General features: G+C 52.6%; 3 protein-coding genes across 6 annotated transcripts; 2 read left to right on the top strand and 1 right to left on the bottom strand.

The window, feature by feature from the left end:
* The first annotated feature begins 2097 nt into the window (after positions 1–2097).
* VAV2 (vav guanine nucleotide exchange factor 2) lies at positions 2098–154811 on the top strand. 4 transcript variants are annotated; one of them, XM_075717069.1, is made up of 29 exons: positions 2098–2301; positions 36982–37098; positions 103262–103320; positions 117865–117933; positions 127933–128035; positions 129766–129780; positions 130467–130565; positions 132066–132134; positions 132773–132873; positions 136383–136482; positions 137818–137913; positions 138363–138431; positions 141181–141267; positions 143062–143147; positions 143407–143539; positions 144247–144261; positions 144699–144808; positions 145416–145517; positions 145624–145729; positions 146890–146911; positions 148193–148320; positions 148546–148620; positions 149159–149211; positions 149968–150084; positions 150192–150279; positions 150374–150497; positions 151537–151623; positions 153711–153865; positions 154764–154811. In XM_075717069.1, the coding sequence occupies exons 1-29, from the start codon at positions 2098–2100 to the stop codon at positions 154809–154811; spliced, it is 2637 nt and encodes an 878-aa protein (XP_075573184.1). The 4 variants fall into 4 exon arrangements, with proteins under 4 accessions (XP_075573184.1, XP_075573186.1, XP_075573183.1 ...); XM_075717071.1 differs by lacking the exons at positions 129766–129780; positions 144247–144261; positions 151537–151623 and adding an exon at positions 146504–146520 and having other exon boundaries at positions 145624–145712; XM_075717068.1 differs by lacking the exons at positions 129766–129780; positions 144247–144261.
* Positions 154812–162060: 7249 nt separating this feature from the next.
* Positions 162061–187452, top strand: SARDH (sarcosine dehydrogenase). The gene is made up of 20 exons (XM_075716609.1): positions 162061–162376; positions 163494–163672; positions 164257–164436; positions 164808–164931; positions 165123–165223; positions 166646–166750; positions 167222–167351; positions 169699–169785; positions 169913–170003; positions 172091–172232; positions 173897–173980; positions 174714–174827; positions 175379–175517; positions 176148–176261; positions 177812–177959; positions 178354–178447; positions 183953–184115; positions 184442–184610; positions 185064–185199; positions 187327–187452. Exons 1-20 carry the CDS (start codon positions 162061–162063, stop codon positions 187450–187452), a joined length of 2742 nt encoding a protein of 913 aa, XP_075572724.1.
* A 5659-nt stretch (positions 187453–193111) lies between these two features.
* Positions 193112–206069, bottom strand: DBH (dopamine beta-hydroxylase). Its single transcript, XM_075716774.1, has 11 exons — positions 205728–206069; positions 202448–202594; positions 200759–201016; positions 199219–199395; positions 198671–198773; positions 196983–197149; positions 196133–196276; positions 195981–196019; positions 194703–194762; positions 193934–194061; positions 193112–193325 (listed from the first exon to the last, which is right to left on the bottom strand). Exons 1-11 carry the CDS (start codon positions 206067–206069, stop codon positions 193112–193114), a joined length of 1779 nt encoding a protein of 592 aa, XP_075572889.1.
* Positions 206070–209508: the final 3439 nt, after the last annotated feature.

The raw sequence follows: 209508 nt of genomic DNA, 5'->3' as shown, positions 1-209508 counted from the left end.
CGCTGAGTCTTGCCTTACAGGTTTTGTTTGTTTTTTTATTTTTTTCCTGCTATCAAAAATACCTCTGCCATCAGCCGTTTTGATTGTTGCAGTGATAGGTGAGAAGCGTACTTGCTTCAACACCTCCACACAGATGCTGGCTTTGCAGCTGCAGCGATTGTTCCGAAGCGTCCAGGGGCCAAGTACGCTTTTTATTACGCAGTAAAAAAGCCAGGCTGTAGCTAGCAGCTTTAATTATACACATATAATAAACTCCTCTGTTGTCCTCTACCTACAGACCTGACCTCCCAAGGCAGACTAGTACAGAGTCAACCAAAATTATCCCTGGCAGGGCTCCACTCCTTTCAGGAGCCTTGTGATTCCCGCCCAGTGGGTGCTGTTGGAGACCTAGCGGGCAGCCAGAAAGAAAAGCTTCATGAAGAACTAAAAGAGTGAGAAAGTTATTCTGAGAAATCACCTCCGCAGGGTATGGGGAACTGCGGGCTGGAGTCAGCGTGCTCCCGAATACACCCAGGGCAGGGTGTAGCTCTGATGCTGAGACTGGGGTGTATGGATGCTGCTCCCTCTTGGATCATGCTACACGTACCCTGCCCTGCCTTGCACACAGCCGGACCCGAAACAGATTGAGTGCCCCGCACATCCAGCTAAAAGAAGTGCCTTCTTAAAAAAACCCCAAAAGCCTACCAAACTTTCCTTGGAATAGAAAACAATTGGTTTTCGTTCTTAGCAGGGACCCTGCTTCCTACATTGGAAATGAAGGATCATGCCAGTTAGAGTCGCTCTTTCTTCTTTATCTCCACTTGGCTACATTTGGAAGAGATTAGCGTTGCATTTGTTTGACATCCAGGTTAATAGCTTCCCTTCGTCCCAGTCTCGGCTTCCGGTTTTGGCTATCTGGAAAGCCAGGCTGGAAATTAATCGACAAACTCTTGGGAGAGGATCTCGGAAGAAAACTCAGAACAGATTTGAAAAGAGGCTGTTCTAAACTGTGCTGATTTGGATGGAAGCCACCAGTGAAAACGAGAGATTTTTCAAGAGTTTGCTGCCAGGGAGTTAATGGCTGAGAGTTGAGGTTTTTAATAAATACGTTGGTAATTAATTATAGGAGTTGTCTTCATGTTTGAACCTGAAGGAATACGATCGCTTGTTTGGGTTAAACATCTCCCCTGCACTATTTGCAACCCAAACACGGGATGAAGAGCGGGAGCGTGGACGGGCAGACAAAGCCCGCTCCTGCTGCGAGGGCAGAAGGGGGGTGAGGAGCCCTGGGGTCGGGTCCTGCCGCTGCCCCCCGGCCGCCCGGGGCCCCGTGGGGTGCTGAGGAGCGTGGGGGGTGCCGGGGGGGGGGGGAAGGGGACACCCCGGAACCGGAGAGAGCGAAGCAGCACAGCGGAGCGAAGCAGCAGCAGCGGGAGGGAGCGAGGGGATACAACAACAACAACAACAAAAAAAAAAAAAAAGAGGGAGAAAAAAAAGGGGGGGGGGGAGGGAAAAATAAAAAAAAAAAAAAATGGGAAAAGAGCCAAGGCGGCGTGGAGCGCAGCCCGCCCCCTGCTCCCGGCTCCCGCAGACAAAGGGGCGGCGGGGGGCGGCCCGGGAGCTCCTCCCGCCCGGGGCGGGGGGCACCAAGCTCCCACCCCGGCCCCGGCGCAGGTGGGGCCCCTCGGCAAGTTTCCGCGGGGCAGGGGCCGAAGTTGGGCCGGGGGCCGCCCCGCCGTCGGTGTGTCCGTCCCGCGTCCCCCCCTCCCCGCTTTGTTCCCGGGAGGATGCGGCGCGCCTAGCCCCGGCCGAGCGGTGGGGCCGCAGCGGGGGCAGGGGCAGCCCTCCGCCGGAAAACTCCGCGCCGCCCCTCTTCCTCCTCCTCCTCCTCCTCCTCCTCCTCCTTCCTCCCTCCTCCTCCGCAGAGCCCCGGCGCGGAGCGATGCTTCCCCGGGCGGCGGGCAGCGATGGAGCGGGGCGGTAGCGCGGAGCCGCGGTGCAGAGCAGCCCCTCGGGCGGCCGCCCGCTGCCCCTGAGCGGCGAGGAGGAGGAGGAGGAGGAGGAGGAGGAAGGCCGCCGGGTGTGTGAGCGGGGCGGCGGCCCCGTCGGACGGCGGCCATGGAGGAGTGGCGGCAGTGCGGCCGCTGGCTCATCGACTGCAAAGTTTTGCCCCCCAACCACCGGGTGGTCTGGCCGTCGGCGGTGGTCTTCGACCTGGCGCAGGCGCTGCGGGACGGGGTGCTGCTCTGCCAGCTGCTCCACAACCTCTCCCCCGGCTCCATCGACCTCAAGGACATCAACTTCAGGCCCCAGATGTCCCAGGTAGGAGGGGATGGGTGTGGGAGGGCACGGGTGGGTGGGGGTGTAAGGGGGGGGGACACCCACGAGCACCCCCTGCCCTGGATGCGGCTGTTGCTCTCGCAAACTTGGTGGGATGCCTGAATGCGAGCGGGTTTGGGGAGGGGGTGCGTGGGGACAGCCTGCTCCGGCCCCCCCCGGCTGCCCTCCAGCCCCCCCGGCCCGGCCCGTAGCCCCCCGGCCGTGCCCCGGCAGGCTGAGCCCCGGGGGCGGGGGGCAGCGCCGGTGGGAACGGCGGCACACGGGAGAGAGCTCCGGGGCGGAGGGGGGGAAAGAAAAAAAAAAAAACCCAAAAAAACCGAAAACCCACCCCGGGAAAGAGGGAAACATCCCCCCTTCTGTTTACAGTCATCGCGAAACAAAAGCAAATAATACCGGGGGGGGGGGGGGGGGGGGGGGGATTACTTGGGGGTTTTTAACGAGTTCGGGTTTGATGTGCGGGAGGAGCGGGCGGGCTTGGGAGGGCGCTGCCCTCGAGGACAAAACTTTGGCCAGGAAGATTAAAAGCAAAATAAGCAAATAAATAAAAAAAACACACACACACACACAAAAAAAAAAAACCAAACACCCAAACCCTGGTGCTCTGCAAGCCTGTCCCAAGCCCGGCTGGGCAGGGAGCGCGGCCATGCGGTGCCTGTCTGTCCGTCCGTCCGTCTGTGCATCCGTCCGTCCCCGCCCCGGGCCGCGGTCCCAGCGGAGCAGCGGCTGCCCGGGGGCGATGGGTGCCGCGGGGCTCGGTTCAGCGACCCCAGCTGCCCCCCCTGCACCGCCCTCGGCGGGCTTTGGGGCTTCCCTCCTTGGAAGGGTTCCCAATTTTGGGGGTGTTGTGGTGGAAGCAGGCTTAAACAAACTGAATCCAAAGAATAAAAAAAAAAAAAAAAACCCAGCTCTGGTTGTTTTGGGTTTCAATGCTCTGCTTATGTTTTTGCAAGCAGAGCTGCGCGGCATTTGCATGGGAATTGGGAAGTGAAATCAATTAGAAACAAATGAAACGGGGGGTACTTTCTCCTCCCTACCCTGCAGCCCCCGTGTTGACAAGCGGGCAGTAAACTTGTCTTCTGTTTTTGAACGACGACAGGTTTTATTGCTGAAAGGGACGGGAAATTTCCTGGTAGCAAGGGCACGCGAGACTCTGTTTAACTTTATGGAAGCATTCAAAGATAAATAATGTATAATGTTAACACGAGCTTTGGATATCTGCTGTGCAAGCACGCTGCTTATCCGGCAAGTGCCTTTTCCTTCTTCCACCGGAGTTTTGTTCCAGGGCAATGGTGTTTTTAGTCCATTTGGCCTCCTCACCCAGCGAAATGTCACCCTGCGTGCTGGGGGGAGCCGCTGGGATTGGGGCCCAAAGCTTGGAGCCGCGCTTTGGGGAGCACAGCGCGTTTTTTGCCGCGAGGACGTCGCCGCTCGCTTGTGGAGCCGGAGACCTTGATCCCGGGAAGCCCCAACCGTACGGTGAAAACCAGGCTGCGTCGGCGCTGGCGTTGGCGTGCGAGACCTGCGGGCGCAGAGTAAATAACAACGCGTGCTGGTGCCCCTTCCCGGGGTGGGACGATGCTGTGAGATTTCCTCTTCGCTTTCCAGGCTATAAACCGATCAAACTGTCTTCTGCACAAACTGTTGTTTCCAAATACAAACTGTCGCACTGGAGCTGTAGATGTGCGGGGACTAGTGCTTTCTTAGAACATGCCCGAGAATGGCATACTGTGCATTTTTTTTTTTTCTTCTTTTAAGGAAATATTATAGCCCTACAAACCTAATTTTGGTTCAGTGCTTGCTCTGTGGGGAATTAAGAATGGGTTTAAAAATGGCAGCTGGGATCTAGGGAAGATCCCAGTGTGGCAGTTTGGAAAGAAGGCTCTTGCTGCCCTCGCCGAGGCGGGCGTCGCTTGCTGGAGGGGAGCGTTTACAGCCCGGCCGCGCTTAACGCAATCGCTTTCTGGCTGCTTTCCTGGCTTTAGGAGGAGTGTGAGGGGCACTGGCTGAATGGGGTGGCTTTGGTGGTCACCTCTGCGAGAACCTGGCTTTCGGAGCGGACCGGCACAGCCCGGCCAAAGCCGAGCCCACGGGGATGTGCGGAGCCGTTGCCTGGCGCGGGCGTGGGTGCTGTGGCGATGCTCAGCTGATGCTTGTCCTCGGCCAGGATGGGACCCGAACCAATCTAAACTTGAGTCTTTATACTTGTTCTTACGTATTTGGGCGTTTCTCTGGCAATTCCTGAATTGGGGAATCCGGCTTCTCCCCCAGGGTAGCTAAAGACGGGAGGCATCTTGCTGCTCTTTGCCTTCTGCGCATCCGCAGCGCTGGCAACCCGGGGAGGAGGGGGGACGGGGGTCTGAGCCCGGCCGGGGTGGGGAGAAACGTCCCTGCAGCGCCTCGGCCTCGCTGCAGCTCGCGGCGAGCAGCTTCGTCTCTCGGGGCCGGATTTCAGAAGAAGAACGTAGGAACCCATCTTTGTCACACAGCTGCGATGCGTTCAGACACGGGGGTAGGGATGTGCAAGACGGGAGCGTGCCGAGAAACTTCAGAGGTTGTTTTTGATGATAAAGGCACATTTTGCCTGACTGGCTGGGCTGGCTAACCAGCTGTCTGTCTTACTACAGAGATTTTTTTTTTTTTTTTATTATTATTATTATTACTCAGGCAGAATGCCAGGGGGCAAGACACTTGTGCTAGACTTGAAACACCCAGTAGTACTCTGTCATCCACCTTTCTCAGTGAATTAAATGGGGTTGTGCAGGTGTGTAATGAGAAACAGATTTTTGCCCGAGGTGAGCATCGTTTCAAAGGCCAGAGGTGAAATCGCATCTCTCTGCAAAGAAACGCTTTAAGATCCAGACACTGTTGTGTGTTTGTTTGTTGAGTGTGGGGTTTTGGTTGGTTTGTTTTTGGTTTTTTTTTTTAAATCTCCCTCTGTGCTGATTTGTTCTTACGTGCGGCTGTTGAAGGTGTGCTGTGTGGTGAGGTTAGAGCGAGGTGTACTGCTGTCCCCGTCCCACCAAAAACCTTCCTGTGCTTGTTCAGCAGGGAAACCCGGCCGGTGAAATGGCCAGGCTGGCCACACACAGCGGTAGTTTACTACTTGAAGCTACTACTTGACGTTTAAATAAATAAGAAAATAGCCTCATAAGGCTGTGATCTCAAGTTTGCTTTATTTTCGTGCTCAATTCCAGAGCCCCGAGTCTGGTGCTTGGCAGTGCCTGGCAGGGTGGGATGACCCAAAGCTAGTGAACCTCCACAGAGACTAACAAAATAAGCAGGGGCAAAAGGTCTTAAAAGCCCAGCTCTCTTCTGAGACTTAGCAGACGTGAGGCCAGTTTTGATGAGCCCGGAGTAAAACTTCATTTCTGCTAATTGCTTTTGCTGTCGAGGCCGTTTCTGGAGAGTTGGGAAGTGGAATGTGTGTATTTGCCCTCGGTACTTATCGATCATTATGTCTATTACCGTGATTGGATTTTAGGGGGTGTAATTCAAGCTGGTTTTGCAGCCAGCTGAGAGGGTGTGAAGCAAAGGACGTCTTCATTTGCAAACGTGAGCAGATGTAGCACCCCTCAGGCTCGCCATCCCTGTCCCCTGTGCACAACTCCGAATACAACATTTCTCCCCCATCCCTGCCTGGAGCCGTCTCCAGATCCCCGCTTCTCTCCCCATTCCCCTGTAGCTGGCACGAATTTCCAGGCCTCTGGCACTATGTGGTACAGCTGCATCCCCAGCTCCTTTTGTGAGTAAGATGGAGATCGCCGAGCTTTGGATTTTCATCGATAATTAGGTTTGAATTGTAATTTCGTTAAGTCTCTGGTCAAATACAAATTAAATGACTCTTCACTTGCGTTTCAGCATGGTGAGGCATAAGAAATAATGTGTGCAATAAAAAAATGGCACATTTGGGTGAGGTTGATACTTGGTGGTGTGGGTTTTTCATTTTTTTTATATGGAGCTATATGGAAATGTACGCCTCTTGGCAAAACGTTTGTATCAGAGGTGCCTGAGAAGCAGCGAGGGAAAGCGAGCCAGCGTGCAAGGCACGGCGGGGCCCCGACACCATCGCCAGCGTGTCTGGGGGGTCTCAGCCTGCGCTCCGCCCTCTGGCCCAGCTCCAGGAGCGTTTCTGCTCCTAAATCCCTGCAGCTGAAGGAAACGTGCTTTCCTTCAAGGGAGAACAACTAAGGAAAAAGCAATAACCCCCCCCAAAATCCTGCCTCGTCTTCCCATTGCCCCTGTCCAAACCCTGCTCTTGTTTCCTTGGCTCTTTGGCAATAATTAGCCAGGGAGAAAACTGCAGGAGCGTGACCGCCAGCTGTGCTTGAGTCACTGGATAACCCGGGTAGGTCAAACCAGATTCCCAACCAGTGCTCGGGTCCCTGCCCAAAATGGGACTCGGAAAGCAGCTTTGGTGGAAAGCCGGTGTGAACGTCAGGGGTGGCAGCGGTGGGGTGGTAAGGGTGGATTTCTGGGGGAGAAGGTGTCACCAGTCTCTGTTAGCCTGCACGTCCGAACAGTTCTGCCTGCCTGAGCACGCTATTGCAGCGTTACCTGCCGTGACGCCGGTGTTCCTCCGTATATTTAGACGGATGGAAATTGGTGCCTGCACCGAAGCAGTTGTGCACTTCTAGGGCTTGAGCGTGTGCTTTGCTGCAAGGCGAGGACTCCCGTTAACAACACATTGCATTCGTCCTTCCTTTAAGATTGGCTTGAACGCTGCTAATTTTTTTTTTTTTTTTTAATTCCCCCTGCTTCAAAATCTTCTGGATATTTTGAAACGAAGCAGCCACATATTTAATGCGTATTTGCGTGTGCACAGACTTTAAGTTAGCAGTAATGGTCAGCTCATTAAGGATTCTTACTTTGAAGCATATTGACATCTCTCTAGAGATAATCCATCTCGGTCTGCAGCGCCTGGAGGTTTTATTAGGGCTCTTGAGACTGATGAGACGCAGCAAACGTAATTGGCGTGATGACTTGGCTGCCCACCGCTCTGTTTTGCTCTTATTAAGGAACCACGCAGACAACCGCCTTCTCTCCGTTGATGGCTGTAACGCCCTACACCCGACTGAACTGTCAGATGGCTTCGTGGCTGTTGTTTTTCCTGAAGGATGGCAGTAATTTGGTATCAAGGTCCCTATTTATTGATGATATAGGCACTCCTTTGCCATGACAACTGGGAGCAGGTGGTTTATAGCAAGGGCTTCCCCCAGGTATATGGGAGACGAAGGCACGTTGGCGTATTTGGTACCGGTAATTATTCACAAAGCTTTGGGACTTTAACACGCCGCTTGAAGGCTTTATAGCTACAACGCTTGTAATTACTTCCATATGTCATGATAGTAGTTAAATGTAATTCAGTATTATCAGAGCTGACTGGGTAGGTGGGTTGTTTGAGCAAGGTCCATGTAGCTGCTTTCCCATTTACCCTGCTCAGGTCCTCTGGCTTTTTATTTACCCTCTGCTTCTTGAAATTGAGTTCTGTTCCAAAAACGGCTATAAAAAATGGCCTCATTACATATCACTGTTTACTGTGTCTCAGTGACTTCCCGTTCGGATGTGCTGAGCTTTACAAAGGGGAAAAAAGGTGCTCTGTCTTCTACGGCCGAACTCGTGAGCTCCTTGTAAATAGGAACCGATTGCAGTCTTTTCTTCCCGGCCCCCCTTCGTGCCTCCTACCTGTCAAATAGCACCCAAACCCTTGTGTTAGCTAGAGGTAGCACCCTCGTTTTTGCTGTCGGTGAGCTCGTAAGGTAGAACGGAACCTGCAGCTGAAGGCTCATATGTATTCTGTTGGGGCAGAAGAAGGTGGAGAGTGTTAGATGGATCCTGCTGGCTATGCCAAGAAGCATGAAAGGCAGCGATAACTTCCCCCTCCCCGCCCCTTGAATGATTGATGAGAGTTAAATACCTGCATTAAATACCTAGCAGGAGCAGACTCTTGAACGAATAGATGCCTTTAAAAAACACAAAGCCAAAAAACCAGGCAGTTGGGTCACTTTTCAAGTTGGGCTTGGAAGCTGCCTTCTATCTTCGCAGCATGTTGATGAGCTGTAAAAAATGCTTGACTTGTCCATCCTTCTTGGTGGCCATCCTTCGTGCTGGGTGTACCGCCAAGAAAACGGGGTGCCTCGTTGCTTGGTCCCTCCAGGGAGAAACAAGCCATTTTTTTTGGCAGCGGCGCTTGCGATACTTAGCTCCGGTGGCTGTGTTTGAGTGCGGCAGGCAGGGGAGGAATTAGGGCTGCAGAAATGTAGGCTAGATCAAGCGAGGCGTGTGCTGGGGCTGTGGTTACGTTGAAGGGCTGAGCCTCAGCACCTCGCCCGCGCGCGGCAGGATGGTGCTGCCCACCCTCCTGTGCCACGGCTCGTGGGTGCGGGAGCCCTGCCCGGTGCTGCAGACCCTTTGCTTTCTTCAGCTCTGGAGCCAGAAGGGACCTGATTTTTGGCACTGACAGAAATGTTGCTTCAGACTGACCTGAGGGCAAATTTTTGATCCGCTTCTTTGTCCCTTCTTAAAGAGACAAAACCTCTTTTTCCAGCATTTGAGCTTTTTCCCCTGCAATGCTTCTCCGTTTGATTTCCCCCTGAGCCAGCGTTTAGTAGTATCTCAAAAATGCTCATCCGCGTGTCCCAGCAGCTCGGGCTGGGGCTGCCAGGGTGCTCTGGGCTGAGCTGGGGTGGGAGCACCAGGGTCCCATCGATTTAGGGTGCAGTGCAAATGAGGGGGTGCGCGGCTTACTGCACGTGGAAGGCGTGTGTGTCGGGGTGCAGGGGATTAACGTGGAGGGATGGTGGAGGTGGGCGAGCACAGTGAGCTTGGCAACACCTCTGGGAAGCGAAGACTGTCTCTGCTTTGATTCTTTTAAAGCATGGATCCGCCTTCTTTGAGTGGCACACAGCTTCCTCTCCCCGCTTCCTCACACTACCCTGGACATCAGCTGGATCCCTTGGGCTCTCAGCGGTCTTAAGATGAGTCCCTGTGGCCGCTCCCCCAGCAACCAGCACGGCTCCCGGCTCTCTGATCCCACGAAAGACTTGCTCGCTGCCCTGCCCTCGTGTTAGCGCTGAGCCCGGCTGTCTGCCCAGCTGCCCCTGCAGCATCCCGGGACCCGGTGCCGCTCCGGTGAGCGCTGGCCCCAGGCAGAGCCTGGTCTTGTGCCCGCTGCCAGCCCGCAGCGAGTCACCCCAGCCCTCCTGTCGGTGGTAGCCCGAGGGCTGCAATTCGGGCACGTCCTCGGGGTGACTCCTGTGTTCCTGTACGGCAGCCTCCCGGCTTCACCTGCCACCCCTGCCCTGTGTCCTGCTCGCTCCAAGCTGTGTGCCTTCTGACGCTCCTTTCCTAACGAGCGGGGAGGACCTTCTTTTTCAGGGCAACTATTAATTACAGCCTGCGTTTGACAGCTTCAAACTCAGCGTTAGTGAAATTACTTTTCCCAGCGTTGTATTTCCCCTTCAAGAAAAAGCCCGGAAAAAGTTCTGTTTCTAATAAAACTGACTTCCCCCCCCCCCGCTTATGTTTTCTTTGGTTGCAGCTCCGGGCTGTGCTTCATCCAATGATACAACTCAAATGCAACCGCTCCTTGCCCTCCACCCTCTGCGATGGCTCGGAGCCTCCCGTCTTTGCAGGGCTGGGGCTCTCCTGCCTGGCTGCAGCTCGGTGCAGGTGGAGGTTGGCCAAACCAGCAAGCCAAGTACGTAGCTGCGTGCATAGTACAACTGTGCCGCTTGAGCACCCGCGGTCCGGGTCTCATAGCTTGGGTTTACCGGTGACCGTGCAACTGCTGGGCCCTGCGATTGTGATCTGCTTGTTCCCAGTACATGGGCGTTTAGTACTGCTGCTGCTTCTGGGGCTGTTTGACTGGGATCCCATTCTGGACTAGCCCAGACCTGTGGGGTCCGGTCGGTGTTAATGGTAAGGTTTAGCTAAGATGCCCTAACCTGAAAGCTTTTCACAGAGCTATATCTGTAACAGGTAGTCGGACCATCTGAGTCCTCTCCTCTTGTGTCAGAGGGTGCTCTTGCTCTAGCAAAAGGCAGGACTCCACTACAGAAAGAACTGGAAAAAATACGGGTGCGGATGGGTCAGGTTGCTAATCTGTGTGTAGGCTCAAAGCCCCGTTGCTCTTAAAACAAAAACCCCAAAACAACAACAAAAATCAGTTATCCTCAGGAGAAGTCACTGAAGAGTAGTAGTATCTTGGCCATCAAATTTCCCAGCCTGTGTAACAAGCCCTGCAGGATGTGTTTTGGAACATCATCGAGTTTCGAGAGCCCTTTTCTTCCGAAGTCCCTGAAGGGGTTGTTTCCACCTGATGCGAGGGCTGCAAGCCCTTCCCGTCACAGGACAGAGGATGCCGCCTGCCTCTTGTCTCCCTTCCGCCCAACGCGCCGTTGCTTGGGTGGCAAGAGACAATGCGAAATCTATTCTTCTCGTTTCGTAACCCGTGGGCCTGCCCCGTCTGGACAGCAAAGATTCAGCTGGAAGGTCCTCCTTCGCCTCCTTGGAAAGCCACCAGCCTGAGTCATATCCTGACTCGCTCTGCTCGTTTGGCTCCTCGGCGGTGTGATTGAGCGAACTCCCCTGTCAGTAGACTCTGTAGCGTTGCCCGCGGTAGAGACCCAGTTGTAAATCGGCTTTTATTTGCTGTGGTGCTGCCTGACTTCTCGGGACTGAATTTGCCAAGCTCGCCGGACCTGGGGAGCGTCTCCCACCTTGCACGGTGCCCTGCACGCCCTTGTCAGGAGCGGCGTCGGCCGCGTGCTCTCTCCCGGTCCGTGCTGACAGCTGACCGGGCAGCGAACCTGGTCCGGCAAAGGGAGATGCTGGCGGCCGCTTTTGGATGCGATGAGGGTGGCAGTGGGAAGGTCGGGAGGGATTCGTGCCTCTGGGACCTGCGGTCCCCTGTTTGGCAGCGAGCTTCGCGCCGCGCCCCGGCTCCATCGGGGACCGCGGCGTGGGGCAGCTGCCTGCGCTTGTCCGCATCGGGGCCGCGGTTCTGCCCGCAAATGAGCGGGGCTTGAGAAACGGGGCGAGGGGGAAGGCTAAAAGGTTCCCATAGAGGGAATTTGCTCTTTCTCTTCAAGCATACGCTTCAATACTGGTGGAGAGGGGAGTAAATTGGCCCTTTTATAGCATTCATATCTTTTGTTGTATTTTATAGTGGTTTACAGCTCAATGGAACATCTGGTATTTGAAAGGGGCTGAGGAGGGAACAGAGGAGGCTTGTAGATGAAGAAGGGGAGGAGCGGGAGAAGTGATTTGTGTTTACTGCTGCAAACACAGAATTATCTGTGCAATCTGCTGAACTCATGTGCATGACGAAAGTATTCGGCCGCGTGGAAAACAAACGTGCGGCCAGGAGCGCGGCGTGCCCCTCGCTCTGCTTCCAGGCTGGTGCAGGATGAGACCTGCGGATGGGACGAGCCCCGCGGCAGTGCCTCGTGCAGGACCTGTCGGCACGGTCCTTGCTGAGCGTGCGTCCCCCACACCGCTCTGAAGCGAGATGCGCTGTATAAACTGTTTTTGCTTTCTAAGACAGGCTGTGTGGCTCCGTTGGGTTTAGCAGGTACTTGGAGTGTTCACAGCTGGGCTGGGAGCATCTGAGTTCATGCAAGGATACAGGTTTTCCCTCAAGCAGAGCCCTGTTCCTGAGAGGTTGGGCTTGTCTCTGTTGCAGAAGCAACAAGAATGGGGGGGGGGGAGAGAGGTGTAATGAGAGAGAGAGAGAGAGAGATATTAATTTTTTTTTTTTTAAGAGCTGGAGTGTGTTAAACACTGGAAATCCCAGGCTGAATGGCGTGTCCCCAGGACAGGAAATGCGTACAGCATCCAGGGCAGACTTGTGTGCATATCGAGACCCTTTGCGTTTATGGGAAGCGCTTTCTCATGTGAGTGATCTTCCAAGAAAGTCACTAGTAAGCCTTAGAGAGGGCAGAAGACCCAAAAAAAAAAAAAAAAAAAGTCTCATGGTATCTGTGGGAGAACTGTGATTTTAAACAGAAAATGCAACAAAAACTTTTCTGGTAAACCCAGTATGTTATTTTGACGGATTTTATGCTTCCCCCCGCTTTATAGATCAAATTCTGCATCTCTTTTCTAACGCTGCCGCAGGGTTTTGGGCTGTTTCCTGGAATTGCTGCCGCAGTTGCCCAGCACAGCATGGCTCCGGGCTCAGCCCGCTGCCCTCGGGGCGGGTGAGCTGGCCGCAGGGCTTTCCTTCAATGCCTCTTCTGTACGCGGGTGCTTGCTCTGAACAGTGAAACGTGGCTTTGTAACTGGTGATCCCGCACCAAACTGAGCGGTGTTGGGCAGAGCGCACAAGGTCTCGAGCAGGGTGGTGATGGCTGAGCTCTGGTTTTTGGGGGACTAAGCGTTATCACGATGCTGGCAGCAGCCTGCGGCTTCCAGCCCTCGGGTGATGCTCGCAGGACCAGCTGGGGTGCCTGCTCCTGGGGAGATGTGCAGTCTTGTAGGTGGACGCGGGTGTCTTTTAGCAAAATTGTCAGTTTTCAAACAACAAAATAGACCTAAGAACTTAATCTTGCCAGGGGTTCGGGAGCGCAGAGTCAGCCAGGACGGCCGCGAGCAGCCTGGGAGGAAGGCTGGGCTTGTGGTCTGCCTGCCCGGCTCTGGGCTCCCTCCAAAAGGGCGGATTTTTCTGTGCGAAGTTGCAGGACGTGAAATGGGAGTATTGCTCTGAGGTTTGCTGCCTTGCCCTGTCTGCCCAGGACTGGCCTGTGCCAGGAGCTGATATCCCCAACCTTGCACCGCTTGCCCCTGCCGATCTCCTCGCGACCGCGGTGATTCACCGAGTATCTCGCTGCGTCCGTCACCTTTGGTTTGTGAAACCAACCGGAGATGTAGGAGACGGGTAGATGTGGCACTTGGGGACATGGTTTAGTCTAGTCTAGCCTTGATTGGCTTGGAGTAGACTTGGTAGTGTAGGTTAATGGTTGGACTGGATGATCTTAAAGGTCTTTTCCAACCTAAACGATTCTATGATTCTATGAGAACGTATTACTTGAGCACAAAATATATCTCTCTCTCTCTACTTGAGCGCCTTCTAAAATAATGAAAATAAATAAATCAACCTAGGATCTTGCCAGATGTGAATCATCCTGCCCTCTGCATTTTCCCGTGACAGTGATGAGGGCTGGGTGCCGGAGAGCATTGCAGAGTTGTTACTTAACGTTAACCCTTTCTCGTACACCAGTTGAGTTTTGGTTTCTCCAGCGGTGGGCATAGGGATGTTCACGCTGATGGAGCGACGACACTGCCAAGGGGCTTCCCAGCTTTAATCGCTGCCGCTTCCCACCTGCTTTGCCTGGCGCCTTTCTGCCTGATGCGCTCCGTGTCTCCCTGATGAGAACTTAGCCTGAGATACGGCAAACCTGGCCGAATGTCCCCAGCTATCGGCAGCAAAACCTGTTCCTTGCAACACGGTCGGTGGCTGCGGCTGGGAGGCTGGGCAAGGAGGAGCGATGCGGCCGCGATAAAGCAGCCCTGGCTGGGGAAGGCGAGCGGGGCCGTGCCCAAGTTTTGCTCATCCCTTGCTGGAAGGCTTTAGAGCCTCTGCGTGTGCAGGTGCACGTCGCCAAGCTTCACCCACGCGGAGGAGCGTTTAGACATTTTTGTCTTAGGGGTGACAGAGGTTAGAAGTAGATTTCCCTTGCATCGGCAGCTCGGTTATCTCGGGAAGGATGATGAGGAAGCTTTAATGAAGCTACAGTATCTGCTTGAGAGTGGGGTTTTTTAGCCGGGTTGTCGCAAGAAGCATTTCTAATTAGAGAGAGATTTAATTCCAGATTTTTGTCACCCACCCCCCCGCCTTCCCTCTTAATTATATTTGCTAACGTGTTTAACAGCTTTCCCTTCAGAAAAGAACAATTTATTCAAAGGTCATAAATAGATTCTGGCATTAATTACTCCAGGAGCCACACTGGGCTGCAGTGGAGAAATCAGCTCCGTGGGGAATGCTAAACCTTTCGCAGTTGGATTTAGCTGTGCTTGAAATGACTTTGTTTGCACACACACACCCCCCAACAAGACACCCCCTCAAAAAAAAAAGGTTATTGCATCCACATTTGCGCCCAAGTTTTTAAAACTCGTGGGGTTTTTTGTAGCTAATTTCTCTGAGTTTTTGGAGCAAGCGTGGAAGTCGCATCTTCTCCCTTGATCTCTGCCTTTGTTTTACAACGCTTGGGGGTGTGTTTTTATCTCAGTTTTCGATCCCGTCGTCGCTACTGATCACTTGGGGTGCCGCAATGGAGAAGCGGCCGTCTCTCGCTGCAGGGAGAGCAGAGCCTGGTCCGCCTCGCCGAGCGTGCCGCTGCCGGGGACCGCCGGCTGCCGCGGCGGGAGGAGGGGGCTGAGCCGGTCCCCTCGCTGCTAAAAACCCCGCAACAAACCCTCAGCCTGGCGCCCAGATCAGGTTAATAGTTTTCGTAACCTCCAGATTTTGGAGCGACTGTAACATCTGTTCCAAGTGATAATGAAGTGGTGCTGAGGGGGAATTAGCATACAGCTGCTGGGGTGGGTGAAAGTCTCTATAGAAAACAAAACAAAACAAAAAAAAAAAAAAAAGAATTTATTGATGGAAGATGAAGCCTCATTGCATTTTCATAGTTCCTGGTGATTTTGGCAGCGTGGGCAAAATCTGTTCCTCTGCAATGGGGAAGGACGGTGCTGTGATATGGGACTCTGATGTGCATTTAAGAATCGAGGGTCCTTTGTTTTATCGTTTCAGCCTTCACCCAAAGCCAAGAGTACTTCTGCCTGCTTTGGGTTCTTTTTGAATGTTTCTCTGGCATGGTTAAATCTGCCAGATGAGTCCTATTACCTGGGTGGAGCTGGGCTCGCTGTGTGTGGGTGAATATTTAATATCTGCTGCAAATAGCTCTGCTTTCCTGGATGGGGGATGCTCCGTGCGCAGGATCCGGAGCCAGAGCATCTCACAGTGGGCTCTCGTGGCATGGGGTGGCTTGGCTCTGGATTTTTAGGCTGCCACCTCTGTGCAGGGCTGTGGTTTGGCTCGCACCTCTCTGCCTGCCGAGCTGGTTGGCGAGGACCAGCTCCACGCACGCCTTTTTTAATAACCAGGGAGAGGAGAGATGCGAGCCTGGGCGGACCCACAGCGCAGGAGAGGAGCTCACCTGGCTGGAGATGGAGCAGATGTGCATTACCCCTGCTCTTCCCTCCCCGCCTCCATGCTGCTCGCAGCTACTTGAAATGCGAGGGGGGTATTTCACGAAATAGCCGCTCCATCACGGCTGGAGCAGATGCGGAGACAAAGAGGAGCCGCGGCGGATACTTGGGGTGAATTGGGGAGGGGGTCCCTGGCGAGACCGGCGGGTACGTGGTCCCCAAACTGGCTGCGACGCCTCAGCCCGTCCTGCCCAGCGTCTGGGAGTTGTTAATAAAGGTCTTTTTGTCGTGACTTGGCTCTCGCTGGGGTCATCGGGAAATGCAGGTCTGCGCCGGCACTGTCGGGGCACGCTCGCCTGCCCTGGCTCCTCTCCATCCCTCCTCAGTCCCGGCGATCCGGATCCTGCTCGCCCGCTGTCTCTCCTGGGCAGGTATCTGACCTGCAGCGTTGAGTTACCAGCAGGTATCGGCAGCGTTGTTCAGTATTTCCATGACTTTTCTTCCTTGGCGTTCTCCCTGGTGTTTTTCCGGAAGACCCAGCTCCTGGAGTCCTGTGATGTGGGAATTTTAATTTTTCCTTAAGGGAAGAGAGGCAAACAGGCGTGGAAGTTGTGTTGCTTTCATTACTTTGGGGAAATGCATGAAAACGCGATTGAAGTGCTCTCTAAAGCCTCGTAGACTTGAAAGCGAATTTAAAATGCCCAAGTTTTAAAATTTATAAAGCAGAATGATTACTGATGAATGAGTAGGTGATATTCTGAATTCCCCTCCTTGTAAAATAATAAATAAAACCAAAACCAACCCACGTTCAGCTTTGGGCTCCGCCAACAAAAGCTGACTAAGTGAATAGTATTATCTTTTACATATGTGGAGAAAAATAATGTTAAGCGGGGTTAAACATCTGGTTTAACTGGGTGTAAATAAAAGGAGCGAGAGTAAAACTTCAGGAGGTGTAAAGCAGGCTCACAATTCCATGGGGACAGGGAGGAACTTGCCAAAGACGAGGCTGTGTATTTGCGTGGGTATTAAACCTCCTGAGCCAGGGCAGAGGGAAGGACTTCTCCTCCGTAGCCACCGAGTTTTGCATGTTCTTGTCCTGGGGATGAGAAGAAAAGCCGTGTTTCACTGGCCACTGCTCTCGCGCAGACGGGGAAGGAGGAGCTGCTCAAATCCCCTTTCTGAGTTGTTGTTTTTTTCTTTTTTTCCCCCGCTATGATTTGGAGGTTTTTTTGAGAGGCGGCTCTCCTAATAACAGTGTCATGGTGTGAAGATCCCGTAGAATAAAGCCGAGGCATCAGGTAGTGTTATCGCTCCATAGAAACCCGTTATTCACCCAAGCAGGGCTGTTATTAGTCTGATTCCTGTAGCGCAGCGGCAGGAGCAGAGGGAGCTCCCTTTGACAGAGCATGGGAGGAAACTGGAGACAAAAAGGGGTATTTAACTTGTCTCTGTGCTCAGGGTAACGTAATAACTGCTTGGTTTTGTCTTTGTCACGTTAGCAGCCAGGCTTTGTCATGTGTTTGAGCGCTGAAGAATAAATGTAGAACTTCTCCTCCCTCCGCCCACTTAGCGTTTTACTCAAAAATTGGAAAAAATGCCTTTTGGCGATGGTTGGCCATCCCACCCCGCAGCCCCGTATTGCGCAGGGGCGAGAGCGGCGAAACGCTTTCTGGCTCATTTCTTTCTTTGGGGTTTAACGTTTTCAGTGTCCATTAGGCTGGAGATATATTTCAGTTTCTCAGCCTCCCACCCCCTTTTCCTTGGCTCTCGGACATCCTCGCGGCCGCGCTCTGGGAGATCGCAGGGTAATGAGGACTGACGGAGCTGGAGCCAACGTGCCGTCCAGGGTTCGCATTGCTGCTGCGGCTCCGAGCTCTCTCCCTGGGTGTTTTGGCATCATTATTCCTGTTGTTCTTCGGGAAGAACTTTTGCAGAACTCTTCTGTGGGTGGCTTAAAAAAAAAAAAAAAATAACACAAAACCAAAACCCCAAAAACCTCACACGCAAAAAAATGAGGTGTTGGTAATACAATTCTGTGGGTTTAAGACAACCATTAAAAAAAAAAAAAAAAAGACTCAGTTACTGCTGTGGGATTGTGTGTGTGCTGTGGGCTGCTTCCAGACCCTGATTCTGTAGGAATCTCCTTTAGCAGTGGACACGAGTGCTGAAAAAGACGCCCAGACAGTTAGATATTATCATTTCCATTACTTGTATTAACTCATGGATGCCCAGGTCCAACCTCTAATTGGTACCGGGCCCTTTGCAAAGGGGGGTCCCAATCCTGAGCAACAGGTTGTCCAGATAATTTGGGAATACAAAGCACTGGAATCTCCTTGTTATAGCTGAGAAGAGCCATGGGGCAGAGTGGCTCGCTGCCCCTCTGCCTTGCCAGTTTTGGGGTGGGGGGAGCAGATGGGCAGTGATTTTTGTAATCAAGTATTTGTTTTCTTCAGAAAGGACCATATTGCTTGGTTTATAGTTGCCACTCCAGCCGAAGCTGTGCTTTTCGTGCCTGGCTTGCGTGAAGGGAAGGGGACGGCAGCGTGTGCTCCTCTTTGCCTCCTCTTCCTCCTGGCTCTGCTGAGCTCCAGGGGCTGGTGGGCTCGGGCGTGGGTGTCTTGCTGGTGTTGAAAGGTTGACTGGGGGGAGGTTGACACTTTTGTGTGAGCAAAAGCCCCCGGCCTACGACGTGCATCCTCTTCCAGCTACAGAGAGTCTGGGAGAGGCATCCCCATCTGCTCCACAGCATCCCTTGGCTGGATGCTGCCCCTTCTTCAGGCTTGCCAGCTGAGCTGGTTGCGTGGTTGCTCCCCAGCCTCATAGCCTAGCAGAGGCTGGACAGGAGATTCTGGCTGCTAGAAGAGAGCTGAGCTGGTTTTCTCAGCCCTCTAAAGGGTTTATGAGCAGGTTTGGGGCTGGTTTGGTCCCTGAGGCACACTGACCTGGAGTGGGACCTTAGAGCTCCTCACGGAGGAGATAGTCTCATTAAAGAATGAAGTAGTGCAAGGTAGAACCCGTAATTTGTGCACGCTGTGTGACTGTCTGTCCTGCTCGGCTTCTGGGGATGGTAATCAAAGAAAGCGCCGCTGTTTTCCTAGGAGCTTGTGTTGGCCGTGGTGAAATGTGAGCGGTGCCGTTCTCAGCTCTCACATCGCTGTATCTTGAGCACATTGAGGTGCTGGAGCGTGTCCAGAGAAGGGCAAGGAAGCTGGGGAAGGGTCTGGAGCACAGGGCTGATGAGGAGCAGCTGAGGGAGCTGGGGGTGTTCAGCCTGGAGAAGAGGAGGCTGAGGGGAGACCTCATCGCTCTCTACAACTACCTGAAAGGAGGGGGCAGGGAGGTGGGTGTTGGTCTCTTCTCCCACGTAGTTAGCGATAGGATGAGAGGAAATGGGCTCAAGCTGTGCCAGGGGAGGTTTAGATTGGATATTAGGAAAAATTTCTTCACGGAAAGGGTGGTCAAGCATTGGAACAGGCTGCCCAGAGAGGTGGTGGAGTCCCCATCCCTGGAAGTGTTCAAAAAATGGGTAGATGTGGCACTTTGGGACATGGTTTAGTCTAGTCTACCCTTGATTGGCTTAGTATGGACTTGGTAGTGTAGGTTAATGGTTGGACTGGATGATCTTAAAGGTCTTTTCCACCCTAAACGATTCTATGATTCTGTGATCTGCATCACGTGTGCTGTGGGCAGTGGGGAAGGAAGATGCGATCCTGGTGATTGTGTAACCATGAAGTCCTTCTCTATGGGTACGGATGTGTGGTTGACCAGACTCTGTGGCTGGGTACAAAGCAGCTGAAAGCTCATTCCTTGTGGTGAGGAGCAGGGACAAAAGTTCAAAAGTTGAGCGTCTGAGTTAGACCAGGAGCTCGATACCAAGGAATAGTTAAGACGGCTGGAAACCAAAACTGGAGCTGCAATTTCTTTTCTGATCATGGGTGGATTTGCATGATTTTTGTTTGCTGTTCCTTGGTTTATTCAAGGCAACATTAAGAAAGTTTCTTAGGATTGATGGAGTTTGTATTTGGGAGCAGAGGAGGACTAAAACCTCAATTAAATCTCTTTGATCCCTTCTCCCTAGCTGGGAAATAATGCATCAGAAGCGTGTGTACGTCCCTGGGTGTGCAAGGCCAGGCACACGAAGGGGGTCAGCTGGACGTAGGATCTCGGTCCATACTCCTTAGCTGGAAGCACACAATTTGTTTGACTTGGTGGTTTGGGGTCTGAACGTGTAAATGTCTGGGGAGAGCCTCCATGGGCTGACTTGGGGTGGTCTACTCGTGCATTTGAGTCAAGTTACAAAACTGAAGGTGGAAAGGCTTTGTTTCCTGGAAGGCTCCATTACTCATCCGATAGCAAGGGAGGCTGTGCAATGCCTTGGCTTTCTCATCCTCTCCGGGATGTGAGCCCCTTGCCAGATGTCCGTCAGACAGATGTTGGTCACTCTTCGAGTCCTGGCGAGGGAATGCTGTTCATGGTGGAGTGTGGTCCAGAAGAAGTCACAGTCTACTTCTTGAATGAAACCAGAAGTGATGGGTCATGATGACTTTACATGAAACACTATTTATGCTCCCCTCCCTAAGAGGCACTCGACAGCTAGAAAGCCTCTCCTCTGCGGAGCTTGAGGAAGCACTGTTTTGAATAAGAGCTTTTTGCATTGGAAGCTACACCTTAGAGAAAGATGTTTTATTTCCCCTGGTGTTTATAGCCCTGTAAAATACTACACAGCCTTTTTTCTGTTTTTTTTTTTTTTCTTCCCTCTTTGTATTGTCTCGATTGCAGTATGCATAGGAGCAATTTGTTCCTAACAGCTCAGCCTAATACATGCCATAGCCATTTTCACAGCAGCCAGACCTGTCTTAATGTTTGCTGTATGACTTTTAAAAAGTGTCGTGCTGGCTTCTAAACAAATGTTCTTAATAACTTCTGCTTTGGGCTGTGCAGAACTGAGCATACATTAGCCTTGACTAAAATTTGTGCGCTTGTTCTTGCACCTTAATTCTGTGCTTAAAAATTCTCCGTACGTTTTACATTCTGTGTGTGTTGTTGGAGGCAGTTGCTAAGAGAAGGATTAATTTAAAGCAGAAGAAAGATCGCTTCTCTTCAGTTATATGTGCAGCTGAAGTAGTAAAAATTAACCTAAATTGGGTGGCACTTAGGAAAATAGGACAGGGTTGCTGCCAAAAAAAGGGGAAATGAAGAGTGCGTTTAACTGCATGTTGACACTGTCTTAACCATGTCAATAAAGTAACTTTAATTTACGGGTCGGCGAGCTTTTTTAGGGCCACTGCATATTTAGTATTGATCCTCTCCCATTAGGAGCTCCGAGTATTGCCCTTTCATGTCCAGATAATTTTCAGCCCACTAAAGCGGAGTGGGTGGCTTCGGGAGGAGATGGAGTTGAACAGCTGAGCCGAGGCAGGAATCGGATCCTGCTTGCAGTTCCCCTCGTAACCCCTCCTGCTGAAATACAGCATTAATGGTCCAGCCCAACACGTCCCCGGGGCCTTATCTCCGTGCTCAAGTTGTACCAAATTAATTAGACCAGCACAGCAAAAGCAACGCAACCATCCCCTAACGCTCCCCGCTCTGCAAATGCAATTACGCTGTTATACGGAGTTTATTTTCGATATTCCAATTAGGAGAGAAAGCTTTGCTCATACACGCTATCTGGTGTAACTGTTCATGTCTGGCTGGTAAGTACATCGTTAAATTCTGTTTCCAGGGGAAATGCTTGTCCTAGGAAAACACCTGCGTTTGACTAGACCCTAGTCAAGGGAGGGATGGAGAGAGGAGAAGTCAGCTCCCAGAGAGAACTGGCTTTTCTCTTGTCTCACAGTGAGAAATTCCTGTTTGGTTTTCTTCCTTAAATCAGGGTAAATCAGGGATAACTCCAGAATCGCAGGAGTGTTGGTTTTTGTGATTACATATACACACTAAACTTTCTGTACAGTAATTTAACAGAGCATTGTTGAACAAAAAAAAACAACCCCCAAAAACCAAACCAAACAAAAAACCACAAACAAACCCCCCCCAAAAACAAACAAAACCCCACAAAACAAACAACAAAATGATGGGTTTTATAGTTGCAGTAGACTAAAAATATATCCTTGCTAGTCCGTGGTAGCCCCTATTAGTCTGGCTCAGAAAGGAGGACTTGCCTTAAAAATTACTAAGTCAAAGCTGTTCATTCAAAACACACAGGAGGTTTTTGGGAAGATTCCTCAAAACTCTCTGTAGCCTCAGATGCCAGCGTTGAGTGCACCCGCGTCGTGTTAGGGTAATAGATAAGTGTTACGAGCTGCGAAGAGCGTGATGTAGGTATTAGATAAGAGGCTCCTCTTGGTCTTGTTATACTCCCCCAGTATTAATTTATATAAATATCCAGAGCCTTATTTCCTGTAGTGTCTGGGATCTGTTCTCAGAGCTGGGAATCTGACCTTTTTAAGCAGCTTTACAAATTAAATAGCCAGTAGATTAATTTTCTGTAGCCTGGTCTCGTCATGCAAAAGGGTGCCTGCACTGAACTGCTGCAGGAGCTGCGCTACGGCAGTAAAATCTTGCCTCTTGAACTTGGGAAGGAGGGTCAAATGCTGCAGATAAGGTAAAATAGTCACATCCTCAGGGAGAGATTTAAAATAAACTGGGTCAGAAATGAAGCTCCCCTTCATTTAATTCCACTTAAGCCTCTTCCTGAAGCGAAGGTCACGGATGGGGATGCACCCAAATCCAGAAAGGTTTGGAGCCTGCGCTGTGGCTGCCAAAGTTCGATGCAAACACGTGTTTGAAACTTTAGGCACTACTCACTGCAAAAAGATGTCTTTAGTTCATTCTGGCACCACATCTTTTTACGCTTTGGGAAACTTAACAGCACAGCATTAATTTTGGCTGGAGGATCTCATTAAATTCCACTTTGCAAAAATAACTTGAAAGGGAAAGTGAATTTTTTTTTTCGTAGCATGTTTTCTTCCTGTGGTGTGAATTGGGATAATTGACAAGCCGTAAAACTAAAACAAAATTAAATACGGCTTTCGTGGCACTTGCCTTCTCCCTCCTTTCTTTCTCCCAGGAGAAAGTCCAAATTCTGCATTCCCGAAGCATGCATGCACTGTCGTTCGTTGGGTATCCACCTGGAAATCCAAAACTGAGCCTGCCCTGGTGCTCAGATAGGCAATGAATTTAGGGGGGATAAACCCAAAAGTTCCTTGAGTTGTTGATAAATAAAAGAGAAATAGCTGCTGCGTCAGTGTTAAACGGTAATTGAAAATGTGTAGCCTGTTGCAGGGCAGGGAGCTGATGCAGAAGAGAGGCAGGCTGCGGGCGCGGGGATTTTCTTGTTTTGTTCTTAACATGAATCTGGTTGAGGAAGAGCCAATATCCCCCGCGACGGTTTGATTCTCCAGGAAATTGCCCATTTGGGAGGGAGGCTGGGAAGCTGGTTTTAATAACTCCTCCTCTGCCGGAGGAGAGGCTCTCCCTGCGCTCCGTGGGTGAACCGTGCCGGGAAGCACCCGGATCGCTCGGCATCGCCTCGCCGCGGGCGGGGAGCGGCTCTTGGCAGGTGTTGGTGGGGCCGGAGCATCAGCCCCATGCGGCTTCTGTACGATGCCCGGCGTGCTCCGGGCACGTGTGGGGAGATGTGCCGGGGTCTCCCCAGCCGGGGAGCGGGACAGCGGCTGGCATCTCCCACGCCGATTTTAATCCATGTGTCTCAGGATCTTGTGATTAATAAGTCCTGCTCGTTGCATGGGTCAAAATAGGGATTAGAAGAAGAGTTCTGGGTTCCACGTGTGCTAATGGATTTAAGGGACCTGGCTCCTGCTGCAGGGAGTTTAAATTGGTGCATAGATGCTTTGGAGTTTGTGCTCTGTCCACTGAATGTGTTGAGGGTTTTTGATTCACCCCTCCCAAAAAAAAAAAAAAGGCAAAAAAAAATCTCAGTTTTATCCATTGACTGGAATCTTATCTCACTTTAAGGTAGATCAGAGCAGTTTGCTTTCAAACCTTCTACTCTTGCAATGAAAAGGGGGGGAAAAAAAAAAAGAAATACAGATGTGGTTGAGTGTCCAAGACTGGTGGGAGAGTGGTTCATGAAATGCTTGAGTGTCTGCCAGGTAGGGTTGAAGCAGGGTGGCTGGAGTAGCTGCCACGTAGTGTTTCCCAGTGCTCCCGCGTTGCTGTTAGGGGCGGCTGCCGCGTTGTCCGTGCGTACGGCGCGGCGAGGCACGGTGCGCGAGACCTACGCGTGGAGCTGGCTAGGACAGGTCTGCAGCTGCGGTGGCTCGGAGCAGAGCGTCCTTTCCAGAACTGGGGTTTCCTTTAGTTACCACGCCAGGTCCGAGGAGCGATGGCTTTGCTTCTGCTTTTCGCCTGGCTTTCATTACAACGCTTGAGTGACTTGGAAGGATGCTTGATATTTTGTAGTAAGGAATTACACCCCTCTTTTCTCTCCAGAAGGGAGAAAAATGCTTAATGGAAATCATAAAGGTAAGATATAGGCTCTAATCTTAAAAAAACAAAACAACCAACATCACAGCAATGCCAATGGCCTCCCCATCCTTGCCCTGGTCGAAGTTCGTTTTGATTTTTATCTCATGCATGCATTAAATATGATGGTTAACCTTCACATTTCCTGTCTCAGCCTCCCAAGCTTTGTGATACTTACAGTTACTATTCAGTTAATTAATTTCCTTGCAATGTTGAAAGGGAGAGGAACTGATACCCTGAATGCAAATCACAAAAGGCAGTACGAGCGCTTTAGGTAGCAAGTAAAATGTGTGTTAATGTCTCTGTTTGTGGATGGGTTTTCCTTTCCTGATACACAGATGTGGATTCAGAACTGTTATGGGAAAGCCAAGTAGGATTTTGGGACCTACTCTGAAGCCTGTTGGAAGTCTGAAGCCTCCGGGGGGCTGCTTCTGATGCCTGGGAAGTTCTGAGTACCCAGTTGTGGGTTTATTGTTTGAAACTGTTTGACATTTTCTGTTACTGGGGGGGAAAAAAAAGTTAAAATGCAGGGGGGTTCATCCCACCTAGTCTCTCTCCACCTCAACTTCCCCTTTGCATTTTAAACCAGCTGATTTGTTAGCTATTTTCTCCTGGGCATGGTTGATAAACAGGCGATATGGGATAGCAGGGGCTCCGGCAGCCGCGCAATCCCTCGGTGCTGGGAGGTGTTGTGTCACGGTCTCGGCTCCAGCCTCGTCTGTCTGCCCCCTTCTTTCTTTATAGAAGGCGATCAGGTTGGACAAGCAATGCCTGCTGTTGCTAAATCAGTGTTGACTGTTCCTGATTTACCATCTTGCCCTTGGGAAGGGGATCCCAATAGGGGCACGCTCCAGGACGGAGGTGGGGCTCATCAGCCTGTAGTTCCCTGGGTCTCCCTTCTTGTTCTTAAAGATGGATTTAATGTGTGGTAGGCTGTACTGCTAATGAATATCTTAATCAAAAGCACGCAGGCGGTTGCAGCATGCATGAAGCCAGAGGTGTCTTTTTCGATCTCGTCTCATTTTGGCGATGACAGAGGCTTTGTATAACGCAAGCCACTCGGGCTGGGATCAGTCTGGCGTGTGCCAACGCTACCAAAATTCCCGCTCCTTGTCGGGGGATGTCCTGCCTCTCGTCTCGTGGGCATTATGGAAATTAATCTTTACAGGGAACGTGCGCACGGAGCGTGGGGTCTGGTTTGGCCATCCTGCAGGCACAGATGCTCAGCAGAGAGCTCCAGGGGCTGGGGCGTGTCTGCACGTGTCCCTGGATCCGAAACACAAGCACTAAAGCAGTTAAGCTATAAAACCTTTTTGTTTTCCTTCCCTTAAGATTTTTTTTTTTTTAATAACCTGTTTACCCAGAGCAATTTTCTGTGCATTGCACGCGTGTTAGAATCGTTCTTGGTAGGCTGTCACCTTGCAGACAGCGGTACCCCCTACTCCTGCTTTTGCCGCTCTGCTTCAGCTTCGCTTTCTGCAGGAGAAATTTGGAGCTAGAAAACTTGATGAGCCTCAGTTAAACTGGGGGTAAAACCAAAACAAAAGCCCTTCCTGTTCTCCAGCTCGCACTGCCTGTTCACAGCCTTGGTTCTACCCAACACTGAGATGCAACAAAACATGCATTATTTAAAACCGAGGAGAGGAAGAAGCTCGGAGTGACTCCCAGGGCCTCGGGGCTGCCCGTCCATTCTGTCCCCAAGGTCAAGTGGCCTCCATACGCTGGCTGGCAGAGGCACCCAGGCCCCTTCTCTCGGCTCCCGCTGCTGCCCGTAACAGCAGATGCGATGCTGGTCTCTTCCCGATTACCCAGGAGGCTCGAAAGAGCTGGTCTGCAGTGGGTTGGTTGCTCCCTCTGGCTTGCAAGCAAGGTTTGGCTTCTAGGTCCTGTAATACGTGAGTTTTCCTTTGAAATTCCTCTTGCATAAGAGGGTTTGTGGTGCAGGTCTGCCTTTCCTACCTCTTTCCAACTGCCTGCTCTTCCCACCTCCCCTTGCTGGGAGCTTGCGCGTGGAGGAGCGATGCACGGGATGGCCGGCCCGGGAGCCCCCCCCACGACCCCGTTCCTGTTGCTTTTGGGGGTGAAGAAGGTGCTGAGCTGCTCTGAGACTGCCCCATCTCTGCAGCAAGGAGCCGATGTCGGTGCAGAGCCCCAGCGCGCTGCCGTGAGGCAGAGGAGCATCGAGAGACCTATTAAAAGCGCATTGTGGGCTTAATCTTGCAAAATGCAGCTTGATTTCATATGCAGGTCTGCATCAGTTATCTGTAATGCGAAATGTAGTGTTCTGGTTTTAATTACTACTTTAGGAAGAACTGGGGGATATCTTTCAGCATCATTACCTGGTGCCATTAGGCAGAGTTTTCTGAGTGTTTGTTGTCTGCTTCTAATAATGCCATTCCAGTCCCCGGTGTGACATTTAGGAACCATTTTTCACCGAACCCCTTGTCAGCCACTGGCCTGGTTTTTAGCAAGGCTTTGCAAGTAGATAGCGACTTGGGCAACACGTCCAGGAAGGTGTAACGCAGCCCAGGTGTAGTGGTGGCAGGGTGCGTGTCAGCAGCCGTCACCGTGAGCAGGCTGTCTCCATCTTCTGGGATGCATAACTCTTCCCCCAGCACCAGCTACGAGCTTCGGGTCCTCCAGTACTGATCCTGAAGCTGAACTATCATCTCCAGATCTTGTCTGCAGCACGAGACTGTGCAAATCTCAAAACGACAGAAGTTTGCAATTGTTCTAGGCCATTATGTCCTCCATCGCCAATTTAAGAGGTAAAAGCTGCAACAAATGCAGCGTTACAAATATTTTTCATGGCTGAGTTTCTGCTTTTCAGTCGTGCTTTCCCTCTGCGTGCTGCGCTGCTTTGGCTCAGTGGGATGAATGTATCGGGAGGTTGGTTTGTTCAGCGCTTCTGCTCCCTGGCAGGTAACCTGGCACTTCTTGCAGTGAGGAAAAGAACACATTTGGTTGTAATCTCCAAGGCTTTCTGAAAGTGAAGTGAGTCTAATTGGAAGCAGGTCACCCAAAATCATGACTGTACGGCGAAAAATTACATCTGCCCGTGACGCATGGGTAATGCAGTGGCATCCATACAAGCTCTTGCCAGAAAAGTCTTTTGGATGTTGGAGGATTGCATGCTACTGATCTGATGGCAGAACTTTTGAAATAAGATTTCTTGGGATGTTTTAAAGAAGTATGCAGTGTCTGTGGTGAGACTGGTGTGTGCCCTGACGTGAGGATGTGCCTCTGTCTATCAGTGGGGGATTACGATCAGCTCAGGGATGGTCTGGAGATACCAACGGGTTTTTAAAACCGGATTCATATGGGACTCTTATAAAATTGATATAAAGGTCTTTAATTCAACGTACTTGTTTGGTTATTTAATAATAGTCTGTCTTGACAGTTTTGCATAAATGATGTTGTCGGCTGTTGCAGGCACCTACCTCAGATCCTACCCCATGGTTCACTTCTGCCTCCAAAGTCAGAGCTTGTCTCTTCAGCCTTTATGTAGGGCAGCTTGGTTTTAAATAGACAAAAATAAGTTCTGTGAATTTCTTGAACTAGCCCAGGCTTGCAGGCTACCGCCTGGAGCTTCCTCTCTCTGGTCTGGCCCGAATACTTGACGTGACAAGGCTTGATTTCCTGACTTGGCTGGTATTTACTCATCTCGGAGACGTACCCTAGCTGTTCTCATCGCTGTCCCGTCAAAAGTTCACCACGGTCCGATTCCCTGCGCCAGCCTGAAGAGCAGGAGAACAATGACTGCTTGGAAAGTCTTCTGTAAGCGTATCATTACGGTGTAACGCTATATACGGTTACGCAATTACTCATTTTCTTTGACAGCAGCTGAATTCTGTGTTATAATTTGATTGTCATGGTTCAGGTCAAGTCCTGTCTTAAAGCTTTGGATTCGCCAAAATGTTTTGAATTTTCTTTGCTGAAAACTCAGTGCGTGGGAAGGGATCCCATTGCCTGATCAGCTGTAATCATAATTTCTTTTTTAAATATCCCATCTTTTACCTATGGCCACGTTTTATGAGTGATGAAATGTGAGCCCCAGTGAGGCAAACGTGAGTTTAGGACTTCATGTCAATAGTGAAAGCTAAGACATCTCTTTTTTTTTTCCCCTTTTCTTAACCGAGTTCCCCTGAGAGAACCCCATGTTTTCCAGTGAGAGAAAAAGGCTGGATTTAATGAGCGTGGAAGGGGACTCTCTCTTAAGGGTGCCAAACGTGGGCAGATCGAGCAACCCTTCCAAGCTCTCCAGCTCCCAAGCTTTACATAGTCTTGGATCTTGTTCCTCCCTAAAGCCAAGCCTGGATTTGGCAGTCTGCTAGTAAATATACCGGAGAGACAGCCCAGATCTGGGATGGAGGAGTCGGAGGCTCTAACCCTGGGTTGTGTGGGAAAGCCGAAAAGAAACCCCTTTGCTGTATTCGCCTGCGATACCGATGAGCCTCAAAACGTCCGGCTGGGTTTCTCCTCTAAAGCGTGGTGGTGATACCTGGTGGTCTTCCCACACTTAGCCATAGCTCGGGCTGCACGCAGCCTCTGCTCCCTGCCCCGTCGTCCCCCGTCCTGGCAGCCAGCCCCACGTGGCTCTGGGGCAGGCCAGGACCTGCGGAGAAAACTGCTGCTCTGCATTTGGGTTTTTAAATCTCGATGCATACGGTTCTGGAGAGGGTGTTTGGAAGAGCAGGCGTGTGGTCTGGCTCTGTCCGCTGGGTCGTTAGGGTTTGGTCTCGTCCAGGGGCTGTAAGGATGTAACATGGGTCTCTCCTGGGCATCACCACAATGCTGGCAAGGATGCGGCACACCGCTGCTGTCCCGGCAGGTCATTGGAGCCTGGGAATGGCTCTGCACATCACTCTAGACACCCCAAAGGTAAATCTTTGAAGTACAGTCAGCCGCCTGATGTGGTGCAGTGAATTTGATTAGGGTTTTCTCAAACCTCAGTGGCAAGGTTTTAGTTACCCAAACCTCAGACCTGTGGTTGGGGTTTGGACCCGTGCTGAACCTGTTGGACTCACTGGACTTTGGGTGGTTGGGCAAAAGGTCTGGGCTGTCCAGACCTTAGGTGTGTGAGCAGAGAATTTCAGACCCCGTAAGCGCCTCCGATAAAAACGCTCCCAGGAGTTGCAATTAAAGCCCTTACCTTAACGATTCCTGCTTTCTCAGCAGAGCCCTACGTTTGCAGTCCTCAGAGGGCTCCACAAAGGAGGGAAGTACTGTCATCGGCTGCAGCTCCGCCGTTTTCTTTGGGAAGTTGCAGCTTCCTTCCTCTCATTTAAAGCCCCTGCGTGCCGCGGGGTGACCCTCTGACGGCGGGACGGACGGCGGGACGGATGGATGGACGCCGAGCGGCCGCGCTCTGCCGAGCCAAGCGCTCCCGGCGGGGCCGCCTGCCCTGCGATGCGGGGTCCGCTGGCTCGTGGCGCGGGCTTTAACGAAGCCTCTCTTGCCGTGCCGCCGGGGAGGGCTCTGCCCATGGTTTTAAACTTCGGGGAGTTCATAGCCGCTGTCGGGAGTTTGCCTCGGAGGACGCAAGGATCTGGGCTTTCCTGTGATTTCTTTTCTCTCCTCCAAACTGGGGGATGTTACTTGATCTTTGTCCCCTCCTCCAGCCCTGCGTTATCATCTTGGACTCTGTCTGATGGGGGGTTTAGCCACACTTCTGGGTTTCTGGTTTTTTTTTTCCCCCTTTTCCATTTCTTTCTCTGAAGGAGCATATGTAGTGGAAGAAACGAGCCTGGCGGTCCTCGGGGGGAGCTTGGGGTCAGCAAAACTTTCCTAGGATAAAATAAGACGAGCTCCCGCAGTGCTGCTTGGCGGGGTGACAGCAGCCCCGGGGGGATGCGATGCTGCTGCCCTTGCGCGGGCTCCTCCTGCAAGCAGGGAAAGCGCAGATGCAGTTGTGTCCTCCGCATCTTCAGTGTATGCTTCAGTATGTCACCGAGCATTTCTTCTGCATCTCTGACTAATTTGGGTTTAATCATTTGACCCCGTGCTCCGTCTCGCGCTCTTCCCACGTCCTCTTAATGTCTGCCACCTCGGAGGTGTTTGCCTCCGGTCCTCGCCTTGTTTCGGCAGTTCATGTCTTGTATGAAATCCAGGAGCTCTGGTTAATGTTTGTGCCCGCTCTTGACTTGAGCGCTGCTGAGAGCATTCCTCTGCCTCTGGGGCTGAGGCTTGTGACTTCAGTGTATTTAATAGATTTCTCCAGACCTTCCCCGTGGTTGGTTTTTGTTTTTTTTTTTAATAGTTTTTACAATTTTATGTATATTCCAGCTTCCAGTTCATGAGCTTAATATTGTTATCTGAGATACCTCTTCCGTTTGGGAGCCCATACACTGCGATGGGAAGTTCCTGTAAGGCAACTGGGAGCTCTTCATCTGCTTGGCCCGTGTGAGAGCGATGATGAGCAAAGGTGTGAGGACGAGCAGGAGCCAGAGCGGGGCTCGGCAGCCTGCCCCGGTGTGCCGCGGTGCTGGGCTCGCTGCTGGCCAGCCTCCCAGCAGTGCTGCCTGGCTCCGTGTTGTGCTTCTGCGGGGCAAGGTAGAAGCTCTGGGCAAGGTAGAAGCTCCTGGCAAGCTTGTGCAGGAGGTCTGCAGCCCATCTGAGCCCTGGCTGATGCTTCTCGCTGGGAAGGACCTTTGCTTGCTGCAGGTTGGCTTTCCCCCAGTCCTCCCAGTGATGAGCTATGGGTGTTTGCTGAAATAAATGGTTGCTTTCCCTCAGGTACTCTCCTAGGGCTAATCCTTGCTTGTGGGTGGATGTGAGGAGAAGGAAAAGCTGTGGAGAGGTCAGCGCTCATCAGCGTTTCGGCCTCATTAATCAGTCTCGCTAAGTGGAATTTGCCCAGCCCGTGAGCGCTCTGTGATATGAATGTCTTTGAAATGGGGGGAAATAATAGCACTAAATTCTTCGAGAAATAATTCCATTCTCCGCTTCTCAATAGATAAATCTGCTGTCCCACAATCCAAAATTTAACCTGTCCATCTAAAGTAATTGATGAGCTGTGACTTGAATCCCAGCGTGAATGGGAAGGGAAATTTTCTGCAGAAATGTTTTGTATCTTTTCTGCGGCTGCTCCTTTCCACCAGAGACAATGGGGCGAAGCGTGAGAAGGAACAAAGCCACGGAAGATTTGGTGCTGCTGGTGGAGGGTGATACAAGCTCCGCTTGTGCTTTTGACTCCTATTACTGCTCCTGATGCTTTCCCGGTAACACCTTGATGCGCAGGCGAGCTAGATCGGGCAGAGCCATTTGGAGAGATTAGATAAAGGTCGCGATTTGCGCAGTTTTAAATGCAGAGTTACATTGGCTGCAGCCCTGCAGTTCCTGCTGGGTAATTGGATGCTCTTGGACTTTGTCTCTGCTCTTGACTTTGGAGCAAGCAAAGGGAGCTTTGATGCTCCTTTGCAATGTCAGAGTACCGCAGGAGGAACTCTGCACAACTCAGAGATGCGTCCTTTGGCTTTCTTGAGAGGTTTATGCCATAGGATACCCATTTCCCCGCTGATTGTTGCAAATGATGTGTTTTCTCAATTGGAGACCATCCCTTCCCTGTTTGCAGAGGCTGTGACAAGCAGATGCTCACAGCTCCCTGTCGGGGACTTACTTTTTGCCTGGTGCTTTTGAGCTGTGCCGGCAGCAAGATAAGAGGAAATCCGACATCACGGTCAGGAAGCGCTAAAGAAAGTTACTTTCGTCATTCGTCAGTGGGTTATCTCAAACGGCAAAGCTGCAGCATTCCTTGCATGCTGCAGGACCCATTTCAAGCCCACGGCTTTGGCCGCGGTTCAGCGCATGGCTGCCTGCCCGGTGCTATTGTGTGCGGCCCCGCTCCTCCCCGGAGCGCTAACCCCGGCCGCCGGCAGTCACTGCCTCTCCAAAAGGCCCTTTCCGAAAAGCTGTGAGCTGTTGCATGATCCTGCCTTGCCAGACAAACCAGCTGCCCCCTTTCCTTCCTTTCCCTACATTTTATCGCATTATTAAATTTCTCTTGGAGACCCTCAAGCCTTGCACCTCCCTCCCTTGCGCCGTCGCAAATGCAGAGACCAGCGACTGCTCCGATGCTCTCATAAATGTCCTCCAGATCCCACCTTGGGCAGTTTGTTGAGCAAACGCTGTTGCATTCCCTGGCTTTTTGTCTGCCTCTTTTGCCATCTCCCTTTAGCAGAGCAGCTCTGGTGGGAGGCAGGAATGCACGCGGCTCTCCAGCCCTGCGATCATCTCTGCCGAGGCTGGGGGATGGTTTCCAACCTAACCCCAACGTGCTCGAGTAGCTGGATCCTTTCTGACAAATTTGCATCGGAAATGGCTGCTGTCTAGTCAGCGCAGGTGCCGTGGGTGCCCAGTCATACGGGGACCGCAGGGAGGGGCGGTGGTAACTAAAACGGGGGTGTGAGGAGGAGCGAGGTGCTGAGCTGCTGTGCACCCTGCCGCGGGCTCCCCTCCTGCCCCCGGAGCTGTAGTTTCCAACTGCAGAAACATCTGACCTGCCGGTCCTGCCCCGGGGTGCGGGAGCAGAGCTTCGGGTGGCTGGGCATGTCCCCGCTAAGCTGCCAGGGTCCCTGTGCAAAGTGGAGTTATCCCAAGTGCCCAAGTATCCGGGGTTATCCCAAGTACCAAACTGTCCCTTTCTCGATCTCCACTGAAAGCTTCTCCAATGCGTTTATAAGTTTGCAGGACAAGTTTCTGAGTTGCATTGAAAACTTGGCAGCGATACCCTTTATACGTGCAGTGATCTCATCCAGGGAATCTCTAAACTTACTGAATTCAATAAATAATATCCTGGAAACCCTCTTTAAAAAAAGAACGCCCCAAAAAGGGTGGCTGTGGTGCTGCCTGGGTGAGGGCACAGGTGGTGCTGCCGAAATGGCAGCTGCCCCTCCCGCTTTGCAAAGCAGGTTCCTGCCGGGCTGGGGCAGGACGGCGGGCGGCTGAGAGCAGTGTATTCACCTTACGGCGTTGCAGAGTGTTTAAAAATAAGCAAAGCTGTTCCGAAACTCGGTTGAGCGCAGGTGGTGCTGAGGGCAGGAGCCGGGCTGTCCCCGTTGCTCCTCTGTAGTGCTGGCTCCTTGCAACCCTTGGAGGATCAGCTCAGAGCTGACCACAGGCTGTCCTCATCTCTCGGCAGGCTTCAAGGCATTTTGTTTTACCGAATGAGTTTCTTGCTCCCTGTGGTACATTCCCATCGCTGCCCCTGTTGCTTCTTTGCTCTGGCTTTAATTTCTTCCCTCTCCAAAGTGCCTTGGATGCACTTTGCAGTGCCCGGGGAGCTCTCCCCATGCCGAGGATTCATGGCGTGGCTGCTTTCGGAGCCCGGGCAGTGGTATGGTGGGAGATGCTGGTATCTGCAGAAGATGCCGTGGTGTCTGGGGTCCATTTCCAAAACTGAGCATCCTGGTTGCTGGTGGTGTCTATCCCCAGAAGCGATGGCTGGTGGGTACTGAGGTTGTTTTGGGTGCGGAGGAGGGCGATGGCAGGACTCAGGATGTGCGGTGCTTGGGCTTCCACTGGCCCTTGGACCTGCAGGACCCTGCTTCGGCGCTGGTCTCGCTCAAAGCGTATAAATGGCACCGTTGATTTTGGGTCTGGCAGGTGGTGAATGAGCCCCATGGAGAACATTGATTTCTCTCTCTCCTGTGGAGTGTTTACCTGTCCAAAGGTGTGATTGACTGGTAAATAAAATGGCCCTGGCACAGCTCATATTCAGTTGTAGCTAATTTTAACGTGTGGCCATTAGGTAACAGTATTAAGCCAACCATTCATGATCTTCCCTCAACAGCAAACCAACCTTGAAACGCTCGTGAGCAAAAGCACAAGAAGATGCTTTGCAGATTGGCGAGAGAGAAATAGTGCAGGAGCAACTTGTGCCGCTGACACCCGCACGTGGGCTGTACCCACCCCGACTTCTTGTGCACGACGAGCGGGGTTAAAACCTACCCGCGGTTGTCACCCCACGCGGTGCCTTTACTTGCGGGCAACGTGGTGGCCCTCGCTCTGCTGCAGCTCCTCGCTGGTGGAGCGGGACCGCGGCGCTGCTGCCTTGGTTTATTGTGTTTTACATCAGGCCTTTTCAGCAGCTCTTTAAATAGATTATCGGTGTCTTCCTTGGTGCTTGTCACCTGCCTGCGCTCAGCGACTGCCTGGGAGCTTTTTGCGGACATCACCTGGGGCTGCGGGAAGGGCGGTGGCACCGCTGCGGGCGTCTGGTGCTCGTTTAGCGGCTGGTGGGTGATGGCTTCCATATTTCAGTCGGATGAGGAAAGACAGTTGGATGCAGCTGGTGTTGGACAGCGTGGTCGGTCCTGTCCCTTCTCACCGAGGCCACGCTGAGATGGGGGTAGCTCAGCCCCATCTAAACCCACGGTGGAGCCGGGGTTTGCTCCCTCTTAGAAACAGTCAGGACGAGGCATTCATTTGCTTGGATGTGTGCTCTCTCTGCGATCCTTCGGAAGCGAGGTGGTGTGAGCTTTGGGCTTTTCAGGAATTTGAAGCACAAATGCATCGTGCAGAGGGTTCGGGTTTTCACGCTCGTCGGGTGTCTCTTGCTTGGCTGAACGTCGGCGCTGTGAAAGTCCGTCTTTCCCGAGCACTTACACCTTTGTTGCTGCCCCAGCCTTGGGAAGAGCGGGAGGTTGGGGAGCGAACGCCGCAGAACGGCAGGACACTTCTGCGGAGGAAGCTTGCCTCTTGCTATGGGTAATTATGGCCATAACCTGTGTCATTAACTTAACAAACTGGAGGCTTAAAAGGATTTAAAATAAACACGTGCTAGAAATTTGAAATCGATGAGACTGCAATGCAACGGGAAGATACCTCCCTGCTGCTAGCAGCCGGTTTGCCCAGGGTGTAAATTTTTGCAGAGACCCGGAAGATAAAGTTATGAAATAACCCGTATCGTCGAGAGAGGTTGTAAAGCAAGTCCAAAAAACCCCCTCTCAGTCTAGATGGATTATATTTACTGCAGTGTTTATGTGAGATAGAGGAATGCCCTAGAAAAACAGAACCGATTTCAATTTCTGCCTCCGGCACTTGCTTGTCTAATGAGAAGGCTCTGATGTGATGGGAATGCCCTGTGCTGGGGGAGCTCGGCTGTCGCTCGGTGGCTCCACGTAGAGCGGGCTGGAATGGGGGAGAAGCGTAAAAGGTTCGTTCGTTCTTTGTGTAGGTCGGTCAGCCTGCTGTTAATGAGCTGGTCTTGCTAATCCGTCGCCACAAACCTCACGTATAATCCCAAATGCAATGATAACGACACGCTGCATCGCGGTCGTGTCTGTGGAGATGCGATGGCCCCAAAGACTCTGCCTTGATTCTTTTAATTAAAAGAAAATTAAGCTGGTTTACGTTGCTTTGAACCTTCCGGGAAGTTTGCAAGCAGCGTTTTTGCATGGTGTTGGTTTGATGGCGAGTTGGGGAGCAGAGATAGCACCATGTGACAAAACTGCACTGACCGACTCGGCAAACCCATCCAAAGGCATTTTGCATCCCGTGCCTGTTCACCACCTGGGGATGATTCACTCCTTTAATGGGTTGATTTACATAACAAATGTCTTAGAATTATAAGTATTTGTGAGGAACTTGCTGAAAAAGAAGAAGAGTTGTTTAGAAATACAGTGATAAATTGAAGGTATTTTGTGGAATAGCATGAGGATGCAGTAAGAAGTGGAATGAATTGGCTTGCTCGGCAGAGTCCATCCATCCTGATGAAGGACATAGGTGATGCAGCTGCAAAAATGAAGCAGGTTTTTATTCTTTTCATCTCAGCCCCTGTGCTGCCAGGCGTCACCATTGGAGCGAGACCGTCTGGAGTCCCCAGACTTCAAAATCCCTGACGCTCGCAAACAAATGACCAATTATTGCTATAGCCAAAGACAGGATTTTCTTGAAAGAGAAACATAATGTTGCTCTGCCAGTTGAGCTATCTGAGTAACCTAGGGTGGTCCCTAGAGGGGTGAGATTTCTGCCTCTTCACATGGGCTAAGATTACAGATGAGCAAAGCTTTGTGGAAACGATCCCAGGGATTGCCCTGGTCTTGGGAACGGGATCTAGGCTGGGTCAGGAGCAGCTCCCGTGGCTGAGCCTCAGGACTGGCAGCTGCCTGCTGGAAACGAGCTTGCGCGGCTGCCTGACGTTTCATGGCTCTCTTAGTGTTTGTGATGCCTGCAGCATCTGGGAGGTGCAAGGATAAGGGACCAAACATGACTTGGATAAGTTGTCGATTGCTTCAGACCCCAAAGCAAAAAAACCTTGTTTTCAGTGTCCCAAGCTGTTGTTTGGGATGGGTGTATGTGTGCACATAGAATCACAGAATCGTTTAGGTTGGAAAAGACCTTTAAGATCATCCAGTCCAACCATTAACCTACACTACCAAGTCCACACTAAACCAATCAAGGGTAGACTAGACTAAACCATGTCCCAGAGTGCCACGTCTGCCCGTTTTTTGAACGCTTCCAGGGATGGGGACTCCCCCACCTCTCTGGGCAGCCTGTTCCAATGCTTGACTACCCTTTCCATGAAGAATTTTTTCCTAATATCCACTCTAAACCTCCCCTGGCGCAGCTTGAGCCCATAACGTACGGATGTACAGCAATACGTACAATAAGCGATGTAATCTGTGTCCCTCGTGTAGGGAGCCGAAAGGGATCATGCTGGAAATGGTTAAAGGTTCAACACTGGGCTTCTGTAGAACATCGGCTGTAACTTATGTTTGGCTTCGACCTTGAAAGGGAAACATCCTGGCTTAAGTTTTCCAGCCCTTCTGCAATGTTACCTTACGTGAAAGTTATTTTTCAAAAGGGCGTTTGTTTCTGGTGCGCAGCTGAGAACACAGGAGTCCTCACAGGGCACCAGGAGTCTGACATCTTCAGTAACAACAAATAAACTAATGCGTGGCTTTGCAGTGCAAGTTTCGGAGTTCCTGTTAACTTGTCTCTCATGTGAATTTAACTCGGTAAATCTCAGTTAAAATTTGTGCCTGCCTTGCTCACTTTTTTCCCTCCCTTTCTTTTTGTTTCCCCCAGTTTCTCTGTTTGAAGAACATCCGAACCTTCCTAAAAGTGTGTCACGACAAATTCGGGTTAAGAAACAGCGATCTCTTTGATCCCTTTGACCTCTTTGATGTGCGGGATTTTGGAAAGGTAAGAATTACTCCTGAGCTGTTGGGAAGCGATGGTTCTGGCACTGCTGGCACCGGGCAGTTCTCCGGACTTGTGCTGCAGGTTTTGGATGAAAATACAAAGGCTTTCTGGTTTTCTGAGCAGCTTCCGCACCCTTAACCCATGCACTGGGCATCTGTTCCCCTGTGCTCCTGGTAGCCTGCGTACGTAGGGGTTGGTTCTGCAGTGAAGGGGGAGATCAAGCCTTCAAGCTTTCTGGCTTAGATTACAAAGCCTCTGGAATCGGTCCCTAAAGTACATCAAAAATGTCTTTTTGCGGGGGGAATCATATTGTATACACAATATGATACACAATATTGTATCTACGTGTTCCCAAGAGCTGTTGGAAGAGGCTGTAGCCCTGGGGAGTGGGTGCTGTGCTGGGGTTGGGACCTTGGGTCCTCTTCCCAGCTCCAGCTGCCTGGCTGGGTGACCGGGGCAAAGCCGCAGCATCCCCCTGCCCGCACGCTCCCTGTAAGCACGGCGCGTCCAGAGTGCTGCGAAGCATCGTCCTGCTCTGCGTAAACCAGCCCGGGGGACCGAACCCCGCCGCCCCAGCAGCACGTTCCCCTCCAGCAGCGTTACAAATCATTACAAGCCTGGACCCAGGTTTGTACCAGCCCCGTGGCAAGGACCCTTCGTCCGCGAGCGCTTCTGGTTTCGCCCCGCTGTGGGCGCAGCCCCCGCGCGGGGTGCAGACCTCGCACGGTCCTTCCCCAGCCGCTGCCTCTGCGCACGGCTGTGGGCAAAATAGCCTTGCCAAAATGGCCATCAGGTTTCGTCAGGCGGCCAGTGAGTTTCTGAGGGGGGGTCGGGAAGTTTCATGCCAGGGTGAAATTAGTCCCCTGAGCGTTTCTGAAAACTCCTCTTGGAGGTTTTTTTTCCCAGCGGTTCCTAGGTGCTGGCTGTGTTTGTGCCGTGTGTCACCTAGACGGGAGAGGAGAGAGCGCGTTTTTGTGTTTTGCTGTAATTGATGGGTGGCACTGAGTGCTGAACGAGACCCAGCTGCGAGGGAGGAAAATCCTACACGATTTTGACAAGCGGCTGTTGTTCTGATACCCTCCCTTTTGACATGAACAGCATCAGGGCTGTGCTGTTGCTCTGATGGATACCGAGCTCAGGGAAGCTAGTACGCAGGACGATTGCTATATTCTTCAGCGGAAAAGGTGTTAAAAGATTTGTTAAAGCTCTCTATTGTTTTACCTATTTTGAGGTACCAGGCGTAAGCTGCTGGAAGGCATCTTCTCTTCTGATTATCCAAAGAGTAGATTTTTACTGCTGATGGGGATATATTATTTGGTATTTATTGCCTAATTTATTTCTGGACCATTATCTGGAATGTGCAATTGCAGGGGCTTGTTTTATGAGTTTTTTGATTTATGAAATACAAGAAGGCTTTCGTTGTTCTGGGAATATGAATGCACAGAAGGAACCTTTTGGGCTGGGGAAAGAACCGCTGCTAATTAAAATGCTGCTTTATTGTCACGTTGTCTTTTGCTTTGTGCTGTTTCAAATTGCCTAAGACGCCTGTTAATAGAGCCTGGCGTTTAAACACTGCTGGAGCACGTCAGCTGAACACTTTTTGGTTTCCTTTTTGGTCTGGTTAGGGAACAGTTACTCCCTCCTCCTCCTCCTGTTCACTTTTTTGGGGGGACGTTCAGGTTTGTGACTTGGGAAGGGGAGATGATTTGCCATTCCCCTCTTACCCCGTGACAATTTAGTTTTTTAGGAGTCTTTGGAAAAGAAACTTGTCACAAACTTCTGGGAAATTGCCTGGATCTTGCTTATTTTCACGTGCAGTCATCATCTTCAAACAACCTTATATACGACCTTATAAGATTCGGGAGGCATAGAGTCTTTATACAAAAACCTTGCTGACCTTTTTCCCAATGCAGTTTTTTATCAGTTTGGGCGTATCAGCTGTTCAGGTCTGCACCACCCTAAATCCCTCTGGAAGCCTGTCAAAACATCCCCATTGTCTTTGCCACCTTTCATTCCCACGTTATCCTCAGATCCGTGTTCAACAGTGGCAAAGCAAATAAACAGGGAAAAATCTGCTGTTGACCAAAGCGCCTTTCCATTTTGACTCACAGCGAGGGTGAAACGAGTCTCTAATCCGTGTTCCTGCTGGCCAAACACAGACTTCACACGCAAAAAATTCTTCCTGGAGCTATTCATTGCTTAGATCAATAGCGTTTTTTGGTTACGAGACACTTAGGCCATGTAGGAGACTTTTCTGAACAGAGCGCAGTAACAGTCGATCATTTAATTGCATAGAAGCCTTGGTGGAGTGGTGTTGGGTGTTTCCTTTCTGGATGCCACTTAAGTAGTTATTTCTCTCCTCCAAACCAGGCGGCCAGTGAGACGGTAATTACTAACAGCATTTGGGTTTGCTGCAGTGTAATTACCGAGTAGAAAGGCAGGGGCTTGAGTTTATGTGGTGCTGACCTATACGTAAAGGACTTGTCCTTTGGAATCTGCAGGGTCCTTCAGGGTTTCTTAGTGTAAGAAAAACACTAGCGCTTCCGAAGAGGAGGAAAAACCGGATCCCTCAGTCTTGCCTTGACCAGCTGTTGTTCTGAGGAAGTTTTCTGTAGCTCCCTTTGGCTTCTGAGCCAGGGCTTCGGCAAGGCGGAGCTGCCGTAGGATCGATGGAGCCTCCTCCGGAGGAGCAAGCGTGGTTGGGGGCTGCTCGAGTCCAGGAACGTGGGGTTTTATCCCTGGTTTCGCTGCTTCCTGAAGTGTTAAGCTTGGGAAGTTCCTGCTTCCTCACTGGGATGACAGCTGCTGAAACGGGATCATGAACCGTGTGGGCTTCTCCGGCCGAAATCCCTGTGGAGCTGAAAAGCTCCATCTCTGCCTTCGTGGGATGTCGGGTAATTGGCAAGTGCAGGCTTTTGCCAAATAGAAGCGTCATGTTTCTTGTAATCTTGGTTGCAGTGTTTCCCAGTTACCCAAGGGAGTCAAAAGGCCAGTTTAAATTGCTCACGGCCAGTTTTTTTCCCCCTGATGTCCAGTTGTTAAGCAATCCCGCTGTGACAAGGGACATGCTGTGTTTCATGACAGAGGTTTCCAAAAGTGACCTGAGATGCTGATGGCCTGTATTTTCTAGCTGTGCCCCTTTAAGACACCTTAAAAGAATATATTGCTATATTGTTTTCTGCAAGTTGGCTCTTAATGTTTTTATTTTTGTTTTTTTTTAAGAGCTTATCCCTTTAAAATGGCTCAAAAACCATCCGTAATCACTAGTGCATTTTGCAGAAGTGTTTCTCCGTGGCTGTGTCTCCGCTGCGGGATGCAGAAGCAGTGCAGTGTGCAGCGCTCCGAGGAAGAAAACCCCTGTTTAATATTTCCTCGTCCCTGGTTAGGCTCTCATCTTGCAGGAGTGAGCACTGGGGTCCTCTGCAGGGGTGCTCTGCAGTCTTTGCTAGTACAGCCTGGCTCCTAAAAAAGAAATAAAATAAAAAACCCTAGTGCTCATGTACGGTGTGCTGCTGCTGCACAGTACTTCTTGCACATTTTAATAGCAGTGATGGTATAAAATGTAACTATTATTGGACTTGCTAATTTATTGGCACCAACTATAATGAGATAAAATGTACATAAATATGGATTAAGCTCTTTATCACTCTATTAGTCAGCATGATGATAGCAAGGTTCATTAGAGGGAGTTACTCATTTCCAATAACTTGCAGTAATGTACTTTTTTTTTTTTTTTGAGAAATATAGTTCAAATATTCATAAACCCATGGAGCGTGTCATTTATTAGCCTCCCACTCCTCTCTGCTCTCCTGACATGTATTTAATTGTCCTGACTTTCCTTTGAAGTTCCTGCGCTGTTCGAAAAAAGCTTTTCTGCAAGGTAGGGGTCTTCCCTACCGTGACCCATGGATAAAAATGATGCCGTTCTAAAAATGAAAAAGGGAAGCGGCTCACAGGTCAGCTGAAAAATGAGGAGATGTTGATACTGAGATTAAAGTAGTGTTTTTCACTCCTGGTTCTGGTCCAGAGGTTGGCGAGAACTGCCCCAACCTCGCAGCTCGAGCAGGGCTCAGAGGAGGGGGGGGGGGCTGGATCAATCCTCCCTGGCAATTAATTGAATCCGCCGAGGCTCGCGGGCACGTGTGCCTCGTGGGTAGCTGACGGAGGACTTGCAGGGGGCTTGTCTCGCGTGTCCGAAGGAGATGTGCGTGGTGGGGAGGGAGGCCCTGGGCACGGCGTGCTCCAGCGGCTGCGGCGAGAGCCGCCTCGGTGGTGGGAGAGGACGGGGGAGCCGCCAAAGCGGGGATGTGCTGGTGCTGTCAGGGTTAAAGGGATGGGTGCCCTGTGTAAAGCATTTGCCTCTTCAGAGTAATTTTTGGTGTGAAGGCGTCCCTTTCCTCATGCCGGTGAGCCAGCGTGGAGCGCTTTTGGAAAGCCCTGGGGGCATCCAGGCTGTCCTCAGCAGTTGCAGGTTTGTCCCCAGCTTTGTCCCCAGCACCCTGTGGTTGCAGAATCTGCAGAACGAGAGGTCCCACCCCGCCGGCCGCCGGGACTGGGGTGCTGGGAGAGCTGCGAAGGGGCTCGACTGCCGTCGCCCCCCCGTCCCTCTCTGACACACAGGCACGCCGCCCTCTTGCCAGACAGTCAGAAAACTTGAGTTTTCTGCTTGGTTTCAGATAGGAGGGTGGGGAGCGTTGTCAGAATTATTTAAGGGATTAATAACTGAGAGTTGGTGGTTTGTGTTTCTGTTTCTCCCCTGAGAATTCCCCTCCCTCCGTCATCTCTAACTTCACGTACAAGTCCATATCCCTGCAGCGGTATTTTAAAGCGTGCCTTTTTAACATAGTACGGCCATATAAAGGGGAGAATTATATGGAATAACATAGGCAGGTGAAAACTGCAAGGCTTTCAGGTAAGCGGCTGCGTTTTGGCGCCGTAACAAAGCGAGCCCAACGCCTGCCCTGCCACAGCTGATCCGCTGGCAGTGGAAGCAGCTCTCCTTCTCCTATTCTTGACTTTTCAGGGGTTTTTCCCGACCTCTTGCAGCCCAGAACAAGTTAGAAGCGGTGCATTTTTCTGTACGCGCCGCTGAGTGCACGAAGCGATAGCGGCCGGGAGCGGAGAGGAGCTGCCAGCGTTGCAGGCAGCCGAGCGCGGCGCCGCATCCACGGCCGTGCAGCGCCGGGGCCGGCGGCTGTGCCTCGCCTCCGGTTTATTTGCAAATCCCCCAGAGACCCGGGCAGCCGGACAGACCTTCCCGTGCCGTGTTCCTCTGTGCCAGTTAACTCAGATGGCTGCTGCGCGGTGGTTGGATGCGTGTCAAGAAAGGGATCCTCTCGCAGATGGAAACGTTTCTAATTGCTGTATAACTTGCCCAGTGCGTGTGCAGCGGGTGGGGTGGGAAGTGAGAAGAATTCTCCAAAAGAAGGGCGTATGTATGTTTGGTTGGGGTTTTGGGTTTTTTTTTTTTTTTTTTTTTCTTTTAATTCCCAAGAGAGCAGTAGAGTAACTGGCCTGCAAAGAGAAATGCGCGTGTGTGTATGATTGCATGCAAGGAATCCGGAACCTGCTTAACCCCTTGCCTGCCTGGCGCTTGCCATGGCGTTGTCCCCACCGAAGAAGGAGCTGTGGGTGCGCCCAGAGCCCACGTTCTCCCTTGCTCTTCCCTCCGTGTGCCTGAGCAGCGCAGCTCCTCCGGGATAGCTTCCGCAGGGCCGTACTGTGCTTTATGGACCACTGCTGTACTTTTCAGGAGTGACCAAAGCGCTTTGCCAACAAGCTGAAAATTCACGTGCAGCTTCCATGCTGCCCACAGGGTTTTGCCCAGAGCCATCGGGTGCTGCAATCCTTGCCCGAGGGAGAAGCCCCGGCTCCGGGAAGCGTGTGAGAGCATGGGGAAGGCAGCCCCGCCGTTGCAGCTCGTGGCGTGCCTGTGCAGGGACCTCCCCGCCTGCACCATCGCCAGCTGATGATTTAACTCCCCTGTTGCTCGCAGGAGCTGCGGGTGATGTTTGGTCCCTTCCGTGCTGGCTGGCACGTTGCTCCGCCGGCGTTAGGTCAGCCGGTGTGTTTTAAACGGCCTTGCTGGAATTGTGCTGGAGACTTGGGATGAATGCTACGAATGGCAAAAGCAGACTGGAACAGCATGGGTTGGAATTTTTTTTTTTTTTTTCTTTCCCCTCCCTCTTTGCCATCTTGAGGGTTCATTTGGGCTTGCGGGCTGCTCATCTCACACTCCATATGTACCGAGCCCTGTATTGCCCATGACCTTCCAGCCGTGCGGGTTGGCCTCCGGTGATGCTGTTGGATGTGGGATGCAGGGACCCTCCTCCCATCCTCCTGCTCCTGGGCACCATGAGGGCATCAGCTGCGGTTCATGGCGGGGGGCTGCGTTAGCAGGTGCAGTGTGTCCAGCAGATGTTTTCAACCGGAACACTAAAAGTATGTACAGGAAACCCTGACGCTGAACTTCCCTAAAACACAGGGCAAATTAATTACAGATTTCTGTGGCTAGTCAAGCGTGTACCAGACAGTGCTTTCTGCTGCGTAGTGCCGTGCCATGCGCAGGACAGTGTTTGCCATCAGGGATGTGGTAGGTGGTGCTGCCACACCTCTAGTAATGTACATTTTTAGGCTCCAAATCCTGGAAATTTCTCCCTGCTCTATGACTATTGCCCTGAAATATCTGGAGGACTGCGAATCTTCTAGCTGCCTGACACAGTTAACGTCAAAAGGGCCGTGCTGGCGTATTTTTTGGTCTTCTGGGGGCTGGTAGCAGCACCACAGCCTTAAATCGTGCATGGGCAACAAGTTGCTGATAAAATGCAGTTGGTCTTTCACTGCACCCTAAAGCAAGCCACTCTGTGAAACAGCTGGAGGCTGAATCGCCAAGTGTGACCCTGGTGTCACCTCCTGTCCCACCGGCCAAAATGAGAGGGGGCACGCTGGGCTCCCACCGCGCCGCCGGAGGAGAGTCTCTGCTTACAGCTGTCTTTTTCTGCTCCGGTTTCGGGCTGGTGAGATGTTGCATGGCTGACAGCAGACACCCACGTTCGCCCAAGGTTATCGGGGCTGGGTTCCGTGCCAAGAAACGCTTTTGCGGCGTCAGACCCGCTCCTGCGGTTCCCCAGCCCGGAGCGATGTTCAGCTCCATGTCGGCCGGGCACGCCGCGCGCCTGTCGCCGAGCTGCAGGGAACCTTTCCCGGGGAGAAGCTCGGCTCCTTGCCGAGAACTTTGTGCATCGCTGAGCAGGCGAGCACCAGCACGAGTGAACGCCGCGGTGGGAGTTACCGCTGTTTGCAAAGGCGCTCTGATTTTTTGGGAGCGCGGAGGGGAGGTGCTGTAAGGTCTTTGGCACATGCGCGTGGGATTGTGAGACTTGCGCCAGCCATGGGCTTCAGCGTCCGGACAGAGCAGGTGAAAATGCAACGTCCCAGCAACCGGTTCCTGGGCTGGAGCAAGAGCAGGAGCTGGGCACCAGTGCTGCTGGCCCTTCGGTGTTCGCTGCAGCAGGAGCTTTGAGCTGTGCTGTGGCAAATTCCTTCTGCTTTTTCCCTTCCCTCTCTCCCCTACTTACAAATCTGGTCTGTTTATACATGTGCAGCTTCTCAGTGGAACTGAGCAAGCCAGAAATGTTCATTCTGGGAAGCTTTGCTGCTTGCTTATTTTTTTCTTTTTCTTTTTCTTTTTTTTTTTTTTTTTTTAACTTCTTGGCTGCTTTCCCCAGTATTTTTCCAAGGGGTCACATTAAGGGGTATTATGTTTCAGATCAAACAAGTATGGGCAGGATCTTTCGTAACTCCCATAGGCTGGATGGGAGAATTCAGCTGTTGGGCCTTAAATAGCGGTGGAAGTGTTTTAATGTGCAAGGAATCCAAGGTATTGATTAGGACATGGATAAATGCATATCCTTAATGTGTATGAAATTGATTTTCCTTTACCTTCTTGATTTGTCTGAGCTCTCCTTGTGGTAATTTTAGACAAGAGTGGGGAGAAAGGGATTATTTTTTTTTCCCCTCTTGAAAAACCTGTGAGTGGTAAAACGTTTACCAGTCCGTGTCTCCAAAAAGGGGAGGGGGAAGAACCCAGGCTCTTTTGGGTGACCCAACATTTTTTTTGCATATTGTTTGAAAAATGCCTGGTTTCATTTGAACACTTGGAGATGTTTTTCCTTTATTATGTCGTTGGGCGCTCGAGACTTAAATGATACAGCGAGCATCGTCGTGACTGAAAGATGTCAACAGGCAAAGTCAGTCTTTGTATGTCTTGGTGCTCAATTAGCGCAGCTGCCATCACTTGAGCTTAACTGTTCAGTGTGCGTGTGCTTTGGGAAAGGAAGGAAATATATCCCAGGTAATAGCACTTAAGGGAGTCATGGAATAAAAGGAAATTTTTTTTTCTTAATTTTATAATGCTCTTTTCTATGTCTTCATTAAAATCTTTTGCAGATTTCTTAGCCTCCTGGAACTGGAGCGCCTGATGATGATAGTGTCCCAAGGCCAAACGCTTTGGTTGCAAATAATAGTTAACATTTCTTGAGACATATTAACACGTGGGTGTAACCATGGTTTAGCAGAACGGGTGAAAAGTGAAACTATCAGCCTGAAAATAATTGGCACAGCCAAACTCCGCAAACCCCAGGACTCCGGTCATTCTGCACGGCGTCTTCCCCATGAACCAGAAAGAAAAATGGGGGGGGAAAAAGCTTCGCAAGGAAATTGTGATTCCTCTTGGAGCAGAGTTGGTGTAAGTTAGCACGCTGAAAATATCGCACCTGGACACAACCATGCCGATGCCGAGAGGAGCCTGGGTGTCCCGAGCCCCTTCTCCAGCGCGTCCCAGGATGGGGGCCAGGACTGGGGTGCTCGGAGGGCGATGGGCTTTGGCCAGCGAGCCTGGGGCCCCGCCGTGCTCCTGCTAGGTCGGTGCTTTGCATTTGGACAGTCGCTTACTGGAAGAGAAATGTTAATGTTTCACAGCAAACAGCGCACAAAAAAAAAAAAAAAAAAAATGCGTTGAAACCCCCGCGTCTCAGGAGAGCGTGGTTTCGGCGAGGGTTGCTGCTCGCACCCCCATCTCTCGCCCAGTCTCGGTGTCTTCTGAGCCTCCCGAGTTTGGAGAGACTTCAGGTTGCTGAGGTTGTGACCGGCGGGTCCTGTCCACTTGCAGGGACGGCTTTAAAAAAAGTTTTTCATGGGCTGCCCTTGTCCGGGGGTGGTGGGGAGGCTTCTCCTCTCCCTCCCACACCACTTCATGGGGGAAAATTAAAGGCGGGGGGAAGCATCTCAGACTATTTTGTTCCACTGGCTGTCAGAATGGGCTGCTTGTTTGTTCTTGGAGGGCTTCCAGATAGGGTGTTTTTCTTTTCCTTCTCCTTCAGAAATGAAATATTCCTTCAAAAACTCCCTGTACATTCAGGATTCCTCCCACCTGGCCGCTGCGGGCTGGGTGTTGGTGTGCACACACACGAGAGACAGAGAGAGAAAGGGCCGGAAAATTTGGTGAAAAATATCCCGGAGCTGCAGGGCGTTAGGTCTGTCTGTCTGCGTGCAGGGGCTGTGCTGGGCGCAGCAGACGGAGCCCGGCGGTAACGCGGGATCAGAGGGCTGGACTGCAGCTGCGGTGCTGGTGGGGAACAATTTGCTTTGAATAGGTTTTAAAAAGCATCTCTCTAAACAGCACAGGTGAGGCCGGGATGACCAAGACATCCAAGAACCATCTGTAAGGGTTGTGTAGTTATCCTAAGTATCAATTTCCCTTTGGGAAAGCGTGAGCGTTTCTCTTGGGGGAAGATACCTTTGTATTTTCCAGCCCTTGCAGACTTCTCCTTGCCTGGCTCAAACCCCGGCAGAGGGGAGACGAGGCGACTGCGGCGAGCGTGGCTGTGCAGCCCTTTGCCGTACCTGCAGCGGGACAGCAACGCATCGCTCGCCCTCGGTGCCTTGCTGCTCCAGTTAACGAGCCTCAGATGGCGATGCTGCAGCTAGTTCATTTACGCTCTCGGTCTTAATGGTGTGCGTGTAAGGGAGACGTTCTCCTCTTTGACATCATTCTCTTCCTGCTAATTATGTGTTAAAGCATAATCATGGTACCAAGAAAGCAGCCTTAATGCACCCTGGGTAAAGCTAATGATGTGGACACGCTGTGCTTGGTTGCATTTGTCAAGGTTTCCTATTCCAGGCCTCTTCTGAGTAATTTTAGGAGTTTTTGAGCCAGCGTGGATTTGGTAAATGTTTGCAGTCGTTCCTGCTAATGAGTAAGGCTTGTGTGGGAGAGAGTGATGTAGCTGTGGTGGAGATTTCTCACTGGCTAACAGATGGTGGGGATTTCACAGCCTGTTACTTAAGTTTTGAAAAAGGTGGTTAATACTTCAGGGGAAGGAGTGATGTGCAAATGGGTTGGAAGTAACACGTAAATGGGAGCCAGCAGTTTGCATGTTCTTTTGGGGGTTGGGATGGTGGAGTTTCCCATCCTAATCGTAGGGCAAGGCTTCATCTTTCTGCCTTCATGTTGATGCCAGTGACTGATGAAAAGCACCTTCTCTGCTGCCTCTGCCACGTGGGAGAGCTTATTTCCAGCTCTCCGCCTCTTCCATTTACCACCTCCAAGGTCACCCTGACTTTGGGCAGCTCTGGAGCATCTCTCTGACTTGAAGCACACGAAGGGCCTCAAAGCTGCAGCGGGATGCTCAGTTGCTCTGCCACAGGCTGAAGCCTGAATATGATGGAGCAGCAAGGACAACTTCCACAACGTATGGATTCTGTGCTGTCTGAGGAGTTGGTGTAGGTGTGGCCCAAGGAGCAGCAGCTTTTCCAGGCCCTGCAGAACGGTGGCAGCGGAGCAGCGACAGACCCAGCAGTGCTGTGCCCTGACCTGCTGTTATCCCACAGCCTTTAAGAGTCATCTCGTTGAAGTCAGTTAATTACTGATACGAGCAGGGAGACAGTTGCGCAGATGTTTGTGTTGTACAGTCCTTGAAGATGCAATGGATGTCACTTATATGCAGAGTAATGGCTCTCGTAGAGGTGTACTCTTCTATCTCTCTCTTGGTTTTGTGCATTTCACTTAAAATATACATATATCCGGAGAGAACTGATGCAAAAGTGGAGCTTTGAGAAAGAAAAGCTTTTCTCATTTTTTTTCCTTGAGACCTACAAAGACCTTCCTCCAGACAGAGACCTTTCTGTGTCGGTGCTACGAGCGCGTGCTAATTAACAGAGCTGGGGATCCTGGGAGGAATTTGGGTGCAAGTGCTGGGTGTGATATCGGGGGTGTTCCTTTGGCACCCCGGTCTCCTCTGGGCACACGCAAAAGATAAAGCAACCGAGATGGTGCTGGAGGACTGATTTAAAAGAATCATAGAATCACTTAGGTTGGAAAAGACCTTTAAGATCATCCAGTCCAACCATTAACCTAACATTACCAAGCCCACACTAAACCAATCAAGGGTAGACTAGACTAAACCATGTCCCAAAGTGCCACCTCTGCCCGTTTTTTGAACGCTTCCAGGGATGGGGACTCCCCCACCTCTCTGGGCAGCCTGTTCCAATGCTTGACTACCCTTTCCATGAAGAAATTTTTCCTAATATCCAATCTAAAGTGCTTGGAGAAGTGCTTGGAGAGCTGGGGTGTGAACCAGCGGGCTCTGGAGCGTTGCTATCTGCTGTCCCAGCGACGTACCTGAGCCTGATGCGGTGCAACAGCTCTCCGATGGGAGAGAGAAATTCGCTCTTCCAAACCAGTGGACTGTGAAGATTATTAAAAAAACCTGAATATATTTCTTTCATGCGGAAATAGTGCTTTAGTCCCTGTACAGAGAGATTTATCAAAAGGACCTCTGTGCTCCAGAAGCAGAGCTGAGATCACAGTTTGTTGCAGATGTGAACTGAACTGGCCGAGTCCCACTTCCAGCAGAGATGAATGACCATTGTACAGCGGCAGTCCGTCTTGAACCCCGCACGTCAGTTCTGCTCTGAGGCTGTCTTTGCGCAAGCTAGATTTGCGCAGCGAATTAATTTAAAGAAAAAAAAAAAAAAAAGAATTTTCTGGCTCCTGGAAATAATGCGGAGAAGCTGGCTGCGAGGGCCCTGCACATGGGCACATCAACGTGGGATGCTGGAGGGCAGCAGCAAATAGAGTCCACCGGTTCCCCGGGGAGGCTGCTCCAGCAGCCAAGGAGGTGTTTGACCTGGATCCACCAGTATGTAGATCTCTTCAGGTTTTTTTCACTTTGAGCCAGGATGTTTGATCCTATTATAGGAGATGCTGGATGGAAAGCTCATTTTAAGCATTTTCAGCTAATGCAACAGTTTGGGGTGTTCTGATTTTTTTGTAGACCTAGACGACAGCTGCTCTGCAGGAACCTGATTTTTGTGACAGAGTGCTCAATGGGATTAGACTTCTATGATGTCTTGGATCATGCACAGAGATTTCGTAGTCACTAGGATAGTCTGTGGCAGGACCTTGAATTGAATGTATTGGCCTGGAAGGGGGGAAAAAAAAACCTGTTGATCTTAATGGTATTTTTGAGGTAAAGAAGGAAGTTGGGCCAGGGTCATTAGCCCATATTTGATCTAAATACGAAGTTTTGTTTGAAAACATGCACGCACAGAAAAATCTACAGTTGGGAAGCGGATAAACTTTTGGTTTAAATCCAGCCTGCAGGGAACCATGCGAAGGAGTCTTGCCTTGAGGCCTCACTTGACTCTGTTTGCTCAGCCCGTTGCCTCCATCAGCCAAGTCCCAGTGTGTGTGCTGCCTCCCGCCCTCCCTCTCGCCTTTTTTCATAATATTGTTCTAATTACTGGAGTGTGAAGAATTGACTCTTAAAATGCCTCTTGGCAAATTCCATTTGTGCATTGATGAAATTTCCCCCGGCTGCAGCCTCGCCATTAGCACCGGCCGCGTTGAGCCCATCCTCGCATCAAAATTTCTCCTCCACCCTTCCCGGGCAAACTGGGACATGCTAGTTACAGTGTTGGGTGGAGATCATAAATGCCAACGGGAGGTGAAAAAGGGAAGAAAATGAGGGATTTGGGGGAGGATGAAGGGTTAACACTTGTCTGCCGGGGTCCCGCTGGTGTGTGTTTTCACAGTGCTGTTTCTCCTGATGAGCTGCCAGATGTAATTTTTTGGGGGTAAATTGGGACAGCGAGGGACGGCTGCGGGTGCAAGGCTCTGAGAGCGGAATCTCAGCTGGTAGCTCAGGGAAGGGCTTGCAGGAGGGTTGTGGGGCTGAGGATTTCGGGGAGGTTGAGCTCTGAACCCCGCTTGGGACAGGGATGTTTTTGGTGGTACTTTGCCTGCACGTGGTCGGGTCCTTCTCTTTCTCACGATAGCTGTCCCTTGAGGAAGGGGCTTGCTGGCTCTGCCTGGATCTTCTGCTCCCTGGCTGGGTGCACGGGCTTCTAGCAGGCTCTTGTGCCTGTGCAATCATTTGTTGATGTTGCAGAGAATTCAGGGTGTATGGCTTATGTGCTCTCAAAGTGGGTTGTTATTTCTTTTAAAAACAACAACACTGTAGGGTTGTTTCTAGAGGACTGTTTTTAAGCGAGTAGGGAGCACTTGAGTAATGCTTCGGGCTTTTTCTGCAGTTGTGAGGGGCTACAAACTTGAAAAATAAAACTGAAAGCTCAGTGAGTAAGTAATTGCAAAGTTCCCAGGACTGAGGCTTTAAGAAAAATGCTAAAGAGGAGGTTTTCTTCATAACGTTAGAGGCTGGGCAGCTTTGGACCATCTCCTGATTGCAGAGCACTTGCGGTAGGTCCACGCAGCAGACTCGTGCTGTGAAATCACAAGTTGCTTCTGTCTGGGTTTCCCTCGCCCCTGCGCTTCCAGCAGGTCCTGGAGAGGGGAGCAGGGATGGGTTGGAGAGGCGGTTTTCCCCGGGGCTGCGTGTGGGTTGCGCTCCCCGCAGCAAAGGACCCGAGGACTGGGCTGGCCTGAAGCGCTGGTGGTTTTGGCCACCACGAAGTCTCCTCCTTACTCATAAAAGCTCCCAGGAATCCTCCCTGCAGGAGAGGCTGTGGGGCTGCAGAGGCATTTGGCTGGATCCCGGTTGACTTTGTCAGAGGAACTGAACCGGCGGGGAAGCAAAATTCATCCCGACGGCTCTGCACCGCCCTTGGCGCGGCTGTCAGCCCCTGCGTGGGACCGGCGGCCAGGCTGGGCAGCGGAGAGGACAGGGCCATGGTGCGATGGCAGCCCAGTCGCCTGTGCTCCTTGGCCGGGGACCCAGCCGGAGGGGTGCCCCGGCCTCGCTCTGTGCTGCTCGGCTCCCCTTTGCAGATGCGCTGGGGTTCACCAGGGCCGCGGGCAGCCTCTCCCACATCTACAGCCGTTTCCTGGCACGTAAAAAGGTGTAAAAGGGTTTAATTGCCCCTTGCCGAGCGCTTGGCACACCCCCGGCTGCTTCTGACGGGCCGCCTCTTGGTCAGTGGCTCACAGAAGAGCAGTTATCCTTCGGAGGAGCAACAGAGCCTGAAGGTTCACCGCCTTATCACGCTGTTTTGTCAGCTAATCAGTTTTAACCCTGATAGGGGGAGGATTTGAAAAGCAAGGGAAGGTGAAGAAAACCTGCCCTGGGCTAGGCTAAGGAGAGACTGGCCGGGGACGCACCAGGGATGGATGGTCTGTGGCCAGCGATGCTCAGCTTTGGGCTTCTTGTCTTCACGGTGGCAGGGACCTCCAAAATGCAGGGCAAGGGCAGTGCCGAAAGCCCTCGGAAGCAGCTAATCGGAGATGCAGCCACTTGAGCTGGCAGGTGGTGTGGCTGGAGAAAGCTTTTTGAAAGCAGGGTTTTGCTGTGCCGGTCGCGGGAGCTGTTGGGCTCTGCGAAGTCAGGATTCCACACGCCACGATCTGCGACAGGCGCTTCTGTTTGCACTGGGTGTTACAGGGGTGTAAAGCAGCCAAAAACCATTTAACTTCAGGGCGTTGATACTGCTCCGGCTCTGTCTTGCCACAGAAAGGCTTGTAAAGAGGTGGCGATCAATTAAAATTAGTCGCAGCGAGTTCCTGTTTCTGTAAGCTGTCTGAAGGACAAGCAGATCTCTTGATTTTTGTGGTTTTGCTCCATTCTATTTCTAGCTCCATTAAATCCGTTTTTACCCTATTCTCTTCTGAAACATAAATGAATAAATGTTGTAACAAGGGCACACTTAAAGAAAAATGAAGCATGACTATAAATATGAGTGACCCGACTAAAAGAAAGATCAGGTAAGAGACATTACCCAGTAGTGTTCGTTAAGGAAGGGGAGCAGGGTGTCATTTTGCTTCCTGGTTTACCTGTGGGTTTGGTAAAGCCGGTCAGAGGACCTGTGGAGAGAGATAAGAGATGGAAGATATGTAGAGGGAAACTTTCCTTTCCCGTATATTTGCATTCTGGACAAACAAAGCAGGTGAAGTGGAAGAGGATTTTGATACCAATGGTTATCTGTGGCGCACGTAGTATTTGGGAGGGAGGGGGGAATTCCCCGCTTTGTGGGGGAAAGGAAGGAGCTGAACGACGGCTTTTTGCAGCATGACCCTCATGGGACTTCTATTTGGAGAAGGCAAGGCTGTTTGCTTTTCTTCTCCTTGGCGTGTGTTGAGCAAACCCGCACCAAAGCGTTTGCAAAGCGCGTAAACGTTTTTCACCCCGTGCAGTTTGGAGCCTGACCTGAAATTTGGAGTTTGCGTGCTGAGGCTGGGTGCAGAAAGCCGCCGCCCCATCGCCCAGGGCTGGTGGCTTCTGCTCGAGGCGCACGCGTGAAGAAGGAAAACAGCCAGAGTTACTTCAGAAAGCAGAAATGTCTTGGAGACAAGCTCATGTCTCAGTAAGGCAGCTCCTACTACGTGGGGCTGGGACGGGGTTTCCCGGGGGATGTTGGACGTAATGGTGCTTGTCCAGGCTTTGCTGTGCGTGTGGGGGCATTGCCACCAGCCCCGGCATGTTTCTACCTGCCGATGTCTCTGCTCCTGCCCGTTTCCCTGCCTAAAGCTCCCCAGGTGTTCACACGAGTGTGGAAATGCATCCAAATGGTATCAGGAAGAAATGGCGGTATAGAGAAATCCCTCTTCGTGGCAGGAACCAAGTGAATGGGGGTTTATATTGGAGATTAACTGGGCTGCTCTTCTCGTTTTACTTTTCCTGTCATGAAACAGTTCCCTGAACCTAAGAGAATTGCTCCAAGGTCTGCACCGTCTTGGGGGGTGCAATAATAAAACCATTTAAATTCTCCTTTGTATTTTGGAGGGACAGTGATAATTCCCCTGGTGACGAGGCTTATTTTGCTTCATTAATACCTGGGTTTGAACGCTTTTCCTTTCTTCCTTCCCTTGCTCTGGGCTGCGGTTTCGGAAAGCTCCCTTCTCAAGGAGATTTGGTGTGTGCACGCACCACGTGAAGTCGACAGGGGCTGAACTTCAAAGTGAAGCATGTGAATAAATATTATCCTGACTCGAGGCTACTATTTATTCTTTTTCTTCCGAAACAAAACAAATTTATACATGCCTTCTCGAGACTTGGAATTAATCGTTCTCTCTCTTTTTATTTTTTTTTTTCTTTTAACCACCCTGGTGATGGCAGCACTATAGTATTTACTCTGCTTTGCTCAGATGATGACCTTATCTGCATCTCTCAAGTGTATTGGTTTTACTGTTTTGCAGACATTTTTTAACATTGGGGGGAAAATACCGTAGCCAGGGCCAAAAATCCTCCGCTTTTGCTTGTGTGGCTTCCATGGGTCACCAAGGGGCCAGACCCCAGTCTGATGGGAGAGCCCAGGAAGATGCTTTGAACCCAAACCTTGAACCTTGGAGGATCAGGAGGGTGTTTGCTTCAGGGTCCAGGAGCTGAACATGGCTTGTGCCAGGGCTGCGTGGTTTGCTGTAGGATTTGCTCCCTGGAAGCGCCTGTGGTGTGGTTTAACCCGGCAGGCAGCTAAACACTGCACAGCCGCTCGCTCGCTCTCCCCCTCCCCAGTGGGATGGGGGAGAGAATCAGGAAAAAAAAAAAAAAAAGTAAAATTCGTGGGTTGAGATAAAGTCAGTTTAACAGGACAGAAAAGGAAAAGAATAATAATAAGAATAATAACACCACCACAGTACAAAATAAGTGATGCACAATGCAATTGCTCACCACCCGCTGACCAACACCCAGCCAGTCCCCAAGCAGCGATCGCAGCCCCCTGGCCAACCTCCCCCAGTTTCTATACTGCCCATGACGCTGTATGGTATGGAATAGCCCTTTGGGCAGTTTGGATCAACTATTCTGGCTGTGCCCCCTCCCAGTTCCTTGTGCGCCTGGCAGAGCATGGGAAGCTGAAAAGTCCTTGACTAGTGTCAGCACTGCTCAGCAACAACTAAACCATCAGTGTGTTATCAGCATTATTCTCAAAGTAAATCCAAAACACAGCACTGTGCCTGCTACTAGGAAGAAAATTAACTCTATCCCAGCCAAAACCAGGACAGCCTGCAACAGGCAAGTCCTTGTGTCCCAGGTGTCAAAAAGAAACCAGTAAATTTGGGTCCAGACAGCCCATCTTTGTAGGGCTTGACTTGCAAAAGGTGTTGAGTGCTTGTCCTCTGAAAATCAGTGTGGTTAATGCTGCCTGAAGCCACGCAGCCAAATCCACCAGGTCTTTGGATGATTTGTAGCTACCTTGTGTGGGCGAGAGCTGGGGTATTGCCGGTATCGCTGTCCCAGATGTGTCTTACTGTCTGGTTCAACTCCAGGGAAAGCCTTCATGCGTAGAAAATAATAAAATAAAATTATGCCATCAAATGTTTTATGCATGAAGAGGCACGGGCTGTCAATAATCCCCTATGTTTTTTAATGCGATTTCTCTCTGCGTTTCTGCTAGTGGCTGATGACACCAATTAATTTTATTGTTTGGAAATAATCTTCTGTGGTGTGTGATTTGCACGGCTCTAGCCTTATGCTTTCTAATGATTTCTCTATTAATTTCCCTGCTGCCAATAAGCTGAAGATGCATTTCAAGTGAAAAGGAAAACATGACCTAATACCATGGATAAAATATTAGCAAGAGCAAATTAAATCCCGGTTAGCAGTGTTAGGACCCCAGCTGCTAAAGACAGAAGAGCCGCTGAAGCGTAGCAGTGAGCAAAGAGCTGCACGTGCCGCGTATGGATGCACAAGAGCGTGGAGCAGTAACTTTCTGAACAGCTTTAAAATTAACATAAAATGAGTGGGTTTGTCCTCTCCTGCTCCAGCTGGCTGTTCCCTGGTCAAAAAAGAGTTGATCCTGATAAATTAAATTTGTGTGCCTCTCTATGTGCTAGAAACGCTGCAGCCGGGCTCGCCCAGCTCTAGCAGTGGTCATGCTTTGCTTTCATTCCTACTTTTTGGTCTGAAGACGGATCTGATGAGAGCCCCGCTGCAATGCTGCCTTTGCCACGACGACATACGCCATCGTCATCTCCCATCTGCGTGTAAGGACAAAGCTCCACGGAGGAAATCCCTCTGTCCCGCAGGACAGTGGTGATGAGTGGGTGGGTAGTGCCACTTATTTTCATGATTTTCAGCATCAGAAGCCTTGTGGGTGTCCTCAAGCCTTGCCCTTCTGTACGACCTGCACCCATCTGGCAGAAGACCCAAAAGCAGGATTTATATGCAAGATTTCCAGCTCAAACTGGGGTTGATGACTTGGGTACGTGTCATCTGCAAGTCATCCTTTGCAACACCTGGGTGCTTTGCGGGGCTGGGAGTGGAGCCGTGGTTTATCATAGAATCATGGAATGCTTTGGGTTGGAAGGGACCTTTAGAGGTCACCCAGCCCAACCCCTGCAGTGCCAGGGACAGCTTTAACCAGAGCAGGGTGCTCACAGCCCCGTCCAACCTGGCCTGGGATGTTTCCAGGGATGGGGCCTCCACCGCCTCTCTGGGCAACCTGTGCCAGTGCCTCACCACCCGCATTGTAATAAATTTCTCCCTTATATCCAGTCTAAATCTATCCTCCTTTAGTTTAAATCCATTATTCCTTCTCCTGTCACAGCAGGCCTTGCTAAAAAGCTTGCCCCCATGCCATTATAGTAGTCATCAGCCCCAGTCAGGGTGGAGATTTTTTCGTAATGGCATTGTGGAGATGTTCAGATGGATTCCAATCAGGCACTGCTGCACACGCACGCACCCCTGAGTAACCTCGTGGAGAGCATCTTCAGCTTCCAGCGAGCTTCACTGGCTGCTCTGAATCTGTCCCCAAATCAAGGAAATAAAATAAGATTAAAATTACAATGAGGTCACATGAAATTGTCCTTCTTCAGCCTTTGGAAGAAGTCTGTGCTCATGGTGTGGCTGTTGGCACGTTCACGGCTGGGGCTGACTTTCATCATCCATTTCCTTCTGAGAGGAAAAAATGTTCCTGTAATGCGTGAAAATATCATCACATCAATACTGTCTAAGTGAAGCAAGAAGTGGGGGGAGGAAATCAATGCAGGTTGTGACCAAAATATTTATGTGGGGATTTATATAAATATACAAATAGTTATTGCTTTAATATTTTAGTTGCTGTGCTGTGAAGTTTTGTGGTTCCTGCATAGAAATATGAGGGAAAAGAGTTGGTAATCAAGGATATGGACTTCTGGGCTGACGGCTGGGGAAGGATGAGGGGCTGGAAGCTCGGCAAAGAGCCGGGTGGTTTGCAGCGAGGAGGTTGGACCCGGGGAAGCGCTGGGGCTGTGCCGGCTGCGGGGTTAGAGCCGCGCTTACCGTCTGCTTGCTCTTCCCTTACAAACTCCTCCTTAGGTGCAGGTCATCGGGCAGGCTTTGGGCTTCCGTACACCACGAAAGCAGTGCTTGCCTTGGCTGGAGTCATTGCTGGGTCTTGTATTTTGGGTGGTAACCTGCGAGGTGTTTCAGGAACTTGGTTTCCCCCCACACACACGTTTTTAATGGCGAAAACATAGATAAACACCAGCTTTTCACAAAACTGGGTCATGACAGTGCGGGCAGGAAGAAAATAATATAATGAGCTATATATAAAAATAGTTGTCAGGAGCGATGGGCTGCTGCAGGCGAGGTGTCTGTGGTGCTGCTGCTGGGCTGCTCGGGATGGTGTTTCGGCAAGGACGTGCTTGCCCCCCGCTGCCCGGCGGGGTCCCTCCAGCCCCCAAGCACAGCTGGCTGCCTCCGCCGTCGCTTTTTCCGAGGAGTGCCGCTGCCTCGACTCGGTTGCAGAGGATACCTTGAGGCCCATCCTGCTCTCCGGCAGCAGGCAGGAGCGCTGGCTAAAATGCAAGGTGACGCCCAGGCTGCTTCGTCTCCCCCCCGGGAGCGGACTTTGGATGCCTTAGAGGTCTTTGAAACGGTGATAAAATGCTTACGGTCGATCAAAGTCTGAGCGTGAGATTTCTGCTGGCCTTGGGTTTCTTTGCACCGGGTTCAGGATTATAGAGTGAAGTCGAGCCCTCCCGTAGGGTAAGTACGAGCACGAAGTCATTATAGCTGACTTCACAGGGGAAGTGCCTGCTCTTTTCTGAGTGACAAATGAACAAACTGAAGCTTCAATTTTTTTTTTCTTTCCTCTTTGAAAAAAAAAAAAAAAGGCAAAGCTTCTCTAAGACATCGGTTGTCATCAAAAGCAAAAAAAGAAATAAGCAAAAACCACCCAAAAAACCCAACGTGCTTGCAAAGTCGCTGGTGCTGCCCACCGCTCTGGTTGCATCTCTGCTGCCAGGCAAACCCAAGCCAGCAGAGCGGGCTGGGATATCTTTTCCTTCATCGCCGTTGCTGTGAAGGGAGCATGCCAGCTCTGGTTCATAATTAATAGTTTTCCAGCCTGTTTCTGCTGGGAGAACAAGGAGGACGTTGAGAGCGGGTCCGTGCTGGCCACGCTGCACGGCGGCTGCTGAGAAAGTCCGAGCCTCGTGCCTGCTCCGAGGCACCTTCGTTTATCCACCCAGAGCTGCGCCTCCTGCCCTGGCAGCCCTCCTCCAAATAAAAACTACTTTAGACGCAGGATCTAGGGGTAAATAGTGGCGTTGTACTACGGTGACTCTTTTCCCTGTGATGCTTTCCTTTCTTTTCTCTCCCTTATGGACTCTAATCTTCTGATATCATAAGAAGTGAGGAGTAATGGAGCTATTGGCCTTTTTAAATATGTATGAACTTCCCGGGAAAGGCAGAGAAATGAGGAGCGACGGAGACAGATAACAGATGCGATATGGTCTCACAACCATGTCGTTTGACATGCATGGGGTGGGTTGTTTTTTTTTTTTTTCCCCTGGTGTCCTAAGTCATTATTCATAGGCAAAGCATAATGTTTCTGTTCTTTTTCATGTATATGTTATTATTATTTTTAAAAAGAAGACTGTATGTGGGGCACAGCTGTGATTATATCACAGAAAGCTGATAGTGCAGTTCCTACCTCTGGCTTGCTGGGTTTTTGCTGTCGGCAAACAGTGATGTTTTCTACCTCTTGTCAGGGTCAATCTGGAAGGTGACTCAATAAAATGGGCTCTGTGGGATACGGTGATTTTTGTGACAGACCTGCACGTGTATTTTCTGCACATATGTTATTTGTTGTGATGGCCAGGTTTGGCTTCTGCGAGTTGAACGGGTCTGTCCCATCTCTGTCACTTTTGTCCCTCCAGCTGAACGCAGTGGGGCTTTCGCCGAGACGCAGCCCAGATGTTCCGAGTTGCTTCCATTAGCGCTTTGCTGGTAAATGACTTTGTGTTATTCTCAAATGCTGGCATAAACAGCAGAGGTGTGCCGGCATGGGCTCTGCTTTGCAGGTAATTCCGGAGGCATCCGGGGGAGATGGGCAGATCCATCCCCTGCATGGACCGCCTCGTGCACTCGCAGCGGAGCAAAGCATCTTTCTCGCTGTCATAACAGTGCTGGCAGCCAGCGGGTTACAGCAGGGCAAAACAGTGCTGGTAGCTTGGGTTTTCTCATCTTTTTTATATAATTCTTTTTTTTTAAATTTTTCCCCCCAAACAAACTGTTAACTGAAAACATTCTTGATTTTGGCTGAAATGCAGCTAATCGTTCTGTCTGAAAAGTGCACTTTTGAGAAGATTCATTTCGTCATTGTCACACAGCGTGCTTTTTCTTCATTTAAAAACCAAATTCTATTTAATCTATGTTTATTTTTTTCTGAGAGCTGATCCACCGGCCACTGGAAACTGTACAGAGAGGAAGAGCAAGAGCAAACCCGGCTCGGGACGCCCCCTCCCTCCCTCCCATTGTGCAGCCATCGCATCCCCCCAAAAATGAATTATTCAGGCGGCGCTCACAGCGCAGCGAGGACGCCCCTTGCAGCCAGGTATCTGCCGCCAAGGTCACATAAACGGGGGGACACCCGCTTTTTAAGGGCCCTTTGATTTCACAGCATGCCGTCGCCCTGTGTGAGCGAAGATTACTCACGAGGGGAAGCGTTATGCCGGGGGGATGAATTTCTTGCTCCGTATGGTCGTCTCCATGCATCCCTGCAAGATGCCTATCAATATAGGACATCTAACGTAAATTTGTCACCATCATATGTGTAAAACGCGTTGATTTTATTTTTGCTGGGGAAGGGAAGCTAGCAAGGGTTGGAGCTGGGGAAAAGAGGCAGAGAGACAGGGATGCAATAGGATTTGCTGTCAGGGAGAGCACTCCTTACCCCGAATGTGACGATGTACGACGTTCCCTGATGCTGTGCAACGCTGCTGCCACCCGTTTGTGCGGCGGTTGTGTCTGTTACGGGAGCACGTAGTTCATTTCCTTGGGTTCTTCAAGCTCTGGGCCATAGAAAACGCGGTGGTAATCGGCCTTCAGCCACCTCGCCCGGGCTATATAGGGGATCGATACAGCTCAATACGGGGGTTCGTCTTGCAGTTTGGGCTTTTTCCAGAAAGACTTGGGGAGAAAAGATGCCATTTAAAGAAAATGACTGCATTGCTTATCAACTGAAAACGAAAGCCTTTTGTCCTGTCAATCATTCGGAGGCTTTATCTTGTCAATCACAAGGAAAATGTCTCCTTTTCACTTCTGCCAGGCTTTGCATAGACCCGGGTTCTCCTTCATTCAAACAAGCAAGCACTGGGGGCTGTAGCTTTTTAATGAAACAATTATAAAAAATAATAATTACAAAATTGACTATTTTATCAGTATTTAGACTTGAGAGAAAGCAGTAATGCAAGTTAGCGTGTGTCCTCTTGTCCCGTAGCTGCACTTAGGTGATATATCAGACTATCAAACAGTGCCGCAGGGAGAAGTGGCCTCGCTCCCCCCCCATGTGCACATGTGGCTGTATTATATCGAATTCCTCACGCTTGTGCTAGCAGGTTGTATAGGTACTACAAAAAGTCACTGCATGTTCAGGTATATTGCACTTCACTAGACGAGGCGCGCTAAGGTTCGTGCGTGTTAAGTGGCCCGGCTTCGTTAGCAGCGGCTGCAGGGGGAGGAGGTGCGAGGTCTCCAACGCTCTGTGATTTCCCACCGCTGCTTCCCCAGCTCTCCTCCGCCGGCAGGTCCCCAAACCAGCACTGCGCCTGTAAAACCGGGGTGAGGCAGGGGCGCAGCGTGTATCAGTCTCTTTGCAAATATTGGAAGCCTGGCTGCGGAGGTAGTGAGAGCAGCGAGCCTCGAGTCTCACCGCTTGCAGGTTGCTCCATGCTTCTTGGATGCTTTCAGAGCCTGGCACGAAAGCTCAGCATAAAGCGTATTTCCTAAATACGAGCTCTCTGTGAATGAATTCATCGCAGGTCCCAGCCACGGCTCTGTTCCCACAGCACGTGGGCGATGCGCCCGACGGGAGCGTTTTGGGTCGTGAGCTGCCCGCGGGGCGATGCCCAGCGCTGGCGATGCGAGGGCACTGCAGGGCTCGCCGGGCAGACCTCGGGGCTGGATCCCCGCCTGCGGTGGGCTCAGGAAGGAGGGAAGGGGCTGCAGTTTTATCCCAGGAGGAAACCGCAACAACGCGGCGCGTGCCGGGGTGTTTGCAGCGCCCGAATGAAGTGGCTTTTGTCGCTTCGCAGCAGGCTCTTGAGCAAGGTTCGCCGTAACCCTGTTTGTAGGCTGGATGTTGTGGCGTGCTTTGAATCGTTTGCGGCTTTTGTGTTGTTCACGAGAGCGAAAGGCATTTGCCTTTCCCTTTCCGCTTCCTTTCCCTTTCGCAGGGCGGTTTTCTTCCCCGTGCTGCTCTGCAGATGGGCTTTGGACGGGTCCCTCCGTGAGCAAACGTACTGCCAGAAGCCCAGGAGTCCGTCTGTCCCGCCGTCAGTCAGCGCGTGGCTGTGTGCCCGGCCCGGGCCGTGGGAGCCGGGCACCAAACACCCCTCATGCACGCGTTTGGGCTTTGTAGAAGCGTATCGCGCTGCTGCTTTTCCTCCTGCCGGGAGATACGGTTTGCCTGCTCGAGCTGCAGGCCCACTTGAGCTCCGGTAGTTTGGGGCATCTCACGTCAGCAGCGCCGCGGGAGCTACGAGCCCCTCGGCGCTGCTCCGGCACCGCGGGAGCTACGAGCCCCTCGGCGCTGCTCCGGCAGCTCCGCGGCGATGGGTCCCCGGTTCCCCACCCCGCCTGGCCCTGGGGCTGCAGCCAGGGTCCTCTCCGCTCGTGCCAAGAGCAGCCCTGCAAAGTCGTCGGGGCTCGCTGCCTTAAAGCCTTTGCTGAATTGGGCCATCCTCCGACAGCCTCGCTAAAGCCGGGGGTGTTGTTTTCCAGCTGCCACGTGGCCGGGGTGCGTGTCGGTGCCCGCCGTGGGCTGCTGGCCATCTGCTCGCGTCCTCGCGGGCTGGCCGGGCTCGCTGGGCAAAGGCTTTTTCCTGTAAACAGCGCGGTGTCAGGAACCGGTATCATTGTTCTCAACGGCCGCGCATTTCCCTTTGCAGCCGGCTAAATATATAAAGCTATTAGGTTATATAAAGCAGCTATGGGGAGTTTCCATTTTTCTCTCGGGCCCCGCTTTGGGCAGGGCACCCAAATATTGCTCTTACTCCGTGGCAGCACTTTCGTGGTGGACTGAGCTTACGTGACTTAGGTGCCTTTGGCTGATGGTCCTTTGCTAAGCCAAGGTGACATACTTGGCAAACAGGGACATCTTTTTGTAGCGGGGAAGTGCGAATCATCCTTTGTTAAGCTTTTAGTTGCAACCTTTCTTCTTTTTCCGCGGCCCAACTTCATTTCTGCTGCTCCCGCCTCAGATGCTGCAGCCGCTGTTGGTGGCAGCGCGTTTCCAGGAGCGGCGCAGCGGGCAGGGGGAGCGCAGGGTGCCCCGTCCCCATTGCCTGGAGTGGGACGTGATGGAGCTCGCGGGTCGCGTGGCCAGGGATGCGATTCGCCCTCTGGGGTACCGCAGCCTGCCGATGTTGCTCTGCATCCTGAGATGATGCTCTTTCTCTGCCCGATGGCCGCTCTGCTGGGATGCTTGGCTCTCCAGGGTTTTGCATCAGTTCTGTGTGTTTTACCCCTCTTCTGTTGCTGAAAAAGTTATTTTCAGAGCGTGGAGCAGTCTTGGCTGGCTCCTGGATGTGCAACATCTCTGGACTGGAGAGCAGGGACCAGCGCTGATGATAACCCACCACCTTCGCTGCACGTCTCTATTTTAAGAAGCCTGTCTGGTTCCCAGAAATTATCCTAATTCTTTACACGTTGGTATTTTACAAATTCCAGGGCACCCGTCCCCAGGCAGGCGAGTCAGGGCTGGGAGAGCTGTGGTGTGAGGACCCAGCGGGTGGTTTGGGAGTCCCTTGGGATCCTGCCCTGGCACCCATCCTCCCCACCGCCACGCACGCTGCGAGACAAGGACAAATGGGACCTGGCGTTCCCTTTAATTTCTTTGAATGCAGATGATCTGTCTTATCCAGGCTTTTCTTAATAGAAGACAAATATGAATCGCTCCGTTTTTCTTTCTGTGTCAGTCTTTTTTGTTTCTTTTCCTTCTGAACCGTAACAAAAGCTTTAGTGCGCTGGGACCGGTAATTAGCTTTGCTCTTATTTTCCGAGTAACTCACCTCTGAAGCGTGTGTGTGCTGGGAGGCTCCAGGGCTGCACACGGGAGAATGGCCTCAGGGCTGAATTTGCATTTCTGCTACCTAAATTCAAATTACTTTCATACATCAAGTGATTTCACTGGTCAGAGGAACACTTTGTATCCAGGGGGGTGTTCGGATGCTCGGCAGCAAGGCTGGGGCAGACGCGCTGGCTCCTGGCCCCAACCGGGCTGCAGCTTCCAGCTCCTTTGCAAACAAAAGGGGAAAACCCCAAATTCCGAGTGCGATGTGTGCTTCTGGAAGTGGATGTATCCTCTGCCACTGGAGACACCTCGTCTGCAGCGGGAGGTGTTTGATCCCCACGCCGTGTGTCTCTGAAGCTGCGGGTTGAGGGCGTGCGTGTGAAATCTCACCTGGGCGCCGCTTTCATTGGTAATTGCGCATTCTTGTTAGTTTATTCAAATATTATTTCACTGTTTTCTTTGAGCATAAGGTCTGGCAGTTACTGAGCGATTGATTGCTGTCGGCGCAAGCCTTTACTGTTGGCTTTTGCTCTCTTGTAATAATAAAAACTAATGACTTTACATCCCTTGGCTTTCATCCTTGAGTATCCTAAAGCTTCGTACGAGCAGTTGATCTCTGTGAAGGCAGCACGCTGCCCGTGACCCGAGAGGCAAGGGCTGCTCCTGTTCCGGGCAACTGATGCTCCTGAGCACCAGGAGATGCTTTGAGAAACACGTGAACTCCCTCAGGTTTGATGAACAAAGATTCTCGCCTCTCCCCATGGAGCTGAGCCTTCAAAGTAAGAAGAGCAGATGGCATTGAAAGCATCTCCCTCGTTGACAGCCAGGTTTGCTGCAGAGCTGATAAAACACAGGAGGTCACGCCTCTTGGGTGCGCAGTCGTCCTGGATGATTTTCAGGTGTTTCAAAGACCTCTCTTCCTCAGTACAAAAACTGGGACCTCAGTCGTACCCATCTCCTGCCTGGTCCCATGCCGAAGGTGATGCGGTCCCAGTGCTCAAGGGGGGCGATGCCGTCCGGGGCGCTGCGGGCTTGGTGCTGAGTCTCTTGGAGGTTTTTGTTTCCTACAAAAGCGTTTCTCACCCTTCCTTCTTGTTTAACGCGAGCTGGCAGCGAGTATCAGCTCCGGTTTGGGCTGTTTCTCGAGTGTTTATTGAGATGTTCCTCTCGTGCATCTCCTGCTGACAGCTTCGCACCTTCCCGCTTAGGTGGAAAGGGCTCCTGAAGTCAACCAGCGGGCAGGGACCTCGTGGAAAGGCGGCTTAATGCTTGTGTCATTACTGCCCAGCGAGCCAGGGCTGCCAGGGAAGGGAGGTTTGCAAATTGTATTTCTCAGATGATTGTGTTCCTGTTGCTACACAGGATGCAGCATGGTGAAACAACTTATCCGTGCTCCATCCAGTCCTCTGCACTTTACCCAGTGCTCTTTTTTGGGTTAGCGTGCTGAAAAAGGGTGTCCTTTGCACCATTTCCAGTGCTGCTTGTGTGTAAGGGGGTTAATGCCGTGCATTTAATGTCCCACTGTGGTGCCACCAAGTTTGGTTTTTCTCCAGCTGGATGGGTAGGTACAATTCGGTTGCGAAATGGCATTTGCCACCCACAAATCCCAAATCTTGAGACAGGGTATCGCGCCCTGGATGAAGGGGATCTTCAAACTCAGACTTGCACAACTGCAATGACCCAGGCCTTTCAGGGCAGAAAGAGGGGAAAAAAACCGAGAGGAAAGAGGTATCTTCCAGGAGGTCGCAGTTTGCAGTTTGATAATTGACCCCATGATGGGCTTGCAAGTGACGGCTGCGTTACAGGTTCCTGTTGTTCTTTGTGGCTGCCTTTTCTTTCCCTGTAAAAACCCTTCCTAGCAAAGGGCTGGCACTTGTCCCCTCCTGCTTTCCAAGAGCCTCCCTGCCTGAAATCACTTGGAGGTTCATTACCCACCTTAGAAAGTCGCCGCGCAGGCTGCGCAGCTCATCGTCCTCCAACAAGTGATTACGTCCCGTGGAGCAGTCGCTAACGAGGAGAGGACCGCGCATCTTCCACGACTTACTTTGGAGTAGGAAGATAAAATAAACAAGGACAGAAGAATCAGCTCCTTGCTCAAATTCTTGGTCTCCTCAGCCTCGTCACTTGGGTTTGGTAATCATTTTAATCTGCAGTTGAGGTTTCCTGGCAGTATAAGGATTTTTTTCAGTGACTCTCATTTTCTTTGTTACTTTCAAGCTGGTTGTTTCAAAACTCATTACCCCTGGCATTTATTTACCAAGGCTGGAAGCAGCTTGCACCAGGGGCACAAAATGGAAATTGATTTACGGCGACGGTGTGTGATCTAGAAAATGTCAGTTTTTTTCCTCTGAAGTTTATAAATCAGTTTTGATTCCAATGAGGTTTTATACTATACTTATAAATCAGTTCCAAAGGAGCTGTGCGAGTCTGGGAAATTAAAGTAGTCGAGCAGCAGCCCTGTATTGCGGCGTTGCTGATGCAGCTTTATTATGGTGCTGCTCTCCCACGTGCGGATGCAGGGCTGGGCAAATGCGGATGCCAGGCAGTTTGCATGGGATACATTCAGGGAAGGGGCTTTCGGCTGGGAATAAGAACCAGCTGCTAAAATACAACTGTATCCTTAGTACATCAATTAAAAAATTAAGTAGGTCCAAGCTTTAGGAAGATAAGGGTCTGAAATGGTTTGTCATTTAAGGAAACAAGTCCCACGCTGAGTTTTTTGGAGAATATCGATGCCTCAGCACTTCCGAGCTAGCAGACCTCTACAAGGACTTGCCTCAGGCTGTGAAACCACTGATGGTTTGGGAAATTTTGGGTTGTTTGGACTTGCAGTCTCAGCACTGGGAGCGTTCACACCGCGTGAGCAGCTAATGCATGCGAGTGCTCCCGGGGTGCTCTCTGGGACGGCTGATGTACAGAAGTGCTGGAGGGAGGGTTGGGAGTGAGGAGAAATCCACCTTTCAGCTGGTTTCAAATGGTTTGATTTGACATGCTGTGGGGTCGGATGCAGAAACCTCTATGGGCAGACGTCGCGGTAGCTCCTCGCCGTGTGCTTGCTGGGTGCTATCGATCGTAAATGGAGAAGTGGTTAACAGCGTGCACGCAAACACTGGAAATTAGAAGAAAGACTATTCCTGTGTCACCCCCTGCTCTGCTAGCTAGCCAAGCGGTGCGATTTTGGTGAGCCCTTAGCTGTTCAGCAGAAGGTTGGCCGTGCCGTGGCTGCGAGCGGGGCTGGGGGAGGAAGCCGGCGCGATCCCAGGAGCAGCGGCTGCTCTCCGGGCTGGGGACACGGCAGCACCGCGCTCCCCTGCCCGGAGGTTGGGTTTAGCTTATGGAAATGCAGACAGACAGATGTGTCTTCTGTGGGCAGTCCTTACCTGCCAGGCTGCCTGTCTTGCACGCTGTGCCAGATTGCTGCTGGGATAAAGTTAGTTCAAGCTCTGTTGACTGCAGTATCGTTTTTACATCTCGTCGTTTCGAATTGCCGTTCCTGTCTTTAACTTCTGCTGCTCCGCCGTCTGTCTCCCCCAGCTGAGGTGCCTTGACAGCCTGCCTCGCACACACCAGTGATTTGTCGCATGCTTGTGTGACTCTCTGCTTTTTCTTCCATTTTTGTGCCTGAATCGAAACATTAAAGGAGCTAATATAGACCCATACAAAGGACCTGCTGCATCGCTTCTGAGCTTTCTGTGGACCCCAGAACCCTTTCCTAGAAACCTCCCATGTCCTCTGTCTCCTTCGTCTTCTAGACTAAGTGATGCCTTCTGCTTGGCTGAGAAAAACTCATTCAGGATGAGGTACATTAGCCCTGTGTTTATGGAATTACTGTGGAAGTCCCTGGCATTCACGCTGTGCTGGTTTGCCATAATGAATCCGTACGTGCCAGAACACCTTGCAAAGAGGGGAAAACCTCTAAAAGAGAAAGTTTCCTTTCTCTTTAATAAGCAGAAACCAGTGCAGAGCACGGTTGCAATACAGAGCTCGGGTTTTCTTGGGGACACAGGGCCGTAGCTGGGGAAGGATCCAGGTGCTGGGCTGCCAGCGCAGCATCCTCCCCAGGGCTGTGCATCTCCCCAATTTTGAGGTTTCCAGCTGCACCAGCTTCCCATTTATACCTGCTGCCTTTCGCAGCATGGACACACGCAGATGTCTGTCTGCCAGGCAACCTTGGAGGCAAGTTCTTGATTTTAAAGTAAGAAACTCTCAGGAAAAGAGCTCTCAGGAACTGCCATGTGAAAGAAACCCTCGGATAGAGGCAGAAATGAGTGGGTTTCTTCTGTAGTCAGACTCATGATGAATGTTTGCTTGCCAGACCCGGCCTGGTTGGCTGCCCGAGCTCGGGCACTGCTCTGGGAGCATGCAGGGCTGCCGGGGACTCCCGGGCTTCCGTGGGGATGAACCCCACCAAACCTGGCACATGCTGCCCTGGCTCCGGGTTTGGTCTTTACTGACCTGCAGGGCCCTGGAACAGCAACGGGAGAGCAAATCTCATCTGTGTAAAAAGCCAAATTAATTTTGCCAGGGCAGTGATGGAGGGAGCACTCAGCCCCGGCTCTCATAGAATCGTTTAGGTTGGAAAAGACCTTTAAGATCATCCAGTCCAACCATTAACCTAACACTACCAAGTCCACCACTAAACCAATTAAGGGTAGAGTAGCAATTTTGTGTTTCCTGGCTTGGTGGCTGGACTATTTATAATGAAAGTAAAAACTAGGAATCATTAAGATTGGAAAGGATCTCTAAGATCATCAGTCCAACCATCAACCCAACACCCCCGTGCCCACTAAACCATGTCCCAGAGTGCCACGTCTGCCCGTTTTTTGAACACTTCCAGGGATGGGGACTCCCCCACCTCTCTGGGCAGCCTGGTCCAATGCTTGACCACTCTTTCCGTGAAGAAATTTTTCCTAATATCCAATCTAAACCCCCCCCAGCGCAGCTTGAGCCCATTTCCTCTCAACCTATCACTCTCATTTCCTTACGGGGCTGGGGACAGCAGCAGCCGTGCTCGGTGCGGGGGCACAAACCCTGGCTCCCCGGGGAACCTGCTCCTGTCTTACCGAATACCCCCGGACTGCGGGAGGGACCCAGCGCAGCCCGTTGGACTTTTTCAGCGTTTTTTTTCTATTTGTGTTGCAATTTTGCTTTAGTTCCCTGAGTTCGAGCTGGTTGTTAACTTGAAGCAGCGCTTATCATGCTTGGGAAATTTTTCAGCTTTACTTGAAATGGGCAGAAATTGTACCCTCAGGCCAGGTCGCCAGCGAGCCTGGCAGCCTGAGCGTATCCTGGTGCTCATAGCCTTCCCTGGGCTTTGAAGTCAGTAAGTTGGGCCCTCATTAAAGTTTCCACGACGTTGTGGGGAGCCTGTGGGAAGCCTTCTAGATGTGGTGAAGAGCGAGCGCTCCCCCCGGTAAAGCACGGGTGCTGCTGCTGGATGCCGCAGGCACGCCGGGTGCATCGCGGGCAGCTCGGCATCCACAGCTGCCGTGGGTTAGGGCTCACGAGAATCGGGGTTTCCTGCCTGTTACGGGCTCGTTAGTGCTGCCTGGCCCATCCTCGCTGCCTTCTCCACCTTCTCGGCATCTCAGTGCTGTCACCGCATTAGCTTTGTTCCCGCCTGCGGTCCAGCAAAGCTGTGCTCGAGGACGGTCGGTGAAGGCTGGGAGCATCATACAGCAAAACCTCCGCAAATCCTCCCCTCTGCCAGGCCCTGCTGGGGTGATTCTCCTTCCGTCGGGTGTTCCCAGGGGGACCCTGTGGCCCCCAAAGCTCGGACTGGATGGGCTGACAGCTATGGGCTGCAGTGCTCTGATAGCCAACGACCTTAATGCGAGCTGGTCTCATTTCTGCTCTTCCGAGTTCACCGGAAAAAAATATTTTTGAGTCAACGCAAAACCTCACAGAAGGTGACAAAGTGATTTCACCTTCATTGGTTTTTCCATTTGCGCAGTCATTAAAGGCCAGCAGGAGCAGAGAGCGTCAGCCCCAACCATTAGCGGAGCCCGTTTTCTTTCCTGCACGGCGATCGCTGGTGCGGCATCCCGGGGGGGCCGGTTATCTCTGACGGCAGGTTGCCACCCCTGTCCCTACCTCTGCCGTCCTGCCGCATCTCCCGCCCCGCTGGTATTTATAATCAGCAGGAAGTCTGTGAGGTTATTACCGGCAATATTTTTAGCTGGTTAGGAAGAAAGGCATTTTGTGTATGCGTGGGGGTGTTCGCTTCGCTTTGGGTTCATTTAGCAAATGTCGGTGATTTTTTTTTTTTTTTTTTCTTCTTTTTAATTAGGGAGATGTAAGCTTAGAGCAAATTTGAAGCAGATGGAGTTGGTGACATCACCCTTTGTTTTACTCCTGTTAGTGCAGATTAGCTACTTTGGAGTAAATCCTGAAGAGGACATTTTAGGCTTAAACGCCCTGGTCTCCTGCCTTTTCTGTCTTTCCTGTCCGGCTGCTTTGTTCTCTCATTATGCCTCCTTCGCTCCCCGCAGGCGCAGTGCCTGCCTCCATCACATGCTGCTTCCAGACGAAATCCCATAAAGCTTACAGCTGTTTCTGGAGCGGGTGATGAGCAGCCAGACCGTCCCGGCTTTGCGGGGAGGTGTGTGGGGTGGTGGTCCCCTTGGGACCCCCTTTAGGGGTCGATGCTGGTGCAGGACCAGAGCCCCCAGCTCCCGTGCTGAGCGCTGCTGGACCCTTCGCCAAACCTGACCCCGCACCTTCAATGCACATTGAGTTCTTTATTTTCTGTTGGTACCTTCTGGCAGCCGCCGCTCTCCCCGTGCATAGCAGCCCCCGCAGCGCACCGTGCCTGGGCTCTTCCGTCCCCGCACCTCTCCTGCCTCTCCTCTCCCCCAGCATCCCTGGGCGGCTCTTGCACGGGGGCTCGTTTGCGGATCCGTGCCAAAAAGTTGGAGCATCTACACCAAAGAGCCTACGACTCCAGCTCGGTCCCAGCGTGGTGGGCTGTCCGAGCCTATCCCCGCTTCATCCCTTGGCCAGACCTTCTGCCTTTAGCCCTGACTTGCCACTGTATTTTCCTCCTAGCATTCGCACAAGCGTGCCGGGTGGGGTCCAGGTGTGCATGGCTTTTTCCCATGGCCCATGGTTTGAGATTGCGCCCAAATCTTCGGGCCAGCGACTGTCCCCCCCTTGCAGCCCGGTGCCGCCGGGGGACGGCGGCAGGACCCCCCATCCCCTCGCAGCGCAGATCGGGGTGCGTGGCTGCCGCCGTGTTTTCTAGCCCGCCTTGGTCCCGGCCGGGGCCGGCGCTGCCTCGCACCGGGCGCTGCTCCCGCCCCGAGCAGGCAGGAATTCGCTTTATCTCCCTGGCAGCAGATGAAAAGCCCTGGCCACAGGATGTGTTTGTGCACGTTTTGCTGGGGAAAGCGAGGGGAGGGGCAGGCGTGGAGGAGGGAGGGAGCCGAGTTATGCTCTGGATCCTCAAGTTTATTTTCAATCCTTTTTTTTTTTTTTTTTTTCCTCCCCAAAGAGTTAAAACTGGCTTTATTCCCCCCTGGCTCCAACGATGCCCTTGGAGATTTATTCTGCCTGCTCCAACAAAAACACCGCCGGGATCCCGGCCGTGGAGCTGTGCTCAAGTGGTTGGCACAATGGCAAAGGTTGGATTGCCAAAAGCAAGTGCTCTTCAACCTCCGCGACTTGCTCCCCCCATGGACCTGATGGTGCAATGAATTAACGCGCTCGTGTTTTCCCGGTGGGAATCTGGACCAGGGCGCAGGAGAAAATATCTTTAGCAGGCTGCGTCTCGTCCTTGAGCTTTTATTTCCCCTTTGCCTGGCACGGGTGCGCAGAGCTGCCCGCTCCGATTTAGCGCGGCCGTGGGACCGCTTGCTGCAGAGCCCATGGTGCTTCACACTGTCCTGCGAGCTCTGAATATAATAAATATCACTTAAAAATACGGCTATATATAACCCCCGTTCCCCCTTTGTACAGAGCTGTATTGGATCGTAGCTCTATGCTTTTATACCTGCTGTTCAATGCTCGTGCATATAAATACAGCTCGGTTTTTCTTGGCCGCTCCAGGAATGCCTTGGCTTCTTCCCTGCCTCGGGACTTCCAGCATGGCGCGTGCGAAACGCAGCCCAGGCGTGATCCTCCTGTTTTTCTCTTGGCCAGATCACTCAAGCATCTTTGGAGTTCGGGTTTTCCATTTGAAAAACGGCATCGATGGTTTGCCGGGGTTTTGCGAGGATTAATTAATGAATGGCTGTAAAATGTTTGGTGCTAAGAATTGCTTGGGGAACAGCAGTGCTAACGGTGCGCAGGCCTGAGCAGGGTGCGTGTCGGACCTCTTGCTGTGCAGAATGCTCCCAAAGCATTTTGATTTCTTTCTATCCTGAAAGCAGAGCAGCTCGCGGCTGTCCAGGCTGGAAGCAGGTTACTTCTGACTTCTGTGCACCAGCTGGGAGGGATCTTTACAAAAGTGGGTTTGCTCTTACAGAGGCACACACCCGTTCCCCCTAACTTCTGTGCTGAGGCTTTTCTGCTGGTAAAAGCACATCAGTATGTGCCACAGGCACCTGAAAGCAGGGCTGGAAGCCCCCCCACTGCTGGCATAGCAGCCCTGATGGATGTTTTTTACAGATTTCCCATTGCAACGCTCTGGTCAGGGTGTGCAGTTTGCTTTTTGTGCCTCATCTCACAGGCTGCCGATGTCTTACCGATGCCAGGTTGTCCGGCTGCGGCTGCCACGGCTGAAGCCCGGGCAGAGGGCTCGGCAAAGGCAGCTGCTCCGGTAGCCTGGCTGGGTACCCCGAGCTGAGCCTGACTAATTCTGAGATAGGCAAACTCTTCTCATCTGTCCTTCTCGTTTAGATCTTATCACCCGTGTTTAGTGCAGGCAGTCCGTTCCTGCAGCGCTGCTTCCATCCTGCCATCATTTTGCTTAGGCCAGTATCCAAGAAGAGGCTATTTATTCCTCTGTTTAAATTTATGTACAGTATAAACCATTGTGTCCCGAACTGTTTATGAAGCAGAGAGGCACTTCCTCTTCTCATTTCTCATTTTTAATCAATGGTTTCTGCTTACTCATCGAGAGCGAAGCCACGGAGGAATAATTTCTTTTCCTTTTGTCCCTTATTAAATTCAACAGCTCTGGTGCAGGTACCAAAACCCAACCGAATGCACAGAAAAAGTAACAATTTCCCTGCATGGCTGCCTTTGGAGGCGATGAGCTGCACCATTACTGGGACAAAGCAAAATCAAACGGCAGCAGCAAGGTGTGTTTCTGGCTTCTGGTGAGGTTTCTGGTGCTGGCTCACACTGGGCTGCGAGCGGGACTGGGACTTTGCAGCCGCGCTTTTCGCCTCCAGTTCACTTTGCTGGCGAGCTCAGCCCAGCACTGTCCCGGCAGCAAAAGGGCAAAATCATCTTAAAATACAAGAGCCCTGTCTGCATCCAGCCAGGTGCCATGAAGTGTCCAGATTCCTTTGGACAGTGGGTTTAGGCTCGTAGATTGAAGGACCTTGTGAAAGCATGGCTCTTATTTGATGCCAACGTGCCAGAAAATAGTCAAAGCGATTGGAATGGGGTTGTCAGGAGGTGACGCAGGGGACAAAAGAGGGTGGCAGAGACTTTTTGAGTCCAGCAGGTAGCTACTGTTGCTTTGCATCAAAGCTTTTGCTGTCAATGGTTTCACCTTCGTGTCCAAGAGCTTTTCCACATACTGAGCCTGAAAGCGCAGCTGACTCTAACCTTGGCGGGGCATTGGCTCAGTGTGGGTAATTAAGGTAATTTTCGCTGTACCGAATCGATATCGGGAGACACTGATCCTGCTCAGCGTGGCAGGAGTCCCCGGCGGGGATGGGGAGATGGCTGTCGCGGTGGCAGCACGGCTGTCCAGTGCTCCTGCCTGGGAATCGCGACGTTTCCGTGCTTATCCTGCAGCACCCGCCTTGCAATAAAGAAATGCAAACTGGAGTGGCCCCACTGCTAATGCCAGACCGGGACCAGCCAGGGCAGAGCAGACCTCTGCGCTCAGATAAATACAGATCTGCAGGGAAGGCTGGTGCACAGCAGACCCTGGGGTGCACAGTCCCCCAAATGTAGGTCTCCAGCTCCCCATGCTGCATTCCTCAATGTGGGAAGCCGGGCTGCAGGGACCTGGTGTCCGATGCATCAGCCTCTGGTTGAGGCTGGTGGCAGTGGAAACCTGGAAGTGTTTCCCCAAGCCAGTCCTGCTCCTCCCTGCGTCTAAGCTCTTTTGGGGCAGAACGATCCTTGTTGCAAGTCATGGGTTCTCTCTGTTTGCCCGGTTTATAGCGCGGTTCCCTGTCGTACAGCACGCTTTTGCTTCTGGCCTCGAGCTTTCACGCCCAACGCTCAGCAAAACCCCACCTCCCTTCGGCATCGGTCGTTTGGGGTCACTGCTTTCACAGAGAGGATAACTACGGAAAGGATGTGATTTTGCTGCGTAGCAAAGTTTCCTGTCGAGCGTAGCTTTTCTTCCTTTTCTCCTACCACGAGCATCCAGGGGCTCAGCCCTTTTCCTGCTCCGCAGCTCGGGGGAAGCCGGTGCCCCGTGGGTGTCCCCAGCTGCCCGGCCCCTGCCAGCATCAGCAGGAGCTTCAGGATGCGTCTGGGAAACTATCTCCGCCAGTTAGGATGGATATTTGATGTAGTCTGTTATTTGGGTTTAATTTACAAACTCTTCAGGGATGATGAAATCAATGTAGGATTTTCTGGTGTGGTAGTTGTGGATAAGAACATTTCCCATCTCTTCATTCCCTGCAAGAAGGAAGAGAAAGTGTGTCTAATAATAGCTGCGTCAGGAAGGCTGCGCACAATAAAGACATTATGAAAAATATTACACTCATCCATATTGATTTTTTGCTTTGTTTGCTAGCTGGTTCCTTTATTACCCTGGCAGAGCCATGAGCAATGTCATCCCAGGCGCAGCTAATGAGCAAACATCAGATGCTGTCAGTCTGGCTTGAAAATTCACTTCCACAGTCATTTTAAAAATAACTATTTGAAATGTCTGTCCAGAGCTGTGACGTTTTCCAAGGGGAGCTGGTCCGGCACAGAGAAACGCCGGCCTGAGAAGGAGCCGGTCTGGTTTCGTGGCTTGGTTGTGCAAGTGCGGTGGCTGATGTGGCACGGGAAATGCGGTGGCACAGCCCGGGGACGGTCCCCGCTGGCCTGGGGACAGGGCTGGACTGGGGACAGTCCCCACTGTCCTCTGGACTCGGCAAAGTCTGTGCCTTTTGCAGGAGGATGGCTGAGCCCCATTAAATGGGATTAAACATAATCTTTCCCCAAGTTTTGCAGGTCATCTTTATTCAGTGACCTTTTCTTAAGCGATGCGCTTCGCCCGCCCCGTTCCCCCCCAGTAAGGAAATGTTTGCAAGTGCTTCATTTATTTTAAATTGACCCCAGTTCCCAGTAGCAAGGGCTGGAGTTAGCCCCAGGGTCTCTGGTGGGAAGAGATTTGGGCTGTCACGGAGAGTGATGTGCATGGGGTTTGAATACCATTAATTAATTAGAGTTTTGCAGCCCCTTTTCCATGCTGGAGCAGCAACTCCCTTCATTAGCAGAGAGATAAACGCTACCTCCCGACAGCCGAGTGCAGTCCCAGAAACCTTCCCGGCTCCTTGCTGGAGAGCACGTTCTCAGCTGGGATTAGATTTACAGTACCATCATGTATTATTCATCCGAAATAATACATATTCTAACTCTGCAATTGTGCAGGGCAAGGCAGAGTAATTTTAAGGATATCTCCAACCCATAAATCTTAACGTTCCAAGCATTAAGAGATTTTGCGTGCGTACGTGTTTGGGGGTACGCAAGTAACCGTTCCTTTTAGCGGAGAGCAAGGGGCGCACCCAAAATGCAGCGCTTTGCAAACCAGCGACGCAGCGTTTTGCTGCAGCGAAGCTGCTCAGGTGTTCGGTATTTCCCTCTGCTTTTAACAGGAGAAGTCAGTGATTTGCACCAATTCTGGCCTGGTCTAAATATATCTGTGGAAAAAAAATGAGAGCTTACAGTTTGAGGGTGTCTGGTTGGGCTTGAGGTCAAGATACGTGCTTTCAATGATGGTTATGCCCAAGTTACAATGAATAACGAACCGGTTACTAAAGCTGCAGATTTCCTCATGTGGTAGTGGGATTATTTCTGATTGAGGGAGCGGAGGGAGGGGAAAGAAATTAATCTTCCAAAACCCACTAGCATTTAATAAAAAAATTAAGTATCTATTAAGAAAACCGGTGGGACGTGGGACTTTTTAAAGGGGGTGTGGTTCAATTTATGTCAGTCTTGTTAGAGTACTTGATATTAAAGAAAAAAGCAAGTATTGTTTATTTAAAAGCCGTGTTCTTTGCCGTCGTGAAATCTTTGTATTCCCAGTAATGTTGCGCTTACCCCTAAGTCTAAATTACAGCCTGGAAAGCCCTTTTCTTTAACTGAGTAAATAAGATTTAGCTCCTGTGTGCTATCTACCTGTTTCTATGGAAACCAGATTTTAGTGCCAAGCGAGCTGTTTGGATTCGGCACCGCTCGGCTCCGGCTGCACGCCGGCCTGGGCGAGAGCAGCAATAAAACCCACCCCGAGGTCGGGGGGGTCGAGGCAGGCTCGTCCTGATGCCTGGAGAAGACAAATTAAGGGGGGTACAGCTTGTCGGTGTGATGTTGAACTTGTCGGTTGATGTTGAACTTGTCGGCTCTCCTAAAGGCTGATAGGCTATTTTTTTTTTTTTTTTTTCTTTCTGAAATGAGGATCTCGCCTCTGCCCGGAGGGGAAAAGGAGATGCTTTGGGCTGTCATCTGCGCAGAGGGAATCCTGACGCTCTGTTTATAAACGTGCGTGGGACGTGGAGGGGTGGAAAGCTGGGGGAGGCTGTGCCAAGGGCTCCCGCAGTGTCGGGGGATCGTCCGTGATCCTGCAGCGAGCCTTGGGTTGGATCCTGGAGGAGATGAACAGGATCAAGCGGTGCTCGTCTCGGGGTTCCCATTCAAGTGCAGCTTTAGAAGAGCAGAGCAAGCCAAAAAGACTTCCCTTTTGTATTGAAAAAATTATTAAAGCATAATTATGTTCTTAGACTTGGATCATGAAACATCTTCTCTGTGGGCCTTAGGGCCAAAATAGATGCATTTTTAATGTTATTTTTAACAGTGCAATTTTTTACATGTCACAACTCCTGTTCTCTTCGTATTCAAAGTGGGAAAAGCCATGCAATATGATCGTCGTTATTAAAATCTCAGGCCTATTTTTGCCATGTTTGGGATTAGATAATGCAACACATCTAAGGGTCTGCCCTGGAGACAGAGGTGTGGGTAGAAACCATCAGATGGTTAAAGACAGATGGCCTCTCTGGTCATCTTCCTCTGATATCAAAGGCCATGTCACATCGTCATTTAACGTTTTAATGAAAAACGAGGATGGAGGTTGATGTTGGCTTACTCAGTGGCTGGACATCCCATGGTGCTGGTGAAGGTTATGGTCTTTCGAAGCCCATTAAATTATTTCTGTAATCCTTTAGATTATTATTCTCACTGCTTTCCAAGCACCTGTCCTCTCTCTTCTTTGCTGTGCTGGGATTTGTGTGATGGCTGGAGCACTCTTAAGCCAGCTCCTCCTCTGCCCATGCCATGTGTGAGAAATCAAGAGTTATCCGCTGTGGAAAGGGGCTGTGGCAGTGCCGCGCAAGCTCGGTGGGTAAATGAGCACCACGTCAACTTAAGGCACCTTGGTCCGTGCTCGCACACCAAGATCTTGATGATAATGAGGATTAATAATATGCCACAGTGATAAATTTGGAGCAGACCCAAGGTTTAGCGGGAAGGACTGCGACCCTGGGAGGAATCATTACTGGCAGCTCTGGTGATGGAGAGCATCAGCCGCCGCGTGCTGTCAGCATGGGACCCCTCGCCCGGCTCTCGCAGGGAGGATGCTGCTTCCTCGCTGCTTGGTGGGACAGGGGCAATTCCTGCCCTCAGCTGCGAGGGGAGTTCATAAAAAGATGTGAAAGATTTTTCTGCAAAATGGTGTAGCTGGTGTCGCGGTTTAACCCCAGCCGGCCCCTACGCCCCACAGAGCTGCTCGCTCACTCCCACCCCGGTGGGATGGGGGAGAGAATCGGAAGGGTAAAAGTGAGAAAACTCGTGGGTTGAGATAAAGGCAGTTTAATAGGTAAAGCAGAAGCCGTGCACGCAAGCAAAGCAAACCAAGGAATTCCTTCACCCCTTCCCATGGGCAGGCGGGTGCTCAGCCATCCCCAGGAAAGCCGGGCTCCAGCACGCGTAACGGTGACTTGGGCAGACAAACGCCATCGATCCCAACGTCCCCCCCTTCCTCCTTCTTCCCCCAGCTTACATACGCTGAGCCTGACGCCATACGGTATGGAATGTCCCTTGGGTCAGTCGGGGTCAGCTGTCCCGGCTGTGTCCCCCTCAGCTCCTTCTGCCCCCCAGCCTGCTCGCTGCTGGGGTGGGGTGAGGAGCAGAAAAGGCCTTGGCTCGGTGTCAGCGCTGCTCAGCAGGAACGAAAACTTCTCTGCATTATCAACCCTGTTTTCAGCACAAAGCCAGAACATCGCCCCATGCTAGCTGCTATGAAGAAAATTAACTCTGTCCCAGCCAAAACCAGCACAGCCGGGGACTTCTTGCAGGCTCTTGCGTTCCTGTTTGGGGGTTTCTGCGATAAAAGGCGTCGAGCCCTTCACCCGCTGTGCCCGCCGGCTCTGTTAGAGGTGCACGTGGGGCAGAGAAAATGCCGTGCTGGCCATGGGGTCTCACTTTTCACGCCTTTCTTTTTTTTTTGGCATTTGGCTTTTTCATTTGCGTTGTCCATGCGCCTATACCTCATTTCAGCTAAAACCACCCGACTGATTGGCGTACCCACCCGGGACTCCAGCGACTGTCCAAGTGAAAGAACCCTCCAGCCCGTGACCAGTTCAGATCTTGGTGCTCACCGGGTGGGTTAGGGAATGGGGTAGAAACCAAATCCTGGATCTGGAGGATTTCCCTTCTTTCTGCCTCAGGCCCTTCTGTAATCTTAATGGAAAAAGAATCCTCCCTCCCCATCCACCTATTCTTTATTGGAACTGCTAAACAGTCATCTTCAGTGACTTTCTAATGAAAGGACGTCTGTTAAATGGAGCCCCAGAGAGCTGAGCTGCTTTCCAGGGAGCTGTTTGAACTTCTTTCCATGCTGGCTTTTTAATATAGTTTAATATAGTTTTGGTCCTTTTTCTGCATAGCTTTTGCCCATCAAAGCTTATCTTCTCCATGCTGTTGTCTTACCATCACTCAGCTTTACAACTTTACATTGGGCTCGGGGAGGGGAAGGGGAATGGCACGCAGAGCAGCGGAGAGCTCCGTAGTTGTATCCCAAATGCAAATTCACCAGTGACTCAACTCTATCCAGGTGGCGAAATGCTCTGAAGTTAAAATTCTGGTGACGAACAGGCTTGTAACACCACAGGTTGCGCTTCCTTATTTATTTATTTGTAATTTTATTTATTTTAACTCTGTCCTGGAGCGCAGTATATCAGTTACAGCCGAATTGCGCCGCACAGCGCCGTGCAGGATAAGCTCACACCGCTGCTCCCGGACAGATGTGTCCCCAGGCACTCAGCAGCGCAAACAAAAGTAGAAACACAGAGGTACTGTTAAAGAGAGCAGCCAGAGGAGGAGATCCGGAAAGATGCACATTTACATGGGTCTCCTGGATCCCGGCCAGAGCCAGCGCTGGAGCTGGAGGTGGCTGGTGAACAGCATGGGGCTCTCCGGGATCATTTGGGAGATGGTCTTGGAAAGATATGATAGGATGTCTGCTTGCTTTGTAAGATTCACAGGCAGGCCTGGCTGAGCTTCCTCTTCTAATATTTCATTTAAAATTCTCTTATAAGCTCTGGGATGTGCATTTGTGTATGGGATGAAACCCAGCAGAGTCCGTGCTGCTCCGGGTGACACCAGCCGAGACCCCTTGCCATGGCGTGGGGTGACGTGAGACCTGGCAGCTTCATGTTTTGGCAGCTTCATTTCTCATACGGAAAAGGTGCCGCGGTTTCTTAGGAAGGGCAGAGGAGGGGTCCTTGTACGGGCTGGAGCGAACCAGCGTGTCGCAGGCGGTCCTGTGAGCAGGTCCAGGCAGGGAAGAGGCCAAGGGCACCCGACAGCTCTTCTCGCAAGGGTGGTCCAAGGAGGGTCCGGAGGAGAGCTGGGACCTGCCCGTCCCCTGGAGCCCATCTGGGAGCGTTTGGCAGCAGTTGTGCAAAATCCGCTGGGAAGGCCGTCAATAGTGAGAGAGCGATGGATCTGAGCACCGTCCTCCCTGTAGCCAGCAGCATCAGTACAGACGGACGCGGCCGTGCACGGAAGCGATGCTGGATTTGCTGCTTCCCCTGGCACTGCCTGGGTCATGCTGCTGGAAACCAGGGCAACTTGACTGGTTAAACTGGAGCTGGCTCGACACGTGTAGCTGAGTTGGTTCGTTCGCCTGTGCCTCATTTCCCCCACATATTTCCCTTTCCCGTGGCTCTCTTCTCATGCTGCATCAAGTGACTCCCGCAGCCCACCGAGAGCATCTGGTGGCTGTGGGCACCCATGGCTGCCGAGATGTCCATTCTTCCTCACCTCCAAGGTGGCTTTCCAGACTTTTCCTGGAAATCCCATCCGTACCCGCTAGCTGCGGCAGTCCTCTCTGCCAGCACCGCTCCCAACACCCCCTCTCCGGGAGCAGGTAAAGAAACGGGAGGGGGATGGGGTATTCCCTCTGTCAGCTGGATGTTTAATTAATTTAGATCGCTTGCATGATGAAGTTATCGGCTCAGCTCAGGGGTGGGGGGCGGGTTGGCCTCGGCAGCTCTGCCGGAGTCACCGGCGGGGAGGCTGGCAGGGTGCCAGCCTGGCGGTGCCAACGCCGTCACCCGCGCTGGGCGGTACGCGGTCCCCGCGGGAATTTCCCATCAGGATATCCCCAGGGGTCAGCAGGAAAGCAGGCTGCGGGGCCGTAAGGGAGCAAAGACATCAGCGACTGCGCTCAGGAGAGTCGTTGAAACGTCTGCAGGTCTGTGGGTCTATAATCGCTTTAGACGCGTCCCATCCCTTGCTCACGCACCGTGGAAGTATTTTTCTGTCTGGGGCTGGCGTGCTGTGGCCCCTGTCCGGGGCTGGGATGAAGGGATGGAGAGATGGAGAGATCCTGCGTTTTGTGTGGGCAGGGGCTATGCGATGCACAGCCCGTGCTGGTGCCGGCGCAGGATGACATGCTGCCCGTGCTGGGGCTTCACTGGGGTAAACTGGGATGAGCCTGGCTCAGACCCGCTCACAAGGTGTCTTTAGATGTGAAGAAAGAGGGTGAGATGCAGCAAGGTGCGACCATGCTTTTTAATGGAGGGGTTCCAGTATAAATAGGTTGGGTAGACAATTAATAGAAGTCTTAATAAATGCTGAGTTGTTTTGGTGTACAGCCCGTCAGCTCGTATCAATGGCTTTACAGATACCAGTGCCACCACCTACTATGGCGCTCGCGAACATTTATTACTGATAGCGCTCCGTGTCTGTAGCAGAATAAAGCACTTTATGAAAAATACATTAGCGGGGCCTTTGTTAGCAGAGCGTTGCCTCGGTATTCCCCGCCGCGATAACTGGCGGGGGCATTTCACTGGGTTTTCCCTCGGTGGTGCAGTGATCACAGTTCTGTATTTCTCTCCCTCTCTCAACCTGTCAGCTCCTTCCTCTCGGAGCTTGTGTTTCCCGGGCAGGGCTGCTGTCGCAGTCACGCTTGAAGCAAAGCGGGGTCTCGGGGGACGGGACCGGACCATATCGGCCAGGGAAGGGCTCTGGTTTCTGGGTGTGCAGTGGGCAAGGAGGAAAACACTCATCGGAGATCCTAGCAAGTTGTTGGGTACGCGGCTCAGGTGGCAAATTTACTGGTTTTGTGCTGATTTGACGTTTTGGAAGGCCTTTTTTTTCCATTTGGGCCCCTTTGTTCTCTTTTCTCTGCCCTCTTCTCCATGGACATACTTATTCATCGTCGGGCTTGGTGTCGGGTACCCGGCGGCATAACGAAGATCCTGTGATAAATATTGCAGAGGAGCTGGCGCGGGGCCGTGTCGGTGTGGGTTTCTTGGTGGGCAGAGGGGAACAGCCCAGGCTATTGCCGGGAGCATCCTCGGGGTAAGTATTAAACCCATTGCCCCGCTTGAGGTCCGGTGAGTGGTGTAGAGAAGAAAGCTCCGGTCCTGCGTCAGCTGAACGATGGAGAGCCCTGTTCACAGGTCCAGCGTTCCTGGCACGCCTTGCTTGCTCAGAAGAGCTGTGTTTCATTGCACGCACCAGCTGGAAAACAGCTCTCGTTGACCGATGGCCACAAGCTGCCATGCGTGAAGTTCCTCCGTGGCATTCAAGAGGCACCGCTGAGTCTGGACCCTGCTGATGGGAGAAGAAATTCAGCTCTTGTTTGACCACGTGCCCCGTGAACGCTCCGAGGAGAGCCCAGGTCCCCGTTGAGTTGACAGGTTGACATGTGCCACCCCATGGGGTGGGTTTTCCTCCGAGGTGTGTCTGGAGGCAGCGTTGGGTGGATGGGTCCCTGTTCAGCCAACCTGCGCCCTGGTCCTGCCACGGTGGGAGCACAGAGGTTTGGTGCTGGAGCAGCTGAAGTGCAGGCAGCCGCAGGCAGCTGCTCGTCCTGCCTGCGCCCAGCTGCTGCCCTCGCTTTTCCACATCCGCGATTGCGGCTCTTCGCTGACCAGTTGTACCACTTAAAATCTCATTTACAGCCAGCAAGGGAAAGAGTTTGCTTGGTTTAAGATTTTCTTTGCGGATGTAATTTCAGAGTGGGGAACGCTTGCATAAATATACATATATTGTCTAAACGTCCTTTTTTCCTTTTAGTCACTCAAACATGTGATTTTATTCCTCCAGCTGTAAAGCCAAGCGTGCGACTGTTAAATTGTTAAATAAGTCAAACGTAATTATTCAAGTACCCAGCATAATGCGTTTCAGAAGCGCAGAATCTGAAATCCAACACAGTACGCGCGGGTAAATGCTTTTGTGGAGATTGTACTTCTAAGGGGAATGTCATTTTGAGAAGAATATATTTTCCCTCTTTCCTCTCACAGCCTGTCTTGTACTGTCTTGATGCTTTGGTGGAAGTCTCATCCAACTACAGTTCATTTTGATGTGGAATTATTCAAACCTTTCAGATCCATCCCTGTGGACTGGTTTGCTCCGCAGGCTGATGAAATGATACCAGTGCAGCTCAATGCAGAGGATCTGATGTTAAATGAAAGGTTTTCTTTTGCAAGGGTTAGTCTGAGCTGGTTATCTTTTGGTAGTGCTATCAAATGCTCTTTTCTGCAGTCTAGGCACATCATCTACATCTGGCCAAAATATGTTGCGGAAAAAAGACGTTTTGACCAAAATCCATTCTTTATAGCAGATGGGGAAGAAGTCATTAAAACTCAATTTTCGAGGACATTTTTGGGCCTTTTTGTCCAAAAATGGAAGATACTTTGTTTGAATGTGTGTGGATTCAAAGGAAACATTGCCTTTTTTCTTTTTTTATTGGACAAAACGGAAATGCTTATCAGTATCTATCACGGCAGAAAGCAATTTTTTCTTTTCGCTGTCCCACTCCTGAATTTTGAGTTTTATGCCAGGCTGAGCTTTTCCTCTGCGAATTTCAGCGGTTGCTGCCGTTGAGGACGTACGGTTATTTGCAGCACGGATTTTCACAGCGCGTGGCTTCTGGCCACCATCTCAGCTGCACGTGAGGCACCTGAGCAGGGTCTCACCCTGAACCTGGGCTTTTTTGGGTTTCATGCTACATAAAATGCTGTGTGCGATGGTAACCTCGGTCGCTTGGCTTGTTAGCTGCGGCGAAGTCAGTAAGACTTCAACCTCCAAGTGAAATGTGCTCTCGCTGGTCTTGCTGCTAGTAAGAAAGTTTCAAGAGAGCCAACTAAGAACAAATATTAGTTTCCTGTTCCCTTCCCTTACTACGAGTAAATACTTGTCAGACATTTCCAGGAGCTTCACTGGACTGAAACCAGCTTCACCTGTTTTATTGCAAAATATCGCTGTTCCGGACAGGCGCTTCAGGGAGAAGTTTTCTGTGAAGCTCCGTTACCAACCTGCTCATACCTACTGTGGCAGCAGTTATTTCTCTAATGGTTGCTCTGATCTCATCTTCAGATTTGCATGAGTGGGGCTTTGGGATGCAGTTTTAGGTGTTGGCTGTTATTTATAACGCTGTCCAGAGCTCTGCAGACCTGCCCTTCTGCGACCTGTAATTCCTGTTCCTTTTTTGCTGTATTTTCTCCCATCTTAGCCTGTTAGTAAATGCACGACGCGGCTGCTGGGGACCCTCCGTTCCCTCTTGCGCAGGGCGTCGTCAAGGGCGCGCATCCATCTTCCTGCAAAATTGATGACCTTTTGTCAGCGACGTGCATTCAAAACCGGAGCCCTTAATACTGGCTGTGGTCCGTGTTGACGTGAGCCTGTATTAACACAGATAGAGCCCTTTTTTTGTCCTCCCCCCTGCAACCCAAGGCTGACCACAGTGCTGTCCGGCTGCTCTTTGTCTCTAATGTCTGATTAAAGGGCTGGAAGAAAGAGCATGGGGTGGTTAGAGCTGCGTTTCCCTCTGTCTGGATGAACATGTGATTATGTGCGTGTATTTTTGGCATTTCTTTCCTGTAACGGGGCTGGAGCTCGCTCTTTACAGCCCATGCGATTTTAACATTGCATGTTGAAACTCCTCGAAGCTTCTGGTTTCTGCGTGTTCCACACTTGCTCAATCTGTTCCTATTAATTTTTAAACATGCACATTTTAGCAGTAGATAAACAGCTGGTGACGCTTTCGGAGTCGCACTGTATCATCCCAGCAGCTGATGTAACTCTCCCAGCGCCGCACGCCGAGCCGGGGAGAGCGGGAGCTGCGCCGGGGCCGTCGGGATCTTGTTCCCTTGGGGTGCAAGCGCTCCCTTCCCGACGTTTTCCACCCACCTCCAGCGGAACCAGGGCTCGCCAGTTTGCTTTTCCTGCTGTTTTAAAGCCATCCTGATACGCTGCAGGTTCTAAGAGCGAAGCTGAGCTCATGGTGGAGGATCCAGCTGGGGAATCTGCCTGAGTGTCTTTGACAAAGCTATTTACGTTCCTTAAATCATTGACTGAAAACATCATGCCTGACTCTTTCTTTCCTTTTTTTCTTGGAGGCAGCCAAGATCTAATCTGTGATTTTTTTTTTTATTTTTTTTTTCCCCCCAGCTGTATGGATTTGTTAGGTCTGAAGGGACCTTTAGATCATCTTGTCTCGCCCTCTGTACAGTAGTGACCGTGGAAATCCATCCAGCTTCCCTTCCGCACTGTAATTTGTGAGCTGTGACCGTGCACACCCCGCTAAGGGAGCCAATATTTTGGATATCTTTCACTGCAGTTCTTTTATACGCCAGTTTGCAGTATGCTGTGAGTGATGCGTGCTTGTCACCCACACAGCCATAAATGTGCCGTCTGCAGAGGCAGAGCGAAGACTAAATTTAACATATTCAGTCAAATCAAAGCACTTTATGAGTATATTTATCCACCCTTACAGTATATGAGGAAGGGAGGTAGTTTCTGACTATCAGCGTCTCTGGAAAGCTACCTGTGGCTTGCTTCTCCATCAGCCCCAGGCTCCTGCCTTTCTGCAGGCGTAAACAGATGAATTGACATATTGGAATTAAGCCATGGAAAAAAATGTAGCTGTAAGTGTCAGAGGTCTTTATCCAGTGGCACAGCCGGCGTGTGCGGTGCCATCCTCTCTGCGGCTGCACTGGGCTTTTCCGGAGAGCCCGGCATGGGAACTGGCCTGCCTGCGGGGTGGGAGGATGCTCTGAATAGCAAGTTGTGTTTGAAAAGCTCTGCTGATGCTTCTGGTTAATCATGGTTCTGGGGAAGTCAGTGTTTGCTATTTTGAGAACCATCCTTTGAGTAGCAAATCAGAGGGGAACCGACCATTATTTCTGCAGTCAGAATATTATTGCTGGAAAACCCTTTTTTATTTCTAAAATAACATTTATTTCTGGAAGGTGTTCCACCAGCAGCTTTTCAGGAGCGAAGCAGGGTATGTACAAAAATAAAAAAGAATCCCTTTATCTCATTCTGGGGAGGGCAGGGAAGAGGAGGAGTAGCATCCTTACTGCGCACGGCCGTCTTGGCTTTCCTACTGCATTGCACAATCTTAAGAGGCTTAATTTGTATAAACCATCTAATAATTGCAAAAAGAGATGCTCTTGGTAGGATTTGTAAGCCTGGTACGAGCGGTCCTTTCCCAGGTTAGCCTCTTTCTTTTGAAATGGTTCAGTTCCTGGGAAGTTGGGCAGGAATTGTGCAATGAGAAGAGCACCAAAATCAGGAGCGTGTCCCTTGCTCTGATACTCAGCACTGGCCCCTGCTTGTAGCTCTCAGGCTTGCAGAGTAAGAATTTCAACATTTGGATTTTCCTCCCACCCCGAACGACGCAAACCCATAGAAAAAGGTGTTATCCCTGACCTCACATCAGGAGCTGGGAATTTCTCCTCGCTGCTCTGAACTGCTTGGAGTCATCCTGGTTTGGTTTCAGCACCGTGAATGCAAAATGATTTAGGGGAAAAAAAAAAAAAAAAATCATGTCTTCTGTTGAGAAGGTAGATGAGAACAATGCATTTCTGCTTGCCTTGCTGCTGGTGCTAGAAACGTCAGCCAAGTAGCTTTTTTTGGGTGAGATACTTCTGCTCTCCCCCCGCGTCGCGGGCAGCAGGGACGTGGTGCACAGAGCAGCCGTCTCGCATCCTCCCGGCCTTTGCTCTTCTGATCAGCTCGGTGTGGTTACTGGTGGCTGCCTGTTCTTCTAGGAATCGGGAATGTCGCTTTCCATGTCTGCAGGGAAACCCAGAGGTGACGCTTTTGAGACGTGTAAGGAGTGACCGAGATGTCCGACCGACTAATGCCGACTGAAGGGTCGGGCCAGCAGCGTGCTGTTGGCGCGTCTTCTCTCCAGCTTGGGTGTGCAGGGCAGGGAGGGACGGCGAAAACCAGTGGATGGAAACAGGCAGGCGCACGCGTGCGAGGGGTTTCTCCTTATTGTCTGGTGTGGAGCACCTAAAGGTTCAACCAGAGCGGAGCATCCTGCAGCTTTGGATTTCTTTTCTATTTCAAGAGCAGTAAATTCCTTGTGATGGCTTTAGTGTGGAACCAGACAGCTCTGTACTGGAAATGCCTGTGCTCGTGGTGCTTTTAATTGATTCTCAATGGCCTGGAAGAATTAGATGTTTGTTTCTGATGTGAAATTTTCCGTGCCCTCTGCCTGCCTGCCTCCGTGAGCAGCATCCTGCATTGCTCCTTCCTTTCCTTAGAGGAAAGGGAAGATAAGAGCAGCCAAATTTGCAATGCTGGAGAGCGGAAGTTCGTGTGTCTTGTTTTCCCGACTTGCTTGGATGCTCGCAGAGATTCACAGAGCAGCATAGGCGCTGGGTAAATGATTCCCTGTTTGCTTCTGTGCCTAAACCTGGATTTGTGAGATTGGAGAGCCTCTTCAAGCTCAGTGAAGGCAACGAGGAAAGGGTGGGTGCTCTTGTTTTAAAACAAGTCATAACCGGAATTAATGTTTCATGAGACTAGACAGGGAGATGTTTGCTTCCTTGTGCCCCACACTTGAACTGCTGGGAGCGTGCTCGAGGTGATCTTTTTGAAGGTTATTAGTTCCGTATGAAACCAGGGCCTTGTATTTACGCATAATCTGAGATGAAGCCAGGAGCTTGGTAGCACTCAGGGATGCCTCAGCTTGAGGAGCAGTTTTCAGGGTCACGGAGCAGCCCCTGGTAACGTGATGGGCTTCGGCTGCGAGTCCAAGTGTCGCCAGCGGCTGGAGAATTGGAGATAACGTTTAACAGGCATGTTAGTGCCGGTCCCAGGCGGGCTGAGACCTGGGTGGCTTTGGGGAATTTTGCTTGGCCAGCCAGCTTGTGCTAATAATAAAACCCCGAAGTTTACAAGGTGCTTGCCTCCTCTCTGGAGTCTAGGAGAAGGTTAGCGCTAATGAAATAAAGTTTACGCTTGCATTCCTGTGCTTCGCTTCCTACTGTTCTCCCTTTCTGTTTCTGTTTGATGTTGCTTTGTGTTTCGAGGTGCTCAGGCAGGGGTGTGCGGGCAGCGGAGAGCCCCAGCCCTCTCCCGCATCAGCACCCGGGGCTGAACCCGGCAGGTTGTGTATTCCCGGAGCACATGGCTCGGGAGGTCATCAGCTGGTTTTTTTCCCAGCACATCAAGTTCTTCTGCAGCTTCCTTCTCTTCCGGGCTTTTTTCCCCTGCTTCTTTTAAACTCCAAGCTGTGAAAGTGGAAATGTTTCATGCGGGGGGGATGTGTACCTGCATGGAAAGCTTGGAGCAGCCCACAGGTCTGTCGACCCACATGGGATTCTGGCTACAAGCCCTGACTCTGCGTAGCTGCGGGGAAAGCAGCTTTGGTGGGAAAGGTCCTGCATCCCTGCAAATGCGCCGTTCCAGCTTTGAACAAATCAAAGCAGCAATTCCAACCCAATTCGAAAAGCTGCCTTTTACAGTATGCTTGAAAAACTCCTATTACCTCCTACCTCTTTTGTGTATTTTAGTATTACAGGAATTTCTTTGAGCTTAAGCGAGTTTTCTACCAGTTTGTGAAACGCGGCTAGGCTCAAACAGCTTGTGATGGTTTAGCTGCTGCTCATGCTGCTGCAGAAGGGTTTTATGAGGGGCTCTGCTTCATGAAGCTCCCCGGGGCAGAGACTGACGCTTTGCAGGTAGCACGGGGGCCCTGCCTGAGGGCAGCCCCCCAGGTTGCGATTACGGTACGGCTGCAGGATGCACCCAGGGCTCAAAGCCTGAGAAATGAGCGGAAAAGCTTCTTCTGCCTTCGGAGGCTTGGACCGCGGCAGTCTCTGGAGCATTAACCCGCAGGTGCCTCGAGCTTGAAGCAGGATCCTGTATTTTTATTCGGTGGGACGGCGAGGCTGCGGTCTGACCCTCCGAGCCAAAAATCCTCGATGTGGCAGGGAGAGACAAACCCGTCCGTGGTCTGCAGATGGGCTTTGTAGCTGCTCCTGCATATCCAGCTCCTGGTGTGGGCAACTCCTGTCTGTGCTACTGCTCTGGGGCTGGAAGGGATTTAAAATTCATTGGAGAAACACATGTCTGGATGCCGTGGCCATGCCAGAAGTCAGGGGGCTCTGCAAAATGCAAAGAACTGGCTTTTTAACACTTTCTGTAGTGGTTTTTTTAATACTGCTGCATTTTTTTCTTTAGCAGCTGGAATAAAGATGAAGGAAATAAGCCGAGGAGAATTTCAAGCCCTCTCTCTTCAGTAGGTAAATTACCATTGTGCGAGCGGATTGGTTTCATATGGATGCTTCCAATTTCTCCTGCACATGCAAAATGTTCCTAAACCTCTCTTTTTGTGCTCCATCTGTTTTTCTCTGACCGCCCAACTCCATTTCAGAGCAGAGCGGAAATGGGGACTTAAAGGTATGTAAAAATCTGTAATAGTTTCTGCTTACATCCAAGGCCTTGATCAAAAGGGATTAAACGTAATACAGACGTAAGCCAGTTTCTCGGAAGCAGGTTTGGCTATCCGTGTTTTGCATGACAGCTGTTTTTTCCATCTGTTTCAATAAATCCAATCAATACTGGGGGAGGGGGGGGATGCTTTTGTGGGAGAGCCTCTCCTTGCCGCGTGCTGTGCAAAGGCACCGTCCCTCCCCGGGGCTGCAGGAGCCTTTGCAATCCCCTTGGCTGGAATTCACTCGGGTACCTCAAGGCAGAGCTGATTAAAGGGCCGAGATGACGGTGTGTTGGCCTAGCTTGCAACTTTTTAATTTAGAGTCCGGTCCAAAGCAAAACTTAGGGTCTGGGGACACCTCATGAAGGTTGGCATGATGTGAGCAGAGCCACGTGCCTGTCTCAGCTCCTACCACCCTGAATTAACGCGTGCTGCTGGTTTTCCGTGCTCTGCCTGTGCTGGGCAATGCTTGCACTTAGGGTGCAAATAGTCCCTGTAGGAACTGCCACCTCTGATGGGGGCTTTACCCCCGGGAGGGCTTGGGTGGCTCTTTTTGAGTCACAAGATGAGGGATTTTGCTTAGGTGAATGACTTCGGGCATCATGAGTTACCGACTGGGGTCAGTGAAGGTCCCTGAGCCCTTAAGCATGAGGAGGGGATGAGTTTGTGGAGCAGGTGCCCTGCAAGTTGGGGAGAAAACTTAACTAAAGCTGCCTGAATTCAAATGTTGAGCAGGAGGAGCTAGTTCTGGCTGGAGTTCAGCCTTGTCCTGGTGTTCCCCATGGCGTAAGAGAAACACCTCTCTGCCTGGAGCCGCTTTTTGTAGCGTAATGGCTTGGCCATCCTGTCATTTCTGATACTTGCCTCAGTGCTCTGGAATCAGGAGCCGGCTGCGGGACACTTTCCCCTGAATTCTTCTGATGATTGTATCCATGCATAGCACAGATGTGACAATTACAACCACCCTTGGAGCACAAGGTAGGCTCCAAGCCCTGGGGGCAAGACAGAGATGCTTTTCCAGGATCTTCCAAACCCTGGAGAGATCCAGAGTAGCAGGGCCAGGGTTTGGACTGCCTGGAAACACAAAGGCACGATGAACGCTGCTATCAGCCGGCGACATTTCTCCCTCCCTTGCATGGAAATGATTCTGCTGGTGTTTTCTTCCCCGTGCTCAAATACCTTGGCACAAGGTGTCTTTGTGGCCGGTCCCACGTGACAACGCGAGGCGACGCAAGCGGAACTCTGCCGGCAACCCAGCGTGCCCCAATTAGCCGCTGTGGTCAGAGCTTTGCAGACCGCCTGTGCAAATCTGTTTACCAGCATTTTAAGCTAATTAGTGTTTAAGGGTTTTTTTTTTTTCCCTTCCTCCTCTGTTCCTGCTCCTCTTCAAAGCGTGAAGGGCCAAGCGCCCAGCGGGTGTAAGTCAGCACAGCTTGCTGGCTTTCAGCAGAGACTCTGCCAGTTTGCACAAGCTGAGGTCGGGGCTGTTAGCACCCACGTCCTCCTACGTGTTTCACGTCTTCCCACGCTTGAGCTAATTCCTTCAAAGTTTTCCTACCTGATTGTCACTTCTCCGCACAGAAGGCGGCGGGGCAGCGGGGAGGGAAGGCATCCGTTTAGCAGCAGATTCCTTGCAAAGCGCTGCAAACCTGCGGTACAGGCGGGGTGGCGGATGTCTGCTTTGCGGAGCAGGAGGGCGTTGCGCGGCTTCTGAGCAGCTAGGCTTACGCAGGGATCCTTTTTCTGGAAAAAACCAGGAAGATTTTAGAAGGGAGGAGTGAGTAAACTGTGGGAGACTACTTTCAAAACAGTGACTGCTCAGACTGGCACTTGAGGACTTGGTTGAGTTCCCTGGTCTTGCTTTTAGGCACAATTTTTTTTTTAGAAGTGTAATTGCATTTCTCCCTACTGCTCTGGGGGGGCTTCAGATATGATGCAGGATGGTACGGCCATGCTTTCCGAACGCTGCTTTCCGTGTACCAAAACTGGGCAGAGCTGCTGCGTTTCATTTGGGCACCTTGTTACTGCTCAGTGATAACTGTGTGACCGTGATGATCCAGGAATGCTGGAGGAGCATAAGCTGGTGTCCCAAGGTCAGCCCGCGCCGCTAATATCCGCAGGGCTGTCCCAGAGCCCAGGATGCATCAGTGGGAAGTTGGGTGTGCTGGGAACATTAGTACTGTTGCATGTCTACTTGCTCACAGAAATCGAAGGCAGGTGTTTATCTGTGCGACAAGAACCCTTGTAGTACAACATCGTGCATCTTGTCCGAACACGGCGAGGGCTGCGCGGCAAGGAGACGCATCGGGGAAACCTGCTCTCTGCCATTTGGGATGCTGGGTTAGATTTTGAGAGAGAAGGGCTGTCCTGGCCTTGCGTGCCCCCCATATACCCAGCCAGCAACTCATTTTTCTTTCTCCTTTAAAGGCTGATTGATTCCTCTTAGGTCCTTTTGGGGTAAGCTAATGGCAGAGCTCCCCAGTCGATGTGTCTTTGCTGTCGTGCCCGGCTGGCAAGGGGAACGTGCGGCTGTGCCCAGCTCCCTGCCTCCCCGCCACGCCGCGTCCTCTTCTGCTCAGCTCTCGGCATCTTTCCAGGTTCATTAGGGATCCACTGCCGACGTTAACTGGGGGCAGAGGGAAGGAGCCAGCTTGGCCGGATGGAGCGGGGCCATGTTGGGGTGTGGAGGCGAGGAGCTCCGGCACGTGCCAGTGCCGTGCCGATGGAGCCAGCGCAGCCGGCTGGGGAGGTTCGCTCGGTGACTGCGTGCTCACCTGGTTGTCTGCTCCAGGGACCTGAACCAAACTCCTGCTTTAGCCAGTTTGTTTGTTGCGTTCCCCATTCCTCCGCCCCCAGTTTCCAGGAAAGCATAGTTCCCTGGCTTCATTACCTTTGTTTCCCGAAGGACATGCTTCTGTAGCCAGCTTTTGTAACTATTACAGAGCTATGCAAATAAACCTTCTCCAGTTACGTGCTGCATTTTTTATACAGAGGCAATTTTGTAATATCCTTGGTCCGGAGGAAAGCAGCCAGCCCTCAGCTCAGACTCCCGGTGCTCAGGCGCTTTTGGGAATCCTCCTTGTCTCTGGGCTTCTGTCAGGAGGATGCTGAAATCCCAGCTGCAATAAAAATGAAGCTCTTGGTTTCCTTGCTGGCTCCCTTTGCCCCAGTAGATCCCATTATTGCTCTAAGCAAAGGCAAAATTTGACTGACTTGTGCTTCACAGGTCAGCAAAGCCAGTGTGTGCTGGGACGCACTGGGATTGCATGAGAAACGAGGGGTCATGGTGCTGGGCAAAGCTGGGGAGGTGATGCAGCACCCCCGGGCAGTGGTGGCACCTTGGAGCCCCAGGAAGACACGGGGAGATACTTCCAGAGGGAGAGAGATGCAAGGGCAGCTCTCCAGAAGGCCCTGTGAGTCACAGAGATGTGCATATGCGTGGATAAAATTAAAATCTCAAGATCAACATGTGCGAAACATTGCATCCTTCTCCTCTGCCTTCTGAAACCTAAGACAGGACAGTTCCTCTGCTCAAGTCAGTCTGGGCTGGATCTCCTGTGGTCTGTCCCATAGGGGTGTTTGATGGCCATCTCTGACAACCGAAGAACGGGCTCTCTGCCTTCCGTACGTCGAGTGCCATGGAGAGATGGAGCATCCAGCCAGCCTGGTGTTTAATCACACATCCCTCTGATCCTCGGTTTCAGTTTCACACGTTGCTGCACACCGGTGCTGAAAGAGTTTAGCTTAGTATTTAATTAATGCTGTTCTGTATCACGCAGAAATGTGAGATTGGCTGGTGTTACCTTAAACCCCACAGTTGTGGCACAGGCTAATCACTCATTTCCAAATCAGCATTCAGAGGTGCTAACAAGCTTTTCCCATAAATAGTTTTTGGGTATCAAGGCTTTTCGTTTTCCTTCCTTTCTTATGCTAGTGTTTAACAGTTGTCTTATTTCCGATTATTTGCAAGTTCTGTGAAAAGTGAACGGGGCCAAGCTGAGCCGGGGAAAGCAGTGGAGATGCAGGAGGGCATTTTGTGGGAGGCGGAGGTGTGCATGGCCACTCAACCCTGCACCTCCTGCTGAGCGCTTGATTTTTTTTTTTCCTGTTCAGCAGCAGTGCTGGGTGTTGGAGGACTAGATGTGCCTGGCTGTTCCCAGAGGGCCCGGGGACCCTCTCGTAGTCTGCTGCCATGGGCAAGCTCATCGTCGGACCCACCCTTAGCCAGGACCTTTGCAATAGCACCGGGTCTGTCTTGCTCAGTCCCAGTGGTGGATGCATAAAGATGCAATTGTACTCTCTCTTCTGTTTTCTCCTGCCCGGCAGAGATGCTTGCAGAGGCAGCGTCTCTCCGAGCCCTCGTACGGGCTAGGCTCGTCCTCACCCTGGAGCGGGGAGCAGGGGACGGGAGGGAAGCGTGCAGCAGCTCGCATGCAGCTGGGTGTGTTTGCAGCAGGCGCAGCTCATCTGTGCCCCGTGAATCCCCGCCGTTTACAGGAAACCAGTTGCTCTGCTTCACCCAGAGCTTCCTGCGGGCCATGCCCTTGCCTGGGCTTTGTGTTTGAGCTTTCTCCAAGCCCAGAGTGTCTGGGGCATGCCGTGTGGCAGCACCTACCACGCTATCGAGTTTGCCCCAAACTAGTGGCTTTGCTGAGCGTGGTCCTCGCTGTCCTCTCACCCTGTGCCCTGAGCTCTCATCAGCACCCTTGGGTGCTGCTGAGCTCTCCCTAAGGGCTGAGCTTGCCGATTCGAGTGTTTCGGGGCCATCAAAGGAAATCTCTATTGCCGTGTTCAGCTGGAGGCACAGCAACAAGGCACTTTCTCAGTTTGTGTCTGCTGGGTTTGGTGTTAGCTCGCTTGGAAAACTGCTTGGGTTCCCCCCACCCCCCAGGCTTTTAAAGTCCCATCACAGCCAGCTCCTCGCTCTAGTCATTGCCAAGCTATCAGATAGTGATAGTAAAAGTAACCGAACGAGACAGCAGCTCAGCATCCGTGTCGGAGGAGAGAGGCCATTAAGTAGCAGAATAAGTATTTATTGCTGTTGTATTAAAGGAACTCGGCAGCGTAAAGAAAGCACTATAGTTTCAGGGCATTAATTTCTGTGCTTGGGAGTCGTGGGCGGTGTGGGGAGCGGCACAGCGAGACCGCAGTCGGGCTTCTTTGCAGCTCTCGGTGCTTCTGCGTCGGGTTGCTTTGCTTCTGCCCTCCCTTGCCTTTGCATCGTCTCCGTGTCCTGAGGAGGCAAGGAACCCTGCTCTGCCTTGGACCTGGCTCGGTGCGTTTGCTGTGGGATGGGGACATCCGTAGCGCAGAGGGGATGGAGGAGTGCAGACACCTCCCTACCCACAGATATCGGGGCTTAGAGTCCCCTCAGAGATGTGTGACAATGTTCCCTCTGATACTCAGCTGTTCCGTAACAGGAAAACAGATTGGTCTCTTAAATATGGGAGAGGACGTGTGCGCATCTGCGAAGCTTATGACGGTGTAATACAGCGCAGAGCTTTTCTCCCAGTAGCTATAAATCCACATGAGTTACTCCTCATCAGGGGATGTTGCTGGCTTTGCAATGACTGCCCACTGCTGTAAGGCTACACGATAGCAGACATTATCCCGGCCCCAAATTGCTCATGTATCATGTTCAAATGATACAAGTCCTGTTCCCACTGGAAATCAGCAGAGGCTTTGCCAGTGACTTACTATTTGCATCCCCAACACGTAATGTGACCAAATCATGAGTTTAATGCAAAATAATGCTGGATTTAGTAACCCTGGTTTAAAAAGACCAACCAAATACATACAGTGGAATGGCAGCGGTGCTTAGAGCAGCTCATTACAGCTGATGGGCTTCACGGCGCAGCGGTGCTCTGGAAGCGGAGGAGCTGCCCGGAGCCCTGGAGTTATCGGGGTCCCAAGTTATCAGAGCCCTGCTACAGGGGCTGGGCTGTAAATCAGAGCAGCCGACGGGAGTGGGGGTGATTTTACGGCGGCTGAGGATCAGGTTCAGAAACCCCCTTTCCTTTCTCTTCCCAGGGTCCTGTTCCTCTCCTCTTTTCTAGTGTAATTTGTCATCTGGGATTGATCTGCGGATGGAGCTTGCTCCCTGGAGAGCTGCTGGCAGTGCCAGCGGCACCATGGGGAGCACAGGAGCCAGGAGAAAAACAGAAAATTCTGCTTCTCCCCTTTGCTCCCTCTCTGCTCACTTGGGGATTTTCTCCCTTCTGCTTGGGGATGACCATTTTGCATCAGACCAATTTTTGCCCAACTCCTCCTGTTTCTCGGGGCGCTTTGGGCTTTCGTTTCATTTGCAGTTACAGCAAGCACAGCTACAGATTGCAACTGGAAAGGGTTTCAGGACTGGGACATGGGTGCTCTGGGCTCCCTCCCCAGCGTGGTGAGGCTCACCCCTGTCCCGTGCCGCCGGCGGGGCTCGGTGCCGGGACCCTGGGGAGCAGAGCCATGGGCATGGGAAATGCTTCTGGTGCCCAAACGCTGCGTGGACTGCCAGGCTGGCTGGGAATGCGTTTTAGACCTTTTTAGTCAGATCTGTGAAAATTGCTGTACATACTCCAGCTTTTTGTTGGTAAATGCTCCTGCGAAGGCAGCCTTGCTGGGGGAGTCTCTCCCTCCCCAGCTGCCTCGTAAGGAAATAATGCAAAACCTTGGCGCGTGTTCCTCGTGCTTTCTCAGAGGGGTTTTTGGGTTTGGTAAAGATGCTTTCTCCTGGAAAGCGCATCTCTGACGATGGGCCCTCGTTAGAGGGCTTAACCTCATTATCTGGCGAGGTGTAATCACTCATCCCTGGAACGCAGCAGTAACCAGAACACAGCCTGACACGGGCACTCTGAACTGCGGCTAAGAGGTCTCGGGGACTAGAGTGTCACAGATGTTCACTTGAGATTTTTAACGCTTTGCTACTTCCATGACCAAGGATCCCCTTAGAAAAAGAAAGAGCGTGTATGTCCAGCCTTCCTTGCTGAACTCGAGAAGCAAAATCCAGCTTGTACCTGGTTTTCCTGCGTCCAGTTTGCAGATTGGAAGTCTAGCCCAGCAGTCCAGCCCTGGTGAGGCACGTGGTCCTAGCATCCCTGGCCAGCTCTCCACCGAACCACTGTTGGGGTTTTTTGGATACTTAATACTTCCCTGCAAACCGCGCTTAATGCTGCACACGCATCTTTGAGGCCAAGGGAGCAGCAAACCCAGAGGGGTGCTGGAAGCTGGGCACTTCTGTTGTTCCCCACCTGCTCTGGCAAATGGGTTTTGTTTTACATTTCTGGTTCTTCCATCTCCTGTGATTTGATGGGTGCTCTGAAGCTCACCTGCAGCTCCATAACAATGTCACAAGTTGCTGATATTGCAGTAAACCAAAAGGCAGTGGCAGTCAAGGATCCCTGGAATGGGTATTTGTTGGAGGAAGGAAGAGGCTCTACCATACCTCCATCACGGAGTTCCCAATCTGTTGCATGGTCCTTGTAGTGAAATACGGGGAGAGAAGCCTGCCACGGACACACCGTCACGGGACAACTGCCCTGGCTTTGATTTAAATTCCTTATCAAATATGTATCGGCCAAAATCCGCTCAGCTGGTGCCTCTCCAAACGCTGCACGCCAGCAAACACCACTCTTCCCCGGCACGTTGCTTTTCTGCCCGGCAGAATGGGAGGCAAAGCCGTGGCATCCCTGGGCAGGCGGAGAGGAGCTGCAGGGGAAACAGTTCGGGCAGGCATATCCGACCTGGACAGGCACGATCCAGTTGTCCAAATGGATTATTATTTCATAACCCTTGTCCTCAGCTGCCAGCTGGGTGGCTGAAATCCAGCTGAGAGGAGAGAGCCCAGGAAACTCAAACTGATTTGATCCCATAAGAGGGCTCTGCCTGCCCTTGGCATCCTAAGGAAATAAATCACCACAGGCTGATTTCCTCCTGCCTGGCCGGGGGCTGCCGCTCTCCTGCTGTAGCCACGTACAGCGATGCTCTTCTCAGGTACTGGGTTGTTCGGGAGATGTTGATTTAAGGAATTCCCAGCAACATCTGGGGGATGCTTGAGTGGCAACAGCCGCGGCTTGCGCAGTGTCCGGGGAGAGGGCTGGAAGGCAGCTCTAGGTTTAATTTGTTTAATTTGCTCGCTGCACACATGCTGTAAGGTCTTGCAGGTTTATGCACTAGGCGATAGCATGCACGGAGCACAAATAATTGCTGCAGAGCGAGCAGGTTGTGTTTTGTGTTGGCTCTCCCACTCGGGGCTGGGCTACACTGACTTTGCAGGGCTGGGCTAGCCGCGGTATGAATCGTGGAAGAGGCATATGCAAACGGAGGAGATGGGAGGCTGGAAACTGCTGGTGACACCCTGGTTTGCAAATCCCAGATCCTGGTTGTGCACAGCCCCGGTGTGTGTGTGTGTGTGTGTGTGTGTGTGCAGCTGGGTGGAAAGCGCTGGGAAATGCCCCAGGTGGGCAGGGAACGCTCCTCAGCAGGTGGGGAAGGGCAAACACGAGCTGACCGGCCAGTGCCACGTGCACCAGTGCAGCGGTGGGAGGAAATACGGGGTTCTCCAGCACCGCAAACTGGAGGCAACTGGGGCAAATCCTGCTTGCTCTCATGGCTGCTTTTATTTTAGCAGCCTTGTCCCTGGGACTCTTCATATCGCTGTTTTTACTATTGGATGCCATTATCCAGCTCTGCAATAATTTAGCCAGCTTGTCTCTGAATTTAGGGTCAGGTTTCTGCCCACACAGAGGCTGGGGATGTTTGGATTTTTTTTTTTTTTTGGCCCTTCATGAGTTTAGGGGCAAACCAGAAAATTACTGCGTGTAATTTCATGCTCTGAAACCGCCTTCCCCACCCCCAGGAGGGTATGCGCCAAGGTGGCAACATCAAGGTCTCTGCCCAGACTTATCACCACTGTGCAAAGCTCCTGATTTGCTTAGAAGTAAATATTTGCTTGTTCTGGGAACGCGTGACCTTGCTGGGGCTTGGCATGGGCTGTGATCCTGGCAGCAACCCCTGCAGCTCGCTCGGGCTCTGCAGGCACGCTCGCAGAGCGCGGAGAGCTGCCGAGTTCCTTGTACGCAAAGTGTGCTCCAGCCCAGCTGGGTCAGTTTGTTTTTTCAAATAAGGAGAGAGTTTATTTGAAAGTTTTCTAGATGCACAGAGATACCATCAGCAATAAACAATGCTGGAGGAAATAGGAGAGCAGTAAGCATAATAATTTACTTTTTGGTTTGCTTTATTTTTAAAGCTATAATTCCTGAAAGGAAGTGTTGGTAGAAAGGAAGAAGAAAAGTGGTGGATTTCTTATGGTGGTGGTGTGGAGGTTTTAGGTTTTCTTTTCTTCTAAAAAATTCCATTTCTTTGCTTAGCTGGGTTTCTTGCAAAGTGACCAGTGAGTGTGAGGAACACAGTTTGAGACTTGATTCCCCCCTCCCCCGCCTCCCTTTTTCCCAAGAAGTGCAGAACCTGGTGCCTGTTGAAATCAGGGTCTCCATGAGACCTCTGATGCTCAGCCTCTCAAATCACGTGCACGGCCCTCGTGCTCTCCTTCTGGTTCTGTTGATTCACAGCAATGATCTCATCCCGTGCCGCATGCCGGTGGGTAAATCGTCAGCTGGGTGGTTGGATTTAGCGCGTGTCTAAAAATACAAGGCAAACTGGAACATCAGGAATGCGAAGGGCATCCCTCACCTTGCACGGGGAAACCACCAGAAATTTCCCGCTAACCCTTTGCAGGTCGACTGTAGAGAAAGTCTGTCCGTACATCACAGGCACTGCATACCTTTATAGCTCCATTTCTGGCATCTGCTTGTCAGCAGGATGTTATATGTAGCTTTTATGGTAATATTTGCATGCTGAACGCAGTTTTCCTGGAGGAAATTGCCTTGAGAAGTGGGTGAAGAAGTAATAATAATAATAATAATAATCTGTCGTTTAAGCCTACAGCCCTCCTTCTCCTGGAAGACAAACACACAGATAAAGTACACTTTTCCCAAGCAACGCGTTGAAATGACTTTGCTAACCCTCTCCTCTGCCGGTGCTGAGCAGGGTGCGTTTTCCCAGGACATCGCTGCCCCGGGATGGGGCCGGGAGAGCCCCAGCGCTGTCCCAGCTGGTGCGGTGGCACGGCATCGGCTGCGATGGGTTTTGGTCATTGTAGCCTTCTCGAGCGCGGTTCAAGGGACCAGCACATTGGGAAGCTATTGCTCACGGCTCCGGTGAGCTCCAGGAGCGCTCCCAGGATGCAGCAGCCTCGGTTCTACTGGATTCCCAGTTTTGAGCAGCGGGTTAGTTTTTAAGAGGGGAAATCCAAAGGTCTGAGCTTATGAAATAATCAGCGTAAACCTGAAGGGAACTGATACCCCGTGGCAGGAAATCTTTTTTGGTTATACCATCTGCCTTGGGAAACAAAGCGTTTGCATTTGCTGGCTGCCATAACAGAAAGGGGAGGTGTAAATAACCAGTGAACTAGAATTCCACTGAATGTCATATTGTCCTGGTTTCAGCTGGGATAGAGTTAATTTTCTTCCTAGTAGCAGGCACAGTGCTGCGTTTTGGATTTAGAATGAGAAGAATGTTGATAACACACCGATGTTTTAGTTGCTAAGTACTGCTTCTGCTAGTCAAGGACTTTTCAGCTTCCCATGCTCTGCCAGGTGCACAAGAAACTGGGAGGGGGCACAGCCAGAACAGTTGATCCAAACTGCCCCAAGGGCTATTCCATACCATACGGCGTCATGGGCAGTATAGAAACTGGGGGGGGGTTGGCTGGGGAGCAGCGATTGCTGCTCGGGAGCTGTCTGGGTATCGGTCAGCGGGTGGTGAGCAATTGCATTGTGCATAATTTGCTTCGTATATTATTATTATTATTATTATTATTATTATTATTATTATTATTATTATTATTATTATTTTATTGTTATTATTTTATTGTTACTATTATCATTACTATTTTACTTTATTTCAATTATTAAACCGTTCTTATCTCAACCCGGGAGTGTTTCTCACTCTGACTCCTCCGATTCTCTCCCCCATCCCACCAGGGTAGGGGGAATGAGCGAGCGGCTGCGTGGTGCTGAGCTGCTGGCTGGGGCTAAACCATGACACATATCTGTATTAGTTGTATTAATATGGCCTTGTATTGCAGAAGCAACGAAAAACCCCAGATGAGATCAGGGACCCCTCGTGCCAGCTGCTGCGTGGGTGCCTAACGGCGCGGATCCTGCCTGGCCTAATAGAAGACGAGAGCTGGGAGTGGCAGGAAACATTACTGGGTTTCTCTGCAAATAAGAAGCTGCTTTAGAGGGAAAATGAGACACAGTTTAGCGAACACTTAAGGATTGACTTACTTTTAAGAATGTTGTTTAATCCTGTTGAAATTGAGAGGATTACTTATCCTTAAACGCATGCTTAAGCACTTCCCTGGCTGGGGGCTGGCAGGCTGGAGCGCAGGAGCTGCACGAGGAGCTGGGGTTGCACTTTGCTTTCCTTGCTCTTGGCTACGCCTTAGCAGGAGTTGTTGTTGGAAAAATACTCCCTGATAATGGGACGGTTACTGCGCAGTCTCGCTTTCGGCGATGCTGAGCTTCGTAGAGGCTCTTTGTACCTGATCCCTCCAAGTGAGCGGCTTCGCCTACGTACGTGAGCATCGATTCGGGAGCTTAAGCGTAGGCAAGCGCGTCTGTGCGTGCTGGCTCCTTGCTGGAACCAGGTCCCGGGCTTTGATGTGCCAGGATGTTCAGCGCTTGGGGCTTTTCATCAAAGAACAAAGCAAAAATTGTTGGCGTAGAGAACAGTGCGCTTTTCTCTTAAATTTCCCTGGAAGTCAAACCCTGCGGTATAACTGTCTGATTCATAAACTGATTTTTGTACTTTGTAAGTCTAATAATAGACCGCAGAAGAGACTCATTCAATCAGTCTAGGACTTCCCTTGGACTATTTTAAGCCCCGTGGAGCGGGGCCGGGGGCTGCCAGCTGCCTCTCCAGCCTCCGCACCCCGTTGGGGCTCGGCGTTTGCCGGTGCCGCTCGCCGGCAGCGATGCTCTGCGCCGCAGCTCTGCCTTGACGAGCCCTGGAGCCTTTCGTGGATGCTAATGAACTCAGTGCCACCTCCTCTCCCAAACTGGGGAGAATTTTAGAGGCGGGAGACGGCAGCACAGAGAGATTTAATAACATGCCCGGAGTGGTCTTTTAAATTGTTGACGATTTTGGGTGTGAGACCTGATTTCTTCCACTCCTGGTTGTGTTTTAACCTGCTTTCTCCTGTTGCTGTTCATGTCATTTCTAAAGGCAAAGCCAACCTTATTTAAAAATGCAGACTGAAATGACAGCGTGTACTTTTGGGAGGGACATGGTTTGCGTGGAGCTCGCAGGCAGGGCTGCCTTCTCTTTCCACGGGGGCTCAGCCCCTTTCGCTTTCCCCGGAACAAGTTTGCTCATTGAAGCGTGACATTACCAGAAGCCACGTCTTTTCTTGAAGCTCCTCAAAGCCAGAGCACACGAGAGACCGGCCAGAGATTGGGGTGTGAGAGGGACTCAGAGAGCCAGGCTTGCTTTAGCACCTCCCCGAAATGGAGGTGGGAATCTCGCCGGCTGGCACGGGGAGCTTGCGGCTCGCTGGCGGGAGAGCACGTGGCTGAAGCATCTTTTCCAGAAGCGACCAACCTTTCTCCTCGCTGCTTTTTGTGTTAGATTACAGTAAAATGGGGAACTTGGCTGCCTTAACGTTCGTGGCACTAAATTTCTGCTTGAGAAAGTTTACAGTTTCTCTTCGAGTTGCACAGTAATTCTGGTCTGTAAACAGTGGCTTCAGGGCATGCCGGTAAAACCAGGGGTGTAAAGGGTGGTGGTCTGGTAGCTATCCAGATGGGCTCTGGAGAGTGAGAAATAGGCCAAAATATGCTCATGACAACAGTAGCAAAAGTAATGCTTTGTCTAATTAAAAAAAACCCAGACCTTAACCATGTCTTCTGCTTAGAGGGAACTGTCAGGGGCAACATCTTAAAAAAAAAAAAAAAAAAAAAGACGCAGAGGGATGCTTTGGTGAAGCCCTTTTTTGCTAGAAGCATTGTGTGGGGGCAATAAAGCGCCCGAGGTGCAAGGAAAATTCCCTCTTGCTCTGGAGCTCCTTTCTGCATTGAACTCTCATTAGTGACAATTTTATACCAGGGAGAAACTTGGCCAAGTGTTGACATTGACGGACTCTTGTTGGCCTTGTTGGATAATTCAGCATCTCTGTTCTCCGTGTGAAAGTCAACCAGTACATGCCAAACTGGGGCAGCTCCTTTGTCGCTGCCCTGGCTTCAGGTCCACGTGTGGGGCACTGGCAGGCGACAGCCAGGCTGGAATTCATGGCAGTGGTAAGAGAAAATGGTCCTGGAGCAATTAGAGGGATGAAGGTCACAGAAGTGGGGAAGAAGACAGAGCTTGGAGCAGGATGCCTGGGATCTGCTGCAGCAGGAGATGCTCAGGCTCCAGGGCAATCCCGGGGAGCTGCATGCATGCATCCCCCGAAACGAGCCTGGTGCTTGCGTGCCTCTCGCAGAATTGCATCAGGATCCTTGATTCGACTCTGGCGTTCTGGGGTGATGCCGTGGGAGGGAGAGAGGCTTCGAGTACCAGCGGCAGTCGCGGGAGAGGTCAGGCACTACTCACTGAGGGCACGTGCTGCCCTGGGTGACTGATCCGAAGGTGCTTAGCAAGCCGGGGAAGCATCCCTGCATGGGACGGCACGCAGTCCCTAAAGAAAGCAGCGCTAACGGGTGCCTCACGGTTGGGTTGGGTGCAGGGCGGCTCCAGACGGTCACAGCCCCCGCAACGATGTTGGGGTTTGCATGCCTGGAGGAGAGCTGGGGGCCCTGGGCAGCAGGGACCGCTCAAAAAGTCCTTTATCTGTGTCCGGGATGCAGGCATCTCTGTTCATTCCAGTGGACGGGAAACCAGTCCAAAAACAATAGGTTTGTTTTTTCAGTCGAGCTTTGAAACGATGAATATAAGCAGGAGTAAAACGTGTTTTAGATCTATAAGGGACTAAAACCATTCTTTGTTTGCCTTCATTGAAAATTCTGCGTAGCAATTAAAACATCCATAAAAAATGCGAGTTTTCAGAAAAAGCTGGTGGCTTTACTGTTCCTGATTCCGATGCCGATGAAAATATTTTGTTGTTGAATCACTTCTGGCTGTTTTCCGCCAGAAAAGGGCGACGGTCTGCGCTCACCTCTGACAAACTCATGATGCATCTTTATTGCAATGCGAGACGTCAAAACCGTTCAGTCTTGGCAAGTTTGCTCAATAAGATCATTTTGTGTGGGGAGAGACGAAAGGCGTTATAAACCTTTTGTAATAAAATACAAAACGAGAGGGTTTTTTTTCAATGGTTCTCAGCGTTGCGTGGAACGTGTTGGAGCAGGTGTGGATGCATTATTTGAGCGGCGGGATGGAGTTTCCTCGGATGACGCTGTTGAATGGGTATCTTTGTAGCTGAGGGTTAAATGTCTTTTGTGCTCAGTGGTAAAACCGAAAGCGGTGTTTGCACCGATAGTGTCCTCCGAACCCTGATGGCGATGTGCTGTGAGACCGATGGGGGGACTGGGGCACATCCATTTCAGTGGGCGTTCCGGTCCAAATACCGGGCTGTGGGCCCTCGAGTTCCCACCAAACCTTCCTCTTGTCTTCAGTAAGCACACCAGCATCTTTTTCTCTTGTTTCCAGGTGATCTCTGCAGTATCCAGACTCTCCTTCCACAGTATTGCTCAAACCAAAGGAATTAGGTAAGATCCTTTCAATATGATGCTTCAAATGATGTTTCTCTCTCTCCCTATCCATATTCCTAGTGTTCAGTCACATCAGAGTCTTTAGAAGCATTAATACGGTTGGGGTAGATTAGGGTTGATACGGTTGGGGTAGATGAGGGTTAAACAGACGTCAAGGATGCCTTTGCTATGTAGGCAGGGTGCTTGTAAAAGCACCTCCCCAGCTGCACAGGAGTAGTTTACAAATAAAATAAGTGAAAATGTAACAAGTTGTGTGCAGTATGCCTGCTGGGGAGGGTAGCAGGGTGGGTTTTAGTGTCACTTGCTGGGGGTTTTGCTCAGCTCCCCTCTGCAGGGGCTGTGCAGCTGGGGACCGGCACCCCAGGAAAGCCAGCAATGCCCGTCCCTTTTGCCCTGCCCGCGGAGCTGTGGGGTCACCCCGCTGTCCCCATCCGTCACCTGCCCTGCTCCCCGGTCTGTGCAGAAGCGCCCAGGTGGCCTTTCAGTCACTAGCAGCTGGGAAATGTCTTCCTGGCTTTGACAAAGGCCCATTAGTGCTGAGTGGGTAATGGGGTTAATAAGTAACCTGGCCCTGGCACCCGGGGTGGGCTGCCCTGCTGCCGGGGCTGCTCCTCCTCTGCTAATTGAAGGAGCGATGGAGAAGGAATTAAAAACAGCAGACAGCCCTATTAAGCGGAGCTGTTATGCTGGTCTTTGTTCAATTCCCTGCCAAATTGGTTTGCAATTGGTTTTCTTGCTAGCATGCATTTTTATTATTAATTTGGCAACATCTTCTCATTAGGAGCACAGATGTAACTGGGAAGAGTTATAAAGTACCTCCGCCTAAAGTACCTTTCCTCCTTTTTTGAGGGGGTTGTGCTTTTTTTCCCAGCTGTAGAACACTTTTGCTTTTCTCCGCAGAACGTGTCTTGTTGCCGTTCCGGTCAGGGCGTAGCATGGCATTGGGCTGCGGCAGCATCCCGGGGCCAGCCACAGCCGGGGCGTGGGGACGTGGGCTGGATGTGGCCCCGGCTTTACTTCCAGCCCCGCTGCCCCTGCCCACCACCCTACGCCAGGATTTCCACTGTTTGAACTTATTTTCACCGCCTTCACTGCACTGATATTGCTGGAGGGGAACAGCTTTTCACGTGTTAAACAAACTCGGAGCCTTCCCATCTGTTAAACGTAAATCTGACAGACCCCACCAGGACTGGAGGATGATTCAGGGGGGCGAAGGTTTGAGGAATAAAGATGTGCTGTAAGTTAAGGCCTATTTATTATTAAGGATAGCCCTGAGTCCTGGAGAAGCCTGCAGTGATTATTATTTTAATGGAAAAGAACATCCAAGGCGTTTGGAGTCAAGGAGTGATGGGGAACCCACGTGCATAAGCTGCAATGCATTCGCAAGGGCTGGGTTTGAGCCTCGGGGCATGGCTGGAAGAGGACGGATGTGTCACCCCTGGCAAAGCCCTTCCCTACGCAGGGAGGTCCTGGTGTCAGTTCAGAGGATGAACGAGCTGGCCGTCCTCTGGGAAGGCTTTGGCTGAATCACTGGCGTTTCTGTTGAGGTCTCCCGCTGCCAGGAGTGGTGGGTTGGGCGATAGCTGGGAGCCAGGAGCAGGGAGGCTTTGCTATTCTTGTGGATATGCGGCTTTTTCTCATTCATTTTACAACCAGCATTTACGGTTCCCACTAAAATCCCTTATCTTGGAAGCCTTTGGCACCGTAATCACACAAGAATAGCGCAAAGCTTAGTGGGTCTTTGCTTCTAACTCTGTTTTCTTGCGCGTTAACCCTGCTCCTCCACCCCATTGCCAGCTCTGCAGGAAGAGAAAACGCTGTCGCTGCCATTAGCTGGAAAATACACCCCGGGGGTGTCCCTTCCCATCGCCGCTGTCCCCTGCAGGCAGAGAGCCCTCCCTTTGTCTCTTGCTGCACGTTTTTTCCTTTTCATTAGGTGATTTCTTGCTACACCATCACAAAAGCCTCAATGACAGAAACGAATCTCAGATGAATTAATTTAAGCTGTGGGAACCAGCAGCAGCTCTGGCTCCCTGAAGGGACCGGCCACGTCGGCCACCGCTGCCCCGCAGCTCAGTAGGGTCCCCACCGATGGTCGGGGTCCCTACCCTTCCCTCCCCCAGTGAAGATGCTGCCATTGAAATAAATAGGAACAGTCTTGTTGGCTTAGGCACGGTGCTTAAAAACGTGGTAAACACAGTGCAATTAGGATGGTATTACGGATGGTATGGTCTTCAGCCCCATAGCATGAATGTGGCTCTGCTCCAACCCCTATTTTGGGGTCTAAGACTTCAGAAGCACGCAAATTAAGGATGAAATAAATCCCCAAGCCTATTACTTGTCCTTAAATAAGTTTCATGGCATGCAGGGTAGAAAAATAAAAATCAATCTTGTATGCTATTCAGCGAAAAAAAAAAAATAGTCTTTCTGTCTAATAATTTCTGAATACATGAACCTTGCCAGAGAAACCCTGTTTCACAGAGTAAATCAGATAGCTATCAGGATAGCTATGCTGAGATGACAGAGTGTTTCTTCCAAGGAACAAGCTACGAGCAGCAAAACATGGCAAAAAATGATCTTGAATGCAGTGTTTTGTTTGCAGCACGCTACTAAAGCTGGGCTTAATTTATCGCAGCTGTAGCTACAGCCTGTGCTCCGTCTTTCCTCCTCCTGCTCTGTTCTAGTCCCAGTCGCAGGTTTCAGAAGTCCTGCAGAAAACGGTGTCACCCTCCGGCACGGTGCATCGCTGACTTACCTCCTAGCAGGCGACGTCTCTAATGATTGCAAAAATAGATTTCTCTCTGCACGAGGCTGTTTGTGCAAACAGCACGGACGAGGTTTCCCCACGAATTAAAGAAGCGTGTAGGTGCAAGGACCACCACCACCGCACTGGGTTATTTTTTGGATAGTGCCCTGTGTATAGGAAGACCCTCGATGATAAGAGGCTTATCACTGCCTCCTAGAAAAAGGCACATTTCCTGTCTTTATTTAAGGCGTTCAGAGGAAAGACGGTTTTGTGGGTAAAGACATATGCTGAAGGGAAGGCGGATGTGTGAAACTACGTTTGGATCTTGGCTCTGCCCCAGGTGCCGTACGTGGCCCTGGGCAAATCCCTTAGTTTTGTATGTCTGATTTTTCCCCTCTCAGAAACGGGGAGGTGTGAAATGCCTTTGTTCCCCCGGCTTGTGGGAGAGGAGACCTGCCTGCTCGCGTGGGCGCAGGCAGCCTTCGGCAGCGCTGCCTTTTGATCTCGTTTGGGAGCAGGGGTTCTGCAGTAATGCGATAATACCCTTTTCCTGGGGTTTTCATCCGTGCGTTGTTTTACAGGGCTGCGTGTGGGGACAAAGAAAAGATCCTCATTCTGTAGCGTTGCCCATCAGCTAAGGAGAGGAGATATTTTTTTAATGGTTGTTGGTTTACCCTCTCTTCCATCTGTCTGGAGGACTGTCAGCAGTTGCAGGGAGAAGTTACCACCGTGCTCCTTGCCCGTCCGGGGCTGTCTCTGAACAAGGAGCCTTTATTTTACAGCCAGGACGCCGGGATTTTCCACCGCAGTCCTGACTCGCGGCTCGTTCAGTCCCTTACCCCATTTCTCACGGTAGCTGGCACTGAGCTTCCAAGTTAGGTGGGAAGATTTTGTAGCAGACGGAAGCAGCGCGGTCGTACGGGGATAGTGTGCAAAGGTTCTCCTGTGCTCTGGAGCATGGGTTTTCATTCCCTTTCCAAGTTTTCTCGAGCAAACTCAGCTCTCTGGAGGACGACAGGACTCTGTGCTGCAGGTCCCAATAAACCAGGATTTTTTTTTCTTAAAGCTTTCTTTTTTTTCCTTAAGGCTTTCCCGCTGCAGCCCTGGCTGTTCTCCATTGCCCATGGTACATCCCGGCGTCCTCTGGGCTCCGGCCGTCATCCACCTTGTGCAAGCGAGCTCCGCCGGCTGAATGTGAGCTGTGAGCGGAGGGGGCACATGTTTTTTCATCTCCCCGAGATACATGTTTTTCCTGGAAGCAGAATTTTGCAAGCAAAGCAGGAGGTTAAGGAATATTGGCTCATGCTGCCTGCATGCATTTTTAATGTGCGCGCAGCGAAACCATCTGAAAACGGGAAGGAGTTAGCATGTTCAAAGGCCTTTTACCGAGGCCCTTAATCTAAGTAAATCCTTTATATATGAACTGAACCTCTCAGTGACTTTCTTCAGAAGTTACTGCAGTTAATAAAATAGATTTTTAAACATTTGCAAATGGGGAGGAGAGGTGAATCCTGTTTGTCAGGAGGAGGTTTTCTCCTGCGGGAGCAGTGGCGGTGCGTTGGCTGGGTGGTGAAGGGAAGGAGAAGGCCACGGTTGTGTTTTCCCCATCCTGGGGGCCAAGGCAGGACCCCCTCGGGTCGGTGGCCGGCGCAAGCTTGTTGGAAGAATGAGCGACATCAGTTTTACCTCCAGGCAAACACAGCGAGGCCAGCCCATCGCCCTGGGCTGAGGTTTACCTTGCATTGACGCGAATAAATAGATAGAAGCCAAAATGCTGATTCTCTCGGCGTTTAACCTCTGCGCATCGCGTGCCCTGAGGTGGTAGAGCAGATTTGGTGGCAATGGAGGGCAAGCTCTTGGCTGGGAGCTGCCCGCTGCCTGCCTGCGGCTGCAGGGCAGGCTTGATCCAAGCAAGAGGGGACGGGCGCTTTGCATGCCTGCGAGTCCCCTGAAAGTCCCGTACATTAGGAGCTGGGATTTGCTGTTTTGCTTAAAGGAGGCTGGACGTGTCAGCAGAGGAGAGGAAGCCTCCTGGCTCTCCAAGGGACGGGCTGGCACCCGTCCTGGTGCTCGCCCGAGCCCCTGGGTGCCCTCCTGCAGATCCACGGCTGAGTGGGTGTCAGGGCCGGGGTGCCCACCGGCACCCCGTCAAGCGCAGACCGCCGGCCATTTGCCCATCTCTGCAGCGCAGGCGGTGAGTTGGGAGGAGAGAAGATCAACACCGAGAGCAGCCCGGGTTGGAGCCGCCTGCAGTCAAGTTCACGGCAGCTAAAGGAGCTGTACCAGCGTCCTCCCATCCATCAGTGGGGATCTAACCCACAGGAGACTTCCCTGCCACCCCGCTTTGCTTGCAAAAACCCCCTGCCTTGCTGACGAGGTTCAGTATTGCTCAGCTTTGCCCAGGTAAACTATTTAAAACGGACTGACATGCTCAAAATGAGGTTTGCAGCGTTATCATCCCCGGAGTTTCTGTACTTAAGGGCCTGCCAATAATATCAGGATGTGTGTGGGGGTGAAAGGGAGGAGGGGTGGGAAGGGAGAGTCACAAGCATCCCGCCTGCGCCGTTCACGGGGTTGTAATGCAGCCGTGCTGAGCGAGCAGCGTTCCTCGGCGCAGCGGTGCCCGCCCTGCCTGCCCGCAGAGCCGGGCACACGGAGCTGGACCTGCGCGGGCAGCCTCGAGCCCCTGCCCTGCAAAACGTGCGCGTGTCTGCTCCCGGTGTGTGTCACTCCCTGCTCAGCGGAGTTTGAGCCAGAAACTGCTCCGTGCCCTGCCCACCAGTTCAGAATTAAACCTAGAGTTTTGTCCAGGTTTCACGACTTTAATCCATTTCGCCATCTGACTGAGCGCCGCTACGGTGTGGGGGTACCCTTACGTTTGCAGTGGGGGTGACCTTGAGGAGATTTTGTGATCCTGCCAGCAAAACCCACTTCTTGCAAAAGGTGGGATGGCACAAGCCCTGGCGTAGCTGATCAAGGAGACGTTCTCCCTGCTGTTCTGGAGGATAGAAGGGAGATACGGGGAAATCTTTTATGGGATTTGCAAAGATTCTCCAGCATGACAGAGGCTTCATGCTGATCAGATTTGATCTCTGCTCCCCCTGCCCCTGGGGGTGGTAGCTCAACACAGGAGGAGGATCCAGCTGTGTGTGAAAATGGCAAGCAATTAAAGTCGCTAACGATTAAGTCCTCAAATGTCTTCTGGTGAGGCGGTAGTTATGGGACCTCTTCTCCTGTAAGGTTGGTTTTACAAGGACTGTTTTATTCATTGCCCGTGCGCTCTCTGTAATTGCACTCTGCCCATTATTTTTTTTTTTACTGCCATTGTGTATCCATTGTACGCACTTTAAGTGTTGCTATAAAATGGATGGAGAATGCTGTGGAAGGAGTCCATGTCTGGAAACATGTACGGCTGCTGTGCAGCGCTCTCCTGTGCTCCAGGGAGTCTGGAACTGGGACCAGTCCTGGGACTGACCACCACTCCTGACCAGCCCAAATCCACAGAGGTTCAGCCGCAGACCTCGCAAGTGGGGGGTCAAGTGGAGATGGTTACCTGTGACATGGACTTCTTTAGGAGGGACCGTAAACCCCTCTTCCTTTGTCAATAAGCAGGATCCTTGGCTAAAAGCAGTTCCTTTCCAGCTAAAAATGTTTTTAACACATTTATTTTGGCAAGTATGTATCCTCACGGAGTTGCTCCTAAGAGAGTCTGAAAAATATCATTGACATGTTTTCCTATGCGGCTGCTTTGTAGGCTTGGGAGATGCTGAGGTCACCCCGTAAGCATCTGCTAATAAAAGCAAAAGGCCATTTCTCTCGCCCCCTCCCCACCAGCAGCTTTGCATAATGAAGATAGAGTTCTGATGTGCACAGCTCTGCTTAATAGTCACATGTGGGGCTTGCTGGTTTTTGGGGTGCACCTGCCTTGTCATTGCTCACTGACTTTGCCCATGTAGTGCTTCCCTCAGCATCCACAGAATCACGGAATCATTTAGGTTGGAAAAGACCTTTAAGATCATCCAGTCCAACCATTAACCTAATGCTACCAAGTCCACCACTAAACCAGTTAAGGGTAGAGTAATAATTTCATGTTTCCTGGCTTGGTGGCTGCATTATTTTTTAATGAAAAAACCCTCTTGTATCACTGGCCACCCTCGCACCATCTCACCTTCGGGTGCAACAGCAAGGCATAAGCAGCTTTCCTGTGCAGGGTCAGTGCACAGATTGACAATCAAAGGTGCTGGAAAGGTCTCTCTGAAATGCAGTTCTCCCCCCAGGTATGGAGAAGGGCTTCAGGCTCGGCTGATCCAAAATGTGGGGCTTGGAGGTGGGGGGCTCCCAGCGCTGGGGGGCCGGGGGGCTGAGGGCTGCAGGCACTGCCATGGGGCTGTGCCCGGAGAGAGGTGTACTCAGGTGCTCTGGGACAAACCGCATCTCTTTGCACCCCACCGGAGAGGGGGAAGCCCGTGTCTTTTTGTTCCTTGTGGACCATGGAAGGTGCTGCTCAGCCCAGGTGGGCTCTTTAGATCTGGTTTACGTTGCACGGTAGGACCCCGCTTGGCTGGGCTGTGCTGGTGGTGCTTTCGTGCAAACAGCCAGCAGTGCTGGCGCTGATCAGAAATACGTATTTAGGTAGATATTTGTTTTTGTTGGCATGCATTTCATAGGACTACAGCTGCTCAGGTACAGCAGAGAAACTACTGCTCGGACTGCTAAAAGATTTCCTTGTGCTGCTTTGCTACAAGTTAAAATCGGGGAAGTTTCAAGTTTTCTGTTTTAACAGGGTGTTTTCCAGAGTTGGGCAATTGCAGAGTCTTGTGGGGATGTTGGTAAATACCCTGGGGTGCGTCCCAGGTCTTTATGTCCTGGCTGTGATTTATTTTTATGCTCCCCGGGTGAGCGGTGCCATCTGCCCAGAGTTGAGCGTGCCTCGAGCTTGGGTTGGTCGCACCGGCTCGCCGGGGCGAGGGCTCTGGCCATCTCCCCCCGAGGTGGGTGCAAGTCCCCTGCCCCGGCGCTGGGCTCGGCAGGGCACTGCTGCAGTTTCAAGCCGGTGTCTGAGCTGCAAAAGCATCTTCCCCCCTCCCCGACCCGCTGCCCATGCGTTCCCTGGTGGAACCAGGGCCACCGGGACGTCCCACCGGGAGGGAGGGCTGCCGATGTCCCTGCTCATTACGCTTGCCATTGATTTTCAGCCTCGGCGTTTCCAAACCTAGTTTTCTTCTGAGTCAGAGACCTGGGCCAAATAATTTCCTAGTGATTGGTTGCACTGTTACCCCAGAAGTTTTTTTTTTTTCTCCCCCTTTCTTTTTGAGAAAGATGTTTCTGGATTTCCCTTTTGATTTTATCAATCTGTTATCGTCAACGTGGAGCTGAAGTGAGGAGAAAATCCTACCGCTTTCTTGAGCGAAGCATTGGTACATGAGAATTTTTTAAAAATGCGATAATACGTTGAAACATTTATTATGAGCTGTTATTTTCTTGTCTCATAGTCTCCAGAAATACTTGGTTTAGATTTGAGCTAAAGATAAAGCAGGGCATGCGGCTAACCCTTGGGCACCGTGCAATGCGCTGTGCTAAATGCTGTAAGTGCTCTTCTGCAAAATCATCATCTTTGTGTTATCTGATGATGTAGCTTGTTGCTTCCCCACAGAATTTCTATCAGAATTAATCTTGTGAGAATTTTTGCAAGTTCCAGACCACAAATAAAAGCAAATCGTAATTTTTCAGAGGACGTGTCTAAAATTTGGCACAGCATGAGGTGCTTCTTTCCAGAGATGAGTAATGTAACACAATAGTATGATTTTAATTAAAATCAGCAGCTTTTGGTATGCTCCGATGTGTCTTGTTCTGCAGGGAGAGAATTGATTCCATTCTAGTTTATAAAAATGTCTCTTGGGCGTTCGTAGCGTGGTTTGCATCCATCTCGCAGCACTTTACCAAAATCATTCCCTGACGCTTGTTCCCATTTCACAGATGGGAACCAAAGCTCGGAAGTGCTGCCCGGGTCAAGAGCAGGGCTGGAGAAGCAGCTCCAGGTCATCTCTTTGCTTATTAAATTAAATGCTGCTTTAATCTGCCTAATCCCACTGAAGCCGATGATGAATGCATTTTCAGTTGCGTGTAAACATCTTGCAAAACCACATGGTTTTCTTTGGACGGCTCCAGGAGTGCTGTGCTCATGAAGGCATGACGGCGTGCCCACGGGACCCGCTACGGCTCGGGGTTGCCAGAACCGATGGCTGAGGGGGGACCCACGGGGCCGGGGTGATCCCATGCTCAGGGAGTGGCTTACCGTCCTGGAGAAAAAGAGGAGTTAAAAAACAAGGCGGGGAAGGGTTGGAGCGATCAAAATGACATGCTATGAACAGCCGAGGTCTGAGCGCTGCCCCTGGAGAAACACATTTTGGGATTGAAGCAGCGTAAAACCTGAGCAGTGGGACAGACGGACTCGTCTGGAAGCGCGGGAGCTGAAGCCGGCTGCTAACCCCGCGCCCAAACTCATAGAATCATAGAATCGCTTAGGTTGGAAAAGACCTTTAAGATCATCCAGTCCAACTCACACGGAAAGCACAGCCTGAAGTCCAAAATCTTGGTGAAATTGCAGACTCGCATGGGTGTTCTTTGTATTGCCACGATGCTTTCTTCAAAACGGGGTTGTTGGAGGATCTGTACACCCAGCCACGGGTTTTGTGAGTTACTGCAAGGTGTAATTACAGTCTGTAGATACCATGCGGCAGAAATGTTTTTCTGCCAGATCCTGAGCCAGGAAGACTCAGCGCAGCCACATCCATCCCAGCAGAGCTGTAGAAGCTCCTTTGCACCAGCTTGAGGCCCTGGTCCTTCCCATTTATGAAGAAATCCCTGGCAGAAGGGGCAGCAGATGGGAGCAGCTCAGGTTTCGCAGGTGTCGCGTACTCCGCCTGCTTTTTAAAACACTGAAGTGTGATCGGTGGACTCAAGAAACAAGGGGAGATTGGCATGCTGGCGCTGGGAGGCTGAAGTCCCACTCCCAGTAAGGGATGAGCCACCTCCTTTAGTCTCCTGTGGGTGTTTGCTCAAGTCATGAAGACCTCCTTGCAGATCTGCCTGGCAGACGATCTCCACCGAGAGCGGGCTCGGATGGGAACAGCTCCTTGGGACGGAGGGCAGCGAGTGGGACGTTTCCACCCTGCCTGCTTCTCACCAGGCTTTCTGTTCCCAGGGCTGGTGTTTGACCCCAAGAAATCAGAATGGAGACAGGGAGAATAGAAAATAGATTGTGCCGGGTTCTCCCTGCTCTGTCACACATGGATTGAAGCTAAGATGTTACTGTAAAAAATTATCAGACTAAATCTGACCCATCCCTGACCCTCTGTATTCTCTGTGACAGTACCGCAGAGGTGAACAGCTGGCTCCAGTTGCTAGGACAAGGCACCCAGATGCTGAAATATGTTCATAAATAAATAAATCTTCCTGCTTATTGCTGTTAGAAATGCATCCTACCTGGCTCTTTCCATTAAATAATTCAGAGGAGAGAGGATTACTGTGCGGGGGCAGCTGATGACGATACGGCGTGGGATGGATCGTGGGGTAACTTGAGTGACTGCTGAGAGCAAGGGAGGGGTTTTGCATTAGGTGCCTCCTGAAATATTTATTGATTATCACCCTGTGTGATGTACTCTGGCTGCGGACTGCTCCTGCCTTTCCTTGCGAGAGCGCGTTGCATTTGCAGGCTGCTGTGTGCTGTGCATGTGCAAGCTCTCCAACCCAGAAAGTAGCTTAAATGTTGTGTAAGATCAAGGGGGTGCTTTGCATCGCATGTCGAGAACGATCATCGGCTCTAAGTCTTGTCCTCGAGAGGAGAAGCTTGCTCTAAACTCCATAACAAATTACTTGGTCTTTCCTTCTCTTTTAGGCTCTAAAACAAACACATCGCTTCGATCCTACTTTCGTTCTCTTCTTTGATCTCTGGAAGCGATGCTGTTGAATGCTGTGGGGTTTGTCTGTGAAGAAATCTACTCTGGGAGGTTTATTATCTCCAAGAGCCTGTTCCAGTGGTGTTTGATGTTGCTGGGGCTTTTGCTCTTCGTCGGAGCGGGATCAGGCTTGCTGCAGCCCAGGCGCGGGCTGGGAGGATAAATGGCTCAGCAGGTGGTTTTTCATGATGGTGGAGTGAAAAAAGTCTGGTGCTTAACTAATGATATTAAATAAGAGACATTTTCAAATGAATTTAAATGAACTGGGATTCTGCAAACCTGTTGGGCTTCAGTGGACTCAAAATACTTCACTCATTACTGTCGGGCATTCCCAGCTATACCATTTAATACTATGTATGAAGTTGCAACGTACCTGGAGATCTGTAAGAATTTCCCAGGGAATCAGCAGCTTTTAGACCCCTTGAATTGCAGTGTTTCTGCTCTTTTTTTAAAAAATAACGACGTACAAACTGGTCCCAGACAACGCGGTTGCTCTTGGGGAGCTCGTGGCTGGAGAACGTGCAGCATCATCGCCCAGCCAGATGGAGATCCTTCTCCCTGCATGGTTGGGGCTAAGTTGATAATCTGCATGAAGGTGTCTAAATGCACGTCCTGTGCTGGACTTGGAGGTGCACAGGGGAAACCCCGGTGAGAAAAAAATGGGTTAAAAGTTGGCTTTTTTAGAGTTACCTTGATGTGGAGCTAGTGGGGCGGGAACGAGAGCAGGGCTCTCCTCCCCCGGCTTCTCCCCACCACATCAAATCTGTTTCTGCAGCCTGCTCAAGTGGAAAAAGTCGCCCTGAGACGAGCCCAACCCGCGGTGGGGAGTCACGAAGGTGATCTGATGAGAAGCGGCAAAACCAGCAACATGGGGAATAATTGATGGGACAGGGCTGGGGTGGGCAGTTCACCCCGCGCCTCCTGCCAGCACCGCCCTGACCCCCGGTGCCGGTGCGAGTCTAGGTAGAAAAGTGTTTAATATGTTTTTCTGTAGCTGGCTGCTGGAGGTTCATCCTCATCGGCTCGTTGCTGGAGGATTAATTTTGCCTGCATTCAGCGAAGAAAAATAATGTAAATGGATATATAAGGGAACTTAAGCCAAAAGTAGGGAGGTCTTTTAAATAACAGCCATAATTAGTAGGGCTAAATTAAATTACGTTGTTGCACATAGGGCTTTTGGGGAAGAGCAAGGACCGTTTGGGTGAGAGCTGCCCAAAGCCCATGGCACGGTCCCAGCCCCGGGTGACTTGCCCTGCTCTCTGGGGGCTGGCACCCTGTTTTGGAGAAGGGGAGAGGAGCTGCGGGGAGATGGCAGCTCTGCTCCCGCAGCGGTGACGTGGGGACACGGGGAGCCTCTCCGGGGCCGCCTGTGGCATGGGCAGCTGGGGAGAGAGGCAGGAGCAAAGGGCAAAGCCAAGGCTTTATCCAAAAAGCCGTCCTTCAGCTCCACATTTTAGACGGTCCATTCAGTAATCCTCTCCTCGGTGTGACTTTCCTTCTAATTGCATTCTGCGCATCCTTATTTAGCCATTAGCTGCTATTGCGGAGATACAGGTTATTAATTCCTCCCCTGCCCTGACTTTCACTCCGGTGCTTTACCGACGGTCAAGGTGAAGCTGGGAGGGCTGACAGCTGCCGTCTCCATGAAACTCTCATTGGAAAATACTTTTTTCTCTTTGCTGTCTCCTTGTCTTACATGGGGGGGTTTATCACGGGAACTGATTACACCTCAAGCCCAGATTTATGCTTGAAAAGGTGCGCTTGTGATTTTAATATTCTTTATGGCTCTTTTACTTCTTTTGTTCTGGCATGGTGAGCACTGGAGAAGGAAATAGTCAGAGATTAAGAGCAGAAGATGCATGTAAAAGAAAAGGTGGTCGTGCCCTGTGGTGGAATTTTTCTTTATTATTATTTTAACAAGTGGTGTTTAAACAGAGGTCACCTCCGATTTCTCCTTTCTTGCCGGAGCTGTGTGGGATGGTGCAGCCCTGCGGTAGCGGCTGCCGTACCCCCTCGCCCGGGGGGACTGAAGTCCGAGACCGGTTCCCGTGATCGGCTCAGCCACGTGCAGGAGGAGCTGGTGGCCTTTTTGTCTGTGCTTCGCGTGGCTTCTGTATTCGTCACTGTGCACGCAGACACGCATGTTTTGTAAAGATCCTGGGTGCCTCCTGGTCTCTCACCGCACTTTTATGCTTCTTTCCAAAATGGGCTTCCCCGCCCATCTCGCAAACGCATGGGCAGCTGTTTGTGCCAGATGTTGGGGCGATCGCCCAACGGCACCTGCCTTGCAGTGAGATTATGAGAGCGGCGACAGCCCCATCCGCTCTTCCCACCCATTGCTCTCTTCCCTCCCGCGTTGCCGCTTTGCACGTGGGCGCGGTTAGGCGTGCCAACCTGGGGTGCTCCTTGGTTCCCGTGGGTTTGCATCTCGTGCAGAGGCACGGCAGCCCTGCTAGCCGGTGGAGCGTGAAATCGTCCCGCTCTGCGGCTGGGGTCAGCGCGGCTCTTTTCCGTCCTGGGCTCGCCACCTGGTCGTGGTTTTAATTGAACTCGCTGCAGATTCGAGCGCTGTTTCAAAAACACTTGGTCTGAAGCTGCTCGTCAAAGGAAGGGTGAAGTATAGCAGAGGCAAATTAACGCTAGAGGCAGGATCCAAAAATAGCAAATTCGGGGGCTAGCCAGGCCATGCATTTACTTTTTCAGGAGTCTATCGTGAAATAGGGAAAGTGGGAGGGAAGAGGAGGAAATCGCTCTTGGGGGCAGTTAAAAGTTCACGTGTATCCAGTTTTGCCCCCCGCCCCAGCATCAGCATCCCATCCCGTGCAGTTCTTAGCCTGGGGACCCCCGGCTGCCTTCGCTGCGATGCCCATGGGGGTCGGAGCGAGCTGCCCCGCTGCAGCCCGCGTTCCCTCTGCTCTGGCTGGCCGAGCGAGCCTTGCTGTGACCGCGGGGAGCCCCAGCCCGACGCAGCCCGAGTCGCAAGGTGCAACCAGCCCCGGCAGAGCCATAGTCCTCCGTGGCCCCGTGCCAGCAATAATACATTGGGTTTAATTAAAGCAGTATTTTTCATCTCCTTCGTATGTTATTTGGTTATTGCTTCAGAATGAGCCAAGGAATTCTTGCTTCCCCCCTACTCCCTCCCTTTCTCTTTTAATCTGCTTTCTCCCCACTTCCTTTTGCCCTTTTGGTGTCCTTTCCCCTCATCCCCAGGGTTTTAACTTTTTTCAGCTATCGCGAAGTTGTTAAGTTGAGGAAGCCCGGGTTTCGTAAGGACTCGCTCATTCTGGTGGGATCGGCTGCTTGCAGCGGTGGGAGATGCCGGTGGGAGATGCCGGTGGGAAGCAGCTCAGTGTGCCCCAGCTGTGCCCCGGCCAAGCGGGACAGGAGCTCATAGGTAGAAAGGCTGCGTCACGAGTAGAGGAGAGAGGATTTCTCTGTCTCAACGAGTCCAGGGCTGGACTCGAATTAGATTTCTACCATTTGTGCAAGCACCAGCACAGCGAGGAGCGGTGGCTCAGGCACGGGGTCTCAGGGATGCTGTTAGACGATGCAGCTCCTCACCGCAGTGCTCAGATGGTGCCCTGCGGTCAACCAGCCTCACCACCTGCTTTCTTGTCCTGCCATGCCGGCGCTACCCACGGGAAGCAACGGAGATGATGTCTTCCTGGGAGCTAATGCCTGAATAGGAAAAAATGTATTTGCAATGAATATTTTGTTCCAAACGACCCTCTGCTCAATGGGATGCTTGGGGCTGGGCTGAGTTCAGCTGGGGCTGCAGGGGATCTGGTGCGAGGGGTGAGATACACCAATAACGCTGTCGTTCCTCCCCTCCTCCAGGCCCTTCCCGTCGGAGGAGACCACGGAAAATGATGACGACGTGTATCGGAGCTTGGAGGAGCTGGCGGAGTAAGTGGCCTCGCCTTCTCACGGGGAGGGGACGTGAAAAGGGAAAAGTTGCGATGTGGGTCCAGCAAAGTCGGTTAAAATTTGACAGCGGGGCTCAGAGAGCCGCGTCGGCTGCTTTGATCGTCTTGCCGGGAGATTTTTGTGCTCTTACAATAGTCCGTCTTTTCCCATGTAGAGTCCTGGGGGACGTCACTTTTAATCGCGTTGAGTTTATGAGTGGCTCGGTGGGGGGCAAGAGGGGCCAGGTCCGTGGGAAGCCCCTCCACCCGCTAAATCTCATCGTTAGCTGCAAAACCCCAGGACATAATTCATCCTCGGAGCTGACCGAAGCTGGCCACTTGCTGGGACTGGGGTACCCATTGCTAACTCAGCGCTGGACCACCACCACCCCCCCCCCCCCCATGGCATTTTTGGGGCTGCGTGGGTGCTGGCACGCAGGTCTGCATCCCCCGTGAGTGATTTTTGGACCGCGCCAGCCGGCCCCAGGCAGTCCCTCGCAGGGGACCCGTCCTGCCCGATGCTGCCGGCGCAGCGGGATGCGGGCTGATGCTGCTGGGGTTTCTGTCTCTATATTTATCTGGGTCTTTGGTGTCCGTGTTTTGCTGCCCGTGGTGATGATATAACAGGCTTTTAAGCAACCTTGAACTACAACGTTTACGGTCAAACGCGGGCCCTATCGGAATTCGATGGCAGCGTTCCCGCCCGCTTCAGCGGGGCCAGGGTTTTACTTATGAAGTGCAGTCTGTTTCATATGGAGGGAAAGTCTGTACGGGTGGATATGTGGCTTTATACAGTTAAATATTATTGTTCCACAACATAAATAATAAGACTCCTTAATCCAATGAGTTCCTTATGGCTTCAGTTATTACAAAAGTAAATCATAAATTACTAGTCAAGGGAACGGAGTACCCTGGAATCCCCAGCTCGCGGTTTGCTCCCAGCAGCTACAGTTTAATAAAATTTTAACTTATAAAGGGATCCTTTCAAGAACGACATTTCCCCCCCCGCCCCCCTAAAGTTCTCAAAATCCCTTTAATATTGGGGTTTAAAATTCCTCATTCTCACACATAGGCGTGCTTTTAATTGGAGAGAGGTTTGTGTGCGAACTTGCACACAAGCGCTGGTGGGAATGGCAGCCCTCTCCTGGAAATCGGGGTTTTGGCGCGGTGTGCTCAGAGCAGGTTATTCGGCGGTGGAGATGGGTTCCCAGCTTTAACTGCTCTGCTGCCGGCGGTGCGGCTCCCGCAGGGTGTCCGGGTAGAAGCTCCCTAAACTGTTCCTTGGACTTTTGCTCACGGCTGCGAGTTGGTCCCTCTGCGAGAGGGTCTTGGATGCCCAAGTCCTGTGCTCGGATGACTTAGAGGTTTATGTCTTATTGATCACCCTGTTCTGTCCCAGATTGTCTCCAACTTTTAACTTTCCCTTTTCTCCCGTTCTTTGCAAAATCCTCTTCTTTACATCTGTAGTTGGGACCCCTGGGGAAAGGCATGCGCAAATCAGCATGGGGATATTGCACAAATGCCTTCATCCAGATCTGCGCTCCCGGTGCAGCCAGGCTGTGCACGGCAACACAACCTACGAAACGGAGACATAATTCACCCGTAACTGTAAAAACCCCAGAAATGCCCCAGAGAGCCCCTTAGCATGAGTGTTGCCGCTCCCGCTGCCTGGAGACACATCAGCAATAGTCCTCCCTTTCTCCCTTTGACAAGGAGCATCTCTCCGTGCTTGACAAGGAAACTTTCATTGGAAATTTGCCGGTCACAATGGTGCATACTGGGCACTGATGCTGGGCGCTGGCAAAGCGCGGGGCCGCATGAGAAAGCTCTTTCTTAGCTGCTGCCGATCTCCAAACAGCTGAACAAGGGCGTCATTCATCAGCTGGGGATGATTCACTCTATCCAGCATCTTTGCATTTAATATTGCTGATGATCCAGCAGCCTTGGGAAGATCTGAGTGCATCCAAACTGCTTTACTGGAGGAGAGGAAATGATTTTCACAGCAAGCAGTGAAGCGACCCGACGTGTAGAAGGAACCGCTACCGAACAGCACAACCGGGCGCAGCAATCCTCCCTATTGCAAGAGAGACTCCTCCATCTCTGGGTGGCTTTTCCACATTAACTTGCTACATCTGTGCAGCCGAGTGATTGTTTTTTGCCCTTTGGATCATTTTGGAGGGATGCACAGTCCTGTCCGTAAAACCACTATGAAACGTGCCGCTGCAAGGGCCCAGCCTGCCATCCCCGCTGGCCTCGAAGGGCCAGGGTGAAGGTGAGGAGGGACAACCCTGGGCTCGGCACTGCCAAGTCACCCCTCCGGGAGAGCGGAGTCTCCCAAAGGGAGCTCTCTTTGGTCATTGTGCTGCTGGGATAAAAAGCTCCGGATAAATGTTGAGCCGGTTCTAACAAGACATTTTGGAGGCTGGTAAAAGTGGGGTTTTTTGGAGAATGTCAAAACGCTTCATTTCAACCCTAAGTACTTAACCGGAGCGGTTTGGTGTCCCCCGTTTGGGATTTTGCGTGAATTCCTGTTCTGCAAAGCATTCGAGATGAAAACATATTTGTGATAGAGGTGCAGATTTAGGAAGCAGAAGGAACCAGGCTTTGTCCCCGTTGTCCCCGCGATGCTCTAAAGAGCGAGGACCTTCATCCCAGCGGGCAGCGAGGTCCCTCCCGGCACGGAGGAGCCGCGGCAGCCGGGGACAAAAGCCAGCGCCGGGGCTGGGAGCGGATCAATAGCAGCACCACGAGGGCCGTTTACGTGCGCTGCAGAAACAAGCTGTCTGCGAGCGAGTGCGGGGTGGCCGCGGGGTGCTGGTGTGTATAAAGGATGTTCATGCCTTGATGAACCCATTGTGCTTTCACCTTTGGGGTATCGCAGAGATTATGCTGGGCTGCCTGCAGCTCCCCAGCGCTGGGTCAGCTGTCCAGCAGATCAAGGCAGATAATTGCTTGGAAACAGCTATTTATTTTTTAAAAAAAAAAAAAAAAAAAAAAAAAAAAAGCGAAACCCAAAAAACAAAAGAACAATTGGTGATGGAAAGGGGAAGGGAAACTAAAAGGGTATCAAGGGAGCTAGAAAGTTCTCAAATTCCCTGTGCTCAGCCCGCCGGCCCCTCGGTTTGCTTTGCCATCGGCCAGATGGCAGCTTGCAGAGAGCCTGGGCAGATGGCGAGGGCTGGCCAGTTTGCAAGTGGTGCCTGATCGATACTGGGAGGAGCAGTAAAGGGACGTTTGTCCTCCGCTGCTTGATTTATTTCTGTGTGCCCTAATGCCAGACCCTCGAGCAGCAGCCAGTTTGGGGGGAGTTTGCCCAGGAAATGAGCAGGGCTTATGCGACGGCAACACGCGGGCGCGTTTGCTGGAGCCTGCCCCCAAAAATCGAAGCGACCCTTGTCCTGATGAAGCTCCCGTGGGTCTGCAGGGATGTGAGCCGCTGCCTCCCGCACGGCTATGGCTGCTGGGCGCTGACGGCAGAAGGCACTTGCCCACCTTACTGCTGAGCATCTCCCCCGCTCACCGCTTTTCCATCTCTCTTGGTGGCTGTTTCAGCTGCCTCAAACCATTCTGGTACTTCTGAAGTTACACCTAACATTTAACCTAAGTTTTCTCTGCTGCCACGTAAGGTCTCGCCAGTTATTCTGTCTCATTAAATTTATGAGAGCAATTAATCCTGGTCCTCTTTACAGCACCAGACCCTTCTTTATCATGACCCTTCTCCACTTCATGGCGCTGGCACTCTGCGCTGGCACAAAGCCCGGCAGGCTCGGGTGGATTGCACGTAGGGTGGGTTTGGGGTTGTTTGGCAGCTATTTGAAGAATTCAGAGTCAGGCAGAAGCGCTGTGAATGATTTGACATGAAACATTGAATTTGCATAAGTTTTACCTCCTTTTTTCCTTTAAAAGTGAATTGCTTTGAGGGGAGAAGTTGTAGTGTTGCAAAAAGGACAAAGAAAGTGTTTTAAGCAAAGCAGCTCTCCACCAAACCCTGCACTGGAGCTGGTGTGTGCCCCGGGGGGGCTTCGCCCCGCAGGTCAGTGTCCCCCAGTCTTGTTTCAAGCTGCAGCTCGCTGGGGATTTATCCCCAACAAAAGTATTGGGGACAGAGATGTATTTCCAAACCTTTCATCGTAGAGGAGGGGAGTTGCAGAAGATCTCCTGCCTGGCCTCAATTTCTCAAGCAATACAAGACTCTGCCAACAACCTGTCTCCTGCCAAGAGCTTCTCGCTGAAGTTTCTCCTACTTCTTTCACTTCTGTCACCAGCGTTGCCTCCTCGTATCTTCCAAAATAGTGATGTGATCAGCAGAATTTCTCAAGTGCATTAAAAAAAGTAATGAATAAAGGAGCCAGGGTGAGATGATAAGTTAGCTGCCACTTTTCTCATTATTTTTGCTGTGTTGGAAAAACCACGTACGCCAGCCAGTTAAATAAATGGCTCCGTGGTACAAGGCGCTCGAGCCATAGCACTTGTAAACGTGTCTTTTCTTCTTTGTTGCCAGTAAAGATTTTTATATGTCCTGCTTGTGCCATTTCTAGGATGATGTTAGTTGCTATAACCATGTGAGGCTCATTCTTGGGATTAGAACGTTCCACTTTGAACGGGGAACGTAAGACCTGAGTGGAATAGATGGCAAAAGGCTTCTCTTGCTATTTCCAGACGCGTGTCTCCATCCAAGTACAATCTGGCTAATGAAAACCCTGCAAGATCTTGAGTCCAATGACTGCACATCTTGCACTCCTTCACCCTGAAACCTAAGCCTGCCAGATGTGCTGCAAATATAGGACTCTGCTTGTCCTCGTCTGACGGAGACCGTGAATGAGTGGGTTGGTTGGATGAACTGTCTATTTATAGCTGTAAGTGCAGAGTAAGAATGAGAAAGTGGAGGATTACTGGGGCGAACTGGAGCCTCACAGCTGCTGGGCAGCTGCCTTGGGGACCCTGCAAATGCACTTCCAGCCTGGACCCGGCGGTGGCTCTGAGGTCTGCTGGTTCTTAACCTCAGCCACAGGGCTGGAAATCTGGGTTTGTCTTTCGGTTGTCTTTTTTTAGCTCCTTCTCTCTTCTCCTTCTCTTTCTTTTGCTCTTCCTGGTGGTTCTGGCTCTTTCATCAGCAGAGTGAAAGCAGCGCCGTGGTTTGGACAGGGTTTTGGCATGGTGGGTTTGTCCCTGAGGGCCTTGCTTGGGCTCATCCTTGAATTCTTGAGGCTGGTACTAACTCATTGACTTCCCAGAGCCCCGGAGCAACTTTTGTAGATGAAGAGGTCCTTCAGTGGCCCTTGAGACCCTCAGAGCTTCCCCACTTACCCTCCTCATCCACAGTGTCATTGCAAATGTGATGTGCAGCGTTCCTTTAGCACAGTGGACCTGCTGCAGATTATTTATCGGGGCATCGTGGGCCATCTGTGCCCATCCCCTGGTGTGGGCAGCCCAGTCTTCTCCCCAAGCCCAAATGCAGACTGTGCCCTCTGTTTTGGCCCAGTGCTGAGCTCTGGAGGGCTGGTTCCCAGCGGTGGGAACAGTGGGATCAGTGCCTTGACCCAGGGCAGTGAGGTTCTTCCTCAGACTAACTCAACTTTGGCATCGTACTTGGGGAATATGGCACCTGGAGGTGCCAGAGGTCACGGAGGGACCTTGCCCTTCCCCAGCTCGCTCCTTCCACGTCCCTGTTTGTCCCTTACTCCAAGGCAGCAGCCTGGCATCGGTCCCTCTGTTAAGGGAGCTGCTCCTTGGCATGGCTGCTGCCTGCTTGGGAGGGCATTTGTACAGAGCGGGCATCGCCAGGGAGGAGGAGCTCAGCCAAAAGCATTGGTTTTGCCTGAAATCGCCTTGGATATGAAAAGCTGTATTCTTTTTGCTGTGTATGAGCTTTCCTGGCTAAGCAGGATGCTGCCAGCCCAAAGCTGGTTACATCCATCCCGATAACAGTAACTGCAAATGCTGGCGTTAACTCTGAAGGGCGGATAAAATCCCTTTCCTAAACCCAGAGCTGTCAATGAATCTCCTAATCCAGGCAGTAGATCGTAGGCTCTGATACCCACGGGTAACTCGCAGACTCTGCTGCTTTTATTCGAGGAGTAAATTGCTTTTCTTTGTGAAGAATGAGGTGAGGATCTGGCCTGCCTTCCTCAAGTTGTTCAGTCTATGCCTGATATGCTTGGGATGCTGAATTTATTGCCTCCCACAGCAGGGGACTGTGCTAAATGTGGAAAATACCTGCCCTGCTTTCCCTCCCCTTACAGCATTTAAAATTTAGTGTGTTCTTAGGTTGCCGCCAGCTAAAATCATCCTGATACCTGTTCTCTTTTTTTAACGATAGGAGGGGGCATATTTTCAACTCTTGACAGACAAAATGTGGAGACCGATGAAAATCAATATGTGCAAAGCAGCAGCGTCAACAGCTGCATGCGCACCGGCAAAGCTCGGCTGCTCGCGGGCTGCTCCGGAGGAGGCTAATCTGCACATTTTACTGCTCTCCATAAAACTGGCAGCCTCTGGTGTTTCTCAGAGATGTACTAGGAATGGGCTTTAATAAATAAGGGTCCGCTGGACAAAGGTATCGTTGTTTTAATACCACCATGGCTGTTGGGTTTGAGCATCTCTAGTGCCTCTCCCCTCAGCTCTGAAATGGAGGTGTCTTTCCAGATGGTCCCAGGATAAGGGAGTTGTCCCTTTTTTTTCCCTCAGGCCAGAAAACGGAGGTGGGAAGGGCTTGTCCTGGTGTCGATGAGCAGGAGCGAGCGGAGCAGCAGGGTCTTGGCCCCTTGGTTAGAGCAATGAGCGTGGCGAGGCGCTGTCAGGATGTGGCCTCCCCCCGTGATGGGTGCAGCGTTCGTGTCAGATGGCTCTTTGCAGTTTTGTGGGCACATATGCTGCGTTTGCCCTCAGTAGGTGTTTCTGCCCCTTTCCTGGTGGCCCAGAGGAGCTCCGGGTAGGGCCAGGCTGGGCCAGGTCCGTGGGGCACCCATCCTGCTCCAGGCTTGGTCCAGGCAGCCCGTGATTTAGCAAAACGCTTTCAGCATCCCATGCTACCACCTGGGATTCTCCCGGTGACGTCCTGGCGCGTGCCGGGCCATGGTCCGGGACTCATGGCTCCTCCTGGGGGGAGAAAATGAGGGCTTGTGCCAGGCTGGGGGCAGGCAATGCTGGGATCTGAGGCTTGGGCGTGTGGCACCTGGTCGTGCTTGCGTGCAGGAGAGCAGGTCCAGATGATGCTCAGGGTGCAGAGCTTCCCGGGGACACCTCAAGATGCTGTCTTCTCCTTCTCTGCGTAGCCCGAAGCAGTTGCTGAGCGCTCTCACAGCCATCAGGCAAAGCGGGCTCTGCTCCGGCAGCAGCATCGCCGCGGCACTCGCCGCGGTCGCGTCACGCCCAGCCGGGCTCGCGCTCGCGACGTTAACCCAGCCATACGCTTCCTAACGACCCTCGAGCCAGGGAAATGATGTATGGGGAGACAGCCAGCAATCCGAGAGGTGCGGCTGGGAAGGGAAGATTAATCAGGAACCAGGAGTTACTCGCTCTGGATAAGGAGCGGAGCTGAGAATATAAATATTGGTGCAGATAATAATGGTGACGGCGACGCTTGGGAAGGGGAAGATGGATCACCAGCTATTAGTGGGCATTATTACAGCAGCTGCAATGCATCACTCTGCGAGAATGGGACGGATACATCATACCAGTGTATTTATTTAAAATTCCCAAACTTTTATTAAATAAATCTGTTTTTAAAAGCAGAAAGAACTGCATTTAGAAAAGAGTTAAAGCCCAGTTTTGCAAACAGATGTGCTCTGCTGCTCCGTGCCGTACCATATAGGGATGTCAAGCGTTACAGTTTGAGCACAGTTTTACACCTAAATATATTTGTATGTAATTAATACCCATGTTGAAAGAGACAGCTCGTAAAATATGCGAGCGCTGTTTGATATTCCAGCGTTTCACACTGTCCTGATCTCATGGGGCTGACTTCAGTGGGAGCCGTTAGCAATCAGCACCTGTAGATCTAAGCGCTAAAATTATTATTGTTAATTGCTATTTATTATGGGTTGAATTTTCAAAAGTGTTCTAAGACTTAGGAGCCCCTGGGGGAGTTTGTAAAGGCTCAGATGACGATTAAGTACCTAACACCGTCACCTTTAAATACAAGTCGGGCACTACGTCTTGGTGACGCCTTTAAAGCCTGTGCTTGCAGGGGCATCTCCTAAGTGATGCGGGCAGTTCTGAAAATGTGACTATTTTGCTGCTTAATTTATCTCTGATGTAAATATTATTACTGGGCTCTGCTCAGTGTTGGCTGAGCGTCTGGCAAGATTGCCTTATGGTGATCAGGAGAGTCTCCCCCTCCTCTGGGAAATGTTAGATTAAAAAAAATCACCCAGTTGCCCATCAGAGCAGGGATTGTGCTCTGTGGGAGCGGGTGCATCACGCTGTCCTGGTTTCGGCTGGGATAGAGTTAATTTTCTTCCTAGTAGCAGGCATGGTGCTGTGTTTTGGATTTAATTTGAGAATAATGCTGATAACACACTGATGGTTTAGTTGTTGCTGAGCAGTGCTGACACTAGTCAAGGACTTTTCAGCTTCCCATGCTCTGCCAGGCGCACAAGGAACTGGGAGGGGGCACAGCCAGAATAGTTGATCCAAATTGACCAAAGGGCTATTCCATACCATACGGCGTCATGGGCAGTATAGAAATTGGGGAGGGTTGGCTGGGGGGCAGTGATTGCTGCTCGGGAACTGTCTGGGTATCGGTCGGTGGGTGGTGAGCAGTTGCATTGTGCATCACTTGCTTCTATTATTATTATTATTATTATTATTATTATTATTATTATTATTATTATTATTATATTGTTATAATCATCATTACTGTTTTACTTTATTTCAATTATTAAACTGTTCTTATCTCAACCCAGGAGTGTTTCTCACTCTTACTCCTCCGATTTTCTCCCCATCCCATCGGGGTAGGGGGAGTGAGCGAGCGGCTGCGTGGTGCCGAGTTGCTGGCTGGGGCTAACCCACCACACACGCGGTGAGACTGGATCTGGAGCTGTCAGACTTGGATGTGGTGCCCGTGGCCGGAGGGAGCGCGGGGCCGTCGCTGCAGGCAGCTGCCTGAGCCGGGCTGAGCTCTGCCCGTGGCTGCTCCGGGCGTTGCTGCGGGTCCTGGCACGGCCCGGGGGGTCGGCTCAGCACCGTCACGCTTCCCCCTGCAGCGAAGCAAGGCTGGGATGCTTCTACCTACTGCCCAGAGCCATCGGATGATTATTTAATATCTGCTTACTGCTTTGAGCAGACGCGGGCTCCTACGGCAGTTTGCAGCCCTCATGGGGGGAAGGGAGATGGTTTCTTTGGCGTGAAAGCAGCCTGTTCGTGAGAAGAGTCAAGCAGACCAAGAACGACCAAAATCCAACCCATTAAAACGTGTTCTCTAAGCATAATATGGTTAAAAGTCACTGACGCAAGAGCTGCTCCTTGTCCTAAAGAGGAGAGGCGGGGGACGAAGGAGAGGCTGCAGGCATCTTCGGCGGCAGGTGGAGCTGGACCCAGCTCGGTGCTGGGCTCGGTCGCCCGCGGCGGCTCCGATGGTCCCGCTGCGGCGCTTGGCCGGCGGCTCCGTCTCGGCCGGGCCGATTAGCGCCGAGCAAAAACTCTGCAGGGGCGTAGCTGGCAGGCCACGGCAGGCTGGGCATCGCAGGCGCGCCTGGCACGGGGCTCGGAGCGGCTGCTTGGCTGCGGTCCCTGCTCGTGTCGAGCAGCGTTTCGCCTTTTCCAGCCTCCGGCGAGCGGGAGGATGCGCCGCAGCTACCGACCTGGGAAAAAAACGAGACTTGCTAATGCAAAGGGGGAGCGTGGACTGAACGTGTCAACGCTGTGGGCCAGGAGGGTTTTTCTTACAGTCGTGGTTATCCTCCCTCCTTGGCGCGAGAGCAGTTGTTGGTTTGCCTGGTCAAGCGACAGCAAACGTGACCCCTTTATTATCGCTAAATCGCTCTCCTTCTCGTTCCAGCGAACATGATCTGGGGGAGGATATTTATGACTGCGTCCCCTGTGAAGATGAAGGCGATGATATCTATGAAGATATCATCAGAGTGGAAGTTCAGCAGCCCATGGTAACAATTTCTATGCATTTTTTAAAGCTGCACCTTGATGGGAGGGGAAGGGAGAGGATTCAATTAAATAAACAAGTATCCGCCAATGACAGGTGATGTTGCGGGGAAGCGAATCGCTTTGCGTCGCTCCTCAAATCTGAGCTGCCTCATGAGAGATAAAAATAAGCCAAGCTAGGACGGCGCTGGCCCAGAGGGGCTTCTCCGAGGGGTTTCCCAGCCCATCGTGTTGTCTGAAGGAGTTTGGGGAGGAGGAAGGGAAAGCGAGAGCTAATAAGCCTTAAAAGATAAGCTAAAAATAGGAATTTGCTGCTGAGCCAAGGCAGCGTGTGTCACTTCAGCCCTTTCTGGGGAGAGGGGAGCGCGGCGGCTCTGCCAGCTCCATCAGCCAGATGTGCCGCATCTGCCGTGGGTATTTTTAGATGGGGGCAAGCGCCGACAGATCTGTGCGTGGAGGACCCAGCGCTTGTGTGTGTCTGCTGCCGCTCCTGCCTGGGTGTCTCAGAGCAGGTAGATATTTAGTGGAGCTTTCTGGGGCAGCGGGGACCTGTGTGGCTTTAGGGACAAGCAGCCAACGCCATTCATCATCTCTAAAAGCCTTTCGATGCTGGGGAAACCCGGGTGTGCAGCATGCACAGCCTCACGGAGGGACCTGCATTAACTCCAAGGGCTCTGGGGCAAATATCATGCTCCACGGATGAGCCAGGAAGGTGCTGGTGGCCCTTGCATTTCCCCAAAGGCGCTCACAGCCGCCCTCACTACCTGCGTGCCCCGCGCCAAGGAGACCGGCTGCCCCGGCTTCTGCTGATGCAGAGCTGGAAGCGACCTTTCCACCGGAGCGTGACCTTCCAGATTTTCTCCCACCCTCTGATATCTGCCACCCCCGGGCTTTGTTCAGACTGTAATTACTGCCTCTGAGCTGCAAGCAGTACATACCTTCCCGTAACAAAGCAGGATCAATGGACAAGTTCACTGATCAATTAAATCCCTGGAGCGGGGCGTGTGGCTGTGCCAGGCAAGGTGCTGGGAGGCTGGGAAGTCAGGGCTTCGCCCCACGGAGCCCGGCACACAGCCGAGCTGTGCGGCAGCGATGCCTGTGCTCTGGTTTCTTGCCTCTCCCAGGCTTGGCTGCAAGACCATGACGATGGTAGTTGAGGCATTTCGTCCCTTCACGCCTTGTCTGCAGCCTGAGGAGCTCGCTGCGCACCGAAAACCTGTCTGGATCAAGGAGTCAGGCACAAAATATTCCCACTGATCCTGCCAAAGTGCTTGGAGCTGTTTACAGACACCGGTAGCAATGCTGAAGTCGGCACAGCTCGTTGGCTACCAGTGTTTTTACCATGTTGCCATCAGTTGCAGAAGCCAGTTGGCCCAAGAACTGCCCCTTGGGAAGCTTTTGATAGGAATTTCTTGCATAAAAGGCAAAAATGGGGGAAAGCTCCCACCGTGTGGGTGCCCCGCAGCCAGGTAGTGCAGGATTAGGGTCAGTGGAACTGGCAATTTTTCACTGTCCCCTCTACACAGTGTCTTATGTTTTCTTGGACACCGCTGAGCAGTGAAGGAGTCGATGGCTCTGACTCCCTTTCCTCCCCTTCCCTGAGCAAAAGAGTCTATTTTTAATATAAGCACCCACATATCCATCTAAATATTGGATTTTTTTTTTTTTTTTTAAGATTTGTTGCAATAGCAAGTGTGTGATGCTAATTGGTTTCTTGTATTTCTGCATGCTTCAGATTAGATATATGCAGGTAAGATGCATTGATTAAAATATTGGTTTCCATCCAGCTGATCGGTCTGAGCTGTGAGTTAAAGGGGGTGTACAGAGGGTGTCCGTTCCTGTGCATGATCATTAAAACCCCACCGCTGAACCACCTCCCACAGACTGCACTGACCGGTGCAGCACCTCCCAACACGTGTTTCCAGCTCCGCTTTATAGACGCAAGAGCAAGAGAAGTGACTCCAGGAGCTGGGGCTTTGAGAAAAGCATGCATTGTCAGATTTGACCTAAAATGATGAGAAATGGCAACCCTGGCAGGGGATTTGTATAAGGCTAACGTATTATTCAGGACCCACTTAGGCTGCATTGTGAGTTTCATCTTAAGCAAAAAAAAAAAATGGGGAAAACCAGCATTTAGCTCTTATTTATCCTTTAGCTGATAGTCTTTGGTGATGTAGCTATAATAAATGCAGAAAATGCAATGCTTGCCATGTTGAAACATATTGAATAGTACAGCCAGGGTTCCTTCCTAATTGTTTTGGCTAAAAATAGTTTCCTTTAACATAAACCAGTAACAGTACTCTCCTGACTTTCCAAACTTGCGCTTGGTCTGAGTTTGCCGTCACTGAAGGCTGAACTGGAGCTCCGCTCTGCATGAGCAGGTTGCTGGACCACTCGTAGGCATATCTGACCGTGCGTTATTTTTCCTTTTTCTAGAAAATGGGAATGACAGAAGATGACAAAAGAAATTGCTGTTTGCTCGAAATCCAAGAAACTGAGGCCAAATACTACAAAACACTTGAAGATATAGAAAAGGTAAGGACTGAGCCATCTTTTCTACACCATCGCCTTCCGCATCATCACTTGATCTTGCATTAATCTCGCTGTATTAGTTCTTGCTGCGAGAGCTGGCAGATGCGATGAGGCAGGATCGATGCATTCACATGTAAAATTGGAGAGAAGGGGGATCCAGAAAACCCATACTGACAAGCACAAATTTGCAGCCTGTAACTGGAGGAGCCAAACAAGATCTTTTTTTCTGATTGCTGCCCATTGGAAATAGGCTGAAACCCATCCTGCCGCGTCCCCCCTGCCCCAGGGGTAAGAGACTCCCACTCCTCGCTCAGCCAGGCCAGTCTCGCCGATAAGAGCCGTGTTTGCAGATATCTTATCCCTTTGATTGCTACGGAATAATTTCTTTATTCTGGGCATTTTTCAAAAGTGCTGAAGCTGTGCAGACTTGTCATTGAGACTAATTGGATTAAAAGTAACATTTTGCTGCTTGAATTCACGGGTTTTAATTGGGTTTGATAAATCATTGTTACGCCTTTCTTTTAAATGAAAATAAAAATGAGCACCTCAGCAAGAGAGCAGAGTCGTGGACACGGCTGGAGCCTGGGGGTGGTTTCTGCTCCGAGGAAAGCAGCAGGAATGACGAACAATAGTGAAAATCAAGCTGCCATTTCTAATCACCCTAACGCTTTTGTTTCCTCCCCTTTTGCAATTATTTGCAAATTTGCTATTGCCTGTGTCTGCTGAAAGTTCCCGCAAAGAAGCTGGGAGCGAAACCGGCGCAGTGGAATAACATTTCCCATTTTCCGGAAAAATGTCCCAGCGTACATGTCATTTATGTAAATAGCCCTTGCTCCTTGGAAACAGCCATAGCCCTTCTGGTTCAGTCTAAAGGAAGAGTTAAATTATCGCTTTGATATCCATTAAAAAGGCTCGCGAAGGCTTAGTAGGTTCTGACGGCGCGTTATGGGTAGAGGGTCCTGTCTTTGGTGCATTGCATCGGGGGGGTTTTGTAGTTACAAGTCATGTAGACGTTTCTATTAATATGTATTTGTTCAGAAAGGCATTTCCAATGTAATCACATCATCGGCGCTTTTTCAAGGGCAAAATTCTAGATAATAAAGAGCTGAAAAGCTGCTTCAGAGCTCTTCCCAACTGCAGCGAGGTGAAGAAACTGTGTGCATTTAAATCGCTTTCCCTGTAGGTTTGGCAGGAGAGGGGTCTGCTCCCCCCCACGGGTGGGGGTCTGCACCTTCCCACGCCTGGACGTGCCACGGGGACCAAGGGGAGCCCGGGGGAAGGTGCACCCACGGGCGTTCCTGGCTCCCACGTGGGGCCCTGGCACAACCCAGTCTTGAGAATTGTGTTGTCGTTCGTCTGCCTTTGCGAGTGCTTAAATTCATTAAAACCTGGCTTCTCCCTGTCCAGGAAAATGCAGCTGGTGAAGCAGGGAAAAATGCACAAAAAAAGCCCTTGCTCACTCCTCTCCGGTATTTCAGTCCCGTTTCCATTTTCCTCTTGCAGAACTATATGAACCCACTGAGGCTGGTACTGACGCCCCAAGACATGGAAGCTATTTTTATCAATTTGGAGGTAATGGCGTAGACGTTGTGGCTTAAATCTTTGTTCTTTTCACGGCAGCTCAGCCGCCTTCCTGCTTAAGAGAAGACTCAGGTTTCACATTAGGTTTGTGCATTCACCTGCAGAGGTTCAGTCCTTCATGCGCTGCAGAGCTTGAACGGGTTTAGGAAATATTCTTTAACACTCAGTTTTAGAGTTGGAGATTATATGAACTCTAGGTAAGAAAACAATTTTATACAGAGGATGCTCCAGGGCTGGGGCTGTGTATTTTAGCTGTACTTGCAGAAGGTTTGGGCACGCGGCGATGAAGGGATTTATTTCAACGCTGGTTTGCACGGGGTCTGGGTCAGAGCCTGCCCATCTCCTCCGCTCCCTCCAGGCGTGCAAAAGGGACTTTAATGCAGATGGAAATCCTGGGGCACTTATCACTGTATAACCTCCTAACAGAATTACACCCTTGCACTCCTGGCCATTTAGGGCTGCAGCTCAGTGGAATGACTTATTTTAAAAACAGCTAAAAAGAGGGGAAAAAAAAAAAAAACCAGAGAGAAAATGACTGCCTGATTAAGTAGTGAATGTGCATTTCTTTAGGCTCTGTTTGCTCACTCGCTTTGCATGTGTTTAAAGTATTGATTATTTCTTCGTTTCAGGACCTAATTAAAGTGCACTTCAGTTTCCTGAGAGCCATCGATGTCTCTATGATGTCTGGAGGAAGCAGCCTGGCAAAAGTGTTTCTGGAATTCAAAGAGAGGTAAAGGAAAACCCGGTCTTTAGGCAGCTCCGGTTTTAACAGATACGGGTTAATATTTACAGGGCCCATCTCAGAATTTGGAACAGAAATGCCTGTTGCAGCAGACCAGTTTCGTAGCCTCCGCAGCGAGATGCTCTCGGGCAGCCGAAACATCACTCGGTGCCGGCGCTGAAGCAGCCAAATCCAGGCGCAGCCATGCCAGGTCGCCCAGGGGCAGAGGCTCACGCCGGGACATCTCCCCCTCTCTGACCGCCCTGGCTAAATCGCTGCAGCTCCCGTGGATGCTTGTTCGTGCAAGCCCACGTCTACACCTGAATTTTGCCAGACTCACAGCCTCCCGTATGGGACCAACTGTTTGCAGGCTGAACGTCCGACTCGTTTACAGAGATGTATCAGGAGGGATAAATATGGGAATGCTACAGTTATGGTGAGCCAGGACGGAGTGAAACCTCACTTGCCTTCAAGGGCTTAATGTAGTCTTTTCCTGCAAGCAGCAGCGGGGCTTTGAGGGCCTGTGATGTGGCAGGATGACCAGGGGAGACTTTGCAGGGGACACTTGGCTGTGGTTAGATCAAAGTGATTGCTCACTCTAAAAAAATTGCGTATTTGGCACTGCTGTTGTCCCGCACCTATTGCATGATGAATACGTGTAAAAGTTGCTTTTGCAAACATAATAGATTCTGTGTTTTGGCAGCTGCACGCAGGAGTACCCCAAAACGCAAAGATAAGGTTAATAAAAGCCTGTAATGTCCTCAATACTAATCAAAGGCCTGATTCATTGTGGAATCGTGCCAGGGTGTTATTTCACTGTGATTAAACCAGTGTCTAGACATAGAAATGCCATTCAGAAGTCAATAACTCCAGAAATACCAGCTGCATTAATAATACACCGTAAGGTCAGATATTCCATCATTCACAGCGCCTCTTTTTAGAAAGGGAGTGTTTTTCTGGATTAAATAAAAAAAAGTTTCCAAAGAAGAATGCAAATAATTGAAAAATACTCATACAACTCACTTAGGTGATTTTGATTTCCTAATTCCTGGCTCAGCTCTGTGCATGCCAGTGCCATCCCCGGGCAGCGATCCCGAGCCGAGCCGCTCCCGACTGTGCTCGGGACGGAGCTGTGCACACGGGGAGCAGGGAGGGGACACGGGAGGAGTCGCGGAGGTGGCATTACTTCCCAGGGAGATCCGCGTGGCTGTGCAGGAGCACGAGGCTCATTTTTGGGCTGACAGCCTTTACATAAATGTTTGCTTCTGTTAATTTGCTGGTAGGAGCTCAGCGGAGCGCTTGTAGCTGATGGGTTTCATGCAGGCAGGTGAACAAACCGGCCCGGTTCCTACGGGACTTTGCAAGAAACTTTTTAAAGGACCTAAAAGCCTTCCTGAGAGGCGAATGAAGGAGCCAGACCCATGGCTGCAAGGTCGCGATGGCAGCTCCGAAGCTGCCTTCAGCCCATGGGGTTCTCGGGGACCTCAGCATCGTGGGGAACTGCTGCTCACAGGGAGTTTTGGCTTGGAGAAGAGCTCAAAAACGTGCTCTCGGGGGTGAAGAGTTTGGAGCCAGGTGATCTAAATAGGCAGGGTCTGTTCCTGCATCAGAAGAGATGATGATACCACATTTTACAGCAAGGAAACAGGGGTGCAGGAGGAGAAAGTGAGCTCACCTGGGGAGACAGTGTTGCCCCACCAAGAAGGGAACGTGGACCTCCCGAGTCCCTGCTCGGTCCCTGGGAATGAGACCTTCCTGCATCAAATGTGTCCGTGACAAATAGCTCTCGCTTCCCTACGCATCCTCAGAGACATCCCAGTAAAATGATGTATTGCTCCTCCGCTTTGCAGGTTTTCGGGGGTTTTTTTTTTTTTGGTTTTAGGAGGAAATAGTTTGTGAATCTCTTTCTCTGAAAGCCAGAGGTTTGAATTTACGCTCCTGAAGCCTCTTTGAAGCTCTCCAAGTGCTGGCAAGGTAGATACTATTGTGCATGTTCAGAAGTTGTCAAGGGGGAAAGGCAGAAGAATAATCTGTATTGGCTGCTGCTCTGCCGGGGACTGCGGCTCCCATAAATCTCTCTATTCAATTCCCCACCGGGGTCTGAGAGTCCCGTGTTTACGGAGAGACACCGGGTCAGGTGCTCCCAGATCGTCTCCATCCCGAGATGAGGCCCCGAAATAATGGATGAGTTGCAGCGTGTGATGGAATATGTGTCTTATCAGCAGCAATGCAGTTAACGGCAAGGAAGCGGGGAAAACCCAAACCTGTCGTGCAGGATTAATGAGTGAAGTGGAGGAAAAAGGGGGAATCCACGGCACAGCTGCTCTTTTTCTGTCAGGTGTTTAAATTTATAGCCCGGGGTGTCCATACAAAGCTTCACTGTGTTTCCAAAGGCTGTGACAACCTTCTTTTCCCAAATTACCGGGTCTCTTGATCTCTAGGTCCCTGTGGCCCATCCTGCAAGGAGCAACAAGTTTTCTAAAATGTGTCCTTGGGTTTTAAGGGGATTTGAAACCTCTCATTCTCTGGTGAGGTGCAAATCATCATCACCCATGTCCATTCCGGGCACGTCTCGAGAATCAAGAGTTTCTTGCCTTCTTCCTTACTCGGTGAAATATCCAGAAACCCTCAGGGAGAAGGGCACACATCAGCCACGGTGGTGGCAATCGTTTTTTGGGCTGTGAGCAGCTGTGACTCGGGAACTGAAGGCTTTTTGGGGGATGAATACATGGGCTTGAGCCAGCTCCATTTGGAAATGCTCTCAGGAAGTGGATTTTTGTTGTCGTTTGGTCTTGAAGCACATCCCTGCTCTGTCTTCACAAGCCCTGGTGCTAACGTGGCACAGCTGGAAAAAAAATGGAGCGTGGCCATCAGGGCGGCACGGGGCCTGTCGAGGCATCAAGGGGATTATGGCGATGGTGTAGTCATGAGAAAAAGCCAACTCGCAGCCGAGGAGCAGGGGTTCAGCGCTTGCCCTCGTGTTTTAGTTAATCCGCAGACCCTCGCTGGGGTCGGCACCGCTCCCCAGGAGAGGGATGGGGTCCCAGCTCTTCCCTGTTTCTTTTCGTATTTGGGCTGTCGTACCTGGGATGCCGCTAGCTCTTTTGCAGCCACTCTGTAACCTGCTCTAGGAAAGGTCTTTCAGCGTGGAGCTGGGTTTCCCTTTATTATCCTGGTGCTCTGACAGCACAGTTCTTGGGGAGCGGTGGTTAAATATATCACATTCAGGAGAGGAGGGATGAGCCGTCGTACCTCCGGAAACGGGCTCCTCTGGCCCCTCAGCCCCTTCTGCTCGTCATGAGCTGAATCACCCCCATGGGCTCCAGCTCTGGAAACTTCAAAAGATTTAAATGTTAAAAAGCCACGCTGTAAAAGAGTGTTAATACTTTACTAAGCAGTTATATGGGGGAATAGCTGTTTGCCTTGTCCTTTCACTGTATATAAGTATATATATCTTTTATAACAGGTTATAACTGCCAGCAAGTGTTTCCGATTAAATCTGTGATTTCCCTCTGCAGGCTGCTGATTTACGGCAAGTACTGCAGCCACATGGAGTACGCCCAGAACACGCTCAACCACCTCCTCGCCAACAGGGAGGACGTCAGGCAGAAGGTGGAGGTGAGCGGGCAGGGAGGGTCGGGGCCGAGTGCTGCCCACCCTCCTGGTCGCGGGTTTTGGAAGGACTTGCTGGCGCTGAGGGCGTGTTGGGAAGGCTTCAGTTAGCAAGAGAGGGGAGGGATGCGGGGTGAGTCTGTGCTGCCCGGAGAGGAAGCAAAGCTGGGGTTAACTTCTCCTGATCCCCTGCTTGCCCCTTCATCTCCCCACCAGACACGCTCTCCGTCCTTCCTCCCCCGAGTTTATCCAAGTTAAAAGAAGCTGGGTGGCTTTATTCGAGCAGGACTGGCTGTGGACACATTCCTCTTTGAGTCGTGCAGGGAGACCCAAAGGCACCGAGCATCCTCGAGCCAGGAGCCGAGTGGCTTTCCAAGGTCACACGCAGCGTCAGGGACAGTCAGAGGCGAACCCAAGAGCCCAGGCGAACGCCCGGATTACTCCTTCCCCAGCGTAAAGGCTTAGTGTAAATAGGGGCTGATCCAGATATTAAGGAAATCAAAGGAGCCCCAGAAGGGATGCATTGTTTGAGCTGCTGTTTTACCCAGCTTTAATTCCTGCTTTAGTCTTGATGCTAATCTGAATTTGCTGGGCTGTCTGTACACGTTACCTCGTTTTTCGCCAACGCTCTTTGATTTTCCGTGCAAAAGTAGCAAGCCAATTCAGGGATAAAACAGCATGTAGTAATTTTTTAAAACGTGTTCCCTGGATCTCGCATCCAGCCACTTGCTGTAACATCCAGTTGCTCCTGTGCTTTTCCTTTTTCCTCCTCCCTCGTGGCAGCTCCGCTCATCTCCCGGGGGGGCACACGGGGGGTCTCCGCCAGCGCGGCGGAGTCACGTATCTAAATGGGTCTGGGCGAAGGTAACAGTCGCAAAACTTCCTGCGATCGCATTAGCTCATCTTAATGACTTAATGCTTATCAGCGAAGCCACAGCAACTGTCTGCGTGCTTGCTTCCAGCCCCTCGCAAATAAAATGCATTAGTTCAAAGCATCGAGGAGGTGAGTTAAGCTAATGCGTTTCATTTGACATTTCCCGAGGTCTGAGAGCGTTCATGTGCTCCCCTCATGAGCAAGTATCTCATTAAGCGGGAGTAGCTCAGTTGCATGAGAATGTCTGTATTTCAGGGTCCAGACCCTGTGTTTTATTCCTCGATAACCTCTGCAGTGGGGAGCCTGGCACTGGCTGGGTGCTTGCAAGGACCACGAGCCATTTCTCATCCGAACTGAGATTACAGAAGCAAAACCTAACACCCGGGGGACGTTGGAGGGGTTTTCTGTGGGGAAGCTGTTGTTTTCCCCCAGCTGCTTCACTGCTCGTGTATTGATTTCTTTAACAGGAATGCACACTAAAGGTTCAGGACGGGAAATTTAAATTGCAAGACCTGCTGGTGGTTCCAATGCAAAGAGTTTTGAAATATCATCTCCTGTTAAAAGTAAGTGTTTCAGCATTGGCGCTTCTCTCCAGCTGCCATCCTCGCTGCAGCATCTCTCGGCTTTTCCAGTGGAGAGTGAATCATTGACAAATGCAGAGCGAGGGTTTTTTTTTTTTTTTCTCCCCCTTCAAATGAAATAATTACTAGAGCTACTTAACATGACATAATATTTGTGCCGTCTCTTAAAGTACGGTGACCTAGGGTAATTCTGCACTTGTTAGCCACAAGAGGCAGTTAATGAATATAAAATAAGCTTGCATATAATCTGATTATGTGTGAAATTCCTCCCGTCAACTCTGTGTAACAGATCTCTCGAGCACCAGCCGCTTGGCGTGTTCTCTGTCCTACGGCTGCGGCCGCAGCTGCCTGCCCGGGCATCGCTGCCACCAGCCTGGCAGCAGGCAGACGTTGCCCGCAGGTCAACTCTTTATTTTTATTTTTTCTCTCAGGAGCTGCTCAGCCATTCATCAGACCGACCGGAGAAGCAACAGCTGAAGGAGGCTCTGGAGGCGATGCAGGTACGGGAGGGCGAGAGCAGCAGCGGGGCTGTGCTGGGCTCAGGGTGTAACAGAGCACGGGAGCCCTCTGCTTCTGCAAAACAAGAACCTAAATGGAAAAAACCATCCAACAGCCTGAGGGAAGGCAGCATCTCCTCCTTTAGGGCATGCGTGCGTATATTGATTGCCATTTGATGCGATTGCTTCGCAGCAGATCTGTAGGCATCGCTGTTATCTCCCTCCTTAAGCAGCTGGGGAAGCTGGTATGTGTTGACTAAGTTACGGCTTTTCACTAATTACTATTGTGCGTAAAGAGGCCGTGCCAGATTCGGCTCTTGTTTTTGCTAGGAGGGATCTGGAGGAACTCCAGACGTATCAGCAAGCCGGGGAGTATTGCAGAAGTGGGAGCCCGTGCCCACGTCTGTGCGGAGCATTGCCCGCGTGCTGTTATCCGGGCGCTGGCTGGGAATCCTTTTATCCAAGTATTTTTTTTTTTTATTAAGGGCAAAATGCTCTTTCCACAAATGAAGGCTGCTGGTGTCAAAATTTTGCTTTGTTTCAAGTTTTTTTGAGCTTTCAGCTGAAACCCCCAAGATCTCAGGAAAACCATCAGCAACAAAAAATAGAATCATCCAAATGTGTTCTGACTTGGATACGCCCCCCACGCACACACTCGCACAGCGGGATCATCGTCAGCAGAATCTGACTTGACGATGGTCATTAAATCCAGGTTTTCTCTCGGGAGAGCATCACAGGATTCGTCCCTGGGCTTGCTCCTGTGTTCTCAGGTCACTTTGTTTTTTACCTCTGAGCCGCAGCTTTTGTAATGACGCTGCTTTTCCCGGCACTTACATAAGCCGGGTGACCTTTTCAGCCGTTATCCCTGCAAGCGCCGGGACCCGGAGCCGATATGTAGGTCGCTTTAAAGTTAAGGTTGGCTGAAGGACGTTGCTTTCGCAGCCTGCTGCTGCACAACACGTGGCCGTGGCCTCCAACAAACGCTAAACCCGGGGACACTTGTTAAACCCTGCTTATGCCTCATAATGCGGCGCCCACCGATAGCACTGCTGATAAATAAATGTATATATGCTCCGGCTGCACTGCAGACTCAGCATTTTTTGCAGGAAGCTGCCCATAGCCATTAGCCAGGTTTCTCGGTTTCATCGCCCCGTCGCAAGGAGAGCGCAGGTGCAATTCCGACCGCCTTGGGCTCAGCAGGGGCATAGGAAGCCGTGCAGTTTGGTTTTAATTGATCTGTAAACCAAGGCTTAACTTACAAGCAATGTTTTTCATGGCGAATCCAGCCTTTCTGTCTGCCGTGCTGGTGGGTGGCGGACGTTGCTGCCGTCTGGGGCGAGAGCTGCGCAGGGGGGTGAATGTCTACAGCTAGAGCTACGTTTCCCAAGGGGATTCACCTCCCTTTTATTTTGCCTAGGTAGTTGTTTGCGCAAAGCAGGGGCAGGATTTGCACCAAAAAATAGCACGTGTGGGGGTATTTGGTGCAGGTACCAACCCTCCACGTGAGCGCGCGGAACCAAGGTGATGGTGGGGGCGAGGCAGGTTCCTGGTTAAATCCCGCAGCCCAGATTTGCACGTTGCCGTCGCTGTTTCAGGTCACGGTCAATCCTGGGACTGTGTTTCCCGTTTGCATAGGAGACAGCCTGTTCAGCAGCAGGGAGCAAATGCTCAAGCGTGATGGAGGATGCCACTTCATAAGGCTTTTGGTTTTGTCAGTCTTCATAACCATCCCTGCCACCGGCCTAGTGGGGTATTTTGTGATGTTATAGGTATTGTCACATAGATTTGTGATTATCATCTGTGATTAGCCCTGTGTCGGGAAGCTGAGGAAGGTCTGACCTGGAGGGAATGTCTTAAAAAATCCCACGTTCAGATTTAATCCAAGTTGACAAGAGCTATTGTTGAGGACAAGGAGGCGGGGAGCAGATAAGCAGCAAACAGGCACAGAAAATACACTCCGAAGGGTGTAAGAAGTTGTTTTAGTGGAAGGGATAGGGTTCTTTCTCTTTGATGGGTCAAAATTGGCGTTAAGCAAGGAGTTTTGGAGAGCAGAGCAAGCTCCGTCGAATGTTTCCTTATTTTACCACACAGCCTTTGTGTGGTGGGAGATGTTGGAGGCCCAGCTGTGTTGGAGAAGGGGATGCTCTCGCGGGATATATCCCCTGGGAGGATGGAGCGTGAGCATCCCAGTGCTCTCAGCAGCTCGGGTGCGATCCAGAGCACCGGGGAGGTCAGCTGGAAGCAAGCGGGGCAGAGCCAGGTCAAGTGCTGTTCACAGCTAACGTGCAGCTGGGTGTCCAAAGCAGTTATTTCACAGACACGGATGTTTTGACAGCAGAGACTGGCTTGCAGCTTTTGAATCTGGGGGCTGGGGGGGGATGAAGGGAATTACGATGATGAAAGCTGGGAGGGAAGGATGCTGCCGGGACAGAGGCACAAAGGCAGGGGATGCCTGGCTGCTCGCCCGGGCTCTCGCCAGGTAAAAGCCATGGGTCGGGTTTGCTGTGCGGCACTGGATTCATGCATTGCCCTCTTCTGGGAAATGGGAAAAATTGCAGCACCTGCCTGGTTCAGCAGCGCAAGCACAAAAAGCCTGCGCTCACCGAGTCCTGGGCTGCTGCTGGGATCCTGGTCTGACCCCTGGGGGCGGGGGGGAGCGCGGCTTTGGGGAGCCGGGGTCGTGTGGTTTCTGCTTTGGTAAGGTACTGGTTTCATTTGGAAAATAAAAGCCAATATTCACTTTTCTTTTAAGGACTTGGCCATGTACATAAATGAAGTAAAGAGGGACAAAGAGACTTTAAAGAAAATAAGTGAATTTCAGAGCTCTATAGAAAATCTGGTAAGTTGGAAGATCCCCTCACTCCCTACTTTAATTTGAATATTATTAACATATTTGCTTTTCCTGTGCAATTACTGCTGAATCTGATGTGCTACCCAAGAAAGATCCCTGTGTGTTCGGATGCTCCCTGATCGCTGACTGTTTTTACTGATGGTCCAGAAGTTGCTACGTTACGAAACCCATTGGGCTGTGATGGAGGGTGGCTTGTGGTGGTGGTGGTACACTGAAATTTTCTCCAACTTTTTCTCATGTTACTAGTGTAGGGGGGACCCAAGAATTCCCCAAATCTGCTCTTTAATTTCTTGTCTGCTATTTAAAGTGGGTTTTCCTTTGCTGTTAAGAGGACAGAGAGGTTAACTGAATGTTCTTGCACTGGAAAGCGTCCCATGGCCTGTTTGGAGGAGAAGGGCACATGTAATACGCACCTAATGCCCCAAATCTCAACCAGATATTTTAAGAAGAATCTCGTCCTCCAAACTCCAGAGGCGTCAAACACTTGATCCCGTTACCGTGCATTAGCCCAGCCTGTGCAAGCCATCACTCCCCCTAGCCCTGAAGAAGCCCATTCACTTAATATTCAGTGGCAGAGCTTCAAGCTAACGAGCTTTTCCCCACATTTGCCGGGGGGTGGGAGAGCAGGGCTGGTCAGCTGCGGGCGCAGCTGCTCTGCTGTCACGCTTTACGCTGGGGTAATGCAATTTGGGGCTGGCACCTGAGATGCTTCAGAAGGGCTGATGGAGGGAGATGCCGGGTGCTGCCCACCCCGAGGGCTTCTTGGAGGGGTCCTGGGTTTGCGGGGGCGGGGGGCTTTAAGCCCAGACTTCATTTGAAAACAATGAACTTGTAATTGATGGTTATTTAACAAACAGAGACAAAATCCTGAATTTTCAAGAGAAACCTGCAAAATTTCTCTGGTGGGATATGGGCCGTTGCGGCTCACAGGTTTTGATCGAAGCAGTCACGATAATCCTGATCTGTGCGAACAACCAGACATTATGCTCCGTAAAAGCAGGAATGTAGACGGGGGCATTAAGCAGCCATTTCTCCTCCTTGCAGTAGCCAGAGAGCAAGTGTGACACGTGGGAGATGAGATGTTAGCAAAGCAGTCACTCCTGTCTGCAGATCAATCCCACGCACGTTGCTCAGTGTTGCCTTTCATTGCACAGGGCGGGACGTTGTGGAGTGCTTGGTGTTATGTATATAGAGCCTACATGGCATGGCAATGAAATAATTGCGGACTATACACACAGCTATGTAAAATATTTATTTTCCTGACCAGCGGTGATGCTTGACAATATTTTTTTTTCCTGTAAGAACCATGCAAGGGGATTGATTCCCGTGGCTCAGCAGCTGTGCGGCACCAAGCAACATTTGCAAGGGCTCTTGAGCTGGAAGACAAACTGACCAAACCCTTGGTTTGGGTTCCAGCCTCCCCAAAATCTCCAGTCTTGGTTCAGGATGGAAATCAAAACTACAATAGCCTTGGTTCTGCTTTTTTAGAAACCCCTGGAAAAGAGCTCATTTTGTGGGGGTTTTGCTTTCTGGTTCCCAAACCTTGCGAAAATGCTTTGAATCCTGAGCCTTGCCCTGGGATGCTGGTGCTGGAGCTCCAGGAATCTCCCGTGGTCCCATTCCTGATGCTGGGGCCGTGCCCTTGGCGAGGGCAATGCTGTTCCCAGGAGCTTCCGCAGCTCGAGGCAGGGCTGGTGGGGATCCGGGCAGGTTTGGGTTTCAGTCTCCAAAGCATCGTCCCAGCCCTGGCTGTGGATCTCAGCCCTGCTTTGCTTTCTGCAGCAAGTGAAGCTGGAGGAGTTCGGGAGGCCGAAGATCGACGGCGAGCTGAAGGTCCGCTCCATAGTCAACCACACCAAGCAGGACAGGTGAGCGAGCAGCGGCGCTCAGAAGCTTTCCCAAACTAAATGTGCCTTTGTTTGGCCATTCCCCTTGTGCTCATTTATTCAGTGACTGCCTAGACTTGCACTGACAGAAATCACCATCAGTGTGAAATTACAGCACGGTTACAGCAATGAGCTGTGCTGGCTGGGAAGCTCTGCAGAGCTTTCCAAATACTTCCCGTTGAAGGGGGACCGTAATGAGGTGTTTGACTGGGTTGCTTGTTCATTTGCTTGCTTTGGGCAGGTATTTGTTTTTATTTGATAAAGTGGTGATTGTCTGCAAAAGGAAAGGATACAATTATGAGCTGAAGGAAATTATTGAGCTGCTCTTCCACAAGATGACTGACGACCCTATGAACAACAAGGACATTAAGAAGGTAGGTGGACCGGGGATTAGCTCTGCTGGAGAGCATTTTGGAGCTGTTTGGGCCAGTCCTTGGGTAATACGTTCCCATTAGCCTTTTAAAATAGAAACAGAGCTTGCAAAAAGCTGGAAAATAAATGCTTGGCTTTCAGGGCAGCCTTACAGAGGGTTGGGAAATGTTTATTAATGTGGGGCTGGGCTTGATCCTTGACCTCGGTCCTTGCAAAACAGCCCTGAAGAAGCTGGGATGATTGGAGTTAGGAGAGAGGAAGCTGCTCCCTCCTTTCTGGCCCGCCGGCGGTGAGGGAGCGCACGGAGCAAACATCAGACGGGGTGGAGAGGAGGGCAGGGAGGGAAGGTCTGTCCGGATGCTCTCGCTCCCACGAGTCACAGGGTGGAGGAGCCTGGAAAGGCAGCGTGAGCGTTGCCAATGAGCCTGCCAAAATTGGCACTCGGAGCACGGTTGCCACTGAAGGAACATCTTTTTGCTGGTGGTTTGGGGCTTAGTCTGCAGCCGTGAAGGAAAACCTCCCAGCTATCGGTTTAGCAGAGGCCCATTAGCTTAATCCACTTACATGCAATGGGAAGAGGTATTGTACAGATGGGATAAGTGGTATTTGGGTAAGAACAGCCAATTTTACCACTTGGATGCTGAAGAAATACTGCTAGCTTTGTGTTTTAATGAAATATATTTCCACTTTGCTCTCCTATGCTTTCTAGTCTCATGGAAAAATGGTAAGCAAAGCACACAATTTTCTCTCGTGTTTTTCTGTGCAATGTTGTAACGAGACAGGCAGAGCATATGTGCGGTGGGCAGGTCAGATGTTCCTCCTGGGCTGTCAGTTGCTGTCAGGGAGAGATATAATGGCTGGGGAGGATCCACTGGAGCAGAAAAATCTGGGTTCTCTCATCTGCCACCATAAAATCCCATTTGGCCCTAGTGCACGGTGCCCAGCTGATTGAGGCATCGTTAGTTGTGATGTTTTAGAGGAACACAGAGCTCTTCTTCCTCCTTCCTGCTGTTGCCTTTGCAAAGGTTCAGCAGTCCTTCAGAAGAAGGGACAGGGGCAGGCACTGAGAGCAGTTATTAAGATGCCTGAATAAAAGTGCGGCACGTTTTGCTGCTTGGGCATCGGGAGCACAGCGATCAGCTCTCTCATTTTCTTTTGCAGTGGTCATACGGCTTCTACCTAATTCACCTTCAGGGAAAGCAGGGCTTCCAGTTCTTCTGCAAGACGGAGGAAATGAAGAGGAAGTGGATGGAGCAGTTTGAAATGGCAATGTGAGCACGGGTGGCTGTTCTAGTCCTGGCGTGCAGTCGCCAAGCATGGGGGGACGGTGTCTTGGACCAGCGGGTCACTGCACACCAGCTCCAATAGCAAAGCCTGTGATGGGGAAGCTCACGTGGGCTTGGTGGATGGGTCCCTGTGCAAAGGGAGCTTGGGTCCAGCGTGAAGTCATCTACCCCGAGCGTCTGCAGCAAAGCATGCGTGGTGCATCTCTGAAATGACACCTGCAGCGATTGCCGTGGTGTCAGGCCATGCGTGAAGCACTGAGCTGGGGCTGGAGGAAGGCGTTGCAGGAGAAGGGCTGCTGCTGCGGGGACCTGGTCCTGAGCAGAGCAGGGGTTGGCTCCGTGCTGGCGGATTCGGACTATTGATTGACTCGGGCAAGGGCCAAATCCATGAATGTTATGCCAGGGGAAGGTTGATGGGCAAAATCCTCTCTCTGCACAGTCAAGCCCCGAGTCTGCTTTCACACTTGATTTCTTATCTGTCCGCATGGTTTCCAAACCTTGACTGAAATGCAAACAGCGACTGCTGTGACAGGTCACGAGTGCAGCATGGCTCGTAGGGACAGGTTGATAACCCCCCGGTCCTTTCCCTTAGGTCCAACATAAAGCCAGAGAAAGCCAATGCAAATCACCATAACTTTCAGATGTACACATTTGAAAAGACTACCAACTGCAAAGCCTGCAGGATGTTCCTAAGGTGAGCAACATCCTTCCAGCTTTTCTGCATCTGCATTAAAACACGGAAAGAAAATCTCAAAGCTGAGGCTGAATTAGGACTTTCTGAATTCCTTTTTTTTGTGCAGAGGAACCTTCTACCAAGGCTATCTTTGCCCCAAATGTGGAGCAGGTGCTCATAAGGAGTGCTTGGAGATCATTCCTCCCTGCAAGATCGGTGAGTTATTTCACATCGTTAGCAGCTTGTGCCAAGGAGGTGAATGCATGTGAATGATCTGAAAGATTCGCTCTATAAAGCACTAATATTTGTTAACCCATAACAAAATCTGAGTATGCTCCCACCCACCTCCCAGGGCTGTAATTCACAATGGCTGGGGGTTTAAAAAACCAAACCAACCAACCAAAACCCCCCAAACCAAAGAGCTGAATCCCACGTACACCAGAGGATCGCAGCAGCAATGTGTACTAGGTGGGATGCACCCAGCTCTCGTGCTGGGAGGACATTTAAGAGATGATGTTTTCTTCATCAGAAGATGTTGGTTAGTGAAAGCAGGAGGGTCCGCGCCAGGAATGACGCTTCTGATGACAGGGAGAGACCTCGTCTCCGGGTCCCAAACGCCCCACAGCGCTGCAAAAATCTGTGTCCTTGATCTAAATAGGGCAAAACTGTGACTCGCCTCCCTGGGCAGAGCCCTGGCACCGCCTGGTGCAGGGGAGTGTCACGCGGTGGCTTTGGGGAGGTTTTGGGTGGGGAGTGGAGGGAGGAAGAAACAAAATCACAGAATTTTGTGCAAGTGAGAAAATGTCCTTGTCGGGCTCCAGTCCATCCCCGGGTCTTGCCCACCTGGTGCAGAGCAATGACTTGAGTGACCCCAGCCCATGTTTTGTGCTCGCTCCGTCAAGTTCAAGCACTGATGCCGTTTATCGATACTCGCAGCGTCGAGAGGAACAGAAAATGAGATTTGCTGCCTGTCAAACTAACCACTTATTTCAACATTTCTCTTGCAGGTTCTTCAGCAGACCAGGTAGGTTGTTTGATGGCCCTTTCTCCGCATCCCCCCCTGCTTTGGGCAGAGCCTGGATCCTTGCCCGGTCCAGGTGTGGGCAGCTCGTGGGAAGAGCCAGCACTGGCCTTGGGGGGGTCCCAGTAACCTGAGGGGCAGGACTGGAGACTGATGGCCTCTCCTCCAGCCTAAAACTGGCCTGGTCTCGGTGGCATCATGGCCCTCAGAAGGTGCCAGCACCCAGCTGGGGGGAGCAGCAGGTACCAGCTGGTGCCAGGGAGGTTTCAGGAGGGGGTTTCTTTCTTATCCCGGTGGCTTCAGGCAGGCGCTTATGGAGGGAGCCCAGACAGCCATGTCCTCATGGAGACCTTTTCCTCTCTCTCTTTGCAGGATTCGCTGAGTGCCGGACCTGGTAAGGGCATGATTGTATTGCAGGAGGGCAAGTAGAGACGGTGTCTTGATTGTGGCTGCAGGTGTCCCTAACTTTGAGCACGTGGGAGGCAGAAGCTCCTTCCAAAACCAAAAAGGAGCATTAGTAGCTGCAGAAGGGTCCTGTGCTGCCCGCACAGCAAGCGATGGGGCACCGAGTTCTCCCGTCCCAGCTCCCCAAAGCAGCAGGTCGGGTCTCCTGTGGCAAGACCCGGCTCCTCCCTGGGCTCAGCCCTCTCCCGCTGCATCCATCGGCACCACGTTGTTTCTTTGGGTGCATTCGTGCTCTTGGCCTGCTCTGCCAATGCGGGTAAAGCTTCTGCACGTCACACCAATAACCAAGGAGAGCCTGGCAAATTTTCTTGTGCCTGATTGTCCTTCAAAGCAGAGCCAACGCATCCTGGCAGGGAGCCTTGTTGGTGATGGAGAGCATCTTCCTGCCGGCGCGTGTCCGGCACGCTGCGGGGATGCGCGGCTCCAGGCGCTGCCTTCTGATGGGGCCGTTACTCGTGCTGGTTGCTGCAATATTTTTTATTTCCCTTTGTTTAAAACTAGCTTAGAGAGAGTACTGGGCCTGCCCTGCCCATGCTCTGGCTCAGAGAAGGAACAATTTGGTTTTGTGCTTTTTCTGTTAAAAGGAAAGCCAAAAGGAAAGCCATCTGGCAAAAAGAATCAAATTGGTGGTTAAAAAAAGAAAGCACAGAATGCTCTCCCTGGGCGGGGAGAGGCAGAGGTGGGAAAGCATTTTGAAGATAAACACTGTGGTTTTACTGCAGTTGGGGAAGCTTATTTAATGTGCAGTTGTTGGCGAGACAACTGGGCTTTGGCTGCGAGCTTCAGGGGCGTTTTGGGTCCCAGGTCCGGCTCAAATTCAGTGGAAGCCGAGTGTTTGCTGGTCCTTTTGGCAATTGCAGGTGTCGCCACTGAACCCGGCGGGGTTTGGTGCTGGCCGGGCATTGCCTAATGAGAGCTGGCCTGCCACGGCGGGGTTCAAATCCCAGTACAGGGCTAGGAGTTGAAGCTTTGGCTTGGCTCGTTCCTTCATGGGTTTATTTTTGCGCAGTGAACTCAGCCATCCATGTAACTGCAGGAGCCAAGACCGTTCTCTGTGGGCACTGTTCCTTTCTGCCCCAAAATCCTGCCTGCCGGTGCCGGTAGATTTGCGGTTCACAGGATAAGGAACAACAAGCTTCAGGGGGGCTGGTTTTGTTTTGCTTCTTGTTAGCAGGGTCTAGGTGATGAAACTGTGTTGCATCTGTTCCAGGTCCTAAAATGGTGGCGGTTCAGAATTACCACGGAAACCCAGCTCCCCCCGGGAAGCCGGTGCTGACGTTTCAAATTGGGGACGTGATCGAGCTGCTGAGGGGGGACCCCGACTCACCATGGTGGGAGGTGAGAGCGATTCCCCTCGGGAAATGCCTGGGAAGTTTTAAACCAGCGCCTTCTGCGTCATCCCTTTTATTTGCGGGCTTTCCCAGAGCGCAGGGATGTGCTGGGGAGCTGGGGGGGGTCTGGTTTGGAGCCCGGGAGCTGCAGCGGGGACCGCCTCTGTCCCTGCACGGCAAAAACGTTGCTCCCCTGTGCACGTCCAGGCTGATGCCCGGCTTGGCTTTGCAGGGGCGGTTGCTGCAGACGAAGAAGTCGGGTTATTTTCCCAGCTCATCGGTAAAGCCCTGCCCCGTTGATGCGAGGGTAAGTGCCAAAGAGGAGATGGAGCCGGGAGGACCTGCGGGTGCTGCGGGAGCGCCGGGGTGGGCACTGGGGGCTCTCACGGGAGGTGCTGCTCCAGCAGTGCCTGTTGCTCTTCTCAGCCTTCTGCTTGAGACCTTGGTCCTAGTAAGCCCCTGGACCTTGAATGAGGCCCTTTACTTCGGCCAAATTAGCGAGGAAGTGGATCCATCATCCCATGGTTCCAAATGTCTGGTCAGGTTGGTCTCAGCCCCATTGCCAAGGCTGGGGTTGGTGTAACCAGGTCCAGACTCCATTCTGGCTGTCAGCCGCTTCCCGACTGAAAAACACTCAGGTAAATGAAAAAAACGCAGCGTGCTCATCACAGCTGGGAGGCCGAGGGAGAAACGCTCAGCCACAACACTGCCCTCCGCCACCGAAGCCAATAATTCAGAAATGGCTTGGCAAACGAAAACCCTCCCGCGGAGAGGAGCATCTCGCGCGTGATCTATAGCCTGATGCGACGCTGGCTCATCGGTAACAAGCAGTGCTCTCTTTGCAGCCTCCCAACAGCCGGCCGCCCTCGCGGGAGATAGACTACACGGCGTACCCGTGGTGAGTCGCCCTGCCTGCCGTGGGCAGCGTGCTGGAAATGGCCTTTCTCTGGCCAGAAAGATACATCGACCTTGCCTTTTCATTGTTACTCTGTCAGGAATCCACTCTAATAACGAATTACGAACGCAGGTTAGCAATGCTTTGCGTCCCACCTCCCCCACGGCCGCGGGGCAGGCACCGCAGCAGCATTTGGGTGTCGAAACCCGGTGCAGCCCTCGCAGCATCAGAGGGGATTTCTTCACTGATGGAGAGGGTCAGAGGCAAAAGGAGAGATGCTGGTTTCCCTTCCTATTTTCTGTGTTTCCTGTGCCCAGAAAACTGTTTTGGGAGGAAGGAAGCAATTCCTGCCTTGGCGGGAGAGGCTGCACTTGGCTTGCCTCCTGCTCCTTCCCTCCAGCTCCAAATTCATGAGTTTAAAATATCGCCACTCCCCAGCTCTCGCTGAAGCCTCGTTCACCTGGGGACCGATTCCCAGTTAGTGGGATTTTCTAGGTGCGCTGGAAACATGAGAAACTTCAAAGGAAAGAGGTTGCACTCTGCATCGCTCACCCTCTCTGGTCAGCGGCTGAGCGGCTTCTTGTATATCTTTGGGCCCTTTCCTTTCTGCTCGTGAAGTTTTGGATAAGAGCTGTTTCTTTACTTGCCCAACCTTCAGGCCTTTAAAAAAGATGTCTCTCTTTGTCTAAAACATGCCTCTTTTATAGATCTGCATTGATTTTTAGTTAATTAAATTAATTAATCAACCTCTGGGCTCAGGTTTGCAGGGAACATGGAGCGGCAGCAGACGGACAACCTGCTGAAGTCTCACGTCAGCGGCACCTACCTGATCCGGGAGCGGCCGGCCGAGGCCGAGCGCTTTGCCATCAGTATTAAGTGAGTCGTACTTAATTTACTAATTTAGTATTACTCACACGTGGAGGGCAGGACGGGGCTGGAGCACCTGACTTTGTTGTCTTGAGCGCCTTTGCTACGGTTTGCAGGTTCAATGAAGAGGTGAAGCACATCAAGGTGGTGGAGAAGGACAACTGGATTCACATCACGGAAGCCAAGAAGTTTGAAAGCTTGCTGGTAGGTTTTTGTAGCCCCTTTGAGCATGCGCACCGTCCCTGCAAGCCACGCAGAGGACAGGGGAGACAGCTGGGTGCCCCTCCATCCTCCGCAGGAGCTGGTCGAATACTACCAGAGCCACTCGCTGAAGGAGAGCTTCAAGCAACTGGACACAACGCTGAAATACCCCTATAAATCTCGGGAGCGCTCTACCTCCAGGACCTTCACCCGCTCTCCAGGTAAAACCCGGCTTAGCCGTGTGAGCAGGTGCCGTTAAATCCCTGATGGAAAATCTCACCCTTTCAGCAAGGCGTAGGAGCACCGTCTGGATGGAGGGATTTATAGCTTTGCTGTAGGGCTCGAGCCCCTTAATTTGCAAATGAGTCTCCTGCTCAGCTGGTGGCATTTTGAGGACGGGTCTTGCAGGAGGTGGGGGGAGTCAGGGGGGTCCGGCCAAGCTGGGGCTGCTTGCTGCTGCTCCCCTGAGCTTGTGCGGCTCCGCGGAGCGGGTTCAGCCTCCCAGGGAGAGCTTTTCCCCAGGGGAGACTGGTTTCCCTCATGTGGTTTTGCACCCTGTGCTCGGGGGTGGTTTGTCACCGCCTGGTCCTGCCGGGAGAGGAGCTGCGGCTGCAGGGGCAGCCCGTCCGCCTGCGGGCAGTGAGCAGAGATGCGATGCTCTGTTAGCGGGATATGTCGTGTCTTACCTGCCCGCGTGAGTTTTTGTGCATGTGTTTTAATGGATCCCGGTTCCCGTGTCACTTGCTATGGGTTGAATCCCAGTGGGACTCCTGTAATAGAGATGATGGTAGAAATGGTAAGTGTGCGCCTAAAATGAAAAAAAAAAAAAAACAAAAACAACCCAAATCAAGACAAATGGAAAGCAAAATGTGCATTAGTGCAAAATGTTCCATTTTGTCTAAAAGCCTGAGTGCAGAAATAACTACTTTGTGGGGAAAAATGCATTCTTTAAAAACTTTTTCCGTGGTATATTTTCAAAAGAATACCAAAGGAAGATAGTTTTTAAACATTGATTAAATATCTTTTCCAATAAAATACAACCCTAGGATGACTTTTGAGCCCCCACACTGGCTGTGGGGCTGCGGACGGACCTGCCGCTGGTTGTCCCAACTCCGAGCCCCTGCACAAGACCTTCTGTATGCTTTGCCCTGTATTCCTCCATCAGCCTTTAAAGCATTGTGCATTATAATTTTTTTTTTTTTTAATTTCCTTTTTAATGCGTGTTCTGCCTCTTTCTGTTTCTCTCTAACCTCTTTGCAGCCTCCTGCGCTTCCTACAACTTTTCTTTTCTCAGTCCTCAGGGCCTCAACTTTTCTTCTCAGAGCTCCTCCAGTCCCTTCTGGTCAGGTACCAGTGCCTCTCCCCGCCGGAGAGACCTGCCGCCTTCCCCAGGCTGCAGCATCCCCAGCTTGAAAGCCATCGCCAGCGGGACCTGCGGGGTCCCTGCTGTCCCTCCATCACCCGCAGGCAGTTCAGGGGGTCCCCAGCGCTGCCCTGGGGCACAGCCTGGAAATAAGTTAATTATGGCTTGGCTGGAAGCAAAGCACGCTCTCCCCTCTCCCCAAAATCAAGGCAGGGAGGAGATGGAGTTGCCACTATTTGAGAAAGGGGGCTAAAATTAACCAAAAAGTGAACCTAGCGCATTGGGATCTCATGATGTACTTCAAGCTCGACCTGCCTATCCCGTGTGTTTCACCGAACCAGCATTGGCATCACACCGTCCTCCAGACCGTTTCTCCTTGCCGTGCAAGGGGAACACCTCATGTCCGGCAGTTTTTGAGCTCTGCTATCGGAGGCTGCTCAGGAGCCCCTTGCTGAGGAGGCGGGGGGGGGAACCCGCGCTGTCAAACGCGTTCTGTGGCTCAGACTCCCTGCAGAGAGTGCCGCGGTGCTCTGGCCTTTGGACCCGACTGATTTAAATGTCTTACAGACTGGTGTCTGTTTGGCAGGGATCACAGCGAAACTGTGCCAGTTCATGTCTTCCCGTTTAAGCTTTTACCTTTCAGCATTTTCTTGAGGCTGGAGAGGGAAAAATCATCGGCAAAGCCACGCGTGCTTCCCTTACTGCCGTGTTTGGGAAGAACGCTTACCTTTTCAGGGTATTAGGACATAATTCTGGGAATCTGGGATCCTTTAACTGCATACAAAGCATTGCAGAAAGTAATCTGCGCAGCAGCGGGCTCTGAGCAAGCTCCTGATGAAAGAGTTCAAAGCTGCCGTGATCCTCGCTCCGTTCGCCGGCCTGGCTGCCTGGCGAGGACGGACGAGCCCTCCAGTGACTGCACGTTGTGTGTCTGGACCGTCTCCATCGCCATCCTCATCTCCTTCCATCCCGAGAGCTGAAAACCTGGGCAAAGCTTTTCCTCAAACTTAGTTCAACCTTGGTTTGCAAACTTTTAAAATTGAAATTAATCCTCGAAAAGTCCTGGGACAAAAAGGGTGGCTTCTCCAAAGCATGACGTCCCTTTAGGGTGGGGTTTTTTTGCAAACTTTAGAAGAGGGGCATTTTTCTCCTCCTCTGCCCATCCCGTCCCTCCCACCATTGCGTTCCAACCCTCTTTCTCCCTGCCCAGAGGCCGGGGCAGGGAAGCTGAGCACTGCCCCTGCCTTTCCCCCTCGCTGCTGCTCCTCTTTGTGCCTCCCCCGACCATCCCCTGCCTGAAGCGATGGAGATCCGCGGTGCTGGGGCCGTGCTGGTGGTGGCCAGGTCCCGGGACAGCTCACGGGGCCACGTTTCTTATCCCAAGCTGTTTCGGGTTTGCGGGGTGCTTTTGCACCTTTTGCTCTGTTATGGGACCAAGTTTCCAAGGGCTCTGGCTGCTCCCTGGCAGGGACAGGAGCAGGGAGGATACCGGGTTAGCAGCTTCTTCCTCCTCGTGGCAAAACGTACAGGTTTTGCTCAGCATCTCTAGGAGAATCCAATCCCAGGAACTCAATTTTTGAAGTAGTTTAAATACAAGTTAATTCATGAAATCTTTTGACAGGGTGGTCCCATCAGGTGCTGGGAGCTGCGCGGCAGCCAGACCTGATATTGATAGTGGGACGGGATTTTTCCATGATTTTGTTGTTAACGATCATGATGATTCCTATGAAATCTTTAGCCACCTTCTCACAAAAGTGCCCTTCACCCCAGCGGCCCCCACCAAGCCCCTCCTGGACTCTTCTGGTCAGCAGAGAGGGGCTTCCCAAGCCCATGGAGCTGTTTAAAGCCCAGCAAGAATCCAGTTTAACCCCGGCCGCCCCAGTCCGCGCAGGGCTGAGCAATTCGGACGGGGCCAGCCCCGCCATCCGAGCTGCTCCAGGTCGTGGTATTGCAACGGGAGCCAGCGCTGCGGTGGAAAACCCAGGTTGAACCTCACCAAGCTTTCCCCAGGCTTCGGCCGGTCCCACGTGGCGGGGCACCTCCTGACTCCCTCTGCTTTGTCCCCACGCAGTGTTCACCCCACGGGTCATAGGGACGGCGGTGGCACGATACAACTTCGCGGCGCGGGACATGCGGGAGCTCTCGCTGCGAGAGGGCGACGTGGTGAAGATCTACAGCAGGATTGGCGGGGACCAGGGATGGTGGAAGGGGGAAACCAACGGAAGAGTGAGTGCATCCAGATAATGTCCTGTCCCGTTTCTGCAGCGCACGGTCCTCCCCGCTCTCAACCTGCCCAGCCGGAGCACAGCCTGCTGGCAGGACAGCAAAGGGCAGGGGAACGCATCCCACTCCCTCTTGCTTTTTTCCCGCTCGTGGACGGGCTGTCATCTCAGGAGAGCCACCGCTGCGTTGCCAGCCGGTGCGGTGTGACAGCGACGCGTGGCACCCAGTGCGTGCAGGCGGATGGGAGCATGCGGTGGGCAGGCGGGCACGCCAGCTCGGGCGATGCCCGAGTCTGCTCTTCCTTAAACCTGCACTTTGGGGATTTATGCAGGAGTGGCTCTGCAGGTGGAAGGCTCAGCATCCCGGGGAAAAGGAGCAGGCTGGTGGCTTGACCTGATGTCCCACAGAGTTTGTAGCGCTGGGGACAGATTCTTCATTGGATTGGACTGGTGATCTTAGAGATCCTTTCCAACCTTACTGATTCCTAGTTTTTACTTTCATTAAAAATAATCCAGCCACCAAGCCAGGAAACACAAAATTACTATTCTACCCTTAATTGGTTTAGTGGTGGACTTGGTAGTGTTAGGTTAATGGTTGGACTGGATGATCTTAAAGGTCTTTTCCAACCTAAACGGTTTGATGATTCTATGATTTTATGATTCATGCCCTGATCCCTTACATAGTGTGGACAACCCATGTGTCCAAGGCAATGTATAGTTGCTGGCTCCATCCCAAATTAGAGAAACGGCTGCATCGCCTCCCCATCACCACCGTGCATCGGGATGCGGGCGCATCCAGCGCCGTACAGGCGGCTCACCGGGAACGGCGTGTGGTGGCGGGGGAATAGCCCCGGTGATGGAACAGGAGGTCCCTTCAGCTCACCTCTCCGCTTCCCCGACAGGTTGGCTGGTTTCCCTCGACGTACGTGGAAGAGGAGGGGGTGCAATGACTGCGGGGATGTCTGATGGGAAGTCATCGAGGGCCCAGAGCGAGCCGCTGCAGACCGTGCACACTTGTCCCGACGCCTGCGGCTCCCCGTGAGACGTGGCCGGACACCTCCCAGGACTGCTCTCGCAGACTTTAGCAATCCATTCCTCTGTACAGTGTGTGTGCGCGCGTGTGCGTCGGGGCCGCCGGCGGCCTCGCTCCTGTTACCTGTATAGAAGATTGATGGTCTGTCGGATAACGTTCGTGTAGCGGCTGCGGATGAGTCCCGGGAAAGCCGCGCTCCCCTGCATGGACAGAGCTGAGAGACTCTGTGCGGTGCCTACCAGAGGATGGAAACCTCTTTTACTAAAGGTGTTTTAAAAGCCACTGTGGTGATGGTGGTGGGAGGGTGAGGCTGAAGGTTTGCGCCTGGCCTGGTGCCCGGATGTGCCAAGGTGAGAATTTGGGGGTTTCTAAGGGGAGGGAGCGACTCGGCCCCGAGGAGACGACGCGGACCCCCCGCCACGCCGCTCGGGTGGGCTCCTCGGGTCGGGATTTCGGCAGTCTCCCTGGCAGCCGTACGGCAGCACCGCGCCGCAGCTGGGGCGAGGGCGCAGAGCGGGGACGCCCGACCCAGGAGGAGGAGACAGCTGTTGCTCGTCTCTGAAGGATGCCAGCTGGGAAACCAGGAGCGTGTTTTGACCATCAGGCATAGGCTGGAAGTGGACCTCCGGGTCAGACAGGAGGGGAAAGAGCCCCTTCGGCATCCCAAGCCCGTTTTCTTTACAACCGCCTTCAGTCCTGCCAGCCTTGCTGCGGGCGGAGGGGGCAGCCTGGGGTGCAGACTGGTCCCACTGGTGAGCAGGAGGTCGCGGCGCGTTGCAGGACTGGAGATGTGCTTTGCCACACAAGGGTTTTGGAGGCCACCAAGGCACCGGGTGCACACAGAAGAATGGACAGGAGCGTGCGTCCGTGGGTCTGTCCTGCCCTCGCTCCCAGCTTGGTCCTGCTGCGGGCAGGACCCCCTTGAGCCAGGCTGATTTTTCTTGCAGCCGTGACACGTCCCACCGTGCTGAGCTCAGAGGGGCAAACCCACCTGAGTAAGGGCTACGGTATCAACCCCCGATTTCTCTCACTAAGTTGTGAAAGCATCTCTTCTTCCCAGGCTGTGTGCACTTTTGGGGGCTGTGAGCGTTGCCCCCTCTCTTCCTCCCACAGGCTGTTACTGCTGCTGCTGTCAAGTAAAGGTCCGTCTGTCTTGGCATTGCCACTGTGTCCTGAGCGCCGTCCGTCCGAGTCTGTTCTTTCCAAAGCGCAGCCCCCGTGTTGGTAGGCGGAGCTGCTGGGTGGAAGTCCTGGCCATCGTCTTCTGCCGGGCACTGGCTTTGCTCTCCAGCTCCAGAATTTCCTTCTGAAGTGCAAATACAAATACGTGTGTGGGTGTGTGGCAGGGAACAACTTCCCTGTATCCGATACCTGAGCGCCAGGAGATGCCCTCCAGCCTCTGTGAAGAAGCGGCATTTTGAGCTGGTGCTCCCATGCCCTGTCGCTGTTCCCCTGGGACTTGCGGCGGTCCTGCCGCGGGGCACCCTGTCCCCGGTGCAGGCTTTTGGCATGGCGCTGGCGCGGGTCTGGGAGATGCCAGCGTTGGGTGGGTGGGCGGTGCTGATGCCCTCGGTCCCTGGCACGGGGGTACCACAGCCGCATCCGAAGCCTTGCCGCAAATGGAGCAGCAGCGCCCTGCTCCAGATAATAAACAGAAGAGTTTAGGGCTCTCAAGGAAAAGGGAAAGATATTAACTTGGAAATTCGATGCTGTTCCTCGGTGACAAGCCCAGAGCTGACCTGCTTTGCTGCCCGTTCCTCCTGGAGCCCCGCGAGCGCCCCGGCTTTCGGTGCCACGGGGCGAGTGGGGTGGGTGCAGCTGGGGTCTGGCCGGGTCAGATCCCACGGGGGGGTCTTGTTCTGCAAGGTGACGGGGGCCCGGAGGGGGCTCGGGGCTTTCCCAAGGTACTGTTTGGTGCTAACGTCTCCCGGCCAGCCCCTCGGTGCTCAGCTCGGGGTACGCACATGGGGAGCAGCCAGCAGGGAGCTGGCAATGCCCTGCTCCGATTCCTGTAGCTGTGCTGGAGCCCAGGGTGTATTTAGGGTGGATGAGACGCCCGCACGCACGCACCCGAGACAAACTCCCGATGGCTCACGTTACGCCTCAGATCCTAAAGCCTTACGCGACCCTCGTGTTTAACGTGGCCAATTTTGTAAGGCGGCGAGGGCATCCCCTCTGCCAGAGCACGTACTCTGTCACGGGGACCATGGCACCCTCTCTCCCTTACGCCCCAAGGGATCCCCAACCTCCGCCGCTGCCTGCGCTCCCCTCCCAGCCCTGCCAAATCCCCCTTCCCTCCCGAGAGCTCTCCCTCTTGTGTTTACTGTTGTAAGAAACTTGTTAAAAGAAATTGTTTTGTTTGTAAGTAATTATTCAGCCATTTGCCACAATATATATCTGTGAATAAGAAAGGGAAATGTTTTTTTATGACGGTGAGAAAATTGTATATATATTTTAGTTCATCGCAGATCATTCAAAATTGCAATGGGATACGTTGGAAAATAATATGTAAATTCCTTGGGTTTTTCCTTTGCACTGCACTAACTGGGGTAGGGTGGAGGGGGTTTAAAGATAAAACTGTTTGGTTATGGAATAGTTTATAGCTGGGAATTTGGAAATCATTTGGAATAGCTTGTAATGCTGGAATAGAAACTTTAGCTGCTACTTAGAAACCCTTTTGCATGTGGTTTTTCCAGACCTTTTTAAGTTACAATACATCAAAGTAAATTCCACAATGAAAAAAATAAAGTGTAATTTTGCTGATAGGTTTTTTTTTTCCAGCCATGGTTTTTACTGTGCTGGAGGGCTCGTGTCGGGCTTCTTGTCACTAAAGGCCCTTTGGCTGTGCCGGGGCCGGAGGGGTGGCTTGGCCGGTCCAGGGGAGACGCGTGCTCCCGGGGACGGATCCTTTCCGACTGCTGCCATGAACCGTAAGTGCTAGTACCCCTTCCAAAACTCAGACTAAATCCTTCCTGCAGTGCCAGACACAGCTCCTTGCAGTGAGGCACCGCTGAAGCCGCCTGCTCGCCTGTCGAGTTCCTTCTTGTTTCTGGAGCAGCTGCTGCTCCCGCAGTTGTCCCGTGCTCCTGGGGCTCCTCTCCCTGCCGGAGCCGAATCACTGGGGGGTGAGAGAAGGAGCATGATTTTCCACGGCTTTTAGTCACTCCCGAGTATCATATTCCAGAATCCCACTCGGCCCTGCACGCAGCAGCCTTTTCCAGAGCAATAAAAGGAATTGCACAGTTGCTTGTAAAATACCTGAGGCATTGCTGGAGGTTTCACCCAAGAGCAGGGACATGAGATGCCACTGTGAGCTGCCATGTCATTTAATTCATAACAACATTAATTTTTTTCTGCTCTTGGAGTCCCCAGTGCTTTCTCCTTCTCGCTTCAACTTTCAAAGGTCAGCTGAAAGGGGCTGTAGAAATGAGCAGAGGTGTTTCACTTGGTGAAGCAGGACATGAGCTGGGCACTAACTTTTGGATGCTGATTTGGAAAGATGCCGCTCAGCCAGGTATTCAGCCTTGGCCGAATTGATGACCCCTGCCTGGGATAAACCCTTTCCCCGTTGCTGCCCTTCAGTCTAAGGGAAGCTCTCCATGCACCATGTACAAAATACCAGGTTTTGGTACCTGGGTGCTCTCCTGCCGGCGATGAACATCAGCCCGGCACCGAGCGGGTCGGGCATCGCCTTCAGACACCCGTGGGCACAGCTGGGCTGCAAAAACGCAGCACTAGAGCCTGGAACCGATGGCTGTAAGAGCAGGTAAATGCAAAAATCTGCTTCCATGCAAGGTCCTGCCTCGGGGGACATCCCTGCCACCCCAGGGGCTGGCTCCTCGGTGGCAGCTGGCGACATCTGACCCTCGGGGTGGTTGGAGCCAGCAGCGTTGCAGCCTCGGCCAGGTGGGTACCTTGACAGCCGGCTTTGCTCGGCTCCGCGTCGGAACCTTCCCCTGGGGTTTGCACTGATGAGGGCTGATGCCTCGAGGATAAATGGGGCATTTATTCGCTATGCCCAGCCATGGCCAGGAGCTGTAACCAGACCAGGAGCAGCCTTCCCAGGGGCATTAACAGGAGAATAAATCTCCGGCCACGGCCAGCACAGCTGGCTCCAGCCCTGTGCGGACCCCGGCCTGCCCCAGGAGCGGTGACGCACCAGGCACAGGTTTTCTTCTTATTTATTATTATTTTTCTCCCCAGCAATAGCAGCTGCTGACATAATCTCCCACATTAGCCGGGCTCGCCAGGGCGCTGCCTCCGCTCTGAGCAAACACGGCGCGGGGGGTGGTGGCATTCGCTGGCTGCCCTCTGCAAACAGCGGGTCCCGCTCCGTGCCGCGGAGTGTGACAGTCGCCCCGCAACGTCTCTGTGGCTGGGCCTTGAGCACGCCCCGCAGTGCTGGTGGCCTGTGGCCGGCCAGCACATGGCCACCTCCCTCGGCCACCTCGGCTGGTCCGTGCCGCGAGCAGGCGCGTCGGCTGGGCGCAAGCACCCACGCCAGCCAGCTCGGTGGACTCCGAAACAAGGGTCCAAACTGCTGTGCCGTCGGGATGGGGAAACTGAGGCAAGGGGTTGCCAATATCAGAGCTCAGAAAGTGCAGGATGGAGCCTGCTTTCCGTTTGAGGTCATGTACTGGCAATACTTTCCCAAAACCAAATCCAGGCTGCAGCGCAGGGGAGAGCGAGACCAGCTCTGCATCCGTGCCCGTGCGGGGTCCAGCAGTGGTGGCGCTGGTGCTGGCACACGCTTGCAGCCTTCGTGCGCGCAGTGATCGGCTGCAATTTTGCAGCACGCTTGCCTGGTTCATTCCTGCATTAGGCATAATGTTTTCTGTGACCTAGAAAACTCCAGCTGGCGCATGCAAACCGCTATGCTCCTTTATTTTATAATTAATCTAAGAATTACAGGGAAAAGATTGAACTGGCATAGGCTTCCTCTACGTTGGGTTGAGCATCAGTAAAAATAACCGCCCTCATTCCTGCTCTGGAGCTGCATCAGGGCCCTGGGATCAGGGGGACCAAAGCTGCGGCCGCTTTCTCTGCTGTCCGAGCTCGGTGAACGGCTCAGGCTGCCGAATGCATGCCTGGGCTTGTATTGTTTTAGGTCCGGTCTAACCCAAAGGTCATATTTATAATTAGGACATGCTGATGAAATGGTTCTGGCCTGCCAAACAGAAACATCCCACTGCAAACAGGAGTTTAGACTTGTTTGCATCTCTGTGGTTATTTTGAGCAATTAGTCCATGGAGAAGTCTGGAGGAGCTGGAGCTCTCTCTTTAAAACTTAGAAACCGGTTTTATCTTGGGGAGAAGGAGAGGAATGCTGCGTGAGACAGGGGCTAATGCTGGAACAAGTGAACCCCTCCGCTTCTATTCAAACCCTCCCCAAACTGGGGGAATTTGGATGCAGACTGGGTACCACGGTGTGTCCAGCGTGCAAGAGCAGAGGCGTGGGGCGGTGGAGAGCAGCGGTGGGGCACTTCCCGGGGTCACGGTGCTGCTGAATGCTAAAAGCCCCCCGAAACGCCGTCCCTGGGCTGCTCGGGGCTCCATGGGGCTGTGGGCGGGCAATGCTGCCCGGGGGGCACTGCAGGGACCACGATGCTGCTCGGACCCCGACCCCACCAACCGCCGGCCAAAACTTGGCTGCACCCCAACCTCTGCTTCTCCGAGATCACTGAATCAGGCCCCTCAGAGCCGCCTTTAAAGAACTTGCATCACCTGTGTGTCCTGCCCAAACAGGCCCTAATTTCAGGGGTGAGTCCTGGGCAGGAGGAACAATAAACTTCCAAGTTCGGAGATCTAAATGAAACATCTATTTTCCTCCCCCCGCTAAATTAAATTTTTTTGGTGTTCCCACCTTCGCTTGGAGCTTTTGGGTCTGGCTTAGGAAATGTGCAAATTCATTTTAATTCTGCTTTTAAAATGTAACTGCTGGGAACGCCGGCAGGAGGGTCAGATGGTGCCTTTCCTTGCCGTGTTTGCTTTCTGGCATCCAGCTGACGGCTCCAGCCAGCGCCGAATGAGCCCGGGAGGCTGCGAGCCCGCGCTGGCCCCAGCTGGGCTGTTTGTTCTCTGCCAGGCACCGAGCCGGGGAGAAAAGCAGCATTTTCTTCCCTCTTTTGAATTTCTCCATTCTGCCTGACTTTTCTTCTTCGTCGGGAAGCGGCAGAGCCACGAGAAGGGGTAAGAGCTCGTCCCCGGCCTCCTGAGCTGGCTGCGCTCGCCTCCGGCGCTGGTTAATGTTTTTTGCAGCAGGGGCCGAAGGGACGGCCGTGCACGGAAGAGGAGGAGGAGGAGGAGAGCATCGAGGAAGGCAGGGGCCCCACGGCCATCGCGGTAGGGAAAGCCAGCCCGGAGCGAGCCTCGCTGGTCAGTGGAGCCCGGCGAGCCACGGCTGTGGGCGGTGGGAACCTGCCCTGGGCTGTCCGAGAAACTCCTGCGGGTGTCGCGGGATTTCCCGAGCGGGAGTTTGCAGCTTTGTTGGGCTGCAGGGGGACAGCGAGGGGGGACAGCGGGTGTTTTGGAGGCCGCGTGGCAGCGAGCGGGGGGTCTCGGTGGGGTGAGCTCCGGGGTAGCCCCCAGCCACAGCCCGCGGCTCGCGTGGGAGGGGGTGGCACTGGCTTATGAGACCCCCGCTGCACCCCCAGCTTGTGCACCCAAAACCATGCACCCGGAGCAAATCCCTGAGCCATTTCCCTGGCCAGGAGCCCTGGGCGAAGGGGCTGGGGTGTCTGCAGGCAGGATCTGTCCCCGTCCCGCACCAGCAGCCATTGCACTGCCCTCTTTTGATAGGGAGCAAACCTTGCACCTTCGTTGTGGCCACACAGGCTCCTGAATACAAGGAAAAAAAAAGAAAAAGTGGTTTCTGCAGGCGTGAGCGAGCACAGGCATTCCCATGTCCTGTGTGTTTCCAAGCCCCTTTTTTAAGCGGGGCCCCTCCGAAGGGTGTTTGGGAGCGCACACACATGCAGCAGGGATCCCATTTCCCTGCTGGAAGGGGGTCCCAGCAGCCCACGCAGGGACATGCCCCCGGGTTCGCTCCAGCCACCGTGAGCTGCTCAGCCCCTTGCACAGCACCCAGAGATGCCGCCACCACCAAAACGGTGGTGAGCTCCTGGGCTGCCCACGCCAGCGAGGTGGTTTTGGGATTTGCAGGTGGAGATGTCCTACGTGAGCTGCGCCTTGCGGGCGGCCACCCCCCGCTGCCTGCCAGGCCCTTGGAGAAGCCCCCGGCCCTTCAGCAGCGCGACGGGCCCCACGGCGAAGAAGAGCGTCCCGTACCAGAAGACGCTGAAGGAGGAAGGCTCCGGGAGCGGGAAGCCCAGCCGGCCTCCGCCACCCTCGGCCGAGGTGGTCGTCGTCGGGGGGGGCAGCCTGGGCTGCCAGACCACCTACCACCTGGCCAAGCGGGGTGTCACCAGCGTCGTGCTGCTGGAGAGGGACCGCCTGACCTCGGGGACCACTTGGCACACGGCCGGTGAGGCGTGGGCGCAGCACGGGTGCTCCCTGGGGTGGGGGCGGTGGGCACGGGGATGCCCACGGCTTGGGATGTGCCGTTGCCCACAGAGCGGATCCGTTGCGCAGGCTGGCTCCGGATGCGTCGGAGAGTTTTGGCTTTAAATGGGGAGAATTTCAGGGTTTCTGGTTTTTCCTTTTGGCATAAAAAGGCTGAGGAGAGACCTTATCGCTCTCTACAACTACCTGAAAGGAGGGGGTAGTGAGGTGGGTGTTGGTCTCTTCTCCCAAGTAGTTAGCGATAGGACGAGAGCAAATGGCCTCAAGCTGCACCAGGGGAGGTTTAGGCTGGATGTTAGGAAAAATGTCTTCACGGAAAGAGTAGTCAAGCATTGGAACAGGCTGCCCAGAGAGGTGGTGGAGTCACCATCCCGGGAGGTGTTCAAAAAACATGTAGACCTGGCACTTTGGGACATGGTTTAGTGGGCATGGGGGTGTTGGGTTGATGATTGGAATGATGATCTTAGAGATCCTTTCCAATCTTAATGATTCCTAGTTTTTACTTTCATTAAAAAATAATCCAGCCACCAAGCCAGGAAAGATGAAATTATGACTCTCCCCTTAATTGGTTTAGTGGTGGACTTGGTAGTGTTAGGTTAATGGTTGGACTGGATGATCTTAAAGGTCTTTTCCAACATAAACGATTCTATGATTCTATGATTTTATAACTTTTTGTTAAGAAAACATCCCCTAAAGTTTCTGGTTTTTAAAAGTTTTACATGACCACATGAAAACTAAACAGTTTGTTTCCACACTTTTTTTTTTTCTTTTTCCTTCTTGAAGGCAAAGGGCAGGGAAGGGGGAGCTAGAGGAGGTTAATTCAATAAGCTTTTTGGGCATTTGTCTCTTTCGGGGTCACCTACTGCATAAACCCCTTTTTTCCATCCATTTAATGCCCAAGGGCAATAGAAATCGATGATTTGTAGCCCTCCCATGTCACCGCGAGACAGAGCAAGAGCCCCGGCAGGGTGACACACGCCATGCGTGGGACAGCGGGGCCCCCCTGCATCCTGCAGTGGGGGGGTTGGCGGAGCTGCCTGTCCCACCCATGGGCTGTGTCGTTTGTGTGTGTCCCCCAGGTCTGCTGTGGCAGCTGCGTCCCAGCGACGTGGAGGTGGAGCTGCTGGCGCACACGCGGGACGTGGTCAGCCGGGAGCTGCCGGCTGAGACGGGGCTGCACACGGGCTGGGTGGAGAACGGAGGGCTCTTCATCGCCTCCAACAAGCAGCGCCTTGATGAGTACAAGAGGCTCATGTCGGTAGGGAGAAGCCCCTCGGTGCGTCCCCTGGCTGAGTGGGCTGCAGGAGGTGGCGTGTATCTCCTGCCCACGGGAGCAGGGATGGGCGTCCCCGGGCTGTGGAGCCCTCCTGGGTCTCCAAATGGCCCGTCCTTCCCTGCCTTCCCACTCGGAGGGCTGCGAGTGGCCTGGGTGGGCTTCCAGGGCAGCATCCTGGCTTCTGTAAGGCTGCTGGAATCAAGCAAAATGCAGGCAAAGTAGGCAAAATTAAATCCAACCCTGGATTTTTGCCCTTTCACATAGTGGTTGCATCATTTTCCCAGTTGCACAGGAGTGGTAGCACCATTTTTTCCAGTTGCACAGGAGTGGTAGCATCATTTTTCCAGTTGCACAGGCAGCTTGCATGATAATACGCGACCATATTCCCTGAGATCTGTGCAGACCATCCCACCCCACGCTGGATTTAGGGCTTGCCTTGGTGCAGCAGTTGCCTCATCTGGGAGATAAACACATCCTGGGGGTCTCCTTCTCCTCCTCCAGCAGCAAGTGATGAGCAAGGCTTTTGTTGCCTGCTTGAGCTCCCGGTTTTCTTGTCCGATTGGCAGCTGGGGAAGGTGTACGGCGTGGAGTCCTACGTCCTGACCCCGGCGCAGACCAAGGACCTGTACCCGCTGATGAACATCGACGACCTGTACGGCACGCTGTACGTCCCCAAGGACGGCACCATGGATCCAGCCGGTACCTGCTCAACTCTTGCCAGAGCAGCCACTGCCAGAGGCGCTACGGTAGTTCCTAATTAGTAATTACTCATTTATGCCTGTTGATCCAGGGAGATTTCACCCTCTGCCTTCCCCATTTCCTCGTTTCCCACTGGAGCAAAGCTGCTCCTGCAGCATCAGGGCTTTGCCCAAGAAGGGTTTGATGGCTGTTTGGGTCATAGCGACAAAGGAACCACGAGATCCAGGGAAAATATAGGATGAAAAAAAAGACTTTTAGGAGCAAGATGAGGCAGCGCCCAAGGCAGGGAGATGGCCATTGCCAGACTGCTGCTTAGATTCACCTTTCCCAGATTTGGGGGCTAGATGTCAGGCAAGCCAGGTTGTCCCACTGCCCTTGCGACCCTGCCGTGACTCTGCTGCCCTTCCTCTGCCTCCAGATCATAGAGAACTGCCCCGTCACCGGCATCCAGGTCAGAGCTGATGATTTTGGGGTGAAGAGGGTGTATGCGGTGGAGACAGCTCACGGGACCATCCAGACTCCCTGCGTGGTGAACTGCGCAGGTAGGGGGTGCAGAACACGGCGGGGAAGGTGGGGAGCGGGGCTGCGGCCGCAGGGCAGGGGATGGCTTTGCATCCTGTGAGCCGGAGGCTCTGCAGCAGTCCTTGTCCCCCCCATCTGGCTGTCACCCCCAGACCACCGCAGGTCTCCGGAGGACGGAGAGGTGCTCAGCGTGGGGCTGCTCTCTCTGCAGGTGTGTGGGCGCGAGCCCTGGGCCGGCTGGCCGGCGTGCACGTGCCGCTGGTGGGGATGCATCACGCCTACGTGGTGACGGAGCGCATCGAGGGCATTCAGGTCAGTCCCGTGCGGCTGCAGATCGGCTCCTCTGCTCTGGAGGGCAGCTCTGGGGGCTCCTGCCCCGCTGCGTGTGGCAGGGTGAGATGGGACAGACCCCCCTGGCTACCCCAGACTTGCGGGGACCCCCCCACATTCCTGCCTGTTGCGTGAGCCTGTGCTGCCGGGCCAGGCTCTGCAGGCACCCAGGGAAGTGCACACCCAGCAGCTTCTCCTCCTAACAGGACTGTCAGACTACCTTTAAGAAAGTTGTATTTTATGCCTAACAATGTTATGTCATTTCTTTTCGTCTCGGTAGAATTATTATAGGGTCTCTTGATGCGTTTGGTGTCTGATAGCAGCGTTCATAAAGATGCCAAACACTTTCTGAACAAGCCCCCGTTGCTGGCAGGCAGAGGTGTAGCTCTCCAAGTGTTTCTAAACTCTCCCAAGAAATCTGTTCTTGCCGTCCGGCTGCAGAGAATTGTTCAGGAGTCAAAGGAGACTTCATTCACTCAGGCACCAGGGCTTTGAGGGTGACACGTTATTTAGTTTCCATCCCACTGACACAGTCTGTCTGACTTTTCAGTCCGGGGTGTCTCATTTTAAAAATTGCTGGTGTCAACGATTACATTTATATCCCAGTAACTCTGCTGTGCCGTACAAACACGCTAAGAGACTTTTCAGAGAAGAGGCTGCAGCTTGCAGACCCCGGTGCCTCCTGTTCAATCCACTTAATTCCATTTGTCAACATGAATTGCAGTAGACCCTACACCGATACTTCCGTGCGATCTAAATGTTTCTCTATCCATTATTCACGAGAACAAATCCCTCATTCTTCGCGCACCGCTGCCCCCGTGTTGTGCTGTTGCATGCTCCTGCGGAGGTGGGTGGTGGAGGAGCGATGCTTTCCAAGCTGGGATCAACCCCAGCGGCTGCTCCTGCTCCCCCGAGCATCCCCGGTGCTGCCTGTGCCGCGGAGGAGCAGCCGGAGAGCCGAGGCCCTGCTGCCCCGGCACCCGTGCAAATGCATCCACAGCACAGCTCCTGCCCGCAGCGCTGGAGTTTGCCAGCTGCTAATTAGGCAGGATTTGTGCAAGACTCAGCTTCCAGCTCAGGTGCCTGGGCTCAGGCCAGGTGAAGGGGCGTGCTGCCCGCAGCATCGCTGCCTGCGTAAGCTGCTTTGCACGTGGTTTGGCCAGGTTTGCTGGAGCTGACCTGGGTGCCTTCCCCTTAGGGTAATGTGGGCACCCAAATTTTGGGGCTGTGAGAACATCCGCGAAGCCACCACCACTCCCATCCTCGGCGGGTCACTGCTGCAGGTGCCGACCCTGTGCCCCAGACCCCCGGCTCATCCCGCTCAGCCTCGCCGGGGCGATGTCGGGGTCTCCCCGCGGCTCTCAGCCCCGTCTCACCCCTCTGCTCTCCCTCCCTGTTTTTCAGAACATGCCAAACGTTCGCGATCACGACGCCTCAGTGTATCTCCGTCTCCAAGGCGATGCCCTTTCCGTGGGTGGATATGAGTCAAACCCCATCTTCTGGGAGGAGGTGAGCGGTGCCGCGAGGTTTTCCAGGGGAACGAGGCAGATTTCCAGGGAACCCACCTTGGAGGGGTGGGTACAGGCATGAGCGCCTCAGCCCCCTGCTCCTGCGGGTACCAACCTCTGTGCAGCCGTGGGGAAAGCACAGGACAGCATCTTCCCTTTGGGTCTGTCTGTGGTGTAGATACGAGGTGCAGAGGCAACAGGAATGAGACGAAAAGGCTGGGCTGGGGGGATTTAGAGGCCACCGTGCGGTCCCTGCCCTGCTGCATCATCCCTTTATCCAGGTGCAGGTGTCTTAATTTGGGCTCTGCCCCAGACCTTTGGCTTGGCTGGGCTGGTCATGAAAACTCAAAGAAACCAGAGTCTGCAAAGCAGCCTTGATTTTCTACTGTCCCCGAGGCTGCCAGAGCTGAGAAGTTCTTGCACCCTCAGCTGTACTCTATTTTGTGTCCCAATTCCTCTTTCCCACCTTCAGGTATCTGAAAAATTTGCTTTCGGCCTCTTTGACCTGGACTGGGACGTTTTCATGCAACACATTGAAGGCGCCATCAACAGAGTACCGGTGCTGGAGAAAACAGGCATTAAATCCACCGTCTGCGGGCCAGGTAACGTGGCAGCGGTGGGACCATGGCGGCTGCATTCCTCCAAGGGTCTTGCTGGAGGGAAGAGGAAACTTCATAACCTGGGGAGAAGAAGAGCTCTCCGAACGCAGAGAAAGCGCCTGTGGTCTGGCTGCAATGGTGTCATCTTCCGAGGGGTGGCATCGCAGGCTTAGCCTAGCTGGAGAAATAGAACTAGAAATAGAACTAGAAATAGAACTAGAAATAGAAATAGAAATAGAAATAGAAATAGAAATAGAAATAGAAATAGAAATAGAAATAGCCAGGGAGCTTATTGCCTTGGTCCAAACTGCGGGGTGGCTAGCGCAGATTTACAGCCGATGGTGTGGCCACTGCGCTGGGGAATTAAGGGGCAGGTTTCTTTCAAGCGGTGGCCATTGTTTTACCAAGTGTTATATTATTATTTTTACTACTTGCTTCTGGGCCGATGACATTAGATTTACCCAGATTTACATCCCAGGCTGCCTGGTGTGGAGTTAAAGGCCGTAGCATCGCTGCAGTGGCAGCTGGAGGTGATGCCAGTCATCGAACCCGAGCCCTGCACACTTGGTTTGGCCTTGAAATCCACCACATGCTAAAAAAAAAAAAAATTTTTTTAAAAAATCCCTTTTTGCTGAAGCACTTAAAGGGAAACCCTCGAGGCCCTCGGGGAGGGAACGGTGCTGCTGTATGAGGGGAAAGTAGGGCACATCTCTTGCCCCGCAGCGGATAAAACACGGCGCCTTGGCCCTGGGCACGGCAGGTTTGATTAAACTGCGGTGTAAGCGGAGCTGGTGGCCTCCGGTGGGGAGCTGACTTCTTATAGATAAATGTCTGGTATTTGTAGTACAGTAATGTGATTTCCAAAGGGTCGGCGCCCCTTCTTTTCTACTTCTTGATTTAAACCAGCAGCTGGTTTGTTTGCGACAGCTGAGTCACGCTGGGCTGAAGCAAATAGCGAACACTTGTCCTTTCTGCCACACGGTAAATATTTCACCACCAGAAGAGCTACCGCGCTGTGCTTTAGGCGCAGGGCACGAAAGCAGACCGAACTGGGGTGGTTTAAGCTGTTTCTGTTTCAGCTGCTGATCCAACCCTGCAGCCGAGCGGGCCAGGGTCCCGTGTGAGCGCTCAGCATCCGTCCCAGCGCAAAGTCAGCAGGGCTGGCGTGCACCACTGGTGAAGGGGAGGTGCTTCGGGTGTTGCTCCATTAACTCCGTGAATTTCTAGCCTGGCATATCCGTACAGGGATATTGGCATGAAATAATCTTCTGGCTCTCCTCTTGCTTTCTTCTGAGCACAGAGATCTTGGGAAACAAGCTGGGCATTGCTGGGCAGGGGAGGGACCAGACTGAACTCTGTCTTCCCTCTCTGCTTTCACATGGATGGATGAATCACCATAAAATAGGGAGGATGATTGCACACCTCTGTCGGGGTGTCTTTCTGTCCTCCCTAGCGGGGATTTGCACAGGGGCCGCAGTTGGTAGCCCGCTGGGGAGCAGGAGCTGGCAGCGTGAGACATCATTAGCACGGGAGCCTTGGGCAACATCAGCAGCAATCCCTCAGCTGAATAAAGTAGCTTAAATTCATGAAATTTCCCAGCAGAATTCAATGAAGGTGAAAAACAGTCATAAAAATGAAATACGGCCCAGATACTGAAGAGGCAATGAATGGGTCTGTGCAGCTCCCTTGGCTGGGGGAGTGGGAGAAAGAAAGAGGCTGCTTCAGCCACCGCAGCGCCTCATGCACCTTCTGGCTGGGCATTCCTGCCGCTTCATGAATTTTCAATCTAAACCTTAACACCGAGGTCCTCCCGCTGCAGCGCTGGCGTGTAGCGAGCGCTGCCGAGCTCCCCAGGGGCGTGGAGGGCACAGGGAACCCCAGCCCGGGGTCTCGGCGGTGCAGGGACAGACTGTGCAACGCCCAGAGCTGCGAAGATGCTGCCTTGTGCCACCAGCGCCTGCCGCTGCCAGATATATGCACAGATATATCTGTGTGTGCGTGCGTACGCGTATACTCATGCAGGCTTCTGAAGCAAATGTATGTCTATATATGTATGTATATTTGCTTCAGGAGCCTGCACAAGACCCCTGCCTGATGCTGGGCATCCCAGTACCAGGGAAGCCTTCCTTTTGGCCTCTGCTGCCTGGGTGCTGTTGGAGAGCACAGGTCAGGGATGCCCGAGCTGAGATGGTGGGAAGTGCTTGGTGTTGGTCCAACTCTGGCTCTCTGCGAGCAGGGGCAGGATGAGGCCAGCACGGGAAGTTGTAGGAACCCAGCTCCTAACATGCATGATGTGTCCCCAAAACGCCTGCCCTGGCCCTGCTGGCACAAACCCCTCTCTGTCTTGCAGAGTCGTTTACGGCCGACCACAAGCCACTCATGGGGGAAGCCCCAGAAGTCCGAGGTTTCTTCCTCGGCTGTGGCTTCAACAGCGCTGGTAAGAGAGACCTGAAGGGTTCACACCTCAAGCATCCCAATGCGGGCATCGTATCCCGGGCAGAGCCCGGCATCCACAGCCATGCTTGGCCTCCCGGCCTCATCTGAGTCCTCGCCTCTTCCCCCAGGGATGATGCTGGGAGGCGGCTGCGGGCGGGAGCTGGCTCACTGGGTCATCCATGGGCGGCCGGAGAAGGATATGTATGGCTACGACATCAGGCAAGTCACCCCGGCTGCCCCAGGTCCCCGGGGGCTGCGGGCTCCTTGGCTGATACCCTTCATCCGCGGGTGGTCCTCGGGGATGGGTTTCGAGGCCGGGCTGGGTGCTGGCATTGGGAGCGGGTGTCGGGCAGCATCTGTGCCGCAGCCTGTGTCCCTCGGAGGAGCTGGAATCAATTACGCTCAACGGTTTTAATGAATTTACATGTGGGGTTTATCTCATTTGCCTCATCCCACTTCTACGCAAGCAGCTTCCATCAGACACGAGGAGATTGCAGTGATGGGAAAGGACAGGGTAATTACGTTTGGGTTTTGTTGTTGTTCAATTAGTGCCGTGCCTAATCCTCTAAGTTAATAATCGGGGGTGATGATTTCAACGGGAGAAAAATTAGCTTTCTTCCCCTTCTGCAGCACAACATGGGCTGGGAGTTTTGACTGCGCAGATGTTGGCTCTGTAATTGCTTTTGACTTGCTCGATTACAGTTGATTGGGTTTGGGCTTTCTTACAGGGCTGCTAGCGACAGCAACCACCTTGTCAGGGACAAAGCTTTTAAAATCATGTTGCTTTAGTGGCAAAGCTGGTAAACACCCTGTTGACTCGGGCTGGGAGGAGAGGGGAGCCGGTGCTGGTGCCTGCAGAGGTCTGCGGAGGATGCTTCCAGCAGCCTTCCTCCACCAGCCCTGCGGCCGGGCCAGCGATGGGCCAAGCCCGGGAAGGAGAAATCCCGGGGCTGGGCAGGCACGGCTGCACTGTCCGACGGGCGGGTTGGTACAACCGCAGCCGTTGTGGGGCTGACCTGCACCGTGGGACCCCAGCCCCACTCAGACCGTGGCCGGGGGCTTTCCAGCCCTTGCACCCAGATTGCCCCGAGCATCCCCCATATCCCGCCTGCCCTGTCATTAAGCTGGTGTCAGTTCTGGGTTTTTTTTTTTTTTCTTTTGATGGCGATTGCTAAGCTCCTCTTTAAATAACTCCCTTTTCCACACATTGAAATATTTATCCTCTCAAAACACTCGCTTGTAAATATTTCATCTGGCAGCTGTTGCTCCTCTTGCTGCTGTCAAAAATTCAGCACGGCCATGAAGGGGCTGGGGCTGACGGGGCAGCCGGGGGTGCCGGTGACATGCCATGTGTCACCTGCTGCCTGTCCCGTGCCGGCAGAAGAGGCAGCTGCCCTCACAGCAAGCCCACGGCTGCTTTTGGGGAGCATTGCTTGCATTGCTTGCAGCACTGCAGGGCTCGGCCCTGGTGCCCTGCCTCTCCTCTGCACCCAGGCAGTGGGGAGGGAAGCTGAAAATACTGTTTTAAAAGGCCTTATAGGTGACAGTTTGTCTTGCCTTTTGCCCGCTGCTTGCCTCCCTTTCTCCAGACCTTGGGGGCTTTGGGCTGGAGAGGAGCCGGTGGTAATTCGGAGAGCTGCGCTCCCCTGCTGCCAAAGCTGGAGGACGGGAAAGGTGCCACTGGCACCTGGGGCTGCTCCCCATGAATTATAGGTCTCTAGGAATAATAACCTGAGCATGTGCTGAGCTGGCACATTCCTTCAATGAGCTTTTCTGTTTGAAAGATGAAAATATGTCAAACAAATGTAAAAAGTTTGGGGTTTTATTTATCTTTCAGACCAGGGAGAATTGGATGAAAAATGTAAGGAATGTCCAGGGCTCTTTCCTTCGTCAGGGCTGCGTTTAAACCCGGGCTTGCATGAGGCATGCTCTGAGGCTGGCCCCATGCTGAAGCGGAGCAGAATTAACCTCAAGTTTCCTCTTTTTCTATTTCCCCCTGCCCCAGCAGAGCTGTATTGTGCTCCCAGTCACCCTGGGGTAGATGTGCCCGGAGCGGGGCTGGGGAGCTCAGTGGGCGCTGCGGCGAGTGCCCAGCTCCGGTGGGCAGCGCTCCGGCATGGCCAGCACCAAGCCCCAATTGGTCCCTTTGCTCTCCGACCCATGGAAGGGGGGGGCAGGAATAGCAATTTTACACCACAGCAGCTGCATCCACATCTGGATCTGACCAAGAGAGCTGTGCCCGGGTGAGGAGGCACCCTGTGAGCCGGTGGGCTCATCCGGACAGCCGCCCTCTCCCTGCCTTCCAGGAGGTTTCACCACTCCCTCACTGACAACAACCGCTGGATCCGGGAGCGGAGCCATGAGTCCTACGCCAAGAACTACTCCGTCGTCTTCCCCCACGACGAGCCGCTGGCAGGGCGCAACGTGAGGAAGGACCCCCTGCACGAGGTGAGGACGCGCACCCCGAGCTGGGCTGCCTCGTGAGGAGCGGTGGGAGACCCTCACAGCACCCTTGCAGCACAAATGAGGTGGCAAGGAGTGGCTGCAGCCGTATTGCTCCCCAAAGGAGCATGCTGCATCCTTACTCACATCCATCCATCCTGGGAAGATCCCTGCCGAATCCCAAAGCTTGCCAGGAGCGTGACGCGAGGGTGCTGGGGCGGTGGACAGTTTAATGGTAGAGATGCCAAGCATTCCCTTAAGATTTAACTTAGCAGATAGGGCTTGGGAGCCCAGTGATGGTCGCTGGGCAAGAGAAAAGTGGAGAGAAGGGCTCAGAGGCTTATTTCACTCACTGCCAGTCCGGCTCGGGGACAATTGCAAGGGCTGTGGGGTGCCGGATGCCCACGGTGATCTCCTGCCCGCCGCTCGCCATGCCTCGCTCGCAGCTCAGCAGCAGCTTTTCCTCCCCAAAACAGCGTCTGACAATGCGGAGTGAGGCCAGGGCACAGGGAGGGATGATGGAAGAATGGGGAGCGGCTGTGCCTCCATGGAGGCAGTTTTGCCGGCACCCCTGAAGTCCCTGCTGGTTTAGCTCCCTGTAGCTGCCGGCCAGGGCTCCTCCCTGCTCCCGCCTTTGTCAGCTGCTTCCTTGCACAAATCTCCATAGGTGAGCATTTTCAAGATGCAGCACTTGAGAAAAAAGCCCTGTTTCCAGCAGTTTGCTGCATCAGCAACATTGCAGCTGCCGTGACTCAGAGCCCCCCCAAAAAACACCCACCGCTCCCGAGATGCTCGGGGTGACCTGGGGCCGGTGCCTTGTCCCACCCTGTCACTGCCAGCCCCTGTCCCAGCCCCAGCAAGGAGCAGCCACATTTCTCGAACCCATTTCTGCTCGTCGCTAATTCACATCACACCATTCCTCTTCCGATGGAGAGCAGAGGCTCAAGCAGTAAAACAGACATCCCTCCCCGCCGTCCCCCGGTGTTTAGTTGACAGCTTAGTTGTTTTCTGTCACCGAGGATGCAATTTATTTTTTAATAGCATGTCTAATAAGCGATGCCCATTTGACTGACAGCCCGGTATTTATACATGCAGCTCCAGAACATGTGCTGTGTTTTATAAATAGGCACTGAATCATTTCTGAAATGTTCAACAAAATCTATTCTTTTCCGAACAGAGGCACCCAACACAATATCTTAATGGATCCCTAATTAATTGCGTGCAGAGAGATTTTCCTGAGAGCACAGAGGAGGAATGAGAAGGTTGCCATATAAATCTTAAATGTTATTCTATAATTACTCTTGTAAACATCAGGGGGAATCTTGCTCTCTGGATGTAGCATCTCTCGGTCAGTAATTCATGCACCGTAGCACAAGCTTTGGGGGGGTGCACAGCTGGGCTGCCGGACTCCTGCCTGTCGGCTGCCATCGAGGCAAATAGCTTTCTTGGGGGGACAAAAATATCAGGCAATTTGCAGGCAGCTGGGGTTTGCCACTGTTCTCAAAGACAAACTGCAGAGCTGCTTTTGGCTGCTGATAGCCAAAGCCAAGGGGTCACAAGTCAGGTCTTGAGCATGCACTTGAGGAGAGCAGCCTGGGCGCTGCTCAAAAAGCAGTGAAAAGGCTTTTTTTTAACCATTTGTTCCCATTTCTCCGGCTTTGCTTGCGTAGGAGCTGCTGCGACAGGGCTGCATTTTCCAGGAGCGGCATGGCTGGGAGAGGCCCGGCTGGTTCAGCCCCAGGGGAGCAGCCCCGGTAAGCATGGCACGTGTTTTGGGGGGCATTCAGCCCAGAGGGTACCGGCCGTGCCTGGAGCATGCAGGATGCGTCCTGCGTGTGCAGGGTGTGCGATATGCTGCAAGCAGGTGCGTGTCTCCAAAACGGGTTGATAAAAGCTGTTGGGCTTTAATTCACTGAAACAGCAGTAAGAGGGAGATCTGCGTGTGCACGTTGTGTGTATCTGTCTGCCTGCCTGTCCCTCTGCAACAGGCAGCATCTGCCTGCAACACCCCCAAACAACAGGCACTGATCTCACTTCTATATATTGAAGAGAGCAGTGGGCAGGGATGCCAGGGTAGGGACCCATCACCGTGCACAGGGATGCCAGGGTGGGGACCCATCACCGCAGGCAGGGATGCCAGGGTGGGGACCCATCACCTCAGGCAGGGATGCTGGGATGGGGACCCATCACCATGGGCAGGGATGCCAGGATGGGGACCCATCACCGCAGGCAGGGATGCCAGGGTGGGGACCCATCACCGCAGGCAGGGATGCTGGGATGGGGACCCATCACCACGGGCAGGGATGCCAGGATGGGGACCCATCACCACGGGCAGGGATGCCGGGATGAAGACCCATCCCCACAGCCAGGTCCTGCACGGACCCGCTGCTCTCCTGGCATGGGGTGAATGCAGCTGGGAGCAGCCCCTTGGCTTCGGCCTCACATCATCTTCCTCGCTGCCCCCATCCTCACGCTTCCCCCCACCAGGTCCTGGATTACGACTACTACGGCGCATACGGCCGGGAGCGCCACAGCGACTACACCTACAACCGGTTGCTGGGGGACGAGTACACCTTTGACTTTCCCCCCCACCATGACATTGTGAGTGTGGGGGGCAGCTCCCCCCCGGCCGAAACCGCTGGGCACATCTGGAGCTGGGGGGAGGTTAGAGGCAGCAGAGCCCACGCCACACGGCCGCTTTGGGTGGCGTTGGTGAGGCTCAGAGGGAGGGGAAGCAGCAAGCTTTGCCCAAAACTGGGAAAAATGTTCCAAAAAGATTAAGGGAAATGCATGGCCCATGCTCAGAAACCTCGGTGGAGAGGCCACGGGAATTTTACTGCTGCTTTCCTAAATGAAAGAGTTGAGACTAGCTTGGGGGAAAAATCCAATCTGATAAAATTTAACTATTATTGTTGATACCTGTCACTGTGTTAGTGAGGTAAGGAATGGGAATGAGCACACAGGATGGCCTGTCGGGCTTGCTTCACTTCATATGTGATTTTTCAGGAGTGTTTTGAAGCTGTACAGCCTTTAAAGGCACCAGGCGAGTGTCCTGGTATTGTTTCTCATTATTTAAATGGTTTTAATGTGCGTCTCCCTTTTTGGAGTGAGAATATGGCTCAACTTCAGCGGTGTGTTTGCTTTAATTGTAGATCAAGAATGAATGCTTAACGTGCAGAAATGCCCTGGCTCTCTTCGACATGTCTTATTTTGGGAAATTCTACCTGGTTGGTCCTGAAGCAACAAAAGCGGCAAACTGGCTGTTTACTGCCGATGTGAGCAAAGCGCCAGGTACCGGCTCACCCCCCCTTATTTCGGCTGCGCGCTGCCTCTGCTGAGCACTGCCCTGGAAGGATGCCCTGGGAAATCCCATCTTACACCCAAACAAACCGAGGGCGACCCAAACCAGCTTTATCTTTTAAATGGTGCTTTTGCAGAGGGTATGGGAAGCGTGTGAGAGTGATTGCTTTCCCTGTCCTCACCGGAGGCTGGATTCTGCTCTCATTTACACAGCGGCAAATGCGCTCTGAGCTGGAAGGTGAGGGAGAGGAGGTCTGGCCCTCTGGCTCCAGCTGTGGTCACAGCTGGAGGTGTGATGGGTACTGGAGTAAACCGAGCACAGCCCTCGCCAGCCGCGGTTTGCACAGGGAGAAGCTGCCCCTTTCTCCGGGGCTGGGAGGCAGCTTATGGCATTTCCAAGGATGCAGCTTCAGCTCCTCACACAGATCTCAGGGGGGAAAAGCATCACTCCTCTCCCCCTCCTGCTGCTGGGACATCCAGGGTCGGTCAGGGCATACCCAGGCAGGGGCAGCTGATGTAGCGATGAGGACAGATTTTCCTGGTACCCACTTCCCTCTGCCCGGGCCGTGGCTCTGCGCGGGGGCCGGCTGATGGGCAGCGGTGCCCGTCTCCTTCCCCCAGGCTCGACCGTCTACACCTGCATGCTGAACAAGCAGGGCGGCGTGGAGAGCGACCTGACCGTCAGCCGGATCAGCCCCGGGGACCCGGCCTCCCCCCTGGCCCCCGCCTTCGAAGGTAAAAGCCCTGAGCACAGGGATGCCGGAGTCGGGCGCGTTTCTGCAGCCGCCGTGGGGCTGGGAGGGGATCGCTGGCTGGGTTTACCCTCCCGCAATTCAGCTCCCAGCCTCTTCCGCTGCCTTTCTCAGCTGCATTAATGCACACAAAGACCTTTCCAGTCCCGGGAAGCTGTGGTGGCAGGTTCGGTCCGAGGCCTGCCAGCATCTCCTCCATCCCCGCCACGCTCGGGGGCTGCAGGCGCAGGGTGATTGCATTTACCTAATGGCAGCCACCTGGCTTTTTCCACCTCCGCCCCTGTGTCCCTGTAACCCGATTATCCCCCTTGTCCCCGGGGGCCTGCACTGCTCATCGGCGTTATTGGGTTTGTCCAGCCCTGGCTGGCGGCTCTGACCTCTCCCCGAGTCCTTATCAGCTGCAATAAAGAGGAATTGAAACGGAGCAGAGCAGTCAGCCCAGAGGGTAGAAATGGCATTAGGCAGCAGCAGCTGAGGAGGGCGCTGAGCTCGGCTCCGGCAGCGCTGCCAAGCGCCGTGCCCGGTGGCACCGGGCTCTGCCAGGGCTGCCACCAAAAGGGAGGTTTGCACCGGGATGCCCAGTGCCAGCGGAGCCCCGTCCCCATGCAGTGTCACCCTCTGTTGCTGCTTGGAAGGGACCAGCCCTGCAGCGGGTGCAGCCCCCAGCGCTGGCCCGGGGCGGTGGGCATTTTGGGGGGGATCTCCGCTGCCTTTGCCCGGCGCGGTCGGGTGCCAGCGAGCTCTTCCCTCCCTGTGGGAGAATCCTGCATCCCTCTCGTCTGGGGCGCTCGTGGGGGACAGAAGGGTGGCGGGAAGCGGATGGCAGAGCTGCAGGGCGTGTCGGGCGATGGAGGAGTTTAATCGCAGCAAAGTCTATTTTTCCAATTACAGTAGGTGGCTGCACTTATTATCGTTATGACAGATTATCAGAGAGCAATTTTGTAGTGGCAGGAGAGACAGAGGAAAGATTGATTACATATTAATCAGCTCCCAACCCCATCCCTCTGGATTTTTCCACCCAGGATTACTGACTAGAAGAAATTCCTCCTGGTATGCAGTGCAGCCCCTGCACTGGTTATGGCCCGGTCACTGCAGCCTTCCCTGCTCCCACCTGTAGTTCCCGGCTCCCTCCGCACTTTGGCATCCGCTCTGTACTGGGACAAAAGAGCAGATGCTTTTGCTGTTGGTCTCAAGGGACAAAGAGTTTCTTCTCTTCCTGTGATGCTCAGACACGCACAGGCACCTCCAGGGCTCAAACAGCTTTTTTTTTACCTTTTCTCCTTTCAGGTTTTAATGGTTTAGTTTTCACTGTGCTGAGCCCGGCAGCGTGGATGTTAGCAGAGCCCCAAAGCCCTCCCTTGCCCCAGCAGTATTTAACCCCCCTTTTTTGGCAGTCTCCCCGAGTTGTGCGAGCTGGAGAGGCTCAGGGCTGCAGCTCAGCCTCTGGAGAGCAAAACCAGCCCCGAGCTGAGCTGGGCATCGCCCCCAGCCCGACGTTCCCGAGCCTGAAATGCTCCTGGGGGTGTCTTCCAGGGGATGGCTACTACCTGGCTATCGGCGGGGCTGTGGCTCAGCACAACTGGTCGCACATCACCGCTGTGCTGCAGGACATGAAGCTCCAGTGCGAACTCCTTGACTGCTCGGAGGAGCTGGGCATGATGAGCATCCAGGGCCCCCTGAGGTGAGTGCGGGGAGAGTGTTGCAGCCCCCTCCTTGCACCCTGACCGTGAAGGGATGGAGGAAGGGATGCAGGGATGGAGGAAAGGATGCAGGGAGGGATGCAGGGAGGGAGGGAGGGATGCCTCAGATGCAGGCCAGGTCCCCATGTTGGGCAGGGATAAGTGTGAGCCCCATGGCAACCGGCGATGGTCTGGCTGGAGCGACGCTCCGTTTGCTGGGGAATTGGCATTTCTTTCGAGGCTCTCACAGCATGGCATATCACCCACGTCAGCCCCTCTTTGGAGGGAGAAGTCTGTCTTGCCAACAAGATGAGAAAGCAAGTTTTAGCGATAACCCTCAGAGCACGCTGGCGAGCTGTGTCCTTTCACCGCGGCCGCTTTGCTGTTTCCCCACAGCCGCGTCGTCCTCCAAGAAGTGCTCGACACCGACCTCAGCAACGAGGCCTTCCCCTTCTCCACCCACAAACTCGCCGTGGCCGCAGGACGCACGGTAGGACGGGGCCGGCCCTCCAGCTCCCAGGGATGTCTGTTCGCTGGGGCAACCGCCCGCCAGCCTGCGCAGCCGAGCGTCCTCTGCTCGGGAGCCCATCTGCCTCCGCATTGCTGCAGTGGGCAGCTGGGAGGTTTTGTTGGGTTTTTTTGGTTGGAAAAGGCCAAAACCTGGGGTGTTTTCCTCCCCATTTGCTCGCCAGGTGCCAGCCTGCTCTCCCAGCCTGCCCAGCAGTGTCATAGCCCGGGCTGAGCTTGGGGAAGGGACATGGTGACTTACGGCTTTGCAGCACTGTCAGAGGAACAAGAGACGCCTCCCGTGGATTAGGAGTGAGCACTTGTGATAGAGATTTATTTGACGCTCTAGATCCACTCCTCTTCCCCCTACTCATAAAAGAAATAGGGACGATTTAATGTAAAGCGTGTCAAGTACTGGCAGCAAGGGCTGGGCAGCCTGCGGAGCCGGTGTGTTTGATCACAGGAGACGGCTGACAACCTTAAGCTTTCTGTACAAGCGCAGCTCATCCTGCGTTTGCCCAGACTTCAGGGCTCACGTCAGCGGTTATGCAAGAAAAGCACAGAAATGGTAACGCTCCACGCTAATGCCTCAGGCTGAGCCCCTCGGTGCCAGAACGAAGGGGTGAGGAGCCCTTTGGGGCGATGGTGGAAACCAGCACCGCTGCCCGGCTTGGGTGCCCGGAGGGGAGTCATGGGTGGGGGGTGCTGGCTGGCTCCTGCCCCCCAAAATGCGTCGCCTGGGGAGGCAGTGCCGGTGCGGTGCTTTGCGGGCGGAGGTGAGCTCGCTTTGCCTGTGCTGCCTGCCTGCAGCGCTGCCTGCAGAGCACGGGGCAGGCACGTGCGTGCCATCCCGAGTGCCACGGTCCTCAACAAGCCGCGGGAGATGCACCTTGCCCAGGCTGGCAGCCCATCGCCTCTGCCGGGACCCGCAGCGATGGCTTTAACACATTCTGTGGCAGCGCTTGGAGGTGTCGAGGGAGGAAGGCTCAGCCTAAAGCGGTTTGGTGTCCTTTGCTGTGTTGCAAAGAGGCGGATCAGTCCCCGGGGTTTGCTGTGAGGTTTTGCAGCGGTGCCGGCTTGGTTGGACTCCTCTGTCTCGCCTGGTGCAGGGCAGCGAGAAAAGCGCCTTAAATCTCTCCCCCGCGTCGCCTGGTGAGGATCACATGGCCTGAAGTTATCCCTGGGGAAAGGGGGTGATGGCAGTTCTTTGGGGAGTTTTGTCATGTGTGAAGCTGCTGATTTAGCCTGCTTGAAACACCCTAAATAGAAGAGTTGGTGACCATGAAGTGCCGTTTTGTCAAAAATGTTCTGGGGGAACGTGACTGGGCAATTTTGGTACGGGGGTGGTGGGGGAACTTTTGAAAGGTTTGCCCGAGATGCTCTGCCTTGGTTTCCCATTTATGTTTACCTCGCATGAAATATTCCTTTTTATGTTCCAAGGCAAAAGCACCCCTTTGGAAGAGGGAGTCAAGTTTGTACCCCAGCCTTCCCATGGGAAATCTGCAGGCAGCCGTCCCAGGGCATCCCTGTCCCGCCCGGAGGAGCCGGCCGGCAGGAGGGACGGTGCTGAATGTTCACTCTGGCTCTCGGGCAGGTGGGAGATGAATCATAGAATCACAAAATCGTCTAGGTTGGAAAAGACCTTTAAGATCATCCAGTCCAACCATTAACCTACACTACCAAGTCCACTCTAAACCAATCAAGGGTAGACTAGACTAAACCATGTCCCCAAGTGCCACATCTACCCATTTTTTGAACACTTCCAGGGATGGGGACTCCACCACCTCCCTGGGCAGCCTGTTCCAATGCTTGACCACCCTTTCCATAAAAAAATTTTTCTTAATTTCCAGCCTAAACCTCCCCTGGCGCAGCTTAAGCCCATTTCCTCTCATCCTATCGCTAACTATGTGGGAGAAGAGACCAACACCCCCCTCACTACACCCTCCTTTCAGGTAGTTGTAGAGAGCGATAAGGTCTCCCCTCAGCCTCTTCTTCTCCAGGCTGAACAACCCCAGTTCCCTCAGCCGCTCCTCATCAGCCCTGTGCTCTAGACCCTTCACCAGCTTTGTTGCCCTTCTCTGAACACGCTCCAGCACCTCAATGTCTTTCTTGTATTGAAGGGGGGTGATGGGAGACGAAGGGGGTGAAGGTGCATCGGTAAGTCTTGTAAAAGGCAGCAGGAAAACAGAGAGCCGGAGGCAGGATGGATATTAGTGAAATTGGGTTAAGTCGCATGCAGACACTTTTCATTCGGAATTAAAGTGGCTTTAATTCGAATGCAGCTGGCTGCTGAAGGGATTGCTGCTAAATCAAATTAAGGTTTCTTGATTTGTGAGCAAGAGCCTAGTCAGGGTTTAGGGTGGTTTAACTAAGCCACAGATTTTGCCCAACCCAGATTAATCCTCCAAACCATCGCCATCAGTGCGCCCTGTGCTCTGGGTACCGAAAACCCACGGTGTGTCCAGTGTCCCTTGGTGGGGGGACAATGGCATGGGGGACCCAAAGGCCAATCCGTTGTTGCAGGTTGTCCAACACGTTGCATTTTAGTCTCCACGGGTGAGTTATAACCCTCCCCACACCCTCCCCTGTCATGCCTGTGGCAAGCTGGTAACATCTCGTAATAATCTACTTATCCCCTGGGAAAGGTGTATAAATGTTCCCATCTTCAAGAGCATGATTGGTTTATTTGCATTTTCCTTCAAGTTTACAAAAAATAATCTGGTCCTGCATGGAAGAAATAGCTGGTAGAAATTTTGTGGCTTCTTTTGGGTGTAAATGCCCTGACTGTAGGAAAAAACTGTCCTGCCCAAGGGCTCTGGGCTTCAGGGAGGGGGACTCCCTGCCTGCTGCCAGGGCCACTTTTTGGGAGGTCTCATCAGACCCCCGCCACACAATGAGCACAGGGGACTCCATCCCACGCCGAAATTAGAGTAGGAGGGTTTCTCAGGACAGCGGGCTGAAGCCTTCGCTGATATTATCGCCTTCCAGGGGGATTAAACTGAACCCAACATCTTTAAAAAGTTATCGCTGAGATTTTCATGCATTAACTCAGTAGTTGAACAAAATCAGCTGGAGTGAAAGGAGAGCTCCAGCAGAGTTAATGACTCTGGAAATTACCAATTGGTTTGTGAGTTTATATATAGCGTCTCTCATTGTATTGAACAACAGAGAAAGGTCTCCCTTTGAATTTCACTGCTGGATACAGGGTAAAATTCAGGTTTTCATTTTCTAGAATACTTAAAATGCTTTTGAATTGCTGCTGAAAGAGCTGGGAATTGATGCTATTTCATGACTCTGGTTAAAATCTAACAGAAAAACCTGTTCCTAGGGGAATTCAGCAGAAAGGCAGCAGGAGAGGCTGAGCCCAGCCCTCGACATCCCCCTTGGCCTCCGTGGTGGGATGCGCACCCCTGCCTGTGGTACGCGCACACGGGTGCAGCCCCTGCTTGTGCAAAGCTAATGACTGGCACCCCAATTTTCCTGAGGATACCTGTTTTCTGTGGTGCACTGCTCTGCCTCACCGCTCTTGCCGGGATGCTCGCTCCCCTGGAGCAGCGGTGGTTTGAGGGGAAGTTTCTCCCAGGAGTAACTTGCACCTGAAAGTAAAGTGCACTTTAGCTGTGGCACTGACTGCTGAGTTGCAGGCAGGGTTAATGAGCCGGGAAGTTGCCTGTCAATCCCCCGAGCATCTCCTGCCGTGATGAAGATGGTAGCTGGCTGCAGTGGCTTGATCTCTGGCTGTTGCCTAATTAGATGACACCTTTGTGTGGAGCAAAAATCTTCTCCACATCCCTTGTGTCTGTGCACCTCGAAAAGCGATTGCCAGCCTTTGTGCTTCGCTGCGGGGCTGTGGCAGGGACCGAAGGAAGGATGGCTCCCTGGCACGGCTTCTTGTGAGGAGGCTGAAAATAAATTCCCATCCCTATGGCGTTCCTTCCTCCTCTCCACTTGTACTGTAAAGGTTAAGCTGTCTTAAAAGATGCCTTAAACTCTGCTTGAGGACATTATTTTTGCAGTGCCAGTAGAGCACAGGGATGCTGCGGGAAGCAAGGATGGGTTTAGGTTCTCAGCCATCGCCCGCTGGCCATCCTCGCAGCGGAGAGCCTGGGCACCCCTTTGGTACTTCTCGTGCCTGTCGCTGCCTGTTTTGGGCAGCGGCTGTTGTTGTCTGTTGGTGTTTATATGTGGGATTAGAGAGCACAGCTGACACCAGCTCCTGGTTGTGGTAAGAGCTCAGCAAATGGCAAAGGGCAGTTTCTGCCCCAATGACATCCAGAGCCAGCACGGGCGAGACAGCCCCAATGCTGCTGAGCATGCCTGGCCCACAGAACCAGCCTGGAAGTCTCTTCCTAGCTGAAAACTGCTTTATTAAGACCGCAGATCACAATCTGGTGTGGAACTCTTGAGTTAATCTCTCTCTCAAAGCTGGGTATGCACTTGCAGTTGATGTGCATCCGAAGGGATGAACCAGAGGGCTTTTTGTGGGGGAGGAAGCGGAGAAACGGAGAAACCCAAAGGGATGAAGCAGAGGGAAATGCAGCTCAGACTCAAGGGGGTCTCTCTAGGGAAGGTGCCCGAGCTGGGGTGGCCCCAACCGGCCTGGAAAGCTTTGGGAATGCAGACTGTTTCAGTAGGGACAAGAGGAGGATGCAGGCAAGCCTGCCTGGGAGAGAAGCCAGGGGGACACGGGCAGGGCAGTCCCAGCATGGCATGTCTCCGAGCATGAGGCTTCCCCCGAGAAGCACCGAGTCCCCTGTGCTGATCTGCTCGTTCCTCTTTGGAGCTTCATGCATTCAGTGTGGAGCTAATTTGGCAGCAGACAGTAACGCTTTGGGGCACAACCTCCGCTGGGGGAAACCTGAGCATCACCCTGGGGTGAGCGAAGCGTGGGTCGGGACGCCAAGCTCAGCCCCTGCCTGGGAGCGTAGGGCCTTTGGGTGTCTCTGCCATGGGAGCACCATCCCAAGTGGGGGACATCGCCGGGGGTCAGCAGCCATGAAGTGCCCCAAAGCAGGACAGCCCTCCTGGGGACCGGCTTCCCCGTCTGATGGGCTGATTTGGGGAGACGCAGGGCTGGGGGTGCCTGTGGGCTTTCTTCTGGTGTCGATGGATCAGCAGAGGGAGACAAAAGCCCAGCTGGAGCTGGAGCACCACGTCTAACCCCAGCCCGGCCAGTGCGACAGGTTTGGTGGCCAGAGGATGCTGAACGCAGCTCCCTCGGCCCGCCGGCCATCCCTCTTGGCCACTGACGATAGCTGGGTTTGAGGTGCCAAGCCTAGGCTGTCCAGAGATGATAAATTCAGTCTGAACCTGGCTTCGTGCACTAGGGAGAGCAAAGAAATGCCTTCCATGAAAGCAGGGCATTTGCACAAGGTTCCCGGGCAAGCCGGCGTTCCCCCCGCCACGGCGGCATGCGGTTCCGCAGCCTCTCCCACACTGCACAGCCCGGCTCCGTCCGCAGGGGTGTTTGGCCTCTTGCATTTCGCAGGTCCGTGCCATGAGGTTGTCATTCGTCGGCGAGATGGGCTGGGAGCTGCACGTGCCCAAGGCGGACTGCGTGAAGGTTTACCAGGCGGTGATGGAGGCGGGTGCCCGGCACGGCATTACCAACGCCGGCTACAGAGCCATCGACAGCCTCAGCATCGAGAAAGGTTTCTTGCTTTCCTTACAGCAGCGCTCGTTGCTTTGTCTCCGGCTGAGGGACCAGGGCAAATGAGTTTTTCCCAGCTTTGAGGGCAGGTTAGTGTGACTGCAGGTCTGGCAGCTACTGGCAGAGATGCTACCAGCCCCGGCATGCCTTGCTGAGACTTCCCCAATACGGGCTCGTCTCGAGGTTGCTTTGTCCAGGGCCAAGTGAATCGAGGGCAAGAGGGGTGTCCAAGAGGCAGGGGTGATGTCTTGGTCTCCTGGTGCTGCTCACCCTGGGCTTGTTGCTGTGGCAGGGAGAGGCTGGGTGACCCATGCTTGCTCTCTGCAGGGTACAGGCACTGGCACGCAGACCTGCGCCCCGATGATACCCCGCTAGAAGCAGGCTTAGCCTTCACCTGCAAGCTCAAATCCAGCATCCCCTTCCTGGGCCGGGAGGCTGTGGAGGCTCAAAAAGCCAAGGGCATCTTCCGCCGCCTCGTCTGCTTCACCACCGAGGAGTGAGTACCACTGCCGGGCTCCGCTCAGCGCCGGGCAGCACCCGGTGCCAGTGGCCACCCTGGAATGAGCACCTTCAGCCGTCCCCATCCACCCCTGCACCCAGGCATGCATGTGGAGCTCTGTTGCAAGCTGGCTCGGCTGTTTTCTATGCTCTAATTCCATCTCTAATTTAAATCCCACTGCAAATTCCCTGCTGGATGTTTAATGGGAGCTGGAAATGGTGTGACAGGGAGTGGGTTTATCTTGTTTCACCCAGAACAGCGAGAGGTTTTGCAAATCAGGCTGGAGGGGCTTTGCCAGCACCTGGGATCAGCGTGGGGAGGATAATGAACCTGTGGGCAGCAGAAGCCCCGGCACGTGGGCTGGCCGGGGTCTGGTCCCCCCAAGCCCCTCTCCCCCATGGGGTCCCAACGTGGGGCTTTGCTGATGGCAGCTCTGCCCTCACCTTGCAGGAAGGTGCCGATGTTCGGCCTGGAGGCGGTCTGGCGGGACGGCGAGGTGGTTGGCCACATCCGTCGGGCAGACTTCGGCTTTGCCATCGACAAAACCATCGCTTACGGCTACATCCGCGACCCCGCGGGGGGTCCGGTGAGTACAAACCAAACCCCCTGCCGCCGCCGGCCCCCGGGGATGGCTGCGCCTCCTTCCCCGCAGCGGGGGCTTGCCGGTGGGGGAGCGTAGCGCTTGTTTGGTTTTGAAGCCCTACGCACAAACCCGTTGCAAACCCTCTGTCATCTGGGGAGCGAGACGAGGCAGCTCCCCTCGCGCTTCCCCCGCGGGAGGTTGGAGGGTGAGGGATGCCATGGCTCGGCGGCGCGGCTGGTCTCACCGGCTGTTGCTCTGCGTGGTCCCAGCAAAGCTCTCCGGCTCAAGCGCTGCCGTGGATGTTAATTGCAACTGAGTATTTAATTGCAGCAGTGAATTAACTTATGTTATAGGGAGCAACGGCCAATAGGAGCACAGCAGGCTCTTAATTAACTCTGGGAGACTCCTGGATAGTAAATCAGCTGCCCTCATTAAGCAGTGTGCTGTAGGCAGAGGCCAGGGAACCCGTGCGGGGACAGAGGGCTGTGGATGACGTCCCCAGGGACCCTCCCTGTTGCAAAGCACGAGCAGTGCACATGCTCGTGCTTTCATCCTCTTGCTTGCCTTGACTTTTAATCCTGCATCAGTGCAAGACTCCCAAGTCAAGTGGTTTTGTGGTCTAGTTGCCCCCTCAGCCCCTGGGAACCACCTTTTCTCCCCATGCTGAATGTTCCCCCCTAGACTTTCCTTTCCTCTCCCCCTTTCCCACTCTCTCCCTCTCCTCCCAGTTACATCTCGCTTTCCCGGCCACCCCCCTAGCCCCAGGCAGTGTGATGGAGGCAGCGGGATGGAATTGGCGGGGCAATGGTCCCCTCCTGCCTCCGACGAGGCACCGATGTGGCAGAGCGATGCTGAGCGCATCCCCGCCGGGTGCATCCCTTGTGCCGCTCTCCCCGCTCGCACACCCGCTGCAGGGAAAACTTTGCAGCGGGGCTGGCAGCAGCGTGACTGAAACAGCAATGGTGGGGAGAGGCACCGCGTACGGGTGGTCGCGCCATGGGGTCCCCAGCCCTGCCAGCTCCTTTGTGTGGCCGCTCCGGCTGGCTGCAGCCAGGAAGCAGCGCTTGTCGAGCAGATGTTAATGTGCAGCCCTCATCTCCCCGCTCCCTGGGATGACTCCCGCTCGGTTTGGGCAGTAATTGCGGAAGGAGGGGGGAGCTTTGCTGTGCAGGGAGGGGATGTGGGCTCAGGGGACCTGCACTGGGACCCTGCCCCATGTCATGCCCATCAGGGTCTTGGTGCTGGACCCAGACCCCGCACCAACCCCAAGCCATTGGAGGAGGGCACACAGAGCCCCCCTCTTTGCAGCTCCCGGGCAGTGGGGTGCCCAGCACGGCTGCTCAGGGCCTTGCCGTGCTGCATGTGGCCCTTTGGTTTCCTTCCCATGGATGTGGCCCTTCAGCGACCGGGTATGATGCTCCCTGGCTCTGGGAAGAGGGGTCCAGGATGGGGATGTCTCTGCAGCATCAGGGCTGGAGAGCCAGAGGAGCAGAAGAGGTAACAGGGGGTGAGGCGGAGAGGAGAGAAACAGAAATCCTGTTTGTTGCTGAATCACTGGCAATTTCCAGGTGACAAAAACACACCGGCATCGAGACCCCCCTGGCCCTTCCCTGCACCGGGGTGTCACTGCCTGGCACTGGGTGAGCCCCGCGGGCGTAGGGGACAGCTCATGCTCGTCATGCCAAGCGGTGACATCCTGGCTGCTGCTGTGGTCCCTTCCTGCAGCCAGGGCTGACCCTGTTCAGTTCTGCCGTCCCCCAACCCAGCCTGGTTGCTCTGGCCCCTCTGGCAATGAGCTCCCACAGCCTGGCTGTAAGTGCACCTTGCACTGTGTGCCATTGAAAACATCCACAGGAAAAAAAAAAAAAAAACCACCACAACCTCCAAAAAAATTAAATACAGCATTCTTTTTATTTTTTTTAGCTGAGTGCTTTTAAAAACCTATTTTCCTCTTCTCCATGCATCCCCTGGGATGGCAGAGCCAGGTTTTCTGTGGAAAGCAGATCTGCACGGTGGTGTGGGAGCTTGCCCAGTGACAGAGCTGGGATGCTGGCGGGGGGCTGGTGCCCCACCGGTGCCTCGCCGCTTGCAGCACCTGACGGGGGGTTTCGCCATGGCTCTGCCTTGCAGGTCTCACTGGATTTCGTGAAGAGCGGCAGCTACCAGCTAGAGCGGATGGGAGTGAGCTACCCTGCCCGAGCGCACACCAAGTCCCCGTTCGACCCGGACAACAAGCGAGTGAAGGGCTTTTACTGAGAGTGCGACAGCGTGGGCTGGCGAGCGGGCGCTGCGGATGCTGGGATGGGAGAGGGAAGTTGCCATTAGGAGCTGCCGGCTGAATTCCTGGTCCCTGGGTGCCTCAGCTGGCTCGGGGTCTGCTGGGAGAGCCGGGCAAACGTCTGCGGCAAACTCATCAAGCAAATTTGGGTCAAATTAGAGGGGAAGAGGAGAAAGAGATTCCAAAAAGTCCAAAGATTTTGTTGCTCTGTTTTCTAAATGAAGCAATACCACTACAGCAATAATTCTTTTCCACGGGTTAATTGGCCTGAAAACAGTGTTTTGCTCGACTGCAAATGAAGTGGTTTCAGTTTTTGACTGTGCTGGAAACCCTTTCCCCCAAAATGTAGTTTCACGCTGCCTGGAAATGAATTTTTCAAACTAACTCTGCTGTTAATGCAGCTGTAGCCTCCAAACCTGCCGTGTCTCTGGTCCCTTGCTGCATCCGTCCCTGCTCTGACGGGTGTCACCTTGTCCTGGCTGTGCCTTGGGGACCCAGTGCTGGGGTGGGAGTGCTCGGGGGGGCCATGGAGGGAAGGGGCGGGGGGCCCAGGGCCATTGCCCAGGCTCACGCCGTGGGTGCTCTGCCCGCTGCAGGGTTCTTCTGCACCGTGAAGTTGTTGGCTTTACCCAGGGGGGTTTCCAGGCATGTTCTTCCCATCTCTACAAGCACAGGTTTGTCCGTCCATCCCATCTTGCCCCTGTCACAGCTGGAGCTTCAGGTCCTGCTTTGGCAAAATGCTTCCTTGTGGCTCCAAAGTTCAGAGGGAATTTAAGCGCCGACTTCTGTTGCCTTCAGCACCTAAGGCCCTTTAAAAAAAATCAACTCTGGGGTGCGAAACGTTCAGTGCCTGCTTCGAGTTTGTTTGTGGTGCTCAGTGTGCAATGGCTGCGTGGAAGGCGGGGAGGGGCGATCCTCCCCAGACCTGAACGATGACCTTGTCCATTTGTGGGAGGGTGAGAGTAAAGGCAAGTCCCAGTTTTTGGCCGTGGCAATGTGAGCGCATTGGCACCCAGGGAGCGCTGCCAGCCTGCGCCAGCCCCTGGGTTTGAAACGAGGAAAACGCAGTGGTGCCGTGCAGCCCCTTGATGTTTAACTGGGGAGAGATTCTTGTGTCGTGCCCCAGAGAATAAAAGCAACTCCCGAAGGCAAGTGCCACCAGGATCTAGGTCCTTGCTATGTGTGCATGTGTAGCCTCTGAATTTGGAGGAGAAGGAAAAAGAGTTTGATGAATGCATTTTGGCCCGTGGCTGCTTTGCTGGTACAATTTGTGTTTGTGTGTTCTCTGGGCTGCTCCCAGCGCAGGCAGGACCAGCTCAGCGCCATGGTGTAACCTCACTGACTGGGGCACTGACACCAGGGCTGCCCTTGGCCCCCGGCTGCTCCATGATCCCATCTGCTCTGCTGGCACCTTCCCAAAGGTCACCTTGGAGGTGGCTCCTTGTAGCTCCCGACGGAGAGGGGGATGCGTGCAGAGCCTGAGCTGCGTGCTGCCAGCCCCGCAGCCTCCGGCAGCGCAGAGCCGGTCTCGGAGGCGTCAGGGAAGGTTTTTCATCACATGCACGCAGCCCATGAACTCTCCGCTGCTAAAGGGAAGGGACAGCTGCTCCCAGCCCATCCCCGTAATTGTCCCTCGCTCTGGTCCCCTTGCCGGGCTCCATCTTCAGCGGCGCAGCGAGGGCCTGATCTCTGCTGAAGCTTTCACCCGCCTGAAGAAATAATCACACTGCATGCTTTTCACTTTATTTCCCTTGACTAGGTTTGCTTGGTTTATACCCTCTTTAGAGCTGCTCTCAATTCCTCAGCCTCGTGCAACAAGCGCCACGGGCAAGAGTTTGAACTCTCAAATGCTTTGGTTTTACTGGAAATGTTAAAAACCAAGACTGGGATGAAGTTTTGTCTGAATAGGAGGTGATTGCACTCCCCAATGCTGCTTAGGAGGAGGGAGAGGAGGGGGTGGCCGCGGTCCCGTCCGTTTGTCCTGGGGAGAAATGAGGGACCGAGCATGCTGCCTCCCCACCGAGCCAGGGATCCGCCGCGTGCCTGCGAAGATAGTGTTTGGCTTCAAAAAGGCCGTTGTGATCCGCAGTGCTCTGACCTGGGATTTTTCTCTTAAACCCAAGGTGGCCGGGAGGGCAGATTTCGGCTGCCACCCTGCCCTGGATCCCACTCGCCCCAGGGCAGCGAGGGGCAGGCGCCCAGCTGGGACGGACGGGCTCTCCTGCAGCATCGCTGGCCTTTCCTCTGCTATTTCCTCCTGAATATCTTCCCTTTGGATCTCAACAGCAAAAAAGCAATTTTTTTCTTTTGTTTTTTTTTACATTTAGGTATTTAATGGAGTCATTTTTCCTGCCAAAAGGATTGTCTTTCCCCCCCCGGCCCCGTGTCTCCGTGTCTCTCCCCCCATCCCTCCCCCTTTCTAAACCCTATCACAGAGGTATCATTTCTTCCCCGGCATTGGCATCTGGTGGTGTCAAGAGGAATAATCCCCAGCGCGGGGGAGTGGGAGGAGGAGCGCGGCGGGGAGCCGCAGTCCCTGCAGCGGGGAGGCGAGCGCTGGGTGGGCGTCATGGCATCCCTCCCTCCCTCCTTCCCTCCATCCCTGCCTCCATCCCCGCCGCGGGTGCTGGCGTGGGAGAGCGCCCACGGAGCTGCCCCGAGCTAGATGGGACCGTGGGGCACTGGGAAAGCTTGTGTGCTGCTCCCACGCAGATCTTTGCTCTGTGCCTCAGTTTCCCTGCAGGAAAACAAGCTTCTTCCCTCCTCCCCGGGGCCGCGCTGCATTCGACACAATAGCAAACCTCTACATTATTATTCTGGGGGCGGAAAGCAGCATTACTCAGAGCCAGGATTGCTAATAACACACTAAATATAGCACTTTCCAGCTCCAGAGTACTTTCTGAACTCTAGCTCATAAGCTCGAACCCCCTCCGGAGGCAGGGGCCAGGGCACCATCCGGCATCGCTGTGCAGGCAGGGATGCCGGGAGAGCGAGGGGACGACGTTCCCTGCGGATGCTCCTGCCCGGAGGTGCTTCCTGTCGTGGTGGAGGGAGCGGGCATCGGGTCAGTCCCTCCTGAGCTTGCCCAGGTCGAGGGGGACGGGGCCAGCAGGCCAAGGCTCCGGGGCAGGTTGGCAGCGAGGGACGGGCTCCCGCAGCCTCTTGGTGATGGTGGGAAGCGGCTGCTTCTCCCACTCGCCCTGCAAGAGAGATCGGCACCATGAGGCGCAAGTCGGGGTTTCGGCTACTTGGATACTCTGTGTTTCTCCCTACTTGTAAAAATGAAATGATCTTTAATATTTGAAGTGTTTTTAGCCCAAACCAGGATGTTTTCTTCTGAGACGTTGCTAATTATTTGTATTGCAGAAGCACCTACGCATCCCCTTAGCGGCGCAGATGTCTGCGGTGCACCACGTTGCACAAACCCACCACAATTAGGGAGCTTCCGCCCCAAAAAAGTGTCACCCACCAAATCAGATGGAGCCAACTCAAACCAGGGAGTCCCACCGACCCACCGTGCTCTCAGCCCGGCCCCGAAGAACGCTGTCTAGCAGGTAGTGGCAGGAAGGTTGGTTGGAGGCAACATTTGCAGTGTGCTGGCATGGATTTCAACATGGCATGGAACGGGAGGGATGCAGCGGTCTGGATGAGGTGGTGTGGGGCAGAGCCGGGGAAGGGCTGTCACAGCCATCAGGGTGACCACGGCCAGGACAAAACCCCCAGCTCCATGCATGCATGGGGGCACCTTGTCTTGGGGATGCTCCCTGCAAGGAGCAATCTGCCGGAGTCAGGCAGTGCTGGGGGCTGAGCCCGCCGGGCAGGATCGAGCTCAGACGTGATGTGTTGGTCCAGGTTAGTGGCCGGGTGAGACGCAGGCAGGGGCTGCAAAGGCGAAAAGGGGCTCAGTCTGGGCTGAGCGCTGGTTCGGCGATGCAACGGTTTGGCTGCTGGCTGCGCGCTCATGTGGAAATGTCAGCGAGAGGCTGAGCTGCAGCGTGAGCAGGAGGAGGGAGGCCTGGAGAGGAGAGGTAGAGCCGTGAGTCATCAGCAAGAAGATGGAAGTTGAATTTATGTTTTCAGCTGAAATTCCGTGTAGTGTGTCAAGCGAAACGGGCCAGATCCTGCACCAACACCAGGAAAACCCTGGGGAAAGGTGGAGGGGGATGGAGGGGCCCTCCCAAAGCACATGGGGAGCGACTGGAGAGGGGACAGCATTGCAGGGAAGCACCAGCTGGAGGAACGACTGTTTTCCTGTAGCCTTATGGCTTAAGAGGGCAGTTAAGCATATTTAGGGTGCGCCTGCTCCAGGGCTCGGCCCCAGCCCTGCGCCCATCTGCTGCGGCAGTCTGCCCTGCCGACACGTCCCAAACCCTGTGCTCGCACCTCGCCAGCTTTTGGGGTAGATCAAAGGTGTTTGAAGCGTCTCGATAGGTGTTGTTTTCAGTGCTTTTGAGTAGAGAGTATAGCGAGTTCACTGCGAGCCCTTGCAGGTGCAGAGGACTCGGGGACAGCGACATCCCCGCAGCTGCTCACAAGTGTTGCCTTGAGATTTTGCTCAATCCTTCCAGAAAGCTCGTCAAGTTGGGGATCGCTGAACTGCAAAAACACGAGCTTAATTAGAAGCTGGTGCTTTTCTCTTGGCAGAAAACAGTGTGGAATAAATGAGATGTCTTAAAATCGGGCTCGCTCTGAAAACACCAGCAGAGCGGGGGGGGGGCAGCTCGGCTCCTTCGCCCTTGCTGCGATGCTCGTGACCCACTTTGTGCTGGCATCGGCTCTGCTCCACTCGAGTCTCTTCCTGGCCGCTCCCCAGGCCTCTCTGAAATCAAGAGAGTTGCTTGGGCCGTAATTAAGAGGCGTAATTCATAATTCTGCTGCTGCACAAAACTTCTGCACCGCTTCTGTCCCTGCAGCGGAGCTCTGCATGGTCAAGAGGTGCCAGGTCGCCAGTTCCATGGAACTGGAAAGGTTTCTGACCCCTCCAGAGCAGACTTTGCTAAGGGGGCTTTACCAGGGCAGAAAGCTGATGGTCTTCCCTGCAATCAGCTCGGCATCCTCTGGTGCTGCCGTGGATAGCGCTGCATCCAGAAATAGCCTATCGTGTAAGTTTATTACACTGAGAAATGGTGTCGGGAGCTGATGGTGATAGGGACCATCAGCGGTTTTCAATCTTCATCGCTGTCATCGTCGTGATCATCATCACTAGACCTGGTTTTTCCTTAAAGATCTCACTGCCCTTTATCCTTCATGTTTTGCTGGATCGCCACGTTTGGAGACTGCACAGATGCTGTGCGTAATGGGCTCGCTCTGCTGGGACCTGATGCAATTTGCCAAAATCCTAAAAACCACCTCACCTTTCTCCTTGGTTCTGGAGCTAGCCCTGCTTTAACGCTCAGTGAAAGCAGCCTCAAAATCGCTTTATGCAAATGCATCTCCTAATTGAATCCGGCCACCCACTTGTGCCGTTGTTTTAAGCGCCAGGGTTGGGCTGGGCTCAGTGTCCTGCTGATGCTGGGGTTCCCCAGGCAGCTCCAGCTCCCTGCCCTGAGCCCGCCGGGTGCAGCCGTGTCCTGAACGCTGGAGGCCTGAGCCATCTCGTCGGGGTCACCCTGCGGCACAGCTCTGTCCAGCTGCTTTTTACCTACGGCCGGGAGTTTTGCTGTGAAGCTTTGGTTGTGAAGCTATACGTACCGGGAACCGGATGGCTGAGGATTTGTTGCAGTGCATCGAGATCGGAGCAAAGCCATAGAGGGATTTCAGCACGTCTCTGTTGAACGTGTTCCAGGGGACGGAGAAGAACTGCTGTGGGATGGAGACCTGCGAGCACATGCAGACCTCCTCGTCGTTAAACCTGGGGCAGGAGAAACGCCACACTGAAACGCAGCAGTGCTGTCCCCTTGCAGTGCTGGATGTGTCTAATTCCTCCCTGCCTAAAGCTCAGCCTGGAAGGGCTCCGAAGCTGGCACTGGGAGCAGGGAGAGCCTAGTGCAGCCGGCACCTGCGGGGGAAGATCTGGGGCCAGCTGGACTGCCCGTGAGTAGGACACCCCGAGCAAGGTCAGCATCTCGCCCCTCTCACCGTGGGTGAATGGGCTGCAGCCTGCTTCTCTGGGAGGGATGCTTGCCGTCTGCCTTGGCTTCTAAGAAGTATTTTGCATATAAGCACTTGGCCATGCACTGACTCGCTGGGAAGTCCCTCCGTGGGAATGCTCTCCCTTCCCGGCGGTTCTCACTACACAGCCATCCTTAAAGCCCTGGGTTTGGCTGCCTGCTCGGAGGGCAGGGCTGTGCTCAGCACGCAGCCACGGCTCCTGAAACCCACGCTGCCTGAGTGCCCCCGCATACCTACTGCACAGCCAGCACCTCAAACCCCGCTTTTTAAACTTTTTTCCAGCGTTACTAGCAAAGGGCTCTGCAATGGTCCCTCTCCCCTCAGCGCCGCCGTGCAGGGGCTCTGTACCTATTCACGAGGTTGAAGTATCGGCGCAGGTAGCCTGGATCCACAGCGCTTTTGCACAGCTCCAGCTGCGTCTGGGGGTAGTAGTGCACGTAGTTCACGCACATCTCTTCCAGGATGCCAAACCCACCCTGCGGCACAGGCACAAACAGGCTGGCAGCGGGGCCCGGCTCTGCCCTGCCAGGGCTGCACAGGCAGCGGGGAGGGCAGAGGGGCTGCAAAGGCACCAAGCTCACGCCTGTATGTGCACACATGCACACGCACACACGTACATATAATATATGTGCACCCTTTCAGGTGCGTGGGATCAGCTGCACTCTGCTTATCTGCCCATCCGCCCTTTATGCAAGGACAGACTTTCAGGCTAGATTGTGTGATTTACATTAAAATGCAGCTTTCCTATAACTCCCCTGCTATATTTAGCTTTGTCCCTGTTGATGGTACCTCTGACAGGCTCTTTTTTTGCTGCCTATGTAAGAAAATAACATGCACTGTCAAAAAAATGCCACTTCTCTTTAATTACAATTAATCCCCGGTGGAACAGTTTGTGATGGGAATTAAAGTGACACATGCTACTTCTCAATTAGCACCTTAACGTCCCCGCTGCAGGCAGCAGAGCCTTGGGGGCTCGCTGCTTTACCACCCTCCCTCTGTTTTCCGGCTGTGATTCAGCCTGGGTTCACGCAGGTGCCCACTTCGCGGGTGCCCCCAACCCTGGGGTGCCAACGCGGGCCAGCCCCACGCAGGCAGGCGAGCTCGCCCCTGCACTCACCACGGTGGCTCGGCTCCGGTCCTGCGTGTTGTACGTGCAGGTCGTGATGAGTTCGTCGCCCTGCGGGGTTTGAACACAGACACGTGTAGGTGGACGAGTGCAGAGTTTCCCCTCTCCGATCAGCAAATCTGGGGATCGGGGAGTTTGTAACATGGCAGATCTCTGCTCTCTGTAGAGGTGACAGCCCGCAGGCAGCCTGTTTCCCCGCCAGCGACGGCTGCGGTACTGCAGGAGTGCTTCCTAAATTTGCATACCCTGGGGAGAGTCCCTAGGGATGTATCCCAGGGATGGTGTTTCCTGCTTTCCTCACTTTCTAAGAATTTCTGCAGGGCTGAAGCACCTAAAAGAGTGCACTTAGGCAACAGTTTGAATTGCCAAACCTGTACCTGACTTGATGGCACAACTGTCTCCCCCTCCCTGGTCGGTGCTGGGGCCCGCGGGGACACCCCGGAGCACAGCCTTGGGTATGGTTTCAATGGATTCTATGGTTTAGTGGGCATGGTGGTGTTGGGTTGATGGTTGGACTAATGATCTTAGAGGTCCTTTCCAACCTTAATCATTCCTAGTTTTACTTTCATTAAAAAATAATCCAGCCACCAAGCCAGGAAAGATGAAATTATGACTCTCCCCTTAATTGGTTTAGTGGTGGACTTGGTAGTGTTAGGTTAATGGTTGGACTGGATGATCTTAAAGGTCTTTTCCAACCTAAACGATTCGGTGATTCTGTGGATGCTGAGGCTTTTGAGCAGCACAACAGCTCCCGGAGGTGCCCTCCACTTCGCAGCCGGATCCTTCCTCACCCATGCAGCCCCAGGGCACGCTCAGCCTCTGTTTTACCACCCACTCCCACCCCATTCACTGCCAAATTTCTTCCTCTCCAAGCAAGGAGGGAGGGGGCACCTCCAGCGTGTGCACAGTTTGCCCTCACTCCCCGAGGAGCCGCCCTCTGCTAGAGGAAGCCCAGCTAAATTAGATGCTTAATTTAGCTGCCGGCACAGTTCGGTTGCCCACACCCTAGTTTTGTGCCATATGAGACAGGCCCCGGCGTCCCCAAGGCATCTGTGAGGAGGTGGCAGATATGACCCGGGGACCGTGGGGAGCGTGTCCTCCTGCAGCCCCCCGGGAGGTCCCAGCTGGCAGTGGGTGCCTGTGCGTGGGCAGGGGCTGCCGGCGGCGGAGGGGATGAGGCGGTCTAAAGGAGTCGGGGGTCTCAGGGTGGCAGGTCAGGGGAAGGTCTTGCACTATTTGGAAGCCACTGTGGTTTTTGGAGCCACTCACTGGAAAAACTGCAACCACCTCCTTCAGCATGCGGATCTCCTGGGAGGGAAGGAAAGGGGCTGCATCAGAGCAACGCCGTGGTGCTGTGCCCAGCTCAACCCCATGGGTGATGTCCAGCCGGGACCCCCCGCTGCCCCTGCAGACCCCTGTACCTGGAAGTGAGGGCTGTAATGACCATCGGCATTCACGACCTGCTGCTCTCTCCCATCCCGGGACAGCACTGTCACCACTTTTCTTCCTGCCAGGTGAGTGTGGAGTTGGGAGGCAAAGATGCGGATGCCGGCAGCGGGCAGAGCCTGGGGGAAGGATGGCTGAAGCCTCCGTACCTGACCCCATCCCTCTTCCCTCCTGCACATCCCCTTGCTGCGTGCTCAGGGCTGGGCTCCCGCACGGGGGTTTGGGCGTTGCTGTGCCATTGGGACAGCGTAGAAGTGAGCTCCTCGCACAGGGACGGAGGCTCAGTCTGCTGCCAAATCGTTTATGTCCTGCTGTGCCCTAAGTCAATGGCAGCAGCTGAGCTGGATGCTGCTTGCTTCCTTGCATTCATTAGCAGTGGCACAAATGATTCCTTTTGGGTAGGCCCTACAAAAACATCCACTAAAACTTCCTTGAGAGCAGGGTGGGCAATTTGAAAACACACTTGAGAGAGCTCCTGGAGAGGTCTTTGGAAGCATCTCCGTGGAGGAAAGCACCGCTGGGGCACAGCCAGCTCAGCAGTAAGTTTTATGGGAATGGTACCCTGGGAAGCCGGAGCAGATGGCTCCCCAGAAGAGCTGCTTTGAGGGGGATTCAACACATCCCAACCAGCTGTTCGCTGTTTGTTGTACACAGCAGATTTTTTTCTTTCCAGCACAACCTCGTGGTAAGGGTTTCAGGGAGTTTTAATTGGGAATTGGGAGCCCAGAGCTTGGTGCTGTATCACTGCTGCCTGGGATCTGGGAAAAACCATTTGCAATCTCTGTTCTCCAAGGCGAAGCCAGGGCAGCGAGGATGGGCACTCACCAGCTGGGTGCATTTGTCGGTGCAATACCCCGTGAGGATGAAAGCGTCCTCGCCTGGGGGAATGGCCATCACCGGCGTGTAGACCAAGCCCAACTCCATGATGCCAGCGTCGTAGCGTCGCAGGGTGGCCGTGTAGTAGAGGCGGATCCCCGAGGAGTCGCGGCGACCTGATGGGCAAGAGAATGAGGCTGCAAGTCACTGTGGGAGAAGTGACAGCTGACGGGACAAGGTCAGGTGTGAAAAATGACACTGTGCTGCAGTGGGTGTGAGGAGAGGTGCTCCAGCCTCTCACTCGCAGCTTTCTTCATGTGTGCAGTTCTTATTGGTTTAAAATACTAGATATTTTCATGCAAGGCTTTACTGAGCAGCCCCAAACACATGCCTGGTCCCCTGGAGAGGTCACCAACCTGAGGTTGAATTGCTTCCAAGAGAGGCAAGTGGTGCCTTTGGAGAGCCCAAAGCAGGAGGACAGATCATGGGGTGCTTTGGAAAAGTCCCTCAGAAATATGGCTCATTGCATCTTTAACTGATAAGTCCAAACAACGAAGGCTATGCTGTTATTGGGGGCCTGGCAGGAAGAGAAATGCATATGGAGCAAGTACTCCTTGCATTTGGAAAGCTTCTGGTCTCTCTTGCATTTGAGATTGCTCCACTTAACCTCCCCCAAGGAGGCGGTGGGAGCTGGAGAAGACCCAGTGCCCCGGCAGATGCTGACCACAGGGCAGGCAGAGGCAGCAGTGAGCTCTGCTGAGATGCAAAGCCAAGCTCTGGCTCCCATTTGCCACCCAGCTCTGTCAGCAAAGGGAAAGGGCGGGTTCAGTAGGTCAGGAGGGGTTCAGGCTGGCTTTGAACCCTCTGTCTCTGGGCTGGAGCCCACCAGGGACAAGAATAACGGGGGAGACACTATTGGTTAACACGCCAAAGCAGATAAATTATGAAAGACGTGAGCTCCGTATTTATAGACGTGTTTCTTCTCGAGTTGCCGAATGTGCTATGATTGATCTACAGTACATATGCTCTGGTCTCCTAAAAATATACTTGGGTAGTCAAGAAGCCACTTGTTTTTATGTAAATGAAGAAACTGGGTTGTTTGGAATCCTTTTTTTTTTTTTTTTTTTTTTTAATGTGTCTCCTGACAACGTTACTGAAGCAGGAGTACCAGTAAAACAACATCTAAATTCCCCCATCGCCAGTCAGGCTGGTGCTGTCTCTCTGGTGACTTCGGCACTGCTGTTGCTCTTGGCTCTGGGCTCAGACCCACCACCTTGCACAGAAATTGGGGGGACACCCCGTGACAGCCTAGCTAAATAATGGTGTTGCCTTGGACCATTGCCCTGCAGGAATGATGTGTAGGGACAGCTTTCTGCCTGGGGGGGTTGTGGGCTCAGCCAGGCTCCCTTCCCGAAAGCTCCCTGCTGCTGGGCATGCGTGAGGATGGGGTCCAGCCCCTGGTGAGGATGACTTTGCTGAGACCAGAAAGGCAGCAGCATGGTAGGGGTTTAATATATTCCTCCTGCTAATGCAGATCTGGACCATGGGGTCTCTAGAAAGTTACAGAGCTATGATTTTGGCCAAGTATTCTTCGGTATGAAGCCCTCCCTGGCAAGGTGGCAGTGCCTGTTGTTTGCCCAGCTCCCCTGCTGCTGTCTCGCTGGGGAGGCAATGGGCATTGCCACACGCCCACTCACCTTTGAACACCAGGGGATTGTGGTAATGAATCTCGAGGCGCAAATATCTGGAGGAGCCTGGGCCACCGAAGGCAAGACCTGCTTCTTCAGGGTAGTAGAAAGCCTGGAAGCAAAGGGAGGGTGTTAGGGGAGCGGTGGGGTGCCTTTCCTGGGGACAAGGCTGAAAAGGCTAAGGGAAATGTCTGGGCATAATCCTGACCCGCACTGTGGGCTGAGGGATGTGACTTGGGCTCTTGGTTGTGCTTGGTGAGCTGGTCTTGCTTCCAAAGGTGTCTCGCATGCCAGCATGTGCATGCAATGGCATAGCTACTGAGTAGGGGCATCACACCGATTTATGGCACCGAGGAGGTGGGCTGGGGTGAGGTGGAAACTCAGACACATCTGAGAGGAGCTCAGACAGGACTGGACACAAATCCTAGCAGAGACCAGGGTTGGGGCAGCCCGCATGGCGTGATCCCAAGGTGGGAATGGGAAGGGTTGGGAGGCAGCAGGAAAGCACCCAGGAGCAAAGCTTTCACCCAGGGCGGTGGGTCCCATCCTGCACCCACCTGCGCTCCCATGGCCCATGCTGCAAGCACATGCCTGCAGTAGTTGAGTCGGTCTGGCTTCATCTTGGAGTCGCAGGGCCCATTGTAATGGGGGAAGCTGTCGAACTCAGCAGCGCACTGGAAGACTTCCATGTGGTGGACCAGGGCCTCGTTGCCTGCTGTGATCACTGGCTCGTACTGCAAAACGGTGTCCAAGAAGGAGGACACATTAAGACCATTTGCTGAAAGCCCATCCCCAGGGGCTGCTGCCTGTGCAGGCTCCATGAGGAGCCCAAGGCAGGTATGTCTGCTATCTGTTACTGAATGGGAGACAGTTTCTGCCACGTGACGGGAAGGGAAGGTTGCTCTGGGCATGAGGCACCAAGGGTCAAAAGCTCTTGGTTGGCTTTGGGACCAACCCAGAGGCCACCAGAACCCATAGAGAAACATCTCATCCCTCCTCCAGCGACAGATGCACGTGATCAGCAGAAGATCTTGGTCTGCTTTGTGGTGACTGAGTCCTTTGCCAGTTTTGCAGGGCTGAGGTGACCCTGGCGATATTGCTTTTTCCTAAAGAGGGTCCTGGCCATGTTGAGGTAGCTCTGCCTGCAGCTACTGGGTTTTGTTTCTAGCCAACAGCTGCTCGGGGCATGGGGAGTGGGATTTGGGGTAGAAAGAGTGACTTCAAATAAGCCTGAGGAGCATCTCTGGCTAAAAGCGCCAGCTGTAGAAACGATCTGCAGCAGCGGGAAGGTATCAGGAGTTACGCACTTTTTACTTACACACAGATGATTCATTTCACACCATCTGTTGGAGAGAAAATCCTCCTTCTGAGTTTTCCTTTGCAACACTGTCTCTCCCCTATAAATCACTAAGCACTCGCTTTGGCTTCTGTGTCAGGTTTTCCCTCTCCCCGTTGTGTGGTTTTGACTCTGGGTGTGCCAGGTCATCTGTCGAGCCACCTCCGCGCCTGCTGGGTCGATGCTGTCCCAGCAGCTCGTGATGGGCAGTCAGACTGGTGTTATGCCTGCCTTTCCCCAGGGGAGGTGACCCAAGCATGTGCAACATGTTTGGGCAATGCACACAAGTTGTATTATGTCTGTAACCTTTTTTTTTTTTTGAGTATGCCTAATCTTTTAGAAGCCAGTTCATATCCTGGCTCGCTCTGCCTTGCTCTCGCCAGCCCTGTCCCTTTGTTTCCCATGTTTATATATTCCTTGTGGCTTGTTGTGCGCCATAATCCTGCCACGGGTCTGTCCTTGATGGCTACAGCTCTGCCTTCTGCGGGGGGTCAGCTCTGAGCCTGCCCTGGTATTTGCTCCATGTGCCAGGTGGAAAGTCAGCACCCTGCCACCTCCTGCTGAGAAACTTCTGGTTTTGGGTTCTCTAGGAGACAGGTGGATGCTACTGTCTGGTGGGTGGCTCTGGGAGATGTTTTGGGACCATGCTGGGGAAGACATATGGGTCTGAAAGGAAAGACATGGACTTTGCAGAATGGCGGACTGTGAATGCAATTGCTGATCTGCACCAGGGAAAACAACCCTCTTCTCCTGCCTCTTACCATGATAATGTGATGTTTGGGGAAGCTGTCTGGGAGCTCTGCCATGTAACACCAGTAGGTTGTCTCCTGGCTGGGAATGACAACATCAGGGGCCGTTATCTCCATGGTCTTCATGTCGCTGGGCAGTTCAGGGACGGTGATGTTGGGCTTTAGCAGCTGCACCCTCTGCAGTCCCCTGTGGATGGCAGAGATGTTGATGGCTTGGAGGGAATGGACTGGTTTCTCCAGGATCCCATAGATAAGGTGCACGGTGCCATCCTGAAGCGAGAGCAAAGTGTATCAGGTAGTTTTCATGGAGGAATGTGAACTGCATGGACTATTGGCACCAGTATTGGTGGCATGAATCCAGGAATGGGCCTTTTGACCCATTCCCAGATGGGAAACCACCCTGACTTCACTAGTAGCTCACTTTGCTGGGCTGTCCCACAAAGACTGCAGATTTCGGGATATTTCTGTGGCTGACGTGATCACAGAGGGTTCCCTGCCAGTTGGGAGAGTCAGAAATGTTTTCCCTAGATGTCATCAGTTTTAAATTTAAGAAGTTAATGCTATTGCCTTCACACCTCTGCCCTGCCCATAAGGGTAACATCTCCTCTCTGCTTTTTCAGAGCCCCTTGTCCCTCCCTGAGCTCTGGGCTGGAACAACCACATCAGTTCAGGGTTCATCCCACCCTGCAGCCCAGCTCCAGCAATGGCCACAGGCAGCAGCCTGGGGAGGAACAGCAGAAACAAAACTTCTCCCCAGAATCCTCTCTTTCTCCCAGTTTCTGTTGGGGGGGTACCACAAGAAGCTCTGCTGAAAGTCTACTGCAAGCAAGGAAGGTGCTGCTCAACCCAGTGAGCTCTGGACAGAAGATAAGGAAGAAAGGAAAGAGAATAATTTTCTCTTAAAGGATCAGATAATAAAGACCTGCAAGTTTTTTCCCAGTTTACGCACAGATTTTTTTTCCTCCAGGGCTCTCCATGTTTTGGTAGACAGTAGACGTTTCTCACCACAAGACAAGCTTTTGAAAACTAGCAACAAAAACTTAAGGATGCTCTGTGCCCACGTTGGCTTTAAAATATCCTGCGCACCAAAGGCTTTCATCTGAAATGAGCCTGGTGCTGATTCCTGCCCCCCCACCCAGGGTCTATGGCTGAGACCTTGAAGCTCTTCGACATTCCCACTGGGAACATTTCCCCCAAATCCTGTCTCATGGGGGAGCGGTGAATGCAGACCAGGAGAGTCTTCACCGAACCACACACAAGCACACCGCAGCAGCTCTATTTGCTGTCCCTTTGCTCTGGCTCCTGCCAAAACCCTCCTCTTTGCCTCCCGTTGAACAACACCAACACCTCTTTGTAACACTCCAAACAGTTGGCTCCAGACTGCAAACCAGAGTGATGCAGGAGGGTATTTATATAGACCTAACACATGCTTAACAGGAGCGGATGATGCAAACGAGCTAAAATCTACACTTTATAGAGGTTTATAAAGGGTTGTAAATAGATCGTGCCAAACATTACTCATGTCCCAGGGCTGACATCTGTAGCACGCTTCCTTTCTGCCCTAGACAGTGCAAATGCCTGATGCTGTCCTCAAAACAAAACACCGGCCAGGTATAACCATGCAGGTTGGGCTTTGGAGCTCTGCCCCAGGGCTGGGACAGGGCTGGGGAGTGCTATAGCGGGGTGAGGGTGATGCCATACCTCTATAAGGTAGTCCTTGGGGTCGCAGGTGCTGAAGGCTCTTCTGAAGAGGAGGTAGAGCCCTTCGGGAGCCCTTCGAGCCCCAAGGAGCTGGTAGTCCTGCTGCGAGTCCATGTGGAGCTGCCCCTTGGCATCGCTCCAGGCATCCTGCAGGAGGGAGATCACCCTGCTAAGCCGGGAGGCTCTGCTGGCCCTGCTCAGCCCAAGGAGCCCACGGCAGTGACCTCCAGCAGTACAGTGGGTCATGAGGTCCTCCTTCTGTTCACCCTCTGGCTGATTCACCCTCCATGTCCTGGAGGTGGAGGGAGCCTGTGTTTTGGTTGCCCCATACCTGCCTCCAGCAGCCCACGGGCACACCTGTGCCGGCACAGCCCCTGCCACGAGACCCTTGGAGGTGGCATGTGGGTGGGCACAGGAAGACCTGCGAAATACGTGTCCCAGTATTAATATTCTGCAGAAAGACCTTTACAAGTTCGTGTGCTGGTTGACAGCTGGCTGAACATGAGCCAGCAGTGTGCCCAGGTGGCCAAGAAGGCCAACAGCATCCTGGCTTGTATCAGGAATAGTGTGGCCAGCAGGAGCAGGGAGGTGATTGTGCCCCTGTACTCGGAGCTGGTGAGGCCGCACCTGGAATAGTGTGTCCAGTTTTGGGCCCCGCAGTACAAGAAGGACATTGAGGTGCTGGAGCGTGTTCAGAGAAGGGCAACGAAGCTGGTGAAGGGTCTGGAGCACAGGGCTGATGGAGAGCGGCTGAGGGAGCTGGGGGTGTTTAGCCTGGAGAAGAGGAGGCTGAGGGGAGACCTTATCGCTCTCTGCAGCTGCCTGACAGGAGGGGGCAGTGAGGTGGGTGTTGGTCTCTTCTCCCACGGAATTAGCGATAGGACGAGAGGAAATGGGCTCAAGCTGCGTCAGGGGAGATTTAGATTGGATATTAGGAGAAATTTCTTCACGGAAAGGGTAGTCAAGCATTGGAAGAGGCTGCCCAGAGAGGTGGTGGAGTCACCATCCCTGGAAGTGTTCAAAAATGGGTAGACCTGGCACTCTGGGACGTGGTTTAGTGGGCATGGGGGTGTTGGGTTGATGATTGGAATGATGATCTTAGAGGTCCTTTCCAATCTTAATGATTTCTAGTTTTTACATTCATTATAAATAATCCAGCCACCAAGCCAGGAGATATGAAATTGCTACTCTACCCTTAACTGATTTAGTGGTGGACTTGGTAGTGTTAGGTCAATGGTTGGACTGGGTGATCTTAAAGGTCTTTTCCAACCTAAGCAATTCTATGATTCTATGATTCTCAGTTGAGATGCAGCTGGGGGAAAGGATGTGGGGGGAGGAAAGCCTGCAGGGACACATGATGGTGTTGCATTGGTCTGTACTGTGTTTTGGGTGTGTTTGGCTGAGGGGACCTTCTCGGGGGGGTGATGCTCTTCAAGACCCTTACCACAAACCAGCTGCTCTCAATTTAAGATCAGACCCTTGCTGGGCTGTAGCATCAGCCCTAGAAATCACTACGCCTCTTCAAAATCCTTAATTTCTTGTGACCAGATTGTTTCAGCAGCCCAGCAAGGCCTCCGAAAAACTGCTCGCTGTTGATGGTGATGACAAAGCTACACCAAGAAGCAAAGCAGTAGGTTACTCCTGTGCTTAAGGGTTTGGAGTATAAAATTCTGCAATAATTTGAATTTGAACAGTGTTGTTTTCTTGATCTTTTGCATCTCCTGTTGATATCTTTTGTTTGCTGAGAAAAGGCACCTAAGTAGTACCCTGCTGTACGTACCCAAGTGGCGTTGGTTCTCTTATCTTGGGGGGAAAAAACAGAAGAAAAAGAATAAAGCGTCTTGGCATCATTTCAGCCAGAAGTATAGAGTGATATTTCGAGAACATATTGTCCTTAGAGGGGGAGAGTAGAATCAGCTACATGAAGCTAGCATGACATTTGTTTTCATAGGAGTATGGTGTGCAAATTAATCTCGTAGTACATGGGGGGGTTAAGCAAATTTGGATCCTTTTAACAGCTGACATACTTATCCAGAAGAAAGGCTGCTGGGAAAGAGAAAACCAGGACTGGAGAGATTTATAGAAATCTCCTTGCAGGATGCTGTTCAGCACCAACCGAAAGAGAAAGCCCAAATGCTGCCCGGTGCTTAATTCAGCGCTGTTTGTCTTCCAGTGAACACATGAAGGCAAATTAGAAGCGATCCTTTATGTTTTTTTAACATGATGCTGTGAAATACTGTAGCATTCGGGCCACCACACATCCTGAATGGCTGGTAATTAGCAGGAAAGCAGTATAGATAATAAGCCCTCCTTTTCATCCTTTCATTTCACTGCAGATCGCATTGCAGCTGATTGTGAAAGAATGTATTTTATGGTTAATTTGAAGAAAGCAGAGAGGTAAAATTTGACTTACTGGAAAGTCTCACACGAGGAAAAATGTGAATTGCTTTCTGCAGCCAAGCACAATTGCAAGAAGCCTAATGTGGTGGTCTGGGGATAGGTAGCTGCTGGAGAGCACAGGGGTAGTTACTGTCACGGCAGCCCCGGTGGAAAGACAAACCAAACAAGGACCTGGACAAACAGACTGCATCAGAAAGGACAGCGATTTGCAGTAGCAAACTCAAGCAGCAAAATTAGAAATGAATTCCCCCCATCTGCTACCACCAGACGTTTACATACCGCCCAAATACATTTGCATGTTTAATTTCTGCAGGCAGCCGTCAGGTTCTGTTTTCCTATGTCCTGTTGATCTCTGCGATAGCGTCGAGCGCGACTCGCAGCTGGGTTATTGGTGCTGGCAGGAGCAGCCTTTCTGGCTGATAACTTTTGCACTGTCTCAAAGTCATTAATGGGAGCTGCGGCTAATTTTTAATGTGACTGACAGCGGTGCACAAGTGAACCAAGTTGTTGATGCACCCCACATGTGTGTGTGCGTGTGAGCATGAGCTGGTCTGTACAACCACCTGTTGGAGCTCTTTGCAGCTGAGCGTAGCAGAGGCATCCAGGTTTTGGTTCTACTCAGCCTTGCTGATGTGCTGCTATATTTTTTTTTTCTCTTTGGGTTTAAGATCCTACGCCAAACTCATAGTGTGGACCTGATCCGTGGCTCCCTCTGGGATAGAAACCCCCAAGCCCTTTTGGACAACTTCCACCTGAGCAGCGGGAGCGGTCCAGTATGCACCGTGCCCTGGACCAGCCCTGCTCCTCCAAACCACGAGGCAGATTCACCCGCGGGGCAGGCAACCCCAAAAGCAGCCATGCAAACACACAAGCGACTCACCCCAAAATAGGAATTGTGCCCATCGCTCCAGAGCACAGCCAGGTCGGCGTTCTCGAACTCGCCCCTGTCCGACATTCCGAAGAGGAGCCCAAACTGCAGGTCCCTGATGAGGAGCTGGAAATGCACAGCTTGCTCGGGATAGCTGACGTTCCAGGAGAGCTCGAGCAGCCCCTGGGGATCGAGGGGCACCTTGTAGGGAAAATCACTCCCGCGGGGCACCGAGCCCTGCAGGGCCACCACCAGGATGACCAGGAACACCGCGATCATGGTGAAGTACATGGATACCACTTCCCGCAGCTTGAAGCTGGGGCAGGGGCAGGGCTTGCTCCTGGAGGTCTGCATGCTGGGCGGGACGGCACCCGCACGCCTGGCTTTGCCCATTTATGCGCTGGCCCTCCTGGGCAAGACGGGTAAGCGATACTCTTTAATTGCATTTGGTTGTTGGGAAATTGGATTGTTGTATTGACCCCCCCACCTCCTGGCCAAACACTTGTCATTCACTGCCTCCCCTTAATTGGCTCTAATTGCACATGGACATTATCAATAGCAATTGAATTCGATTGGGCTGATGTTATTCGCTCTTAAATCTTCCTTAGTGGCTGGAAAGGGCTGTTTACTCTCAAGCTGCTCTTGCTGAGCCCTGCGTGGACATGCTCTGCCCTGCTTGTGGTGCCTCTTGCTCAGCTCTGCAGGGTGAAAGCTCCGGGATAGCCCCAGGAGCAATCCCAGACACAGCCCCCATGTCTCCCAGCCTGGGGTCACTTATCACCCAAAAGGTGGCCAGACTTGGGGGGAATCAAATCCCAGGGTCAGCTGCCTGATGGGGACAGAGTCCTGGTCCTGCTCCCTACCCGCACTCTGCTGGGTGCAGGTTGGGGTATCACTGTGTGCATCCCCGTTTTCTTTTTGCTCCTCTGAGTAACCACAGAGGCCCATGGCTTGCAGGTCAGCTGGCCCAAGCACACCCTGGGGACCCCTCGGCTCCCCCCAACCCTGTTGCAGCTGTGCCAAGGTCTGGGCTGCACCGCGGGGACCTGTCCGGCTGCACATTCCTTCTCAGAGGTCCCACCAATGGCATGAAGCCCAGGGAACCAGGTTTGTGTTTTTATTTTTGGAGGCTGGCCTCCCTGGGGACATGTTTGCATGAGACGCTGCCGAAAGCTGGGCCGAGTCAAGCGACCCGGAGGCCTGTGGTCCTTTCGTTGCTGCTGGGTTTAAAATGAACCTCCCCAAGCCAACTGCAGTGGTGTTTGCTGGAGCTCTTGCAAGTGTCAGAGCAGGTCCAGAGGGAGGGTCCCAGGAGAGGATATGTCCTTCCCATGTTTTGGGTGGTGGCAATGGTGCCTTCTGCTCCAGTGAGCCAGCCCAATAGCTCAGCTGGAGTCGGTGTGGGAGATGGCTGTGCTCTGCCCATCTCAGCCTCCATCTGTTTTTTAACCTGTTAATAATAGTTTTGCGTGTAATCATGATCACACCTCCAGGAAAATGCTGCGAGAGTTTGTTTTAGCAGGGTAGAGCTGGCCTGGCAGTGCTCAGCTGGGGTCCTGGCATCTCAAGGGGTCTTTCCTGGCCACCCCAGCATTGGAGACAGCCCCACAGACTCCCAGCAGCTGGGGACAGAAAGGGTACAAACCAGAGCAGAGTCACTCCAGCTTGCTAATGCTCAGAGAAATGAAGGATGAAAATTAGAATGAACAGTATGTTGAGAAGCATGCCATATCATTCATCGGAGTGCCTGGGAGGACGCGGGGAGCAAGAACGGACTCAGCTGTGATGCTGGAAGAGGCAGCTACCGGGGACTGCAGCAAGGCAGTGTCTTACTGCTGGGGAGTGCAAACACTTTCTCCTATCCTCCTCCGAAATACCCCATGGGGATGTATTGCCTGTGGAGGGCACCTCAGGGACTCAATTTACTTTTCCAAGTGGAAAATTGCATTTTTGATTAATAACTGTCATGGGAACAGAACACATCCCTTCTCAGCCTCCTACCCTGGCAGCTCCAAGGCTGCTCTTCTCCCCCATCCAGCAGCACCAGGGAATGGTCCCTTCAGCCCGGTGACCCCAGGGCCTTTGCAGTACTGGCATCGCCCAGATTTTATCCCTGGGAGCATCTGGGAGAAACAAGGGTCCTGTGGTGCTGCCCCAGGTATCAGGTATTGCTGAGGTTGTGGTGACCCAAGAGCAGGTGAATGTCCCTGTCTGCTTGTGGTTTTCTCCTGGGAGTTTCTCATCAGTGTGGTACAGAGTTTAGCACCAAGTGGCCAGCACCTGGGATGTGCTCCTCTTTTCAAATGGCATTACTCAGGGATGGGACAAGGACAGAATATCCGCCCTGCGCTGATTATTTAGATAATTATCCCATGAGGTCAAGTGTCTCGGGAATAGGAAGGCAAATGGGAGATGCTGCAGGCTTTGAGATTTGCTCTTCTGCTTTCTAATGAAGCAGTAGTACAAAGGAGCCCTGGTCATGAGCAGGGCCTTGTCTGAGCTCCCAGGCATTAAGTTATATTGACAGTGTTTGAAATATTTTCCCTGCAAAGCTAAATGCCAGAGAAAATGCTGCTTTCCCCCAAACAGCAGAAATTAAACTCTTCCCTTCTCTTCCCCTTCTCTTCTCTTCTTCTCTTCTCTTCTCTTCTCTTCTCTTCTCTTCTCTTCTCTTCTCTTCTCTTCTCTTCTCTTCTCTTCTCTTCTCTCTTCCTCTCTTCTCTTCTCTTCTCTTCTCTTCTCTTCTCTTCCCCTTCTCTTCTCTTCTCTTCTCTTCTCTTCTCTTCTCTTCTCTTCTCTTCTCTTCTCTTCTCTTCTCTTCTCTTCTCTCTCTTCTCTTCTCTTCTCTTCTCTTCTCTTCTCTTCTCTTCTCTTCTCTTCCCCTTCTCTTCTCTTCTCTCTCTTCTCTTCTCTTCTCCTCTTCTCTTTCTCTTCTCTTCTCTTCTCTTCTCTTCTCTTCTCTTCTCTTCTCTTCTCTTCTCTTCTCTTCTCTTCTCTTCTCTTCTCTTCTCTTCTCTTCTCTTCTCTTCTCTTCTCTTCTTTCTCTTCTCTTCCTCCCTTCCCTTCCCTTCCCCTTCCCTTCCCTTCCCCTTCCCTTCCCTTCCCTTCCCTTCCTTCCCTTCCCTTCCCTTCCCTTCCTTCCCTTCCTTCCCTTCCCTTCCCTTCCCTTCCCTTCTCCTTCCCTTCCCTTCCCTTCCCTTCCCTTCATTTTTTGCCTTTGTGTGAATTATTTCTGGCCCTTCCAAACCCAGCACAGCATTTAAGCAAAAATAAGGATCCCCATGCAAAACCCAGCTCCTCTCCCACTGTGGTTTGGTTCCCATCAAAGGCCCTGCCTGCCTGGACCTTTGGAGATGTTAAATATTTGTTATTTCTTTGCTTTTGTAGCATCTGGGACTTTGGCTCCAGTTTAAAGATACCTTTTGTTTCTCCGCTTCCCCTTCTAATTTGTTTAAAGTTTGATGTATTCTTTTTCTGTTATTAACTTTTCTACATTAATTGGAATTATAATGAACTGCCTCAAGCTCTTTGATACACACACACTGCCTTGCTTTAGTCTCGAGTTTGTGGTCTTGTTTTATTAATGCTGGCTCACGTGACAAGCGATGCTCTCAGATGCTTCTCTGCGGAGTCCCCTCCGGTCCCCTCTGGCGTCTTGGGTTTCACTCATGGTCCTTGCAGCAATGTCATGGGGGCAGATCCCATGTTCCCAGCCTGTGTAATGAGAGGAAATAGATTCAGCTCAGTGCCTGGGTGTTTTAATGAATCATCAATGTGTGCATCTCTACGTTAA

This window comes from Pelecanus crispus, chromosome 9 (genome assembly GCF_030463565.1).
Source record: "Pelecanus crispus isolate bPelCri1 chromosome 9, bPelCri1.pri, whole genome shotgun sequence".
Taxonomy (NCBI): domain Eukaryota; kingdom Metazoa; phylum Chordata; class Aves; order Pelecaniformes; family Pelecanidae; genus Pelecanus; species Pelecanus crispus.
The sequence above is the reverse complement of the archived record's forward strand: the minus strand, read 5'-3'. Positions and strand labels throughout refer to the sequence as shown.

What these genes read in the sequence shown, in the direction of transcription:
- VAV2 (XM_075717069.1), top strand. Translation starts at nt 2,098, where the DNA reads ATGGAGGAGTGGCGGCAGTGCGGCCGCTGGCTCATCGACTGCAAAGTT. An exon ending in TCGGTGAGTTATTTCACATC is followed by an intron (nt 145,730 to 146,889) that starts GTTAGCAGCTTG and finishes CTCTCTTTGCAG; the next exon opens with GATTCGCTGAGTGCCGGACC. An exon ending in GACTACACGGCGTACCCGTG is followed by an intron (nt 149,212 to 149,967) that starts GTGAGTCGCCCT and finishes CTCTGGGCTCAG; the next exon opens with GTTTGCAGGGAACATGGAGC.
- SARDH (XM_075716609.1), top strand. Translation starts at nt 162,061, where the DNA reads ATGTCCTACGTGAGCTGCGCCTTGCGGGCGGCCACCCCCCGCTGCCTG. An exon ending in CTGCGTGGTGAACTGCGCAG is followed by an intron (nt 164,932 to 165,122) that starts GTAGGGGGTGCA and finishes CTCTCTCTGCAG; the next exon opens with GTGTGTGGGCGCGAGCCCTG. An exon ending in ATGTATGGCTACGACATCAG is followed by an intron (nt 170,004 to 172,090) that starts GCAAGTCACCCC and finishes CCTGCCTTCCAG; the next exon opens with GAGGTTTCACCACTCCCTCA.
- DBH (XM_075716774.1), bottom strand. Translation starts at nt 206,069, where the DNA reads ATGCAGACCTCCAGGAGCAAGCCCTGCCCCTGCCCCAGCTTCAAGCTG. An exon ending in ATTACAGCCCTCACTTCCAG is followed by an intron (nt 196,020 to 196,132) that starts GTACAGGGGTCT and finishes CTTCCCTCCCAG; the next exon opens with GAGATCCGCATGCTGAAGGA. An exon ending in ACCGGAGCCGAGCCACCGTG is followed by an intron (nt 194,062 to 194,702) that starts GTGAGTGCAGGG and finishes CCTGTGCCGCAG; the next exon opens with GGTGGGTTTGGCATCCTGGA.